Here is a 288,358-nt window from a genome sequence, read left to right as displayed (position 1 = left end):
ACAGGCTTAAGCAGTGGGACACGTCTGGCACTGCAGGATCTGAGTCCATGGTGGCGTAGTGTGTTACTTATGGTAGGCCTTGTTACATTGGTCCCAGCTCTCTGCAGTTCATTCACTAGGTCCCCCCGCGTGGTTCTGGGATTTTTGCTCACCGTTCTTGTGATCATTCTGACCCCACGGGGTGGGATTTTGCGTGGAGCACCAGATCGAGGGAGATTATCAGTGGTCTTGTATGTCTTCCATTTTCTAATTATTGCTCCCACAGTTGATTTCTTCACTCCAAGCTGGTTGGCTATTGCAGATTCAGTCTTCCCAGCCTGGTGCAGGGCTACAATTTTGTTTCTGGTGTCCTTTGACAGATCTTTGGTCTTCACCATAGTGGAGTTTGGAGTCAGGCTGTTTGAGGGTGTGCACAGGTGTCTTTTTACACTGATAACAAGTTTAAACAGGTGCCATTACTACAGGTAATGAGTGGAGGAAAGAGGAGACTCTTAAAGAAGAAGTTACAGGTCTGTGAGAGCCAGAAATCTTGATAGCTTGTTTCTGACCAAATACTTATTTTCCACCATAATATGCAAATAAAATGAAAAAAAAACAGACAATGTGATTTTCTGGATTTTTTTTTCTCAGTTTGTCTCCCATAGTTGAGGTCTACCTATGATGTAAATTACAGACACCTCTCATCTTTTTAAGTGGTGGAACTTGCACTATTGCTGACTGACTAAATACTTTTTTGCCCCACTGTATATTATATAATTAATGATATTTTATCTATCTATCTATCTATATATATATATATATATATATATATTTATTTATTTGGCACAGTAAGATAGAACAAAAGCCGGTAATTCATTTGCCGGCTTCTGTCAAATCATTTCAGAACCCGACTGGATATGAGACATGGTTTACATATAGTAATCCATTGCATATCCCTATTTTTATATGTCCCTGACTAAAAATTTTAGTACTGTATGTGTTTAAAATTTGTGAGCTGTAGCTCTTAAATTCAAGGGTTAATTCCCGTAAAAAAATGCGTGGGCTGCCGCAGTAAAATCGTAGCCAGAGAGGTAAAGCAGGTGATTGAGGGCATATTTTATTAGCCTAGAGAGGGGCCATTGCTTTAGGCCCCCCCGGCTAAAAAAAATGTGCCCCCAGCCACCCCAGAAAAAAACCATGAGTTTTTACATGGAGAGAACTGCTCTTTGTATAACCTCATGTTAAAATCGCATTGAATACGGATGTCATACGCATGTCATATGGAAAAAATCGCACTGAAATCGCATTACACTCGCAAGCCAATCGCATAGAATCGGTCCATTTTTTCCATCCAGAAATCGGACCGTTTTTTTAATCGCAAATGGGGATGAGCCCTGAAAAGTCAAACCGCGCTCCTTCCCTTCCAAGTTAAATGTCCATTTTTTTTAATCATTCCAACAATTCCTGCGAAGCACCTGAAGGGTTAATAAACTTCTTGAATGTGGTCTTGAGCACCTTCAGGGGTGCAGTTTTTAGAATGGTGTCACTTTTGGGCATTTTCTATCATATAGACCCCTCAAAGTGACATCAAATTTGATGGGGTCCCTAAAAAAATGGTGTTGTAAAAATGAGAAATCGCTGTAGAACTTTTAACCCTTATAACTTCCTAACAAAAAAAAATTTGGTTCCAAAATTGTGCTTATGTAAAGTAGACATGTGGGAAATGTTGTTTATTAACTATTTTGTATGACATATTTCTCTGTTTTAAGGGCATACAAATTCAAAGTTAGAAAATTGTGAAATTTTAAAATTTTTTAGCAAATTTCAGTTTTTTTCACAAATAAACGCAAGTTATATCTAAGAAATTTTACCACTAACATGAAGTACAATATGTCACGAGAAAACAGTGTGAGAATCACCAGGATCCTTGGAAGCGTTCCAGAGTTATTACCTAAACGGACAGTCGTCAGAATTGTAAAAATTGGCCCAGTCATTAACATGTAAACCACCCTTCAGGGCAAAGGGGTTAAAGCGTAACGGTCATTTTAATTTTTGTTTCATAAATCAATAGCACATATCAAAATAGGCAAGTTCATAATATATCTTATCAGAGCAATCCTCTTCTTTCTCTTACTGATCATTCATTTACAAAATTCTCAATGTACGGGTACAATATGTATTCAGTGTAGACAGACCTTCTCATTACTGAGATAGGAGCAGACAGTAGCTGCTGATAAGATTCGATGTAGATCATAGCAAGAGGTCCTCTGATTACTAATAGAAGTAAAAATTTGAAAGTTTTATTGGTACATAATCGTTGGGATAAAAATTCTTACTTGCCCTTTAGATATCTAAAATAGGAGGAGTAGCGCATAGGGTCAATGATTTCATTACATGTGACACTGTTTTTTAGTGTATGTGTTGTTTTGTCCATGTGTTTTTTTTTTTTTTATAGGTAAGACCATATGGCCTCTATTTGTTCGTTTTACAGAACATTTCAACTCTATTATATCGGGAAAAGGTGTCCCTTGCTTGATTAACCACATGAGAGAAAAACATTCTGGCAACCCAGAAGCATTGTGGTTTGCAGGAGTTGAAAGAGTCAAATTGCCTCCACAGGGAGGCGATTTGCATAAAATATTACTTCGAACAGAAGCCCGCTGGATTCTGCGCACTAAGGCTAATTTCACATTAGCCTTTTTTACGCAACGCATCGTGCGCAAACAGACATAGAAGGTACCAAGCAGAATCCAAAGCAATATCCAGAGAACAGACCGAGTTGTACACAGAGAATCAAGCAACCAGAACACAGCACAAACACACTCAGGGGTCACCACACAATGCCAAGGGCGAAAGTATAACTGATGGGGGATGGGAGCTTCCTGAGGCTATAAGAAGCTTTCCCAGAACCAATGAGAGGCCACCATAATAGGTCCCAGGTGTGCAGGTAAGAGTCTGCACTGAGATCAAAACATTAACCCCAAAAGTGCTAGTCACCCAGCACTGGTATCATGACAGTACCCTCCTCTCAACGGGGGGCCTCTGGACCCCCAGGCTTGCACGGGTACCTAGGCATGGAAAGCCTGAACCAGGCGATCTGCATGCATCAACCGGACCGGCACCCATGACCTGTCCTCCGTCCCATACCCCTTCCAATGAACTAGGTACTGTACTGACCGCCGTACCAACCTAGAATCTACGATGTGACCACTCTCATATTCCACATGTCCCTCAACCGAAACCGGAGGAGCAGCAGACTCGGATTCTCCCCGGACTGCTTCAAAAGGCTTTAGTAGAGATCTATGGAAGACGTTGGGGATCTTGAAAGAGGGTGGAAGGCACAGCCTGTATGCTACTGGGTTGATTTTTTCCACAATCTTGTACGGGCCAATGAATTTGGGGCCCAACTTGGCTGACGGAATCTTTAACTTAATGTTTCGCATGGAGAGCCAAACTTTCTCTCCAACCTGAAACATGGGACCAGGTGTTCGTTTCCTGTCTGCGAAAAACTTACACCTGCCTTGAGACCTAGATATACGCCCCTGGACTTCTGCCCATGTATCTTTTAACCGCTGAATAGAGTCCTCAGCCCCGGGACACCCCGAATCCAGACGCGAAAACTCACCAAAATGAGGACTGAACCCATAGTTGATCAAGAAAGGGGACATACCAGTGGATTGACTCACCCGACTATTGAAGGCAAATTCAGCCAACGGCAGTATATCACACCAGTCATTCTGTCTAGCAGAAGTCAGACATCTGAGGATCTGTTCCAGAGACTGATTAGTGCGTTCCGTCTGACCATTACTCTCAGGATGGTATGCGGACGAAAAGGACAGAGATATCCCTAATTTTTTGCAGAAAGCACGCCAAAACTTAGCCACAAACTGCACACCACGATCAGACACCACATTCAGGGGTACCCCATGCAAGCAGACCACATGCTGCACAAACAATCTGGATAAGGTCTCAGCAGAAGGTAATGCGGACAGGGGTACAAAATGAGCCTGCTTTGAAAATCTGTCCACCACTACCCATACCACCCTATTACCCCTGGAACAGGGAAGATTGGTAATAAAATCCATGGACAGGTGGGTCCATGGTCTTTTGGGAACTTCCAAGGGCATCAGCTCCCCCGCCGGCCGGCTATGGGAGATTTTAGAACGAGCGCAGACCCCACAACCAGAAATGAATTTCTTTATATCAGAACCCAGAGTAGGCCACCAGAAGATCCTAGCCACCGCCAGTCGCGTGGCTGATATACCAGGGTGAGCACACAACTTGGATTCGTGGAACTCTTGCAAGAGTTTAAGGCGAAGTTGCTCTGGGACAAACAACTTGCCCCCTGGCTTGGCCGCAGGAGCCAGCGACTGGGCCTCCTCAATTTCCCGTTCCAATTCAGACGAGATCCCTGCTAACACCACCCCAGGGTGCAGAATGGAGGACAGTGGCTCAGGGGCAGACACAGGGTGAAAACTACGAGATAAGGCGTCAGCCTTGACATTCTTTGACCCTGGACGGAATGTAATAGTAAACTGGAAACGAGAAAAAAAAAGTGACCAACGGGCCTGTCTGGGTGTTAATCTTTTAGCAGACTCAATGTATGACAAATTTTTGTGATCAGTGATCACAGTAACCGGGAGACTGGCCCCCTCCAAAAAGTGCCTCCACTCCTCAAACGCCAACCGCAAGAAGCTCTCTATTGCCTACATCATAATTTCTTTCAGCAGCAGAGAACTTCCTGGAAAAGAAAGCACATGGCCTGAGGTTGGGTAGAGTGGCAGGCCCTTGGGACAACACTGCCCCCACCCCCACCTCGGAGGCATCCACCTCCACCACAAATGGTTTGGACGGATCTGGCTGTATTAACACAGGAGCAGACATAAAACATTTTTTCAGCGTCACAAAGGCCTCTTTTGCGAGCGAGGACCAATTTCTCACATCCACACCTTTGCATGTTAGATCCGTGAGAGGTTTGACCACCTGCGAAAACCCCTAGATAAATTTGCGGTAATAATTGGCGAACCCCAAGAAGCGCTGAAGACCCTTAAGATCTCGGGGTTGCACCCAATCCGCAATGGCCTGCACCTTCTTGGGGTCCATGCGAAAACACTCACAGGATACAATTAATCCCAAAAAAGAAAATTCTTGCACACAAAATACACATTTCTCCAATTTGGCATACAGATGATTTTCTCTCAGTCTTTGGAGAACAGTTCATACATGTTCCAGATGAGAATGCCTGTCGGAGGAGTATATCAAAATATCATCTAAATAGATAACGACAAAACGACCAATGAGATCCGAGAATACCACGTTGATGAAATTCTGAAATATGGCGGGGGCATTGGTAAAACCAAACGGCATGACTAAATTTTCAAACAGTCCCTCGGACGTGAGGAACGCAGTTTTCCATTCACCCCCTTCTCGGACCCTTATCAAATTATATGCCCCCCGAAGATCCAGTTTAGAAAACCACTTTGCCCCTGATAGTTGGTTACACAAGTGAGGAATCAACGGAAGGAGGTACGTATTCCGTACAGTAATCTGATTAAGCTCTCGAAAATCGAGACAGGGACGTAACCCGCCATCTTTTTTCTTTACAAAAAAAAACCTGCCGCCACAGGTGAGACTGAAGGACGTATGTGTCCCTTGCGCATACTTTCAGCAATGTACTCCTTCATTGCCAAGCGCTCAGGGCCGGATAAATTAAACAGACTGGCTTTAGGTAATTTAGCCCCCGGGACCAGCTCAATAGCGCAGTCAAAGGGTCTATGTGGCGGTAACATCTCGGCCTCGCTTTCAGAGAATACATCTTCGAAGTCCTTCAGGCATTCCGGAATACCTTCCAGCTCGACAGATGATACAGACACAGATCTAACAGGTTCAACCAGCAGTTCGGATTTATCACATAACTTAAAATCATTAAACCCCCATTGAACAATCTCCCCCGTTTTCCAGTTAATAACTGGGTTATGGCGTTGTAACCAGGGCATGCCCAACACCAACCCTGCAGGTAGATTGTCCAGAACAAAACAACTAAGGTTTTTCACATGAGTAGCGCCTACTCTAAGCGAAAACAAGTCAGACATAAAGAGAATTCCCTCCTTAGTGAGGGGAGAGGAGTTAATGACCACCACCTTGATCGGAACCTTGAGCCTAACTGTTCCTATCTTGCAGTGTGTGACCAATTGGGAGTCAATGAGATTAATCGATGATCCGCAGTCCACGAAGGCAGTAGAGGTAAAAAAAACTACCGTCCACAAACAGTTCCACATGAAGTAACACTTTAGAAAACAAGGAAAAGGGTAACGGAGGGTCTGAGTAGTCTCCCCGTTGACTACCCAGACCTAGTCGTTTCCTGCCGACCGGGTCGAAGACGGGCAATCAGGACACTCCCTTTTCCAATATCCCCTTTTACCGCAGTAAAAGCATAACTGCTTGTCCTTCCAGCGTTTCCTCTCCGTATCCTTCAGGGAGAGGGCGCCTACATCTGTGAGCTCAGGGGCAGTCTCTTTCCCACTGAGGAACAATGGAGTCTCCATCTGCATCACCCCTCTGGCCCGCAGCCTGTGGTCCATCCGGACGGCCTGGGTCATGGCGTCCTCAAGAGTTAGGTGGGGGATGTAACGCCAAGGCATCCTGCAGCAGCTCAGACAAGCTTCTGCGAAAGAGTCCTCGGAGTGCGTCGTCGTCCCAAGAGACCTCTGCGGCCCAGCGGCGGAATTCAGTACAAAACCACTCAGTCGAGTGTTTCCCCTGACAGACGCTCATCACATGTCCTCTGCCAATCGCACTCGGTCAGGCTCATCATAAATGTGCCCGAGGGCCTCAAAGAATGCATTCAGACAGTCTCTCAGGGGAAGTGGAAGGAAGGGAGAAAGCCCAAGCTTGTGGGGACCCTCTTAATATCGACATAATGACCCCTACCTTCTGGTTTTCGTCCCCAGAGGAACGTGGTCTCAAACTAAAAAAAAGTTTGCACCCCTCCATGAAGACCATGAACTCCTTTTTGTTCCCAGAAAAGAAGTCAGGCAGTTTAACAGGTGGTTCCGGGGACACCAGAACAACATCCCTCGCCCCAGCCCCCGGAGACCCAGCAGATAAAGCCCCTCGCACTGTCTCAGAAACCTGCTGCTGAGACCGAGCCAGAGCTTGCTGCTCCAGAGATAAACCCTGAAACATCTGAGTCAGACATTTCATCTGGTCAGCCAGAGACGGTATGGGATCCATACCTCTCTGCACAAAAATCCCCCAAAAACTTAATGGTCAGTTATAATGTCAGGATCCTGTCAGCGCCGGCGTGCAACCTCCGCTGAGCAGGGACTCACCCGCACTGTAGGGGGGGCCCGGGGTCAGGTACAGCCAGAAAGTACAGATACACAGGACCTGTGGACGCTGACGTTTAGCAAGCAGTCACAGGACCTACGGTCCTGTGACTGCAAGGGGGCGGGGCTTAGCGTCCTGCTTTCAGAGATGGCAGGACACTATACAGAAATACTCAGAGTCAGGCAAAATGGAGGTCATTCACAGAGATATCAGTAAAGTACCAGGGATGAGACAGAACGGATAGTTAGGGCCAAGCAAAAGTCAAAACCAAACAGACATAGAAGGTACCAAGCAGAATCCAAAGCAATATCCAGAGAACAGACCGAGTCGTACACAGAGAATCAAGCAACCAGAACAAAGCACAAACACACTCAGGGGTCACCACACAATGCCAAGGGCGAAAGTATAACTGACGGGGGATGGGAGCTTACTGAGGCTATAAGAAGCTTTCCCAGAACCAATGAGAGGTCACCATAATAGGTCCCAGGTGTGCAGGTAAGAGTCTGCACTGAGATCAAAACATTAACCCCAGAAGTGCTGGTCACCCAGCACTGGTATCATGACACAGAGCCTTCAGGGAGAAGTCTTTAGAGGATCGTAAAGGTTTCCTTAAGGAGAACAACATCTGCTTCAAATGTTGTGCCGCAACCTCTCACTTCGCCAGGAACTGTGAAGCTAGCGTGAAATGTGCAGAATGCAGCAGCACGGATCACAATACAGCCTTGCACCCTGGATCACCTCCACGAGTGTTGTCGCAAGCAGAGGAGCAAGATGGAAAGCAGATGGACACTGACGAAGACAGCCTGGACGTCAGCTCTAAATGCACTGAGATCTGTAGAGGACTCACAGGAGGAAGGTCCTGTTGAAAAATCTGCCTTGTCCGAGTTTATCCCGCAGGCCGCAAGGACAAAGCCTTCAAGATTTATGCAATCCTGGATGACCAAAGTAACAGGTCTCTAGCCAGGTCCATCTTCTTTGACAACTTCAGCATTGTAGGCCCAGATTCTCCCTACACCCTGAGAACATGTTCAGGTACCGTTGAGACAGCGGGGAGAAAAGCAATCGGATAAAAAGTGGAGTCCATAGATGGCCAGACCTGCCTATCACTACCGACCATCCTGGAGTGCAACCAGATTCCAGACAACAGGTCAGAAATAACTTCACGGGAGGTGGCGACATATCACCCCCATCTAAAGCGTATAGCCCACCTGATACCTGAACTAGATCTAGGAACCCCAATAGCTCTACTTCTGGGAAGAGATATACTACAAGTCCACAAGGCTAGAGAATGTATAAACGGCTCCAGGAATGCTCCGTACGCACAGAGGCACGACCTTGGATGGGTCATCATAGGGGACGTCTGCCTAGGAGGAGCACACAAGCCGGCCTTAGTTGACAGCATGCTTACCAATACTCTTGAAAATGGACGTCTGTCTCTCTTCCAGCCATGTAAGAGTAGCTTCCTGGTAAGAGTTGCCACACAATGCTCCTCTACCTTGACCATTAGCTGATCCTTCCTGTGAAGACCACTCATGTGACGGCGACCAAGAGCACATAGGGTGCACAGTTTTCCACAGAACAAGAGAGGACAGCAAGGTAGCAAAGTCCATAGAAGACAGATTGCTTTTGGACATCATGGATTGAGAGATGGTAAGAGATGAGTCAAAGAGTTGGATGGCCCCTCTACCATTTAAACCCCAGAGGCTACGCTTACCCACCAGTCAGAAGTCTTGTAAGGGTTGGCACCGTTGCAAACACACATTTACCGCTCCGAACCTGGAAAATGCCCAAAACACGATAATTCGTACCATACAACGCGAGTGTTACGCCAAAGAGATAAGACAACCTCACCAAAGTCAACCCATTTCTAGAGACAGCGTCTTTAAAAAGCTTGATCCAATAATTGACCAAAACGAGCTGAAACGAATTGGAGGTCGCCTTCAGGAAGCCAAGGTGGAATTCGTGGAAAAAAAACACCCTGTAATAATTCCTGGCCATCATCATGTGACTACTCTGCTCGTACAGCACCATCATAATAATAATAATAATCTTTATTTATATAGCGCCAACATATTCCGCAGCGCTTTACAGTTGAACAGTTTCAAACACAACAGTCATAAGTAACAACGTTAACAATACAATAATTAAAGCGAAATAAGACGACCCTGCTCGTGGGAGCTTACTATCTACAATGAGGTGGGGGAGATACAAAGCACAGGTTTGTATTTACAGTGATGTATTTACAATGATGGTCCAGCCATCTTCAGGGGGTGGGGTTTAGATGGAGATAGTGAATGGGCTACACACACACACACACAAACATAACATGACTTTGATTACTCAATGTGATAGGCCGCTCTGAACAAATGTGTTTTGAGCGAGCGCCTAAAACTATGCAAACTGTGGATGGTCCTAATATCTTGGGGTAGAGCATTCCAGAGAATTGGCGCAGCACGGGAGAAGTCTTGGAGTCGGGAGTGGGAGGTACGGATTAGGGCAGAGGTTAGTCGAAAGTCATTTGCAGAGCGCAGCGGTCGGTTAGGCCGATAGACAGAAATGAGGGAGGAGATGTAAGGGGGTGCCGCACTGTGGAGAGCTTTGTGGGTGAGAACAAGTACTTTGAATTGTACCCTGTAATGAATTGGCAGCCAGTGTAACGACTGGCGAAGAGCGGACACGTCTGAGTAACGATTAGCCAGATGGACAACCCTGGCTGCTGCATTAAGGATAGACTGGAGAGGGGAGAGTCGAGTGAGAGGGAGGCCAATTAATAAAGCATTACAGTAGTCCAGGCGGGAGTGGATCAGGGCGACAGTGAGTTTTTGTTTCCATGGTGAGAAAAGGGCAGATTCTAGAGATGTTCTTTAGGTGTAAGCGGCACGAGCGGGCAAGAGATTGTATATGGGAGGTGAAGGAGAGATCGGAGTCAAACATAACACCCAGACAGCGCGCCTGCTGTCGGGGTGTTATTATGGTGCCACCCACAGAGAGGGAAATGTCAGATTTAGGGAGGTTGGTAGATGGTGGGAGCAGAAGAAGTTCAGTTTTGGAGAGGTTGAGTTTCAGATAGAGAGCAGACATGATGTTGGAGACTGCAGACAGACAGTCATGTTTTGGTGAAACATCAGGGCCGATTGTTTACTGAAGGGAAACTACGAACTGCTAGACTATGGATAGTCGGAGCAAAGAGATGTGTGAGTAAACTCATCTTCAACTGTGTGACTTATCGCAAACTCCGCGGCGCGACTCAAAGCCCAAAGATGGCCAATCTCCCATCAGACAGACTTAGTATGGATCCTCCCTTTACCAATGTTGGACTGGATGTATTCGGGCCGTGGTCTGTGGTTGCACGGCATATTAGAAGAGTCCAAGCCAACGCAAAACGCTGGGCAGTTATGTTTACCTGCATGTCCATCAGAGCGGTCCACATCGAAGTGATTGAATCCATGGACACTTCATGCACTCCGACGCTTCGTTGCCATCAGATGCACCGTGAAACACATTCGCTCTGACAGAGGCACAAATTTCGTAGGAGCAGTGAAAGAACTCCAAATTCCTTCCAACCTAGACATTACCAGTGTGGAAGGATACCTGAGTGAACAGGGATGTACGTGGACCTTCAATTTACCACACTCTTCTCACATGGGAGGTGCTTGGGAGAGGATAGGAATAGCACACAGAATCTTAGACTCTATCTTCTTGCAAGAAGGTAGCACAAGACTCAAACACGAAGGTTTGACTACATTCTTGGCAGAAGTTTCGGCCATCATAAATGCCAGACCATTGACTGCAGTCTCCAGTGAAGCTGAAGATCCAACCATTCTCACTCCCGCCATGTTACTCACTCAGAAAACCGACACTACTAGCGCTCCACTGGGAGAATTCCGCAACAGCGACCTCTACAGATGTCAATGGAGACAAGTTCAAAGTCTCTCCAATACTTTCTGGGACAGATGGAGAAAGCAATACCTCTCCACCTTACAGCCTAGGAAGAAGTGGCAGATCGACAAGCCGAACATCAAACCCTGATATTGTGCTCATGAAGGACAGTCAGTCACATCGAAATGAGTGGCCTCATCACCAAGGTGTTCCCAAGCAAAGATGAGAAGGTGCGCAAGGTCGAGTTCAAAGTGTGGAAGGCTGGGGAGAGTAAACTATTCCTCAGACCAGTTGTGGAGCTAATTCTATTGCTTTCGCCTAAAGAGCCTGTAAGTGGCATCAGTTGATGCCAAGCGGGGAGTGTTCTGCCCTCTGGATAAAGGGCAGTCTGTTTTGTGTTATGTGCTCTGAATAGGGCAGTCTGTTTGTATTATGTGCTGGGTTAATTATAGCACCATCTAGTGGTAGCTGAATTTATAGCAGTGTCTTTGATAGCATTATATAGTCTGTGCCTTTAACAGAAGCAATGCACATGGGATTGTAGCAGTGCTTTGTGGGAAGGAAGCAATGTATTCTGGGATGAAGAAGGGCGATTTTGCTTCTGTGTATTTCATAGGATGCACGTGTTTACCTGTCCTCCATCTTAATTCTCCAACCTGAATTCGTTATCCGGTAAATGCATATCTGGTAAGCTTAATCTTTCTTACAATGCAGTGTTTGCAGAGAGTTTATTAGCTGCATAGTAGTCAGTGCTCAGTAGACGTAATTGGACACCTGTTTTTTTCTATGCAAATTGCATCACACTAAATGCTTCCTGTATCTGTGTTAACTGTGTGATCATCTGTCCAATACTTATGCATGTCATTGTATTCTTTACAGTTTTACCGAATGTTCTATACTCTTCACAAATAAACAAGCTACACTACAGAGAACAGTCTACTTATTTTGGAAGACAGAGCTGTGGTTTATGCTGTATGCTGGATTGCACATCGTGTCAGCTTGCATGAAGGCAGAATAATACCTATAAAGAGAAATATCAGACAAACTGAACATTTTGAAGTGGTCTCTTAATTTTTGCCAGAGCTGTATATATGTATTGTACGTGGCACTTACAACTAGTGTGTAAATGACCCCAATCAAGGACTATAACATTGCATGGTAAAGCGGTCACAGTGGAGCAGATTTGTAAAAATGGAGATTGACCACAAACAAGAGAACAAAATCGTAAGCAGAAAGAAGAATAGTGTTTAAATAACACAAGCAAGTAAGTGAATATGCCCAGAGTATTAAAAGCTCTTTCTGCAGATACTACCTCATATCCTTGGAGATGGCTCCTAAAACACCACAAGATGCCATGGTAAGCATGAGAACACAATCATTTGATCACTGGGCAATTGTTCAAATTAATTTAAAAAATGTACGGCTGCTTCACATTTATCCAATGTACCCAAAATGTAGTTGTCACGCCACTGTATATGTCCCAAAGATTGCAGAACGTGGGTGCTTTCTTTAACCCCTTCACCCCGAAGCCTGTTTTCATCTTCCTGACCAGGCCAATTTTTACAATTCTGACCACTGTCATTTATGAGGCAATAAATCTGGAACGCTTCAACGGATCCCGGTGATTCTAAGATTGTTTTCTCATGACATATTGTACTTTATGATATTGGTAACATTTCTTTGATATGACTTGCACTTGTGAAGAAAAAGGAAATTTGTCGAAAATTTCGCAATTTTCAAACTTTTAATTTTTATGCCCTTAAATCAAAGAGTCATATCGCACAAAATAGTTAATAAATAACATTTCCCAAATGTCTACTTTACATCAATACAATTTTTGAAACATAATTTTTTTGGTTAGGAAGCACTTCGCTTTTCCTCTGAGGCTATGATCACACGTTGCGGTTTTTTCGCATTGGTTTTAAACGCGCGATTTTGCCACGAAAGATAAGCATCCCATGCATTCCTATAGGATTCGGCAATGCTGAGCTAATGCTGCGTTTTTTTCCGCGGCGGAATCGCTTTACGGTAAAAAACGCAGCATGCTCATTAATTTCGCGGAATCGCGGCGATCCCGCACCCATAGGAATGCATTGATCTGCTTACTTTCTGCATTTGGCTGTGCCCACCATGCGAAAAGTAAGCAGAACATTTGAGGATGGTACCCATGGTCTGGAAGAGAGGAGACTGTCCTCCGGGCTTTGGGTACCATATCCCTGTAAAATATAGAATTAAAATAAAAAAATATTGTTATTCTCACCTTCCGACATCCCGCGCAGCCTTCCCGCCTCTCTCCACGCTCCCGTTCCCAGTAATCCTTTGCGAGAATGACCGCGATGATGTCGCGGAAGCTCAAAGTCTCGCAGTCATTCGCACAAAGGATTACTGGGACCGGGAGCGTGGAGAGAGGCGGGAAGGCTGCGCGGGACACCGGAAGGTGAGAATAACAATATTTTTTATTTTTTTTATTATTTTTTACATCCTATCTTTTACTACTGATGCAGCATAGGCGGCCTCAATAGTAAAAAAAGTTGGTCACACTCGTCAAACACTATGTTTGATGAGTGTGACCAACCTGTCAATCAGTTCTCCAAGCGATGCTCCAGATCACTTGGAAAACGCTAGCAATTCTGCAAGCTAATTAGGCTTCTAAAACGCTAGTTTTTCTGCGTGAAAATCGCGGGAATTTAAATGCCATTTTCCCACGGAATGGAATTCCGGAATTCTCGCAGTAATTTCCGCGAGAGTTCTGCTACGTGTGCACATAGCCTCCCTGTTCCTCTCCTGGTTTTGGCTTACACATAGGGAGGTAAAATACTGACCAAATACTCAATGTGTGCACACGGCCGTACAGTAACTAGCAGTGCTCGGATATTGGATGCTAGAAGTTCGGTACCAGCCCCAAACTTTCTAGTTCGGGTTCGCTCATCCCTGCTAGAGACGCCTTGGAACCTGGACTAAAATACCTCACTCGCCACATATCACTCATTGATATTATCAGTGATCGAATGTCTCACTTTCTCTTCAGAAAGAGGTTCTGCAGCAGCTCCTAGACTCTCCCATGCTCAGCTCTCACACTGCAGCATAGGTAGAAGCCATGATACAGCGCAGCAGCTCGTCTAAACGCATGCACAGTGGATACTTTGCGGCTTCAGGACCTTTAATGATGTCACAGTCACGTGATCAGTCACGTGCTGGAGTCAGCCTGTCTCTGCTTTCTGCTTATACAGGAGCATGGCTCCTCCTAGTCGTGACGTCATTGAAGGTCCTTCAGGCCACTAGTACCTGGCACCTTCTGCCCTGTCCCTGTGACCTGGAACCTACAGCACACCGGCATCCAGTGCCCGCACCGCCCCTGTCACCTTGAGCTTCCTGCAGCCATGTCCGTGCTCAGGAGGAGCGGAGGCCTCCTACAAGGTGAGGCTGTTCCTGCAGGGGTCACCTGCACGGGGTCACACTGGCTGCCCCTGCCCTGTTCTGGGGGGCAGGTGTCTGGATATATTGGTAGTTCCTATAGTGACCGGCTCAGTGTGTATTCCTGTCAGTGTCCTGGTGCTCACCCACCTATGAGTACGATCGATTTTTCAGGGTTTTTTTTTTTTTACAGGTTTCACAACAAAACTAAAAAACTGCAATAATAAAATACAATGTTTTATCTTTGTCATTAAACCTTTAAAAAAAAAAGAAACTGACGAATAAAAAACCAACTTCAGCATCTCCGTGTTCAAGACAGTTTCTTTTCTTGAATGTATTTTTGGCTAAAAGCCATTTTCACAATTGTTTGTTTTTTTGCCCTCTGTCGCCTTTTGTGTTGCACTGTGCATTGCTGGCCGTAGAATGAGTCAACTGAGAATTGCTCAGCGAGCGCATTGTGATGTCCAATGTAACTCTTAGCTGCCTTTTTCTTCAGTCCGCACGTCGGATTTATGACCGCAGAGCCTCTACAGTCTCACTGCAGCACTTTGATTGACGGCTTCCTATGCGGCCCATCAATGCAAAGCGAGTATCTAATCAACGGCCTGGAGCGCGCTCACTGTGTCACCTCTATGCCTGAAAGTCGGCGGCTCCCGGGAGGAATGAAGTTAATTTCCTCCCACTAGCTGCACATTCAGTAACACGGCCGGACAGCATTAACCTCTGATTAACTATAGAGGTTAATGTTTAGGCCGGGGTCACACTTGCGAGTGTGATGCGAGACACTCAGGCATCAATACTCGGGACCGGAGTGTGCGGCTGCATGTATTTCTATGGAGCCGCACACTCCGGTCCTGAGTGCTGGGTACTGATGCGAGAGACTCGCGCAAGTGTGACCCCAGCCTTTGGGACTTGACAGGTTCCTTTTTACCCATTCACGCCATGCCCCATTTCCATTATTTCCTTTTCGATTTTTTTTTTTTCTTTTTTTTTTTTTTTCCTTTTTCTCCCTGCCGTTCTTTCAAGAGCCATAAGGTTTTTTTTATTTTTCTGTCAATATGAGGGCTTGTTTTTTTGCAGGATCAGTTGTTCTTTTCAATGACATCATTGGTTTTATCATGCAATGCACCGAAAAACGGGGAAAAAAATTCAGATTTAGTTGAAATTGCCCCCAAAAAATATATGATATGGTCCCTAAAAAAAATATGGGGTTGTAAAAATGAGAAATTGCTGGTCAACTTTTAACCCTTATAACTTCCAAAAAAAAAAATAAATAAATTTGGATCAAAATTGTGCTGATGTAAAGTAAACATGTGGTACATAAAAATTCAAAGTTGGAAAATTGCGGAGTTTTCAAAATTTTCGCCAAATTTCAGTTTTTTTTCACAAATAAACGCAAGTTATATGAATGAAATTTTACCACTATCATGAAGTACAATATGTCACAAGAAAACAATGTCAGAATCGCCGAGATCCATGGAAGTGTTCCAGAGTTATGACCTCACAAAGGGACAGTGGTTAGAATTGTAAAAATTGGCCCGGTCATTAAAGTACAAACCACGCTTGGGGGTGAAGGGGTGAAATAATGGATTAATTACAGTAGGTACGAGTAATTATAAAGCCTTTTCATGTTATCCACCGACTACAGTGATGGCCACCCAGATATATTCGACTTTCATGTCGTTTAACAGAATTAAGCTTTGAATAGATCAGTAAAATCTGTTGCTACTTCTTCACATTTTAGTACAGTGATAATGTTATTCTTGATGGATGCTTGTCATTATCTTATGCCTAACTAATATGTTTCTTTCTCTTTTACAAGCAATCCGTCCAGCTAGTACATCTACCAGGGTTCAAACCTCAGAGGTGGTTGAAGTGGACACCAGCGAGAATGAGATCGTAAACCCAGATTTCACCAATAGGAATCCTCGAAACCTAGAGCGACTTGCACTGGCCGTTAAAGATCGAGGCTGGGGCACAGTGTGGCCAACCCGTCAGTACTGGCATAGGTGAGAAATGGCAGGAGAGAATGTGGTAATATATATTTCTATGGATGCACCTAAATAAAATGGGAATGGTTGGTTACACAGATCGGCTCGCTGAATTTGCAGAATGGGCAAAACAAAAATTGGAACAGGACCCTCAGTTTACACAGAACATTATGTTAAGTGATGAGGCAAACTTTTTGGGGTGGGCCATTTATATGGATGCACCTAAATAAAATAGGAATGGTGACAGTTTTCTTGCGTAGGGTGTCTTGCATTGAAATCTGCTGCAATGACCCGGGTACTGCATTCACCAGACATCAACACAATTTCTATCTGCTCCTCATGTGTTAACCTCTGCGACATGTCAATGGCTGTAAACAAAGAGAAACTTGTAAATAACTCATGAAAGAATAAATTTACATTAAAACCAAGCACACCATTGTTTTTCTTGTGAAATTCTCAATAAGTTTGATGTGTCACATGACCCTCTTCCCATTGAAAAAAATAAAGTTGGATTCAAAATGGCTGCCATGGTCACCACCCATCTTGAAAAGTTTTCCCCCTCCCATATACTAATGTGCCACAAACAGGAAGTTGATATCACCAACCATTCCCACTTTAGCTGCTGAAATGAACATTTATGCTTCAGGCTCAAAATGTTTGCTAAGTACCACTTCAGGGTATTTTTTTTATTTCCCCACCAGAGAGGTATGACAAGTTGATGTTCCCTTTATGTAGTAAAGTGCTTAGTAGGTTCAGTCTTCTGCTGTCCCCAACGCTGTTTCAGTTTTCTACACCATCGCTCCAGTGTTGGGTGGAATGGATTTCACTTCTCAATGTAAGTCTATGACACCCAGAACTAGGATCTCATAGACTTACATCATATTCACACATTCAATATTTGTTGAGTATTTTACATCAGTATTTGTAACCCAAAGCCAGGATTGGGTGAAAAATGAAGTGCACTTGTTTTCCTCTGATTGTTCCTTTGCTAATTTTAGCTTACAAATACTGGTGTAAAATGGTGACCAAATACTCAACATGTGAATGTGGCCTAAGAGACATAGTGAGCATTAGCAGTGACTTTCGGCCAGTCACAGTTGTCGGAGTGGGAATAGAGCGGTGCCAGTACCAGTAGAATTTAGCTTTTGGTAAGAATTTAACTACATACAGGAAAAATACATTACTGATATCACTTCAGTGGTGATTAGTGTTGAGCATTCCGATACCGCAAGTATCGGGTATCGGCCGATACTTGCTGTATCGGAATTCCGATACCGACTTCCGATATTTTTTCAATATCGGAATTCGGCATCGGAATCGGAAGTTCAGTTGATTGACGGCCTGACGTCATCATGATGCGCGGTGTGTGCGCATCATGATGCGCCGTCATTTCGGGCCTTCCGGGGGTCTCTGCCGGCCTGCCGGGGGGCTGTGTGGACTGCCCGGGGTCTGTACCGGCCTGCCGGGGGGCTGTGCACCCTGTGGGGGTCTGTACCGGCCTGCCGGTGGTCTGTGCACCCTGTGGGGGTCTGTACCGGCCTGCCGGGGGGCTGTGCCGGCCTGCCGGGGGGCTGTGCTGATGTCCGGGGGTCTGTGCAAGCATCGTCCGATGGGACTACAAGTCCCATCGGGCGATGCCTGCTACCATGACAGTGATTGACACATTAGCCAATGATGGGACAGTAGTAGTCCCATCATCCGGCTAATGTGTTAAATGTTAAAAAAAAAAAAAAAAAAAAAAATACTACATACATACTACATGCATGCTACATACATGCTACATGCATGCTACATACATACTACATATATACTACATACATGCTACATACATGCTACATACATACTACATGCATGCTACATACATACTACATATATACTACATACATACTACATATATACTACATACATACTACATATATACTACATACATACTACATACTTGCTACATACATACTGCATGCTACATGCATACTACATACATACTACATGCATGCTACATACATACTACATGCATGCTACATACATACTACATGCATGCTACATACATACTACATACATACTACATACATACTGCATGCTACATACATACTACATACATACTACATGCATGCTACATACATACTACATGCATGCTACATACATACTACATACATACTACATACTACATACATACTACATACATACTACATACATACTACATGCATGCTACATACATACTACATACATACTACATATATACTACATACATACTACATACATACTACATGCATGCTACATACATACTACATGCATGCTACATACATACTACATATATACTACATGCATGCTACATACATACTACATGCTACATACATACTACATATATACTACATACATACTACATACATGCTACATACATGCTACATACATGCTACATACATGCTACATACATGCTACATACATACTACATGCATGCTACATACATACTACATGCATGCTACATGCATGCTACATACATACTACATGCTACATACATACCACATATATACTACATACATACAATACATTCATACAATACATACATAGACATACAGTACATATAACATAGAGTAACATACTTACCAATACTTGTCACATTGTTCCCCGAAGCCATTGTCTTTTCCGGGATAAATATTAACATAACAAACCACAAAAATACTCACCCACGATCCGAAGCAGTCCACGAGTGTGTCCCACGACGATCTTGGGTAGAGAACTGCAGCATCAGATGATGCTGCCGTTCTCTACGGGCTGCAGGAATCCAATGACGGAAGGTAGGTATCCTTCCGCACTGTATTCCTCCGCCACTTAAAAAAAAAAAAGTCCCTAGTCTCACTTTATGCCATTGCTGTGTGGGAATTTCCCACACAGCAATGGCATAAAGTGAGACTAGGGCCTTTTTTTTTTTTAAGTGGCGGAGGAATACAGTGCGGAAGGATACCTACCTTCCGTCATTGGATTCCTGCAGCCCGTAGAGAACGGCAGCATCATCTGATGCTGCAGTTCTCTACCCAAGATCGTCGTGGGACACACTCGTGGACTGCTTCGGATCGTGGGTGAGTATTTTTGTGGTTTGTTATGTTAATATTTATCCCGGAAAAGACAATGGCTTCGGGGAACAATGTGACAAGTATTGGTAAGTATGTTACTCTATGTTATATGTACTGTATGTCTATGTATGTATTGTATGAATGTATTGTATGTATGTAGTTTATATGTGGTATGTATGTAGCATGTAGTATGTATGTAGCATGCATGTAGCATGCATGTAGTATGTATGTAGCATGCATGTAGTATGTATGTAGCATGCATGTAGTATGTATGTAGTATGTATGTAGCATGTATGTAGCATGTATGTAGTATATATGTAGTATGTATGTAGCATGTAGTATGTATGTAGCATGTAGTATGTATGTAGCATGCATGTAGTATATATGTAGTATGTATGTAGCATGTAGTATGTATGTAGCATGCATGTAGTATATATGTAGTATGTATGTAGCATGTAGTATGTATGTAGCATGCATGTAGTATGTATGTAGCATGCATGTAGTATATATGTGGTATGTATGTAGTATGTATGTAGCATGCATGTAGTATGTATGTAGTATGTATGTAGTATATATGTAGTATGTATGTAGCATGTATGTAGCATGCATGTAGCATGCAGTATGTATGTAGCATGCATGTAGTATATATGTAGTATGTATGTAGCATGTAGTATGTAGCATGCATGTAGTATATATGTAGTATGTAGCATGTAGTATGTATGTAGCATGCATGTAGTATATATGTAGTATGTAGCATGTAGTATGTATGTAGCATGCATGTAGTATATATGTAGTATGTAGCATGTAGTATGTATGTAGCATGCATGTAGTATATATGTGTTATGTATGTAGCATGTAGCATGCATGTAGCATGCATGTAGCATGCATGTAGTATGTATGTAGTATATATGTGGTATGTATGTAGCATGCAGTATGTATGTAGCATGCATGTAGTATATATGTAGTATGTATGTTGCATGTAGTATTTATGTAGTATGAATGTAGCATGTATGTAGTATGTAGTATGAATGTAGCATGTATGTAGTATGCATGTTGTATGTATGTAGCATGTAATTTTTTTTTTTTTTTTTTTACATTTAACACATTAGCCGGATGATGGGACTACTACTGTCCCATCATTGGCTAATGTGTCAATCACTGTCATGTTAGCAGGCATCGCCCGATGGGACTTGTAGTCCCATCGGACGATGCCTGCACAGACCCCCGGAGCCTGCACAGCCCCCCGGCAGGCCGGCACAGCCCCCCGGCAGGCCGGCACAGCCCCCCGGCAGGCCGGCACAGCCCCCCGGCAGGCCGGCACAGCCCCCCGGAGCCTGCACAGACCACCGGCAGGCCGGCACAGACCACCGGAGCCTGCACAGACCCCCTGGCAGGCCGGCACAGCCCCCCGAAAGGCCCGTACAGACCCCAGAGAGGCTGTACAAGGGCAGGAAAGGGTTTTTCTTATTCCGATACCGGAAGTCCCATAGACTTGAATGGGACTTCCGGTATCGGAATCGGCGATACGGATACTTTTTTTAAAGATCGGCCGATACCATCCGATACGATACTTTGAAGTATCGGACGGTATCGCTCAACTCTAGTGGTGATATAACAGAAATACCCCAGAGTGGTACCTTAAGTGCCTTTTCTTATTTCGTGTTGTAGCATTCTTTGGCGTTTTTTGCACCAAATTCTTCAATGTTGCCCACACGATTTATTAATTTTGTGCACAGTCAAAACTGATTTTTATTTTGTCTTTAACCTGCTTCTAGACTTTTTAGTGCCAAAAGTTGCATGTTCTGTTAAATGTCAGAAAATTTATGATAAAATTGCCTGGCAAATACAAAATCACTCCACGGGGAAGTCGGATGTTGCAATTGATGAATCAGCCCAAAACATCTGGAAACCCCAAACCACACCTCTAATGGTGGACATAATAAAAACACAGGTTAAAACATATTAAGTAGACATTAAGAAAGGCACAAATTAAAGGAAGAATTGGGCTCAAATGAAAAACAGGCAAAAAATACCAAATAGTAATCTTGGAAATGCAGTAATATATCAGACCCAATATCTTTTAATTTTGAACCAATTGCCAAAGAAAGGACATGACCCCGAACTTCACTCTTCTAATTGCAGTATGAAAGTTTTATTGCCAGCTAATGTTGCAGATTCATACAAAGGCAGCTTTTCAGCCATACAAGGCTACATACATACTGCCACCATTTTTCCATGTACTGTTACTGACAATCAGATGGTTTTGGAGCCTATTTCTTTAGCTGACAGTTTCCTAATTTTCTGGTCGCACCCACATCCCACAGTGTTTTCAAGAGGACCTTTAACTGTTTTGGTAACCACATTTTTGCAAAAACAAATTTCTTTAATGGAGCCAACATATTTTGCCCACTATGAGAAAGTTATTCCAAGAGATAAAGTTCTATCTAAATAGCACAAGTCATTTTCTTTTCAAGGGTACGTCTAGAACGCACTGGGCATCACGTGACCGCAACTGTGGAACATTGTAGCGGCAATGTCGTAGTCTCTGCCTCCACCCGAGAATGGGCCGTGAAGAAACATCTTTACAGTACAAAAGATGCCATGGCATGTGAGAATATTGGTCGCGTTTTGTCCCAGCGCTGTTTAGAGGCTGGAATACATTTCACGTTTTTCCGAGAGATCCCATGGGTGTACCGTAGTGAATCGGTAAGAAGAAAAGTTGACCTTTTATGAATTACTAGTTTGGAGTAATGTTGCTATATAGAGTTGTAATGTTGCTAATGGCCCAAATTTTGATGTGACTTAAAAATAGGAAAGAACTTGGCTTGAAGATGAGGAAAATAGAATTGTCCTTTGCCATGAGCTTCTTTTTTACCACAACAATTGGAATAAACCCATTGCTCTTTTTTTTCTTTATAGATTTTTCCATTCGGTGCTATTTTTTTAGACTGCTGTATAAAACTCTAGTATTGATACATTTTCCCCTTTTTCTTCTGGTGTACAGATGTATTTTTTTCTGGAAACGGGGTTGGTTGTGAGGGACTGCTATAGCAGCATGATCATCATGATTATAGTTGGCTTTTTCCAAGTTATGTAAAAAGCAAGCAATACCTGTCTATTAAACCCCAGACCTCTTAGTACTTCCCTTCCTGTGTCAGTGTGTCTTTGTGTGGCTGTCTGCAATGATAATGAGCCATATACCACCCATGACCGCTGCAGCCATCCTCAACAGTCATGTACCTTTTATCACTAAAGCCATAGATTGGCTGCAGTGGTCACAAATGGTATACAGGAAACAAGTAAACACTTGTGGGCAGCTTATGAGGAACACTGCCTGAAGGGCACAGAGATTCAATGAGTCAGTAATGCCTCTTTTATTTATCATCTTTTCCCTAGCCCACTATTTTTTTTATAGCTTGGTAAAATCCATTGTTATTGCGCTGGTTCCTGACTACCGTATTTTTCGCTTTATAAGACGCACCAGATTATAAGACGCACCCCCAAATGTGGTGAAGGAATAGAGAATTTTTTAATAAATGGGGTCCGTCTTATAATGCCAGTGTCCGTCTAACAAATCATATAGGGTATATGTCCCTCATGGCCCCCCCATCCTAAAATTAGCCCCCTTAATCTGGATATGGCCACCTTATATTGAATATAGCCCCCTTGTGCTGGCACACGGGCCCCCTGTGGCTGGCACACGGCCCCCTGTGACTGGCACACATCACCCTGTGGCTGGCACACATCATCCTGTGGCTGGCACACATCACCCTGTGGCTGGCACACTGGCCCCCTGTGGCTGGCACACTGGCCCCCCTGTGGCTGGCACACTGGCCCCCCTGTGGCTGGCACACTGGCCCCCCTGTGGCTGGCACACTGGCCCCCTGTGGCTGGCACACTGGCCCCCTGTGGCTGGCACACATCACCCTGTGGCTGGCATACGGCCCCCAGTGGCTGGCACACATCACCCTGTGGCTGGCACACTGGCCCCCCTGTGGCTGGCACACTGGCCCCCCTGTGGCTGGCACACATCACCCTGTGACTGGCACATGGCCCCCAGTGGCTGGCACACATCACCCTGTGGCTGGCACACTGGCCCCCCTGTGGCTGGCACACTGGCCACCCTGTGGCTGGCACACTGGCCCCCCTGTGGCTGGCACACGGCCCACCAGTGGCTGGCACACTGGCCCCCCTGTGGCTGGCACACATCACCCTGTGGCTGGCACACTGGCCACCTTGTGACTGGCACACATCACCCTGTGTTAGATATCGCCTCCATGCTGCTGCTTGTAGTAAAATAAACTCTTTCCTTACCTTCTCAGCGCTGTCCCTCCTCGTGTCTCCCTCAGTGTGGTTGAGCTCCTCCTCCACTTCCTGGTTCTCAGTGCCGGTCATGTGATCAGCACAGCAGAGTGATATCATCTCTGCGTGCCTGATGACTGCGGCAGCAGAGACACCGGGAGATCAGCGCTGGAGGAGGTAAGGAAAGAGTTTTTTATTTTACTATGGGCAGCAGCATGGGGGCGATATCTAACACAGGGGATCATGTGCGATCAAAGGAGGGCGCAGGCAGATATAATATGCGCCGCTCCCCCAGCCAGTCACCATGGTGCGGTTTCAGCACCATGGTGATGGACAGCGGCAGTGCATATTATATGAGCGGGAGCAGGAGATCAAAGGCTCCCTCCGGCAGCTTTTACCAGCTCACAGCACCGCTCCAAAGCTGCCCCCACCTCCCCTGGACCCTGCAGTGTGTATATATATATATATATATATATATATATATATATATACACCCCCCCTCCCCCCCGTATATTCGGATTATAAGACGCACCCCCTACTTTCCCCCAAAATTTGGGGGAACAAAAGTGCGTCTTATAAAGCGAAAAATACGGTAATTAATTTACAGATGAGATTCTGTGTACATGTTTATGTAGCACATCTGCATCTCCGCCATCGGTTTTCAGGAATTCAGATGGGACCTCTGATGGAGCCATAGAGTGCGGCGACACAAATGGAGCGCCAATGTTTTTGTGCCCCCCCAACTATGTTTTTTTTCAGACAGGCACAAGAACCTGATACACTGTTTTTGTACTTCTCCTACTGATGCATCACTTTATATGATCGTAGAACTCCTTTAAGTTGTACCTTCAGTTTTGAGAAGTGGTGGAAACTAGTCCTTGCATTGAGTCATTGGCATTGTGAGAACCAAATATAGTGGTAATGGGGATTTTAATGGTATTATTCCTCTTATGCTGGAGTCACACACAATGTATAAAATATCGGACCGTTTTTCACGGACCAGAATCTCACAAATGTTGCATGAACAGTGATCCATATGTCATCCGATTGTAATGCGAGGATGCGATTTTCTCGCATCTAAACATCCGTGTGACATCCGTTTTGCATACTTATGATGAGATTTTCATTGCCGGCTTCTGTAAAATCATTACAAAGCCCGACATGAAATGACACATGGTTTACATACAGTAAACCATTTCATTTAGTTTTTTATATGTCTATGACTAATAATTAGTTTAGGGTATGTGTGTAAAATGTGGGACATGTAGGTGTTAAATTAATTGGTAAATTCATTGAAAAAAATTGCGTGGGCTCCCGCGATATTTATTTCGCCGCCAGAGAAGGCAAGCCAGTGAGTGAGGGCAGATATAAATAGCCTAGGGAGGGACCATGGCTATTGCCCCCCCCCCTGACTACAAACATCTGCCCCCAGCTACCCCAGAAAAGGCGCATCTATAATGTGCGCCTTTTCTAGCACTTAGAATCTCTATTTCCATTACCTTTAGCAGTGGCTCATGGGTTAATAATGGGTTAATGTCACCTTGCTATTGAAAGGTGACATTAAGCTGGGTTAATAATGGAGAGGTGTCAATAATACACCTATCTATTATTAATCCTATAGTAGTAAAGGGTTAAAAAAGACACACACACACACACACACACACACACACACATATTAATTAAAAATTCTTTTAATGAAATAATGACACCAAGTTTTTGACAAAATTTATTATGCTGCCAATCCAACAAAAGCCCTTGTTCTGTAAAAAAAAAAAAATAAATAAAAAACCAACAATATCCATACCTCTCCGCAGTTCAGTCAGGTCCCCCGCTGCAATCCATCACAAGGGGTTAACTAGTTTACAACCGGGACCAGTGCAAATGCTACTGGCCCGGCTGTAAACCGCTGCAGAATGAATGAAATCATGTCTGCGTAGGTGCCCTGGCTGACCGGAGATGAACTGATTAGCGTGGGAAAGGTTCTGAAGTTTTTCCCACGCTGTCAGATCACCACGGGTCAGGTGGGGAGTCTACGCAGCCTCATTGACTACCACTGACGTCACTGAGGCTGCGCGGAGTCCCTGGTTGACCTGCATGAACTCAGGAGCATGTTTGTAGCCAGGGGGGGACAGTAACCATGGTTATCTGCCCTCACTCACTGGCTTTCCCTCTCTGGTGGTGAAAACACCGCGGGAGCCCACGCAATTTTATTTTCAACTAATTTACCCGTTAATTTAACACCTACATATCCCAAATTTTACACACATACACAAATCTAATTATAAGTCAAAGATATATAAAAAAATGGTATAAAGAAATAGTTTACTGTATGTAAACCATGTGTCATTTCATGTCGGGTTTTGTGATGATTTTACAGAAGCCATCAATTGATTTAGCGGCTACTATGCTATGTAGAACTCTATGAAAAATAAATATCTATAATATAATGCTAGGAGCGTCACTCTGTCCGAAGCCTTTATAGACTGCGAAAGCTCGACGCGCCTGCGCAGTCTGGACCGCACAGAGTTACGCTTCCAAGGATGAGGATTGTGGCCCAGGAGATCGCGGTATGCGTAAGCACTGAACGCATACTGGGATCTCCAGCACAACAACTTACCTATCCGGTATTGCCACGGGGTTGCTTCGGGCCGAAGGCCGGGACATGAATCTTCCGTCGGAACTGTCTCATGTGTATAGCTCACTTCAGGCGCCATTTTGGTGGGCGGAAATTATTGAAATAAGGCCGTGATGTCAGGAGAAGGGAGGGTTGTGGCGCCGAAATCGGCACCTGAGCAGTCCGCGCTTCTGGCGCAGGATGGGAGCAGCACATGACAGAATGGGGGCGCAGGATGGGAGCAGCACATCACAGAATGGGTGCGCAGGATGGGAGCGGCACATTACAGAATAGGGGCGCAGGATGGGAGCACCACAATACAGGATGGGGAAGCAGGATGGGAGCGGCACATTACAGAATGGGGATGCAGGATGGGAGCAGCACATTACAGAATGGGGACGCAGGATGGGAGCAGCACATGACAGGATGTGAGCAACACATGACAGGATGGGGACGCAGGATGAGAGCACCACATGACAGGATAGGGACGCAGGATGAGAGCAGCACATAACAGAATGGGGGCGCAGGATGGGAGCAGCACATTACAGAATAGGGGTGCAGGATGGGAGCAGCACATTACAAACTGGGAGCACAGGATGGGAGCAGCACATGACAGAATGGGGGCGCAGGATGGGAGGAGCTCATGACAGAATGGGGGTGCAGGATGGGAGCAGCACATTACAAGATGTGAGTACCACATGGCAAGGTGGTGGATGCAGGATGAGAGCACCACCTGACAGGATGGGGGTGCAGAAATGGAGTAGCACATACCAGGATGGTGGCAGCACATACCAGAATGGAGGCGCAGGATGGGAGTAGCACATGACAGCATGGGGATGCAGGATGGGAGCACCACATGACAGGATTGGAGTGCAGGATGAGAGCACATGACAGGATTGGGGCGCAGGATGGGAGCATATGACAGGATGAGGGCACAGGAAGAGAGTAGCCCATGACAAGATGGAGGTGCCAAACAGGATGAGGGCTGCACATGACAGGAAGGGGGCGCAGGATGGGAGCATCATATGACAGGATGGGGGCGCAAGATGGTAGCAGCACATGACAAGATTAGGGCGCAGGATGGAAGCAGCACATACCAGGATGGAGGCCATATACCAATACAAATGCTCGCCTCCCGGGTGTAGAACGGGTTCAGTAGTGTGTGTGTGTGTGTGTATATATATATATATATATATATATATGTGTGTGTGTGTGATTTTACTGTATGGCGCACTGAATTGCCAGCTTTTGTAAAGGACACCGGTGCGTATTTCTCGCTAGTCACTCGTGTGCTCCCTGTGTAATCCGCATTTTTCTCTCCCCATAGACTTGCATCGGCGTATTATGAGCGTAAAACACTGACATTTCTCTCGCACGTATAATACGGCCAAGAAGAAATTGGCTGATGGGAGTTGCCCCATAGATTAACATTGGGACGAGTTCTGTGCGTTTTTTTTTTTTTTTCTCGCATAGCACTCGTCCGTATTTCTCGCTAGTGTGACTCCGGCCTTGCACTGTGTTCAGTCAAGGACTGGAGCAGCATTTCTGGCATATGAAACGCCAACATTTTTGTGGAATTCGACAGGTCAGCATAGCCACACTCTGTACCGTTTCAGTCCTTCCCCTGCTCAACCCATTGTAGCAGAGCTGCATAAACTGGCCTTAGAATGCCAGAGTCACAACATTTGTGCACCACTCCACATTGCACAAACATTTCACGACTTTTCAATGTGTTTTACGCCAGTTTTCTGATTAACACTTTGACGAATTGCCCCAATTAATACGCTGCTTGTTGAACAGTTGTTGCTAATAGTCCGGTTTCTATTTGATATATCTATGTACATTTTTCCAATAGACTTGCTCGTCACATCTTTAATTAATATGTACCTACAGACAAGTGACATTTTACAGCGGGTCCTGGCCATTGCTGATTTGTGCTAATAAGCTTTCTAATTAATGTGGAGATGGAAACCTCTTGAAAGTGTTGACTACCTTTTATGTCTTCAGGTAAGACCTAAAATCGCCTGAATTAGTTGCACAGGTCAAGCAGCCGTGTTCTTTATGTATTTAGTGTGGTTGATTAATCTATTTAATCTCCGGGTTATTTGCATGCAAACCCCGTGGTTGTCTGGACTCACATTTATTGTGGATGCACAAACAAGTAAAGGACATTACCATGTCAATATATACACAGGAGTGCCCACGTTGTTTTCTCAGGTTCTCCTTGATTTCTGTCCCTTTTATTTGCTCTGTTTGAGCTTAAAAGCATCCTTATTTATCTTGGAAGTAGAGAAGCAGTTCATAAATGTATTCATCAGTCGCTCAGGCTTAGCTTGTGCTGTTGATGAAGGATATCTAAATAGTGTGGTCATTTTCAGAGCTCATCTGTGCATTTGGCTCTGTCGTGGTCTGTGTTTGTTCCTATCTCATGATTAGGTAATTGAGGGCTGGATATGAATAGTAGCTCTCGGTTTTCACTAAAAAGCATCCACAATTTGCGATGAAGTACATGTATCAATTAACTTTGCAATAGTGACATAAAACTATCATGGAAAAATATAATAATGTTTATAGAGTTATAAAAGATACAGGTGCTTCTCACAGCAGTAGAATATCATCAAAAAGTTAATCTATTTCAGTTCTTCAATACAAAAACTGAAGCTCATATATTATATATAGAGTCATTACAAACAGAGCGATCTATTTCAAGTGTTATGTCTGTTAATGTTGATCATTATGGCTTACAGCCAATGAAAACTCAGTAAATTAGAACACTTTATAACACCAGCTTGAAAAATGATTTTAAAATCTGAAATGTTGGCCTACTGAAATAAATGTTCAGTAAATGCACTCAATACTTGGTCAGGGCTCCTTTTGCATCAATTACTGCATCAATGCTTCATGGCATGGAGGCGGTCTGGTTGCTTTGATAGCATCCTTCAGCTCGTCTGCATTGTTGGGTCTGGTGTCTCTCATCTTCGTCTTGACAATACCCCATAGATTCTCTATGGGGTTAAGGTCAGGCGAGTTTGCTGGCCAATCGAGCACAGTGATACTTTTTGTTTTTAAACCCAGGTATTGGTACTTTTGGCAGTGTGGACAGGTGCTAAGTCCTGCTGGAGAATGAAATTTCCATCTCTGAAAAGCTTGTCGGCAAAGGGAAGCATGAAGTGATCTATTTTTTCCTGATAGACGGCTGCACTGACTTTGGTCTTGATAAACCACAGTGGACCTACACCAGCAGATGACATGGCTCCCCAAACCGTCACTGATTGTGGAAACTTCACACTAGACCTCAAGCAGCTTGGATTGTGGCCTCTCCACTCTTCCTCCAGACTCTGGGACCTTGATTTCCAAATGAAATGCAAAATTTACTTTAATCTGAAAACAACACCTTGGATACTGATCAACAGTTTAGTTCTTTTTCTCCTTGGCCCAGGTAAGACGCTTCTGGCGTTGTCTATTGGTCATGAGTGGCTTGACACAAGGAATGCGACACTTGTAGCCCATGTCCTGGATTCGTCTGTGTGTGGTGGCTCTTGAAGCAATGACTCCAGCAGCAGTTCACTCCTTGTGAATCTCCCACAATTTTTTGAATGGCCTTTTCTTAACAATCCTTTCAAGGCTACAGTTATCCTGGTTGTTTGTGCACCTTTTTCTACCACACTTTTTCCTTTCACTCAACTTTCCATTAATATGCCTAGATACAGCACTCTGTGAACAGCCAGCTTCTTTAGCAATGACCTTTTGTTGCTTACCCTCCTTGTGGAGTGTGTCAATGACTGCCTTCTGGACATCGGTCAAGTCATCAGTCTTCCCCCATGATTGTGGAGCCTTCTGAAACAGACTAAGGGACCTTTTCAAATTCTTAGGAGGCCTTTGCATGTGTTTTTTTTGTAATTATTCTAATTTACTAAGAAATTGACTTTTGGGTTTTCATTGGCTGTAAACCATAATCATCAACATTAACATAAATAAACTCTTGAAATAGATCACTCTGTACTGAGTATATAATGAGTTTCACTTTTTGTGTTTAAGGCTGTGTGCGCACGTTGCGTTTTTGTAAGCGTTTCCGCAGCATTTATGCCGGCTCAGACGCTGCAGAAACTCTTACAAGATGCTTCCAAATAATTTGCATGCTTTTTTGGCTTTTTGTGCCAATGCATGCGTTTTTAACCGCTCAGGAATTGCTTAGCGGCTAAAAACGCAGCATGCTCATTAATTTCCGCATAGCTGAGCGTTTTTAGCCTTCCCCCAATGTTCCCAGAAAACGCGTGTCAAAAAACACGTCAAAAACGTGCGGCTTTTTGGCAAAAACCGCGCAAGAATCGCGTGGAAAAAGACGCGCGTTTTCTGGGAAAGGGGATGCGATTCCTGAGCGTTTTTAAACGCTAGCGTGGGCACATAGCCGAAGAACTGAAATAAACTTTATGATCATATTCTAATTTTGTGAGAATCACCTGTATCTAGCAACAGATATCCAATGATAAAACTTTTCTGTTATCATGTCCATTTAAAATATACAGATCTCTTCATGTGCCATGAAAATGTCAACACAGTATGCATTTTGCATTACCCCATAAGTTTTCTTTACACTTCTTTTCAATTACAGTTAGGCTGTGTGCCCACATTGCGTTTAAGCGTTGCCGCCGCTTAAGCGCTAGTAAATCGCATCCCCATGCAATCCTATGGGATTCCGCAGTTGCTGTGCCAATGCTGCGGATTTCTCCGCTGCGGAATCGCATAGCGGAAAAATCCGCAGCATGTCCATTAATTTTCCAGAATCGCGGCTATACTGTCCTCATAAACGTTAGCAGGGTGTGCAATGGGACATGTAGCTATACCCCCTGTCTTCTTTAAGAAAAAGAGGCTGTAAAATTGTAACCTTCTTTTATTGATTGCAGATGTGACAGGAAAGGGTGAAACTATAGAATGCAATAACAGGAGCATTTCAGAATATATAACTGCACAGAGCATAAAATACAGATAGTCTGCAATACACAGTACCATGAGGTAATACATAGGTACCATGAGGTAATACATGGGTACCATGAGGTAATACATAGCTGATGATTACCTATTTAATACAACAAACGTTATAAACACAGGGTTATAACACCTAGGTAGTGCTTACCAACTATGCTTAGAGCAGTCTGTTTAAGAAGCATGAAGAACACGAATGGTGTAGTTTCTCCTAAGACACATGGAGGAATAATGGCTGCTGTTCCCCTCACAGTGTCATAAACAAGACTATGATGTAACAGGAACAATCCCACAATACATTGCAAATTAAACTAGAATCTGCATTAAACGGCCAGCAGGTGGTGCTGTTACCTTACAGTATGAAATATATGAAGGATTAATACACACAAAAATGACTTTCTAGACAGGAATTATATGGCTGGACAGAACACTCCCCGCTTGACGTCAGCCGACGTTACTATTGTGTTTATTGGACGAGAACAGCAGAACGAGTTCCCTTACTGGCCTGAGGAACAATTTGGTCTCGCCTTGTTTTCCTATTTTTATTTCCACCTTACGTACGATTCCATCCTTACTTGGGAATGTCTGGGTAATGAGACCTAATGGCCATTCATTTCTCCGAGACTGACAGTCTTTCATTAGTACTATATCGCCAGGCTGGAGGTTAGGCTTGCTGGTTTGCCACTTTCTCCTCTGTTGCAGAGTAGGCAGGTACTGTTTTTTCCACTTGTCCCAAAAGGCATTGGAGAGACTCTGTACTTGTCTCCATCGACTCCTGTAACGGTCTTTAACATTAAATTCTCCAGGTGGAGAGCAATTAGGGTCGGTCTTCTGCATAAGCAGCAGGGCTGGGGTGAGAACAGTTGGGTCATCAGGATCACTGGAAATTGGAGTCAACGGTCTGGCGTTTATGATGGCTGACACTTCGGCCATGAATGTTGTCAAGCTTTCGTGTGTCAGTCTTGCAGATCCTTCCTGTAAGAAGATTAAATTGAGGATTCTCCTTGCGACACCTATCATTCTTTCCCATACACCTTCCATATGTGAAGAATGTGGTGGGTCGAATGTCCAAGTACACCCTTGCACACTTAGGTATTTTTCTACGTCATTATATCCAAGTTGGAAGAGAGTTGCAGTTCTCTTGCTGCTCGGAGTTTCCTCAGAACACTATCTTTTGGTATTGGTCGTTGATTGGTTAAACAGTCGATTTCTTTGGCATGGTTTTCCCGTTGTACAGCTCAGATAATTATATTCTTCGACTGCTCTAGCTGTAGAGCTGTGTGGACGTGTTTACTATGGTGCCAATGGTCCTCAAAGTCTTGAAGTGTAGGTGCTAACTCTGCATGACCCTTCTTACATATCTTCTCCATGAAGGTTAAGAAATGGTCTTTCATCTCTGGTTTATTACGGAAGCTGTGCCTGAGGGAGGCAAATCGTTTGTAAACTTGTTCTCTGTTATTAGGCAAGCGTTGTCTTTGAGGATTGAAGGGCAGAGGTGCAATCCAGCTCTTCGTTTTGTCCTGCACCATTCCTTGCTCTATCATCTCTAGGAACAGTCTATCTTCAAATGACATTGCTATACGATTATCTTCTTTGGTCTTGTGGAAGACCGTACACCCTAGGTGATCTTGGTCGCAATTCTGAATGCAATCATCATTGGCACGACTCGCTAAGATACTTGGTGCTGAAGTGCTGTGTAGCAACTCCTTTATGAAGTAGTGATTTTCACATGGTTGAAGGAGAGATGGACGTCCATTCTCGAGAGTCCTGGTAAACATGTTGTTAACCACTGTCGGTTTGTGTGCACCTCCTAAACAGACCTCTCCTACAATGACCCACCCAAGGTCGAGTCTCTGAGAATATGGAGCCTTGTGCGAGCCATTGATCTGTTGTCTAACCTTGTGATCTTGCAGAATATCTCGCCCTAGGAGCAAGATTATTTGAGCCTCTGGGTCAAGGTTAGGAATCAGGCTTTCTATACGCTTCAGATGAGGATGATACGATGCCACTTCAGGCATTAGTATCTCAGACCTGTTGTCAGGAATCTGGTTACATTCCAATATGGTTGGTAAGGGCAGACACATTTGGCCATCTATAGAATCTACTACGTAGCCTGTTGCTCTTCTACCAGCTGTCTCTACTATACCAGCACAAGTTTTCAAAGAGTAGGGGGCACTGGGTCCTCTGACGTTAAAGCTATCAAAGAAGGCAGACTTGGCTAATGACCTGTTACTCTGATCATCTAAAATCGCGTATACTTTTATGGCCTTGTCCTTTTCATCTGCTGGGCAAACTCTCACTAGGGAAATTTTAGAGCAGGACTTGCCTCCTATGAGATTTCCACAAACTTCTGTACACTTAGAAATAATGGCTGGAGTGTAAGTATTTGAGTCCTTCAGCTCCCCGCTATGCTCTTGGGGCAAAGCATCCGATGGTGGTCCAGGGTGTAGAACTGAGTTATGTTCGGTGCTGTCACATTCAGTACACCTTGCACTAACCTCACAGTCCCTGGCGAAGTGGGATGTTGAAGAGCAGCATTTGTAGCAGATGCGATTCTCCTTAAGGAAGGCCTTCCTTTCTCTCCAATGACTTTTCTCTGAAAGCTCTGCACTTAAGTAAGGAATGTGGCTTCTTGTGTAAGGGACACTGCCTGCTTGGGTTTTTGGATTTGTCTTCTCCTTGACCGGAGCTGAACTCTTTGCGAACTGAACCTGTGGAAGAAATGTTAGTTTTGTGGACCTCTACAGTTGTTCTACGAGGTTTACTAACAGTTATTGGCACATGACAACATGAAATCAAAGCTAGGATCATTTCTAATTTTTGCTTGTTCTGAGACAAAATCTACAAACACATTGAATGGAGGAAATGATACATTGTAAGTCTGTTTATACCTAGAACCATATGTAACCCATTTGTCTTGCAGGTTATATGGGAGTTTTTGAACTATGGGGGTCACACCTCTAGCAGTGTCGAGATATATCAACCCCACAAGATCGCCTTCTGCTACACACAACTCCATTAACAAGTCAGTTAATTCTCTGAGCTTTGAATAATCCTTAGAATCATAGAATCGTAGAGTTGGAAGGGACCTCCTGGGCCATCTGGTCCAACCCCCTGCTCAAAGCAGGATTCGCTAAATCATCCCAGTCAGATGTCTGTCCAGCCTCTGTTTGAAGACTTCCATTGAAGGAGAACTCACCACTTCTCGTGGCAGCCTGTTCCACTCATTGATCACTCTAACTGTCAAAAAGTTTTTTCTAATATCTAATCTGTGTCTCCTCCCATTCAGTTTCATCCCATTGCTTCTAGTCTTTCCTTGTGCAAATGAGAATAAAGTTGATCCTTCTACAATGTGACAGCCCTTTAGATATTTGTAGACAGCTATTAAGTCTCCTCTCAGTCTTCTCTTTTGCAAACTAAACATTCCCAAATCCTGCAACCTTTCCTCATAAGACAGGGTTTGCAGACCGGTCACCATTCTGGTCGCTCTTTTCTGAACTTGCTCCAGTTTGTTGATGTCTTTTTTAAAATGTGGTGCCCAAAACTGGACACAATATTCCAGATGAGGTCTGACCAAAGAGGAGTAGAGGGAAATAATGACTTCACGTGATCTAGACTGTATGCTTCTGTTAATACATCCTAGAATTGCATTTGCCTTTTTTGCTGCTGCATCACACTGTTGACTCATATTCAGTCTGTGATCTATTAGTATACCCAAGTCTTTTTCACATGTGCTGTCACTTAGCCCTATTCCTCCCATTCTATATATGCTTTTTCCATTTTTATTGCCCAGATGTAGTACTTTGCATTTCTCCCTGTTAAAAACCATTCTGTTAGTTGCTGCCCACTTCTCCAGTTTATTTAAATCTTTTTGAATCCTCTCTCTCTCTTCTCTAGTATTAGCTATCCCTCCTAGCTTTGTGTCATCAGCAAATTTAATCAGTTTACCCTCAATTCCTTCATCTAAATCGTTGATAAAGATGTTGAACAATACAGGGCCCAGGACAGAGCCCTGTGGTACCCCACTTGAGACATTCTTCCAACTGGATGTGCAGCCATTTACGACCACTCTTTGGGTCCGATCACTAAGCCAGTTATGAATCCACCTAACAGTTGCCTTGTCCATTCCATACTTAATCATTTTTTCAATAAGGATTGTATGAGAGACTTTGTCAAATGCTTTGCTGAAGTCAAGATATACTATATCTACAGAATTTCCTTGATCCACCCAATCAGTGATACCGTCATAGAAGGAAATTAAGTTAGTCTGACATGACTTATTAGTTACAAACCCATGCTGACTCTGTTTAATCACTTCATTCTTATCCAGGTATTGACATACATGTTGTTTAATAATTTGTTCAAAGATCTTTCCTGGTATAGAAGTCAGACTCACCGGCCTATAGTTGCCTGGGTCCACCTTCATCCCCTTTTTGAAGATAGGAACAACATTTGCTCTTCTCCAGTCTTCTGGCACTTCTCCTGTTCTCCAAGAATTTTCAAAGATTATAGAGAGGGGTTCAAAAATTTCTTCTGCTATCTCCTTCAGTACTCTGGGGTGTAATTCATCTGGACCTGGAGACTTGAATTCATTTAGGCTAGCTAAGTGTTTCCTCACTATCTTTCTGTTTATAGATATCCTGGATTCTTCTATTCCCTTAATAGGACAGTGAATAACAGTTGATGTTACATTTCGTTTCTGAGAGAAAACAGATGCAAAATAGGAATTTAAAAGTTCAGCCTTCTCAGCATCCTGTCTTACCATTTCATCATTTTCATCCTGTAAAAATCCTATAGCATCTTTGACTTTTCTTTTACTTTTGACATATCCCCAAAATCCTTTATTATTGCTTTTGACATCTCTTGCAAGCCTCAATTCATATTCAGCTTTAGCTAATCTGATTTGTGGCCTGCAGGTTCTGCAGACAGCATTATATTCTTCTTTAGATATGCCTCCCTCTTTCCATTTTATAAACATTTTTTTCTTCCTTTTTAGCATGTGCTTAAGTTCTGTGTTCATCCATCCTGGTTTCCTTAACTGCTTCCTATTCTTCCCTCTTTTCGGAATTGTTAACAACTGTGCTTTGAGAATTTCATTTTTCAAGATTTCCCATCCTTCCTGGACATTTTTGTCTTTAAGGATATCCAGCCATTGGATCCCTCCAATTCTCTTTCTGAATCCCTTAAAATCTGCCGTTCTGAAATCTAACCTTGACGTCTGAGTCTTCACAGGTCTTCCGCCTCTAGTTATCCAAAATTCTAAAATAGCATGGTCGCTACCTCCTAGGGTCCCAGCCACTTTTACCTCCTCAACCATTTCCTCCCTGTTTATAAGGATTAGATCCAAGGTAGCAGTTCCCCTTGTTTTCTCCCTTACCTTTTGGAAGATAAAGTTGTCAGCAAGAGAGGATAAGAATTTCCTTGACCTGTTAGTTTTGCCTGAGAGAGATTCCCAACAAATGTCTGGATAGTTGAAATCTCCCATGACAACTATGTCATATTTTTTGGAGAACTTGGCCATTTGATGCATAAAGAGTTCATCCATAGCTTCAGCTTGCACAGGCGGCCTGTAGTAAATGCCTACAATGGTGTCCTTTCCATTGTTCTGTCCTTGTATTCTTACCCAAACAGTTTCCACAGAACTCCCTTGTTCGCTATTCTAGGAAAGTCCTCTATTCTTTTAAACAAGGCACTTTCTATAACCTACTGAGCCATAGCATTCATCAAGTCTATTCCAAATTCTTTTGAGGCCGACATCTGGATAATTTACATTAATGTCTCTGATTCTCTTTGCATGTTCGGCAGACTCACTTCCTAGCCATTTTATTAAGAGATCCACTACTTCGCTACATGATAGACCTATGTCTCTTATGGTATTTTTGAAGGAGGCTCACCAAGCCCTGTAGTTTTCAGCGCAATCGCTGAACTTTACAGGTCCCTTAGTGACCAACTCACTTCGAGCAAGGAACTTGGCAAAGTCCATCGTGGCTTGATTGGCACTGATGCCAGCTGATGGAGTGTTGTCAGAGTACAATATTCAAAAAGGGGACAAAAACTGAACTTGGAAATTATAGGCCAGTAAGTTTAACCTCAACTGTGGGTAAAATCCTTGAGGGTTTTCTAAGAGATACTATACTGGAGTATCTGGAGAAGAATAACCTCATGACCCAAAATCAACATGGGTTTACAAGGGACCGTTCCTGTCAGACTAATCTGATAAGCTTTTATGAAGAGGTAAGTTCCTGACTGGACCAAGGGAATGCAGTGGACATGGTGTACATGGACTTTTCAAAAGCTTTTGATACGGTGCCACACAAAAGTTTGATACATAAAATGAGAACAATGGGGATAGGGGAAAATATGTATAGGTGTGTTAAGAGCTGGCTCAGGGATAGGAAACAAAGGGTTGTTATTAATGGAGCACACTCGGACTGGGTCACGGTTAGCAGTGGGGTACCACAGGGGTCAGTTTTGGGCCCGCTTCTTTTTAACATATTTATTAATGACCTTGTAGGGGGCATAGAGAGTAGAATTTCAATATTTGCAGATGACACTAAACTCTGCAGGGTAATCAATACAGAGGAGGACAATTTTATATTACAGGAGGATTTATGTAAACTAGAAGCTTGGGCTGATAAATGGCAAATGAGCTTTAATGGGGATAAATGTAAGGTCATGCACTTGGGTAGAGCGAACAAGATGTATAATTATGTGCTTAATTGTAAAACACTGGGCAAAACTGTCACTGAAAAAGACCTGGGTGTATGGGTGGACGACAAACTCACATTTAGTGGCCAGTGTCAGGCAGCTGCTGCAAAGGCAAATAAAATAATGGGATGCATTAAAAGAGGCATAGATGCTCATGAGGAGAACATAAGTTTACCTCTATATAAGTCACTAGTGCGACCACACTTAGAATACAGTGTATATTTCTGGTCTCCGATGTATAAGAAAGACATAGCTGAACTGGAGCGGGTGCAGAGAAGAGCGACCAAGGTTATTAGGGAACTAGGGGGTCTGCAATACCAAGACAGGTTATTACACTTGGGGTTATTTAGTTTGGAGAATCGAAGGCTTAGGGGGGATCTTATTACAATGTATAAATATATGAGGGGACAGTACAAAGACCTTTCTAATGATCTTTTTACTCTTAGACCTGTGACGGGGACAAGGGGGCATCCTCTACGTCTGGAGGAAAGAAGGTTTAAGCATACTCACAGACGCGGATTCTTTACTGTAAGAGCAATGAGACTATGGAACTCTGCCATATGATGTTGTAATGAGTGATTCCCTACTAAAATTTAAGAAGGGACTGGATGCCTTTCTTGAAAAGTATAATATTACAGGGTATATACACTAGTTTCCTTAACCGCTTCCCGACCACCCACAGTAGATAAACGTTGGCGCTTGCTGGGCTTTGTGCAGCGCCGACGTTTATCTACTGTCGGCGGTTTTGTGCCCCCCGGGACCCCCACATACCTTATAACGCGGGGATCCCGGTGCACAATGCATGCTGGGACCCCCGACGTCATCGAGACCTGATTGGTTCAGGTCCTGATGACGTCAGCGTCACAGCAGCCAATGAGAGCGCTCGCTGGGAAAGCTGCTTGTTTCCCAGCGATCTCACTCATTGTAATGCGACTCCTCCTCTGATCTCACACTGACAGATGATCAGAGGTGAAGCAGCGTTACTGTGTGACTAGATCGCTGCCTGGCACAGCTGATCGCTGCCTGGCACAGCTGTGCCAAGCAGCGATCTTGTCACACAGTAACGCTGCTTCTCCTCTGATCATCTGTCAGTGTGAGATCAGAGGAGAAGTCGCGTTACTATGTGCCAGGCAGCGATCTTGTCCCATAGTAACGCTGCTTCTCCTCTGATCATCTGTCAGTGTGAGATCAGAGGAGAAGTGGCGTTACTATGAGTCAGATCGCAGGGCAGCGATCTTGTCACAAAAAGTTAAAAACAAAAAAACAGGCACGTGGGTTAGGGTTAGGGCTAGGCTTAGAGTTAGGGCTGGGATTAGGGTTAGGGGTGTGTTGGGGTTAGGGTTGGAATTAGAATTGGGGGTTTCCACTGTTTAGGTACATCAGGGGCTCTGTAAACGCAACATGACGCCCGCAGACCATTCCATCAAAGTCTGCATTTCAGAACGACACTACTTCCCTTCCGAGCCCCGACGTGTGCCCAAACAGTAGTTTTCTCCCACATATTTGGTATCAGCCTACTCAGGACAAATTGGACAACCACTTTTGGGGTCCAATTTCTCCTGTTACCCTTGTGAAAATAAAAATTGGGGGCTAAAAGGTCATTTTGTGGAAAAAAAATGATTTTTTATTTTCATGGCTCTACGTTATAAACTTCTGTGAAGCACTTGGGGGTTCAAAGTGTTCACAACACATCTAGATAAGTTCTTTAAGGGGTCTAGTTTCCAAAATGGGGTCACTTGTGGGGGGTTTCCACTGTTTAGGTACATCAGGGGCTCTCCAAATGCGACATGGCATCCGATCTCAATTCCTGCCAATTCTGCATTGAAAAAGTCAAACGGAACTCCTTCCGTTCTGAGCTCTGCCGTGTGCTCAAACAGTGGTTTAGCCCCACATACAGGGTATCGGCGTATTCAGGAGAAATTGCACAAAAAAATTTGTGGTTCATTTTCTCTTTTTACATTTGTGAAAATAAAAAAAAAAAATGGTTCTGAAGTAAAATGTTTGTGAAAAAAAGTTAAATGTTTATTTTTTCCTTCCACATTCCATTCATTCATGTGAAGCATCTGAAGGGTTAATAAACTTCTTGAATGTGGTTTTGAGTACATTGAGAGGTGAAGTTTTTAGAATTGTGTCACTTTTGGGTATTTTCTGTCATATTGACCCCCCAAACTCACTTCAAATGTGAGGTGGTCCCCAAAAAAATGGTGGTGTAAATTTTGTTGTAAACATGAGCAATCTGCTGGTCAACTTTTAACCCTTATGACTTCCTAGAAAAAAAAATTATGCTTCCAAAATTGTGCAGATGTAAACTAGACATGTGGGAAATGTTATTTATTAACTATTTTGTGCGATATCACTCTGTGATTTAAGGGCATAAAAATTAAAAGTTTGAAAATTGCAAAATTTTCTAAATTTTCGCCAAATTTCGATTATTATTTTTTTTTTAAAACAAATAAGCGCAGTTCATATCTAAGAAATTTTACCACCATCATGAAGTACAATATGTCACGAGAAAACAATGTCAGAATCAGCAGGATCCGTTGAAGCGTTCTAGAGTTATGACCTCATAAAGTGACACTGGTCAGAATTGAAAAAATTGGCCCGGTCACGAAGGCAAAAACAGGCTCGGGTGCGAAGGGGTTAATATTGCGTTGATCCAGGGAGCTAGTCTGATTGCCGTATGTGGAGTCGGGAAGGAATTTTTTTCCCCAATGTGAAGCTTACTGTTTGCCACATGGGTTTTTTTTTTTGCCTTCCTCTGGATCAACATGTTAGGGCAGGTTAGGATGGGATATGGGTTGAACTAGATGGACTTAAAGTCTCCCTTCAACCTTAATAACTATTTAACATGTGTGCTGTGTGATCATACCTGTTAGATGTCTCTGGTTTGGACCAACTGCTGTAGTACCTTTCTGAAGTGAAGGGATTCTCTTTAAGCTGGGACAGATTCCGGATCTTCTGTTCTGGAGAAAGATTATTGTAGTCAGTATCATCCCAATGTGTATTTCCTTGCTTTTGGTAGGGAGACTGTTAGGTGGCTTTCTGGGGGTCCAAATTATCTGGTTGGCTTGACTTGTTGACAAAATGCTCTGTCTTCGCCTGTGTGTCTGGATCGTCATTTGATTTGGAATGCTGATGGACGTACTCTGCAGTACGCTGCAATGGATCGTGAGTAACTTGCTGTAGGCCTAGCACACTGCTGCGTCTGCTGTGTTCGTCGTCAGAATATGCGCCAGCTTCTAAGGCTTCTGCTTCTGCTATGGCAGCTGCTGTTTCTTTATCAATAGCAAGTTTCTGTAATGTTGCTTCAAGGCGCGCTTTCTCTTCATCCAGGCATGCTTGTTGGCGTGCTTTTTCTGCATCCAGTGGCGCTTTTTCCACATCCAGGCATGTTTGTTGGCGTGCTTTTTCTGCATCCAGAGATGCTTGTTGTAGTGTTAATTCTATCTCTTGCTCAGCAAAGGTGCTTCTTGCTTTTGCCGCTTCAGCTTTTGCGCGGGCAATAGCGGCGGCATTGCTGACGAATGATGTCTTGGAGGATCAAACTCGTGATCTCATCTTGAAAGAGGATGCTCGTCCTTGAGACATGATTCAACAGTTAGGCGACCGGTGTGATATCCCTTTGTCGGCTCTGCGTGGATAATGGCGGGCTCTGTATGGTCCGATTATTCGGTCCGACCGTTAGGAGGTTGCAGCAATATCCGTATGCAATAACCGTATGCTTGGATAATGGCAGGCTCTGTAACGTCAGATCTTCTGATCTTGTTCTCAGCCGTTGTTTCACTATACTGTCCTCATACGCGTTAGCAGGGTGTGCAATGAGACATGTAGTTAAACCCCCTGTCTTCTTTAAGAAAAAGAGGCTGAAAAATTGTAACCTTCTTTTATTGATTGCAGATGTGACAGGAAAGGGTGAAACTATAGAATGCAATAACAGGAGCATTTCAGAATATACTGTATAACTGCACAGAGCATAAAATACAGATAGTCTGCAATACACAGTAACATGAGGTAATACATAGGTACCATGAGGTAATACGTAGGTAACATGAGGTAATACATAGGTACCATGAGGTAATACATAGCTGATGATTACCTATTTAATACAACAAACGTTATAAACACAGGATTATAACACCTAGATAGTGCTTACCAACTATGCTTAGAGCAGGCTGTTTAAGAAGCATGAAGAACACGAATGGTGTAGTTTCTCCTAAGACACATGGAGGAATAATGGCTGCTGTTCCCCTCACAGTGTCATAAACAAGACTATGATGTAACAGGAACAATCCCACAATACATTGCAAAATAAACTAGAATCTATGCATTAAACGGCCAGCAGGTGGTGCTGTTACCTTACAGTATGAAATATATGAAGGATTAATACACACAAAAATGACTTTCTAGACAGCAATTATATGGCTGGACAGAAGAGCGATGATTCCGCTGCCATAGGATTGCATTGAAACCCTCTATCGGCTCCCAGAGTCCTCAGCGGTGCTTCACAGGCTTGCTTTGCGGCAAAATGACCTTTGATGACGTAGCGGTCACGTGACCGCTACGTTATCAGAGGTCATTCTCACAAAGCACGCCTGGGAACGGAACTTGCCGTCCGCGCCGCTGAGGAGATCGGGGGCCGCCAGGAGGTGAGTATATCCATTATTTATTTATTTTTTTTTTTAAATTATTTTTAACATTCTATCTTTTACTATTGATGCAGCATAGGCAGCCTCAATAGTAAAAAGTTGGTCACACTTGTCAAGCCGTATGCTTGACAAGTGTGACCAACCTGTCAATCACTTTTGCAAGCGTTGCATCAAATCGCTTGGAAAAGCGCTAGCATTCTGAAAGCTAAAAACGCTTGTGTTTTACCCACGGCGGGGAGTTGCGGAAATGCGGACAATTCTGCAGCATTTCTGCAACGTGGGCACATAGCCTTACAAGGGCCCTGCTGTTTAGTTTGGCCATTTTTTTGGATAGAACATTTTCAAACTTTTTTTTTTTTTTAGTTGAAATGAATAAAAACAGAGCATTCCCAGTACTATACGAAAAATAAATGTGATTGCTTTTCCTACTGAATCTCATTCCTTGCTCATTCATAGGGATATCCAGCTGTTTTTTGGGATATTCCTATCTTTTCCTATTTTTACCACCGAGCAGGAGTGGTTTTTCATCTGGGCCAAGGATTTGCTGGCTACTTCAACAATCTTATTTATTGTAGTTCGGCATTCCCTAAGGACAAAGCATTTCTTCTTAGTTTCACCCATGTCTCATGGATCCCCATAGACTTTAATGGTGCAGTCTATTCTGTAAGATCTGATCAGAATAGGACATAATCTGAGTCTCCCAGGCCAGACACACATCCATTTTTAAAATGTATGTATATATGGCTCAATTAAACTCTCTATAGGTAAGTGTGATGTCTGAGAAAAAACAGCACTAGAACGTGTCATTCGGATGTGGGCATGTAGCCTAAGGTGTACAGATAAACAGTCTTGCATTGTACTGTATATCCAGTGATGTGTGTAAAATATAAAGTCAAACACTATGATTCCATGTACCAAATCAGGATATATTTTATGTCTGTTTATTTGTGTTGTTAAAAACATTTTTTTAAAAAGTTTTTTCACTTTTTTTTGTTTTGTAGGTGCAGAGGTTTCGAAATGCTATGATTGAGGGTGGAATTGTGTTAGGTGAACCAAGACGAATTTATGAATAGTAAGACATAATAGGTGTGGTTGCTGTCGAGTACCAAGATCTACAAAATGTTCCTGCCTGTAGGACATCTCAGCAGAGCTGGAGCAGGCTTGCCCTGGAAAAACCTCTCGTCTTTACAAAGCTGAATGCCATGTCTACAACTTCATATGCATTGTTGACTTTCTAATACACCTCCACTCTATTGTCATGGATCTGTTTCAGTCAAGTTTAATTTTTTTACAAGGGTCGTGATGTAAAAGTGACCTTTTTTTCCATTTTTGCAAGTATTTTATCTGACATTACTGATTTATTTTTCAACAAAATATACCTATTAAAAATTCAATTTCAATAAAGCTTGGTTAGCTATGAAATTGATTGCAGTGAATTGTATGAGTGTTTTATTCACCTTCCAACTATTTCTTCTGTTGTGTTTGTACAACCGCTGATCCTCTTTGTTCATTTGCTTTCTGCCTATGCACAGTGTACACAGAAAGCTGTCAATCTGTAGTGTTACAGCATTCAGAGAACTAGTAGAGCTGCAGCAGCTAAAACAGCGATTTTATCAAAATTGCAGCAGTCTGCAAAGATAGTGATATAACTGTGGAATCAGGGCCTCTGTGCCTACATCATTCTGCTCTCAGATGAAGCAGCAGAAACCCTTTCAACAGATTCCTTTTAAATAAGCTTAACCACTTTTTCTTGTCAGTTCAGCTTTTTTCACAAGCTGACTCTCACTTCTGCATACAATGGCTGCTGGCGGAGGAGCATGTGACCAGACCTGTCCACCAGGCTCCTCACATAAGAAAGCTGCTTTTCTATTGAAGGAGATTGGACAGACTTGGTCATATGTTCCTCCATCAGCGGCCATTGTATGGACAGAAGTGCTTGTCAGATTGTGAGGAAAGCTGCACTAACAATAGAAAGTAGCCGAGCTCCTTACCTGAGCATTTGTCGGTGAATCGCTCTAAGGCCTCATGCACACCTTCAGTATTTTAGTGAATTTCTTACATCAGTATTTGTAAGCCAAATACCGTATATACTCACGTATAAGCCGAGATTTTCAGCCCATTTTTTGGGCTGAAAGACCCCTCTCGGCTTATACGCGAGTCATATACGCCAGGGGGTCGGAGGGGGAGCGGGGGTGTCAGATCATACTGACCCCCCCGGCACGTCTCTGCAGCCCCCCCGCTTCTCCCGGTCTCGGGCTCCTTCAGCGGTCACGTAGTACCGTTTATTAAAGTCATGAATATGCACATATTCATAACATCAATGAGCGGCACCATGTGACCGCTGAAGGAAGGAGCCTGAGACGCGGGGCTGCAGACGCCGCGCCACAAGGGGGTAAGTATATGCAATATTCACCGTTCTCGGTCCATCGCTGTGCGCTACTCTGTCCTCTGGCTGTGATGTTCAGGTCAGAGGACGCAGTGACGTAGTTAGTGCGCGCCGCACCCTCTGCCTGAACAGTCACTGACAGAGGGATCCGGAAGAGACAGAGCATGTGCAGCGATGGAGTGGGGACAGGTGAATATCACCAGTGTGGGGGTCCTGAGCCAGCGGTGACACCGAAACCTGGACCCCAGCTACAGAGAGGTGAGTGTGTCATTTTTTTATTTGCAGCAGCGGCAGCATATGGGGGCATAATCTATGGAGGATCTTATGGGGCAGCATATGAGGCTTAATCTATGGAGCATCTTATGGGGCATAATCTATGAAGCAGCATATGGGGCATCTTATGGGGCAGCATATGGGGGCATAATATATGGAGCATCTTATGGTTGCATAATCTATGGAGCATCTTATGGGGGTATAACCTTTATGGAGCGGCATTTGGGGCATATTCTATGGAGAATCTTATGGAGCCATAACCTTTATGGAGCAACATATGGGGCATATTATTCTATGGAGCATCTTATGGGGCCATTATTAACCTTTGTGCAGCATTATATGGGGTGTATTTTGTATGGAGCATCATATGGAGCCATCATGAACTGTATGGAGCATTATATGGGGCTCCTGATTCAATATGGATATTCAAAAACGTAACCTACTGATTTCGCAATTAATTTTACTTTTATTGGTATCTATTTTTATTTTTGAAATTTACCAGTAGCTGCTGCATTTTTCCCCCTAGGCTTATACGCGGGTCACTAAGTTTTCCCAGTTCTTTGTGGCAAAATTAGGGGGGTTGGCTTATACACGAGTATGTACAGCAAGTAGAACAGTCAGAGGAAAAGTATAATGGAAACACGTCACCACTTCTGCATTTATCACCCACTCCTGGTTTTGGCTGACAGATACTGAGGTAAAAAAAAACTCACCAAATACTGAACGTGTGTAGGTGGCCTAACAGTAAAGTTTGTAATTTTTTTATGTCTTTTTTTTTTTTTTTTTTTAGCTTATCTCAGCTGATTTATAACAACAGACTACTTTGAAACTGAACGTGCAGTAAAACCAGAGTGAGCAAAATGTGTAATTAAACCAAAATGCAAAAATTATATTTAGCCCAAAATGGATAAGATCTCACCACCCCCTGACAAACAGGAAGCCTGGAGGCACAAGAGCAACATTTCAGAACCATGGCATGGTTGTGTGGCTGGCCCGAACGGTGCACTTTTTGATGCTGATAGCAGAGGTAGCTTTGCTTCTACAACATCGGCGTAGCACAGGATCCACTAAAATGGCTGATCCTGCCAGCGGCCATCTTCAGAGTAGTGCTTGCAAGGCTGTATAGCAAACAGCTGCTTGCAAGTTGCATGTGCACTCCATGCCTAGAAAACAAGCCATTGCTCATAGACTGCAGAGCTGGCCAGTAACCTAGACGACGAGCAGTAAACTATAGAATTAAAAAGCCCTCCTGAAAGTACTTTTAATATGTGGTAAATTGCAAAATTTTGTTTTTCAAGCACTTGGCACCTTTATTATCATTTAACCCCCTTTATCCCCAAAGGTGGTTTGCACGTTAATAACCAGGCCAATTTTTACAATTCTGACCACTGTCACTTTGAGTAGTGATGAGTGAGTATATCCGTTGCTCGGGTGTCCTCCGAGTATTTTGGCGTGCTCAGAGATTTAGTTTTTGTTGCCTCAGCTGCATGATTTGCGGCTGCTCGCCAGCCTGAATACATGTAGAGATTCCCTACCAAACAGGCATTCCTCACGTATTCAGCCTGTCCAGCAGCCGCAAATCATGCAGCTGCGTCGACAGAAACTAAATCTCCGAGCACGCCAAAATACTCGGAGGTCACCAGAGCATGCTCGGAAAAACGAGCAACGAGTATACTCGCTCATCACTTTTTATGAGGAAATAACTCTAGAACACTTCAACGGATCCCGGTGATTTTGAGACTGTTTTTTCTAAACATATTGTACTTCATGAGGTTGGTAAAATGTCTTTGATAAGACTTGTATTTATTTGTGAAAAAAATAGAAATTTGGTGAAAATTTTGAAAATTCGCTATTTTCCAAATTTGAATATTCATGCCTTTAAATCACAGAGATATGTCACCCAAAATACTTAATAAGTAACATTTCCCACATGTCTACTTTATATCAGCACAATTTTGGAACCAATTTTTTTTTCTTGTTAGGAAGTTATAAGTTGACCAGTGATGTCTCATTTTTACAAAACAATTTACAAAACCATTTTTTTAGGGACCACTTCACATTTGAAGTCCTTTTGAGGGGTCTATATGATAGAAGATATCCAAAATTGACCCCATTCTAAAATTTGCATCCCTCAAGGTGCTCAAAACCACATTCAAGAAGTTTATTAACCCTTCAGGTGCTTCACAGGAATTTTTAGAATGTGGAAAAAAATTGAACATTTTTCACAAAAATTTTTACTTCAGATCCAATTGTTTTTAGATAAAATGGCCCCCAAAATTTATGTAATTTCTCTTTAGCATGCCGATACTCCATGTGAGGGAGAAAACCACTATTTGGGTGCACGGCAGAGCTCAGAAGAGAAAAAGCGCCATTTGACTTTTTGAATGCAAAATTTGCTGGAACAAATGGCGGATGTCATGTCACATTTGGAGAGCCTCTGATGTGCCTAAACAGTGAAAATCCCCCACAAGTGACATTAGACCCCCACAGGGAACTGATCTAGATATGGGGTGAGCACTTTGAACCCTCAGGAGCTTCGCAGAAGTTAATAATTTTGAGCCGTAAAAATAAAAAAAATCTAATTTTCCTCACAAAAATGTTATTTTAGCCTCAAATTTTGCATTTTCACAAGGGTAACAGGAGAAATTGCACCATACAATTGGTAGTACAGTTTCTCCTGAGAACTTCGATACCCCATGTGAGGGAGAAAACTACTGTTTGGGCATACAGCAGGGCTCAGAAGGGAAGGAGTGTCATTTGACTTTTTACATGTATAATTTCCTGGAATCAGCAGATGTCATGTACCATTTGGAGAGCCTCTGATGTGCCTAAACAGTGGAAACCACCCACAAGTGACCATATTTTGGAAACTAGACCCCTCGAGGAATGTACTTAGATGCGCAATGAGCACCTCAAACACCCAGGTGCTTCACAAAAGGTTATAATGTTGAGCTGTGAAAATAAAAAAAAAATCACTTTCCCCACAAAAATGTTATTTTGGGCCCAAACTTTCCATTTTCATAAGGGTAAGGCCGGGGTCACACTTGCGAGTGCAATGTGAGAAACTTGCGCAAGTCTCTCGCATCAATACCTGGCACTGCTGCCGGAACTCGGACCGGAGCGTTCAGCTGCAGAGAAATACATGCAGCCGCATACTCCGGTCCCGAGTGCCGGCAGCAGTCCTGGGTATTGATGCGAGCTGCCCTCGCAAGTGTCACCCCGGCCTAACAGGAGAAATTGCACAATACAGTTTGTTGTGCAATTTCTCCTGAATACGCTGATAGCTCATGTGGGGGAATTGTTATGAATGGGTCACCGAGGAGGAAAAAACCTAAACATGCTAAGCTCAGAAAAACCAGAGAGGTTGGTAACTATGCAGATTGCAGATCCCTGACCTTACCACACAACTAGCAGCAGCAGTGGAGCGTGCCTACGATGAACCTAGACACCTCGTCATGGCCGGAGGACTAAATAAGCCTAAAGCAAGAAAAGGGAAAACTAACTGCCCCAGAGCAGACCCCAAAGGAATAGACAGCCCCCACACATGTATTGACAGTGAAACAAGATGAAAACACAAACACAGGTAGGAAAATAGGCTGAGCAAACGATGGGGCCCAAACTAACTAGACAGGAGAGGAAAGGAAAGACACTCTCTGCAATCTGCCCAAAACCCTACAAAATAATGTCCAACACTTCTGATAGCAAAATTAACCCTGACGTCACTAGACTTCTCCCACTATATCAGCACTCTGAAATATTCTGAGACAGCAAAAAGAGACCAAACTAGTAAGGGACAAAAAGCAAATTGGCAAAATACTGATAAATAAGAGTGGAAATTCAGCACAGCCCCCAGCCGGGGCTGGCTGAACACACAAAAAACTGAATAGACCAACAAAATCAAGTGTGAACATTAGCAGAAAAACTTAGCTTTAGATGACTGGAATAGAGCTGAAAACAAAGAGCTGACAAGCCAGAAGGAATCACCAGCAACTGAATAGGGCGTCGGCTGTCTTAAATCCAATCTGAGATTCATGAGGTCCAATCGTCAACCTCATTCTCAGGTGGCAGATCTCCAGTGATCAAATCAGCCTCACTACCTCCTGTTACCACCAGAGGGAGTCTGGAAGGAGAACTCACAACTGTTGAACCAGAGAATGAACTCACAACAGGGAATATTACTTTTGAGGCACAGTGTAAAGCTTAGAAGGGAAGAGGCGTCATATTGGAGTTCCGATTTTGCTGGAATGGTTTGAGGGCACCACCAGATCACAGGTCAGACAGTGTCCACAGTGCCTCCATCTGAGTCATTATAGGAAATCTTCCGCCAGAGGTTCTGTCTGAATCACGTATTTCAGAGATTTACACGAAAATCCCGGTGTAAGCGCAGAGCACAGGATAAATGTGCGCCGAAGCTTACTGCAATCTTTTGGAGGCAGGATGAAAAAAATCAATAACAGGTGAAGAATTGGTTTTATTTTTTACGCCAGTCCTCATGCGGTATACGTGATTAGGTGACTTTGGGTCGGTGCGATTACAGCGATACCAGATTTATATTGAGTTTTTATGTTGGGCTGCTGTCACACACTAAAGGATGATTTTCATTGGAAAAACTAGTTTTTGCATCTCCAAATTTTGAGAGCTATAATTTTTTAATAGTTTGGCCCACAGAGTCACATGAGGGCTTGTTTTTTGCAGGACGAGTTGACGTTTTTATTGGTACCATTTTTGGCACATGACATTTTTTGATTGCTTTCTATTCCAATTTTTGGGAGGCAGAATGAACAAACACCAGCAATTTAGGATTTTTTTTCTGGGGGTAGATGGGGTTATGCTGTTCCATGTGTGATAAAATTGATAAGGCAGTTTTATTCTTCGGGTTAGTACGACTACAGTAATACCTCATTGCATAGTTTTTTTATGTTTTGGTGCTTTTACGCAATGAAAACTATTTTATAGACAGAATAATCATTTTTGCATCGCTTTATTCTGACAGCTATAACTTTTATTTTTATGCTGATGGAGCTATATGGTGGTTTGTTTTTTGCGGGACAAGATGATGTTTTCAGTGGTACCATGTTTATTTATATCCGTCTTTTTTATTGTGTTTTATTCCTTTTTTATAAAGCATTGTTTTTTGCCTTGTTTTTTATTTTTTTATGGTATTCACTAAAGGGGTTAACTAGTGGGACAGTTTTATAGGTCAGGACTTTGCGTTTTATTGTTTGTATATTTTTTTTCATCCAAATATTTATTTATAGAGTTAGGGATGAGCGAATAGCTTCGGATAACTCCTTATATGAATAGCTATACCGCTTACCGAATAGCTGCATCGGTAACCCGGATACCTAGAGCTCTCCCAATGATCAGCAGTTCGGCACCATAGCTGCATGTGTCGCGGCTGTGTGACAGTCACAACACATGCATGGAGAGCCTGTTTGTTGGGCTCTCCGTGCATGTGTAGTGACTGTCACACAGCCACGACACATGCAGCTGCGGCGCCGAACTGCTGATCATCGGGAGAGCTCCAGGTATCCGAGTTACCGATGCAGCTCTTCGTTAAAGGGAATCTGTCACCCTTTTTTTGGCCTTTCAGCTGCCGGCATAGACATCGGGGGCTTATCTACAGCATTCTGTGATGCTGTAGATAAGCCTCCGATGTAACCTGAAAGAGAAGAAAAACACGTTATATTATACTCACCGAGGTGGGAGGTCCGGTCCGATGGATGTCGCCGTCCCGTCCAGCGCCTCCCTTCTTCATGCGATGACGTCCTCTTCTCCCATCCTGTAATGACTCCGGCGCAAGCGAACTGCTCTGCCCTGTTGAGGGCAGAGCAGAGTCCTGCAGTGCGCAGGCATCAAGAGAAGTCTGGCGCCTGCGCACTGCAGAATTCTGCTCTGCCCTCAACAGGGCCGAGCAATGCGCCTGCGCCGGAGCCATTACAGGACGGGAGAAGAGTACTTCATTGCATGAAGAAGGGAGGCATCGGACCGGACCGCCCACCTCGGTGAGTATAATATAGCGTGTCTTTCTTCTCTTTCAGGTTACTTCGGGGGCTTATCTACAGCATTACAGAATGCTGTAGATAAGCCCCCGATGTCTATGCCGGCAGCTGAAAGGCCAAAAAAAAGGGTGACAGATTCCCTTTAAGCGCTATAGCTATTCGGATAAGGAGTTATCCGAAGCTATTCGCTCATCCCTAAGTCTATAAATAAATATTTGAATGAAAAAAATATACAAGCAATAAAACGCAAAGAGCCGACCTATAAAATTGGACCACTAGTTAACCCCTATTATAGATACAATATATTTTGAATTTTTTTAAATATTTTTAGAATTATTTCAAAACTTTTTTTACTTTTTACTTTTTTACCTTGTCCCACTATGGGACTATCATTTTTTGCAGGCTGATCGCAGCATTAGCATCCCCATGCTGTAAAAAATGTCAGCATTGCACTGACAGGGAATGTTAGTGATCATGCACTGCGCATGATCAGCAAGTTTCCTAGATCTGATGACTCATGATGACGTTGGGTCACCATGGCAACAGGCAGGACCCCGCATCAAGCTGTGGGGTCTCCGATCCAAAAGAAAAAGGGATGTAAGCTCTCTGCCGGCTGCCGGAATGCTGCGATCTCATTCGATCACATCATTTCAGAGGTTAAAGTTCCGGGTGTCAGCTATCAGAATCAAGTATTATTGGCCTGGGACAGCCTAGACAACAAAATGAAATTATCAGAGGTTAAAGATTCTCTATCCTGGTGGACCAATCCACAGAACCTTCAAAAAAGGAAAACCGTGGATCGTCTCACCATATGTAAACATTAGAGTTGAGCGACTTTTGTTTTTTTAGGGTCGCGTTTCGTTTCGTGAAACCCGACTTTTCCAAAAGTCGGGTCGAGCAAGATCGTCCGATTATAGGGAAAAGTCGGGGTCGTCCCGAAACACGAAACCCAATGTAAGTCAATGGGGAATAAAAGTCGGCAGTGAGAGGAGGACAGGAAACATACCTACAGTGCCCATTTGAATGCCAAAAGCATCAATTCTTCTTACTTAAGCTTGTCAACCTTAATTAACTTCATAATACAAGTTACGCACTGAAAAATGGGGGTTATTTGGCTACAGTTGTGGGGGGGTAGGGCTGGCTCAAGGTTTTCATGTGCCCTGGGCGAAAGAGCGCCCCTTTAACACATACCACAACTCATCATGCTCCGATACGGCAGAGAAATAGCGGTATAGTACAATGAAAAATACTTCACTTTTTACATCTCATGACGAGGCCCATCTATTTCTCCATACAGAATCATTGGTCCCATATAAAGTTTGAAACAGTATATGATGAGCTCCACATAATGCTACAGTATATGTTGGTCCCCATGGATGAAGCTCCACTGTCTTATGGGCCCAAATAATGCTCCAAACATAATGGGCCCCATTTCTAATGCTCTAGTGTATAATGGGCCCTGTAAATGCTGCTCCAGTGTCTGATGTCCACCTTTGGAATGTTCCAGTGTATGGTGGGCCCCATCTATCATTCTCCAGAGTATAGTGCTCCCCAAAAATTGCTGTCCCAACATTGAAAACAATCAAATAAGACTCCTCGCTAGGGAATCCCTGTACTTGTCTGGACTCCTCCTCGTCCCCATCTTCCATCTCACTGCACAGTATTTCAACTTTGCAAGTGCTGTGATCCTGAGCAAGCAGGGGGGGGCCCACTCGGCGACGGCACTGGCACAGGGCCCCTGATAGTACGGTGGTGTGTCTGATGGCGGGTGGGCCGAACCTGCACTTTCATCTGCAGCTTCCTCTTTGTCACCGTGTAAGATGGAACTGTATATGGGAAGGGTAACCTGAGTTTCATCAGGGTCAGATTCAGGCCGTGTAGCATGCGAGGGGAATGTAGTGGTCTGGGTCAATGTACCAGCAGATTCATCGAGCAGTGGCTGGGCATCAGTGCACTTGTGTCGCCCCCAGGAGTACGGTCGCCACAGTGGCATTACCTTCCTCCTAGGGAGTGTGATGTCATGCTTGGGAGCAACGAACGATCTCTCTAGCAGGTTAACTGATTGGGCGGCGTTATTCCCACGAGTCATGACTAGAGTTGAGCGATACCGTCCAATACTTCAAAGTATCGTATCGGATGGTATCGGCCGATCTTTAAAAAAAGTATCGGTATCGCCGATACCGGAAGTCCCATTCAAGTCTATGGGACTTCCGGTATCGGAATAAGAAAAACCCTGTTTTTGCCTTGTACAGCCTCTCTGGGGTCTGTACGGGCCTTTCGGGGGGCTGTGCCGGCCTGCCGGGGGGCTGTGCAGGCTCCGGGGGGCTGTGCCGGCCTGCCGGGGGGCTGTGCCGGCCTGCCGGGGGGCTGTGCCGGCCTGCCGGGGGGCTGTGCAGGCTCCGGGGGGCTGTGCCGGCCTGCCGGGGGGCTGTGCCGGCCTGCCGGTGGTCTGTGCCGGCTTCGGGGGTCTGTGCAGGCATCGTCCGATGGGACTACAAGTCCCATCGGGCGATGCCTGCTACCATGACAGTGATTGACACATTAGCCAATGATGGGACAGTAATAGTCCCATCATCCGGCTAATGTGTTGAATGTAAAAAAAAAAAAAATTACATGCTACATACATACAACATGCATACTACATATATACTACATGTAACATACATACTACATACATGCTACATACATACTACATGCTACATACATACCACATATATACTACATACATACAATACATTCATACAATACATACATAGACATACAGTACATATAACATAGAGTAACATACTTACCAATACTTGTCACATTGCTCCCCGAAGCCATTGTCTTTTCCGGAATAAATATTAACATAACAAACCACAAAAATACTCACCCACGATCCGAAGCAGTCCACGAGTGTGTCCCACGACGATCTTGGGTAGAGAACTGCAGCATCAGATGATGCTGCCGTTCTCTACGGGCTGCAGGAATCCAATGACGGAAGGTAGGTATCCTTCCGCACTGTATTCCTCCGCCACTTAAAAAAAAAAAAAGTCCCTAGTCACACTTTATGCCATTGCTGTGTGGGAATTTCAAGTGGCTAAAGGTCTTTGCGCACTTCTTACAGATAACCTTGGCCTGATCATGAGGATTTTGTTCAAAAAAGTGCCACACTGCACTCTTCCTACTTTGGCAGACATTTTGCGGCCTAGCACGCTGTGATGTTTTGACCCTCTGGACAAGCTGTCCAGCAACTCTTTTGATTTTTGGAACCTGTCTTTGGAGTGCTCCGGGCCTGCCAGATAACAGCTGTTGCGATGTCGATGTCTGCTGTGGATGCTCCTCATCTGAGCTATTGTAAGCAGCACCCTCTTCCCCCAATGGATGCCAATCTGGGTCAACAACTGGGTCATCCATCACCTCCTCTTCAATGTCATGTGCACCTTCCTCTGTGTCACCGTGTATGGTGGTATAGTGTGCGGGAAGGGGCACCTGAGTCTCATCAGGGTCAGAATCTGGCTCTGTACACTGCGAGGACAATGTAGTGCTCTGAGTGAATGTACCAGCAGAATCATCCATCAGCGGCTGTGCATCAGTGCACTCCATGTCAGATTCATCTTGGCCTGGGTAATTCACCATTTGACTTGATAATCCAGGCATGGTATGTGAAAACAGCTCCATGGAGTAATCAGTAGTATGGCCTGCGTCATCCTTCAATCTTGGTTGGGGTGAAGGACACAAGGAAAGGTGTGGTTCATGAACATGAGCCTCCAATGACGACTCAGTGCTTTTACTTTTTACAACTGAAGAAGAGGAGGCGATAGAGCTGGAGGCTGAGTCAGCAATGTAAGACAAAACTTTTTCCTGATGCTCTGGCTTTAAAAGAGGTTTGCCAACTCCTAGAAAACTAAGCCTTCGAAGCCTTATGGAGCCAGACGATGACGCAGGCTCAACACCTCCTGCATTCGGTCCTATTTTGCTCTTGCCACTACCATCAGATCCACCACCAACACCATCATTACCAGCTGCCAACCCCCGCCAATTCCACGGCCTCTTCCACCAGCCTTCCTCATTTTTGGTAGAAATGTAGATAAAATCCAACAAACTATATAGTAATGTAAAACAAGGTACAAGGTGTCTATAGGACAGGGGAGATTTTGAATTTCTGCTCACACTAGTGGACACTGGACACTTTTGGATTGTGTGAGGCCCACTGAATATCTGAGCGCTATGTCACAGGCTCGATGGCACAGCTGTGACCAAAGTGACTAGAGGTTAAGTGAGATTTTGAATTTCTGCAGACACTGGACACTTTTGGATTGTGTGAGGCCCACTGAATATCTGAGCGCTATGTCACAGGCTCGATGGCACAGCTGTGACCAAAGTGACTAGAGGATAAGGGAGATTTTGAATTTCTGCAGACACTTATGGACACTGGACACTTTTGGATTGTGTGAGACCCACTGAATATCTGAGCGCTATGTCACAGGCTCGATGGCACAGCTGTGACCAAAGTGACTAGAGGATAAGTGAGATTTTGAATTTCTGCAGACACTGGACACTTTTGGATTGTGTGAGGCCCACTGAACATCTGAGCGCTATGTCACAGGCTCGATGGCACAGCTGTGACCAAAGTGACTAGAGGATAAGGGAGATTTTGAATTTCTGCAGACACTGGACACTTTTGGATTGTGTGAGGCCCACTGAATATCTGAGCGCTATGTCACAGGCTCGATGGCACAGCTGTGACCAAAGTGACTAGAGGATAAGGGAGATTTTGAATTTCTGCAGACACTGGACACTTTTGGATTGTGTGAGGCCCACTGAATATCTGAGCGCTATGTCACAGGCTCGATGGGACAGATGTGACTAAAGTGACGAGGATAAGTGAGATTTTGAATTTCTGCAGACACTGGACACTTTTGGATTGTGTAAGGCCCACTGAATATCTGAGCGCTATGTCACAGGCTCGATGGCACAGCTGTGACCAAAGTGACTAGAGGATAAGGGAGATTTTGAATTTCTGCAGACACTGGACACTTTTGGATTGTGTGAGGCCCACTGAATATCTGAGTGCTATGTCACAGGCTTGATGGCACAGCTGTGACCAAAGTGACTAGAGGATAAGTGAGATTTTGAATTTCTGCAGACATTGGACACTTTTGGATTGTGTGAGGCCCACTGAATATCTGAGCGCTATGTCACAGGCTCGATGGCACAGCTGTGACCAAAGTGACTAGAGGATAAGGGAGATTTTGAATTTCTGCAGACACTTGTGGACACTGGACACTTTTGGATTGTGTGAGGCCCACTGAATATCTGAGCGCTATGTCACAGGCTCGATGGCACAGCTGTGACCAAAGTGACTAGAGGATAAGTGAGATTTTGAATTTCTGCAGACACTGGACACTTTTGGATTGTGTGAGGCCCACTGAATATCTGAGCGCTATGTCACAGGCTCGATGGCACAGCTGTGACCAAAGTGACTAGAGGATAAGGGAGATTTTGAATTTCTGCAGACACTGGACACTTTTGGATTGTGTGAGGCCCACTGAATATCTGAGCGCTATGTCACAGGCTCAATGGCACAGCTGTGACCAAAGTGACTAGAGGATAAGGGAGATTTTGAATTTCTGCAGACACTTGTGGACACTGGACACTTTTGGATTGTGTGAGGCCCACTGAATATCTGAGCGCTATGTCACAGGCTCGATGGCACAGCTGTGACCAAAGTGACTAGAGGATAAGTGAGATTTTGAATTTCTGCAGACACTGGACACTTTTGGATTGTGTGAGGCCCACTGAATATCTGAGCGCTATGTCACAGGCTCGATGGCACAGCTGTGACCAAAATGACTAGAGGATAAGGGAGATTTTGAATTTCTGCAGACACTTGTGGACACTGGACACTTTTGGATTGTGTGAGGCCCACTGAATATCTGAGCGCTATGTCACAGGCTCGATGGCACAGCTGTGACCAAAGTGACTAGAGGATAAGTGAGATTTTGAATTTCTGCAGACACTGGACACTTTTGGATTGTGTGAGGCCCACTGAATATCTGAGCGCTATGTCACAGGCTCGATGGCACAGCTGTGACCAAAGTGACTAGAGGATAAGTGAGATTTTGAATTTCTGCAGACACTGGACACTTTTGGATTGTGTGAGGCCCACTGAATATCTGAGCGCTATGTCACAGGCTCGATGGCACAGCTGTGACCAAAGTGACTAGAGGATAAGGGAGATTTTGAATTTCTGCAGACACTGGACAACTTTGGATTGTGTGAGGCCCACTGAATATCTGAGCGCTATGTCACAGGCTCGATGGCACAGCTGTGACCAAAGTGACTAGAGGATAAGTGAGATTTTGAATTTCTGCAGACACTGGACACTTTTGGATTGTGTGAGGCCCACTGAATATCTGAGCGCTATGTCACAGGCTCGATGGCACAGCTGTGACCAAAGTGACTAGAGGATAAGTGAGATTTTGAATTTCTGCAGACACTGGACACTTTTGGATTGTGTGAGGCCCACTGAATATCTGAGCGCTGTCACAGGCTCGATGGTACAGCTGTGACCAAAGTGACTAGAGGATAAGGGAGATTTTGAATTTCTGCAGACACTGGACACTTTTGGATTGTGTGAGGCCCACTGAATATCTGAGCGCTATGTCACAGGCTCGATGGCACAGCTGTGACCAAAGTGACTAGAGGATAAGTGAGATTTTAAATTTCTGCAGACACTGGACACTTTTGGATTGTGTGAGGCCCACTGAATATCTGAGCGCTATGTCACAGGCTTGATGGCACAGCTGTGACCAAAGTGACTAGAGGATAAGTGAGATTTTGAATTTCTGCAGACACTGGACACTTTTGGATTGTGTGAGGCCCACTGAATATCTGAGCGCTATGTCACAGGCTCGATGGCACAGCTGTGACCAAAGTGACTAGAGGATAAGTGAGATTTTGAATTTCTGCAGACACTGGACACTTTTGTATTGTGTGAGGCCCACTGAATATCTGAGCGCTATGTCACAGGCTCGATGGCACAGCTGTGACCAAAGTGACTAGAGGATAAGTGAGATTTTGAATTTCTGCAGACACTGGACACTTTTGGATTGTGTGAGGCCCACTGAATATCTGAGCGCTATGTCACAGGCTCGATGGCACAGCTGTGACCAAAGTGACTAGAGGATAAGGGAGATTTTGAATTTCTGCAGACACTTGTGGACACTGGACACTTTTGGATTGTGTGAGGCCCAATGAATATCTGAGCGCTATGTCACAGGCTCGATGGCACAGCTGTGACCAAAGTGACTAGAGGATAAGTGAGATTTTGAATTTCTGCAGACACTGGACAATTTTGCATTGTGTGAGGCCCACTGAATATCTGAGCGCTATGTCACAGGCTCGATGGCGCAGCTGTGACCAAAGTGACTAGAGGATAAGTGAGATTTTGAATTTCTGCCGACACTGGACACTTTTGGATTGTGTGAGGCCCACTGAATATCTGAGCGCTATGTCAGGCTCGATGGCACAGCTGTGACCAAAGTGACTAGAGGATAAGTGAGATTTTGAATTTCTGCAGACACTGGACACTTTTGGATTGTGTGAGGCCCACTGAATATCTGAGCGCTATGTCACAGGCTCGATGGCACAGCTGTGACCAAAGTGACTAGAGGATAAGGGAGATTTTGAATTTCTGCAGACACTTGTGGACACTGGACACTTTTGGATTGTGTGAGGCCCACTGAATATCTGAGAGCTATGTCACAGGCTCGATGGCACAGCTGTGACCAAAGTGACTAGAGGATAAGTGAGATTTTGAATTTCTGCAGACACTGGACACTTTTGGATTGTGTGAGGCCCACTGAATATATGAGCGCTATGTCACAGGCTCGATGGCACAGCTGTGACCAAAGTGACTAGAGGATAAGGGAGATTTTGAATTTCTGCAGACACTTGTGGACACTGGACACTTTTGGATTGTGTGAGGCCCACTGAATATCTGAGCGCTATGTCACAGGCTCGATGGCACAGCTGTGACCAAAGTGACTAGAGGATAAGTGAGATTTTGAATTTCTGCAGACACTGGACACTTTTGGATTGTGTGAGGCCCACTGAATATCTGAGCGCTATGTCACAGGCTCGATGGCACAGCTGTGACCAAAGTGACTAGAGGATAAGTGAGATTTTGAATTTCTGCAGACACTGGACACTTTTGGATTGTGTGAGGCCCACTGAATATCTGAGCGCTATGTCACAGGCTCCATGGCACAGCTGTGACCAAAGTGACTAGAGGATAAGTGAGATTTTGAATTTCTGCAGACACTGGACACTTTTGGATTGTGTGAGGCCCACTGAATATCTGAGCGCTATGTCACAGGCTCGATGGCACAGCTGTGACCAAAGTGACTAGAGGATAAGTGAGATTTTGAATTTCTGCAGACACTGGACACTTTTGGATTGTGTGAGGCCCACTGAATATCTGAGCGCTATGTCACAGGCTCGATGGCACAGCTGTGACCAAAGTGACTAGAGGATAAGTGAGATTTTGAATTTCTGCAGACACTGGACACTTTTGGATTGTGTGAGGCCCACTGAATATCTGAGCGCTATGTCACAGGCTCGATGGCACAGCTGTGACCAAAGAGACTAGAGGATAAGGGAGATTTTGAATTTCTGCAGACACTTGTGGACACTGGACACTATTGGATTGTGTGAGGCCCACTGAATATCTGAGCGCTATGTCACAGGCTCGATGGCACAGCTGTGACCAAAGTGACTAGAGGATAAGTGAAATTTTGAATTTCTGCAGACACTGGACACTTTTGGATTGTGTGAGGCCCACTGAATATCTGAGCTCTATGTCACAGGCTCGATGGCACAGCTGTGACCAAAGTGACTAGAGGATAAGGGAGATTTTGAATTTCTGCAGACACTTGTGGACACTGGACACTTTTGGATTGTGTGAGGCCCACTGAATATCACAGCGCTATGTCACAGGCAGAAATTGGCTAGTGTATCACAAACTACAAGGTGTATGTAGAATTGGGCAGAGTAGGAATCTCCCTAGAGTGCAGGTCTGTAAGAACGGAACATGTCCTCGACTTATTCTCACAGAGTGACACAGATAGCTTCACTGTGGCTGTGATAACAGCCGTTACACGGTACTGTGTGAGGAGCGTACACCGCTGTATGGTGTGAAAAAATGCACGCTCAGTACCTCAGCAGGACAAAAAAAAAAAATTGGGATTGCTTTTAAAAAAGCAGTTTGCAGCTCAGGACCTAAGCAGGACAAAAAAAAAAAATTGGGATTGCTTTTAAAAAAGCAGTTTGCAGAGCAGTGGGTAAACAGCAATGCAGCTGTCAGGAAGCCTTAGAAGGCCGCCCAACAACCAACACCACTGATACACCACAATATAGCCTCCCCTTGCACTGCACACACAGTGACTGGTGTGTTGTACAGGCACAATCGCTAGCAGCAGAAGCAGTTTTTTTTTCTTCTTCCCTGCCTAACGCTCTCCCTACAGAATCAGCAGCAACCTCTCCCTATGCTAAGATCGGCAGAAGTAAGATGGCGGTCGGCGTGCACGCCCTTTTATACCCCCTGTGACGCCCACCAAAGCAAGCCAATCACTTGCATGCCCTTCTGAAAGATGGTGGTGACCCGTGCCTATGTCATCACGTTGCCCACAGTGTCCGTGGATCCTGATTGGCTGAAAAAGAGCGCAAAACAAACTTTTGAAACGCGACTTTGGCGCGTAAGTCGCCGACCTCGTGGCCGACCTCATCCTAGGGTCGGGTTTCGTTTCATGAAACCCGACTTTGCCAAAAGTCGGCGACTTTTGAAATTTTTCGACCCGTTTCACTCAACTCTAGTAAACATCACAGCAGGCGCAATCCACAGTGGTTGGGGAACTTACATAGACGGTCAATATCTGATAGGTACATTACATGAAACAATACCTCAAATTACAGAGAACTCTGTGTGGTGTGGGAGACATTACAAAGATGCCAAACTTGTCTAAAGAATCGTCACATCAAAATATTTTCAGACTATTTCACTACAATCTCCTACCTTCCTCAACAGGGAGGGCAAAAACAGCAATATCAGAAGAAATATTTGGTGGGGCAGAGAACAAGGTCCGGTCCATTTCACAGGTTCATCTGAAAGGATCAGAAATTCTGGTGGCAGGATTTCTATGCAGAAAGATGATGCAACCATCAGAGAGGACCCTAAAGAGGGATGTTTTCCACCAGTTAATGAAGTGCTTGATGGAAACACTTGTTTGCCTCCAGAAAGAATGCAAAAGCAAAGGAGTTATTTTCTTTAAACCCAGGAGACAATCTGACCGGGATAGACATCTTATCCCAGACCTGGGATAGAAAATTATCATATGCCTTCCTGCTATTGTGTCTGATTCCGAGAGTTTTAAGGAAGATCTAAGAAAACCAAGCCACAGTGATTTTACTCGTTACATATTGGCCCAAGGGAAGTTGCTTTTCCCTGTTTAGATGGATGTACTTGGAAGATCCAATTCTCTTTCCGACACAACATGACATTTTATCTACAGGTCCACTATAACACCAGAACGTGGAGAGGCTGCACCTATCAGCCTGGATCCTGAGAGGGAGATCCTGATATTAAATGGGCTTTTAAAACCAGTCATCTCTACAATCCAGAGAAGTAGGAAGCCTCAGACTTCGGCTAGCTGTACCAAAATCTGCAAGACGTTCTGCGCACAGATCAAGGATCCTATTTTCATTACCTCAGGTCCTTATAATGGTAAAATTCTACACTTCAATCAGGATTTGACAAAGGACTAAGACCCAATATTCTAAAAGTACAGCTATCAACTCTAGCAACATTCTTTGATTATCCTCTGGCCAATCATCCCTGGATTATGAGGATTGTTAAAGCTGTCCACTGGCTTAAACCCACAATTAGTTGCTCTGGGCTACCATAGGATTTCAGTTTAGTTTTAAACGCACTAAGCAAAAGCCCATATGAACCTTTACACCAGGCAGATGTAAGGTCCATATTTCTTAAGACAGCCATCCTAGTGGCAATAACATCTGCAAGGTGTATAGGGGAAATTCAAGCTTTCAAGACCCGTACTTAAAAATTCAGGAAGATCTTATACATTAATTCTGAAATTTGATCCAGGATTTCTTCCAAAGGTGGTGATTGACTTCTACATAAACTAGGAGATGTATCTATCTTACAGAAGTTTGGAGAGTCTACCCAAATCTTTTTGTCCAATTTGCAGGAAAAAAGAAAAGAAGGAAAGAGTTAAAGTCTACTTTAGCTAGGCAGATCAAGACTGCAATCAGCATAACGTACTTTACAGAGGGACTATCCCCTCCGAAAACCATCAGGGCTTATTCCACAAGAGCAGTATCAACTTTGTGGGCAGAAAGAGCAGGGGCCTCAGTAGACAAGATCTGCAGAGGTGCGACCTGGTCAAACCTCTTTCTGTAGACATTACAAGTTGGAAGTTCTGTTAATCCATCGGACTGCCTGTGGGAGGAAAACCCCCAAGCAGTAATCACACCCTAAATGAGTTATTTGGTATTTCTCTTGGTGGTGCAGTCACGAGGGACATTCTGGAAAGTAGGAATTAGTCTTATCGCTAATGATGTTTTCAGGAGTCCATTATGACAGCACCAATTACATTACTTTCCTTGGATTTCCCGTCTGCTATATGAAGTAAACGTTTGTAGAAGGAAATTCAATAAATATATTGTTGCATCCCTCCTGTAGTGGTACTTAGAAAGATCACCAGTGGGTGGTTGTGTGGTGGGGCTATTAAACTTCTGTGTTTCCTTACCCTATCAAGAATAAGAAGGACTACTTCCTGGTGGTTCTGTCATGATGGACTGCTGGAAACATCATTACTGGTAGGACTAAATCCTACCAGTTATGATCTGTATAGAATGCTGCCGATGGTTTCATAACCACATTTTTGATAACCAGTTCCCTTTTAACCCTTTAGAAATTACAGCTACTTTTTGCATAGTCCTTCATTTTCAGTCTCAAAAGTAATGGGATTGTTGATGAAAGTCCCTTGATGGCCTTGTGTGGACTGTTGTCTTTTTAAGTCTTGTGAAATTAAGGAGATAAAGGGTTTATAGATGTTTCCAAGCATTGAATTTGCATCTGATAGTTGGAAAAATATTCAGAATTGAGAGTCCTCAGTGGTTGATCCCTTTTAATGACTAACTGAAAAGATGGTAACACATTGCATTCTTTCGAGATCACTCAGGTCTCTTCATCAGGCATAGAACAATACAAAATCTAAAGAATCACATATTTATACACAACAGGACACAGAAATATGGCAAAAGATAAGACAAGTGACGTAGCTGTTCATGAGACCTCCCAATATGTCAATACAAGTGAAATAGATCACCATAGGTGTTTTTTCAGACCAATCCGAGAGATCAATAGACCCATACATGTTAAATAAGCACTCCCATGAAGATTTTTTCTGTGTATACTGTATGTGAATGTAATCTAGTGTGGATATTAATATTAGTCACCTACTAGTGATGAGCAAGTACCGTAATATTCATAATTGCTATACTCTTAACGAGTACTTTGTAAAAATCGCGTATTCATTCCGAATAGCGAGTACAAAGCAAGGCAATGGGAAATGCGAGTAATTTTCTGCTGGACCCTACAAATGTGTCTGGGGGCAGAGGAAAAGGCTGAAATGAATGGGAGAGTGATGAAACAGAATGGGAAGAGCCTGGAGAATATGCCTGCATGCATTTCTGACTCACATATAGTTTCTGGGAATAAGTTTGTTGCAGTATTACGCCACTTTTACAGATACACAAGAACAACTACCAAACCTAGATTTCTACTGAATCTGTATCCCCTATCTCAGTCACAATGTGGGACAACCTGTCACAATGGCCTCCAATGACAAATATTAGTTTGGTAGGACCACTCTACATTCAAGATTTGTCCACTGCACAATGTGCATAGAGTTTGTACAAATTATCCCTATGGGCTGAGTTATGGTTGACCCAGGATGCCACCATCCTAAGGGCCTCCAATCACAAACAGTAGTTAAGCTGAAGTAGGAATACTGTCCTGGTTTGTCTACTGCACAATATTCATAAGGTTTGTAAAAATTAGCTCTATGGGCTGAGTCATGGTTGACGCAGGAAGCCACCATCCCAAGGGCCTCCAATCAAAAATGATAGTTAGGTTGGAGTAGCAATACTGTCCTGGTTTGTCCACTGCACAATGTGCATAGAGTTTATTAAAATTAGCCCTTTGGACTGACTCTTGGATGGAAACGGGGTTTTATGGGAAGGGGTTGACGGAAACAGCAGAGCTTGAGTCGGCATTTTTGGTGAATTTAGGTTGGCTTGCTGTCATCAGGAGGGATTGCAAGCTGTGGAGATATCCAGTCCTTGTTGAATTTATTTAGAGTATATCTGTCTGCATTTTCCGTGGATAGCCGTGTGCACCTATCAATGATGACTGACCCAGTGGAACTGAAAACATGCTCTGACATCACACTAGCAGCCGGTCAGGCCAGCACCTCCAAGGTGTATAAGGAGAGGTCAGGCCACGTGTTAAGCTTGGACACCCAATAATTAAACAGAACTGAAGCATTAGAAAGGACATACATATGGTCACTTAATTACCCCTTGACCATGTTCTGCAACTTCTCCCTCCTGGGCATTGTTACAGGCACAGATAGCCCTTGCTGTTGTGCTGGTTTATTGAAAATTGTCCAATTTGTGGACATTTTCCTCCCACCTCTGTGGGACCTGGTGTTGGTGTCTCTCCCCATTATCCCTTGGTGTTGAAAATAACTGCTACCTCTGCCACCAGCATTGTCTGAGGGTGATGTTTTCAGCAACTGATCTACAATGGTCCTCTTGAACGATTCCATTGTAAAACTCTTTGGTGACTCCAAAAGGAGAGAAGGCAATTTCTCCTTGAAACATGGATTGAGAAAGGTGACCAATCAGTATTGGTTGTTGGATAAAATGTGTACCACTCGACGGTCTTGCCACAGACACTTACTCATGAACTGTGCCATATGATCCAAGCTGTAAAAAAGCAAATGCTCTGTGTTCCCAACAGTAGGAACAGTACTCACCCTCTCCTCATGCTGACTTGCCTCCTCCTTCTCCTCCACCTCCTCCTCTCCAGCCCTTGGGTTGGGTGTCCCCCCTGTGGCATTAAGAGTCCCCTCAGTAGCACAAAAAAACAAGTCCTCTCCCTCCACATCCTCCTCATCTTCCTCCTCATCACCCAAAGTTGCCTCAGAATATTGGTTGGGCTGGGTAGTATCACCCATTGTGAAATCTGGCTCAATATCAACATGCTGGGCACTCACAGATTCCTCTTTGAGATTATAAAGTGCTTGTTTCAAGAGACACAGCAACGGGATGTTTACTCTGATAACAGCCTGATCACCGCTCACGAGCTTGGTGCAGTACTCAAAGTTCTCAAGAACCTCACAAATGTCAGCGATCCACACCAACTCGACAGTTGTTATCTGTGGTAGCTGACTCTCAGTCTGACATGCATGTTGAAGCTGGTATTCAGCTACTGCCCTCTGCTGCTCACTAATCCTCGCCAACATATGATAGGTTGAGTTCCACTACGTGGGCAGGTCGCAAATGAGTCGGTGACTTGGCAAATTCAAGTGCTTTAGCAGCGCCGTAAGACCAGCAAAAGCGGTAGAGGAATGGCAGAAATGGGCACTAATAAGGTGCACCTTCTTCTCATGTAGATATGGCTAAGCAGGGTAACTTTTCAGAACAATTAGGTTCAGCATGTGAGCTATGCATGGTACGTGTACCAGCTTGCCGACCTTTAAAGCAGGAGGTATGAGCCTGAACAGCACTTTCTGCAGGACATAGCCTAGGCGACATGGCAGTGGTTTGACCCTCAGACACATATTTGGTACCCTGGTGTTCCGCCCACCTGCTGGGGTGTGTGGCTGTCATGTGCTTTCGCATACTAGTAGTACTAAGGTTGCCTTTGACCTGGCCTCTGCTCAACTTGGTATGGCAGATGCTACAGGCTACAATGTTTTTCTCTAAAGGACTTTCAGAAAAAAAATTCCACACAGTGGCTGAACTCCCCCTTGCCCTGACTTGGTCCACAGCGGGGGTGCTCTTGGAAACAGTTTACTCAGTTTTCACTCTGGGCAACCCATGACCCCTTGGTGCCTGTGTTGGTGCTACATATCCATCTTCCTCTGTGCTGCTGTGATGGCTATGCGTGCCAACATTCCAGGTCAGATCAGTGGACTCATCATCGACCACCACCTCGTTTTCTGTCTCATCCTCCTTCCCAGTTAACATTGTAGGCTGACCTTATGGCAACTGTGTCCCATCATCATCAGCCTCCACCTCTGGAGACAGTTAATGACATTCCTGCAAGTGACTTTCTTCTGGTCGTACATCCTCAATACTTGAGCATCAATGCACGCCACCTCCTCACATCCCTCTTCAATGCTGCACAGTGATACGCCAGAGCCAACCAAAGGATACGTAGCAAACAGATCCTCAGAGTGCTAAGCTTGGGGTCATATGTCTCCTGTGACTGATAATGGCGGGAGGAAGGAGAACCAGATTCAGGATTGGATGGGCCAGCCTTCTGTGTATCGAGAGTAGACTGTGTGGTCGTGGAAGATTTGTTACTGCTTGACAAATGCATAGAGGCCTTGTCTGCTATCCAAGACAGAATCTGCACTCGCTCTTCTGGCTTCCACACAAGTTTACGTTCCAGACCGGGAAATTTTTCGAGGAACATAGTGGATGCATCAAGCTTCTTCTGTCCTGACACAGACTAAGTGCCTTTTCGTGCACCACTGACAACACCACGTCCACGTTGCCAATAATTTTTGGAAATGTGAACACTCCTGGTTCGGTGTCCATCTGCTGGATTGGGTGTAGAGGAAGACCTGTCTGTCCCTATTATACTATTTCTACTGTGTTGAAATTGATGCCAGTTCTGTGGGATAAGGCCCTCATTTCTTTAAATGTGAAAACTCCTTGTTGGGTGTCCATCTGCTGCTTTGGGTGTAGTGGAAGAACTGTCGGTCCCTATTATATTGTGGGTACGTATGGGTAGGCAGGACGCGTCTTCCATGGCCTGTCATGTCGCTTGCTTCCACCGCGACGTGACAGGAGGTGGAAGCCGCGTCCTGCGTACCCATACCCATGAATCACCAATGTATTACAGGGCCTTATATATATTAGCACACCAACCTAACATTGTCAGGGACCTGATATATAACAACAAAGCCTATTCACAGAAATCGTCTTAATACAGAGAGCCGACACACTTTCTATACTCCATACAACAGAATTTATACTAAGAATCGATACAAAGCTTCATTGCTTATCCACCAATTTTTAAGCAGGGGGACTGAGGAAGGCCATATAGGCCGAAACGTACAGACTGCATTAATAAAAATTTGTCTTCTGATTAAGGACATCTTAAGTTGAGTGTCATGTTATTTTCACAATTTGCGTTTGTTTTCAACTCCCATTGAGGTGAATGGTGTTTGGTAATGTTCTGCGAATATTCGACGAATTAATCTGCAAATATTGAAAATTCGGTAAATTCCTAAGCTATCTAGCATGAATGGCGCTCTTGAGATCTCCCCAGAGTGGCTCAGTGATATTGAGTTTAGGAGACTGAGATAGCCACTTGAAAACTTTCACTTTGTTCTGCTGTAGCCAATGACAGGTCGACTTGACCTTGTGTTTTGGGTCGTTGTCATGTTGGAACATCCAAGTACTTCCCATGCGTAGCTTTCGGGCTGATGATTGCAAATTTGCCTCTAGTATTTTCTGATAACATGCTGCATTAATCTTTTCTTCAACTTTGACCAAGTTTCCTGTGCCTCTGTAGCTCACACATCCCCAAACATCAGTGATCCACCTCCATGCTTTACAGTAGGAATGGTGTTCCTTTCATCATAGGCCTTTTTGACCTCTCTCCAAATGTAACGTTTATGGTTGTGGCCAAAAAGTTCAATTTTGGTCTCATCACTCCAAATTACCTTGTTTCAGAAGTTTTGAGGCTTGTCTGTGCTGTTTTGCGTATTGTAATCAAGATACTTTGTGGCATTTGCGCAGAAATGGCTTTCTTCTGGCGACTCGACCATGCAACCCATTTTTCTTCAAGTAGATCCTTATTGTGCATCTTGAAACAGCCACACCACTAGTTTTCAGAGATTCCAGTATGTCAGCTGATGTTATTTGTGGGTTTTCTTGGCATCCTGAACAATTTTTCTTGCAGTTGAGGATTAAATTTTTGTTGTTCTACCTGATCATAGTTTTGTTTTTACAGAGCCCCTGATTTTCCATTTGTTAATCACAGTTTGAACGCTGCTGACTTGCATTATCAATTCCTTGGTTATCTTTTTGTATCCCTTTACTGTTCTATACAGTTCAACCACCTTATCCCATAGATCTGTTGACAATTCTTTTGCTTTCTCCATGACTCACAATCCAGAGACGTCAGTGGCTGGATGAAAGATGCAAGTCTGTTTGGATCCCAGAAACTCACTCAGATTTTATGCACACCCTCTGATTACAAGCAAACAGGTCACATGTGAGGATGTTACCTTTAGTAGCCATTCAAACCCATTTGTGTCAACTTCTGTGCATGTTATCAGGCCAAAATCACCAGGTTATGTGAACTTTTGATCAGGGTCATTTGGATGTTTTGGGTTGTCATTATGATTTACAGTGGGTACGGAAAGTATTCAGACCCCTTTAAATTTTTCACTCTTTGTTTCTTTACAGCCATTTGGTAAACTCAAAAAAAGTTAATTTTTTTTCTCATTAATGTACACTCTGCACCCCATCTTGACTGAAAAAAACAGGTGTAGATATTTTTGGAAATTTATTAAAAAAGAAAAACTGAAATATCACATGGACATAAGTATTCAGACCCTTTGTTCAGTATTGAGTAGAAGCACCCTTTTGAGCTAGTACAACCAGGATTATTCTTGGGAATGATGCAACAAGTTTTTCACACCTGGATTTGGGGATCCTCTGTCATATTTCCAGGCAGATCCTCTCCAGTTCCGTCAGGTTGGATGGTGAATGTTGGTGGACAGCCATTTTCAGGTCTCTCCAGAGATGCTTAATTGGGTTTAAGTCAGGACTCTGGCTGGGCCAGTCAAGAATGGTCATAGAATTGTTCTGAAGTCACTCATTTGTTATTTTAGCTGTGTACTTAGGGTCATTGTCTTGTTGGAAGGTGAATCTTTGGCAAAATCTGAGGTCCAGAGCACTCTGGAGGAGCTTTTCATCCAGGATATCTCTGTACTTGGCCGCATTCATGTTTCCTTCAATTGCAACCAGTCATCCTGTCCCTGCAGCTGAAAAACACCCCCATAGAATGATGCTGCCACAGCCATGTTTCACTGTTGGGATTGTATTGGGCAGATGATGAGCAGTGCCTGGTATTCTCCACAGATTCCGCTTAAAATTATCACCAAAAAGTTCTATCTTTGTCTCATCAGACCAGAGAATCTTATTTCTCATAGACTGGGAGTTCATGTGTTTTGTAGCAAACTCTATGCAGACTTTCATATGTCTTGCACTGAGGAGAGGCTTCCATCAAGCCACTCTGCCATAAAGGCTCGCCTGGTGAAGGGCTGCAGTGATAGTTGCCTTTGTGGAACTTTCTCCCATCTCTCTACTCCATCTGTGGAGCTCAGCCACAGTGATCTTGGGTCTCTTCTTTATCTCTCTCACCGAGGCTCTTCTCCCATGATTACTCAGTTTGGCTGGATAGCCAGGTCTAGGAAGACTTCTGGTGGACCCAAACTTCTTCCAATCAAGGATTATGGAGGCCACTGTGCTCTTACGAACCTTGAGTACTGCAGAAATTCTTATGTAACCTTGGACAGATGTGCGCCTTGCCACAATTCTGTTTCTGAGCTCCTTGGCCAGTTCCTTTGACCTCATGATTCTCATTTAGTCTGATATGCACTGTGAGCTGTGAGGTCTTATATATACAGGTGTGTGCCTTTACAAATCAAGTCCTATCAGTTTAATTAAACACAGCTGGACTGCAATGAAGGAGTATAACCATCTCAAGAAGTATCAAAGGAAATGGACAACATGGGACTTAAATATGAGTGTCTGAGCAAAGGATCTGAATACATATGACAATGTGATATTTCAGTTTTTCTTTTTTAATAAACTTACAAAAATGTCTTCATTTCTGTTTTTTTCAGTCAAGATAGGGTGCAGAGTGTTCAATAATGAGAAAAAATGAACTTTTTTTAATTTACCCAATGGCTGCAATGAAGTAAAGAGTGAAAAATGTAAAGGGGTCTCAATAGTTTCCGTACCCACTGTAAAAAGAGAAAACACAGTAGTTTGACAATAAATGGCTTCACCCAACCACTAACCATGATTGGAGAAAAAACTTCATATTCTCTGAAAAAGGTCAAGAAAGAAAAAACTCTTATGGGGTATGTCAACTTTTGAGCACACCTGTATATTTCAGAATGATAGACTATATTTATGGTACAAAACTTACTTGCTTGAGGGTACACAGACATCAAACAGTTTACAAAATATGGTTATTTTTAAAAACAGGCTTTTTGACAAAAATACACTTTGAAAGCAGTTTCCACTGTCTAAAAATAGGAATACATTTTTTAAGGTTTGATGAAAGCTTTTTTTAATTGTTTATTTGTTTTGAGAATAGAAAACTTGTTGCTGATCCCAAAAAAGGTATAATTTATTCATTACTAGCTGAGAAGAAGCCATCACTTCTTCACTTTCAAAAGTGTTGAGCACACCTGTTTTTCCCTTTAAATGAAGGGATTATTTTTGGACTCCTTGTGAAAAAGCATTTTCTTCTTCATTTAATAAAGATAAAAGCTTTTGAAACTCCACAAACAGGTATAATTCTAGTAAAGCCCAGTTTGAAAAAGCAACTGCTTCTTCTGGTTTCACTGTCTCTGTAAAAGCCAGCAAAGAAGATATCTTAATTTTTGGACTGTTTCTACAATTTAAGTAACTGATCAGGTGTAATAATGCCATGTGTTGTTAGATATCTTTCTATTTACCACGTGTTACCATCAATTTTCCATTAGTCAGATAGCTCGAGGTGAGTTTACTTGTACATTAAAATGGCCGAGATTGTATTAAAGAGCTCAAAAGGGGTTCAATACAGTCTTAGGAGATTTCTAGGTAGTTATATATCTATTTTCATGGCAATTGGAGGCTTTACAGTACTGATAGTTTAGGGAAAATTTGGGAAAGCTGACAAATTCAGATCTCAAGTAGTTCTATGAATTTTAGTCCGAACCTAAGATGACTTTTTAGGGAAAATTTGGGAAAGCTGTCAAATTCAGATCTCAAATAGTTCTATGAATTCTAGTCCAAACCTAAGATAATGGAACTCAGTTTAGTTTCCCTGCTTCAGGTCTAAAGGTATAGAATTTAGAGTTTTACTATGGTGTAACTCTACAACTCTTACATGGAGAATTTAATTGAAATTTTTTTCTAGCTCCATCTGACCAGGACTAACGTTTTATTTTTTGAACGAAAGTGTTTGCAAAATTTTCAGTAATAGGTATTTGGTACAGGATTCTTTGTCAGCCATTTTTATACATGATCCATCCAGACTGGTGTGGGCCTCTTAATGAATTGGGCACATCTTTCAGCTGCCATATATGCCAGCATAAGAAATGTATTTTATTCCCGGGACTGGAGTACATTTCCATCATATTTTGTGATATGAATTGGAATGCGTTTGTCTATTGCACTTGGCCACTGTTCTTCGCTTTTAAGCTCCTCTCACTTTTTGAAAAGTGAGTGCAGCTTGAAAAGTTAGAAAAATGTTGCACTACTCTCAGTTGCTCAAACAATTAGCTAACTTTTAGTTTTCAGACAGATTTGTGGAGAAAACTGATGAATTGAGGCTAAAGAGTTTCTTTAAAAAGATAAGATTTAGGCCATGTACCCACATAGAATAATTTCACGGTTCAAACAAAGTGGATCTGATTTCATAAAGACATGCCTGCTGTGAATTTTCTGGTGTGCTTTTTCCTATACATCTCTCTGAGGATTCTGAAAAAAATGCATATAAAAATATAATTCAGTTTTTAAAGGGGACCTGTCATTAGGCATAAGTGACCAGCTTTTGGTCTTTTTGCATTCTTGTACCATAGTGGAACACCATGTCACAAGGTAAAAATGATAACTTAGTGGCTCCGTGAACAAAACAAGTCATTGAAATTTTGGGGCTATGACAAGGAAACTCCCCAGATCTCCTCATTGAGAATCTGTGTTCAATGCTCAAAAACTGGGCAAACAAACAAAAACACAAAAATTGTGATAAATTGGAATTGTACACATAAAAGGGACCTGTCACCAGGCCAAAAGTGGATAGTTTTTGCTCATATTTTATTCCTGCTGCTTCCCTAAGTAGACTGCTTGTATTCTTTGAATCTGTCACATGGTTCCACAGATATAGGACTTTTTATTTAGTGCTAATTTCTATCATCTTTACCAAGAGGGCGTAGTTCACATGATTCTCAGGAGGCATGTCTTTAGAGTGCTCTGCATTGTTACGCTGTAATCAAAAACCTGTTAAAGACCTTAAAAGAATAATAGAATATAAGATTTTTAAATATGTAGTAGGAGACTGACTTATTCATTTTCTGATTGAATAAAGGCGGTATGTAAAGTACAAAAAAAAAATAAAGTCTACAATCTTCTGGGATATTTGCAAATAGAAGCAATATTTTATTTCTAAAAGTATTACAGGAATTTACAAGATAATTTGTGTTTATTACTAATTTGACTTATTAACCTACTGTAAGTTTTCTTAATGATAGGGGGTCTTTGAAGAAGTGATAAGTGGCAGTTCAATGAACTAACAAGTAAAATATAAATGCTGTAACAAAAATGATGGAAATCTGCCAACCTTTGATATTACATTAATGCTCAAATGATGCCAACATGTCTATGTCCCCAAATAGCCTTGTATATCATTAAGTCTGTGTCAGATCTGAGAAAGTATGAGTTCAATGATTGGGTTTGTGTGAAATTGGAAAAAAAAGCTTTTTATCTGGAAACTCCTCTCAATAGGCTATGTCTGGCATTCTAACTCAACTTTTTTCAAGTTAAAGGAAACCTGTCACATCAAACATAGTTTGGAGAGCCTGGCAGTGACTAGAGGCAGAGATGAAATATCGGGCTTCTCCTTCTTCAGTCCATTTGATTGACAAGTATCATCCTATGTAAACACATGGGAGAGATCTGTAAATCACCTAGAGTGGAGTTGGAAGAAGTTGGGCTGGTAGCCACACTGGACTTGTGTGGTCTCTGGAGTGAAATGAGTGACCAATTGCCATCAAAGAAGTTAACTGCATTACTAGACATGGCATAAGTAATTAACTGTTAACTGCATTACTAGACATGTGTTTTTATGTTTCTGGTCACAAGCAGAATTATATATTTGAGACTTAAAAAGAACCTGTCAGAAGGATTGTGCTCAGTACACTACAGACACTGTCAGGTTGGTGTCTTTATACTGATTAAAATAATACCTTGATTGATGAAATCTGTCTTGTGGTTGTTTTATTCTTTATTTGCCTTTTTCAGTTAATGAGATTCTCATGCGTCCTGGTGTGTGTGGGTGGGGTTTTTATGTGGTGCTCTGCTTACATATTCATCTTTATGGCTTATGACAGGTCACTGATCCTTCAGTGATCTGCCCCCTATTTTTTTATATACTGCATAGAATATTGTGTGGAAAAAAAAATAACATTCATCATGCAAGCGCCTGCACTATAGCATGATACAATGGATAATATGCATACACTCTTTTATGATTTAGTTATATATTATTGTGGTGAGAAAAAAAGAATTATCCTCATCAAAATGGCAGTGGCGGCACCTGCGCAGGTAGCATCTATCATGTTCTGATAGATGCTACTGCGTCGGTGTCATTTTGCTGGAGAAAAAAAAAATTTGGATCCATTAAAATAGCACCAGCAGCGCCTGTACAGTAGCATCTATCTCCATTTTGCTGGAGAAAAAAAAAAATTGATTCCAGCAAAATGGCCCCATCACTTGCGTGATGAATGCTAATTTTTTCTTTTTCCACACAATATGATATGCAGTATGTAAAACAGGGGATAGGTCAGTGAAGGAGCAGTGACCTGTCGTAAGCCATAACGATGAATATGTAAGCACCACATAACTCCCCCACCCCCTCCCCACAAGATGCCCCTTAGTACGACAATCTTACTAACTGAAAATTGCAAAAAAAAAAAGATTAAACAACTGCAGGACAGATTCCATCAACCAAGGTATCATTTTAATCAGTATAACAGCGACAACCTGACATTGCCTGTAGTTTACTGAGCTCAACCCTGCTACTTGGTTTGATTTAAAGAATAACCCTTGTTCCAATTTTTATTTCATAAATCAATAGAACATGTGAAAATAAGCATCTTTTTAATATAGCTTACCAGATAAATCTGCATCTATCTCTGCCAGGGTTGATCATTCATTTACAAAATTCTCAATTCACAGGTAAAATCTGTATTCACTGAAGACAAATTTTTAAATTACTGAGATAGATTGTGGCTGCTACTGATAAGATTATATGTAGATATAAGGGTAGGAGCAAGGAGGAGCTCTGCCTCTAGTTCATCTCTACTGCTCATCTGCATAGAATCTTATCAGCAGTAACTGCCATTTTCTGTTTCAGTAATGAAAAAAAAATTGTTTTCTCTGAATACAGATTTTATCTGTGAATTGAGAATTTTAAGAATAACGTTTGAGAATTTTATATTTCCATTAACAGATAACAGATCTGAGTGGGGGCTTGTTTTTTTGTGGATTGAGTGGATGCTTTTATTGGGAATAATTTACATTACATTTGGGATCACAGTTATCTGGCTCTCTACGCTGACCACTTACTTTATGGTTTCCATCTAAATCTCTGATCGACATGATTCTGATGAAACCCCCGATGGATCCATTCACTATAGTGAGGCAGCAGTTTAGCGGTGTCCTTCTTTTCAGAAGTGCAAAAAAGTGTGGCCGAAGGCCCTTTTATGCCATCCTGAAAAGACGGACCCCACCGGATCGCATGTCAGATGGCGTCCACAATGCCTCCATCTGCCTCATTACAGGGAATCTTCAGCCAGAGTTTTTGTCTGAATCACGTATTTCAGAGATGTACACGGAAACCCCGGTGTAAGCGCTCAGCACAGAGTGCAGGAAAAATGTGCGCCAAGCCTTACTGCAATCTTTGGGAGGCAGAATGAAAAAATCAACAGTATGTGAAGAATTTGTTTAATTATTTTTTATGCTGTTCCTCATGCGATATAAGTGATTAGGCGACTTTATACTTCGGGTCGGTGCGATTACAGCGATACCAGATTTATATTGGGATTTTATATTTGGCTGCTGTCACACACTAAAAGACGCTTTTTATAGCAAAAACTAGTTTTTGCATCATCATATTTTGAGAACTATAATTTTTCTATGTTTTGGCCGATAGCCATGTGAGGGCTTGTTTTTTGCGGGACAAGCTGACGTTTCTCTTGGTACCATTTTCGAGCATTTGACTTTTTTGATCGCCTTCTATTGCTTTTTTTATACCTTTCCACATGTGGTAAAACTGATAAAGCAGCTTTATTCTTCGGGTCAAGAAAGAAGAAAGACGGCACAATAAGGCACAACCACCTGATTAACAAAGTGAAAAAAAGGCTTTATTGTAACAATAGTGCACACTAATTAAAACCATTTAAATTTTTTTTAAAACCATTGTGCAGGCTGTGTGACATAGATAGCAACAATATGTTGAAAACAATATAATCTGCTTTATTACAATAGCAAGTGATGTAAATAGAAAAACATACATTTGTCAACATATGGCACAATAAATAATAGCCCATAATAAAAAATATCACCCCTGGCAATGCAAAGACATGTGAGCACCTAATACTGTGTCAAATACTGTGGTTCTATGCATATTATATAAATGCAGAAATGGCCATACTCACCAATGATTAATGTTATATTGCACTGCCCATCCCTACGCGTGTCGCTACACCTTGTAGCTTCATCAGGGGAAGATGATCATCTATAAAAAAGTCAAATGGTGCTCCTTCCCTTCCAAGCTCTGCCATGCGCCCAAACAGTGTTTTACCCCCTCATGTGGGGTATCAGCCTACTCAGGACAATTTGCAAAACAACTTTTGGGGTCCTATTTCTCCTGTTGCCCTTAGGAAAATAAAAATTTGGGGGCAAAAATATCATTTTTGTGGAAAAAAAATATTTTTTTATTTTCACGCCTGGGCGTTATAAACTTCTGTGAATCACTTGGGGGTTCAAAGTTCTCACCACACATCTAGATAAGTTCCTTAGGGGGTATAGTTTCCAAAATGGTGTCATTTGTGGTGGGTTTCCACTGTTTAGGTACATCAGGGGTTTTCCAATCGCGACATGATGTCCGATCTCAATTCCAGCCAAAAACTTCAAATGGCGCTGCTTCCCTTCTGAGCTCTGCCATGCGCCCAAATAGTGGTTTACCCCCACATGTGGGGTATCAGCATACTCAGGACAAATTGCACAATAACTTTTAGGGTCCTGTTACCCTTGGGAAAATAAAAATTGGGGTGAAAAGATCATTTTTGTGGAAAAAATATGATTTTTTAATTGTACCACTGTACGTTATAAACTTCTGTAAAGCCCTTGTGGGTTCAAAGTTCTCACCACATATCTAGATAAGTTCCTTGGGGGGTCTAGTTTCCAAAATGGGGTCACTTGTAGGGGGTTTCCACTGTTTAGGTACATCAGGGACTCTCCAGACGTGACATGGCATCCGATCTGAATTCCAGCCAATTTTGCATTGAAAAAGTCAAACGGCGCTCCTTCCATTCTGAGCTCTGCCATGCGCCGAAACAGTCGTTCCCCCCCACATATCAGGTATCAGCATACTTAGGACAAATTGCAATTGGACTTTTGCAGTCCAATTTCTCCTGTTACCCTTGGTAAAATAAAAAAAATTGAACCTGAAGTATTTTTTTGTGAAAAAAAGTTAGATGTTCATTTTTTTTTAAATATTCAAAAAAATTCCTGTGACGCACCTAAAGGGTTAATAAACTTCTTGAATGTGGTTTTGAGCACCTTAAGGGGTGCAGTTTTTAGAATGGTGTCACTTTTGGGTATTTTCTATCATATAGACCCCTCAACGTGGCTTCAAATGTGATGTGGTCCTAAAAATAAAATGGTGTTGCAAAAATGAGAAATCGCTGGTCAACTTTTAACCCTTATAACTTCCTAACAAAAAAAAATTTTGGTTCCAAAATTGTGCTGATGTAAAGTAAACATGTGGGAAATGTTAGTTATCAAGATTTTTGTGTGCCATATCTCTGTGATTTAAGGGCATAAAAATTCAATGTTGGAAAATTGCGAAATTTTCAAAATTTTCGCCAAATTTCCGTTTTTTCTCACAAATAAACGCAAGTTATTTGAATGAAATTTTACCACTAACATGAAGTACAATATGGCACGAGAAAACAATGTCAGAATCACCGGGATCCATGGAAGTGTTTCAGAGTTATTACCTCATAAAGGGACAGTGGTCAGAATTGTAAAAATTGGCCCGGGAGTTAACGTGCAAACCACCCTTGGTAGTGAAGGGGTTAAATAATAAAAACGATTTTATAGAAAAAATAATTATTTTTGCATCGCTTTATTCTGAGAGCTATAACTTACTTATTTTTCTGCTGATGGAGCTGTATGGTGACTTGTTTCTTGTGGGGCAAGATGATGTTTTCAGCGGTACCATTTTTATTTACATAGGTCTTTTTGGTCTCGTTTTATTGCACTTTTTGTTCGGAGGTTTGATAATAAAGCATTGTTTTTTGCCTCGTGTTTTATTTATTTTTTTACAGTGTTCACTTAAGGGGTTAACTAGTGGGACAGTTTTATAGAGCATGTCATTACTGATGCGGCAATACCAAATATGTGTACTTTTATTTTTTTTTAATTTACATAAATGTATTTATTGGAAATATATTAACTTTTTTCTTTATTAGATTTTTCAAAAAACATTTTTACACTTTATAATATATTTTTTTAACCTTTTTACATTGTCCCAGTATGGGACATCACTATATAATGTCAGATCACTGATCTGACAATGCACTACAGAATATCAGATCAGCGATCTGACAGGCAGGGAAGGAGTCATGTTGGTGCCACAAGCCACCCCTCCCTGCAGGACCCGGAAGGACCGCGTGGCCATCTTGGAGCCGGGGGGTCTCCATGGAGACCACCAGAACAATGCAAACACATCCTCGTATGACCGTGCAGGAATCCCACTCCATGCGCATTGCTTCTCTATGCCACTGTCACTACTGACAGCGGCATCAGAGGGGTTATATGCTCATGATCGGTGTTAGCACCGATCGTGGGCATTGCTGTGGGGTGAGCGCCGCGACGCTCAATGTTAGTGCCGCGCGATCGTGCCGCCGTACTAGTAGTGCTCGGGGCAAAAAGTCTCCTCCAGCAGAGCAGTACTAGTACGGCGAAGGTTGTGAAGGGGTTAAAAAATGAGTTATGTTTGTGTCTTCTTTATTACATCAAAATTAACCATTTTGTGACCTGGTGATTGTAATGGTGTCATAACTGACTGGCCTAGGGATGCTGTGAGTGATAGCTCAGTCCACTATGGAATCTGGAGTGTGCTGGACTGTCAATTTTGTGAGTGACATTCCAGTCGTCCAGTCAGATCTTGGGGTGTGCTGGTCTTTCAACATTTCAGCTGGTCTTTGAGCATTTCAGCTCTGCTGCGCAATCTGATTTCGTCTGCCAGCGTTTCCCCAGGTGTTTCTCGTCTTCAGATGATTTGTTAGGTATTTAGCCGACTTGCTGTGAGCAGCAGATTGAAGCTTTGCTTTAAGTAATTGTGCGTGATTACCCCTGTGACTGACTTCTGATCTTGTTTTTGACCTTGGATCTGTTGTGACTATTATCGTGCATTATTCCCTCTGCTTTTGACTCTCTCTGACTTCCGATATCTGACCCTGGACTTGACCTCTGACTATCCGTTTGTTGCACTCCCTGGTTTGACCTAGCCTTTCCGGCATTTGCCCCCAGACTGTTTCCTGACCCTGCCTTTGACTTACCCCTCTGTACTATGAGCTCTCCTGGTATCTGACCTTGGACTTCCTGACTACACTGTGCCATGGCTTGTCTGTGAATATTGCCTCAGCATCACAGTGATTTTTCATTTTTGCCTTTTCATTTTTTTATTTCCATCTTTCAGGAGCCATAATCTTTTTATTTTTTGTCAACTTAGCCATATGAGGGCTTGTTTTACACTGTGTTCCAAGTTATTATGCAAGTTGTATTTAAGTGCCTTAAAGATGCAATTTTTGTTTTTATCAACTTATGGATGACATTCTGTATCAGGGCTCTTTGGGTCACTGAAATCAATCTAAAACAGATGTGCTGATTACTTTGCCAGGTGAATCCAATTAGAGGAAAACTACTTACGATGGACGTCCCACATTATTAAACAACCCACAGGTTTTAAGTAATATGGGAAGAAAATGGATTTCTCTGCTGCTGAAAAGTGTCAAATAGTGCAATGCCTTGGACAAAGTATGAAAACATTAGCTATATCAAGAAAACTGAAGCATGGCAATCGTACTGTGAAGAAATTTGCAGCAGATACAGAGCACATATGGGTTCATGCAGATAAAGGCATAATAAAGAAGGTCTCTGCCAGACAAATTAATTTGATTAAGGGAGCAGCGGCTAAAATACGATTGCAAATTAGAAAACAGGTATTTGAAGCTGCTGGGGCATCTGGAGTCCCACGTACCTCAAAGTGTAGAATCCTTCAGAGGCTTGCATTTGTGAATAAACTTACTATTCGGCCACCCCTAAACAATGCTAAGAAGCAGAAACAGTTGCAGTGGGCCCAGACATAAATTAAGACTAATTTTAAAATAGTCTTGTTTACTGATGAGTGCAACCCTTAATTGTGATTAAGTAATGGATGGTTGGTAGATGGCCACCATGACCGAACAAGGTTGCACATTAGCAAGGAGATGGTGGAGTCATGTTTGGGGCTGAAATCATGGGTTAGAGCAAGTAGGCCCCTTTAGGGTCCCTGAAGGTGTGAAAATGACCTCGACAATGTTGACAGTGTCGGCAGTGACCCACAAAGTTCAAACACAAAGACTGTTTAATGTGTCACTTCACAGCATTAAAGTCCAGTTCCCACAAGTGCATATAAACTCAATGCATAGTATCAGTGTTCATTTCACCGCACTACATACCATATGGCATCTTTTCGTTTACACATTCCCTAAACACGCTGGACCTCCCTTTGTCCAGTAACCATGGGCGACTGCAGGGCCGTATTAAAGTCCCTGTTACACCGCTCCGTCATACTCACCCGGCCTCCCCTCCCACACCGCAGCCGACCTCTGCTCCCACGCCGCAGCTGGCCTCCGCTCCCACGCCGCAGCCTCTCTCCACCCGACGGCCACGGCGGTCACCTCTGACGGGCTCGCGGCCGACGCCATCACTGCATGCAATGCGCATGCGCCATAGGCCGCGGCCGCGCCTCCCTGCCGCTTCTTGTGCCCTGGCGGTGCCCTGACCCGGAAGCACCTTTGGACCAATGGCAGACCAGACGGGGCTATATCAGGCCGCCTCACCCTGAGGGAGGCGCCTGATCGTTGTGTTACCTTGCACACTGGGCCCTGCTTCCTCCTGTTCTCTCTACAGTCTCTCGGTGCCATCCTCAGTGTTTCCTGCAGCAGCCTCGCAGCCTGTCTTCCTTGTTCACTAACAGTTATTCTCAGTCCTGCTCCAGTGTTCCTGTTTCTTCCGTCTCCTGCCTCCGGTGTTTCTCAGTCATGCTCCAGTGTTCCTGTTTCCTCCGGCTCCTGCCTCCGGTGTTCCTGATCCATTCCTGTTCCAGTCCTGCTGTCCTACTCCAGTCTTGCCTCCGGTGTTCCTGTTCCATCCTGTTCCAGTCCTGCCGTCCTACTCCAGTCCTGCCTCCGGTGTTCCTGTTCCAGTCCTGCCGTCCTACTCCAGTCCTGCCTCCGGTGTTCCAGTTCCATCCTGCTCCAGTCCTTTCATCCTCCTTTATTCCTGTCTCCTGTGTTCCAACTCTGTCCTGTCATCTACACTTCAGTTCCTCCACGTTCCAGTCTATAGTCTTACTCCATTCCTGTCTCCTGTGTGCCAGCCCTGTTCTGTCATCTACACTTTAGTCCCACTGTCCTACTCCAGTCCATCCTGAGCCGCCCCTCTCGGTACCGGTTACCATGGTACTTGAACCCCTGGGCCTGCTCCTAACGGTCCCTGTATAGGGGTCGGTTGAACCTGGCAGCTCGCCCGGGGCCCCTCGGTGCCACTGCCCAGAGGGTCCTCTCCGGGAGATTCCAGCTCCTGACCACCCACACTAACAGTCTCTTTACTCACAGCCGTACACAGTCCTTGATATCCTCCGGATTACAGCCAGATACCATATCCTCCTGTTTGCAGCTGTTAAACATGCTAGTCCTCCTTCGGGCACAGGACATCTACCTCCGGGCACAGGACATCCACTTCCGAGACCAGTCACCATGGACGGTAGCACCGCTGTGTACGCTGTGTGTGTCAGGCTATACAGCTGCCCTGGCTGCTGGCTCCGCTGACCTGCGTTGACTCACACAGGTATAGCTCTGCAAAGCCACCTCCTCTGCACATCAGCACACATAAGACATTACACCTGACACGTGACACACCCTTTCCTGCAGGACTTTTAACAAAGGAACCTGTGGCCAAAAGTCACATGGAAAACCCGGCCTGGAATGAAACAGACTGCAAGACTACCATCCTGCAGTCTGTTTCACAACACAACATCCCAGAGCAGGTTTTCCCTACATCTGCCTTGGACACTAGCATATCCGAGGCTAACACTTATTTTATTTTTAGTCTGCATTGCAGTCACAGCTACACCTGTGACTGCCATGCACTCCTATGGCCTTCGTATGCCTTCATGCACATCCTGGGGAGAATATACAGTGGCCCCCACCTGTGACATCAGTCACTGCTTCACCATTGCAATCACAGCTACACCTGCGACTGCAATGCCCCCTCATGACCTCAATATGCCTCCGTGCGCATCCTGGCGAGCGCAAACGACGACCCCTAAGTGTGACACTGGTCACTGCTCCACATATCCCCCCTGTTCATACCTGTGGGGTTGAACATTTGTCACCCCATATGGGCGTGAGACAGGACATCTGCATGACCCTGTGACATCCCCGCCGACACTGCACTAAGAAACCAAAGTAGGGACCGGAGCCATCGATCGGCAAATGCATCCCTCCCCTTTGCGTTTCTTCTCCATACTTCATTATGGGGCCACCCATCTCCCTGTTCTCCATTGCAGACGCCACATCCACTTTCATGATTAACCATAGATTTGGGCCATCTTTGGGTGGTTTTGACCTTGTTTACTTTGGGTTCACTAACCCCCAGCTCATTCTGTGACCTAAGTACCTGCATTCGGGCCCCTGGTACCATTTCCTCCGTACCCTCTGTAGCCTTACCCGTGCCTCGGTGACTATGTCATGCTGAACTGCAGCGGTCCGCCCCGGCAACTCCGAGCATACATCCGTATTACGTAGCACACAAACCCGAGCCTCCTGATGCGGCTGTCTAGCAAGTGCTCTATCTATTTTATCCTGACCCCTAGCCACAACCTTGGCCGGTGCAAGAGGGTTCCTCGTGCAATGTCCCGAGTTGCTTCCATGACCACACACTCCCGGTTCTTCCTGGCGTTCTTTTTAAACCTGCAGTTTTTACACCGGCTTCTCTGTGTGGGACCCTGGAACTGAGCTGTCCCGAATTTACAAGGGGACATTTCCAGCTCGGGGTTCAGTGGGGTCTCCGTGACCTCTACTGCCACAACCTCTAAGAGGAGCCTATCGGGGTTACACTTTGTCCCAACGTTAGTAACCCCTGTGGCAAATATCTCTAACTTGACATCTTCGGGTTCTGCACCCAAACCAACATTTTCATCTTCTGGTGCAACTACCTCTAGGGGAAACCTATCGGGATTACACTCTGTCCCTAGGTTGGCGACCCCTATGGCAGGTATCTCAACATCTTCGGGTTCTATGCCTGGCACAACCTTTACCGTGAGAGGGTTGACCCTGGTCTCCCACAGGGACCAAAACAGGGACAAGTCTCTCCCCAACACAGTCCCATATTGAAGGATCTTCACCACTCCCACTACATGTTTAAAGTCCCCACATGGTGTGGAATATTTAACCTCCGCAGTTGGATATTTATGGATTTTCCCATCGATATCCATTACCTTCACTTTCTGTCTTTTGGCGTTGTCCCCAGCAACAAGGGACCTATGGACCAATGTCACTTTTTCTCCCCGTGTCCAGGATATCCTCTGTTCAGCACCCGCTCACAAGTACCTGTCACAATCGCAGTTCGATGCCGGCAGTCCCCATAGTGGTGGTACAGACTGACTGGGCATACATAGATACATGGCGAGTATACCCACAGTCCATGGGCTCAGATGTCACAGAACAATTGCTTGCTCCATGTCCTGACTCATGACACTGCCAACACTCCACAACTGCACTCAAAAGGGAAAATTAAATTTGACAGTTCCTTTATTGTACAAAGCATCCAGTTCAAAAATTCTTGAACGTTTCCGGTCGTACAATCGACCTTCATCAGAAAAGGAAATTCACAGTTGATTTAACTGAAAGGAGCTGTAATGGAAAATTCCATATATCATTAGAGAGACAGCTGGCCTGTGTGGTAATATTCAGTTCTGAATATCTGGTCTAAAAGTCTGGAATACGAGGCGTCTGGTAAGCAGCAGATACTGAAGGTAATATCCTTGTTGTAAGTAGAGAATCACTCGATTTCAGAATTGGGACTGACAAAGGTCCTGATAAAATGATCTGTAGGTCCATAAATGGAGCTGAGATTTAATTAGTGGATATGCCACAAGTTGTGCATAGCAGGCTTGTGTCCGTGATATGGGACTGGTACTGTTTGAGGAAGTATGTCCTGCCCAGGTATGTGTGCCACGGGAGGAGGATGCACTGGTTAGCAAGGCACGTGAGTGCAGGGGAATAGCGCTGTGTCTGCGTCTCCTACAACAGCTGTACACCCGCCCACCCGGACCTACAGATCATTTTACCAGGACCTTTGTCAGTCCCAATTCTGAAATCCAGTGTTTCTCTACTTAAAACAAGGTGTTATGAACGGCGGAACACGCTAAATAAAAATATAAATAAAGCATGTTTGCCGCTCGGGGTCCACCGTGCGGTAGATGGAAAAACCACAGCTAGATGAAGACAGAGCACTAAGGCGGTAATGTGCACGGGGTTAACTAACACCCAAGTGCACACAGCAAGCTCTGTTGAAGTCACAGAGCTGCAAGTAGTAAATAATAACTACAATGGTGCTGAGCCTGTTAACCGCACAGGTACTCAGCAACACACAAGCGGTAGGTGAACAACGGAGTAGTTATTTAACTGCACTACATCCGCAAGGACCTACCGTGTAAACTTGTGAGTAAAGCGTCGCAACTGCGAACGCACAAATAAGCTGCAACTGCAGCACGGCGAGGATAATGCCGCAGAGAGACACCACTAAATGCAGGCGCGATGTCAGACGCTAGCAGGCGATAATGGAGCAATGGCGCGCTGGCGCTAATACTGACTGTAGCTCATTCCCTCACACAGACATAATAACCAAGGAAGGGGGTTTCAAATGAGTCATTCACCAGTCCAAGCATCCATCAACATACACACTGCAGCAAGTATGACTATACTAGTGCATGGCGGAACAGTCATGCGCACTTTTTATAGCGAACGGGACCTTCCGGAAGTCTCCAGAGCCCTGAGCAGAACCAATGGAATTAGGAGCAGGACCTAAGCACCTGACTCCTGAACTCCAATGGGAGATCGTCCCACGAGCATGCTCAGAGGATGGGATGAAGGACTTAGCCTCCGGAGAGAGTTGCTGCAAAGCAATCTCCTCTGCAATCTCCTCTGCAGTGGACAGAGAGCAGGAGACTGCAGAATGTAAAGGTCTAGATTCCTGCATAGTCAGGGCAGAAATCTGACTCCTAACACAAGGTTATTACCTTCAGTATCCGCTGCTTACCAGAGGCCTCTTATTCCAGACTTTTAGACCAGATATTCAGTACTGAATATTACCACACAGGCCAGCTGTCTCTCTAATGATATATGGAATTTTCCATTACAGCTCCTTTCAGTTAAATCAACTGTGAATTTGCTTTTCTGATGAAGGGCGATTGTACAACCGAAAACGTTCAAGAATTTTTGAACTGGATACTTTGTACAATAAAGGAACTGCCAAATTTAATTTTCCCTCTTGAGTGCCAAGTCTTTTCCATAATCTATAGTGGAGTGGATATCCTACTTGTGTACCTCCCTATCAGTCATCGAGTGCCGTGTTTTTTTCTAATTTGCAAATACTCCACAACTGCAGTCTGACCAGACCTTGGAGCCGCTTTAGGGGAAATTGGAGTTTTATCATCCTCACTTGGGGTTACCCCCACATCATCACAGTAGGAAGCAGTTAACATCAAAACAGCAGCTCTGGGAAACTATTCTGACATCCTGCAAAGAAATTCAAGCCAAAACTATCCAAGAAATCACAAGCTTAATGGATGCAATAATTGTAAATGTGATATCAAAGAAGGGATTCTATGTTATCATATAACTTGGACCTGTGAAAATGTTTATGATTTAAAAAGATTTTGATTTCAGTAAATGTGAGCTCTTAATTCGACAAATTCAACAAATGACCATTTTCAGTTCTTTAAAAACTATAAAGTATTTGGAAACTGTTGTGCATAATAATTTGGAACAGTGCATTTTGAAGGTTTTTAGCGTTGAAAAAAAATACTGCTATTGGGAGGTTTGTCCAATAAAATGTGATTAATAGTCTAAGGTCTTGCTCACACGAGCCTTACAGTTGATTTGAATATTACACAAATTTCAAAAACTGACCGTCACATCCAAGCATAAGCATAGTGTGAACAGGTGCTTAACCTAGAGTCACCAACTCATACATTCAAGCAAAAAAGGAAGCACACTGTAGCACCAAACCATGCAAACATGAAAAATGAATAATGAATTGCATTAGAAGTATGAAAAATTGAGTAAGTTTAGCGCATAAAATGGCCAAGTTATGTGTACCTGGAAGCCATGTTAAGGCATTTCTCATTTTCCAGGTTCCTGTCTATGCCAATCCTCACTAAGACTGTAGTCTCCATCTGAATGGGAACCTATGAAAAATCCTCTGGGAAATGGCCCTGGTTTGATTAAAAACGCCTGCAGCTAACAGGTGGAGTGCTCAGTCAGAAGGTAAAGCTAAACGTTCTCAAATTTTCATCCTTCTAATGCAGTAATGCAATTCATTATTCATTTTTCATGTTTGCAGTTTTTGAAATTTGTATTCATTTACATTCTGACTGAGCACCCCACTTGTTAGCTGCAGGCGTTTTTAATCAAACCAGGGCAATTTCCCCTCCACAGAGATATAGACTTCAGTCCTAACAAAGGATTTTTCATAGGTTCCCATTCAGATGGAGACTACAGTCTTAGTAAGGATTGGCATATAATAGGGACCTGGAAAGCGAGAAATGCCTTAATATGGCTTCCAGGTACACATAACATGGCTATTTTACGCGCTAAACTTTCTCAATTTTTCATACTTCTAATGCAGTAATGCAATTCATTATTCATTTTACAGTGTGCTTCCTTTTTTGCTTGATTAAATATTACACAGACTCATTTTCATCAGCCTTTTAGGAAAATCAGAGTTTTGCATAATAAGTTTGAATGCGGTGTATGAGGGACAAGTTGGAATTTTAATGACAACAAACTTAGTATATAATGTGCTGAAAAACATGAAAAAAGATCCCAGAAATGAAAAGGAAAAAAACAGCAAATCGCCATCAGGAAGGGATTAATATTGGATTACATACTTTTTGCTCAAATATAAGTGTTGATCATTTAAGCCCACTAAACAATACATAGAGAAATTATTCTAGATGAGAAAGAAAAAGAAGAGACACAGAGACAGATATTTTTCGTCTGTACAAATAGCTGAATTAGCGGTGTCAGGTGACTTAAGAGACTTATGACCAATGCTCCTAAATCAATATTACTGGCTTAACACAAGAAGAGGTGCATTTGTGTGTCAAGATAGTAAATATCACTTCAGCGCCAGGCCCAGATGGCATCTCTAGGTGTGCTAAGGGGATTAAACCTTGTAATTGATAGGCCTTTGATGCTTGATATCTTTCATTCAACTTCTAAGAGAGTTAGTTCTGCAGTATTGGTGCTATATGTTGTTGATAGCACACTGTTAAGTAGTTTTAAAGTTGGTTCCATATCTCAGTGTACAGACTGTGATTTCTGGACCTGATCTCCTGACCTGAGCTCAACAATAACACATATGCCTATGATGTCATTCTCTAATATCTGTATACTTGTTATCTTGTTAAATGTGTAAAGTTACAAAGTGCCAATACATTACAAGCAAGTTTGCAATTTACCTCTCGTTAAAAATCCTCTTCATTTTCATGTATAGAGGGATTTTAATTCCATATATTATTGCTCGTGGTCTGGGTTAAAGGGAATCTGTCAGTAGGATTGTTCCTCCTAAGCCTTCTCTATGGTCATGTAGATCATAGGAAATGAATAAAATGATACCTTGATATCTGTGATCCAATGTCTTATTCCAGAGAAATCCATGTTTTCCAATATGTAAATGAGATGCTCCAGGCTACGGTCTGGACATAGATCTGCATAAGAATCTACAGCACTTATTTTACATGAAGGTACCCCTGGTACCTCCATTGTCCCTGGACAAACCCCCCTTTATTGGCCCCTTAGTTAGGTAAAAATAATAAGCTAAAAAGATGTATTTATTTCCATTTTTCCATTAGGGTTAGGGTTGGGCTAAAGTTAGGGTTTGGCTAAAGTTAGGGATGGGGTTGGACTAGGGTTAAGGTTGGGGCTAGGATTAGGGTTGGGCTAAAGTTAGGGTTGGGCTAAAGTTAGAGTTGGGCTAAAGTTAGAGTTGGGCTAAAGTTAGAGTTGGGCTAAAGTTAGGGTTGTGGTTATGGTTGGGATTATGGTTAGGGTTGGGATTAGGGTTAGGTTTGTGGTTAGGGTTATGGTTAGGGTTGGGATTAGGGTTAGTGGTGTGTAGAGGTTAGTGTTGGAGGTAGAATTGGGTGGTTCCACTGTTTAGGTACATCAGGGGGTCTCCAAACGCATTTGCGTTCAAAAAGTCAAACGGTTCTCCCTCCCTTCTGAGCTCTGCCATGCGCCAAAACAGTGACTTTCCCCCACATATGGGGGTATTTACATATTCAGGATAAATTGCACAACAAATTTTGTTGTCCTTTTTCTCCTGATACCCTTGTGAAAATAAAAAAAATGGTTCCAAAGTAAACTTTTTATGAAAAAAGTAAAATTTTCATGTTTTACTTTCACATTGCTTCAGTTCTCGTGAAGCACCTGAAGGGTTAATAAACTTCTTGAATGTGGTTTTGCACACCTTGAGGGGTGCAGTTTTCAGTATGGTGTCACTTTTGGGTATTTTCTGTTATATTGACCCCCAAACTCACTTCAAATGTGAGGTTGTCCCTAAAAAAACAGTTATGTAAATTTTGTTGGAAAAATGAGAAATTGATGGTCAACTTTAAACCCTTGCAATGTCCTAAGAAAAAGAAAAGTTTAAAAAATTGTGCTGATGTAAAGTTGACATGTGGGAAATGTTATTTATTAACTATTTTGTGCGATATAACTCTGATTTAAGGGTACAAAAATTAAAAGTTTGAAAATTGCAGAATTTTCAAAATTTTTGCCAAATTTCCATTTTTTTAAATAAATAAACGCAAGTTATATCAAAGAAATGTTACCACTAACATTAAGTACAATATGTTATGAAGATGCAATCTCAGAATTGGTGGGATACGTTGAAGCGATCCAGAGCTGTAACCTCATAAAGTGACAGTCGTCAGAATTGTAAAAATTGGCTTGGTCATTAAGTACCAAATTGGCTCTGTCGCTAAGGAGTTAATGAATCGGGACCTTAAAGGGAATCTGTCGCCACATTTGACCTACCTACACTATTAATATGGGCATACAGGTTATAGACTGTGGTTTAGAATGATTGCTCTATGTCTCATAGCAGATGGCTTGTTGTTGAGAAATCATCTTTTATCACTTTATATAATTGACCTCTTACAGACTATGGTGAGGATTCTGCCTGGAGATAAATCTGCCCCCAGGGATTTTTATAAATACTTGTGTAATGGTTACCAGTGTTATATGCTATGGCCACTCTCTGCTCTTGTGATGTCTCTGCAGAGCTCTGTGTGATTATACCTGACACATCTGCAGGTTCCTCTCCATCTCCAGCTCAAAGGTAGACAGGGTTGCAATACAGCAAAGTCAGAGAGCTGCAAAAAATGTGTTTGCAAGAAGAAAAAGTTCAATTCTCCTGTTCTGTGTTAGTTCCTTGTCTCACTCTGGTAACTCCCCCTTCATGTATAATAATCTCTGGAGGCAGTGTTATCTTCCAGGCAGCGTCCTCCCCAGAGCCTTGAAAGCTGATTTACATATAGAAAAAAATTGGATTTCTCTGGAATGAAACATCACATTGCTAATATCAAGGTACCATTTTATTCAGTTTCCTATGACCTACATGCCCATTTAGATGGCTCAGGGGGGTTGATCCTACTGATAGACTCCCTTTATCTGTAGTTGGGCTTAAGGACTATGAATAAAAACTTTTTCACAAGGGCCGATAATTGGAGACCTCAGTACCGAATCATTGGCCTAAACATGCTGCTGATCAGTTGATGAATTAGCAAAATGCTTGTTTGTTTAATGATTGGATCATTAATGCTTGCCGATTAAACATTGTTGTCAGTAACACATCTCTCCATATAAATTGGGGATATGCCAGTGGTAACATGCATGCTGTATGGGGACTGAATGATCATATTAACAACGGTTCTGTCCACATACAGTTTGTATTTGTCATAATCTGACAGTTTTAAATTGCACTGGGTGAACTTTTTTTACTTTGGAAAGTTCCAAGGTGTCTTGACTGTCCCCGGTGGTGGTTAGTGGTATCGCACTTTAGTTTTTTTGTGCACGTAATTATGTATCAGGTGTGACACCCTATAAAGGTGTGCTAGGGGTGTGCAATCACTGGCTGTGATATTGTGAGATTGTGTTCACTCTGAGTTGGAGAGCCTGGTGGAAGGATGGAGCTGGAGAGGAGTCCTGCGCAGCTTAGCCAGGGGGGACGTGTTTCAGCTATGGTGTCTGGACGAAGGGCTGGCATGGCATGGTGGGGTCGCAGTGATGGTGTTGGTGGGAAGTGTCTGCATGGACTGGTGGAGTGGCGACTATGGAGAGTGGCACTCACCATGTGGGACTTGGCTGCTGAGCTGGACTCAAGCATGCTCGACTTTGTGGCAGAAGCTGGACTCATCTTGGGGACTCTGTTACTAAGCAGCAGCAACTGGTGGTGGACTCTGCTCCAAGGCTGCACTAAGGTGAAGGATCCTGTTATGGTGATGGATCCAGGTGGAGGAGAAGATGCACGCAGGTGGTGGGCTCTGTTGCTAGGAGCGTACGCAACAGAGCAAAGCTAAGTGGTGTTTCCCCTGTATTGTCTCTTTCCTCATGTGTGTTATTAGTGCAGTGGTGGGATTAGTCTCCGCACCGACCCATTCCCTAGTGAGGGTTTAGGGTCAGGGCGAGCAAGGGGTTAAGGTTCGCGTGCGGCGACAGGTGCGGAGCCTGTATAGGGAACGTAAGGAGTGCAGGGACACTGGCTCAGGGGAGCTTAGGAGGTCTCCATGTCCCCCATTCCCTATCGCAGGGCCCACCATTGTTAAAGTTACCCAGGTTCCCCCTTTATTATTTGATTATTGTATAACGTGTAATACCTAAATTCGCCAGGTGGAGGCGGCGTATCCACCTGCACGTTTTATTATTTAAATGCGCCCCACTGGAGGCGGTGTATCCAGGGTCACGTGTGTTATGGGTTCACTTTGCGGTAACCGCTGTGTGCCCAGAGACACGTGACCATGACAGTATTGTTTCATGTGAATGGGCCTTTAAACGATCACCAATTGACTTGTATATAATATAGTCAATAAACTCTTTTTATGGGCAGAAATCTGGCCATATAAACAGACCTTATGTGCCCATGATGTCACCATAATATGAACTCATAAATACAATTGCTATATGGTTATGTGAAAAAGCTCTATGGGTTAGATCCACTTTAATCTACCTTCTTATACATCATATGTTAAAGGATTACTATCATTGGACTCAGTTAAAGGGTTATTCCCAGGGCCATAGCAAATTATTTTGAATAGTTACAAGAATATTACTAAACATTGTCACTTGTAGGGGGGCTATCACCTGTGTACCCCATCAACCATCAGAATAAAAGTGATACTTCTATTAATTGGAATCATTAGTAGAAGTGTTGGGGAATTCCCAACAGTATAGTTATCATTAGCAATGTGATCTTTAACTTGTTAATGTGAACCTGACATTTGATACATGCTGCTCAAACCATTTGCATATAAACCTATAAAGAATTGAGTTCAAAAGCATTTAAATGAGAAAATACATTTTTTTATTGGATCAACAACATGAGTAAAATGAAAAATATGGGATTTTGAAAACAGAACCATTATGTGCAAAGATATGAAATGGCAGAGATGATAAAACCAGGTAATATAGTACAACAGGTGATAAGCAGCATGAATAATTTACATGAATGGGACATAAATGCACAATGATAAATTTGGAAAATGTGATCTTAGCACATGCATATTCATAATGTACCAAGTGCTATGGTAGGTGAACAAATGTCAGTGCAACATGTAGCAACCATTGCTTGTACGGCGACATGTGGATCAGGGAATAAGACACAAAGTGCATAATCATAGTAATGATCCACAGCATATCAGAAGAACATAAAATACATTGTGTCATATAACATGAACATGATTTTAAATACTAAACATGATTATATGGAGTGCAAAAATGAACCCATATCAGTATATGCCTGTATCACTGCAATCGTGCCAGCCCCAACGCTGCTGTCTTCATGTGGCAGCATGTATGAGGCACTGGCTTTATGAACACAGACAGGTATGATGCTGCATTTAAAAAAAACCAAACATACTTTCAATAGCCGCCAAGGATTGGGCCGCGCAAAAAAATAGTCGGACAGGTGTCATGGTCACGTGTCTCTGGACGCAGATGATACCGCAAGGCGAACCCATAACACACGTGACCCTGGATACACCGCCTCCAGTGGGGCGTATTTAAATAATAAAAACGTGCAGGTGGATACGCCGCCTCCACCTGGCGAATTTAGGTATTACACGCTATACATACAATAATCAAATAATAAAGGGGGAACCTGGGAAACTTTAACAATGGTGGGCCCTGCAATAGGGAAAAGGGAATTGGAGACCTCCTGAGCTCCCCTGAGCCAGTGTCCCTGCACTCCTAACGTTCCCTATGCCGGTTTCGCACCGGGCGCCGCACGCGTACCTCAACGCCCTAGCTCGCCCTGACCCTAAACCCTCACTAGGGAATGGGTCGGTGCGGAGACTAATCCCACCACTGCACTAATAACACACATGAGGAAAGAGACAATACAGGGGAAACACCACTTAGCTTTGCTCTGTTGCGTGCGCTCCCAGCAACAGAGCCCTCCACCTGAGTGCATCTTCTCCTCCACCTGGATCCATCACCGTAACAGGATCCTTCACCTTAGTGCAGCCTTGAAGCAGAGTCCAACACCAGTTGCAGCTGCTTAGTACCAGAGTCCCAAGGAAGTGTTCAGCTGCTGACACGAAGTCGAGCATGCTTGAGTCCAGCTCAGCGGCCAAGTCCCACATGGTGAGTGCCACTCTCCATAGTCGCCACTCCACCAGCCCATGCAGACACTTCCCGCTGACACCATCACTGCGACTCCACCACGCCATGCCCTTCGTCCAGACACCATAGCTGCAACATGTCCCCCCTGGCTAAGCTGCGCAGGACTCCTCACCAGCTCCATCCGTCCTCCAGGCTCTCCAAAAACAGAGTGAACACACTCTCACAATATCACAGGCCGTGATTGCACTCCTCTAGCACACCTTTATAGGGTGTCCCACCTGATACCTAATTAAGTGCACAAAAACCCAAAGTGCAATACCACAACCACCACCGGGGACAGTCAAAACACCTTTGAACTTAACCAAAGTAAAAAAAGTTCACTTTGTGCTTTTAATACCGCCAGATCCAACACTGGATCATGACAGTACCCCCTCCTTAATGAGGGGCCTCTGGACCCTCAAGACCACCCCTAATTAGGGAAACACCTACAGAGGGGACGCCCAGATCCTGAGTTCACCCCACCATTACCTGACACTTCAGGTTCATGACAAACACCGCTGGTATTGGCAATACATGTTCATTTTGGAGGCACCACTCATCTCCACAGCGCCGACCTGGGGAACGAGTTTATGTATGTGTATGTTTGTTTGTTATGAGCTGATCAGACTCCACAACACATTTCCAAGATGTTTTTGGTGGCACACATACACGCTCGTTCACACACAGGTCCGGACCTGAACGTTTATTACACACATTCGTTTGTCATTTTTTGGTGAACTCACTCTGGACTTGACAACAGAGGCGTCCCCCTGTGTCACCACACTCACACCCCCACTATTCACCAAGGGACACCACCCTCCAACCCTTTCACCATGAGGACTGCGCCTCCTAGGGTTGGTTAATGGCGAGGGTAGAGATTTGTCCCTACTCCCCCGCAGCACACCTGCTGCACACACCAGGAGGAGAAGGGGACCGGGAAATGGAGGAAATATACTCTCGCTGGTCGCCTCCACATGACCAGGAGGGCGGCTTCTTCGATGGCATAGAAGATATGGCGTAAACCCCACGGACTATCACACCAGTCAGCTCACCACAGGGGCGTACCCCTTCACCTCGGGGAATACCAGGCAGCTCCGTGGGGCACCATTCCTCCCACCTGCCTGGGTGCGCCCGCCTGCATGAACCAGTCCCGCTCCCCAGCAGCGACTCTAGGGGGTTTTAGTACCATAGCCGCAGGAATATGGAGGAAAATATATATACTCGCTGGTCGACTCCACACGACCAGGAGGGGGCGGCATTGAAGATTTGGCATGAGCCCCGCGGACTATACACCAATCTGCTCACTACAGGGATGTACCCCTTCACCTCGGGGAATACCAGGCAGCTCCGTGGGGCACCATTCCTCCCACCTGCCTGGGTGCGTCCCCTGTAAGAGCAAGTCCCGCTCCCCAGCAGCGACTACACACCTAGTCTGCTCACCACAGGGATGTACCCCTTCACCTCGGGGAATACCAGGCAGCTCCGTGGGGCACCATTCCTCCCACCTGCCTGGGTACCTCCCCGTGCGAGAGCAAGTCCCGCTCCCCAGCAGCGACTCTAAGGGCTTTTGCCAGACCGCAGCCGCCATTTTGGATTTCCTGGTTACCTGAGCAGAGGCCCCAGACCGTGATAACTGCTGCTGCAGCGGCTCTAAACACCTCTTGCCGCTCCTCACTGCACCTCAGTGAGGCCCGGCAGCAATTACCACAGGTCTCCACATGGCCAAAGCTCACCAGAAAAAAAAAGTAAGGGCCTGTGATAATGTCATGATCACGTGTCTCTGGACGCAGATGATACCGCAAGGTGAACCCATAACACACGTGACCCTGGATACACCGCCTCCAGTGGGGCATATTTAAATAATAAAAACGTGCAGGTGGATACGCCGCCTCCACCTGGCGAATTTAGGTATTACACGCTATACATACAATAATCAAATAATAAAGGGGGAACCTGGGAAACTTTAACAATGGTGGGCCCTGCAATAGGGAAAAGGGAATTGGAGACCTCCTGAGCTCCCCTGAGCCAGTGTCCCTGCACTCCTAACGTTCCCTATGCCGGTTTCGCACCGGGCGCCGCACGCGTACCTCAACGCCCTAGCTCGCCCTGACCCTAAACCCTCACTAGGGAATGGGTCGGTGCGGAGACTAATCCCACCACTGCACTAATAACACACATGAGGAAAGAGACAATACAGGGGAAACACCACTTAGCTTTGCTCTGTTGCGTGCGCTCCCAGCAACAGAGCCCTCCACCTGAGTGCATCTTCTCCTCCACCTGGATCCATCACCGTAACAGGATCCTTCACCTTAGTGCAGCCTTGAAGCAGAGTCCAACACCAGTTGCAGCTGCTTAGTACCAGAGTCCCAAGGAAGTGTTCAGCTGCTGACACGAAGTCGAGCATGCTTGAGTCCAGCTCAGCGGCCAAGTCCCACATGGTGAGTGCCACTCTCCATAGTCGCCACTCCACCAGCCCATGCAGACACTTCCCGCTGACACCATCACTGCGACTCCACCACGCCATGCCCTTCGTCCAGACACCATAGCTGCAACATGTCCCCCCTGGCTAAGCTGCGCAGGACTCCTCACCAGCTCCATCCGTCCTCCAGGCTCTCCAAAAACAGAGTGAACACACTCTCACAATATCACAGGCCGTGATTGCACTCCTCTAGCACACCTTTATAGGGTGTCACACCTGATACCTAATTAAGTGCACAAAAACCCAAAGTGCAATACCACAACCACCACTGGGGACAGTCAAAACACCTTTGAACTTAACCAAAGTAAAAAAAGTTCACTTTGTGCTTTTAATACCACCAGATCCAACACTGGATCATGACAACAGGCAAGTATGTGTTTCTCTGAAATACTGCAGCGCTGCAGAATCAAACATACATGGCAGAGATTGTACAGCCCCGCATACATGCGGTCCGTGGATTGGGCAGCAAGTAACAGCTGTGGGTTATAATAACTATGTGCATTGGAGGACAATGAATATTCAAGTTGTTGAGATGTTGTAATCAATGGGTTAAAAATAGAATAGAAGATATCTACCTTTGTAAAAAAAATTATTCAGCATACCTTATTCATTTATATCGGAGATCACTGAGGGCTTACGGGTCTCATGAGTGGATTGACTTGTCGGACAGCCAACTAGGCTCATTAGTTTTAAATCAATAAAAATAAGTTTTCAGGAGTCCTTTTTTTTTATAAAACTACTTATTAGTAATGAGCAAGCATGCTCATGTCCTAATCGAGTATTTTCGGTGTGCTCGAAAAAAATGCTCATGTCGCAACGGCTGTTCGACAACTGCAACACAGGCATGCAACTGCGGTGCCTCAAGCATTTTTTTCAAGCACGCCAAAAATAATTGATTAGCTCGCACATCGGTACTAAATATCTACCTGCTGAGCTCCTCGTCTACAGCTCGGTGCTTACAAACTGTGCTCCACATGATAAAACTTATTTTATTGTTAACGTTTCATGCGTAATCCCAAATATTTCCTCCAGCATAGGCACCAGAATACTAACCATCGACTCCATACAAATGCTCTCCTGCTGACCTTGAGACTAAATTTTCCATCTCCGGAGATTTTGTTCAACACTTCCTAATTATTTATGACGGCTTTACAGACATTAATAAGGTACAGACCAGTCATTTGTATCAGTGAACAGACTGAAAAAGAAAATGAAAGAATGTGATTCATATATCTGCATCACTAAACGAAGTCATATTGAAAAGAGTGAAACAAAAAAAACCATTTACTTTCACTAAATTTTCACATTGGAAATGTGGTTTACCATCAAGCAAACTTTCCTGTACCCCACGTCATATTCTCTGTTGTCTAAGCGAAGCAGCACATTTCCTTTCTGCCAGCAAATGGTTAACCTTTGAATTCTGTGTTCAATTTTAGCCCAGCGTACGTTTTTTTTCCTCTACGCCGTCTCCTCTCAGTAGCTGCAGAATTTGATTGAATTTCAGTCCTTTTTCAAAATGATAATATTTATCTGTCGCTTTCTCCGTGTTTACGTGCTGCCTTTAAGCATTATTAATCATTGGGGATGAGGGCGCTACACTTATTCTACGCGTTATTTCATAAGAAGAGCAACAGGCGAAGCTTCAGCCTTACTTTCTGCAACACACCCTTCCACATCTAATAGCTCGAGGAGAATATCGACCAATTTTTTTTCCCCTTATCTATGGACTTTAGAGCAATTTTGAGCCTTGTTTGGAGCTATGGGATCTGTTATTATGTAACGTCTTGAATATCTCAGAGGATGATGATGGTTCCCTGCTTGCCTTCATGCACTTAAGTAAAGCCAGAGAAGATAAATGAGCTACAAAGTGCCGGTTAGAAGCTCGGTGACCAAATGCATAAACAAGGTAAGTGCTTGTATGAAATGATATATTGTCGCCATAAGGATGATTAAGAGCGGGGCTGAGCGTAATAGCTGCCTTCTGGCACTTTGCTCTTCTGCATATCAGATAATGGTGTAATTCATGGTAATATAAGCCTGATAAACCATTCACAGAGCCTTTTATCAGACGATACTTCTGCATTTATTCTAACATTACTGTGATTCATACAAGGGGCTTTCACAAAAGTGATATAATGGATGGATTTATTCCAATACATTAACGACCGTATCATTTTTAGCCCCAATTTTTAGCTCTGTATACATATATGCAGTAATGTTGGCATGTGATGCAAAATATATAGTTCAAGCCTATACTTGTTTTAGTTCTTTCTTTTTTGGCCCCTTTTTTTAATCTTTGAAATATGTTAACATAATTCTAGATATATGTACAGCATATTCATGTTTGTAAGAAGATATATCAGGTTGGAGAGAAGGGAGAGCCCGACAGAAGTTTGTAAGAGCAGCACAATATGGAGAAAGGTCTACCCTCCTACTAACCAACATGGCACAAAAAATATTGGGTGGTTTCAAGAAAAAAAAAACAACATGGCACAAAAAATATTGGGTGGTTTCAATAATAAGAGCACTCAAAGGATACCCCAGATACATAGTTTGGTGTATTTAAGAGGGAAGCTCTCTCCACCCTTCAGAGCACTGATTGACAGCTGGATGATCTGTAGCTGCTTACACATTAGAAAGTCAATCACTGTAAGGAAGGCAATAAGAAGTGGGGGTCACAGTATCCTGTTGAGTCCACAAGACTCATAACATGTATGTATGTATACATGACTCATCGAGGATGTGACCAGCGTAATCTCAAAACACTCCTCTTACCCAAGCATAAACTATTTTGTGTGCAGGTTTGGTAAATAGGAGAGCTGATATAGCCCTATGCTACGGGTGTCCTTGCATTCAGCTGCAAAATCGGATGACAGATACTGTTATACTGTATATGACAAGTGTTTCGAGGCAGTTGATAACATTCGCTAAATATTCAGACTCATGATTTCCTTCACCAGTTACTTGCTTCTTGAGTTGTTGCACCAGACTTTTGAAACTCTTCTATTTCTTATACCAAGGTCTTCTGTATTTTCTTCTCTATAGTCCAGTACCAAAAAAGATGGACTTATTGAAGTCAAAATAATCCGGCCAGCTGACCACTTTCATTTTCTGGTGCAGTGATGATTTCCACTAAATTCAAGGATTATTTAAAGCTTAATATCAAACCCTTATTTACATTGGGTATGGAGAGTATTCAGGCCCCTTTAAATTTTTCACTATTTATTTCATTGCAGCCATTTGGTAAATTCAAAAAAGTTATCTTTTTTCTCATTAATGTACACTCTGCACCCCATCTTGATTGAAAAAAAACCCCAAAATGTAGACATTTTTTATTATAAAAGAAAAACTGAAATATCACATCAGCATAAGTATTCAGACCCTTTGCTCAGACACTCATATTTACCATATTTTTCGGACTATAAGATGCACTTTTTCCCAAAAATTTTTTGGGGAAAGTGGGGGTGTGTCTTATAGGCAGCAGGAGTGAGGCAATTCTGTGGCGATCCAACGCTGCAGAGTGATTATGACACTCCCTTCCCAGGCTGGTGCAGCAGATTCGGCGGTGCTCTGTGGTGCTGGGGCTGCGCTGGCATCTTGTGAAAGCCCAGAGGCCCCGCAAATCCATTCCTATGATATGGTGGCCTCCAGGAAAATGGCCGTCCGAGGCTCAGATTGAGATCTCAATAGCGAGATCTCATCTCCCAAGATTTCGGGATGAGACCTCCATCTGAGCATGTGCCACCCCTGGCGGCCATTTTCCCAGAGGCCACTGCATTGCAGCAATGGATATGTGGGGCCTCCGCGCATTCACAAGATGCCGGCACAGCCCCCCCACTGCAGAGCACTGCTGAACCTTGTGCACCAGCCTGAGTTGTGATTTCCCAGAGGCCACCACATCGCAGCAATGGATATGCGGGGCCTCCGGGCTTTGACAAGATGCTGGCTGGCACAGCCCCCAAACTGCAGAGTACTGCCGAACCTTGTGCACCAGCCTGTAATGGGATTCATATCCATTGAACAACCCCTGTTACCATACTCCACCATCACTTCTTATTTCCCCTGGTAAGCTGAATTTGGACTGTAAGATGGACCCCCATTTGACACATTAATTTTTTCCCTATTTTCCTTCTGAAAATTTGGGATGCGTCTTATGGTCCGGTGCATCTTATCGTCCGAAAAATATGGTAAGTCATATGCTGTCCAGTTCCTTGTGATCCTCCTTGAGATGGTTCTACTCCTTCATTGCAGTCTAGCTGTGTTTAATGAAACTGAAAGGCCTTGATTTATAAAGGCATACAGCTGTCACAGCTCAAAGTGCATGTCAGACCAACTGAAAATCATGAGAGCAAAGGAATTGGCCAAGGAGCTGAGAGACAGAATTGTGGCAAGGCACAGATCTGGTCAAGGTTATAAAATAATTTCTGCAGTACTCAAGGTTCCTAAGAGCACAGGTCTTCCTAGACCTGGCCGTCCAGCCAAACTGAGCAATCGTGGGAGAAGACGAAGACGAAGAGAAGAAGAGAATCGTGGGTGAGAGAGGTAAAGAAGAACCCCAAGATCACTGTGACTGAGTTCCACAGATGCAGTAGGGAGATGGGAGAAAGTTCCACAATGTCAACTATTACTGCAGCTCTCCACCAGTCAGGTCTTTATGGCAGAGTGGCCCGACGGAAGCCTCTCCTCTGTGCAAGACATATGAAAGCCTGCATAGAGTTTGCTGAAAAAAACACATGAAGGACTCCCAGAAATAAGATTCTCTGGTCTGATGAGATGAACATAGAACTTTTTGGTGATAATTCTAAGCAGTATGTGTGGAGAAAACTAGGCAATGCTCATCACCTGCTCAATACAATCCCAACAGTGAAACATTGTGATGGCAGCATCATGCTATGGGGGTGTTTTTCAGCTGCCGAGACAGGACGACTGGCCGAAGGTTCACCTTCCAACAAGACAATGACCCTAAGCACACAGCTAAAATAACAAAGGAGTGGCTTCAGGACAACTCTGTAACCATTCTTGACTGGCCCAGCCAGAGCCCTGACCTAAACCCAATTGAGCATCTCTGGAGAGACCATTAAATGGCTCTCCATCAACATTTCCCATCCAATCTGACGGAACTGGAGACGATCTGCAAGGAAGAATGTCATGTGATATTTCAGTTTCTCCTTTTTAATAAATTTGCAAAAATGTCTACATTTCTGTTTTTTTTAGTCAAGATGGGGTGCAGAGTGTACATTAATGAGAAAAAATGAACTTTTTGAATTTACCAAATGGCTGCAATGAAACAAAGAGTGAAAAATATAAAGGGGTCTGAATACTTTCCTTACCCACTGTAAATTATGTCCAACTAAAAACAAGATATCAGCACACATTTTCTACACCCTAACAATATTACATTTTCAATGAGTAATTTAGCTGTTATATTTAACCTCCAGCAAGTGGTAAGGGAACGATCATTGCAAAAATATTTAAAAGGGACCTGTACTTTCATCATATTCTGTATAGATCAGTAGGATGGGCACATACAATAAACTTTGTAATATACAGTATATGAAAAGAGAATTCTGCTTCTTTTTTCATTTATAAGCCACTTATCCTCTCCCGAACTCACCATCCGTTCAGTAAAATATAGCTCAACTCAGTCTTGCTCAAGACAATACAGACTGCCAGAACAATAAGGTGTCAGGTAACAAATCCTCTTTTACTCTTTTGAGAGGGGATGAGGGAGAAGGAGTCGTCAGCAGAATGAAAAATCAGAGACACAGATCAGGCTGAACTTTCTAACAAATCCTTTAACTCACCACAGAGCTTGACTCACATCTACACTGCTCAGGACTGCAGTATAATTTTCTCCAAACCTCTGCTGCTTCTGTCTGTGTGCCATCTCAAAAATAAGAAAAGGTATCCCTCTCTGTGTGCTATGCTGTGCATGGGATACAGCATAACAGCTAGTCTTCTCCCATTAGTACAGACTCAATTGCAAATTAACAAATACATTATTTTGAAATGTGTTTTGAAAGTCCAGGTAATGGTGTTTAAATCTCAAACTTTGTGATCCTGTGACCTGTCTGTTTTTTCCAATAAAAGATGTTATGTCATGGTAAATTTCATTGATTCATTGTCTGCCCCTAACTTTATAATTATACAGTTTATGATTGTCCACAAGCTTCACATGACAGGTCTACAGATAATCTAGAGATAATTTATTTTAGGTTGGGGTGATCTCGGCTGTGCAATTTGCTTGTATGTCTTTTTTGTGGATTTGTCTAGGAAAACTAGTGAATCAAGTATTTATATTTATTGTCTCCTATTTATTATTAATGGTTAAAGTAAGTTTAGTAAGGAATTTGATTTTAACACAAAAGCTCACTCTTTTAACCCTTGGTGAATTTGACTAAATTCACTTTTAGATATGAAAAGTCCCCAATTCTTACTAGAAATAACTCTTGACAGATGGGTCTTCAAAAAGTGTTTATTTTGGCTGAGTGTGTTGTTTGTCTTTTGTGTTTGGTATTTTCCCCCTCTTTCTTATGTAGAGATGAGTGGATTGATAAGCAGGACTCTGGTCCATCGACAAAGGTCAGTTGACTCTGGCTACTGGATGGGAGCCTCATGAATCTCTTTCCTTCTGGGATACCCAGTTGGGCTTTTAATTATCCAATCAGTCATGATATAATCATTGTGACAATATGCACAGATGTCATCATACCAGCCTGCCTAATCAAAAGCCACATTCAAGATCATGGAGCTTAAGAGATATTTTAGCCACCCATCTAGCGGCCAAAGTCTACTGACCTAGCCAATTGACGGGAGTCCAACGAAGCCATCAACCCATCTCTAACTTCATCCCCTGGGAGATGGTGGGGGATAGTGGAATGATTGATAGTCAATACTTGGGTTTTATGTATGGCTGAAAAAATAAAAGTAAGCTTTGAAATCCTTTTATCAGTTGCAACTTGCACATGTAGTCTAAAGGCCCCGTTACACATAACGATGTCCCAGCAATCCCACCAATGATCCGACATGGATGGGATCGCTGGGACATCGTTAGGCTGATCGCTGGTGAGCTGTCACATAGACAGCCCCAGCGATCAGGACCAGCGAACAAGCTGTTTTCCAATGTAAACAGCGGGTATCCAAGAGCCGCCAGGCTCTTAGATACCCGCTGTTTACCCTGGAAACCAGAGTGCATGCTGGTTTCCAAGGTAAACAGTGGGTAACCAAGAGCTGCGCGGCTCTTAGATACCCGCTATTTACATTGGAAAGCAGCATCCAGCATCGCTGATTGCTGGTCTGTCGCTGCCACACGCAGCGATGCGCGCTGGCCAGCGGAAGACCAATGATCAGAAAACGGCACAAGACGTTCGAGCACGATCAGCGATACCCGGCAGGGGGGCGGTCGCTGATGCGTGCCACACACAGTGATATCGCTGTGGCGTCACAAAATCAGCGATCTCACTGGCAATATCGCTGTGTGTGACAGGGCCTTAACATCAGAGTGATAAAGCACAACATTTATGCTGTTTACACAATGTTATGTAACAGTAAGTTTGAAAATACTGTACCTTTTAACTTGTGTGGTGCTTAAAAGTCTGTGAACGCTTCAGAATTACAATATCTAATATATAAAGCTCAATGTGTGTGTGTATGTATGTGTGTATGCATGTGTGTATGTCCGGGATTGGCATCTGCACCGTCGCAGCTACAGCCACAAAATTTTGCACAGTCACACGTCTGGACCCGAAGAGTGTCATAGGCTATGTTGTGAGGTGAAATTTTAACCCTGCACGTTCCAATTCACCAAACAAGTTTGCCCCTATGTACATAATGGGGAAAAAGTGTATGTATGTATGTCCGGGATTGGCATCTGCACCGTCGCAGCTACAGCCACAAAATTTTGCACAGTCACACGTCTGGACCCCGAGAGCGTCATAGGCTATGTTGTGAGGCAAATTTTAACCCCGTGCATTCCAATTCACCAAACAAGTTTTCCTATTATTCTTATCATTTCTATGGTGTTATCATCCTTCTGTAAAGCTGGAAATAACACAATTTATTACCGTGCCAACACAGACCACCCTCTGACACAGACTGCAGGGGGAGCCCAGTATCACACAGGATAGGATTAGATGCACAGCTCAGCAGTCAGTATCACGCAGGATAGTATTAGATACATGGCTCAGCAGTCAGTATCACACAGGAGAGGATTAGACACATGGCTCAGCAGTCAGTATCACACAGGATAGGATTAGATACACAGTTCAGCAGTCAGTATCACACAGGATAGGATAAGATACACAGCTCAGCAGTCAGTATCACACAGGATAGAAATAGATACACGGCTCAGCAGACAGTATCACACAGGATAGGATTAGATTTACAGCTCAGCAGTCAGTATCACACAGGATAGGATTAGATACATGGCTCAGCAGGCGGTATCACACTGGATAGGATTAGATACACAGCTCAGCAATCAGTATCACACAGGATAGGATTAGATACACGGCTCAGGAGACGGTATCACACAGGATAGGATTAGACACACAGCTCAGCAGTCATTATCACACAGAATAGGATTAGATACGCAGCTCAGCAGTCAGTATCACACAGGATAGGAATAGATACATGGCTCAGTAGACAGTATCACACAGGATAGGATTAGATACACAGCTCAGCATACAGTATCACACAGAATAGTAATAGATACACATCTCAGCAGACAGTATCACACAGAAAAGGATTAGATACACGGCTCTGCAGTCAGTAACACACATGATAGGATTAGGTTCACGGCTCAGCAGTCAGTATCACACAGGATAGGGTTAGATACACGGCTCAGCAGACAGTATCACACAGGATAGGATTAGATACACGGCTCAGCAGTCAGTATCACACAGGATAGGATTAGATACATGGCTGAGCAGTCAGTAACACACGATAGAATTAGATACACAGCTCAGCAGAAAGTATCACACAGGAGAGAATTAGGTACACAACTCAGCAGACATTATCACACAGGATAGGGTTACATACACAGCTCAGAAACAGGATGTGCCAAAGGAGAAGATATTTTCATTCCAAGAATTCCACTCATTCCATCTGATTTGTTTTTTTTTATTTTAAACGCCTCCAGTTTCCAGTTCAACTGCTATTTGCAATGTCCATTAACAATGAACAGGGACAGTCCTTGAAAGTAGTAGGGATCGATTTAAGTAGTAGGGATCGATTTTGCAATCTCCATGCTTTTCTCATGGTCAACTTTACGTGGTCTGTTCAAGAGTTGGAACTGCCAAAAATCTGTTCATCTTTGCACCGGAAGGAAAAACCAAAAATGTTGTTTATCAAAAGGCTCTTGAATGAGTTGAAAATAAAATACTATCAATACTTGGGTAATTGTTTAGTTAATTTGTGTTGCAAATCTGTAGTGTTGAATATATGATGTGAAATGTTTTTATGTGCACTATAATCATTATAATTTGTTATAACTAACTACAGTTGGTTACTATGCCCAGGTAACGCCGGGCTCTTCAGCTAGTATATGTATAAATTTCGACTATGAAAATATGATTTTCATAAAAATCAATAAACTGAATGAAATCAAAGAAATGAAACAAAAATATTAGACTACGTCTTTTTTTAAGAAAATAACCCAATATCTCATGTCTGTGAGCAAATAATTGGAAGGTGAAAATAGAGTCTGGTGTTTTGAATCAATGAGATAACAATCAGGTGTGTATATGCAATCTGTTTTATTTAAAGAACAGGATTCTATCAAAGTGTGACCTTCGCAACATATTTGTGTATTATGCGTACTATGACACAAACAAAACAGAATTGTGAAGACCTCAAAAGGAGAGTTGTTGATGCTCATCAGGCTGGAAAAAAATACAAAATTATCTCTAAAGACTTTGGACTTCACCAATCCACAAACATATTGTGAACAAATAGAGCATATTCAATTACATTTATTACATTCCACAGGATTGGCTTTCCAATAAAGATCACCCCAAGTGCAAGGAGCTTAATAGTCTGCAAGGTCACAAGGGAAATCAAGGTAGCCTTTAGCCCCTTTCCTACATTAGACGTACTTTTCCGCCCATGTGACCTGGGACCTAAGTCCCATGGATGGAATAGTACATCATGCCCTTTAATGCGACATTGCGACTTAAGTCGCTGTGATCGAAATTAAAATGCAGACGCCATCTTACCTCAGGATAGATGGCCTCGGCATCCCGGGCTGTCTCTGCCCTGGCCCGCACCTCTGTGAGCTGTGATTGGCTCTTCAATTCAGAACAGCCAATCACAGTGCTTCTCATTGTTTCAGCCAATCGGATTGGCTGAAACAACGAGGTACTAGGTTAGGATCGAGTACCGATGTACTCGATCCTAGGACCAGTGCCTGGCAATGCCAGGCACCGGAGAAAAGCCCCCAGATTGGCGCGATCGCTGATCTAATCGATCGCGCCAATTGCAGTGCACAGCGGCGGAATATCGACGCTGTGCCCTGCCAGTACTGGCCCGGATCGGTGCTGTAATAGCACCGATCCTAGGTCAGAGCCTAGGACAGGCCCAGCAGGGCCTGCAGGAAGTGGCTGGCGCGATTGATTAGATCGGCGATCGCGCCAACCACAGGGCACAGCTGCGGTCACTCTGTGACCGCTCTGTGCCCTGCTGGTGACCTGGCCATGACCTGCCTAGGAATCGGAGCTTTGAGCTCCGATCCTAGGCAGTTGCCATGGTCACCAGGCAGAGCAGGGATTGGTGGGATCGATGTAATCATTCGATCCCACCAAAGACAGGTCACAGCAGCGATGTGACCGCTCTGTGACCTGTGCCTGACCTGCCTCTGACCTGTCTGACATCTCTGCAGGGGTCCTCACTCTTGGCTGAGGATTCCTGCAGAGAGGTCAGACGCAAGAGCTCCTGTGCTGGGTATTGTGGTGCCACAGCTTGTGGCATCACAATCCCTGCAGAAGAAAGAAGAGAGAAGAAAGAACACTACAACTGTAAGTGTTAATTGATCCCTGATCCCCTGCCCAATATATCTTCACCCCCCAACTATCTTCATCCCCCATCCCCCTTCCACCCCCCTTCACCCCCCTTTTACCCCCCTTTTGCGACACCTCTGTGCGCAGCCGCCGAGCGTTGATCGGTGATGCAGTTCACTGATCAACACTCGTGCTTGCTTTTTTCACTCAGCCCCCTTTGCGCCACCTCCTCCTACACATCCCGCAGCCACAAAACTTTGATAAGTGATGCGCATCACTTATCAGAGCTTGTGCCTGCCTTTTTTCATTTTTTAAACCCCTTTTTGTACCACCTAACTACAATCCTAACTGTTGATCCCTGCCCAATCTCTCTTCATCCACACCAAATCCCCCCTTCCCCCTCTTTTTACCCCTCTCCATCACCAACTTTTGCGCCGCCTCCGTTCACAGCCGCCGAGCCTTGACTGGTGACGCAGTTCATCAATCAACACTCGTGTTTGCTTTTTTCACTCAGCCCCCTTGCACCACCTCCCCCTACACATCCCGCAGCCGCAAAACTTTGATAAGTGACGCGCATCACTTATCAGAGCTTGTGCCTGCCATTTTTCATTTTTTTCATCCCTTTTTGTGCCACCTAACTACAATCCTAACTGTTGATCCCTGCCCAATCTCTCTTCATCCACACCAATCCCCCCTTCACCCCCCTTTTACCCCCTCCAACCCCCCTTTTGCGCCACCTCTGTTCGCAGCTGCCGAGCCTTGATTGGTGACACAGTTCACCAATCAACACTCGTGCCCACTTTTTTCACTCAGCCCCCTTTGCGCCACCTCTGCATACACATCCTGCAGCCACAAAACTTTGATAAGTGACACACATCACTTATCAGAGCTTGTGCCTGCCGTTTTTCTTTTTTTTCACCCCTTTTTGTTCCACCTAACTACAACCCTAACTGTTGATCCCTGCCTGATCTCTGTTCATCCACCCCAATCCCCCAGCCCCCTCTTTTTACCCCCTTTGTGAAGTTTCCGTGTGCACATTGAGCAGCTGCCGAATTTTGATAAGTGACGCAATTCACTTATCAAAGCTTGTGCCGGTCTGTTTTCCATTTTTCTTTTTCACCTCCCCCCTTTGAGCCACCCCTGTGCACACATCCAGCAGCCACTAAATTTTGATAAGTGACGCCGTTCACTTATCATATCTAGGGCCTGCTGTTTAAGACTTTTTTTCACACGTATTTTGCTCCCCATTTCCTTTTAGCTTTTTCTTACAGGATAGTGTGCGCCAATCACTATCCCCCCCACACATACACAGTTGTAAATAAAGTACACCCAAGCACCATATTTGCACAAAAAAATTTCCCGTCCATCACGTTCTTCCCAACAACGCTATTCAATGGAGGAGGCATATTCTTACCTTGCGTCCGACACTGATAGCGAGGATGAGGATCCCACTTTTCTTTATTTTTCGGATTCTTCATCCTCTTCTTCTTCCTCTTCGCCCTCCTCATCTTCCTCCTCGGGTCCTGCGAACCACCATGCAGACGCTCCAGGACAGAAGATAAGGCAGCGCCCACCATGCCCGCAGCTGATTCAGCAGACCCTGTGTGGACCTCGCCCCCCGAAAATTACGAGCCACTGATTCCTGATTTTGTGGCAGAATCAGGAATCAAGTTTGACACCACCGGCCTCAGAGGAATTGACTTTTTCAAAGTCTTTTTCTCTGAGGATTTTGTTAACCTCATGGTGGAGCAAACTAATTTGTATGCTCGGCAATTTTAACTGGTCTCCTGTGGACGCAGTTGAAATGATGCAGTTTTGGAGCCTGGTCCTCCACATGGGTATCCTGAAAAAGCCTGAAATTCGGCAAAGTTGGAGTGTTAATGTTTTATACAACACTCCACTGTTCCGAATGGTCATGGTCCAGACACATTTTCAGGCCATCCATAAGTTCCTGCATTATAACGATAATGCACAGTGTCCCGCACGAGATGACCCCAACTTTGACCGTCTGTTCAAAGTTCGGCCGGTCATCGAACACTTCAACAAAAAGTTTGCTGAAGTGTAAGTGCCCCAAAGGGACATCTGCGTGGATGAGTCCTTGGTTCATTTTAAGGGCAGGCTCGGATTCAATCAATACCTGCCCAGTAAGAGGGCCAGGTTCGGAATCAAACTCTATATGCTGTGTGAGAGTACCTCAGGGTACACCCACAGGTTTAGAGTGTACGAAGGAAAGGACACCAGGATTGAACCCCCTGAGTGTCCTGTCCTGGGAGTGAGTGGGAAAATTGTGTGGGATTTGGTGCACTCACTGCTGGATAAAGGTTATCACCTCTACACTGATAACTTTTATGCCAGCGTCCCACTCTACAAATCCCTCTCTGCGCGAGGTACAGCAGCTTGCGGTACTGTCCGCAAAAATCAGAGAGGCCTCCCGAAGATGCTACTTGGGCGGATGCTCCGAAAAGGTGAGAGCAGGGCCCAATGTAGCGACCCCCTGCTGGTGGTCAAGTACAAGGACAAGAGGGATGTCCTTCTCTTTACCACCATATACGGTGATGGCAGCGCCCTCAGCACTGTACGGGGTACCTCTGCACAGGTCAGCAAACCTGAATGAGTGCTGGGGTATAATAAAAACATGGGGGGCGTTGATCGCTCCGATCAACTCCTCCAACCGTACAATGCTTTGAGAAAGGCCAAGGTGTGGTACAAAAAGCTGGCCATGCACATCGTCCAATTGGCAATGCTCAACGCATTCCTGCTGTCACAATGTGCATGCCACACCGATACATCATACCTTGAGTTCCAGGAGGTAGTGGTTAAGGCCCTGATGTTTGGCACTCTGAAAGGAACGGGCCCCAGAACTTCCGGAACTGAAGGTGCTCATATTGTACCAGGTAAGCATTTCCTGGGGGAGGTCCTGCAATCTGCAAAAAGAGGTAAATCGCAAAAAAGTTGCCGAGTGTGTTACAAAAACAGAATACGCAAGGACACCATTAATCAATGCGACACCTTCCCTGAAAAACCTGGCCTCTGTATGAAGGATTGCTTCAAATTGTTCCACACCTCAATGCACTACTAAATTACTTTACCGGAAACATTAGATTAGTTGGGGCACATCTAGATAAGTTCCTTGGGGTCTAGTTTCCAAAACAATGTCACGTGTGGGTTTTTTTGCTATTTAGGCACATCAGGGGCTTTGCAAATGGAAAATGACGCCCGCAGACCATTCCATCTAAGTCTGCATTCCAAAACGTCACTCCCTTCTGATCCCCGACGTATGCCTAAACAGTTTTTTCCCACATATGGGGACCAGCGTACTCAGGACAAATTGGACAACAACTTTTGGGGTCCAATTTCTCCTGTTACCCTTGAGAAAAATAAAAATTGGGGACTAAACGATAATTTTTGTGGGCATAAAATAGGATTTTTTATTTTCTCGCCTGGGCAATATAAACTTTAGTGAAACACTTGGGGGTTCAAAGTTCTCACCACATATCTAGATAAGTTCCTTATGGGGTCTAGTTTCCAAAATGGGGTCACTTGTGGGGGGTTTCTACTGTTTAACCACATCAGAGGCTCTGCAAACGGAACATGATGCCCGCAGACCATTCCATCAAAGTCTGCATTCCAAAGCGTCACTTCTTCCCTTCTGATCCCCGATGTGTGCCCAAACAGTAGTTTTCTCCCACAAATGGGGTACCAACGTACTCAGGACAAATTGGACAACAACTTTTGGGGTCCAATTTCTCCTGTTACTCTTGGGAAAATTAAAAATTGGGGACTAAACGATAATTTTTGTGGGCATAAAATAGGATTTTTTATTTTCACGCCTGGGCAGTATAAACTTTAATGAAACACTTGGGGGTTCAAAGTTCTCACCACATATCTAGATAAGTTCCTTATGGGGTCTAATTTCCAAAATGGGGTCACTGGGGGGGTTTCTACTGTTTAACCACATCAGGGGCTCTGCAAACGGAACATGACGCCCGCAGACCATGCCATCAAAGTCTGCATTCCAAAGCGTCACTTCTTCCCTTCTGAGCCCCGACATGTGCCCAAACAGTAGTTTTCTCCCACATATGAGGTACCAACGTGCTCAGGACAAATTGGTCAACAACTTTTGGGGTCCAATTTCTCCTGTTACCCTTGGGAAAATTAAAAATTGGGGACTAAACGATCATTTTTGTGAGCTCAAAATAGGATTTTTTATTTTCACGCCTGGGCAGTATAAACTTTAGTTAAACACTTGGGGGTTCAAAGTTCTCACCACATATCTAGATAAGTTCCTTAGGGGGTCTAGTTTCCAAAATGGGGTCACTTGTGGGGGGTTGCCACTGTTTGGGCACAACGGGGGGATCGTCAAACGCAACATGGCGTCCGATCTCAATTCAAGCCAATTTAAGGTTGAAAAAGTCAAACGGTACTGCTTCCCTTCTGAGCCCTGCCGTGCGCCAAAACAGTGGTCCCCCCACATATAGGGTATCAGCATACACAGGACAAATTGGACAACAACTTTTGGGGTCCAATTTCTCCTGGTACCTTTGAGAGAATAAAAAATTGGGGACTAAACGATCATGTTTGTGGAAAAAATATGATTTTTTATTTTCACACCCGGGTGTTATAAACTACTGTGAAGCCCTTGGGGCTTCAAAGAGCTCACTACACATCTAGATAAGTTCCTTAGGGGGTCTAGTTTCCAAATGGGGTCACTTGTGGGTGGTTGCCACTGTTTGTGCACATCGTGGGCTCGTCAAATGCAACATGGCGTCCGATCTCAATTCCAGCCAATTTTAGGTTGAAAAAGTCAAACGGCGCTGCTTCCCTTCCGAGCCCTGCCATGCGCCAAGACAGTGGTCCCCGCCACATTTTGGGTATCAATGTTCTCAGGATAATCTGTACAACAACTTTTGGGGTCCAATTTCTCCTGTTACCCTTGGGAAAATAAAAAATTGGGGACTAAACAATCATGTTTGTGAAAAAAATATGATTTTTTATTTTCATGCCCGGGCGTTATAAATTCCAGTGAAGCCCTTGGGGGTTCAAAGTGCTCACCACACATCTAGATAAGTTCCTTAGGGGGTCTAGTTTCCAAAATGGGGTCACTTGTGGGGGGTTTCCACTCTTTGGGCACATCGGGGGCTCGTCAAACGCAACATGGCATCCAATCTGAATTCCAGCCAATTTTAGGTTGAAAAAGTCAAACTGCGCTGATTCCCTTCAAAGCCCTGCCGTGCGCCCAAACAGTGGTCCCCCCCACATATAGGATATCAGCGTACTCAGGACAAATTGATCAACAACTTTTGTGGTCCAATTTCTCCTGTTACCCTTGGGAAAATAAAAAAATTGTTGCTAACAGATCATTTTTGTGACTAAAAAGTTAAATGTTAATTTTTTCCTTCCATGTTGCTTCTGCTCCCGTTAAGTACCTGAAGGGTTAATAATCTTCTTGAATGTAGTTTTGAGTAGCTTGAGGGGTGCAGTTTTTAGAATGCTGTCACTTTTGGGTATTTTCTTCCATATAGACCCCTCAAAGTGACTTCAAATGTGAGGTGGTCCCTAAAAAAATGGTTTTGTAAATTTTGTTGCAAAAATGAGAAATCGCTGGTCAACTTTTAACCCTTATAACTTCCTAACAAAAAAAATTTTTTTTTCCAAAATTGTGCTGATGTAAAGTAGACATGTGAGAAATGTTATTTATTAACTATTTTGTGTCACATAACTCTCTGGTTTAAGGGCATAAAAATTCAAAGTTTGAAAATTTCAAAATTTTCAAAATTTTCGCCATATTTCCATTTTTTCATAAATAAACACAAGTTATAGTGAAGAAATTTTACCACTAAAGTGAATCGCCTAGATCCGTTGAAGTGTTCCAGAGTTATTACCTCATAAAGGGACAGTGGTCAGAATTGTAAAAATTGGCCCAGGAATTAACGTGCAAACCACCCTTGGGAGTGAAGGGGTTAAGGAACTAAAAGCCTCTCTCACATTAGATAATGTTAATATTCATCAAGAGTCCACCATCAGGATGACACTGAACAACAATCATGTGCATGGCAGGATTGCAAAAAGAAAGCTAATGAAAGCATCAGTTCATGTAAAGAATGTGCCTACAACTGTGAACCTTTGGTTTTCTTTTTAGTATGGAGGAAACAACAAATAGTACAGAGTAACTGTAAACTTCAGTGTGCATAACTATTCAAACCCCTAAAATTAGTACTTTTAGAGCCTCCTTTTGAGGAAATTACAGCTGAAAGTCGCTTTGGATAAGTCTCTATGAGGTTTCCACATCTTGCCACTGGGATTTTTGACCATTCCTCAAGGCAAAACTACTTCAGCTCCTTCAAGTTAGATGGTTTCCTTTTGATGAACAGTAATCTTGAAGTCTGGCCATGAATTCTCAGTTAGATTAAGGTCTAGGCCTTGACTAGGCCACTCAAGAACATTTAGACTTTTCATCTTAAACCACTTGAATGTTGCTTTAGACCAAGACCAAGGAGATTTCCAAACAAGTCAGGGACCAAGTTGTTGAGAAGTACAAGTCAGGGTTGGATTATTAAAAAACATAAAAATCTTTGATGATTCCCCAGAGCACCATCAAATCCATTAATGTCAAATTGAAAGAACATGGTAACACAGCAAACCTGCCAAGAGAGAGACTCCCATCAAAACTCTCAGCCCTGGCAAGAAGGGCATTGATCAGAGAGGCGGCAGAGAGACCAAAAGTAACCCTAAAGGTGCTGCAGAGTTCCCAAGCAGAGACTTGAGTATCTGACCATACGTCAATAAGCCGTACACTCCATAGAGATAGCCTTTATGGAATAGTGGGCAGAAAATATCCTTTACTTCCAAAAAACTGCAAGGTTCATTTTGAGTTTGCCAAAATACATGTGAGACACTCCCTAAATGTATGGAGGATGGTGCTGTGGTCAGATGAGACCAAGAAGACATCCCCAAAGTGAAACATGGTGGTGGCAGCATCATGCTGTGGGGATGTAGCAGGGACGGGGAAAATGATCCGAGTCGAGGGGAAGATGGAGGGTGAAAAATCTATTTATATATTTGCCTTGTAATGTTTTAATTTCCTGTTCTGTCCAGAAGTCAACGGATCCCAGAATTCCAATTGGAGGAAGTTCACCAACCGCCATATTGGGACACCCAAGTGATGGGTGTCTCAATATGGAAACTGCTGCTGGTACCAACCTATTGCGCGGTACCACCAGCGGAACACTGTCGCACCACACACACACACACACACTCACTCTATATGACGTATGCATCACACACACACCCACACACACACTAATACTCACACTCATACACTCACACACTCACGCAGCCTCTTGTGCGGTACCACCAGCGGAACCTAGTCGCACTGCGCCTGCGTGAATTCCGCGCAGGTGCAGTGAATCATTCAGCTGATCCCGGTGGCAGATGCGCAACGTGTCTACAGGCAGAGGAAGCCGGTCACATTAAAGGGGTTTTCCCACGAACAAAAGTTCATTTTAAAAATTGTCTGTGTCTGACCGTGTATGGAGCATACCACATCTCTTGGGCAGGGGAGGAAGCAAAGGACAATACTGACATTACAGCAGGGAATCACAGAGGATTCATTTTGTGAGGTAAAATATTTCACTGTTTTTAAACAATATTTTACCTCAAAAAATGTATCCTCTGCGATGATCTGCTGTAATGTCAGTATTGTCTTTTGCTTCCTCCCCTGCCCAGGAGCTGTGGTATGTTCTGTACATGGTCAGACACAGGAGTGAGAGAGACAGAGCACAGGGGGAGACAGCTCAAACGTGACAGCACATGAGGGGAGAACACAGCACAGGGAGGAGAGAGGCAGCAAACAAGGGGGATAGCACATGGAGTAGACAGGTCAAAGAAGAGAGCACAGACAGGGGAAGTCAGCACATGGGGAAAGAGAGAGTGGATAGGTGGGTGAGCACATGGGAGGGAGATTCTCAATGCCGCAAAGCCTGCTCCCATCGTGACCTTACCGCCCTCCCGATGCGATAGCATCGAGCCTCCATCTAGTACAGTGATGTTCTTGAGTAAAACCTGTTTCAGTCTCTCAGTGATTTGAGAGCATCACACATAAATCCAATTGCAAAAATATTTACACACAGGTTGTAATGTAACAAAAGTAAAAAGCCAAGGGGTCGAATACTTTTACAAGCCACTGTTACATTTGTTCAGTATGCTTTTTTTCATTGTATGCTTACTTTATTTAAAAAAAAAAAAAAAAAAAAAAAATATATATATATATATATATATATATATAGATAACTGTGCTAGCATACAGCTACAGTAGTATTTGACATAGGTATTGAATATCTCTGTACTTGTAATGATGATCAAGGAATGATAGAACTTGATACTTAGCCTTTATAGCTACTTTATACTGTTATGATATTTGTTTGACATTTGTTTGTTGCTTGTGTAGAATATTCAAACTTCACAATTTTAACAAAATTTACAACAGAATTCTGGCACATTTTGCTCCATTTTCAGTTGTGTGGAAAAGTGTTTGCCCCCTTCTTTTGCATGTTTGTCACAATTAAATGTCTTAAATCACCAAAAAAATTAAATCTAATATATAAAGCTCAAGTGTGTGCATGTATGTATGTGTGTATGTTCAGGATTGGCATCCGCACCATCGCAGCTGCAGCCACAAAATTTGGCACAGTCACACGTCTGGACCCCGAGAGTGTCCTAGGCTATGTTGTGAGGCGAAATTTTAACCCCGCGAGTTCCAATTCACCAAACAATTTTGCCCCTATCTACATAATGGGGAAAGTGTGTGTGTATCAAGCCCCGCCCCTCATTATGATGTCATAATGGTTGCCATGGCGACGCTGATGTCATCAGAGGTTGCAAGCCCCACCGCTCATTATGATGTCTTAATGGATGACTATGGGATGGAGGATGTGTGATGGGTATTTGGGCACTGGACTATGGGATGGAGGATATGTATGACTGGTATATGGGCACGGGACTATGGGATGGAGGATGTGTGATGGGTATATGGGCACTGGACTATGGGATGGAGGATATGTATGACGGGTATATGGGCACGGGACTATGTGATGGAGGATATGTATGATGGGTATATGGGCATGGGACTATGAGATGAAGGATGTGTGATGGGTATATGGGCAGTCGACTATGGGATGGCCAATATGTATGATGGGTATATGGGCATGGGACTATGGGATGGAGGATGTGTGATGGGTATATGGGCATGGGACTATGGGATGGAGGATGCGTGATGGGTATATGGGCACTCGACTATGGGATGGAGGATATGTATGATGGGTCTATGGGCACGGGACTATGGGATGGAGGATAATTATAATTTGCTATAACTAACCACAGTTAGTTACTATGCCCGGGCAGCGCCAGGGTCATCAGCTAGTATTAGATAAAATCTAAACATTTAAATATTAGGTAAAGATAAAACAAGTAATCACAAAATGCATTTTTTAAGTGAAGATCAATATTATTAAGGGAAAAGAAATCCAAACCTACAGGGCCCTGTGTGAAAAAGTGATTCCCACCCCTTAAAACATATATTAACAGTGGTTTATCACATCTTTGTAAAGCTGAGTTCAATTTTCCTAGCCACACACAGGCCTGATTACTGCCACACCTGTTCCCAATCAAGAAATTACTTAAACAGGATCTGCCTGACAAAGTGAAATAGACCAAAAGATCAAAAAAAATCATGAAGAAATCCAAAGAAATTCTGGAACAAATGATAAACAAAGAAATGTGAAAAATCCAGAATTATGTGTTTTGCATCCTAAATGAGTGGGTAATAAGTGTAGACAAGACATAAATAAGAGGACTGTTGGGTGTCTTTCTGCAAAAGAACACAGGTTTTCACAACTTTCTAGGTTCACACACTGAAGCAACGACACAATGACTGAACTAAATTAGCATTCAAACACTGCCCTGTCACTACGCAAATGTCCTTTTTGGATCAGTATTAAATATACTTGCACTGCTTATTACAATGACTTGGACTTGTACTTACAGAGAACAACCATCACTCATTCAGTGAATGGACTTTCAGGCTTGATCCAAACATTAAAATTAGAAATGATTGAATCATTTGTAATTCAAATTCCTTGGGTTGGATGAATTTTTCCAGGAATCAGAAACTGCACATCCTCCAGTTGCCCTGAAAGATGTAACACTCTGAGATCCTCTAGGACTGTATCCAAAACCTTTCATTTTTTCAACACAATAACAGCTGTATTGATGTCAAAATGTCTTCACAATAGAAAAAGATGGTAATGGTAGTAACAAACAACCCATTTAATAACACAGTACCTTGACAAAGTTTTTTTTTTTTTTTTTTTTTTAAATTAAAAACAGTCCAAAAATTATCCATCTTTGTATTTGTGACCAAGAAGTTTGTTCTACTTTGAACAATGACTCAAAATGATGCTATCACTGTTAGACGCAAAATCATCCTGCTGTGACTGAGACAAGTAACAGTGGGAAAAATAAGTATTTGATACACTGCCGATTTTGCTGGTTTTCCCACCTACAAAAAATGGAGAGGTCTGTAATTTTCATTGTGGGTACACTTCAATTGTGAGAGACAGACTCTAAAACAATCCAGAAAATCACATTGTATGATTTTTACATAATTAATTAGCATTTTATTGCATGAAATTAGTATTTAATACAATAGAAAAAACAGAACTTAATATTTGGTACCGAAACCTTTGTTTGCAATTATAGAGGTTAGCCGTTTACTGTAGTTTTTGACAAAGTTTGCACACACTGCAGCAGCGATTTTGGCCCACTCCTTCATACAGATCTTATCCAGATATTTCAGATTTCAGGGCTGTCACCTGGCAACATTGAGTTTCAGCTCCCTCCAAAGATTTTCTATTGGCTTCAGGTCTGGAGACTGGCTTGGCCACTCCAGGACCTTGAAATGCTTCTTATGGAGCTACTCTTTAGTTGCCCTGGCTGTGTGTTTCGGGTCATTGTAACCCAGCCATGACCCATCTTTAATGCTCTTACTGAGGGAAGGAGGTTGTTCACCAAAATCTCATGATACATGACCCTCTCCATCCTCCCTTTAATACGGTGTCCCCATAGCTAACAAACACTTTCAAAGTATGATGTGTCCCTCCACCATGCTTGATAGTTGGGCCGGACGGTGTTCTTAAGGTTGTACTCATCTTTCTTTTTCCTCCAAACATGGAGAGTGGAGTTTTTTTGGTCTTATCGGACCACATGACCTTCTGCCATGTCTCTTCTGGATCATCCAGATGGTCATTGAAGAATTTAAAATGGGTCTGGACATGTGCTGGTGTGAGCAGGGGCACCTTGCGTGCCCTGCAGGATTTTAATCTATGAAGGCGTAGTGTGTTACTAATGGTAATGTTTGAGTCTGTGGTCCCAGCTCTCTTCAGGTTATTGTGGTAAATTTGAATGTGGTCATTCCTCCCTTGTAGTTCTGAGCTGATTCAAGACCTTTCTCAAAATTATTACTATTTATTTACTTATATAGCACCATTGATTCCATGGTGCTGTACATGAAAATGGGTTACATACAAAGTACAGATGTCACTTTCAGTAAACAAGCTAACGATGATAGACTGGTAGAGAGGGAAGAGGACCTACACTTACAGGCTTACATTCTACAGGATGTTGGGGAAGGACGGTCGGTTGCAGTAGCTCCGCTGGTGTTGAGGTGGCAGTGTGGTCTTTGCAGGTTTTAAGCTTTCTTGAAGAGATGGGTTTTCAGGTTCCATCTGAAGGATTCGAATGTGGTGGATAATCAGACGTGTTGGGGCACAGAATTCCAGAGGATGGGAGATGCTCAAGAGAAGTTTTGGAGGCGATTTGGCGAGAAACGAATAAGTGTGGAGTAGAGTAAGAGGTCTTGCGAAGACCAGAGATTACGTGAGAGTATATAATGGCAGATTAGTTCATAGATGTAAGGAGGAGGAGAAATGTTATGGATGGCTTTTTAGGTCAATGTTAATAGTTTGAACTGGATATGCTCAGTAATTGGGAGCCAATGAAAGGATTTGCAAAGGGGGGAAGCAGAGGAGAGAGATGAACTAGTCGGGCAGCAGAGTTAATGATGGACTGGAGAGGTGCGAGAGTGTAACCAGGTAGGCCACAGGGGAGAATGTTGCAGTAGTCAAGGCGGAAGATGCTGAAAGCATTCACAAGCATTTTAGTAGATTAAGGGTTAAGGAAAAGATGGATTCTGGAACTAGTTTTGAGCTGAAGGCGACAGGAGGTGGCGAGAGCTTAGATGAGTGATGTGAAGGACAAGGCAGAGTCAAGAGTTACTCTGAGGCAGCAGATTTCCTGTACAGGGGAAGGTATGATGTCATTTATTGTGATAGATCAGGTAAGGAAGATAAGTGAGATGGAGGAAAGATATTGAGTTCAGTTTTGTCCACATTGAGCTTGAGGAAGCAAGAGGAGAAGAAAGAATATATGGCTGATACTCCTGGATTCTGAACAGCAGAGAGATGATGTCTGGGCCAGAGAGGTATATCTGAGTGTCATCAGCATACAGATGATGCTGAAAGCCATGAGACTTTGGGAGTTTTCCCAAGCCAATGGTATAGATGGAGAAGAGAAGGGATCCTAGGACAGAGCCTTAATGGACTCCAAAAGAGAGAAGGCAGGATGAGAAGGTAGTATGGGAGTAGGAGACACTAAGTGTGCAGTTGGAATGGTATGAGGAAATCCAGGATAGTGCAAGGTCTTTGACGCCCAAGGTAGAGTTGATGTGTAGTAGGTGGCATGGCAGTAGTCAACTGTGTACAAGACATAGGACAGGTCTAAACGGAAGAGTATAGAGAATTGTCTGTTGGCTTTGGCTGTAAGTCATTAGTAATTTTGGTCAGGGCAGTTTCAATAGAATGGTGGGCACAGAAGCCAAATTCTAGGTTGTTGAAGAGCGATTGAAATGAGAAGTTGGAAGAAAGGTCAGCGCGTGCATGCTGCTCAGTTTGGAAGCGAATAAGAGCAGTGATATGGGGCGATAGCTGGACATAGCGGTTGGGGGATGGCATTTTTGTGGATAGGTGTCATTATGGCATGTTTGAAAGCAGAAGGAAAGGTAACAGAAGTTAGTGTTAGGTTGAATAGATGGGTTAGTGATGAGATAAGTGGCGGTGAGGTTGGGAAGGTGGTGGGACGGGATGGGGTCAAGTGCACAAGTGGTGAGCTGTGATTTGGAGAGGAGCCGAGAAAGCTCTCCTTCAGTGATGTTGGAAATGGAGGTTATGGGATTAGGGCATTGATCTGGTATACAAAGACTTTCTTTGTTTTGTCTATCTTATTTTTGAAGTGTGTGGCAAAGTCCTCAGCAGTGATAAGGGGGGTAGGAGAGGGCAGTGCAGGGTGAAATAGGGACTTAAAAGTTTTGAATAATTGTTTAGGGTGGTAGTATACGGACAATACAAGGGCTGTGAAGTGGGCCTGTTAGCAGAGGTGAGGGCCAATTTGAATCCGAATGTTTCTTGTTTGAATGTAGTGAAGTCTTCTTGCGAATGGGTTTTCTTCCAACACCTCTCCGCAACCCTGGACACTTGCTGAAGCTTTTTAGTGAGCTAATTGTGCTAGGGTTGTATATTGATTTGTCGCACTCTGCCATGCACAAGAGGGCCAACCTCGTCAATAGGTGATGTGAGAGTGGCATTGTAGAAAGCAGTGGCACTGTCTGTGTCGCAGAGTGAATATATGGATGCCAGTAGTACAATACAGTCAGAGAGTGTGTGAGTGTCTAGATGTGCAAGGTTTCTGCAGGGGTACGGTAGTTGTTGGACATGGGTGAAGGTGAGGAAGGCAGGGATTAAAATGTGAGTAGATGATGGCCAGATGGGGAAGAGGGGATATAGTGAGGTTAGATAGGGAGCAGATTCGCATGAAGATAAGGTCAAGTGTATGTCCATCTGTGTGGATGGCTGAGGAGGACCACTGAGTAAGTACAAAAGATGAAGCAAGCGACAGGAGTTTGGAGGCTGCAGACTGGCAGGTGTCAGAGGGGATGTTGAAGTCACCCATGATGATGATGGTAATGTAAGAATCATCCTTGCCCTACAATGCGAGATCCTGCATGGAGCCCCAGATTGAGGAAGATTGACAGTCATCTTGTGTTTCTTCCATTCTATAATACTTGCGCCAACAGTTGTTGCCTTCTCACAAAGCTGCTTGCCTATTGTCCTGTAGCCCATCCTATTCTTGTGCAGGTCTACAATTTTGACCCTGGTGTTCTTAGATAGCTCTTTGATCTTGGCCATGGTGGAGATGTTGGAGTGTGATTGTGTGGACAGGTGTCTTTTATACAAATAAAAAGTTCAAACAGGTACAATTAAAACTGGTAATGAGTGAAGAGTAGGAGGACTTCGTAAAGAAAAACTAACAGGTTTGTGAGAGAAAGAATTATTGCTGGTTGTTAGGTGATCAAATACTTATTTCATGCAATAAAATGCAATTTATTAATCATACAATGTGATTTTCTGTTTTTTATTATTAGATTCTGTCTCTCACAGTTGAAGTCTACCTACGATAAAAATTACAGACCTCTCCATTTTTTGTAGGTGGGAAAACTTGCAAAATGGCGGTGTATCAAATATTTATTTTCCCCACTGTATGTACCATATATTCCGTAACGCTGTCCACTTCATCCCCACCGTTATGCCTGCTAGAGGCAAAGGAGGCCAATTGTAACCTGTGTTTGGTAGTACTACTGCACGGGCAGTGGGTGCAAGTGATGGTGGTGTTTCTGCTGCTGTTTGTGGCTCCAGCATACTTAAGGTTTGGTATGTTTGTTTTCTTTCGATTGCCAGTGCCAGTTTTTCTTTGACTATACATTTTGTACAATACTGTAATTAACCCCTTTGAGACAAAGCCTGTTTTCACCTTAATGACCAGGTCGATTTTTACAATTCTGACCACTGTCATTTTATGAGGTCATGACTTTGAAACACTTCAACGGATCCTGGTGATTATGACATTGTTTTCTCATGACATATTGAACTTTATGATAGTGGTAACATTTCTTTGATATGACTTGTGTTTATTTGTGAAAAAAAAACAGAAATGTGGTGAAAATTTTGAAAATTTTGCAATTTTCAAACTTTTAGTTTTTATGCCCTTAAATTAGAGAGTCATATCACACAAAATAGTTAATAAATAACATTTCCCACATGTCTGCTTTACATCAGCACAATTTTTGAAGCATAATAATTTTTGTTAGGAAGATATAAGGGTTAAAAGTTGACCAGCGATTTCTCATTTTACAACAAAATTTGCAAAACCCATTTTTTAGGGACCACCTCACACTTGAAGTGACTTTGAGTGGCCTATATGGCAGAAAATGCTCAAAAGTGATACCATTCTAAAAACTGCACCCATTAAGGTACTCAAAACCACATTCAAGAAGTTTATTAACCCTTCAGGGGCTTCACAGGAATTTTTGGAATGTTTAAAAAAAAAATGAACATTTAACTTTTTTTCACAAAAAATTTACTTCAGATCCAATTTGTTTTATTTTACTAAGGGTAACAGGAGAAATTGGACCCGAAAAGTTGTTGGAACTTATCTTGATGTGTGGTGAGCACTTTGAACCCCCAAGTGCATCACAGACGTTTATAATGTAGAGCCGTAAAAATAAAAAATCATATTTTTTTTCACAAAAATCTTTTGCCCCAATTTTTTATTTTCCTAAGGGTAACAGGAGAAATTGGACCCCAAAAGTTGCTGTGCAATTTGTCCTGATTATGCTGATACTCTATATGTGGGGGTAAACCACTGTTTAGGCGCATGGCAGAGCTTGGAAGGGAAGGAGAATCGTTTGAATTTTCAGTGCTAAATTGGTTGGAATTGAGATCAGAAGTCATGTCGCGTATGGAGAGCCCCTGATGTGCCTAAACAGTGGAAACCCCCCAATTCTAACTGCAACCCTGATCCCAACCCTAACCCTAATCCCAACCCTAATCCTAATCTCAACCCTAACCCTAATACCAACCCTAAACCTAACTTTAGCCCCAACCCTAACCCTAACTTTAGCCCTAACCCTAACTGGAAAATGGAAATAAATACATTTTGTTATTTTATTATTTTTCCCTAACGAAGGGGGTGATAAAGGGAGGTTTGATTTACTATTTATAGTGGGGGTTTTTTAGGGGTTTTTATGTTTGGCAGCTGTCACACACTAAAAGACGCTTTTTATTGCAAAAAATAGTTATTGCATCACCACAATTTTCCATATTTTGGCTCACAGAGTCATGTGCAGCCTTGTTTTTTGCAGGGCAAGATGACGTTTTCAGTGGTACCAGTTTAAATTACATCCATCTCTTTTACCGCGTTTTATTGCACTTTTTGTTCGCGGTATGATGATAAGTCATAGTTTTTTGCCTCTTTTTTTTATTTTTTACTGTGTTCACTGAAGGGGTTAACAAGTGGGACAGTTTTATAGAGCGGGTTGTTATGGACATGGCGACACCAAATATGAGTACTTTTATTGCATTTTTTATTTACATCAATAAATGGATTTATTGGAAAAATATTTATTTCTTTTTTTCTTTATTTGGTTGTGTGGTTAAAGTCTCTGGGTGGTTTATTGCATGATAAACCAAAAACCTAAACTGGTAACAGACAAAAACAGCCTATCTGGTTCAAATGAAAATAAAAAGTTCATATACAGTCCTGTCCAGTTCTCCTGGGAATACACAGATGGCTGATCTCTCAGGAGCTAGCAGTCAGGAGACTTCCTACCTTCACACAACAAAGAGAAAAAAAAAACTAGGTGGACATTTAGCTCCCTACAGCCACACCATGGAGGTGGAGATATGTTGGGAAGGCGTCCTGTCCATCTTTGACCTACCCACCATGAAAGCCAGACCCATATAGCAAATAGATTGCTCACAGCACATATCATGCTGGAGAAAACAATTATGGCTTTCACATCACGCAGGAAAGCAACCTTTGCGACACATATCATGGACGGCACCAGTGACCCTATCACATATTCTCCCCTCTGCCAAAAGCCGAGGCCTTTGGCGCCTTCAGACACCAAACAGGGTGTCGGGTGACTAGGTAGTTCTTAGGCCTCCAACATTTCAGGTTCCACGTAGAACGTAGACCTGGGATGCTACACAGGAACACAGATGCCCTCTCCCGAATTCACTGAGCTGATGTTTTTAATGATCCCATTTTGATGCAGATATTATCTTTTGATTGCCAGTTATTGCATTTTAATGCAGTATCATGGCGACCAAAAAAAAGTCATTCTGGCATTTTGACTTTTTTCTTGCCATGCCATTTAGCGATCAGGTTAACCCGTTAATGACCGCCGATACGCCTTTTAACGGCGGTAGTTAAGGATACTTAAACCACAGCGCCACGAAAAAGTATATAGCACCAACCAGAGTCAGATTTTCTCTGGGGTCTCGGCTTCCAGGGGTGTCCGAGACCCCAGAGAACATGATTCGGGTCGGTTTTTACCGACCCCGCTTTTGCGATCGCTGTTATTAACCGTATAAAGGAGACCACAAAAGAAGTCTGATGTGTCATTTAATTTCTCTCTCCTCTGATGTGATCGCACATCAGAGGAGAGAGAAATAGGGTCCCTGATCCCCCCGGTACCACCTGGTGGTCCTCACCCCATGTGCTCACCTCCATGGGTGCCGCCATCTTCTTCTGGGAGACCTGCCGGCCGGAACCCAGCAAGATTTCACTAATTCATTCAAGGCACATTTTGATCACTGTGATAAACCCTATCAAAGTGATCAAAATAAAAAAATAGTAAATAAACCCCCTTTATCACCCCCTTAGTTAGGGAAAAATAATGAAATAAAGAAAATATATTTATTTTCATTTTTCCATTAGGGTTAGGGTTGTAATTAGGGTTAGAATTAAGGTTAGAGTTAGGGTTGTAATTAGGATTAGGGTTGTAATTAGGGTTAGGGTTGGAATTAGGGTTAGGGTTGGAATTATGGTTAGGGTTGGAATTAGGATTAGAGTTGAGATTAGGGATAGGGGTGTGTTGGAGTTAGGTTTGTGGTTAGGGTTGGGATTAGGGCTAGGGGTGTATTGGGGTTAGGGTTGTGGTTAGGGTTATGGTCAGGGTTGGGATTAGGGTTAGGGGCGTTGTGGGGTTAGGTTTGTGGTTAGTTATGGATAGGGTTGAGATTAGGGTTAGGTGTCATGAACTCATTTTCTGCTCCACCAGTTGAGAGTTCCCCTTCCATTCTCCCTCTGGTGGTGACAGGAGGTAGTGCGGTTGGTTTAAGTGGTAGTGATCTGCCACCTGATGAGGAAGATAACAATTGGATCTCTGGAGTATCAGACTGGATATAAGACAGCCGACGCCCTATCCGGGTGCTGGTGATTTAGTCTGCTTCTCAGGTCCTGGACTTCAGCTCTCTTCCAGTCTTCTCAAGTTAAGTTTGTTTTTTGCTAATGTTCACACTTGCGCTTGTTGGTCAATTCAGTTTGTTGTGTAATCAGCCTGCCCCTGCTGGGGCTATGCTGAAATTCCACTCCTATTAATCAGTATTTGCCAATCTGCTTTTTGTCCCTTATTAGATTGGCCTCTTTTTTGCTCTGTCTCAGAATATTTCAGAGTGCTGATATAGGTTTAGAAGTCTAGTGACTTCAGGGTTAATTTTGCTATCAGAAGTGTTGGACAATATTTTTGTAGGTTGTTTTTGGCAGATTGCAGTGTCTTTCCTTTTCTGTCCTTTTTAGTTAGCCGGGCCCCATCGTTTGCTCAGCCTATTTTCCTGCCTTTGTTTGTATTTTCATCTTGTTTCACCGTCAATACATGTGGGGGGCTGTCTTTCCTTTGGGGTCTGCTCTGGGGCAGTTAGTTTTCCTCTTTTCCTGCTTTAGGCTTATGTAGTTCTCCGATTGTGATGAGGCGTTTAGGACCAACGTAGGAACGCTCCACGACTGCTGCTAGTTGTGCCGTTAAGATCAGGGATCTGCAATCTGCATAGTTACCAACTTCTCTGGTTTTCTGAGACTTAGCTTGTTTTTCCTCCTCGGTTTCCCATTCATAACCGTTAGGGGTGTGTTAGGGTTAGTTTTGTGGTTAGGGTTATGGTTAGGATTGGGACTAGGGTTAGAGGTGTGTTGGAGTTAGGGTTGAGTTAGAATTGAGGGGTTTCCACTGTTTAGGCACATCAGGAGGTCTCCAAATGCGACATGGTGCCACCATTGATTCCAGCCAATTTTGCGTTCAAAAAGTCAAACAGTGCTCCCTCCCTTCTGAGCCCCGACGTGTTCCAAAATAGTGGCTTACCCCAACATATGGGGCATCAGCATACTCAGAACAAATTGCACAACAACTTTTGCTGTCTAATTTCTCCTGTTACCCTTGGAAAAATGAAAATTAGGGGCTAAAAATCATTTTTGTGGAAAAAAATGATTTTTTATTTTTATGTATCTGCGTTATAAACTTTTCTGAAGCACTTAGGGGTTCAAAGTGCTCACCACACATCTAGATAAGCTCCTTGGGGGGGTCTAGTTTCCAAAATGGTGTCACTTGTGGGGGTTTTCACTGTTTAGGCACATCAGGGGCAGTCCAAACGCGACATGGCGACCGTTCTCAATTCCAGCCAATTCTGCATTGAAAAAGTCAAACAGCACTTCTTCCTTTCTTAGCCCTGCCGTGGGTCCAAACAGTAATTTACCCCCACATATGGGGTATCGACGTATTCAGGAGAAATTACACAACACATTTTGTGGTTCATTTTCTCTTTTACTCTTGTGAATTAAAAAAAATTGGTTCTGAAATAAAATGTTTGTAAAAAAAAATTAAATGTTAATTTTTTCCATCCAGATTGCTTCAGTTCCTGTGAAGCACGCAAAGGGTTAATAAACTTCTTGAATGTGGTTATGAGCACCATGAGGGGTGCAGTTTTTAGAATGGTGTCATTTTTGGGTATTTTCTGTCATATTGACCCTCAAAGTGACTTGAAATGTGATGTGGTCCCTAAAAAATGGTCTTGTAAATTTTGTTGTAAAAATGACAAATTGCTGGTCAACTTTTCTCTCTGATGTAAGGGCATAAAAATTAAAAGTTTGAAAATTTCAAAATTTCCAAAATTTTCGCCATTTTTCCATTTTTTTCATAAATAAACGTAAGTCGTATCAAAGAAATTTTACCACTAACATGAAGTAAAATATGTCACGAAAAAACAATCTCAGAATCAGCAGGATCCATTAAAGCGTTCCGGAGTTATAACCTAAAAAGTGACAATGGTCAGAATTGTAAAAATTGGCCTGGTTATTAAGCTGCAAATTGGCTCTGTCATTAAGTGGTTAATCCTTTTTTTATTTTGATAGATTGGGCGAATCTGAATGCGGCAATACCAAATATGTGTATATTTGATTTTTTCTAATTGTATTATTTTGAATGGGGCAAAGGGGGGTGATTTGAACTTTTTTTTAAAATATTTTTAAAAACTTTTTTTTCACTTTTGGCATGCTTCAATAGTCTCCATAACCTGATCGGCTCTGCTACATACAGACGATGATGAGGTTACCTGTATGTAGATGAATTCCTCACTTGCTATGAGCGCCAACCACCAGGCAGCGCTCACAGTAAGCCGTCAGTGACAACCATAGAGGTTTCCAGGTGACCTCTGGTTGTCATGCCAACCCATCAATGACCTGCAATCACGTGATGGGGGGGTCACTGATGGAAAATCCTGTTTGCGGCATTTAGCTGGTTAATAGCAACGAGATTCCACCCGTGGCTGTTCAAAACAGCTGACATGTATTGGGAAAGATGTGGGCTCATCGCAGGATCTCACATCAGAGGGAGGGTGTCCGACATCAGCATACATTTATGCCCAATGTCAGAAAGGGTTTAAGAAGATCTGTCAATGGTACAGTGATTATAACAAAACTTGAGATGAACCGTGTGGGCCGGTAATAGCCCACAATTCCAAGAAATGCTCTCTTTTGCTTCTTGGAAAGCTGTTGCGGCCACTTTTGAATTGCCTCAGTCTTGTTTATCTACAGTTTAATTTTGCCCCTTCTGACGACATAGCTTAGGTATTTGCCCTGTTCCTTCCCTATGGCACACCTTTTCGGATTTATGGTGAACCCCACACTTCTTAAAGCATCCAGAACCAACTGTACCTTTGGCAGATGTCTAGCACAGTCAGGGCTAAAGACCACAATACGGAGCCAGGATCCAATCTATTGCCCTCTGGAAGGTGGCTGGGGCCCCCTGCAGACTGAAGGGCATCCTGGTGTATTGAAAACACCCATCAGGCATTGAGAATGTGGTCTTCTACTTGGCATTCTGGGACATGGGGATCTGCCAATAGCCCTTTTTCAGGTCCAAGGTTGTAATGTACCTCACGGAACCAAGTCACTCAATGAGTTCATCCACACGAGGCATTCGGTAAGCGTCAAAACTTGAGATTTCATTCAGCTTGCGGTAGTCGTTACAAAACCGCCACTCACTGTCTGGCTTCATCACGATGACGATGGGACTCGACCATCCACTTTTTGACTCTTCTATCACCAAAACGTCTATCATCCTCTTCACCTCATTTGATATCACCTCTCTCCGTGCTTCTGGAATTCTTTAGGGCTTGAGGTTCACCCTTACATGCGGTTCTGTCAACACATCATGCTCCACCACCTGCGTATGCCCTGGCAGCTCTAAGAATAGGTCACGGTTCCACTGCAGCAGCTCCTGACTCTGATGCCTCTAGGCCGATGTCAGAGTCTCTGCAATAGTGACATCATCCACCTTGCCTTTGGGACTGTCTCCCAGGCAAGGGGTGTCCCAGTGATTTTTTTGTCTTGCCAGGGTTTGAGCAAGTTCACCTGATAGACTTGGTGCGGATTCCCTTCCCCCTGGCTGGTGTACCTTGTAATTAACTTCCCCCGGTTTTTCCACCACCTTGTATGGGCTTTGCCATTTGGCTGGGAACTTGCTCTTCACCGTGGAGATAAGCACTAGCACACGGTCCCTGGGCTGGAACTGCCTCAATTATATACCCTTTCCTGTGCCTGGAGAAGATGCTCTTTCACGATAAGCATCACTTTCGCCATTCTCTCTTGCAGCTGGGCCACAATCTCTTTGATGCTCCGGTGTGGCGTGACCTCAGCTTCCCACGCTTTCTTGGCAATGTCCAGGAGCCCTCACGGATGCCGACCTTACAGGAGCTTGAATGGTGAGAAACAAGTAGAGGCCTGGGGAACTTCTCTGATAGAGAAGAGCAAAAACAGAAGCAGGTAGTCCCAGTCTCGACCATCCTTCTCAATTACCTTTTTGAGCATAACTTTTAAGGTTTTATTGAAGCATTCTACTAGGCCGTCGGTCTGTGGATGTTACAATGAGGTTCGCAGCTGGGCAATATGGAGGACCCTACACAGCACTTTCATTACTTTGCTCATGAAGGGGGTTTCCTGGTCTGTCAAAATCTCCTTTGGCAGACCTGTCCTAACAGAAATATGGACAAGTTCCTGGGTGATGATTTTAGCCGAAGAGTTCCTTAGGGGTACTGCTTTAAGGTACTGTGTCGCTTAGTCCATGACAGCTAGAATATATTGGTGCCCTCATGCAGGCTTAACTAAATGACCTACTAGGTCCATTGCAATTTTCTCGAACAGGATCTCTATTGCTGGTAATGGGACTAGAGGACTTCGGAAGTGAGAAGAGGGAGCGGTTATCTGGCAGGTGGGGCAGTAGCTATAATTGTTAGGGCTGGCGGAACGCACCAGATTATAAAATAGTAGAGAGTGCGTTCGCAGCCCGGGGTCCACCGTGCAGAGGTGGAGCACTGCTGCTAGGTAATGGCGGAAGAGAAGAGCGGCGTGAAAACAGCCACACGTGGGTTACGTCACCCAGTGTGAACATGAGCGATTCTGCTACTTCACAGAACCGCACAGCCACTTGAAAGTGAAATGCCAGAGCTTGTTTAGCTCACAGAGCCCGGCCACAGAGCGCACTGCAAACAGCCACAGAACTCCACCCCAAGGCACGGGGTTAGAGTCCTTCTAGGACACTGAGCGCGCGGCGTCGCTGCCGCGAACGCCGCTATAGATGCTGGCTAAGGAGTGCGGAGCACTTGCTCTGAGGCGTGCCGAGTCACTGATGGTGACTAATATCTGACTCCACTCTGTCCTACCTACGCCTAAGCCTGGGTGCTAGCAGGCTAGGCTGCACAACACATGCTTACCAATAGTAGGGGTTTCATAATGAGTCAGTCACCAGAGACATTCATACGTGCAACCATCACTCACTCCTTATAGTCAGAAAATACTGGCTATCCTAGCGCATGGCCAAGTGGCCATGCAAATCATTTATAGCGACGAGCGTCCGGGACCTTCCTGGCTTCTCGGATGGGCTAGCAGGACCTGAGTACGTGACCTTCGATCTCCAATGGGAGATCACACCACGGGCATGCTCAGTGGCCCAACATGAGGACTTAGTCCCTGGAGAATCTCACTGCTGAGCAGCATGCATTGCCATAGCTGTGTCAGAGATGACAGCAGCAAGCAAACCCACGGAGCTTGTCTGGGCAGAGCGCCGGGACCGACGAGTTTGCTGAGCAAGCTCCTCTGCGGCTGGAGAGGAATAGGAGACCACCGGAAGTAAGGCTCGGGATTCTCGCTGTGCAGCGACAGAAATCCGATGCCTAACAACAATAATTCAGGATGTCCCAGTAATATCCTGGCCAAAAGAACCTCTGCAGTATTCTCTCCTGCATTTTCTACACCCCCAAATGTCCCCCCAAAGCATGCAAATGGGCCATGTCTAGAACCCTCTGCCAGTATGGCCCAAGAACCAACAGCTGCTCCACTATTTCAATTCCCCTCCGAGTAGTCACTCAATATAACAATTTGCTATTGACTGCAAAGTGTGGTTACCTAGTGTCAGCCCCCGGTTCTTGAGCAACCCTATCAATCACAGACACATTTTCACAGTCACACCCTTTTCATTTCCACAGACATACCCCTGCCTTTCCCTACAAGTCCCAGAACAGACTGAAGTCCTGCCCGATTATCACGGGGTGCAGCAAGTCTCTGACTACCCCGACCTCATGAAACTTCGTACCACAGCTTGTTTTAATCAACACTCTGGCAACAGGGTAGTCTTTGGCATCCCTTTGGATACAGCGGACGCTCACATGTTTCCCTGGGATCAACCGGTGGGGAAGCATGGCCCTTATTAGGGTCACCAAACTCCCAGAGTCCAAGAGTCCTAAAACCAGTACTCCGTTTATAGCCATGGGACATGACTGCGGCCCCTGCCCAGGTTGATAATCCACACTGCAGGCTGGGTAGGAATACAGTGGGTATGAAAAGTGTTCAGGCCCCATTAAATTTTTCACTCTTTGTTTCATTGCAGCTGATTGGTAAATTCAAAAAAGTTCATTTTTTTCTCATTAATGTACACTCTGCACCCCATCTTGACTGAGAAAAAACAGAAATGTAGAAATTTTGCAAATTTATTAAAAAAGAAACACTAAAATATCACATGGTCATAAGTATGCAGACTCTTTGCACAGTATTGAGTAGAAGCACCCTTTTCAGCTAGTACAGCCAAGAATCTTCTTGGGAATGATGCAACAAGTTTTTCATACCTTGATTTGGGGATCCTCTGCCATTCTTCCTTGCAGATCCTCTCCAGTTCCGTCAGGTTGGATGGTAAACGTTGGGGGACAGCCATTTTCAGGTATCTCCAGAGATGCTCAATTGTGTTTAGGTCAGGGCACTGGCTGGGCCAGTCAAGAATGGTCACAGAGTTGTTCTGAAGCCACTCCTTTGTTATTTTAGCTGTGTGCTTAGGGTCATTGTCTTGTTGGAAGGTGAACCTTCGGCTAAGTTTGGTTTTCTCCACACATGCCGCTTAGAATTATCACCAAAAAGTTCTATCTTTGTCTCATCAGACCAGAGGATCTTATTTCTCATAGTCTGGGAGTCCTTCATGTGTTTTTAGCAAGCGCTATACGAGCTTTCATATGTCTTCTACTGAGGAGAGGCTTCCTTTGGGCCACTCTACTATAATGGCCCAACTGGTGGAGGACTGCAATGATAGTTGACTTTGTGGAATTTTCTCCCATCTCCCTACTGCATCTGTGGAGCACAGCCACAGTGATCTTGTAGTTCTTCTTTACTTCTCCCACCAAGGCTCTTCTCCCACGATTGCTCAGTTTGGCTGGACAGCCAGGTCTAAGAAGACTTCTGGTGGTCCCAAACTTCTTCCATTTAAGGATTATGGAGGCCACTGTGCTCTTAGGAACCTTGAGTAGTGCAAGTCCACTACTAAAGTAAGTCCACTCAGGTCTGTCATCTGTCAATGGAAATATAGGGGCTGCTAAATTACTTGTAGTGCAAAGGCTCAGGAAAATCACTATGACTCCTCACCCCCCAAAAGATATCCAGCTAATTCTGCTCTCCCAAATCCAAATGCTCCTCCTCCCTTCTGAGCCCCATTGTGCCTAAACCACATTTTGCGTTCATATGTTTGACATTTCTGTAGAGATGAGCAATTAGAGCCCACTTAACTTAGGGGTACATTTCTCCAGAAGCATGAGCTGGGCATAATGTTCTGGGTACTACAATGTACGGACACTAGAATGTGGATTCTGCTCTTCTGGCACTTAGAGGCTTTGTATATTGAGTCCGCAAACTATTCTACAAAAATTTGTCCTTCAAGAATCAAATAGCACTTCTCCCCTCCCAAGTCTTGCTATGTGGCTAAGCAGTACTGTACAGCTACATATTGGGTATTGCCACCCATTTCCCCATATGAAAATTTTTTTGGGAATAAATGTAATTATTTTTTCTTCACTGCCTAATGGTATAAAATTCTGTGAAGAACATGTGGTGTCAATATAATCACTGCACCCTTGGAAGAATTCATTGAGTGGTTTGTAAAATTGGGTCAGTTTTGGTGGGGGTTCTGCTGTCCTGACACCTCAGGGGATCTTCCAGTGGGTCATGACACCCGTAAACCTTAAAGTGAACCTGTCACCCCCCTGGGCGTTTTTAAGTAAAAGAGCCACCTTCAGCAGCACTAAGGCTGCATTCTGTGAAGGTGGCTCTTATGTTTCTGATCCCTAGTAACGCCGAAATACATACTTTTATAAATTCCCCGCCATAACTCTTGTGTGTCTGGGAGATGTGCTTTCTCTCCCAGTGTCCAGTGTCGTGCGAGTCTCTCGCAAGTGAGTGTGAGCCCTAAGGCTGGTTTTACATTTGCCGTATTTTTGTGGGCCGTTTTTGCAGCCCCAATAGATTTCTATGGGGCTGCAAGATCGGCCCGCAAAAATTAGTAGGAGGGCCTTGCTCCACATGGCTGTGAGGGCTGTATCTGCAGCCATGAAAAAATATCGAGCTTGCTCGATATTTTTCACGGCTTACGGACACAGCCGCAATGCATTTCAATGGTACCGCAAAAACAACGTTTGCTTGTTTTTGCGGTACACCGTATTTGCGGATCGACATTTTTTTCCTGCTATTTGTTATAACAGGGAAAACGGCGATCCGAGAAGGTTTTCTGCAGCCTATTTTTGCGGGAGACTGCAAAAATGGCGGCAATACGGCCCATGAAAATGGGCAGCAAAAAATCCGGCATGTGTAAAAGCAGCCTAAATGTAAAAACAAAGTACTGTCCTTAATACAAACAAGCACACTGTTTCTGACTGACACTCATTTTAGATTTTTTTTCTGTAAAAAATGTTTGTGTTAGGTTGCTGATTTCTAATGCATTAAAGGAAATCTGTCACCACCCAAATTTTTTCATGTCAATGTAAGTGTTGCAACTGTTTTTTCTTTATTTTTTTAAACTTGTCGAAAATATGACACATTTCTTTTAAAATTTTTCAAAGTTTTTACTGTTGGATACTCGAGTGAACAAATATTCGCTTTTGCCAAAAAGCAAAATCAAAATGCTAAGTAGCATTATGACTGCTGTAAAGATAAGCTGGCACTGCACTCACTGGCGTAACATTACTCCTTCACTCCACTTTTAGATTTTGGCAAAAGACCGGGGATTAAAGATATTTTGTATCCCAGTGTAGATCCATTTTGCATTGCATTGTGATTCAAGCATTTGACATGCCTAAGGGCTTGATCTTACTTGCGATTAAATCAGACAAATGCAATCAGATTAAAAATTGGATTGCATTTGTACTAATTTAATCCTATGGTTCTATTGGTAAAAAAATTCAGCATGTTGCGATTGCATGCTGAATTTTGGATCATACGCACCCATGTAAGTCTCTGGGTGCGTGTGAAACATCGCACTGCATTTGGATATCACCCAAGTGCAGTGCAATTCCCACCGACATAGGCAGCAGAGGAGATGGAGAAATTAATTTCTCTGTCTCCTTCACAGCTGTGCTGTGAGCCTCTCATGCGAGATGATCGGAGCACAGAGCACTGACACTCGCTAGTGGGACCCCGGCCTCATGGTGATGCTTATAAAAAGCAGAGCTGTGAGCAGTGTTATAGGACCTCTGGCTATAATCTCAGAGCTGGATTTCCTCCCTTTTCACTGACCCAACTCTCTAATGCCCATTGTATGCTGTATTTGCTTTCTTTGAGTTTCAAGCACTCACAAGCAAATAAAAATGTCAGCCTCGAGTGACAGGGTAAAAAAATTACACTAGAATATTTTTTCTCTTTAGTAGAAATAAATTAGCTAATTAAAACTAAAAGTTATTTGTTTTATTTGCCACATAATGCCTTTAAGAATGAAAAAAATGTGTAATTGTAATTCAAATGCAGCAGGAGACCTGCCAGCCTCACCATATCGCTGATGAATCACACTGAGACAGGCACACACTGCTGGTGGCACCTCTCCCACCTCTCCCTCTATATTATTACTGTCTGGAGTATTTGTCCAGTGTTTTAGGGTGTTCTCTTCCTAAGGGCAGTTTCACACGTCCAGATAATTCCGGTACCGGCAAAACCGGTGCTATCAGTGTCCGTGTGAATACGTAGGCCATCCGTGTGACATCTGTGTGCTATTCGTATGTCCGTGTGTGCCATCCGTGTGCTGTCCGTATGCTGTCCGTGTGTCCGTGTATTGGAAAAATTAGTTTCCATGTTAACCCTTTGACACGCACACGAATCGCACATGGACAGCACACGGACAGCATCCGTGTGTGGTACGTGTTTACACAGATCCATTGACTTGTATGGGTCGGTGTGATCCGTGCTGTTGCACAAAAACGGACATGTCAGTGTGTTTTGCACACGGACACACGGTCCGTGAAAACACGCTGACATCTGCATAGACACATTCATTAGAATGTATCTACGTGTGTCAGTGTCTCCGGTACGTGAGAAAACTGTCACTACACGTACCGGAGCCACTGACGTGTGAAACCGGCCTAAGGCCGGAGTCACACTAGCGAGAAATACGGACGAGTGCTATGCGCAAAAAAATCGCATAGCACTCGTCCCAATGTTAATCTATGGGGCAGCTCCCATCAGCTGATTTTTTTCTCGCCCGTATTATACGTGCTGAGAAAACCGCAGCATGCTGCAATTGTCACCGTATTACGTCTGAAAAATGCCAATGCAAGTCTATGGGGGCGAGAAAAATACAGACTACACACGGACCAGTCGTGTGACTTGTGAGAGATATGCATCGGTGTCCTGTAGAAAAGTCGGCAATTCAGTGCGCTGTACAGTAAAATCACATTGACATGTTTAATAAAGAAACAAAAGAATAGATGTATACACATAGAATACATACATATATATATATATATATACATGTCATTGAGACACATATATATATATTTATAGTTCATAGAGTTCTACATAGCATAATAGCCGCTAAATCAATTCCCTGCTTCTGTAAAATCATTACAGAACCCGACATGATGCGATACATGGTTTACATACAGTAAACCATATCATATCAAAATGATTTATATATGTCAGTGTTTAATACATTTATTAGTTTGTGTTAGGAAAAATTTGTACCTCTAGCGGTTAAATTTAAGGCTCTAATAGTGGGAAAAAACGGATGACATGTGGATCACTGTTCATGAAGCATTGATGCGATTCTCGGCCGTAAAAAACTGACCGTATTTTTATACGTTGTGTGTGACTCCAGCCTAAATCCTAACTCTATAGCAGAACATTGCGCTCTGACATCTTCTCACTATTCTAAATGATCTTAAAATGGATACTCCATTCCCTGTGTGGCTGATACAATCTTCTGCAATGTGTAAAGTTGTAGCCTATTTTTTTTTTTTTGGGGGGGGGGGGGGTTACTTATACAAATCAAATTGAAAATTGCTCAAACTCAATCGAGACCTTCAAATTTCTTAACATTCAACATGAATTTGCATCAAATTGATTTGCTCAAATGTACAGTTCTTAGTGCTTATTTCAATGCTCTGCCTTCATAGCTTTTCTAGACACATAGTAGATACTATTCTATGGTAGATATTTGCATGGTTTTCAGTTTTTCAGTTATTGAAAAAAAAAAAAACCATATAAAAGGAATATTGCTCATTAACATCCAGGTGGCCCTTTGAGATTTATTTTTCTCTGTACAAGAAAACTATATAGTATGACAAAAGTGTTAAGCTATGTTCCCACAATTAGGTATTGGTGTTTTTTTGTGCTGTGTATATTTGAAAAATTGAAAGTAATATTTTATTTAATGGATGCAGAAACTGTGCAGAATATCAGCAACATCAAAAACTCACCAAAAGCCCATCGTGGGAACTTAGCCTTAGATGTTATATTTTCCAGTGTCAGTCAAATTACACTTAGGGTTAAACATCTCTGGAAATTATTTAATTACACAATTGACAATGTTACAATTTTTTTCAGCTAATGCTTACTACTTAAAAGTGTCGCTTTGGGAATTCTGCTGAAAGCTTCACATGGCAGTAACATTTTTATTATGCAGTTAGGTCCATATATATTTCGACAGAGACAACATTTTTGTAATTTTGGTTATAGACATTACCACAATGAATTCTAAACAAAACAATTCAGATGCAGTTGAAGTTCAGACTTTCAGCTTTCATTTGAGGGTATCCACATTAAAATTGGATGAAGGGTTTAGGAGTTTCAGCTCATTAACATGTGCCACCCTGTTTTTAAAGGGACCAAAAGTAATTGGACAAATTAAATAATTGTACATAAAATGTTCATTTCTAGTACTTGGTTGAAAACCCTTTGTTGGCAATGATTGCCTGAAGTCTTGAGCTCATGGACATCACCAGACGCTGTGTTTCCTCCTTTTTGATGCTCTGCCAGGCCTTCACTGCGGTGGTTTTCGGTTGCTGTTTGTTTGTGGGCCTTTCTGTCTGAAGTTTAGTCTTTAACAAGTGAAATGCATGCTCAATTTGGTTGAGATCAGGTGACTGACTTGGCCATTCAAGAATATTCCACTTCTTTGCTTTAATAAACTCCTGGGTTGCTTTGACTTTATGTTTTGGGTCATTGTCCATCTGTAGTATGAAACGACGACCAATCGGTTTGGCTGCATTTGGCTGGATCTGAGCACACAGTATGGCTCTGAATACCTCAGAATTCATTCGGCTGCATCTGTCCTGTGTCACATCATCAATAAACACTAGTGAGCCAGTGCCACTGGCAGCCATGCATGCCCAAGTCATAACACTGCCTCCGCCATGTTTTACAGATGATGTGGTATGCTTTGGATCATGAGCTGTACCACGCCTTCACCATACTTTTCTCTTTCCATCATTCCGGTAGAGGTTGATCTTGGTTTCATCTGTCCAAAAAATTTTCCTCCAGAACTGTCCTGGCTTTATTAGATTTTTTTTAGCAAAGTCCAGTCTAGCCGTTTGATTCTTGATGCTTATGAGTGGCTTGCACCGTGCAGTGAACCCTCTGTATTTACTTTCATGCAGTCTTCTCTTTATGGTAGATTTGGATATTGATACCTCCTGGAGAGTGTTGTTCACTTGGTTGGCTGTTGTGAAGGGGTTTCTCTTCACCATGGAGATTATTCTGCGATCATCCACCACTGTTGTCTTCCGTAGGCTCCCAGGTCTTTTTGCATTGATGAGTTCACCAGTGCTTTCTTTCTTTCTCAGGATGTACCAAACTGTAGATTTTGCCACTCCTAATGTTGTAGCAATTTCTCGGATGTTTTTTTCTGTTTTTGCAGCTTAAGGATGGCTTGTTTCACCTGCATGGAGAGCTCTTTTGACCACATGTTTCCTTCACAGCAAAACCTTCCAAATGCAAGCACCACACCTGAAATCAACTCCAGGCCTTTTATCTGCTTAATTGAGAATGACATAACAAAGGGATTGCCCACACCTGTCCATGAAATAGCCTTGTAGTCAATTGTCCAATTACTTTTGGTTCCTTTAAAAACAGGGTGGCACATGTTAAGGCTGAAACTCCTAAACCCTTCATCCAATTTTAATGTGGATACCCACAAATGAAAGCTGAAAGTCTGAACTTCAACTGCATCTGAATTGCTTTGTTTAAAATTCATTGTGGTAATGTCTAGAACCAAAGTTAGAAAAATGTTGTCTCTGTCCAAATATATATGGACCTAACTCAGGGGCTGGCTGGCAAATTTTAGCCTGGGGGCAAACACAAAGCACTGGCCCAGGAGTGGTGGCCCATCTTTTTGTTAAAGAGTCTAAGGTCTCACATACCATTCAGCGTGAGTAGTGCGCATCCGAGGTGCAACTGATAAGAAACCATTTCATACATACTAAACTTAAATTGTCTTAGTTGAGTTGATCGAATATTTAAAAATTCGGTTCTGATTATGATCAGCGGCAAATATTGTATTTGCAATATTCGCTGAACACAACCAAACGTCATTGGAGTCAATGGGAGTAGAAATGACCGAATATGTTGCTACTATTATGGCACGAATATGGCAAACTGAGATTCGGTGAACGATTCCGAACATATTTGCTCAACTCTACTACTTAGCAGCTGTACCGTAAAGTGTTACACACAACAAAGGCTACCTGAGATGCCAGCCTTAACCTGTTTAAGCTTATAATCACATGCCTTCTTGCAGTAACACCCCAGTGTGTACAGTCACACATAATGTAATTGATATACAGACATGACAAATGCCTAAGAAACTTTAGTTTTACTTGTGTACTGAATCCACTAATACACTTAGGCCACAATTCATCAAAGTATTTTTGCTAGAATTCTGGCATAATACACTTTGAAAAGTCAGAAAATTTGTGCACATTTCAAAGTTGTTAAAAAAATGTTGTGGCTTTTGCCATTTTCACCCAGTCTTAGTCACACACAAAGTAGGAAGAACGTGGGCGGCAAGTGGTAAGGCAAAGCCCGTCAACCAAATTCTTGAAAAGTTACAATACTTTAGTGGCCTAACTTAATCCAGAAATGTAGACTTTTGGCAAGGCGCACACCAGTGATAAGATGTGTCTAATTCATTACGTGATCAGTGCGCCTCTTAATGAATCTTACACCTGCACCGTCAACGTTAGCTGGATGGTCTGATACCTATAATGTCCTCTGTAAATTTCTATCCTTACACCCTAACCACTTTGTAATGAGCTTTATTACACAACACCCTACACTTCTCCATACCTATCTAATCTCTAAGGCTGTGTACCCACGTAAGCGTTTTTTAAGCGGTTTTCCCAGTAAAAACGCTTCAAAATCACATACCAGAAGCATCCCATTCTTTTTAATGAATTCCGCAATTTTTGTGCACATGATGCGTTAATTTCTGCGAAAAAAACGCATCGCGGAAAAAAACGCAGCATGTTCATTAATTTTGCGGAAAAAAACGCATTTCCAAGTATATTCTATTAGCAGGAGGCTGCTCCTGTAAAAAACGTGAACAAAAACACGCAAAAAAAATTTCCTGGGAAGAAGTCTGTTTTTTTCTGCATACGTGGGTACATAGCCTAAAAGTAGTTTCTTTACTCCATTTCCGGTGGCGTTTTGTTTAAAGGGAACCTGATTGCAAAAATACGCTATTAACCTGCAGATATGGGAATTATCTGCAGATTAATAGTGTTACTAACCTGCCCAGCACCCTCACTTAGGTCTGTTTCACACTTCAGTTTTTTGACGTCAGTCAAAATCCCCCAATTTTCAGAAAAAACGGATCCGCCAAAAAAGGGGCGGATCCGTTTTTTCCTCTCATAGATCGATCGCTCTCTCTCTCCTTCCTTTTCCAGCCTGCGGTTCCTTTAAAATTCAGACTTCGCCGGATCCATCAAAACAACGGTCCGGTGGCACCCGTTGGTGTCAATACGGAAACGGATCCGTTTTCCGCCATTTCCATGGATTGCAACTGACATAAAAAAAATTTGTGTGAAACAGGCCTTAGCCGAACGCTGTCAGTCACGGGGTGGGGGGAAGTGCCGACGCAGGTTCAGTCACTGCTCTGAGTATACAGAGTGATAGCTGTAACTGCGCCCCCGGCCCTGACTGTCAGCCCTCCCCAATGCAGGGAATCAGTCAATGCGAGGGTGCGGTTGCAGAGCGGTGACTGAACCTGTGTCGGCACCGTCTCCGTGAATAAAACGCGAATGCTACATGGAGAATAAAGTAAATTTTCTCCCTGCAGTGTTCGGCTAAGTGCAGGCGCCTGGCATGTTAGGAACGCTATTAACCTGCAGAATAACCCCATATCTGCAGGTTGATAGAATTTTTTCTGTTGACAGATTCCCTTTATGAGGAGCCTCTTAAGATGCCTTGTAACCATATTCTGTGGGAGATGTGCTTCTATCTCTGCCCATCACATCTTCTAACTGTGAAACAAGAGGTCATAAGGTGGCGGAGATAGTAGTAGTGAGTGACACCCCACAGCTTCTACCACCACCCTCCAAATACGCAGTGGAGCTGTATGCATGCACCCCGGCTTCCATGCCCAGGGAGGCAGCAGTGATGTAGGACACTGCCAAATGCCAGATTTTCAAAGTTGGCGCTAATGGCTGACAGTCTTGTGTCACCGCTGCTTCACTGTGAACACAAAGTGCGTTCATAAATTTGGTGTGCATACACCCAACTTACTGCACATTAACAGGGATACAGAGATCTGCAACTACACATCCCCACGTACACAGTCACACGCATGTAACCATATACACGGATGCACACATACACACGTCACCACAGAGGCACAAACATCACCATGTACACAGACACACGCATGTTACCATATACACGGATGCACACATACACACGTCACCACAGAGGCACAAACATCACCATGTACACACACACATATTACCATGTACATGAATGCACACATACACACATCACCACAGAGGCACAAACATCACCATGTAAACAGACACACGCATGCTACCATGTACATGAATGCACACATACACATGTCACCACAGAGGCACATACATTACCACGTACACAGAAACGCACGTTACCATATACATGAATGCACACATACACACGTCACCACAGAGGAACAAACATCACCACGCACACAGTCACACGCATGTTACCATATACACAGATGCACACATACACACGTCACCACAGAGGCACAAACATCACCATGTACACAGACACACGCATTTTACCATGTACATGAATGCACACATACACACATCACCACAGAGGCACAAACATTACCACGCACACAGACACGCACGTTACCATATACATGAATGCACACATACACATGTCACCACGGAGGAACAAACATCACCACGTACACAGACACACGCACGTTACCATATACATGGATCCACACATACACAGGTCACCACAGAGGCACAAACATTACCATGTACACAGACATGCACGTTACCATACACATGGATCCACACATACACAGGTCACCACAGAGGCACAAACATTATCACATGCACAGACACCTGCACGTTACCATATACAAGGATGCACACATACACAGGTCACCACAGAGGCACATACATTACCACATACACAGACACACGCACGCTACCATATACAAGGATGCACACATAAACAGGTCATCACAGAGGCACAAACATTACCTAGTACACAGACACACCTACGTTACCATATACATGGATCCACACATACACAGGTCACAACAGAGGCACATACATTACCAACATACACAGACACCCACACGTTACCATATACATGGATCCACACATACACAGGTCACCACAGAGGCACGTACATTACCACGTACACAGACAAGCACGTTACCATATACATGGATCCACACATACACACGTCACCACAGAGGCACAAACATCACCATGTACACACACACATATTACCATGTACATGAATGCACACATACACACATCACCACAGAGGCACAAACATCACCATGTAAACAGACACACGCATGCTACCATGTACATGAATGCACACATACACATGTCACCACAGAGGCACATACATTACCACGTACACAGAAACGCACGTTACCATATACATGAATGCACACATACACACGTCACCACAGAGGAACAAACATCACCACGCACACAGTCACACGCATGTTACCATATACACAGATGCACACATACACACGTCACCACAGAGGCACAAACATCACCATGTACACAGACACACGCATTTTACCATGTACATGAATGCACACATACACACATCACCACAGAGGCACAAACATTACCACGTACACAGACACGCACGTTACCATATACATGAATGCACACATACACATGTCACCACGGAGGAACAAACATCACCACGTACACAGACACACGCACGTTACCATATACATGGATCCACACATACACAGGTCACCACAGAGGCACAAACATTACCATGTACACAGACATGCACGTTACCATACACATGGATCCACACATACACAGGTCACCACAGAGGCACAAACATTATCACATGCACAGACACCTGCACGTTACCATATACAAGGATGCACACATACACAGGTCACCACAGAGGCACATACATTACCACATACACAGACACACGCACGCTACCATATACAAGGATGCACACATAAACAGGTCATCACAGAGGCACAAACATTACCTAGTACACAGACACACCTACGTTACCATACACATGGATCCACACATACACAGGTCACAACAGAGGCACATACATTACCACATACACAGACACCCACACGTTACCATATACATGGATCCACACATACACAGGTCACCACAGAGGCACGTACATTACCACGTACACAGACAAGCACGTTACCATATACATGGATCCACACATACACAGGTCACCACAGAGGCACAAACATTACCAAGTACACAGACACACCTACGTTACAATATACATGGATGCACACATACACAGGTCACCACAGAGGCACAAACATTACCACGTACACAGACACCCACACGTTACCATATACATGGATCCACACATACACTGGTCACCACAGAGGCACAAACATTACCACGTACAAAAACACCCACACGTTACCATATACATGGATCCACACATACACAGGTCACCACAGAGGCACATACATTACCACGTACACAGACACCCACACGTTACCATATACATGGATCCACACATACACAGGTCACCACAGAGGCACATACATTACCACGTACACAGACAAGCACGTTACCATATACATGGATCCACACATACACAGGTCACCACAGAGGCACAAACATTACCACGTACACAGACACACCTACGTTACCATATACATGGATGCAAACATGCACAGGTCACCACAGAGGCACAAACATTACCACGTACACAGACACCCACACGTTACCATATACTTGGATCCACACATACACAGGTCACCACAGAGGCACATACATTACCACGTACACAGACACCCACACATTACCATACACATGGATCCACACATACACTGGTCACCACAGAGGCACAAACATTACCAAGTACACAGGCACACGCACATTACCATATACATGGATCTACACATACACACGTCACCACAGAGGCACAAACATCACCACATACACAGACACCCACACGTTACCATATACATGGATCCACACATACACTGGTCACCACAGAGGCACAAACATTACCATATACACAGACACCCACACGTTACCATATACATGGATCCACACATACACAGGTCACCACAGAGGCACAAACATTACCACGTACACAGACACCCACACGTTACCATACACATGGATCCACACATACACAGGTCACCACAGAGGCACATACATTACCATGTACACAGACACACGCACGTTACCATATACACGGATCCACACATACACAGGTCATCACAGAGGCACAAACATTACCAAGTACACAGACACCCACACGTTACCATATACATGGATGCACACATACACAGGTCACCACAGAGGCACAAACATTACCACGTACACAGACACCCACACGTTACCATACACATGGATCCAAACATACACTGGTCACCACAGAGGCACAAATATTACCAAGTAAACAGACACACGCACGTTACCATATACACGGATCCACACATACACTGGTCACCACAGAGGCACAAACATTACCATGTACACAGACACATGCACGTTACCATATACATGGATCCACACATACACTGGTCACCACAGAGGCACAAACATTACCATGTACACAGACACCCACACGTTACCATATACATGGATCCACACATACACAGGTCACCACAGAGGCACAAATATTACCAAGTAAACAGACACACGCACGTTACCATATACAGTGGGGAAAAAAAGTATTTAGTCAGTCAGCAATAGTGCAAGTTCCACCACTTAAAAAGATGAGAGGCGTCTGTAATTTACATCATAGGTAGACCTCAACTATGGGAGACAAACTGAGAAACAAAAATCCAGAAAATCACATTGTCTGTTTTTTTTTCATTTTATTTGCATATTATGGTGGAAAATAAGTATTTGGTCAGAAACAAAATTTCATCTCAATACTTTGTGATATATCCTTTGTTGGCAATGACAGAGGTCAAACGTTTTCTGTAAGTCTTCACAAGGTTGCCACACACTGTTGTTGGTATGTTGGCCCATTCCTCCATGCAGATCTCCTCTAGAGCAGTGATGTTTTTGGCTTTTCGCTTGGCAACACGGACTTTCAACTCCCTCCAAAGGTTTTCTATCGGGTTGAGATCTGGAGACTGGCTAGGCCACTCCAGGACCTTGAAATGCTTCTTACGAAGCCACTCCTTCGTTGCCCTGGCAGTGTGCTTTGGATCATTGTCATGTTGAAAGACCCAGCCACGTTTCATCTTCAATGCCCTTGCTGATGGAAGGAGGTTTGCACTCAAAATCTCACGATACATGGCCCCATCCATTCTTTCATGTACCCGGATCAGTCGTCCTGGCCCCTTTGCAGAGAAACAGCCCCAAAGCATGATGTTTCCACCACCATGCTTTACAGTAGGTATGGTATTTGATGGATGCAACTCAGTATTCTTTTTCCTCCAAACACGACAAGTTGTGTTTCTACCAAACAGTTCCTGTTTGGTTTCATCAGACCATAGGACATTCTCCCAAAACTCCTCTGGATCATCCAAATGCTCTCTAGCAAACTTCAGACGGGCCCGGACATGTACAGGCTTAAGCAGTGGGACACGTCTGGCACTGCAGGATCTGAGTCCATGGTGGCGTAGTGTGTTACTTATGGTAGGCCTTGTTACATTGGTCCCAGCTCTCTGCAGTTCATTCACTAGGTCCCCCCACGTGGTTCTGGGATTTTTGCTCACCGTTCTTGTGATCATTCTGACCCCACGGGGTGGGATTTTGCGTGGAGCACCAGATCGAGGGAGATTATCAGTAGTCTTGTATGTCTTCCATTTTCTAATTATTGCTCCCACAGTTGATTTCTTCACTCCAAGCTGGTTGGCTATTGCAGATTCAGTCTTCCCAGCCTGGTGCAGGGCTACAATTTTGTTTCTGGTGTCCTTTGACAGCTCTTTGGTCTTCACCATAGTGGAGTTTGGAGTCAGACTGTTTGAGGGTGTGCACAGGTGTCTTTTTATACTGATAACAAGTTTAAACAGGTGCCATTACTACAGGTAATGAGTGGAGGAAAGAGTAGACTCTTAAAGAAGAAGTTACAGGTCTGTGAGAGCCAGAAATCTTGATTGCTTGTTTCTGACCAAATACTTATTTTCCACCATAATATGCAAATAAAATGAAAAAAAACCAGACAATGTGATTTTCTGGATTTTTTTTTCTCAGTTTGTCTCCCATAGTTGAGGTCTAGCTATGATGTAAATTACAGACGCCTCTCATCTTTATAAGTGGTGGAACTTGCACTATTGCTGACTGACTAAATACTTTTTTTCCCCACTGTACATGGATCCACACATGCACAGGTCACCACAGAGGCACAAACATTACCATGTACACAGACACATGCACGTTACCATATACATGGATCCACACATGCACAGGTCATCACAGAGGCACACACATCACCACGTATATACTCACATACACGTCACTATGCACACATACAAATGCATTCATATGCACATCACCATTTAAACGGACGCACGTATACAAACGTCACCACAAATTCACATATGTCACCATGTACGCGGATTCACACATCACTACATATACACAGGTCACCACGTGCACACTCTTACACACGTCACCACATACCACTCATGTCACTATGTACACACTCACACACACAAGTCACCACGTGCACACTCACCCACGCAGGTCACCACGTACACGGTTGCGCATATACACAGTTCACATACACACATATCACCACATATACTCACACATTTCACCACATACACTGATGCACACATAAACACTTCACCAAAAACATGCATGTACAGTACACATACACATGTCATGACACACACATACACAGGAATACACTGAATTGAGTACTTGAAACTGCTTTTAATAACACAGAATGAGACATACAGAAAATTCCCCTCCTATTTCTGCCTGCCGGACAGATATGTACCCTAACTGCTCCCCTCCAGCTCAGTTTCAACAATACATCCCCCCAAACAACTAAGAAGCAAAGAGACACCTTACCACAAGCCCCCTTGAATGCCTGCAGCTACTCACACTGTCACATGTTGTGAGGCAGCCGGCGGCCTCCTCAGTGGTGCAGCACTTTCTGCTTCCTGCTCCCCGATTGGTAAGGCAGCACACTGAGCAGGAAGAATACAGTACAGCCCCCAGGGACGGCTTCTCCACCAATCAGAGAGCTGGAAGGACATTGCAGCCTTGAGTGACCTCTGCTCCACCAATCACGATGATGCTGTTTGTTGCGAAGAGCAAATGAAGACACAGTGCGGCTTCTGAAGTAATGTGTGGCTGAACGGCCTAAGGCTGAGTGCAGACGGAGTTTTGAGCCCTGCGGATTTTTCCGTGCAGAATGGAAGAAAACTGCAGGTCAAATGACCTGCATTTTTCCTGCGGATTTCTTCCATTTTTCACGCGGTTTTCATGCGGTTTTCCATTGCGGTCTTCCCCCTGCGGATTTGGTAACAGGGGAGATAGAAAACCGCACAAAAGAAGTAACATGCTGCGGATTTTGTACCGCAGGAAAACCGCGCGGAAAAATCCGCAGCGTCTGCACAGCGTTTTTTTTTTTTCATTCATTTTAAAGGTACTGTACATCACAATGCGGATATGCAACGTTTCTGCGCGGTAAAATCCGCTGCGGAAACGCTGCAAATCTGCATCGTGTGCACATGGCCTAACGCTGCTGCTAGGTGACCAGCCCAAGGGGCAATTGCCTCTCTGCCCCCCAGCCCAGCCCGCCCCTGAGTCCTAACTGTATATGCTATAGCATTTAGCTATCTGCTGCTTGCCTATATGTGTTGCTTTTATAAATTTCAAAAAAAGAAGCTATGTTTTGCTTGTCGCCATATCTTCCTTAGAAATGGTTTTAATATATTTTACTTAGAACTGCTGAAACTGTCTGTTGAGCAAAGTTTTTAAGTTAATTGTCTGACCTTGAATGTCATTTGTTGTTTTTCTTTGTAATTTAAAATTCAGATTTTATTTCCTATCATACTGCATCATTATAGTGATCGGAGCTCTACATTTCTGATACTAAGCTCCAAATCTCCTGCATAACCATAACTGACAGCAATATATAGTATATTTAAATATTGCACATGCACTACTGATCTTATTATACTCCTACTTACTGCAATTTTGTGTATGGGATTGCGGGGAAAGCTAACTTAATTTTATCAGTTGCTGAGTCCCCAGCCATCAAATTCTTACTGATCTAATATTTATCATTGATCTGATAAATGTTTGTGGCTTGAATATCTATTAAGGCCTATAGCTATCAGAAAGAAAAATACTGATTAATTGCTATACATTAAGAAATGAATCATTTGTTCCCATTCCTTATACAATACGCATTGTGAAAATTGAAATGGTTGTAAGAAAAGAATCCAGTAGAGTGGGAGCAGCATGTGTTAATACATCATGCCATCTTGAAATGTGGGTTCTTAAAAAAATTGCATATTAATTAATCTGATTTACATAATTATTAATAATGATCTACATTTGTGAAAGTTTTATGTCAAAAGAATAATCCAAGCATTACGTCAAAGATAGTGAAACAATGGCCAAGTTTCCAAGTTTACATATTTTTCTGAATTGTTTGGGCATGATGCTCTTTTATTCCATCACTTAGTCATCACATGCTGGCAAAATCTAGACATCCGTTGTATTGAGTCGCTTTTATAAATCTTATTCTCTGTGACTAGATATGATTTGTGTTGTACCGAGCTGGGTAATGACCAAACTGGATAATGGAAGCTAAAATATGGATTCACTGAGAATATATAATCAAAAAATTCTCACTATCCTCACATTTTCACTTCAATGGGAATGAGCAGCGCCACTCACTGTTACATTGCGTGCTGACAAACAATGCTGACAAAGCAGCTGTCGAATGTTTCCGGAGGTGATGTCCATGAGTCCTTTTATAATTAAGAAGAAAAAAGAATAATATTTGCTGGGTACAGATGAACAAATCATTTCAATACAAATTGAATTTTTGACAAATTTTAGGAAATTTGCAAGTCCAGGCAAATTCAAAATATTTGCAATGCATCAGACTCACAAGAATCACATGACCTGAAGCATGGCCACACAGTCTTCCGCATAATGCCTTGCAACTATTACATCATCACATAGTGCAGCAACGCAGGAGGCACAATCAGAACCTAAATATCTGCTGAGGGAGAGAAATGCAGCAGCCATTTCATGGTAAAACAGGTTAGGGAGAGGATGCCAGAGCTCATAGCTAAGCAAAAGAGATAGGGATATATATATCCAGAGGAGGCATGGGAGAAGTTCATGTAGTCATATAAGACCAAAATAGAACTTTTTGGTATCAACGCCACTCACCATGTTTGGAGGAAGAAAAAGGATGATTGCAACCTCAGGAACACCATCCCAACCATGAATAATGGTGGGGGAAACATTGCACTGTATTGAAGGGAGGATGGATGGGGTCAAACATCGCAAGATTTTGGCCAACACCCTCCTTCCCTCTGTAAGGAAAAAACACATTGAAAAAACACAATGTGTTTTGGCTGTGTTTTTATATGCAAATTTTAAGCTGTGCTTTACATTACCAGCATAAGCTATGAGATTTCAGAAATCTCATGCACACAGCTTGTTTTTTTCCTGACTGATTTGAAAAACTGCTGCGTTTTTGCAAACTGTAGCATGTCACTTCTTTCAGTGTTTTTTCAGCGTTTTTTCACCCATAGAAAGTAATGGGTAAGTGCAAAAATTTAGCAAAACGCATATAACAGGTTTTGCTGCATTTTATGGTGCAAAAACTTTATGGAAGTTGCATCATGATTTTTTGGGGGCACTAAACTTGATCAGCATGCACAAGAGGCAACAAACGCACAGCAAAAAAACAGCAAAAATGCAGCAAATACACACAAAACCTGCTTTTTGTAAGCAGCTTCTTTACTGCCAAGAGCAGGTAAAGCAACGTGTGAACATAGCATAAAACAACTAGAAATGCCCCTTTTAGGCCGGAGTCACACTAGCGATTAAATCGGACGAATGCAATGCGATAAAAAATTTCATTGCATTCGTCCCAATGTTATTCTATGTTGCTGCTCCCATCATACATTTTTTTATCGGATCCGTTCCTCGGACCTAGACAATCGCAGCATGCTGCGATTGTCACCGATTTTTGGATCGGATTCAACAATGCAAGTCTATGGATGCGATTAAAAATCGCATTGAAAACGCACCACACGTGTGACTTGCGATTAAATAGCAAGACTTCTCCAGGTCAACAGGAAAGAGCATCAGGCATTGGCATTGGATGTCAATTTGATGCTTAGATGCGAATAAAATCGGTTCATCACCGGAAAATGGGATGACAGACGGATCCCTGGACAAGAATTCTTTGTGCGATTTTGAACCGTTAAAATGGGACCGATTTTTTATTCGTTGTGTGTGACTCCAGCCTTACAATATAAATCACGTTAACACTACTCTTTTTGTAGAGTAGTCTGCAAAAGTTAGCGATATCTTATATTTCTAACTACACAGCAGCGCTAACAAGTTTGCATTGTAAAACCAAAATGTGACCTAAAAAATATATAATAAATCCATTTTAATATGCAAAAAAAAGAGCTATCATGGATCAGTCAGAAATGTAATGCTCTAATTTTAACAGAGACATGCAACATGTAGTATAACCCACAGTCAATTACGCAAAATCACCCAGCGGTTTTTGGTGACCGATATCAGCACAAAGTGTTCTATGGTAAATTGCATTCTGCTTAGTCTATGAATCGACTGTCCAAGGATAAATCAACCAGAAGTACTGTGAATACCACACTTCTAAGTAACATCTTTTTTTCTATTTCAGGGGTATCATTTTTATGCAGATGCTAATATTTCAGTGAAAGCTTCATCTCTATTTACAGAAGGTAAAATCATTTCAGCATTTACAACTCAAACACATTCTGAGTCCATTACAATGAAGAATGCCATCAACTAATATGATGCCTCTGACTTTACCGAACAGTGAAGTAGGTAAGCTTACAGTTCTTTATTACGAACAATTGTATTTCTAAATGGGCATTCGGTCAGTATCCCCCCGAAACCACTTTCTACTGTAGCTACTTTTTCTTTTTTGCACCTTTATTTTTCCTCCACTTTTTCCAAGACTCATAACTTTTAATTTTTCCATTGGTATTGCTGTAGAAATTGTATTTTGTAGGACAAATTGTAGTTTTGAATAACACCATTAGTTTTACCACGCAATGTGCTAGAAAATCCAACTGTGACATGGTGAAAAAAATTAAATTCTGCCATAGTTTCTTTTCAGGCTTTAGTTTTATGGCGTGCAGTAAAAAGTACTTGAGAACATGGTTTTCCATGTAAACGTGAATACAGCAATACCAAACTTGTGTACATTTTTTTTAAGTGGTGAAAAAAAACAAAAATGATTTGCAATTTGAAATATGATTTTTAAGGCGGTGTGATGAGAAAAAATGGCAACTCTTGCATTTCTATTTTTTTTTCTTAATTGTGTTTAATAGACACTTGTTTAATTTTATGTTTAATTTTATATTATGATAGATTAAACTTTACTGACTCAATGAGATGAAATAAGTTTATTTTTTATTTTTTTAATTTGCTAAAGGGGTGATTCAAATTTATATATACAGCTCTGGCAAAAATTAAAAGACCACTGCACAGTTTTATAACAATCATCTTCTCTACATGTCTGACAGCCATTCCATTCCAGTGTCAGTTGAAATCCAACCAGAGTACACCTCATTCTGCTTAATGTGCTTCTGATTAGGTGATCACCTGAACCAAATCTTATTTAACAAAGGAAAGTATAAAAAACCCTGCTGTGGTGTTCACAATCCTCTTTCAATAGGACAAGCTGGAGGGCAAAACAAGTGCTAGTAATATCCCAAAAGTAATAGGAATGAAAAAATAACTTTTAACCATGCCAAAGGAGTTGAAAAGAAAAGTCTTGAGTGAGGATGTTAGTCGCTGGGATTTTTCCCCCTGCACAGGATGGATCTCAAGCCTTGTCTGGTGCCATTCAGGCTCAGCTGCTGGGATGACTGCTCAGCACAGACTTCAGTCCCAGTGCCTTGTCCAGGATCATGATGCACGTGTAGTTACTGCTGGCTCTCCAGCTAAGCCTATGGTGACTACTACTTTACACATGCAGCATTGTCCTCTGGAGCCTAAGTCCAGATTTCATCCTACTGAGCATGTCTGGGATGTGGCTCCTTCTCATTCGTGCTTGGACTTCTCCTGCTCTGGTTATGGGGTAGCTTCTGATTGGTCCACAGGCAAGGTCCTGTCTGTCTGGACTTGAGCTGTATGTATAAAAGGTCCTATGGAGTGCACGCCTGTGCACTAGTATCATGTGTGTTTGGTGTGTTGGTGGCTACTTTACCACCCTGTGTGCACGTGTGCCGCTAATAGCACTGCGAGAGTTGGTCTAGACAGGCAGTGTAGGGTGGGAACTCCCGCTTTGACTTAGCATCTGCCACGGGCATCCTCAGGTGCGCATGTTAAAGCACACCGTGTGTCAGAGCATGGTCAACCACCAGCTTAGTCTTCCCTGGGGGGTTAAGTTACAGGGACCCCAATTAATATTTTTCTAGGTGAGCTGTTTTTTTTTCTTCTTTGGCAGTATTTTTCTATACGCCTGTGCAGTCTAAGAGGGTATAGTCATTTTTGCTTTGCTTCATAGTACCACTCTGTGGTGTATCTCAGTGTGCTTTAAGTGTTTTCTCACAGCTTTGCTCTGCCATTTTGCTAGCTGTGGTTTCTCCATCACCTCACGGTGAACCCCAGGTTGCAAATGCACCTTGTTATTGTCACGGTATGTCTGGCTCCGCGTGATGCGACCCGACGATCGGTTGGTCACAAACCAACAAGACAGACAAGGGGACACCGGGGAAACAATTACAATGGTGGGCCCTATAATAGGGAATAGGGAAGTGGACGACACTTCCTGCACTCTCCTAAGGAAGAGCCCTGAACTCTCCTAACGTTCCCTATACAGGTTCTTTCAACCAGTCGCCGACCAGGATACCTCAGTCCCTCACTTGCCCTGCACCTTTCACTTACTAGGGAACTGGCAAGTGCGGACACTGGTCCTCACCGCTGTACTAATAAACACACCAGGGAAAATAACAGACAGGGAACAACAAACAACTTAGCTTTCTCTGCTGCCAATGCTCCTGAGGCAGCAGAGTACAGCACCCAGCACAAGGCTCCAGATAAGCTGCAACAGCACTGCTCCAAATAGCTCCTCTCTTCTCCAAGGTTGGTTAGTGAATGACCAGTATTACCAACAAGGAGCTAAGCACCTGATGACCTTTTATAAGAAGGAGGGGGTTGGTCACCACCTGCTGGCTAATTAAACATGTAGTAACAGCAGCGGCCACCGGGGGGAAAACCTGCAGCAAAGCAACTACAGTTGTAGTAACACCAGCAGCCACCGGGGGGAAAACCAGCAGCAAAGCAACTACAGTTGAAGTAAGACCAGCAGCCACCAGGGCCAAAAGGAAAAAGGTTTCTATAAGAATCCAGACTCTGTCACGGATCCAAAAATAGATCATGACAATTATAATTTCTTATTTGGTGTCTTTCGCCAATCCTAAGAGTATTCTAGCTCCAGGGTCTGGCTAGCAATAGCGGACTATCAGTGTCTTCAGTGGTACATCCAGCAGCTTGAGAGCAGGTTGACCACCCTCGAGCGGGCGTCTACAACTGTGAGTCTTGCCGCATTGATAGCACAAGCAGCCACCGAAGCCGCTACTAAGGTTACTGCTGCGGTTCCAACTTCCTCTGTGCCACATTTTTCGCTGCCCAAAAAATGTTCTGGGGACAGCAAGGCTTGTATAGGGTTTGTGAATCAGTGCTCAATCCACCTGGAGTTGCTGACTTCACGATTTCCAACAGACCATACCAAGGTGAGATTTATTTTTTATCTTTTGTCAGGCAGGGCACTGGAGTGGGCTACGCCATTATGGGAATGAGATGATCACCTGATCCTTAGTGCCTCTCGTTTTCTGGGTGCCCTGAAAGAGGTTTTTTGGGGCCACAAGTAACTCATGATACCCCACTCCAACTCCTGGCTTTAGCTCAGGGTGCGTCCTTGGTTCGCCAGTTTGCCATTGTTTCGTACCCTGGCTACCGAGTTGGAATGGCTTGATAAGGTCCTAATACCGATATTCTGGAGGGGATTAGCAGATCATGTCAGGGATGCCTTGGCCACTAGGGAGATTCCAACTACCCTGGGGGAATTAATATCAGTGGCCACCCGCATCGATCTGCAGCATGTTGAGCGTGGTTTGGAGCGAGCCCATACTAAACCCCGGGTTCAGTTGGCTCTGAATTTTACCAATCCCATGTGTCCTCCACCTCAGGTTGACGGCTCTTTAGAGCCCATGGATATCTCTTGAGCAGAGCCAATCTCCCGCTCTGTACGTCCGCAGCTGACTTGTTTTGCCTGCGGGCAAGTCGGTCACTTTGCCCAAAAATGTACCAAGTGTCAGAAAGAGTCACAGCCTCAGGTGGCCTTAGGGAGAGGTTCACTAGTTCCTGTTGAGGTTTCACCCAAGTTGGCTTTTGGGGTTTCTCTGACATTTGGGTCCGCTACTCTTACAGCGCAGGCTTGCGTGGACTCCGGGGCTGAGGGCAATTTCATGTCCACTTCCCTCGCCCAACGGCATGCTATAACATTAGTTATGCTACCTAAGCCAATGTCTATTCGGGTATCTGACAGATCCATTTTGCCAACCCCTATTTTCCATCGGACTATACCCCTTACCATCACTGTGTCTCCAAATCATCAAGAGAGAATCTCCTTTCTAGTTATTTCTGAGGGTATGTATGAGGTAGGTCTGGGGTTACCCTAGCTGCACCTTCACTCCCCTCAGATTGATTGGGCAACAGGGAGCATACAAAAATGGGGTAGCTTCTGTGAGAGCCTGTGCCTAAAAGCCCATGTACCCTCGGGCAAGTTCTTTGTACAATCTAGAACTTCAGCCGATCTGCAAAAACACTTCAAGCATATGGCAGCTTCTGATTGGGGCAAACATCGCCGGAAAGGGGGTGTTGGGGGGTAATATTAGGTGCCGGGATTCTCCCGCTGCACGGAATGGATCTCAAGCCTTGTCTTGTGCTGTAGTCTCCCATTCAGGCTCAGCTGCTGGGATGACTGCTCAGCACAGACTTAAGTCCCAGTGCCTTGCCCAGGCTCATGCTGCACATGTAGTTGCTGCTGGCTCTCCAGCTAAGCCTATGGTGACTACTGCTTTACACATGCAGCGTTGTACTCTGGAGCCTGAATAAAGATTGCATCCTACTGAGCATGTCTGGGATGTGGCTCCTTCTCATTCGTGCTTGGACTTCTCCTGCTCTGGTTATGGGGTAGCTTCTGATTGGTCTACAGGCAAGGTACTGTCTGTCTGGACTTGAGCTGTATGTATACAAGGTCCTCTGGAGTGCACACCTGTGTGCTAGTATCATGTGTGTTTGGTGTGTTGGTGGTTACTTTACCACCCTGTGTGCATGTGTGCCACTAATAGCACTGCGAGTGTTGGTCTAGACAGGCAGTGCTGGGTGGGAATTCCCGCTTGAACTTAGCATCTGCACTAGGTGTCCTCAGGTGGCATGCTAAAGCACACCATGTGTCAGAGCAGGATCAACCACCAGCTTAGTTTTCCCTGGGGGGTTAGTTATTGGGACCCCAGTTAGTATGTTTCTATACGCCTGTGCAGTCTAACAGGTTATAGTCCTTTTGCTTTGCTTCTTAGTACTGCTCTGTGCTCACTGAGTGGCATTTAACTCAGTGTGCTTTAAGTGTTTACTCACAGCCTTGCTCCGCCATTGTGCTAGCTGCGTTTTCTCCATCACAGCACGGTGGACCCCGGGTTGTGAATGCACCTTATTATAATTTCTTATTTGGTGCGTTCGGCCAATCATAACAGAGGAAAAGTAGGGCTCAATTCTGGCTTTACTAGCAGAGGGATAGAGTGAGCATCATGTTGCCTCCATTCTTAAAATTTCTAAGACGGCAGTCCATTACAACAAGGTTAAGCAGCAGACATTGGGGACAACAAAGCTACAGACCGGCAGAGGGCAAAAATGACTCTCCCCTGACCGTGATAACCATCATCTTTTTCAAATGTCACTCAGGAACCGCAGGATGACATCAAGTGACCTACAAAACGAATGGCAAATGGCAGCTGGGGTGAAGTGCACGGCAAGAACAGTTCGTAACAGGCTCCTAGAAGCAGGGCTCAAGTCATGTAAAGCTAGAAAAAAAACGTTCATCAATGAGAAACAAAGCCAGGCTGATGTTTTCCAAAGACCATAAGGATTGGACCAAAGAGTACTGGAGTAAGGTAATCTTCTCTGAGTCTAATTTTCAGCTTTGCCCAACCCCTGGTTGTCTAATGGTTAGACGGAGACCTGGAGAGACATACAAGTCACAGTGTCTTGCACCCACTGTTAAATTTAGTGGAGGATCAGTGATGTTCTGGGGATGCAGGATGCAGGGATTGGGCAGGTTAATCTTTGTGAAGGATGTATGAATCAAGCCGCATACAAGGTTGTCCTGGAAAAACAGTTGATTCCTTCTGCTCAGGCAATGTTCCCCAACTCTAAGGACTGGTTTTTCCAGCAGGACAATGCGCCATACCACAAAGATAGGTCAATCAATGTGTGGATGAAGGACCACCACATCAAATCCCTGTCACATGGCCAGACCAATCTCCAGACCTGAACCCCATTGAAAACCTCTGGAATGTAATCAAGAGGAAGATGGATAGTCACAAGCCATCAAACAAAGAACTGCTTAAATTTTTGTACCAGGAGTGGCATAAGGTCACCCAAAAACAGTGTGAAAGACTGGTGTAAAGCATGCCAAGACGCATGAAAGCTGTGATTAAAAATCATGGTTTTTCCTCAAAATATTGATTTCTGAACTCTTCCTTAGTTAAAACATTAGTATTGTTGTTTCTAAGTGATTATGAACTTGTTTTCTTAGCATTATTTGATTATTTGAGGTCTGCAAGCACTGCATTTTTTTTGTTATTTTGACCATTTATCATTTTCTGAAAATACGTAAATATAAAAATTAGTGCTTGGAATTTCGAAGACATGTTGTCACTGGTTTATAGAATAAAAGAGCAATTTACATTTTACTCAAAAATGTATCAAGAGAAGAATCAGACAAACTGAACATTTTGCAGTGGTCTCTTAATTTTTGCCAGAGCTGTATACATATATATATATATATATATATATATATATACATATATATATATGTAGTTTTTACTTAAATTTTTTGGTCTGTGTAGGATTTGAACCTGTGATTTGAATTTCTTTTCAATTATATTACATTATTGCAGTATATAGTCAGAATGATTTTCTCATGTAAACAAGGAGGGCTAAGATGGCAGCCATACAAGCTGCTATGGCAGCACAAACTGATCCCGCAAGCTTGTCCTGGTGGGTGGATTGGAGCCAGTGCACTGTTTTAATGCAGCTGTCAGTGATTGACAGCAGCATTGAAATAATAAGCAGCAATCAATGCAAGCTCCATGGCTGCAGTCGCAGGCAGATGGCAGCCACCATCTGCCTGGTTTGGTGGTGCTCTACATCTGAGCAACTCTATACGTGAAGACCTGATATAAGTGCTAATAAGTCCTATATTGGAAAGAGGTTAAGGATGTAGGGAGTTAATGTTTGATTGCCATAGCATAGAAATCTTATTTTTTGGATCTGGATTTTTTTTTTTTGTAAAAGCAATTTTCTGTTAAAAATAGACAAAAATTCTAGGAAAACTAACATCGATGAAATAATAATTTGTGGGTTTTATGCTATTACAGCGATCTGAGAATACTGAAACTTGAGTAAACCACATGAACCATCTTGTTCTAAAGGATGAAATTAACAATTATTAAACAATTTACCATTTTGCAAAGACTGAATCCAAATGTTTTGAAAGATAATGTTTGCACAGGATATTTCAGATGTCTACCATGGTACATTCCTAGCTTGCTATAAAAACACATAGCAAACATAGAGAACATACTTTGAACTGAAAAAAATTATATGAAGAGCTCTGTACAAAAGTTTTAGACATGTGTGGAAAAATATTGAAAATTAAGAATGTTTTAACAAAAATATAGGTATTTATTTTTCTTCTCATTTTACAAAACACAAAGTGAAAGAACAAAAGAGAAACCTGAATTAACCCCTTTCTGACATATGACGTACAGTACTATCCAGTCCATGTGCCCTGGGCCTTAATGTCCATGGACGGGATAGTACATCATATCCGAACAGCCGCTCTCACAGGGGGAGTGCGGCTGATCGGGGCCGGGTGTCAGCTGATTCTCACAACTGACACCCGGCATTAAGTGACCTGGCACTTTAACTCCCAAAACACTGCGATCAAACATGATCACAGCGTTTTGGGAGCAGGCACAGGGGCTGTCAGCTGTGACAGCCCCTCAGCCTTTGGATCAGAGACCCCACGGCATGACGCCGGGTCCCGATCGCTGCCAAGGAGACTCGATGTCGTCATGACGACATCCAGGTCTCCAAAACTGAGAGACTTCCACACACAGTGCATGTCAGGAAGTCTCTCAGGTTAGTGAGAAATCCATGCAGCGCTGACAGCTTCTATAGTTTGCAGCTCTGCATGCTATAGAAGCGATCAGCCTGCACAAATGAGTGTCCCATAGTGGGACAAGGTGTAAAAGTAAGAATTAAATAAAAAAAAAAAAATTCAAATAATTGTAAAAATATTTAAAAAAATAAGAATAAAAAAATCAATATTTATTCCATCAACAAATAAATATTTAAATAAAAAAATCTAAACAATAAAAGTATACATATTTGGTTTCACCACATCCGTAACGACCCAACCTATAAAACTGTCCCACTAGTTAACCCTTTTAGTGAACGCCATTAAAAAAAAACAAGGCAAAAAACCAATGCTTTATCATCATACCGCTGAACAAAAAGTGGAACAACACGCGATCAAAAAGACGAATATAAATAAACGTGATACGGCTGAAAATGTCATCTTGTCCCGCAAAAAACAAGCTGCCATATAGCGCCATCACTGGAAAAATAAAAAAGTTATAGCTCTCAGAATAAAGCGATGCAAAAATATTTATTTTTATATAAAATAGTTTTTATTGTATAAAAGCTCCAAAACATAGAAAAGATATTAATGAGATATCACTATCATTGTGCTGACCCAAACAATAAAACTGTTTTATCAATTTTACCACATGCGGCATGGTATAAACACCCCCCACAAAAGAAATTAATGAATTGCTGGGTTTTGTTTATTTTGCCTCTCTAAAATCAGAATAAAAGGCGATCAACAAATGTCATGTGCCTGAAAATGATAGCAATAAAAACAACAACTCGTCCCACAAAAAACAAGACATCACATGACTCTGTGGGCTATAATATGTAAAAGTTATAGCTCTCAAAATGTGGTGATGCAAAAACTATTTTTTGCAATAAAAAGTCTTTTAGTATGTGACTGCTGCCAAGCATAAAAACCCGCTAAAAAAACCCACTATAAATGGTAAATCAAACCCCCTTTTACCACCCCCTTAGTTGGGGAAAAAAATAAATAAAAAATGCATTTATTTCCATTTTCTCATTAGGGTTAGGGTTGGGGTTAGGGTTGGGGCTAAAGTTAGGGTTAGGGTTGGGGCTAAAGTTAGGTTATGGTTGGGATTAGGGTTATGGTTGGGCTTAAGGTAAGGGGTGTTTTAGGGTTAGGTTTGTGGTTAGGGTTATGGTTAGAGTTGGGATTAGGCTTAGGGGTGTATTGGGGTTAGAGTTGAAGTTAGAATTGGGGTGTTTAAGCACATCATGGGCTCTCCAAATACGACATTGTGTCTGATCTCAATTCCTGGCAATTTTGCATTGAAAACTCAAATGGTGCTCCTTCCCTTCCGAGCTCTGCCATGCGCCCAAACAGTGGTTTACCCCCACATATAGGGCATCAGCATACTCAGGACAAATTACACAACAACTTTTGGTGTCGAATTTCTCCTGTTACCCTTGGGAAAATAAAAAATTGGGGCAAAATATCATTTTTTGAAAAACTATGATTTTTTTATTTTTACGGCTCTACATTACAAGCTTGTGTGAAGCATTTGGGGGTTCCAAGTGCTCACCACACATCAAGATAAGTTCCCTAAGGGGTCTACTTTCCAAAATGGTGTCACTTGTGGGGTGTTTCTACTGTTTAGGCACATCAGGGGCTCTGGAAATGTGACATGGCATCAGATCTCAATTCCAGCCAATTTTGCATTGAAAAGTCAAACGACGCTATTCATTTTTTTTTCAAAACATTCCAAAAATTCCTGTGAAGGACCTGAAAGGTTAATAAACTTCTTGAATGTGGTTTTACGCACCTTGAGAGGTTCAGTTTTTAGAATAGTTTCACTTTTGGGTATTTTCTGCCATATAGACCTCTCAAAGTGACTTCAAATGTGATGTGGTCCCTAAAAAAATGGTTTTGTAAATTTTGCAGTAAAAATGAGAAATCACTGGTCAACTTTTAACTCTTATAACTTCCTAACAAGAAAAAATGTTGGTTCCAAAATTGTGCTGATATAAATTAGACATGTGGGAAATTTTACTTATTATGTATTTTGTGTGACATATCTCTGTGATTTAAGGGCATGAAAATTCAAAGTTGGAAAATTGCGAAATTTTCCAAGTTTTCTCGAAATTTCCGTTTTTCTCACAAACAAACACAAGTCATATCAAATTTTTTTTTTACCCCTATCATGAAGTACAATATGTCATGAGAAAACATTGTCAGAATCACCAGGAATCCATGGAAGCGTTCCAGCATTATTACCTCATAAAGGGACAGTGGTCAGAATTGTAAAACATGCAAACCACCCTCGAGGGTAAAGGGGTTAAATAAATATTTGGTTTGAGCACACTTTGCCTTTAAAACAGCATCAATGCATTATTTCTGAAAGGTACAGTTACAAACATTTTTCAAGGAATTTGACAGGGAAATTGTTCCAAACATCTTGGAAAACTAACTTCAGATCTTCTGAGGATGTAGGCTTGCACAGATCATTCTGTCTCCTCATGTAATCCGCTAATTATGCAAATTGTCTCTTCAGAGAGGAAGAGGACTGGAACTCCAGTGCCACCTATTGGAAGTAGCAATCCTAAAAGTTAATGTCGACCCTTTAACGAGCCTTGTTACATGACTTAGGATAAAAGCCAAGCCAGAATCTCAATTTGCAGACTCTGTGTTTCGGGGTACTGCCCCTCGTCAGTGCAAAGTGTGAGATCTGGTTTGGCTGTGAGAGAGGCGTCTGACCGATATCCAAGAAGTATCATTTCTCCTTGCGGAGAATGACATGCTAAGCATGTCAAGATGAGGAGACTTAAAGCCGCAATACTCCTCTGGGAAATATGCTAATTATGCAAATTCTTGAGACAATTGTATGTATGTGGGTGTGTATCAAGCCCTGTCCACTCCACATAGCCCCATCCACTCCACATAGCCACACTCACTCTGCATGCAGAATGCTCCTTGCAGCCTTTCTGGGATTGATGCTGTGTGTGGATGGCTCCCTGCAGCCCATGATCTTCAATTAAGCACCAGATGACATTGGTTCAAGAGAGGACAATGCCTGGAGGGGGGCTATGGCATGAGCAGGGCACCAGTTACCTGGGTCGTTGTGCTGCAGAGCAAAGCTCTGCACTGACTGTGGTGCTGCAGGAGGGAGGTGCCGGACAACGGCCGTTTCGCGATTACTCGCTTCTACGGGTCCAGGACCCGTAGAAGCGAGTAATCGCGAAACGGTCGTTGTCCGGCTCCTCCCTCCCCTAGCATTCCTCGAACGTCCTGCATGTCCACACATTTGATGGAATTTATGTGAAATAAAGACGCACAGTTTTTCAGCCATATCGGTGAGTGCTACATATTTCTTTTTTCGCTTCACATTGAAATATTCATGTTTTTTCATGCAAGCACCTCCATTTTTTGACTGAATTATATGCCGCAATACTTCAGATAGATAGCTCCGTCTGGTAATGTGGTGATTTGTGTGCCCTAGTATGCCGTTCATCTGTTTGCTCTTTGCTGGGATTACTGACTGTGGTGCAGCAGATGTAGTGCAAGCTCTGCCCACTCGAGCCTCGCTATGTACAAGAAGAGTGGCGCTGCACTGCGCATGCCCAAGATTCTCCCCTATTGCTAGCATTGCACAAGTATTTACCTCAGTGTTTGGTCAGTATTTTACTTCAGTATTTGGTAAGCATTTTACCTCAGTGTTTGGTCAGTATTTTACCTCAGCATTTGGTCAGTATTTTATCTCAGTGTTTGATCAGTATTCTACCTCAATATTTGGTCATTATTTTACCTCTCAGACGCAGGTTCAGTTTCTGCATCGGCAGAATCCTGCCACTGGGGCCTGATGAGCAGAAGAGACGGGGCCCGATGCGGGCCTCCCCTGCTCATCGGGCCCCATACACCAGTCAGGGCAGTAATGCCCCGATGGCAGCCCTGATCCTGGTGGCACGACTGCTCAGGCATTTCATTGTGAAAATCTGTAATTATTTAACCCATATCGTAAATGTTGTTGTAAAGAAAAACACTGACTACTTATACCAGGATAAAATGAAATAAACTACTGTCCACCCATCCCAAACCATGGCTAAAATCCATTTTTAGTAGTCTACAAGAAACATAGTTCACTCATGTTAATATTCATGGGAGCGCAGCAGGATTTAACAAACCATACTCCAAGAATAACATAAATGCATGTCTCAGATTTAGGAAAAACAAAATAATCTCAACATTTTCTTTATGAACAGATGAGACAAATATGGAATTGTCTGTTAAAATGGGTCTTGTTATTTGTAGAGCAACGACAAGGTTCCTTATCAAGGTAACATTTCAAAACCTGGAATAAGAAGTTTACTAATGAAAGCATTCCACTTTTAGGCTATGTACCCACGTATGCAGAAAATTCCTGACTAAAAACCGGACTCCTTCCCATCAAAAACGCGTTTTTTGCTCACTTTTTTTGCGCATTTTTTTCTGGAGCATCTACATTCTCATAGAATCAAGTTGGAAATGCGTTTTTTACCACAAAATTAATGAACATGCTACGTTTTTTTTACCACGATGCGTTTTTTTTGCAGAAAAAAAACACATCATGTGCACAAAAATTGCAGAATGCATTATAAGAATGGGATGCTTATTGTATGTGTTTTTTAAGCATTTTTGCATGGAAAAAATGCTTAAAAATCACGAAAAAAATGCTTATGTGGGCACACAGCCTAAGGCGCATTTTTCCTGGGAAAGAGTACGGTTTTTAGTCAGGAATTTTCTACATACGTGGGTACATAGCCTAAATGTCTCCAAACTAAGTTCCTTGAAATTCAGTTTTCTTTTGCATTTCAGGTGGATCTGTTACAGTACAAACTTACAAACAGAATTCACAGTACAAACTTCACACATTAATAAATTGATTTCTTAGACCTGATGAGACTGATGTATTTAGTTTGAAAATCCATGTTGTTTATAATCCTGACATTAAAATGAGCCTTTTTATGAGTCCATTTAAAGTGTGAGAGCTTGTAAGCCCAAGGTACACAGTCTATGCCCATCCACCCAACTTCAAAAAATTCAAATATTCACCGTACACTCTGTCTGGTACGTGATGCCAAAGATTTTAATCCAAAAAAGTGATAACAGCACAAAATACATGTAGCACAGAGAGTTTTGGGAGCGACAGAAAAAAGTGGCGTTTCTGCTGCTGAGGGGCCGAGCACGGGAACACTGCCAATCCATTATTGAGCACTCTACAGCATATGGTTTCCTGAGGACCACAGCGACGTACTGAATAAGGCAGGGGATAGGCCAAAACGTCACTTTTTTCTGTCACTCCAAAAATTCTCTGTGCTACGTGTGTTTTGTGCTGTTATCACTTTTTAGGATTAAAATCTTTGGCATCATGTACCAGAGTGTGTGGAGAATATTTGAATTTTTTTGTGCTTGGGGTCCACAGGATCCATTATACCGGCACCACGCATTAGGATAGAGTGCAGGCCATTACTCCCCTCTCGCCCACTCAACTTGACTTACAGTTGCAGGTCATACTGAGCAGTGTGAGATCAGCAGCAGCTGTGAGTATGTGGAACTGAGAAGCTATCAATCTTGTTAAGCGAGTAAAGACTGAGATTAACCAACCAAAAAATATTATACAGCCTTCTGACATGACTTTTTAAAATAAGTAAATCATGAGCTCTATTTAATTGATTTATTTCATAATGCATCCAGGTTGTATTGTTAAATCTGGTCACAGATCTGTGTTAAAATGAAGAACTAAGCTCTATATAGAAAATGCCTACCTCAAGTACCTGAAAAAGAACCAGGGCTCTTCAGACTGATGCCCAACTCTGCTTGGTACTGATGACTTTAAAATGGTGGATCACTCCCACCATCTTTGTATCACTGGGATATGTGAAAGCATTATAGATTTATTGCCACTTAAAGTGACACATTTCAGATTTGAAAAATTCAGTCTGGCCAGGAAGGTGAAAAATGATTTAGGTGTGAAAAGTGTTAAGTGATGCATTGCATACAATAAAAACATGCTACCCACATATATGAACATCAAAGTACATATATCAGAAAATTGCAAAACTCATGTCACACAAGCACAAGGAACAGGTTACCCAAGCTCCCAAGCTATTTGATTGGTAATACAGCCATAGGGAATCATTTCTGACTCAGTGATGTGGGATCCGGAACTGAGCACAGTTTCAGAAATAGGTGTCAGTTGTAACATACAACCAGCTGTATACACTGTGTGCACAATAATTAGGCAAGTGAGTATTTTGACCATATCATCATTTTATGAAGATATTCCAACTCCATTCTGTGTAAACAAGAATTTTTATTGAATGAAGCAGGTCGAGTGATATGATTTTTGTAATAAGCAAGGTGTGGACTAAGAATACATCACCCTTTATCAAGGTGTGCAGAATTATTAGGCAGCTTGTTTTCCTCATGCAAAATGGCCCAAAAAAGATATTTAACCCCTTAACGACCGCAGATGCGCCTTTTAATGGCGGCAGTAAGGGTACTTAAACCACATCGCCGCTTTTTAATGTCGCTGAGGTTTAAGTGTATAGTTAGGGCCATATACAGTATATTTGGACAGAGACAACATTTTTCTAATTTTGGTTCTAGACATTACCACAATGAATTTTAAGCAAAACAATTCAGATGCAGTTGAAGTTCAGACTTTCAGCTTTCATTTGAGGGTATCCACATTAAAATTGGATGAAGGGTTTAGGAGTTTCAGCTCCTTAACATGTGCCACCCTGTTTTTAAAGGGACCAAAAGTAATTGGACAGAATAAATAATTGTAAATAAAATGTTCATTTCTAGTACTTGGTTGAAAACCCTTTGTTGGCAATGACTGCCTGAAGACTTGAGTTCATGGACATCACCAGATGCTGTGTTTCCTCCTTTTTGATGCTCTGCCAGGCCTTCACTGCGGTGGTTTTCTGTTGCTGTTTGTTTGTGGGCCTTTCTGTCTGAAGTTTAGTGTTTAACAAGTGAAATGCATGCTCAATTGGGTTAAGATCAGGTGACTGACTTGGCCATTCAAAAATATTCCATATATATGGACCTAACTGTATAGCGGCCCCCAGAGTTAGAATAGCTGAGACCCTAGAGAACATGATTTGGGTCAAAAAAAAGAGTCCGATTTGCCATTCAATTTCTCTCTCCACAGTAAATCAAACCCCCCTTTATCACCCCCTTAGTTAGGGAAAAATAATGAGATAAAAAAAGTATTTATATCCATTTTCCCATTAGGGTTAGAGTTGGGCTAAAGTGTGTTGGGCTAAAGTTAGGGTTAGGGTTGGGGCTAAAGTTAGGGTTGGGGATAAAGTTAGGGCTATGGTTGGGGCTAAAGATAGGGTTAGGGCTGGGGCTAGATTTGGGATTACGGTTAGGGTTGGGATTAGGGATAGGATTGAGGTTGGGATTAGGGTTAGGGGTGTGTTATGGTTAGAGTTGGAGTTAGAATTGGGGATTCCACTGTTTAGGCACATCAGGGGCTCTCCAAACGTGACATGGCGTCCAATCTCAATTCCAGCCAATTCTGTGTTGAAAAAATCAAATGGTGTGCCTTTCCTTCCAAGCTCTGCCGTGTGCACAAACAGTGGTTTACCCTCATATGGGGTATCAACATACTCAGGACAAATTTAACAACAACATTGGGGGTCTAATTTCTCCTGATACCCTTGGGAAAATAAAATTTTGGGGGTGAAAAGATCATTTTTGTGGAAAAAAATAAATTTTTTATTTTCACGGCTCTACGTTATAAGCTTCTGTGAAGCACTTGGGAGTTTAAAGTGCTCACTACACATCTAGATAAGTTCCTTTCGGGGTCTAGTTTCCAAAATGGGGTCAATTGTGCAGGGTTTCTACTGTTTAGGCACATCAGGGACTCTGCAAATGCAACATGACGCCCGTAGACCATTCCATCAAAGTCTGCATTCCAAAATGTCACTACTTCACTTCCAAGCCCCGATGTATGCTCAAACAGTAGTTTTCTCCCACATATTGGGTACCAGAGTACTCAGGACTAGAGTTGAGCGACTTTTGGTTTTTAAGGGTCGAGTTTCGTTTTGTGAAACCCGACTTTTCCAAAAGTCGGGTCGAGCAAGATCGTCCGATTATAGGGAAAAGTCGGGGTCGTCCCGAAACACGAAACCCAATGTAAGTCAATGGGGAATAAAAGTCGACAGTGAGAGGAGGACAGGAAACACACCTACAGTGCCCATTTGAATGCCAAAAGCATCAATTCTTCTTACTTAAGCTTGTCAACCTTAATTAACTTCATAATACAAGTTACGCACTGAAAAATGGGGGTTATTTGGCTAAAGTTGTGGGGGGGAGGGCTGGCTGCAGGTTTTCATGTGCCCTGGGCGAAAGAGCGCCCCGTTAACACATACCACAACTCATCATGCTCCGATACGGCAGAGAAATAGCGGTATAGTACAATGAAAAATACTTCACTTTTTACATCTCATGACGAGGCCCATCTATTTCTCCATACAGAATCATTGGTCCCATATAATGTTTGAAACAGTATATGATGAGCTCCACATAATGCTACAGTATATGTTGGTCCCCATGGATGAAGCTCCACTGTCTTATGGGCCCAAATAATGCTCCAAACATAATGGGCCCCATTTCTAATGCTCTAGTGTATAATGGGCCCTGTAAATGCTGCTCCAGTGTCTGATGTCCACCTTTGGAATGTTCCAGTGTATGGTGGGCCCCATCTATCATTCTCCAGAGTATAGTGCTCCCCAAAAATTGCTGTCCCAACATTGAAAACAATCAAATAAGTCTCCTCGCTAGGGAATCCCTGTACTTGTCTGGACTCCTCGTCGTCCCCATCTTCCATCTCACTGCACAGTATTTCAACTTTGCAAGTGCTGTGATCCTGAGCAAGCAGGGGGGGCCCACTCATTGGCGACGGCACTGGCACAGGGCACCTGATAGTACGGTGGTGTGTCTGATGGCGGGTGGGCCGAACCTGCACTTTCATCTACAGCTTCCTCTTTGTCACCGTGTAAGATGGAACTGTATATGGGAAGGGTAACCTGAATTTCATCAGGGTCAGATTCAGGTCGTGTAGCGTGCGAGGGGAATGTAGTGGTCTGGGTCAATGTACCAGCAGATTCATCGAGCAGTGGCTGGGCATCAGTGCACTTGTGTCGCCCCCAGGAGTACGGTCGCCACAGTGGCATTACCTTCTTCCTAGGGAGTGTGATGTCATGCTTGGGAGCAACGAAGGATCTCTCTAGCAGGTTAACTGATTGGGCGGCGTTATTCCCACGAGTCATGACCCTCCAAACAGCGTTCGTGAAGGCAAAGTGTTTGTTTTACGTGGGCAGTATGGTTGCAAAGCTGAACCTTAAAGGAATGTCCAGAAGGGCACCACCAGGAGTGGAGCCTACGGTTAAATTCGACTCCACCTGGGAAACCTCAACCATGCCAGCTACAGAACAGATGCACACATTGCAAGCTTAATTCCGTTAATGAACGAGACTCCGTCATGCCCCGCGGTCCGAGTCCGGCTTACTAGAGGGACACGTGAGGCTCTGGCACATGAGATTGGCCAATAACTGGTGTGTCATGCCCTTACATGTCCGTGGCTGCATGTGCGCTACACTGAAAAGGCCAGCGTTTGTCGCTTACAGGTGCAGATAACCCGCTGAACAACGTTAGTGATGGGGATCACTGATTACAATTATTACCCGCGAACAATGATTTCCCAGTAAGTGCAGGTCAACCGCAGTTCCGGAATTAGGCCTAACCGTCATTCCTGAAAAAATGAAAAACTTACGTGTGCAAACCACAGGTGCTGTAGCTTGCTTAACAGCTCGCCAGCCGTTCTCACGCCCAGAATGGATTACACGTGATTGCACAAAGGTGAGAAAGGGTACCGTATCCCCAGATAACATGTATGGATAGCGTACACATTCAAAATATATGTCTATACATCAGGAGGCAGGCTCAGACGGTGTTAGGCCCAGTATGGATTGCACGTGATTGCACAAAGGTTAGAAAGGGTACCGTTTCCCCGGATAACATGTATGGATAGCGTACACATTCAAAATATATGTCTATACATCAGGAGGCAGGCTCAGACGGTGTTAGGCCCAGTATGGATTGCACGTGATTGCACAAAGGTTAGAAAGGGTACCGTTTCCCCGGATAACATGTATGGATAGCGTACACATTCAAAATATATGTCTATACATCAGGAGGCAGGCTCAGATGGTGTTAGGCCCAGTATGGATTGCACGTGATTGCACAAAGGTTAGAAAGGGTACCGTTTCCCCGGATAACATGTATGGATAGCGTACACATTCAAAATATATGTCTATACATCAGGAGGCAGGCTCAGACGGTGTTAGGCCCAGTATGGATTGCACGTGATTGCACAAAGGTTAGAAAGGGTACCGTATCCCCGGATAACATGTATGGATAGCGTACACATTCAAAATATATGTCTATACATCAGGAGGCAGGCTCAGACGGTGTCAGGCACAGTATGGATTTGACGGCCCAGACTACACAGCGGAGGAGCAGGGAGAGGTAAAGATTGCAAATGCTGGGGCCCTGCCCAAGCAAGGGGGGCCCACTCGTGGGCGTCGGTACTGGCACTGGGCCCCTCATAGTACGGCGGTGTGTCTAACGGCGGGTGTGCACCACCACCGTCAGAGACACTTGATTGCCTTTGACACAGTGGACCATTCCCTATTATTACAGACCCTCTCATCCCTCGGCATCACAGACTTGGCCCTCTCCTGGATCTCATCATACCTAACAGACCGGACATTCAGCGTCTCCCACTCACACACCACCTCCTCACCTCGCCCCCTATCTGTCGGAGTCCCACAAGGTTCAGTCCTAGGGCCCCTGCTGTTCTCTATTTACACCTTTGGCCTGGGACAGCTCATAGAATCTCATGGCTTTCAGTATCATCTTTATGCTGATGACACACAGATCTACATCTCTGGACCAGATATCACCTCCCTACTAACCAGAATCCCTCAATGTCTGTCCACTATTTCATCCTTCTTCTCCACTAGATATCTGAAACTCAACATGGACAAAACAGAATTCATCATCTTTCCCCCATCTCACGTGACCCCCCCTACGAACCTATCAATTACAGTAAATGACTGCCCACTCTCCCCAGTCCCACAAGCTCGCTGCCTCGGAGTAATCCTTGATGCTGATCTCTCCTTCAAACCACATATCCAAACCCTTTCCACTTCCTGCCGACTTCAACTCAAAAATATTTCACGCATCCGTTCATTCCTCACCCAAGAATCTGCAAAAACCCTAGTCCATGCCCTCATCATCTCTCGCCTTGACTACTGCAACCTCATGCTCTGCGGCCTCCCCTCAAACACTCTCGCACCCCTCCAATCTATTCTAAACTCTGCTGCCCGACTAATCCACCTGTCCCCCCGCTATTCCCCAGCTTCTCCCCTCTGTCAATCCCTTCACTGGCTCCCAATTGCCCAGAGACTCCATTACAAAACCCTAACCATGACATACAAAGCCATCCACAACTTGTCTCCTCCATACATCTGTGACCTCGTCTCCCGGTACTTTCCTGCACGCAACCTCCGATCCTCACAAGATCTCCTTCTCTACTCCCCTCTTATCTCCTCTTCCCACAATCGCATACAAGATTTCTCTCGCGCATCACCCCTACTCTGGAACTCTCTACCACAACATATCAGACTCTCACCTACCATCGAAACCTTCAAAAAGAGCCTGAAGACCCACCTCTTCCGACAAGCCTATAACCTGCAGTAACCACCGATCGACCAAACCGCTGCACGACCAGCTCTACCCTCGCCTACTGTATTATCACCCATCCCTTGAAGATTGTGAGCCCTCGCGGGCAGGGTCCTCTCTCCTCCTGTACCAGTTATGACTTGTATTGTTTAAGATTATTGTACTTGTTTTTATGTATACCCCCCTCACATGTAAAGCGCCATGGAATAAATGGCGCTATAACAATAAATAATAATAATAATAATTGCACTATGAAGGACCCTGTGCCAGTGCCCGCGCCCAAGAGTCGGCCTACCCACCTGTCCAGGGCAACGGCACTCGCACGGTGTCGTGCGCTAGGTGGTGACCCCAGCCATGGGGGGGAGGCAGCACAGTTAGGGAGTTTTAGAAAGTGGCATATGTTGATGTTGGACATTCAGCTGATGCAAAAGGTGAAATAGGTCAAGTCCCAGGAAGAGGTGGACCAAAGCAAGCCATTTTTCTGTCACCCTATGTGTCATCAGGGGAAGGTGGGACAAAATCCTTGGAAACCCATGCGTGGTTCATTTTAATGAAGGTTAGATCATCCACATTTTGGGTTGACAGACGGGTCCTTTTTTCTGTCAGGATAGATCCAGCTGCACTGAAGACTCTTTCCGATAGCACACTTGCAGCTGGGCAAGCGAGCTCCTGTAAGGCATATTGTGCCAATTCAGGCCAGGTGTCCAGTTTAGCGGCCCAATAGTCAAAGGGGAATGACCTGTGTGGGAGAACATCGATATGGGAGGAAAAGTAGTTTGTAACCGTAGTTGACAACTGCTGTCTCCTGTCACTTTCCATCGATGCAGTATTACCAGTTGTGTGAGCGGTACTTGAAAAATCAGTCCACAACATTGTCATGAAACCCCTGTCTCCAACGTCACTTCTGCTGTGTGCACCACGAACACCTCTGCCAAGCTGCCCCCGGCCCGTACGGCTCGTGTGAGAACCATCACCGCTGCTGTGTGCTGGGAATGCCTCAAGTAACCGATTTACCAGAGTTGCTTGTTTATTAGCCAATATTAGGTCAAGGTTCTCCTGTGGCATGATGTTTTGTAATTTGCCTTTATAGCGTGGATCCAGGATGCTGGCCAACCAGTAGTCGTCATCGTTCATCATTTTGGCAATGCGGGGGTCCCTTTTTAGGATCTGCAAGGCATAATCTGACATGTGGGCCAATGTTCCCGGTGTCAATGATGCACTGCGAGTGCTGGTTGGAGGAGCACTTTCTGGCAAATCCACATCCCTCCAGTCACGCACAAACCCTGTACCAGACCTTGCAACGCCAACATTTTCACTTGCCCCACGAGATGCATCCTCCTCCCCTAAGTAATCATCCCCATCATCCTCCTCCTCTTCTTCCTCCACCTCGTCCAGGAGAGGTCCCTGAGCAGACAATGGCTGAATGTCATCAAGGATTCCCTCATCCTCTTCCTCCTCATCAACATTGGCTGCAGACGCCTGCTCCTTAAGGTGCGTCAAAGGTTGCATGAGCAGACGCATAAGTGGGATGCTCATGCTAAGGATGGCGTCGTCTGCACTTACCCGCCGTGTGCATTCCTCAAAACACTGAAGGACTTTACAGAGGTCTTTCAGCTTCGACCACTGCACACCGGTCAACTCCATGTCTGCTCTCAAAGTGCCTGGCCGTGTATCCTCCCACAAATGCATTATGGCCTGCCTCTGCTCGCACAGCCGCTCCACCATGTGCAGGGTGGAGTTCCACCTTGTTGCAATGTCGATAATGAGGCGGTGGTTGGGAAGGTGGAGCAATCGCTGCAGCTTCTGCATACGAATGGAGTGTACAGGCGACCGGCGGATGTGCGCGCACAGTCTTCGCACCTTCTGGAGCAGGGCTGTTAACTCCGGATAATTTTTGAGGAAGCACTGCACCACCAGGTTCAAGGTGTGAGCCAAGCAAGGTATGTGGCTGAGTTTTGAAAGGGCTATGGCTGCCACAAAATTACGCCCGTTATCACTAACTACCTTGCCTGCCTCAAGATGTACACTGTCCAGCCATGACTCAGTTTGTCGCTGAAAGTACTCGGCCAGCACCTCGGCGGTGTGTCTGTCGCCCAAACACATCATCTGCAACACTGCCTGCTGACGCTTTCCACTAGCTGCTCGATAGGGGGACACCTCGTGTGCAACAGTGGCAGCTGCAGATGGAGTGCTCGTACGACTGCGCTCTGTGGACGAGCTTTCGCTTCTGGAGGAGGAGGAGGAGGGTCGAACGCCTACAGCCAACTGTTTCCTATACCGTGGGCTAGGCAGCACTGTCCCACCACCGCTGTCCCCTGTGGACCCTGCATCCACCACATTAACCCAGTGCGCAGTGATGGACACGTAACGGCCCTGGCCATGCCGAATGGACCATGCATCAGTTGTGAGGTGCACCTTTCCGCTCACTGACTGCTTGAGTGCATGGACAATGCGGTCTTTCACATGATGGTGGAGGGCTGGGATGGCTTTACGAGAGAAGAAGTGGCGACTGGGTAGGTCATAGCGTGGTACTGCATAGGCCATGAGTTCGCGGAAAGCTGCGCTTTCCACCAACCGAAAGGGCATCATCTCAAACGAGATTAGTTTGGCAATGTGGGCGTTCAAACCCAGTGTACGCGGATGAGAGACTGAGTACTTTCTTGACCTACTCATAGTGTCTGGGAGGGTGAGCTGGACTTGAGAGCTGCATATGGTGGAAGTAGCGGTGGACAGGGCGGACTGAGAGAGGGTTGATGATGGTGATGGAGTTGGAGTTCTTTCTGATGGCCTAGAATCAGTCTTTCGTTGATATAACAGTGGGATTCCCTGACTGCTGTGGCCTTGCAACGACACCTCAACATTTGCTGCTGTGCTAACCGGTGGGCTTACTGTGGGGGAAACAATGTAGCGTTGCTGACTACCTTCGTTGTGATCAGTTGCACATGTGGCACTTGAGGTTTGGTGTTGTGTCCACGCTTGCAAGTGCATGCTGGTTAAATGTCTAAGCATGCAACTGGTATTCAAATTTTTCAGATTTTTCCCTCGGCTAAAGGTCTTTGCGCACTTCTTACAGATAACCTTGGCCTGATCATGAGGATTTTGTTCAAAAAAGTGCCACACTGCACTCTTCCTACTTTGGCAGACATTTTGCGGCCTAGCACACTGTGATCTTTTGACCCTCTGGACAAGCTGTCCAGCAACTCTTTTGATGTTTGGAACCTGTCTTTGGAGTGCTCCGGGCCTGCCAGATAACAGCTGTTGCGATGTCGATGTCTGCTGTGGATGCTCCTCATCTGAGCTATTGGAAGCAGCACCCTCTTCCCCCAATGGATGCCAATCTGGGTCAACAACTGGGTCATCCATCACCTCCTCTTCTATGTCATGTGCACCTTCCTCTGTGTCACCGTGTATGGTGGTATAGTGTGCGGGAAGGTTCACCTGAGTCTCATCAGGGTCAGAATCTGGCTCTGTACACTGCGAGGACAATGTAGTGCTCTGAGTGAATGTACCAGCAGAATCATCCATCAGCGGCTGTGCATCAGTGCACTCCATGTCAGATTCATCTTGGCCTGGGTAATTCACCATTTCACTTGATAATCCAGGCATGGTATGTGAAAACAGCTCCATGGAGTAATCAGTAGTATGGCCTGCGTCATCCTTCAATCTTGGTTGGGGTGAAGGACACAAGGAAAGGTGTGGTTCATGAACATGAGCCTCCAATGACGACTCAGTGCTTTTACTTTTTACAACTGAAGAAGAGGAGGCGATAGCGCTGGAGGCTGAGTCAGCAATGTAAGACAAAACTTTTTCCTGATGCTCTGGCTTTAAAAGCGGTTTGCCAACTCCTAGAAAACTAAGCGTTCGAGGCCTTATGTAGCCAGACGATGACGCACCTCCTGCATTCGGTCCTATTTTGCTCTTGCCACTACCATCAGATCCACCACCAACACCATCATTACCAGCTGCCAACCCCCACCCAATTCCACGGCCTCTTCCACCAGCCTTCCACATTTTTGGTAGAAATGTAGACAAAATCCAACAAACTATATAGTAATGTAAAACAAGGTACAAGGTGTCTATAGGACAGGGGAGATTTTGAATTTCTGCAGACACTTGTGGACACTGGACACTTTTGGATTGTGTGAGGCCCACTGAATATCTGAGCGCTATGTGACAGGCTCGATGGCACAGCTGTGACCAAAGTGACTAGAGGATAAGGGAGATTTTGAATTTCTGCACACACTTGTGGACACTGGACACTTTTGGATTGTGTGAGGCCCACTGAATATCTGAGCGCTCTGTCACAGGCTCGATGGCACAGCTGTGACCAAAGTGACTAGAGGATAAGGGAGATTTTGAATTTCAGCAGACACTTGTGGACACTGGACACTTTTGGATTGTGTGAGGCCCAATGAATATCTGAGCGCTATGTGACAGGCTCGATGGCACAGCTGTGACCAAAGTGACTAGAGGATAAGTGAGATTTTGAATTTCAGCAGACACTTGTGGACACTGAACACTTTTGGATTGTGTGAGGCCCAATGAATATCTGAGCGCTATGTGACAGGCTCGATGGCACAGCTGTGACAAAAGTGACGAGAGGATAAGGGAGATTTTGAATTTCTGCAGACACTTGTGGACACTGGACACTTTTGGATTGTGTGAGGCCCACTGATATCTGAGCGCTATGTCACAGGCTCGATGGCACAGCTGTGACAAAAGTGACTTGAGGATAAGGGAGATTTTGAATTTCAGCAGACACTTGTGGACACTGGACACTTTTGGATTGTGTGAGGCCCAATGAATATCTGAGCGCTATGTGACAGGCTCGATGGCACAGCTGTGACAAAAGTGACGAGAGGATAAGGGAGATTTTGAATTTCTGCAGACACTTGTGGACACTGGACACTTATGGATTGTGTGAGGCCCACTGAATATCACAGCGCTATGTCACAGGCAGAAATTGGCTAGTGTATCACAAACTACAAGGTGTATGTAGAATTGGGCAGAATAGGAATCTCCCTAGAGTGCAGGTCTGTAAGAACGGAACATGTCCTCGTTTTATTCTCACAGAGTGACACACTGATAGCTTCACTGTGGCTGTGATAACAGCCGTTACACGGTACTGTGTGAGGAGCGTACACCGCTGTATGGTGTGAAAAAATGCACGCTCAGTACCTCAGCAGGACAAAAAAAAAAAAATTGGGATTGCTTTTAAAAAAGCAGTTTGCGGAGCAGTGGGTAAACAGCAATGCAGGAATGTCAGGAAGCCTTAGAAGGCAGCCCAACAACCAACACCACTGATACACCACTATATAGCCTCCCCTTGCACTGCACACACAGTGACTGGTGTGTTGTACAGGCAAAATCGCTAGCAGCAGAAGCAGTTTTTTTTTCTTCTCAGCAGGACAAAAAAAAAAAATTGGGATTGCTTTTAAAAAAGCAGTTTGCGGAGCAGTGGGTAAACAGCAATGCAGGAATGTCAGGAAGCCTTAGAAGGCAGCCCAACAACCAACACCACTGATACACCACTATATAGCCTCCCCTTGCACTGCACACACAGTGACTGGTGTGTTGTACAGGCAAAATCGCTAGCAGCAGAAGCAGTTTTTTTTTCTTCTCAGCAGGACAAAAAAAAAAATTGGGATTGCTTTTAAAAAAGCAGTTTGCGGAGCAGTGGGTAAACAGCAATGCAGGAATGTCAGGAAGCCTTAGAAGGCAGCCCAACAACCAACACCACTGATACACCACTATATAGCCTCCCCTTGCACTGCACACACAGTGACTGATGTGTTGTACAGGCAAAATCGCTAGCAGCAGAAGCAGTTTTTTTTTCTTCTCAGCAGGACAAAAAAAAAAATTGGGATTGCTTTTAAAAAAGCAGTTTGCGGAGCAGTGGGTAAACAGCAATGCAGGAATGTCAGGAAGCCTTAGAAGGCAGCCCAACAACCAACACCACTGATACACCACTATATAGCCTCCCCTTGCACTGCACACACAGTGACTGGTGTGTTGTACAGGCAAAATTGCTAGCAGCAGAAGCAGTTTTTGGTGTCTTCTTCCCTGCCTAACGCTCTCCCTACAAAATCAGCAGCAGCAGCAGCTCTCCCTATTCTGAGATCAGCATGAGTAACATGGCAGTCGGCGTGCACGCCCTTTTATACCCCCTGTGACGCCCCCCAAAGCAAGCCAATCACTTGCATGCCCTTCTGAAAGATGGTGGTGACCCGTGCCTATGTCATCACGTTGCCCACAGTGTCCGTGGATCCTGATTGGCTGAAAAAGAGCGCAAAACAAGCTTTTGAAACGCGACTTTGGCGCGTAAGTCGCCGACCTCGTGGCCGACCTCATCCTAGGGTCGGGTTTCGTTTCATGAAACCCGACTTTGCCAAAAGTCGGCGACTTTTGAAATTTTTCGACCCGTTTCGCTCAACTCTACTCAGGACAAATTGGACAACGACTTTTGGATCCAATTTCTGCTGTTACCCCTGTAAAAATAAAAAAAAATTTTGGTTAAAAAAACTTTTTTGGGGGGGCGTGGTTTGCAGGGGAAGGGAGCAGACCTGTTCATCAGGAGCTCCTGCAATTCCCCTATTTGAAGCGGCTTAAATCTACTAAAGGTGGAAAATTTTGTGACTTAAAACCTTTAGAACATGCCTGGATCCACCTACAAGAAGAAAGAAGTTGATATTGCTGAGAAAAATCATATGCTGGGACGAGAAAGCAGTGGAAGACCAGGCAGAGGCCTGACTTCAGCCGGAGGTAAACAAGCTGTACCTGCAGGTCAAGCCAGACAAGCCTTGGTGAAGTCAGAGCCTTCCAAAGCACCTTGGATTCGTGGGACACCTGTGGGGAAGAAATCCTCCCCTAAAGCAACTCCAGTACTTGAAGACAGACCTAGGAAAGAAAGTCGGGAGATCGCAGTGAGCCCAGGTGCTGGGAGGCAGAAGAGAGGAGCCAGAGATGACTCAGCAGTTCTCACAAAGCCAAGACCTGTTGGTGGATCTACAATCAAGCAGGCAGGAGGATTAAGAGTGGAAGCACCAGATTTTGTTCCTTGGACACAAACATAAAATGGATTTACAACAGAGGATGAGCAGGAGACAGTGACAAGCACATGGAACCGGCCTGGGGAATCCCTAGGTCTCTGGACAGAGAGGGAGCCACCTGGAGTGCATTTTGGAGAACGGGAGCAGGAGGGGAGAGCCATGACAACAGGGAAGGAGAAAGCAGGCCAAAGGAGTACACAAAAGTCTGAAAAAGTTCAGCAGACAACTGAAGGGGTAAGCAGACTCATACAATTCATTTCTACATCCCCTATTATGAAGCGGAGTACCTCTACTAAATCTTCCCATAAGAGCCCTAAAGTTACAGATCGCGTGGAAAATGGTTATGTATGTAATGAGAAGCCATGCAATAACAAATTTAATAGAGGGGAAGATAGAGGGAATGTTCATAACAAGGAAAAATCACAGCAGTCTCTGATTACATGCTTTAATTCTTGTGAGTCTGGTTTGCAGTTAAATGGGACTAAACCTGCTCCTTCTGCTGATAAGAGTGGAGTACATATGGGACTATTGGTTGAGGGGGGCTCTACTTCTGATCCCCAAGAATATATGGTACAAGCTAATGTAAAACTTAAAGGGGCACCCCTAAGTAAATCCTCAAAGCACCCGGAATCTTTGGTTGGGAGATCAGATCAATTGGACGACTCTCTTTATTTATCGGAAGAACTGGAGAGTGTATATTCAGAGAAGATTTTTATAGGGACAGATTTTTTTGAACTCAGTAAAAGTAATTATTTTAATGATGATTCTGATGAATCTTCATCCACAAATTCCTACTTGGGAGATGATGATATGCGGGGAAACTTAGAGCCTATTGAAAATTCTTTACAACAACTGGACATAGCTAAATTGGATCAGGGGAAACATGAAAAATCCTCTTCCAATTTGATAGACGAGATACCTGCATCTGACGACTATCCAACAGAGGCTTTTATGGTTAGCATGTTTAAAGCTCTTCTTACATCAGTGGAACTTTTTGGGGAAAGAAGATAATGCTGATATCATCTGTAATGTATCCTGTCATCCCACTCTTAAAAACATTGACCTTAAGCAATTAAATAAATCCAAAGCCTCTGAGGCTTTCATAAAAAGACTTTTTAGTGATACATTAATGATTTTGACCGATGACACCCATTCAACCTCGTCTAGAGTCTCTGATGGTCCTCTTTGTGGTCGGAAAATGAAGGGCCCCTCTAATAATAAAAAACACGAAATAACGCAACATAGAGATGTTCATATTTCACCTACATTAACAGATTCATTAGATAAGATTCAAAAAGATATTGCTTCTCTAGAAATTCATATGGCTAACTTCGAGGACTTTAGATGAAAAAATAATGTCAAGATCAGAGGGATTTCTGAGTCAATACACTCTTCTCAATTAAAAGATTATATATCCTCGATGATCTCTCACTTGATCCCTGACATTAATGAGAGATGTCTGGTTGAGAGAGCGTTTAGGATACGAAGGCCGCCCTCTCTGCCGCAGGGCTTAACAAGTGATAAAATTGTATCCTTTTACCCCAACTGGATAAGAAGTGCGCTCCTGATTATTTCAAAAGAGCCAAGATTTCTATCTTCCAAATACAGTCATCTGATCTTCCTCAAGGACCTTTCAAGAGAGACTTTACAAAAAAGGAAAGCGTTTGCACACACCACACGTGAACTCCGGCGAGCTGATATACCATACACCTGGACTCTTTCTTCAACTCTTCAAGTAAAATATGCATCAAGAGTGATTCCTATTTCTTCTCCGGATGAGGGAAAGGACTTCCTCGAGTGCGCTGGAATAAGTACTCAAAAGGTTACCCGAGACTTTCGACGTCGAAATCGGATCTTCCTCTTGGCTGATGGTCTTGTAATTTATTTGTTGCTGTTCAATCTAGAGTTACATATAGAATTGTATAAAGAAATATTTTCCACTTTTATATAGTGGTTTTTTTTTTGAAAGAACCAATTTTCTGCCTCCGCTCAGTCCTAGGGACATCACTGGATGTCCCGGACAGGACAGGCTTTCATATTCTTTATATTCAATATAATATGATTTTTTTTAGGTATAGCGGTATCTATGATATATATAATGTACCTAGCTATTTAAAATTTTTTCTGAAGTATCAGGAATATAATACGTGTAATGATCTTTTTTTTTTTTTGAGCTACCACAATTGTGTAAAATTTAACACAATATGTGTACTGTTTTTTTTTTCTGACGGCTATTATAAGTATATTGATCTTTGCATTTGTATTGTAATCCTTTCTTCCTACAGGCTTTTTGCAAAAAAAGCAACAATTGATTAGTACATTCTTACAGACATAGGTACTTAGAGTTGAATAGCATACAATTTGCTTTGCGATTTGTTACACTACTTGTACAACACGTATGTTTGCCTGTCTAATTCCCCACTTTGTGGGGTATCCCTGTCTTTACAGGGATTATGTTTTCCCTACCCTAATCCCTTCGTTTTATTCTGTACCCTATTCCCCTTCCCTCAAAAAATTCTAAAATTAATAAAAAATATTGAAACACAAAAAATCTTTTTTTGTGGAAAAAATGATTTTTTAATTTTCACATCTCTGCATTGTAAACTTTAGTGAAACACTTGGGTGTTCAAAGATCTCACAAACACATCTAGATAAGTTTCTTGGGTGGCCTAGTTTCCAAAATGGGGTCAGTTGAGGGGGGTTTCTACTTTTAAGCACTTCAGGGACTCTGGAAATTCAAAATGACGCCCGCAGACCACTCCATCAAAGTCTGCATTCCAAAATGCCTAAAAAGGAGAAAAAATCGGCACATCAACTATTAAAAAATGAAAAAACTTTATTCGGCTTTCAAGCCATATTTAAAATGCCCAGAATACCTGAAAGCCGAATAAAGTTTTTTTCATTCTTTAATAGTTGATGTCCCGACTTTTTCTGCTTCTTTTTGGATGTTTACTGCTTTTCACCAGTGGAAACGTGCACCCACCTGCTTTATATTGGACCCAGCCCAGAAGGGCTTGCAAGTGGATTATGTCTTGAATCTCCAACGCCTCCTTCTCCTGCATTCCAAAATGGCGCTCCTTCCCATCTGAGCTCTCCAATGCGCCCAAACAGTGGTTACCCCCTCATATGGGGTATCAGCGTGCTCAAGACAAATTGCACAACAACTTTTGTGGTGTAATTTCTCCTATTTCCCTTGTGAAAATAAAAAATTGTGGGCTAAAAAATCAATGTTGTGGAAAAAAAAGATTTTTTATTTTCATGGCTCGGCATTATAAACTTTAGTTAAACACTTTGGGGTTCAAAGTGCTCACCACACATCTAGATAAGTTCCTTAAGGGGTTTAGTTTCCAAAATGTGGTCACTTGTGGGGGATTTCCACTGTTTAGGCACATCAGGGGCTCTCCAAATGCGACATAGCGTCCGCTCTCAATTCCAGCCAATTCTGCACTGAAAAAGTCAAACGGCGCTACTTCCCTTCAGAGCTCAGCCGTGTGCCCAAACAGTGGTTTACCCCACATTTGGTGTATCGGCGTATTCAAGAGAAATTGCACAACAAATGTTGTGGTTCATTTTCTTTTTTACACTTGTGAAAATAAAAAAAATTGGTTCTGAAGTAAAATGTTTGTGAAAAAAAGTTAAATGTACATTTTTTCCTTTCACATTGCCTCAATTCCTGTGAAGCACGTAAAGGGTTAATTAAGTGGCATGGGTACTTTTCTGCTTGACTCCGGAGAGAGTGGACGTGCCTGTCTGCTCTCTGCAAGATGGAGGGATAGAGGAGATAATACTGGCGCCGTGCTACTGGCAGCCCATTGCAGCAGCAGCTACTCAGTTTGTTTGTTTGTTTCTGCTGGACTTTCTTTTGGACTTTCTTTCGGACCCTAGGAACTTTGATGGACCCCTAACTTTAACCTTGGATTGATGGATGTTTTACACCCTGGATGTTTTACACCCTGATGATCGCACTGTAGATATTTTACACCCTGCTGATCGCACGGTTCGGCATGACGGACCATTGAGGGAAGGTGCCCTTGCACACGCAGCTCTGGATCAGCACCCAGATTTTCCACTACTACGTACATCACCCACACAGGTACATGCAACTCCTAAATGGATACATGTGATGCGCAGTTATTAGAACCATTGGACATGAATCTAATACAGCCTCTGTCAGCTATAGTTCCGCAATACACACAGCTTCTACCTTGTTGGTTACGGAAGCAGCCATCTGTGTACAGAGGTGGACACTGGACACAGTCAGTCACGGAGTGGACTGGAGCGAAAGACAGGGTCACTGATCTGCTGGCAGTCCCTAAGCCCATCACTAAACGTGTTGTGTATTATTATTATTATTATTTATTTATATAGCACCATTGATTCCATGATGCTGTACATGAGAAGGGGTTTCATATGAATTACAGATCTCACTTACAGTAAACAAACTAACAATCACAGACTGATATAGAGGGGAGAGAGGACCCTGCCCTTTCGGGCTTACATGCTACAGGATGGTGGGGAAGGAGACAGTAGGTTGTGAGGTTGCAGCAGCTCCAGTGATTATGAGGTGGTAGCTCCAGTAGTGGTGAGGAGGCAGCGGGGGTCATTGCAGGCTGTAGGCTATCCTGAAGAGGTGGGTTTTCAGGTTCCGTCTGAAGGATCCGAGTGTGGATGATAGCCGAATGTGTTGGGGCAGGGAATTCCAGAGGATGGGGGATATTCGGGAGAAGTCTTGGAGGCGGTTGGGCGAGGAGTAAATAAGTGTGGAGGAGGGAAGGAGGTCTTGGGAGGACCGTAGATTACGTGAGGAGAAGTATCGGGAGATTCAAGAGATCGACTTCTGGAGCTGAGCAGGTTGAAGCCTTCTCCAGCTGTGGCCATACCACAGGTTCCTCGTGAAGTGTGGAGACCTTTCAGAGGCTGCAGAGCAGGAAAAAAGGTGAAGTCCAGCAGAAGAAGGTTTACCCAGCAGTACCATCAATCATCATGGGCAATAAGACAGACAAACTGCTAGCTCTGTGTAAAACCCAGACGGAGTTCAAGGAATGCAGTCTTATGTGCTTTACAGAAACCTGGTTACATGGGGACATTCCTGACTCAAGTGTCTCGGTTCCAGGGTTTCAAATAGTTTGGGCTGATAGAGACAAAACCAAATGTGGTAAGAAGAAGGCTGGGGGGTAATACTATACATTAATAACAGATGGTGTAATCAGAGGCACATAACTGTTACGGAAAGTCACTGCTGTCAAAACATTGAACTCGTAGCAGTTGGCCTCAGGCCTTACTATCTACCTAGAGAATTTTCCATTTGCATTGCAATAGTCATATATATACCTCCATCTGCTAGCCAAGAGGCAGCTAGGGAAGTATTGCTAGGGGTTTTGGCTCGCCTTCAGACAAAGCGCCCAAACTCGTTAATATTAATCTCTGGGGATTTTAACAGAGTCATGATCTCAAAGGCTCTTACAAAGTTCTATCAATATGTTAACTGTGCAACAAGGGACAGCAGTATATTGGATCTCCTCTATGCAAATGTTAAAGATGCCTATTCATCATCTGCATTACCCCCCCGGGGAAATCCGACCACAATCTCATACTATTGTCTCCATCTTACCTACCTGTTGTCAGCAAACAACCAGCGACAATAAAACTAATCAGGAAGTTTTATTGGAAGGGAAGTTTTATGGGAAGGGAAGCAAAAGACCAGAAAAAGCCATACACCTGACAAATGCTAAATGCTATTGAGAACTCTGCTATTAGAAGTGGAAAGGAAGAACAAAGACGAAAGAATCTAATTAATAAAAATATTGGAGAAAGAGAAACCAATCACAAACTAAAATGTTTCTATACTAATGCACAAAGCATGGGCAACAAACAAGGAGAATTGGAACTACTAACACAGGAAAAGAAATATGATGTCATTGGAATCACTGAAACTTGGTGGGACAATACACATGATTGGAATACAAGACTAGAAGGATACAACTTATTTGCAAGAAACAGACTTGATAAACGAGGAGGGGGTGTCGCATTGTATGTTAGAAACGCGTATATCTGCACAGAGATTGAAGCTTCAGAGACTGGGAGTTCTGTGGAAACTGTTTGAGTAAGAATACAAGGAGAGAACAACGGAAAGGACACAATTGTAGGCATTTACTACAGGCTGCCTGTGCAAGCAGAAGACATGAATGAAATCTTTATGCATCAAATGGCCAAGCTCTCCAAAAAATATGACATAGTGGTCATTGGTGATTTCAACTATCCAGACATTTGCTGGGAAATCTCTCTCAGGCAATACTAACAGGTCAAACTAATTCTTATACTCTCTTGCTGAGAACTTTATTTTCCAAAAGGTAGGGGAGAAAACGAGGGGATCTGCTACCTTGGATCTAAACCTTATAAACAGGGAGGAAATGGTTGAGGTAAGATTGGTTGGGACTCTAGAAGGTGTTGCATAATTTGGTCGCAGAAGAAACTTGTGAGAGGAGATTATATAGGGTATTTCAATTTTTATCTTCACAAAACATGAGGTACATGCATCAGCTTCTTAATACAGCGGAACAGGAATTCTGAAGGACCTTTTACCAGAGAAAAAGTGAAACCAAAGTACAACAAGTATATGCATTACATTCAATTAATAATATAAGAGTAACAACATCGCCATCTACTGTCAGAAAAGTGTAAATTCCTCCTGCACACAAATATGTCTGTATCTGTTGCATATCTGCCAACACCCTTTCTCAACAGTAAGGTCTTATTCAGTAATGCATAATTTCTTCATCAGTCTCTGCTATCTATTAGAATTCAATGCCTTTGTAAAAATATCTGCTGTCATATCTTCAGTTGGGCAGTACTCTAAATTTAGGATTCCTTGTTCCTGGTGATCTCTCAAGAAGTAAAACTTCACATCAATGTGTTTAGTTCTTGGATTAACTCTTTCCATCTGAGCAAGAACTAGACATCCTTGATTGTCCTCATACATCTTTGTTGGTCCCAATTATTGTTGTCCTAAGTCTGTTAGCAGTTGTCTTAACTATAGAACTTCTTGACTGGCATGTGCTGCGGCAACATATTCTGCTTCTGTCGACAACAGTGTTACTATAGATTGTTTCTTACTAGTCCAACTAATTGGTCCACCTGGGAGTAAGAAAAGATAGCCACTGGTAGATTTCCTGTCAATTGGATCTCCAGCCCAATCTGCATCAACGTATCCAGTTAAAATGCATTTCTCACTTGCAAGTAGTTTCAGTTTAACACTGCTAGTCCCTTTGACATAACGCATTACTCTCTTCACTGCATTCCAATCCATTCTGTTTGGCTTTGACACCTCCCTGCTCAAAATTCAAACTGCTGCTGCAAATGTCTGGAATTTTAACAGTCGCAAGATGTAATAATTTTCCCATTTCCTTTCTGTATTGTTCATTATTCGATAACAGATTCTGTTCACTATTTATTTTCCTTCAGATAGTTGGTTTACATTGGAGACTTTACTGGTTTTGCATCTTTCAATCCAAATGTTTTGATTATGTCTTGAATCATGTGATTTTAATTAAGAAGGAAAGTCCCATCTTCTCTTTCTATCTGTATTCCTAGGTACTGTTTCACATTTCCCAGATCTTTGATCTCAAAGTGTTGATCCAAAATTTTCACTATCTCCACTTCATCTTTCTTTTTCAAAACAAACTAAAATATCGTCCACATATATCAGCACATACTGTAGATCCATCTGTCTGTCAGTCTCTTTGTGTATATTATGAGTACCTGTGAATTTATCATTCCAAGCTTTAATGGCTTGTTTTAAACCATATATACTTTTCTGTAGCTTACAAACTATGTTTGGTTTCCTTTTATCCTTGAATCCTGGGGGTTGTTCCAAATAAATGTCTTCTGTTAAGTCTCCATTCAGAAATGCTGCCTTTACATCCAGATGTTTCAACTGCATGTGTTTCTTTGCTGCAACTGCAAACAAAGTTCTGATGTGTTTGACAACTGGAGCAAATGCCTCATCATAGTCTTCTCCATATTTCTGAGAATAACCTTTAGCTACATGTCTTGCTCGGTATCGATCAGCTGTGCCATCTGCTTGGTATTTTACTTTAAAAACCCATTTACATCCTATAGCTTTTTTCGTTTGGTAGTTCTGTCAGTGTCCATGTCTTTGAATCATGCATGGATTTAATTTCTGTTTCTGCAGCCTTTATCCATTTTTTGGCCTCTTCTTCTGAAAGTTCAGATATGTCCTCCCAAGATGTAGGTTCATAAATTTTATTTGTACTTGCCTTGTATGAAAGACGTTGAGGTGGTCTTCCCTTGTTTTCTCTTATTGAGCATCTTGGTTCTGTGTCTGTATAGACCTGTACCTCTTCACATTTAGCTTTTTGATTTTCATCAATTTCCACTTCTTTCTTATCAGATGTTCCTGCAGTTATATCACTGTTGTTTCTCTCATTTTTCATTTCCCGTGATGTCATTATGTCATCATTTAGATCTTCAATGACTGTTACACTGTTACTCACTGTGATTCTATCTGTCTTGGAATCTATGATTCTGTATCCTTTGCAATTGTCACTATATCCGACAAATATTCCTTCAATGGCTCTGTTTTGAAGCTAAGTGGGTTTTTCTTCTGGAACAAACAGAAAAACTTTGCAACCAAAAACTCTTAAATGATTCATACTTGGTTCCTTACCTTGCCACAGTTCATATGGTTTTTTTCTTCCGTTTTCTTGAAAAAGTCTGTTTTGCATATAAGTAGCTATCATTGCTGGTTCACCCCAGTATTTCTCTGGTAGTTTGGAGTCTGTTAGCATACATTTTATCATTTCAGTAAGAGTTCTGTTTTTACTTTCTGCTACCCTGTTTTGTTCAGGTGTGTATGGAGCAGTCTTTTGATGCTCTATTCCATTTTGTAATAAGTAGTTTTCTATTTAGTGTCCTGTAAATTCACCTCCATTATCACCTCTGATGATGATTGGCTTCCTCTGAAACTTGTTATTTGACTTTGCCACATAGCCTTCTAATTTTTGAAAAACTTCACTTTTGTTCTTTATCAAGTACGTGACTGTGTATCTTGAGTAGTCATCTATGAAGGTCACATATATCTATTACCTCTGATGTGGTCACTTTCACGGGTCCACATACATCAGTGTGTACCAAGTCAAGTGGCTTGTGCTTTTTGTCTCAATCTCTTTAGGTATAGATACTCTTGTACCTTTAGATTTTATACAACATTCACTTTTTATGAAACACAACAAGAAAACACAAAATGACAAATTTGCAAAAATACTCTGCAGTAAAAATTATGACAGTAATCAGCAAGTGCTGGATAACAAATATAGGGTATTTAGTCGATACATTTTTTGCAAAAACTGTATAGCAAGCTGCTCCACCACGTCACGGTAACCCTTCAAGGAGCAGTCCCTATCTAATGTATTTAAAACCTGAACATGTGAACAGTGTCTAATTGAACAGGATACAGACAGGCACCCCCCAGTATGGGCTCGTGGTGCAAGACAGCTCATTTATGTGCATGTCACACAAGAGAGGGGTGGGGTCTCCCAAAGCATGCTGAGCAAGGAAAAAACGGATTAAAAATATATGTGACATGCACAAGTGTGAACAAGTCGGTCAGACAGTGTTCATGCCACCCGCTGGCTGAAACGCAACAAGAAAACACAAAATGACAAATTTGCAAAAATACTCTGCAGTAAAAAATATAATAGTAATCAGCAAGTGCTGGATAACAAATACAGGGTATTTAGTCGATACACTTTTTGCAAAAACTGTATAGCAAGCTGCTCCACCATGTCACGGTAACCCTTCACGGAGCAGTCCCTATCTAATATATTTAAAACCTGAACATGTGAACAGTGTCTAAATGAACAGGATACAGACAGGCGCCCCCCAGTACGGGCTCGTGGTGCAAGACAGCTCATTTATGTGCATGTCACACAAGAGAGGGGTGGGGTCTCCCAAACCATGCTGAGAAAGGAAAAAACAGATTAAAAACATATGTGACATGCACAAGTGTGAACAAGTCAGTCAGACAGTGTTCACACCACACGCTGGCTGAAACACAACAAGAAAACACAAAATGACAAATTTGCAAAAATACTCTGCAGTAAAAATATAATAGTAATCAGCAAGTGCTCCATGAAGGGTTACCGTGACATGGTGGAGCAGCTTGCTATACAGTTTTTGCAAAAAATGTATTGACTAAATACCCTGTATTTGTTATCCAACACTTGCTGATTACTATCATATTTTTTTTACTGCAGAGTATTTTTGCAAATTTGTCATTTTGTGTTTTCTTGTTGTGTACTAAATTAGATAGCAGAATAAATTTTTGTACAACTCTCCATAATCTTTGAAAATTCTTGGAGAACAGGGGAAGTCCCAGAACACTGGAGAAGTGCAAATGTTTCTATCTTCAAAAAGGAGAAGAAGGTGGACTCAGGGAATTATAGGCCAGTGAGTCTGACTCCTATACCAGGAAAGATCTTTGAACAAATTATTATTAAATAACATATATGCAAGTACATGGATAAGAATGAAATGATTAACCAGAGTCAGCATGGGTTTTAAACTAATATGTCATGTCAGGCCAACTTAATTTCCTTCTATGATAAAATCACTGACTGGGTGGATCAGGGAAATGCTGCAGATAAAGTATATCTTGACTTCAACATAGCATTTGAGAAAGTATCTCACACAATCCTTACTGAAAAATATGACTAAGTATGGAATGGACAAGGCAAATGTTAGGTGGATTCATCACTGGCTTAGTGATTGGACCCAAAGAGTGGTCATAAATGGCTGCACATCCAGTTGGAAGAATGTCTCAAGTGGGGTACCACAGGGCTCTGTCCTGTTTCCTGTATTGTTCAACATCTTTAGCAATGATTTAGATGCAGGAATTGCGGGTAAACTGATAAAATTTGCTGATGACACAAAGGAGGGAAAGCTAATACTAGAGAAGTGTAACAATTGTATGGGTACTGCAGAATCTGATTGCGTGGAATAATATGAAACTGAGACCAAAGTTGATGTAAATGAGTATATTAACAAGAGAAACAAAACTAACAGAGCACTAAAGTGTAGAAGTCCAGCAATCATATGGGTGGAAATGCACACGGCACTTAAACAAAGAAGACCAGCATTAAACGAGAGTGGCATTAACAGGAGAAGGTCACTATATGTACTTTTTGTCTGAAAGTCCCGCAAAAGTCCAGAACTACAGCCCAACAAACACAGGCCTAGAGGAGATGGCGATGTCAGGATTCTTTACAGGCCACAGCAGATCCAGAGGCAAATAGTTCCACACTAGAAGTCCAAACAGTAGTCAAGCACAGACAGCCTCAGGGAGATGCACAGAGGACTGTAGGCAGCATAATGTGGAGAGGCAGAGCACTGAGTAATGAGCAGCAGCAGCAGCGAGTCCACTAGTAGACAGGCAGGAGCTCAGGAGCCAAAAGCAACAAAATACTCAGGCAAAGAGGAACAAGCGGCCCGGATTTAAATAATCAGAACATACAGGAAGTTCCATGACAAGGCGAGATACAAGATTCCATCTTGGATAAGGGCGAACAGGTACAAAGGAAAGTCCAGAATCCTTACAAGAAGAGAGAGCGAAGATTCAAAAAGATGTAAATAAACTGGAACAGTCGGCAGCAACTAACAGAATTGTTTTTAACAGGGAAAATGCAAAGTACTACATCTGGGCAATAAAAATGAAAAAAGCATATACAGAATGGGAGGAATAGGGCTAAGCAACAGCACATGTAAAAATGACTGCACATGAGTCAACAGGGTGATGCAGCAGCAAAAAATGCAAATACATTTCTGGGATGTATTAACAGAAGCATACAGTCTAGATGACGTGAAGTCATAATTGCCCTCTACTCCTCTTTGGTCAGACCTCATCTGGAATACTGTGTCCAGTTTTGGGCACCACATTTTAAAAACAGACATCAACAAACTGAAGCAAGTTCAGAGAAAAGTGACCAGAATGGTGATCGGTCTGCAAGCCATGTCCTATGAGCAACCTTTACAGGATTTGGGAATTTGCAAAATAGAAGACTGAGATGAGACTTAATAGCTGTCTACAAATTTCTCAAGGGCTGTTACATTGTAGAAGGATCATCTTTATTCTCATTTGCACAAGGAAAAACTAGAAGCAATGGGATGAAACTGAAATGGAGGAGACACCGATTAGATATTAGAACATTTTTTTGACAGTTAGGGTGATCAATGAGTGGAACAGGCTGCCACAAGAAGTGGTGAGTTCTCCTTTAATGGAAGTCTTCAAGCAGAGGCTGGACAGAAATCTGTCTGGGATGATTCAGTGAATCCTACTTTGAGCATTGGGTTGGACCAGATGGCCCAGGAGGTCCCTTCCAGCTCTACCATTCTTTGATTCTATGACTGTCTTTACCTAGATATTGTGTTAATGCTTAATAAAACTTAGATTCACGTGTCTGTTCATAAATTTGTTGTATTTTGGATTGTCCTAAAACTGTTGTAAACTTGTGTTAATACGTGCCACATTTTTTATCTTATTAAATCTGCTAAAGGGAATCTGTCAGAAGGTTTTTGCTATTAAATCTAAGAGCAGCATACAAGATTCCAGGAAAGTGTCACTCACTAGAGGACTAAGTCTCACATGCAGATGCCATGAGTGAATGGATATAGGGAATAAAGGAAAGTTCTGTGTCTAAATATGAACTCAAGACAGTAATCATGCTGCTTGGGAGTTATGGTAGAATACCCCAATGAAATTCCAATATCAGTTTAGGAATGTTAGTAGAGGGAGGAAACACAAGAAGGTCAAGTTTTGAAGATATTCAGTTTCAGATAAACGGAGGTCATGATGTTAGAGACAGCAGATATATAATCCCCGGTATTCTGTTTTAAGGTGAGGGTGATGTCAGGAGAAGATGTGTGTAATTGGGTATCATCAGCATATAGATGGTACTGAAAACCAAATCTGCTGATGGTTTGTCCAATAGGAGCAGTGCATAGAGAGAAGAGTAGGGAGTATAGGACTAAATCTGGGAGAATTCCAACAGTAAGGAGAAGATGAGACAAAGTAGAGCCTGCAAATGATACACTGAAGGAGAAGACAGAGAGGTATGAGGAAAGCCAAGAGAGTAGTTTCTTTGGGGCCGAGAAAGCAAACTATAGTGCAAAGGAGTCTGTGATCCACAGTGTTAAATGCAGCAAAAATTTCTAGAATATTCAGCAAGGAGTAGTGATCATTACATTTAGTAATTAATAGATCATTAGAGACTTTAGTAAGGGTAATTTCAGTAGAGTGTAAAAAGCAGACACTGGATTGTAAAGGTCCTGTCACACATAGCGACGCTATAACGATCCAGACAATGATACGACATGGCAGGGATCGTTGCCGCATCACTATGTGGCAGTTATTGAGATGTCAAACAGTCTGATGTACCCAACGACGGAGCAATGATCTGGCGTGCCATAACGACCTTTGTAACGATGTCGGCAGTCGTTGGGACCCTGTCACATTGCAGGCTCTCTTGACGATTCACAGCTCGATGAGGGATGTATTGTGTGATGCTGTATTTACACAGGCGGGGATTGCGTTCCCTTTTTCACACCCTCTTCGCTCTGATTGGTGGTCGCTATCGCGTCCTGATTGGCGGCCTTGCCTTTAAAAGAAGGTGACATACTAGCGCTTCAGTTCATTGTTCCTGACCGCGTGTGTCTTTTGGCTAGCAGAACCAAGTAGCGATCACCGGCTGTCCTAGTTGCGTTCACCGGTTGTCCTAGTAGCGTTCACCGGCTGTCCTAGTAGCGTTCACCGGCTGTCCTATTAGCGTTCACCGGCTGTGATTCCAGATTGATTGACCCAGACGCCTACTCAGTGTTGACGGTATGTATCTTTGGGGTCTACTTTGGGGTCTAATTCGTTTTGGAGGGAGGGCTTTGCCTCATTCGACTTTTGCATGGTCAGCCATTTTAGTTGGTCAAAGCACGTTACTGGCATGCCCGGTAATAGGATGGTATGCAATTTTGCATCACACGTTGCATGTTGTTATTTTTTTTTTACCTTTTATAACATTTCTACTTTATTTTTTCCAGTTTGCTCCATCATTAACAAGGCACAGGGTTCGGTTGTGGTTGCTGCCTTGTTGCCTGAGGAAGCTCGCCGTCGTGATGAAGCCAGGTCCTGGAGAGGCATTTCAAAAGAAAACGTCGCATGTGGACCAGAGAATGGCTGCAGAGGAGGTCCGAATTGTCGCACATGCAGCTAGTGAGTTGCAGGACAAAAATCCACACGATTTCCGGAACTATCTGCGGATGTCAAAGGAATCGTTCATCTATTTACTGGAACAAATTACTCCACTTATTGAACGGAGGGATACAAAAATGCGTGCTGCCATCCCCGCAGATGAAAGATTGGCAGTGACGCTGAGATTCCTGGCCACCGGACGCTCACTTCAGGACCTGCATTTTTCAGCCGCTGTTTCAAAGCCCCTCCTGAGTGTTCTTATTCTGGAGACATGCAAAGTGATTTTCCAATGTCTAATCAGCTACATGGATTTTCCAAAAACAGACGAGGATTGGAAAAAGATTGCCTCCGATTTTGAGGAACTTTGGCAGTTTCCTAATTGTGGTGGTGCTTTGGACGGCAAACATGTCCGCATCACCCAACCGCCCAACAGCGGGTCATATTTCTTTAATTACAAGGGTTATTTTAGTATCATCCTGATGGCCCTTGTAAACGCCAACTATGAATTTATTTATGTGGACATGGGCATGAACGGAAGGGCTTCCGATGGGGGAGTTTTGGAGCATACTCATTTTGGAGAACGTTTATTTAGCTCAGACCTTCACTTGCCTCCAAACTCCGACACCCGAGGAAGCATGAACTTTGTTCTTGTCGGTGACAAGGCCTTCCCGCTTCATCCACATTTGCTTAAACCGTTCCCCAAAAAAACTCTAACGGTTGAAAGAAGGATTTTCAACTACCGCTTGTCAAGGGCACGTCAGGTGGTTAAAAATGCCTTTGGCATCATGGCCAATCGGTTCCGCGTATTGCACACACCTATAAATATGAAGCTGGACTCTTGACTCTGTGGTAATGGCCTGCTGTGTGCTCCATAACTTTCACCGGCGGCGAGATTCCAGTGCGTACTGCCCGCCTGGGTTCAATGACTCTGTGGATGTAACAAATGGTGAAGTGCAGCTGGGGGAATGGCATTCGACCGCACCTGCAATAGCAAGCCTTCAACCTTTAGGACCCGGCAGATACACCCACGACGCCAAGACCTGCCGTGAACAGTACTGCCATTATTTCAATGGTCCAGGCGCTGTTGCTTGGCAGCATCAGCAGTGAATTAACTGTTTTTTTACTTAAAGTGTTTACAAATTTGTTACTTTGTTGTATAATAAATGTTTTAAAAATAATGCTTTAATTGAAAAAAATGTTTTGTGTTATGCTTTCTTTATTAAACACATAAAGGTACATACTAATCCATTTACACACATTAAAACACACAAACATAAATGTGCCTTTACCTAATAATACACATACTACACACTCACAAACTGAAAAGCATACATATATATTCAATACACAATATGAATATATGCCTATGTGAGAGGTTAATTGGTTTAGGGACGCTAAAGCATCTCTGGTGAACCGGGAGTTCTTATGGGAAAAGCCGTTTGAGGATGCAGTAGCGTCCGCGAAGCCGCTGCATGTCAATAATAAATGTGGGTGGAGCTGTAGCATTGTGGGCGTGTTTTATGACCTTACTGCGGCCTACCTGATGTTAAAATGGCGACCAGGTGGCATTCTACTCACTCGGGTGACGCTGAGGTGCGCTATCTAATCAGGGAGATAGATGCACAAGGCTATGCCTGCACCCAGCCACATGAACACCCAGTCCTCCCTAAGCAGGCAGTGCTGCGGAGGATTAGACGGGGCTTGGCAAGGCAATTTGGTTTGGAGCGGTCCACTAGGCAGATTCGTAAGAAGCTGGCTGATCTGCGATACCGGTCAAGCAACCACATCGCCAGTGCCCGGGCCCAGATGGTCTTCCATAGTGGTGAATGCACATAGTACAGACCCGCATAGTCCCTGGAAAGTCCCTGCAAAGTTCAGCGCAGACGCGCATAGTCCCTGAAAAGTCCCAGCCAAGGCCTGCACAGACCTGCATAGTACCTGTACAGACACACGAACCCCTGTATAGTCCCAGAAAAGTCCCATCCAAGGCCTGCACAGACCTGCATAGTACCTGCACAGACACACAAACCCCTGTATAATCCCTGAAAAGTCCCATCCAAGGCCTGCACAGACATGCATAGTACCTGCACAGGCACATGAACCCCTGCATAGTCCATGAAAAGTCCCAGCCAAGGCCTGCACAGACCTGCATAGTACCTGCACAGACACACAATCCCCTGTATAGTCCCTGAAAAGTCCCATCCAAGGCCTGCACAGACCTGCATAGTACCTGCACAGACACGTGAACCCCTGTATAGTCGCAGAAAAGTCCCATCCAAGGCCTGAGCAGACCTGCATAGTACCTGCACAGACACACGAACCCCTGTATAATCCCAGAAAAGTCCAATCCAAGGCCTGCACAGACCTGCATAGTACCTGCACTGACACACGAACCCGCATAGTTCCTGCACAGACACACGAACCACTGTATAGTCCCTGAAAAGTCCCATCCGAGGCCTGCACAGACCTGCATAGTACCTGCACAGACACACGAACCCCTGTTTAGTCCCTGAAAAGTCCCATCCAAGGCCTGCACAGACCTGCATATTAACTGCACAGACACATGAACCCCTGTATAGTCCCTGAAAAGTCCCATCCAAGGCCTGCACAGACCTGTATAGTACCTGCACAGACACACGAACCACTGTATAGTTCCTGAAAAGTCCCATCTAAGGCCTGCATAGACCTGCATAGTACCTGCACAGACACATGAACCCCTGTGTAGTCCCTGAAAAGTCCCAGCCAAGGCCTGCACAGACCTGCATAGTACCTGCACAGACACACGAACCCCTGTATAGTCCCAGAAAAGTCCCATCCAAGGCCTGCACAGACTTGCATAGTACATGCACAGACACACGAACCCCTGTATAGTCCTTGAAAAGTCCCAGCCAAGGCCTGCACAGACCTGCATAGTACCTGCACAGACACACGAACCTCTGTTTAGTCCCTGAAAAGTCCCAGACAAGGCCTGCACAGACCTGCATTGTACCAGTGCTATTGATAATTGTGTCTTTTTCCTCCAGATACTGAAAGCCAAGTTGGCTCCCTAGAAGAACCACAGCCACAGCCAGAGACACCTGAAGACCAAGAGGATGCACGAGGATCCGGGTGTAACATAAGCCCCTCATCCTCAGAAGAATCGGAGGGCCCGAGAAACCGTAAGTGTTTATTAAACAAAAGTTACCAATATTTTGTTGCGTGTTCAGAATTTAAGTTTGACCATTTCCCACCATAGGAATCCCAACTCATGAAGACCTCCTGGTATCACTCAGGAGAGTGACCCAAGCTGTGGAGGAACACCAACAGCTTCTGTTAAGGGCTGCGGCGGCCCAACCACAGGGCGGAAGACGTTAATTTTTTTTTTGCTTTTGTTGTGTTTTGAATTTAATTTTTTTTTTTGTTTGATTTTCATAATGTTCTTGAAAATAATGATAGCTGAAAGTCAGGCTATAAAAAAGGTTAATATCTACAGTTGTTGTGTTTTTTCTTTTTCCACAAACAAAAAAAAAAAAACCTCGCTCACAAGCATTATACAGCTTTCCATTCAGATTGATGTTCCACAGATTATTACCCTCAATAGTTGCTATTGTTATAAAAATATGCAAAATAAAATGAAGAATGAATGCAGTCACTTTTACAGCAAAAACGTTAAAAATTTATTTAAGTCCAACAAACAATAAATAAAAACAGTGTATAATTATATAGGTTATTTACAAAAACTTAGAAAAAAATATAATAAAACTTTTAAACTGGTAAGAAAAAAATAAAAAAAACTATAATTCTTAATATTGATTCTCTTGATTTGAAAATCCATGCCTGGGCGGAGAAGAGAGTTCAGAAAGAAATGACTGAGAGAAGTGAGGAAAATGGTGGTTGGCTGGGTGTAAGTGATGGTTTTGCGGTGGCCCAATCCTCCGCACTGGTGTGCTCCGCAGTGGCTCTTGTATTTGTGTCCATGAATGTGGCCAAGAAGGGTCACGGGCGATCACACTTTGGACGGTCGAAGTTTCATCCATTCGACCTGATGCCGCTTCACTCAAAGTTTCAAAAATTACCCTTTCGGCGTGCTTCCTTTGGTTAGCATCGAGCTTACCAAGGCGATCTGCTGCAAAGTTGGCAAAGCTGTCCATGGCCGAGTTTGCCATTATTTGATTGGCCAAACACATCAGGTCTGGGGACGGAGGCAAAGTTCCCTTTCTTTTCCATGAATTAGTTCGCTGTCGAGATAAAGTAATGGGAGCAGGTTCTTGACTCGACTCCTCTAATGCCTCCTCCATACTCCTTTCACTCTCCGTGATGGTGTTGTAGGGAGGTGGACCTGACGGAGAGATCTGCCTTTAGTGACAGGCAGAGGGATAGCTCAGTGTAGGAATGGAAACACTGAGAGTAAGAGAAAAAGGGTGCCGTGCTGTAGAGTGACCTTTAGAGGGCAGTGAGGAGCTTAGGAGAGAGTGGTTACGTAACTGTCAGAGGTCAAGGTCACTGTGATTGGCTAAAGGTTACTGTCAGGTGAGAGTGGGCGGAGCTACCTAGGCTGGTACTATAAAGGCTGAGGGAAGTTTCCAGAAATTCCAGTCAGCCAGGAAAGCTTATCTGATGGGAGGGATTGCCGTAGCAAGGAAGACAGTAGAAGCCCTCAGTGAGTAACTGACAGTGAAGCCGGTCACGGGGGGTGACCCAAAAAAGACAGCAGCGGCAGACAGAGATGGTCTGAGAGTGGCAAGTGACGGCATACTTTGAAAGATGAAGCGCTGTGGTGGATATGCCTAGGGCAGCCACAGTGGGAAGAACCACAGAGGACGCCGCGACGTATTTTTTTACGAAAAAGAGTTTCGTCAACTTTCTCGCTCTGGTTATGACACTTGAACAGGGAAATCATTTTCTCGTATGTTTCCCTTTTTTTGATCCTATTACTGTAGTCGGCGGACTTGATTTTCCAAAGACATGACAGAGACCGATACAGCTCAATCATCTCCCGAACGAACTCCTCACTATTGTAAGACATCTGTAAAGAAAAAAAAGATTACTATACTATGAACATGCATGGAACATTGTAAAAAGTAAACCACGAAAACAAAAAAAATTTACAAACAAATACAGAGTGTTGGGTGTGTTCACTTCATACACCCTAAAATGGCTGCCCATGCAAGACGCTTTGTTCACAAAGAAGAAAAAAAAACACACTCCCGCCAGAGCAACTGTAGCACAAATTTTAAAAGAGTTAAAAAATCCTGAAAAAAGTGGAAACGCTGTTGAGACCCCAAAAAATATACCTACCATAAACACAGGCTATAGAAGCACCGTTGAATACAGATGAAAAAGCAGATGAGACAATGTGCAGTCGCAGCTGTAGAACACAAACAAGGTCTGAACTAGGACACACCCGGGTCAGGAACAAAGAACTGAAGCGCTATTATGTTACCTTCTTTTAAAAGCAAGCCTGCCAATCAGGACGCTGTAGCGACCACGAATTGGAGCAGAGGGAGGCGTGGAAAGGGGAATGCAAATCCACGCCTTTGTCTCGCTTCTGAGTCGCTAACGGGGTCGTTGGGCTAGGTGTCAAACGTGACGATGCATGCTACGCTGCGGGACATGAGCGACCAAAAAATTGTCCAGACCTTTCGGGCATGATCAGCGATACCCATCAGGGGGGCTGGTCGCTGATCCGTGTCACACACAGCGATATCATTGGTGAGATCACTATTACGTCACAATACTTGTGACTCAGCAGCGATCTCGCTAGCGATCTCGCTTAGTGTGACGGGGCCTTAAATGTTCATGAAAAGAGTTATCTGAGAGATAACAGATAAGACAGAGTGGACCAAGTTTTCCTGGAGATTAGAGGTGAAGGGGAGATTAGATACAGGTCTGTAGTTAGCAGTGTAGTTCTGCTCAGAGATTTTATTTTAGTGAATAGATTGTGAAAGCACGTTTGACTAAAGGGGGTTTTACACATAGCGATATCGCTAACAATATCGCTAAAACGTCACTGATTTTGTGACGTTATAGTGATATCGCTAGCGATATCCCTATGTGTGATACTTACCTCCGACCGGCTCTCCCGCTGTCCATCGCTGATCGCGCGAGAATTTCCGACTCCATTTCTCGTCGTCTGCTTCCTGCTGGGCTTCCTGCTGTGTGAGACGAGCGACGCTGGATGCGGGCGGGAGGACGTCAGGATCGCTGTGTGTGAAAGGTGAGTATCGTCCGCTGCGTCGCTGCTGCATCGCTGTGAGATCTTTCTGTATGAAAGCTCACTAGCGATCATTTAGTGATGCACCAGCGGATCACTGGTCGGATCGCTGGTGCATCGCTAAATGTAAAAGGGCCTTAAGAAGGAAAATATTCCAGAAGAAAGAGAGAGGTTAAATATTTTAGTTAGGTAGACAGTGACAATCAGGGAGAAGGACTGAACAAGATATGAGGAAATAGTGTAATTGGTGAAATTTATGGGGTGAGAAGAAGCAAGGAGTCTGGTAACTTCTTCTTCTGTGACAGGTTAAAAGGTGGAAATTCAACTTGAGTTGCCAGAGGGAAATAGATCCAAGCTGTGAGGAGATCGAGTGAAAATGCTGGGGTGCAACTGTGGGACTCTATCTCAAGAGATGATATCCTCAACCACCTAACTCTCAAGAAGCTGAAAGCGTCTTCAGTAGAGATAGGTAGTCGAGCTGGGCTATAAGACGGTTGCCTGTGTACCTGCGGTGTCATCTTTCCTATGGTTAATAATTTTTATAGATCCACCAGAGGCAGTTGGTTGGCTAGAGAGAGAAGGTGAACAATTCTTTTCCAGAGCAACTACACGTGGTAATTTCACTAGTTAAGAATGAAGTGCTCCTTTTTTTCCAGGTGTATTCCTATTCCCATGCACCCTGTTCCACCTAAAAATGGTTTACAGTTCATGTTTTTTTGTCTTCCTCCTGCTCCTCCACATATACACAGAGTCATCATGTGGTCCTCACTCAATTTATAGATGGCCATCAGAGGCAGTGGGATGTCCAAAGGGAGAAGGTGGCCAACTGTTCCCCAGAGCACCCACTTGTGGCGGGGTCCCACAAGAAGGTTTAGGTGTTCCTCCCCCCTTCCCAAATCAAAAAAAGAATACAGTTGATGTTTATTTCTTGGCCTCTGCCATAACCAGAGTCATAATGCAGCCCTCACTCAATTTTTAGAGGGCCATCAGAAGCAATGGTCTGTCCAAAGAGAGAAGATTGCCAACTGTTGCGCCCATTTCTGCAAGTCAGCTACAGCTGCCACTTGTCTGACAGTGCTGCAGCAGTGCTTGCAAGTGCCAGCTCACCAACTGGTTTGTAATCTGAACACGTGCTGGAACTTAACATTTAATATGTACTTGGCAGGGCTTTGTGAGCAGCAGTGGGAAAACATCCCGCTTCTGTGTCTACTCAAACGCTCACTGTTCACAATTAAAGAGGAAGGTTTATATGTGGACAAGGCGTAGAAGGAGGAATAAAGTGTACAGGATGCTGCATGCTTGTCAGTCTCCTGTCCAGGATGCAAATGTGGATGTGTCCAGCCCTACCCCGGGCCATAAAACTCAAAGAAAATAGCCAGCCACCCACCCACTCAGCCATAGCACTGAATACTAAATGGTCACATTTACAGACTGCTTTCCCTGGAAAACTTGCTGTTTAGCCTTGTGGACACTTTGGGTTCCCGCAACCTTATGATGGTGTACAACCCTCAGTACTTGGCACCCATCCACCATTATTTTACGTGGTGTTCTATCCCCACCTTACACCAGCACATAATAACACCCATGTCCTGACCAACGTAGTTAGTGTGAATGTTTATCTAATGACCCACATGTGCACATGTAAACAAATGACTGTGGGCATAGAATTTACATTTCTTTTACAACTGCAACCTTATGCACACATAGATGGACACAGCAGGGAAGATATAAGTAAAGGACCCTAAACCGACTGAGTTGCTTAAACCTTGCCCTGATTTGTCATTTCTTGACCATGGAGGTTGGCAGCTTAAAATTATGCAATGGCGCCCCTACTGAGGCCCATAAATTTGGGAGGGTCATCAGGCGGCCCTCACTCATACATTTGGGAGGACTTTCAGGCGGCCCTCTACCATAGATTTTAGAAGACTTTTTTTTTGTTACAAGAGCTGTAAATCCAGCACAAATCATTTTCTGGATGGCCAGCGATTCTCAGTGTCGCCATCACTATAGGCTTTTTACTAATTTTTTAAACATTTTTGGCCAGCAACAATACTGAAATATCAGAAGGAGGCGAGGTAGGAGAAGGAGGAGAAGGAGAATTCTCCTTGTGAGGACAGCAAAGTCTTTACTGGTGGGACTCTGGCAGACATGGCTAACCTAATGTGCCACTGTGATTCCGATGACCCACGTTTTACATGCAGTTTGGACAACAATAATTACTGATTATTCACCCTTCTCGACCCATGTTCCAAGGAGAACTCATAAATATACTTTTAAATTTTGGATGGTCATCAGCTTGCCCTCACTCATATATTTGGGAGGGCTCTCAGGTGGCCCCCTACCAATAATTTGGGAAGGCCCTCAAGCGGCCTTCTACCATTACTTTTGGAGGGCCCTCTCTACATTAATTTGGGAGGGCCCTCACTCAATTTTGGGAGGACCTTTTTTCTAATTTTTTTTTAAAGTCTGTAATAACTGCAGGAGTAATTTTCAGGCATTAAGTCGGTTGACAGCGTTGTGATATTTTAAATTACTTGCCTCACAGACTTTGCTAATTTTTAAAAAATGTATGCCCAGCAAAAATACTGAAATGTTAGGAGAAGGAGAGGGAGGGGGGATATGTAGAGTTCTCCTCCTTGTGGGGACAGACAAGTCTTTACTGTTGGGACTCTAGCAGTCATGGTTAACTTTATATACTGCTGCGTTTCCCATGATCCACATGTTATATGCAGTTTATACAACAACAATGATTCCTGGTTGTTTAACCTTCTTGAACCATGCACTGAGGAGAACTCATAAATACACTTCTAAATTTTGGATGGTCATCAACCGGCCCCCACTCATACATTTGAGAGGGACCACAGGTGGACCTCTATCATTAGTTTGGGATTCACTCAGGCAACCCTGTACCATTAATTTGAGAGAGCCCTCAGGCGGCCTTCTACCATTAATTTGGGGGGCCTTAATGCATCCCTCACTCAGTTTTGTGAGAGCCTTTTTTAAAAAAAATGTAAAAAGTCTGTAATTACTGCATGAATACTTTTTGGGCAGATCATCGGTTGCCAGTGTTGCAATTATTGCAAATTATCTGCCTCAAAAGCTTTTTGCTAAATTTTTTAATTTTATGGCCAGCAACAATACTGAAATGTTAGGAGAAGGAGAGGGAGGGGGGAGATGGAGAACCCTTCTTCTTGTGGGGACAAAAAGTCTTGACTGTTGGGACTTTGGTAGACAAGGCTAACTTTATGTACGGCTAGCTTTTCTGTGACCCATGTGTTATATGCAGTTTGAACAACACTTATTACTGGTTATTCACCCTTACTGAGTCATGCATCAAGGACAACTCAGAAATAAACTCATAAAATTTGGAGGGCCAGCAGCCGGCGCTTGCTTATTAATTTTGGAGGGCCAGCAGCCATCCCTCACTCTTAAATAAATATTTTTGGAACATAAAAAATATGCTCATCCATGACACCTAGATTTCTGTCAACACTCTTTAAAGCAGAATCATGCAAATAAGTGTTCGGTTAGATGGCACACTATGCTTGCAGTATCTTTCTCAGCACCACCCTGTCTTCCAAACAGTGCAGACTCACTAGCCAAGAGTCCGAACCACCTATTCATCAACCTGGTCCTCCTTCCTTCCAACTTATCCTAGGAGACAAGTGATCACACACTCGGACACACCGAGGAGTGAGTGTAGACATTTGCATTTATTAATTCCAGTGACATGAGGATATCATGCATAGTGATTGCCAAATATTTTGTGCAGCCACAGTCAAAAGAAGACAACTGTGTGCTAGGTTAATTCGAGTCTCAAGTGGTTGATGATGATGAAACACAGTTGATAACACAGTTGTAAAGGCACACACATGTCTATATAAGACCTCACAGCTCACAGGGCATGTCAGACCAAATGAAAATCAAGAGGTGAAAGGAACTGGCCAAGGACCACAGAGATAGAATTGTGGCAAGGCACAGGTCTGGCCAAGGATACAAAATAATTTATGCAGTACTTAAGGTTCCTAAGAGCACAGTGGCTTCCATAATCCTTAAAGAAGTTTGGGATCACCTGAAGTCATCCTAGATCTGGCCGTCCGACCAAACTGAGCAATCGTGGGAGAAGAGCCTTGGTGAAAGAGGAAAAGAAGAACCCTAAGATCACTGTGGCTGAGCTCCACAGATGCAGTAGGGAGATGGGAGAAAGTTCCACAAAGTCTATTATCACTGCAGCCCTCCAACAGTCAGGCCTTTATGGCGGAGTGGCCCAATGGAAGTCTTTCCTAAGTGCCAGACATATGAAAACCCGCATAGAGTTTGCTAAAAAAACACATGAAGGACTCTCAGACTATGAGAAATAAGATTCTCTGGTCTGATAAGATGAAGATAGAACTTTGTGGTGATAATTCTAAGTGATCTGTGTGGAGAAAACCAGGCACTGCTTATCACCTGCCCAGTGCAATCCCAACAGTGAAATGTGGTGGCAGCATCATGCCATGGGGGTGTTTTTCAGCTGCAAGGACAGGATGACTGATTGCAATTGAAGGAAACATGAATGCGGCCAAGTACAGAGATATCTTGGATGAAAACCTCTTCCAGAGTGCTCTGGACCTCAGACTTGGCTGAAGGTTCACCTTCCAACAAGACAATGATCCTAAGCACACAGCTAAAATAACAAAGGAGTGGCTTCAGAACAACTCTGTCACCATTCTTGACTGGCCAAGCCAGAGGCCTTGCCTAAACCCAATTGAGCATCTCTGGAGAGACCTGAAAATGGCTGTCCACCAAGGTTCACATCCAACCTGACGGAACTGGAGAGGATCTGCAAGGAAAAATGACAGAGGATCCCTAAAGGTACTGTCACACTAAGCGATATCGCTAGCAATATCGCTATAACTTATAATAATAATAATAAATTTTATTTTTATAGCGCCGACATATTCCGCAGCACTTTACATTTCAGAGGGGATTTGTACAGACAATAGACATTACAGCATAACAATAATCACATACAGTAGATTATAACACATACCAAGAGGAAAGAGGGCCCTGCTCGCAAGCTTACAGTCTATGAGGAAAGAGGGAGACACGAAAGGTGGGTGGTAACAGTTACCCTGAATTGTATGGACCAGTCATAATGTTAAGTGTGTAACAGTACAGACACAGAGGGCTAATGGAGGCATAAAGCATGTGGGAACATGATGCGGGGAACCTGGTTATGGTAAAACTTTTGGCTCTGCCACACAGGGATAGATTAGGTTAATGTGTTGGGGTGGTAGGCCAGTCTGAATAAATGCGTTTTCAGGACACGCTTAAAATTGTGGGGATTGGGGACTAATCGTATTGACCTGGGAAGTGCATTCCAAAGAATTGGTGCGGCACGTGTAAAGTCTTGGAGACGGGAGTGGGAGGTTCTGACTATTGAGGATGCTAATCTCAGGTCATCAGCAGAACGGACTTGTGACGTTATAGCGATATTGCTAGCGACATCGCTGTGTCTGATACTTACCTACGACCAGCTCCCCCCGCTGGTTATCGCTGATCGCGCGAGAACATTCAGGACCGCTTCTCGTCGTCGTCAGCTTCCTGCGGCGCTTCCTGTGGAGAGACGAGCGTGGAGTCGGGTGGGAGGACGCAGGATCGCCTAGTGTGACAGGTAAATAACGACCCCCATCCCCAACGATGTCGCTGGTGAAATATGCCTGTGTGGCAGCTCACTAGCGACCACTTAGCGATGTACCAGCGATCCTGACCTCGTCATATCGCTGGTCGGGATCGCTGATACATCGCTAAGTGTGACAGTACCTTAAATCCAGGTCTGAAAAACTTGTTGCATCATTCCTAAGTAGACTCATGGCTGTACTAGCTCAAAAGGGTGCTTCTACTCAATACTGAGCAAAAGGTCTGAATACTTATGACTATGTGATATTTCAGCTTTTATCTTTTTATAAATTTGCAAAAATTTCTATATTTCTGTTTTTTTCAGTCAAGATAGGGTGTGCAGAGTGTACATTAATAAGAAAAAAATGAACTTTTTCTTTGCATATATTCTTTATTTAGAAAATTTCAATAATATAACAGGAAAGGAAAAAAAGGTAACTATTTTCCAGAAATAGTAAAAGAAAGAATGAGAGAAAAAAAACAATTGTTAACACTACAAGGCTGCAGATTTGAGAGCCAAAAGGGTTGTAAGAAGAGTTTAAAAAACAAGGGGCAGTGGTGGGGAGGGACACGGGAAGGAAAGGGGGAGGGTAAGGAGTCAGAAAATCCTGCTTAAAATATAAAGGTTAACTAAGCGATTTGGGAGATCAATCACAGATCAAGGCATGAACATTACAGAACAAGCTATATGTAAAGAAAAAAAAATGAATAACAAAAGAAATTTGTAGAGGGACGAAAATTAAGGATTAGCGGATGTGCTTATTTGGTGATCCTCTGAGGCGTTCAACCAGGCTATCCATGCTTTTAGAGTCAATAAGTTTTTAGATCCTGAAAGTCTAATTTTCTCGTATATACCTACTTGGTTGGATTCTTTTATCCATTCTTTGCAGGTAGGGGTTTCTACATCTTTCCAGTGTCTTGCGATAGTTATTTTAGCTGCGTTGAGCAGGTGAGGTATCAGTGAGCCTTTTTTAAAGTGTGAGTTTAAGGCTGTGGGCACACATAGCGTTTTAAAACGCTCACTAAAAACCGGACTCCTTCCCAGAAATCGCACGTTTTTTTCCGCGCGATTATGATCGCAATTTTACCGCGATTTTCGTGTGCGATATTCAAGCACTTTCCAAGCGATTTGAAGCATCGCTTGGAAAGTGATTGACAGGTTGGTCACACTCGTCAAACATAGTGTTTGACAAGTGTGACCAGGTTTTTACTATTGAGGCCGCCTATGCGGCATCAATAGTAAAAGATAGGATGTTAAAATGCTAAAAAAAAAAAAAAAAAATCGGGGTATATTTACCTTCCGGCGTCCCGCGATGCATTCCCGGCCTCAGCGTTCCCAGTAATGCCTTGCGAGACCTGTGATGACGTAGTCTCGCGTTGCTATAGCGATCTCGCGAGACCGCTAGAGTCACGTGAGACTACGTCATTACAGGGCCTTGCCGCAAGGCATTACTGGGAACGCTAGGCCGGGAATGCAGCGCGGGACATCGGAAGGTAAATATACCCCGATTTTTTATTTTTTATTCTTTTTTTTACAGGGGGATGGTACCCAGGGCCTGGAGGACAGTCTCCTCTCCTCCACACCGTGGGTACCAACCGCACATGAGACGCTTAACTTCCCGCATGGTGGGCATAGCCACATGCGGGAAGTAAGCGATTCTCATGCATTCCTATGGGTGCGGAATCGCAGCAATTCTTTGCGATTCCGCACAAAAGAATGAGCATGCTGCGATTTTTTCCGCGATGCGATTCCGCCGCGGAAAAAAGCGCAGCATTAGCACAGCATGTGCGGAATACCATAGGAATGCATGGGGTGCGTTCTGTACACGATTTTTAAGCGTTTTCGCGCCGAAAATCGCGGCAAAAACGCTTAAAAATCGCTACGTGTGCACATAGCCTGAAGGATCCAGATTGAATAGAATGAAACTTGACTTTAATGGGATGTCTACGTTTAAGGTTTTCCTTTATATGCTCTCTAACTCTCTCACAGAAACTTTTAATTTTTGTGGATTCCAGCCAAATGTGAGATGGAGAACCCTTCTCTCTGGTGCATCTCCAACAAAGAGGGGAGATTGAGCTGTCTATTTTATTCAATATGTCAGGTGTTTTATACCATCTTGATATAATTTTATAATTAAGTTCTTGGAATCTCACTGAAGATGTCAGGAAGTGGATGCTTTTGAAGATTGTATGAATTTCTTCTGGGAGAAATTTTGTGTTTAGTTCTAATTCCCATTTTTTTAATGAAATCTGTGATCTCCTCTGTTTGGGTTAGGTTCTTATTTATTTTGGCTAAAAATGAACTTTTTTGAATTTACCAAATAGCTGCAATGAAACAAAGAGTGAAAAATGTAAAGGTTTGAATACTTTCCGTACCCACTGTATTGTTTCTTGCATCTAATTATTCAATGTGCTGATTTTCTAGCTATATGTTTATTTTTTTGCTTTCCAGGAAAAGTTTCAAGAAGCTGAGCTGCAAAATGTGAACACAACAATAAAATATTTCCCATTGTAAGTAACTTATAACAGATAGATAGCAAGCAAGCCAAGGCTGAACATGTGTACCATCTGTGTGACATCCGTATGACATTCATGTCATTGTGACATGTACCAGAATAAAATGCAGAAAAGAAATGACTGATTTTATGTGTTAGAGATGTTCAAAGATAATAGATAATGAATAGATAAATAGATGGAGAGATAGACAGATAGATAAATAGATATCCGTGAGATATACAATTTGTGACTTGCATGTGTAGCTTACTGTACATCTTTTAACCTAATAAATAAATGAAAAAAAATGACATAGGTAACACCAAAGGTAAAGCAGACAGCTGAGAGTTGATATTATCAGACTGGGAAGGTCCCTGGTTATTGGATCCTTCTCAGCCTACAAAATACCAGCCTGCAGTCACCCCAGAAGTGACACAACACATGAGATGCTCCAAATCTGGCACCTTGCCTTGGCTCTTCCTGATGCCTTGGTGCATTGGCAATCAGAGTATTAGGGCTTGGAGTTGATGTCAGCTGTGACGTGTCCAGAAACATAGGGGCCAGTAACAGGGGCATGGGGGCCAGAATCAGGGACATAGGAACCAGGGACCTAGGGACATGGGACCAGAGACATGGGGCCTGAGGCCAGGACAAGGGATACGGGAACAGGGGCATGGAACCAGGACTAGGGGTTAGTACCAGGGACATAGGGGCCAGCTTCAGGGACATAGGAGCCAGGACGAGGGACATAAGGGCAGCACCATGGACATAAAGGCATAAGATGGGGGACATTATTAATTAAAGGGGCCAGGTTGAGGGACTAAATTACTGTATGAAGGAAAAAATTAAGAATCTACATTATTAATTTATGGTGACAAGATATTACTGTAGGGGCCAGTTAGGGAAAATTACTGCTGTAATGTAATTAACGTTTTAGAATACTGTTTTCCATGAGGGAACAAAATTATATTGCTTTTTTTCTTTATCTGGTGTGTAAGTTGGGGAATAAATGGGGAATGTGCTCTAAAAGCGATCAGTTATTGATAACTGTACACTTTCCTGTACACTTACACAATACACTGTATATGGAGTGCCCCACGGGGCATGGGGGTACTCTGTACCGGGCCCATCGACTTCCATGGGGGACGGTGTCAAGGCGGCGGCGACCCGGTCCGTGGCCCAGAGGCGTCCAGTTATAAAAATAGGGGAAAGTTGTGTGGTATTTATGTGGTAAAAAAATGAAAATAAAGTTATTAGATGGTGAAATACGTGACGCCACCTGTGGTATTCTAGTCAGAGGTGACCAGCGCTGCAGTGTAGCTTCTCTGGGATGGATGTTGGGCGCAGCTATGATGTTGTAGCCCTCCACAGGTAGGGCTGTAGTCCCAGGGCAAAGATGTTAAATAAATAGTAAAAATGGCTGTAAACGGTGGGGTGCAGATAAATGAGAGAAAGACACAGAGAGGTGCAGCTTTACTTTTTACTGGTAATAGGTTGCAGTCCGGAGTACCACATACAGGTGATGGAATGAGTCCGGCTCGCCTGGAGGCATTCAGGGGATCCACCTTGCCAGATGGGGATTTAGGGCCTTCCTTTCTGTGCATTGTGTGTGGGTCTCCGCTGTATATAACTATGCTGCGACCCTCTATTCATGATGGTTTCACTAACCTGTACGGCTGTCAGCGTGAGCCTATTCCACGGGTACCGTTCTCTTCACCATCGGCCCCGGGCTCCTTATCCGCTGCTGTGCCCTCAGGTGATCAATGTGCACAGGAATTTACAATCCCCTGTACTTTCAGTGTCGGCTATCAAGGCGTACAGCTCCTGTCAGCCTAGGACTCTGATGTCCCTTTTCTCTTTATTAGCGCTTCACTCAGGGGTCTGCTCTATGCAGTATTTTAGCTTTCCCAGAGCCTCTCCGTCTCTGCTCGTGTCCTATTCCTTCACAGATCAGCTGCCTGTCTTGAACTGACTGGACCTTCAGAAAGATCTTTTTACCTCACTTTAACTGCCCTGTCATTTGCTCACAGCTGCTCTCGTTTCCATGACAACTCCCTCAGCTGACTTCTAGCTGACTCACTAACCCCCTCTGCTGGCCACAATTTATAAGGCCTCTCCCTTTTCTGACTTGCAGCAGGAAATTGTGATTAAATTTATTACCTGTCATGGGGGGCCCCTTTCTGCCTCCAAGCATGACTTTACCCATTAGAGGGAGGTAATGTCACTGTGACAACCGGATTCTGGGGTGTCACATATGCTATATACAGAGCTCCTGTGCATAATGTAACTGTTGGTAATAACAGTGTTGTTAGTACTGTGTTTTTTTTTGTTAATGATCAGTATTGTAGTATTTGGTCACTATGTGGTTGTAATATGTGGTCTGGTCATGGTGTGGTGGCATTTCGCCCTTGTACAGTATGTGGTATTTATTTGGTCACTATGTGCTGGTAATATGTGGTTTGGTCATGGTGTGGCCGTATTTCTCTCTTGTATGTAGTATTATTGGTCTTGGAATAGTGGCTTGTGTTGTGTATGGCGGTCAATTGTTCTCTCTGATATTAATTAGGGGAAGATTCTTTTTTTTAACTAGTGATTAAATACTTGGAAAAATATGCACTTACAGGGGTTCTGTGGTGAAAACAAGTAATCAACTCCTTACTGGAGAAGTGATAACTTATTGATTGATGGGGTCTGACTACTTACTCAACTCATTAATGGCAAAATGTGCAGCTTTTATCCCCATTAGACTGGAGTTGCATGTGCGACTTGACCACTGATCCATTCATTCACTCAGTGGCTGCAAGCAATGTGCTTGTTTTATTCTGGAAGCTCAAAAGAGAATAAATGGAGTTGGAGTCAGAAATCCCACCTTCTGCTTGATTTTCAAATGGGGATAAAAGTGTCCTCTCAGGCATAAAACTTCCCAATTCTTCCGATTGGTGCAGTTACCAATGATCAAACAATCAATAAATTACACTGTGTCCCTCGGACAATTTTGAGTGTTCCTGATAGATTTTTTCATGCTGATTTCAGAAATGACTTCAGATTTTTCCCAACATATAAGGCTTTTAATAAATAATACGAAACATAATATTCTGTTATAATTCTAAAAACTCATATATGAACTTTTTCTGAAACAGTATATTCTGAATTTTTCACTGAAATGCGAATTCCGCGCAGGTGCAGTGAATCTTTCGGATGACCGTGTACGGAGCATACCACATCTCCTGGGCAGGGGAGGAATCAAAAGACAATACTGACATACTTAGAGCATGGCTGAATGGATCACGACCTTCAATACCGTTCGCTGTCTCAATTATATGGAGAGAGCATAGAGATCATACAGTATAACAGTTTGCTATTTCTGGCTTACAAATGTAGCGGGATTTTCAGGAAAGAACAAGAAATCAATAGAATATCCTAATCTTCCTTTAGCCATAAGACCAGTGCCACACTATGAAAGTCTTTGTGTTCCAAAGCCGCCCAAAGTATGGACAATGGAGGACACTGAAGATGAACTAACAATGCCAGTGGAAAATTAAACTGCTACCGACCCAGACTTTGAGCCTTCTACATCTAATCCACATCTGTTCAGTCAAGCTGATCTGAGATACTTGGTAAGAGATTTGAAATTGTCAAAGAAGCAGGCAGAATTATTGGGATCAAGGCTACAAGAACGGAATCTCTTATTGCCAGGAAAAAGAGTTTCTGTTTTTGCAGTCGTCAAGAAGACCTTAATCAATTTTTCAACCATTTTGACAGTTACCTTTTTGCAATCATGTCTTGGGGTTGTTTGGTGCCCTTCGATGCAAACATGACCCAAAGGAATGGCGACTGTTCATTGACTCATCAATTTTAAGTCTGAAGACTGTTTTACTACACAACAGAAATATCTATCCTTCTATACCTATTGGACATGCCATACACATGAAAAAATGTATGAGAATATGGAGTTACTGTTGACCCACATTAATTATAGAAATTATAACTGGAACATATGTGGTGATCTAAAAGTTGCTGCATTTCTTATAGAACTGCAGCTTGGATATACCAAGCATTGTTGTTTTTTTGTGGGTGGGACAGTCGTGAACGAGAAATGCACTATTTCAGAAAGGACTGGCCACTCTGCGAAAATCTGGTTGCTGGACAGAAGAATGTTAAACATAATCCTCTCGTTGATCCAGCAAAGATATTTTTCCCTCCTTTGCATATTAAACTTGGGCTTATGAAGAATTTTGTCAATGCAATGAACAATCGGAAGCCTTTTCTTACTTGCGACAGAAATTTCCAGGAATAAGTGTTGCAAAGATTAAAGAAGGTATTTTTATTGGCCCACAGATCAGAGATATAATGAATGACAGTAGCTTTGGTGGTCTTTTGCAAGGTGCTGAACAAGTGGCATGGAGAGCCTTTAAAGATGTGACCTTCAACTTCCTTGGCAACAGCAGGGCACAGAACTTTGAACAACTCGTGGACAACATGCTCACAGCATATCATTTGATGATATGCAATATGTCACTAAAAATGCATTTTCTACATTTTCACTTGGACTTTTTTCCAGCTAATCTTGGTGCCATTAGCAATGAACACTGAAAGATTTCACCAAGACATTGCGCTGATGGAGAAAAGGTACCAGGGAAAGTGGATTACGTCAATGCTGGCTGACTATTGCTGGAATCTTATTCAAGAAGCATCTGACATGGATTATAAACGAAAGTCATCTGCAAAACACTTTTGAACAATTGCTTTTGCTACTGACATCGATGCACATGTATGTAGTGCCTCGGACGTCATAATATAGACTATAAACTGTTGTTTCTTAACCCCTTACTGCCAGCTGACAGAATAGTACATCAGCTGGCAGTATCCCCCACTTTGAGGTGGGCTCCGGCGGTGAGCCCACCTCAAAGCCGTGACATGTCAGCTGTTTTTAACAGCTGACATGTGCCCGCAATAGGCGTGAGTGGAATCGTGATCCGCCAGTGCCTATTAAGTCGTTAAATGCCGCTGTCAAACTCTGACAGTGGACATTTAAATGCACTTAAAGACGCTGGTATGGAAATACACGCAGGGACAACCCCCATCACGTGATCGGGGGTTATCGCTGCATTGCCATCACAACCAGAGGTCTCCTCGAGACCTCTATGGTTGTTGATGGCAGATTTCTATGAGCGCCACCCTGTGGGAGGTGCTCATAGCAAGCCTGCAATTCTAGTGCATAGAGGTGATCTGAGCATCACCTCTACGTAGAAGAGGCGATCACTCTATGGCAGCTTCTAGCCTCCTATGGAGGCTATTGAAACATGCCAAAAGTTAAAAAAAGTTTAAAAATATGAAAAAAAAAAAAAAAATAAAAGTTCAAATCATCCCCCTTTCGCACCAATCAAAATAAAGCAATAAAAAAAAAATCAAAACTACATATATTTGATATCGCTGCATTCAGAATCCCCCGATATATCAATAAAAAAAATAATTAACCTAATTGCTAAATGGCATAGCGATAAAAAAAATCAAAACTCCAGAATTAGGTTTTTTTGTTGCCGCGACATTGCATTAAAATGCAATAACGGGCAATCAAAAGAACATATCTGCACAAAAGTGGCACGATTAAAAACGTCAGCTCGGCACGCAAAAAATAAGCCTGCACCCAACCCGAGATCATGAAAAATAGAGACGCTAAGGGTCTTGCGCAATTTTTTTTTTAAGCAAACTTTGGAATTTTTTTCACCACTTAGATAAAAGAGAACATAGACATGTTTGGTGTCTATGAACTCGTAATGACCTGGAGAATCATTATGGTAGGTCAGTTTTAGCATTTAGTGAACCTAGCAAAAAAGCCTAACAAAAAATCATCGTGGAATTGCACTTTTTTGCAGTTTCACCACACTTGGAAATTTTTTCCCATTTTCGAGTACACAACATGGTAAAACCAATGGTGACATTCAAAATTACAACTCGTCCCACAAAATTTAAGCCCTCACGCGGCCATATTGACGGAAAAATAAAAAAGTTATGGCTCTGGAAAAAAGGGGAGCGTAAAAAGAAAATGTTAAATCGAAAAAAGCCCCGGTCATGAAGGGGTTAAAAACCTTACGTGATACAGACTTTTGGAGCACATATTCATGTTCAGCATATCAAAATCTATAAGATACAATAAAATTTTCTCAGGGGACAAGAACTTCCCTGAAATTTGTTGCGGAGTGCTATCACCTATCCCATGTAGCTCATGGATTGGTGTGTTTTAACCAAAGAGCACCTTTAATGCAAACTACCGTAATTGTATATGCCAGTTAGGGTGGCACACATTAGATGTGCAGGAACTGCCTGTGTTTTACAGTCGATGCTCCACTATAACGGATAATGGCTAAGAGGTATTTGCATATACCTGTAGGGTGGGCCATTAAGGTCAGTTCCTCTTGTGGATATATGTCTCCTGTATGGTACATGTTAAAATGGATGCTACATGTACCGAAGACACGAACATGTGAAGGAGGCCTTATATGAGACAGTTAATGATGGTTTCAGCAGTCTTACATGAGGTAACCTGAACAGAGGTAGAGAGATTTGAAATTTGTGACAATTGGTTTACACTTGTAACAGCGGCACCTTTATCACTCTGCAGCAGTCTTTGCTTCACTATCTTGAGAACTCAGTATACACTGTGGTATACCCATGTCACAGACATCTCACAATGGTAACAATATCCTGCAGACACTTCCAGACCAACCTTTTTGTTCATCATGTGTTAGTCCATCATGCACAGGCATAACACTCCTAGCCATGCTAATAGCACTCAGGCATCAGTTTCCAGATTTCACTGGAGTAATGTGCCTTCTCACCTCTCACAGACAGTTGTCTCCTTGCCCCTTACTGGCAGATACACTGATCACAAATGGGAAAAAAAGTCTGTAGGCTTCCATCTGGTGTTGAAATTGAAATTCTCACCTTGCTAATTGTAGCTCTCTATTTTTCTCAACTTACCTGGTCTCCTCAACCTGGAAAAAAAACATAAGAATACAAAAAATGTCAGACTTATATACTCTTATTGCCGAAATAAAGAGACCCAGCACTAATAAAAACACAACGTTTATTGAAATAATTTACAATTATTTAAAAAAGACAAAATACTCAGCAGGAGGAATTAAACGTCCAAAATGCAAAAAATTATCCATATACAGTATAGGCAATCCTATACATGATTCCATATATCCTAGGCAAATGAGCATAAATTAGCAGCTGAAGGTACAGACAGAATATTAGCTATATGCTAATTGCAAGTAAACCTAGGTGTTATAGTACACAGACGGTGTCAATACAATAATAGCTGTAGTGCTAATTATGTATAAACCTAAACCCTAAATTCCAGTCCCATCCACATAACTAACATCATCATGGATAACAATCCTAAGTGCAATGAAGAAATATAAAGGCACAATTACCTCATATAAGCAGGCGTCTGTGACAATGCGTGGCGTGACCTCCCCAACCCCAACATGCATTTCGCAATCGCTTCTTCTGGGGGCGTACACTGTGGTATACCCATGTCACAGACATCTCACAATGGTAACAATATCCTGCAGACACTTCCAGACCAACCTTTTTGTTCATCATGTGTTAGTCCATCATGCACAGGCATAACACTCCTAGCCATGCTAATAGCACTCAGGCATCAGTTTCCAGATTTCACTGGAGTAATGTGCCTTCTCACCTCTCACAGACAGTTGTCTCCTTGCCCCTTACTGGCAGATACACTGATCACAAATGGGAAAAAAGTCTGTAGGCTTCTATCTGATGTTGAAATTGAAATTTTCACCTTGCTAATTGTAGCTCTCTATTTTTCTCAACTTACCTGGTCTCCTCAACCTGGAAAAAAAACATAAGACTACAACTCAAACTGGAACATTTTCTTGCTTCCCTGTGAACTAATCTATTAGTGAGTGCCAAAATGCTACCTCTGGCACTGGTATTTCTCTCGACACAACTTCTGCTTGTGCCTATCTGCATCTGCACCATCTGTGAGACTGACACCTATAAGTAGGAAAGTCCCATCCTTACATGCTTTCTGAATCATAATGTGAGGCATGCAGACATGGGCATAGCTGTTGACAGCTATCTGATCTAGAGTGAAAACTAGAGGAATCCGGCTACCGTACATTATAACACCACATGTCATAATCCCAGGAGCAAGAATCACGTGACATTCCTTCATGGAGATCTCTTCATGGTGTTACCCATGTAGTTTCCAGACCAGCCAGAAAATGATAGACCTTCATTCAAGTCTCTATTTCTTTTTGTTCTGCATCAGAATAGCCTTTGAGAGCAGTGGAGTGAGGTTAATAAATAAGTCTTCATGAGGAAACAGAGATGAGGAGAATTTGTGGATGATCCACACTGCTGGTCAACAATATAATAGATCCAAGTCCAGACAAGTGGTAATAGCGGTTTTCTTTATTTAGTCAATACATTTCCCATTACTACAGACTTCTTCATCAAGACAGATAAACAGCTGGATGTTTTTTTTGTCTGGACTTGAATCTATTATATTGTTGACCAGCAGCGTGGTTCATCCACAAATCCTCCTTATCTGTGTGGTCTGATGACCCGTTAGACCTGCAACAGCTGGATTTATTTGTCAAGGAAATGTTGTGTATACACAACTAAATAAGGTTAGCATAACATTTTAAAAACTTTTATCTCTTCCAGATAAGACTCTATTGCGTTGTTTTTTCCTCCTAATTTTCGTGAGGGAATGACACACCAGGATTACGCTATCAGGTGCCATAATCAATGGCTACCAAATCATCTAGTTTTCACATCAGGTACACTTAGAGACTACATTGATTTATTCATGGAATCAGTGTCACGGCCATTTCTCCAAACCGTCATAGAAGCTGTTTTTAACATGACAATAATAGGCTGCATGTAGCTCGAGTTACTGTGAGCAACCTATGTGGTGTAAATGTGCTACCGTGGCCTGCAGTGTCTCTGGACTTGTATGCTATACAGCACATCTAGGACGTCATTGGTCGGCAATTGCAAAGGGAGCTGCCACCCTCGGATTTTGATGATTTATGTGTCCTAATGCATTTAGTGTGGCTTAAGAGCCTCATTTATAGCATGCCAAGGTATGAAAGTTCATATATTTCTGCATTTGGTGTTCATACTGGATACTGAATAAATCGAGTTGTTTTGAAAACTTTGTTTCTGTTTTTTCATCATTCATATATCGTTACATCCGAATCATGATTACAGTTGGTGATTTTTTTTTACTGTAAGAGCAGTGAGAATTTGGAATTCTCTGCCAAATGATGGTGTAATGGTTTATTTACTAAAAAGTACAAGGAGACCAGTATACCTTTCTTGAAAAATATAATATTATAGATTATGGGTACTAGATTCTGAGATGGGACAATGATCCAGGGAACTACCATAATATGATTGCTGTATGTGGAGTTGGGAAGAAATTATTCCTCTAATATGCTGCAATAATATGAGGCAATTAGCGTCTGCCTAATGGGGTTTTTACCCTCCTCTGGGTCAAGATACCAGGTTATAATATGAACTCAGTGGACTCATGTCTACTTTTAACTTTAAAATTGTGAAACTATTAATATATCTATCGATCATGTGATTTACAATTTCGATGACCATTCCTTCTTGATGTTGCAATTTGATGGCCTTTGCCAGGTACTAGACAATATTTGTTTTTCTGAAACTTTTTCAAGAAACAATAGCTTGACTAAATGTGGACCTAATGGAAGAGAAAGTGTTTGCAGCGAATATATAATTCCCTGAAACGACACACTTTTACGCCAGCATTCTGTGAACATAGTTTGAACATAGAACATAGTTTTGAAGGCTGAAGGAAGACCTTATGTCCATCTAGTTCAGCCTATTTTTAGTGCAGCTGTTCTGCATTGTTGATCCTGGGAAGGCAAAAAACCCACAGAGTAGAAGCCAATTTTCTCCATAGGGAAAAAAATTCCTTCCCCTAAGCTGGGTCAACCATCAACCTATAATATTCTGCTATTAGTAACCTTCTATACTGTTACTCACAAGAAAAGCATCCATTCGTTTCTTAAATTCATTCAGTGAGTTGGCCATCACCACTTCCTCAGGAAGAGAATTCCAGAGCCTCACTGCTCTTACCATGAAGAACCCTCTTCTATGCTGGTGCAGAAATTGTCATTCCTCCAAACGAAGAGAATGCCCCCTTGTTCTTGTCACAGTCCTGGGTACAAACAGTTCATTGGAGAGATATCTGTATTGCCCTCTGATATACTTGTACATATATATTAAGTCTCCCCTAAGTCTTCTCTTTTCTAGAGTAAATAGACCTAATTTTGATAACCTTTCTGGGTATTGTAGTGAACCAACTCCATTTATCATTTTAGTAGCCCGCCTTTGAACCCTTTCAAGTTCAGTAATGCCTTTCTTGAGCACCGGCGTCTAAAATTGCACACAATACTCCAAGTGTGGTCTGACGAGTGATTTGTACAGAGGGAGAATTATGTTTTCATCTCGTGTCCCCAGACCTCTTCTAATGCATCCCATGACCCTATTTGCTTTGGTGGCAGCTGCCTGACACTGGGCACTCCAATTTAGCTTCTTATTGACTAAGTCTTTTTCCATGTCTGATTTCCCCAGCAGTTTCCCATTTAGTAAGTAATTATAGCATCTGTTTCTCCTTCCCATGTGCATAACCTTACACTTATCTGTGTTAAACCTCGTTTGCCATTTTTCAGCCCAATTCTCCAATTAACTCAAATCTGTCTGTAGTTGCAAACTGTCCTCCTTTGTGTTAACTACCTTACATAGTTTTGTATCATCTGCAAATACTGATATTTTACTGTGTAAGCCATCCACTAGATCATTAATCAATATATTAAATAGTAGGGGGCCCAATACAGAACCCTGTGGTACCCCACTAGTAACCCTGGCCCAATCTGAGTATGCACCATTAATAACTACTCTTTGTTTTCTATCACTAAGCCAGCTACCTACCCATCTACACACATTTTCCCCTAGCCCAAGCTTTCTCATCTTACTTACCAATCTTTTATGTGGGACAGTGTCAAATGCTTTAGAGAAGTCGAGATAAATGACATCCAATGATTCTCCTTGGTCCATTTGAGAGCTTACATCCTCATAGAAGCTGATCAGGTTAGTTTGACAGGAGTGATCCTTCATAAATCCATGTTGATATGAAGTTAAACATTTATTAACATTGAGATATTCCATAATGGTATCCTTAGAAACCCTTCAAAAATTTTACCCACAACAGATGTTAAGCTTACCGGCCTATAGTTTCCAGGTTCCCTTTTACACCCCTTTTTGAATATTGGTACCTCATTTGCTTGCCGCCAATCAAAAGGAACAGACCCTGTTTCTATAGAGTCTTTAAATATAAGGAATAGAGGCCTGTCTATCACATTACTTAACTCCCTTAATACCCGAGGGTGAATGCCATCAGGGCCTGGTGATTTGTCAATTTTAATCTTACTGAGGCGGTTCTGCACTTCTTCCTGGGTTAGGAAGGTAATACTTAATGGGGAGTTTACATTATCACTCTGCATTTTCCCTGGCAAATCCTTTTCCTGTGTGAACACTGTTGAGAAAAAAGTATTTAAAACATTTGCTTTTCCCACATCGCTCTCTATGATTTCACCCTCATTGTTCTTTAAAGGGCCGACACCATCAATTTTAATCTTTTTACTGTTTATATAATTAAAGAATGGTTTGGGGTCTGTTTTACTTTCCTTAGCAATGAATCTCTCAGTTTCCACTTTTGCTAAATGTATTTGTTTTTTACACATTTTATTTTTTTCTCTATAACTTTTTAATGCTTCTTCATAGCCTTCTTGTTTTAGCTTCCTAAATGCCTTGTTCTTGTTATTTATTGCCCTTTTTACATCCTTATTTAGCCACATTGGTGTTCTCCTGTTCCGAGCCCTTTTATTTCTGTACACAGTGGGTTTGTAAAACTGATTTAAATATTTCCCATTTATTTTCTGTGCTCCTATTTTGGAGGACATTGTCCCAATCAATTCGGCGAAGGTCCTCTCTAAGCTGATCAAACTTTGCTTTCCTGAAATTCAGCGTTTTCGTAACCCCTTTCCAGGGCACCTTACTAAAGGACAAGTGAAATTGTATTATATTGTGGTCACTGTTCCCTAGGTGCCCATCGACTCGTACTTCTGTTATTCTATCTGGCCTGTTGCTTTAAATTAAGTCCAGAAGGGCTGTCCCTCTAGTTGGGCCCTGCACAAGTTGTGACAGATAATTATCCTTGGTTACTAACAGAAATTGGTTTCCTTTCGGAGACACGCAGGTTTCAGTTTCCCAGTCTATGTCGGGGTTGTTGAAGTCCCCCATAATAATCACCTCATTGTGATTTGCTGCTTTGTCTATTTGTTTCAATAATACATTTTCAGTGGTTTATGTTATATTTGGTGGCTTATAACAAACCCCTATGAGGATTTTATTACTTTTCTCTCCTTGTATCTCCACCCATAGAGACTCCACCTCTTCATTTCCCTCTTGTATATCTTCTCTTAGTGTGGGCTTTAAAGTGGACTTTATATATAGACAGACTCCACCCCCTTTCCTTTTTTTACGATCCCTCCTAAACAAATCATATCCTTGCAAGTTAGCCGCCCAGTCATAGCTGTCGTCTAACCATGTCTCAGTTATTCCTACTATGTCGTATTTTTCCTCATACATTACCAACTCCAGATCTTCAATCTTATTGGTCAGGCTTCTTGCGTTGATCAGCATGCAGGAAAGAAGTTTTGCTTCATTTTTCTTAGCTTCCTTCTGAGCACCCTGTCTAGGGTCCTCTTTACCACATCTAGTATCCTTGATTAGTTTGTCCTTCTGCTGCATGGTCTTGTCTGCTGTTTTCCTCCCATCCCCTCTTCTTCTAGTTTAAAGCGCTCCTGATGACTGTGGCAAGTCTTCTGGCTTGAAATCAAGTCATGGGCCTTTCACTTGATTTCATACTAATCCAAGCTTTGATAAATTATTAAACATGGGAAAGATCTAATTGACTGTAGATCTTACTCATCTCCCTCCAAACTTCTTGTCAAAATCCTAATGACCCTTCTTAGTAAAGTTCTTGATAAAACTTAAGCAGGCCATACACATTAGATGACTGCTGGCTGAAAGATGCTTCAGCCATCACTTCCGATTCTACCATACATCGGAGTGTTTGTTCAGCTGAGAGCTCCAGTATTCTCTACAGTATGAGGAAGCAGCTGTCTAACATGATGACTGGTGGCTAATTTCTGTGATAACAATGCAATTGACAGTAGAGATGAGTGAACGTGTTCGCCAATTTCAAATTCGGCACGAACATAGTGTTAACATTGGCGGAACACACCAAATGTAAATTATAATGTGCGTTCGCAACCCGAGGGGGGGCCACCGTGCGGTGATGGCGAAACTGCAGCTAGAGGACAATGGCGGAGCGGAGCTGTGAGTAAGCACCCTAAACACACCAAGTTAAACGTCACTCCGTGTGAACTGAGTGCAAAGCGCCTGACTCTCACTAGAGGAATTGACGCTAGTGGGATCCCTATAACTCACCCCCCATTAAGCCGGTGATTGAACCTGCTCTGACACGTGGTGGCTTTTGAGCCTGCACCTGAGGACACCTGGTGCAGATGCTAAGTTCAAGCGGGAGTTCCCACCCTACACTTTCTGTCTAGAAATGCACTCGTAGCGCTATTTACGGCACACGTGCATACAAGGTGGTAATTGTCCCATCTACACACACAGCAAATACGCATGATACTAGCGCACAGGCATGCACCATTGAGAGCCTCCATACCTTTAGCTCAAGTCCAGACAGACAGGACCAAGCCAGTGGACAAATCAGAAGCTGCCACCTCACCAGAGCAGCTAACATCCAAGCACCAATGAGAAGGTGCCACATCATGGACATGCTCAGTAGGGTGAAATCCGGACTTAGGCTCCAGAGCACAATGCTACACGTGTATACCAGTAGTCGCCATAGGCTTAGCTGGAGAGCTAGCAGCAACTACACATGCAGCATGAGCTTGGCATGGTGCTGGGTCTGAAGTCTGTGCTGAGCAGTCATCCCAGTGGGTGAGTCTGAATGGGAGACCACTGCACTAGACAAGGCTTGAGATCTATCACATGCAGCAGGAGAATCCTGGCGCATAGCACTTTTGGATTCATGTTCGCTTTCATGAGCATTTTTACTTAAAGTTGGCAAAATTCAGTCACAGTTCGGTAAATCATCGCATTTCCACTGTCATGATCCAGGTTGGATTATGAAAGATAAAATCACTAGTAACCTTTTTTTTCTTTAAGCTGGTTGCTTAATGTGAGTTTTGCCCCTGGTGGCCATTAGGGTCATTGCACTGTGGTGGTTTCAGTTGTAGTTTTGCCCCCCCCCTGGTGGCCGTTAGGGTCATTGCACTCTGGTTACTTTAGTTTAGTGCACGTGATTATGAAGCAGGTGTGATTGCTGGCTCTTACCTATAAAAGAGTGTCAGGTGGTTGCAATCACTGTTGGTGCTATTGCTCATTTCCAACCAAGACTGGTGAAGGAGGGAACTACAGAGAGGAGTTCCTTGCAGCTCAGGAGAGCGCTGGTGTAAAGTCTGGTGAAGGAAGGAATTACAGAGAGGTGTTCCTTGCAGCTCTGACAAAGCTTGGAGAACTGGAAGCTATTCAGGAGGAAAGCTCCATTCTGGTGGAGGACTCTGTTGCTGGGAGCAATAGCAACAGAGCAAAGCTAAATGGTGTTATCCCTGTTTGTGACTTTCCTTTTGTGTGTTTCATTGCAGTGGTGGGATTGGTTTCTGCACCGTCCATTTCGCTAGAAAGGGGTAGGTGCAGGGCGAGCTAGCATTTTTAGGTATCGTGATTGGCACCAGGTGTGGAAACTGCATAGGGACTGTTAGGAGTGTAGAGACACTGACTCAGGGGAGTGCAGGAGGTCTCCACGTCCCCGTTCCCTATCGCAGGGCCCTCCATTGTATCGGTTTCCCTGGTGTTTCCCTTTATTATTTAAATTCGCCCTGCTGGAGGCGGTGTATCCAGATACACGTGTAATACTGAAATTCGCCTGCTGGAGGCGGTGTATCTGGCTGCACGTTATATTATTTAAATTTGCCGTACTGGAGGCGGTGTATCTAGGGTCATGTGTGTAAGAGAAATTCGCCCTGCTGGAGGCAGTGTGTCCAGTCACATGTAAGCATCACATCCACTATTGCTTTTGCTATTATATTGGCTAGGATAATGGTGCTGTATGATGAGCAGTGGGACCAGTGTGACATGTTTGATGAGGGGAGGAGGTGTGGAGAGGTTAGAAGAGCAGCGCGCTCTTTTTTTTCCCCTTAACTTTGTGTGTTAATTCTAGCAGCCAATCAGGGCACAGAAACCTTCCACAACGTCATGACACAACGTCTTCTGTGATTGGCTGCCGAAGTCACATGTCCCTGGCCATATAGAAATTGTACATTTTGTTCTGCTGGCGCCATTTGCTCTGTGTCATAGTGCAGAGAAGCCACTCCTGATAATTCTGCAAATTAACTTGTCAGGTAGCAAGATTGGATACTGTCCAGTGTGAAATCAATCTTCCAGCATCTAACTAGATTGTGCAAAAGCTGCTACTCCAAGTCATTTGTGATAAAACTGTATTTCAGTGACATATCAAAAGGCCAGATTTCCACTTAAAAATAATTAGACCTAATGGGGTGCAGCCACGAGGCCCAATTAACTACTCCAAATAGTTTGTGATAAAACTTTGTTTCAATGACAAATCAGAAGGCCAGTTTTCCACTTAAAATTTCCTAGGCCTAATATTGGGGTGCAGCCACAAGGCTCAATTAGCTAATCTAAATAGTTTTTGATATGCGGGGTCAGGCTTGCGAGAAAATCGCATGGGTCTCGCACGTCAATACCTGGCACTGCCACCGGCACTTGGGACTGGAGCGTTCAGCTGCATAGAAATACATGCAGCTGAATGTTCCGATCTGAGTGCCGGTGGCAGTGCTGAGTATTGACATGCAAGACTCAAGCAAATTTCTCGCAAGTCTGACCCCAGCCATAAAACTTTTTCAGTGGCAAATCAGAAGGCTGCAAAGAATCATAGAATCAAGAAGAGGAAGCATCTGCACCGATGTCCCAAATTTTTCATGTTGGATACGGGGTCTGACAAAGTAGGGTCCAAGCAGAAACCAGACTCTCGTCACCAGATTTTAACCACTGGAGGTGTAGGTAATTCTGATGAAACTCAGATACTAGAGGCCCACAGGGACTGTACTATGGTGTCAGGGCAGGAAGAGGAGGAGAGTAAATCTCAGTATGAGGAGTGTGAAAACATAGAGGATGATGATGAGGTTGTAGATCCCACTTGGTGTGAACTCAGAGGTAAGCTGCTGAGTAGTTAAGCAGAGGAAGTGGAGGAGGAGAGAGACAAGGAGGTTACATTGTGGCTTCCCACACAGATACTATGTGATGCAACCACGATAAGCACTGCATCCTCAGTCCAAACTCTGGATGTGGGTAGCACCAGTTGCAAGTGTGCAATTCATAGGGGCTTCAAGGGTTGCCTAGCCTGAGCCTTGTTTGAGACCGCAAAGGATGATCCAACACATTTTATCTTCCAAAAGTTTATCTTCCAAATTTGCAAAAACTCAGTCTAGGAGATGATTGCATTAATTTGACAACTACACACATGAACCTGCACATGCGTAATCAACATGCCTTAGTGTGGGAATCTCACTACAATAAAATGCAGATTAGTGCGCCTCAACAACCAGTGGCTGTACCATCCACCCAATCTGCTGCTTCTTCCTCTTTCGTAACCATGTCAAGTCTTCTCACATAGGTCTCCGTGTGTAGAAACACCACTTGTTTACCCCCTACATTTGGGATGAAAGCCCATTAGATGTTACAGAAGTGGACATAGCTGCTGCTTTTCAGTCACCCTAGCACAACACATCTTTCTCAATCCATCATAACATCTCCGCCTGCACCTCACTCACAGTCCAACAGTTAGTCCTGTTCTCCATACTCCACCCTCTCATGTCACATAAATGCACCCGTTCCCTGAAAAAATCTATGTCTGCCAGGGTGCATTTCACCACTGACATCTGGATGAGCAAACAAAGGGCAGGTGTGTTACATCTCACTGACTGGGCACTGGGTGAGTCTGGATGCTGTGGGAGCAAGCAGTCAAGGGGCTGCTCCACAAGTCTTAGATTCCCAAAGGCTTACGGGACAAACCTCTGTATCTGACACTTCCTCCACTGCTTCTGCCTCCTCCACCTACTCTAGAGCCTCAACCTGTGCCCTCAAATTCTCCCTTAATCAGACATGTGTTCCAACAGTGCAGATAGAATCCCCCCACCTCTGTACTGCACAACCATGGCTCACTGCAATCAGGCAGTGTTTAAATTAATATGCCTTGGTGAACGCAGTTACACAGCTCAAGAGTTGTGGATAGCTATCCAGGCCAAGTTAGAGCAGTGGCTGTCCACTGGACCTGGAGCCAGGGAAGACCGTGTGCGTTAATGGTGCAAACGTGGTGGCGGCCCTACACCAGAGCAACCTCACACACATGCCTTGCATGGCTCACATCCTCAACCTGGTGATACAGTAATTTCTGAGCCACTATCCTGGCCTGCATGTGCTGATGCAGAAAACACAGTTGCTGTGTGTTCACTTCTGACAATTGCACCCCAAAGGTCATCTACTTGCATCACTATAGAGGTCTTTCAGCCTACTAGTTAGCTTCTCGATTTGCAATGTTCCAACATGGAGGTATTCTACTCTGCACATGTTGCAGCAACTGTGGCAGCAGAGACAAGCTCTGGTGCAGTATGTCGCTTTGCATGGCCTGGGCAAACACAGTGCGGCCGTAGTGCAAATCACTTTTGTGGAGTGGGCACACAGGAAGGACCTGTGCACTCTTCTGCACAGTTTTAAAATGGCTACTAAGATGGTTAGCACTGGCGATGCCATCATCAACATCACTATTCCGGCCGTCTACATGCTGGAGTACACTTTGAATATCCTACATGAGGAGGTGGTGGTCCCAGAGGAAGAGGTGGAAGCAGAGGAGGATGCAGAAAGGAATAACATTATCTCAAATTTTTGTACTGTTGTTGCACAGGAAGATGCCTTGGGAGGGTGATTTACAGTGATCAAGGGGGGCTCATGGTACCAGACAAACTAATAGTTAAGGTGCAGGAGCCAAGGAACAAATGGAGGAGGGTGAGGAGATGGTTGCACAACAGTCAGGAAATGAAGAGAATAATGATCCCCTCTTCATTGTCCGTGGTTGGTGGAAGGGGATGGGGGAAGCAATCTTAATTGTTACCCTGCCATTAACACACCATGGGCTTTGACCTCATGGAAATGCACATGAGTGCCATCTTGCTGCACTGTCTTCAACATGATGCACGTATTCTTTGGGCTAGAGATAGTGCTGACTACTGGGTTGACACTCTGTTAGATCCACGGTACAGAAGTAAATTTAGCCAGATGCTTCTTCCCTGGAAAGGGAAAGGACATGCTGGAGTATCAAAACATGCTTGTAGACAATCTTAAGAGTGGTTTTCCTAAGACAGCAGTGAGGCACACCGTATGTATCCAAGTTCTAGAATTCCAACCCCAGAAATGTCAAGGCATCATTGCAAAAAAAATTAGCAGCAACAGTGTAAGTGGCATAAGCACTTTCTGTGCGCTGTTTCACACATTTTTTAGACCAGCCCGTGCACCAGCAGAACAGAGTATAAGTCTTACACATTGTGAACAACTGGAGAGGATGGTGCAGGAGTATCTGGAGCTCAATATCAATGCCATCAGAGTGTGTTTGGACCCATTTGCATTTTCGTCTTAAAAAATGGAAGAGTGGTCTGTCATGCCTTGGAGGTTTTGTCATACCCAGCAGCCAGCATTCTCTCAGAATGCATTTTCAGCGCTGTTGGTAGTGTCTGGCGGATAAGCACATCCAGCTATCCAGTGATAGACTAAGTTTCATCAAAAAGAACAAGTCATGAATCTCTAATGACTTTTTCACCCATTGCAGACTGGGCAGACTGGGCGATGATGTCGTTTTTAGTGTCATGCATTGATCTTGCGTTATTGCAGTCTGTGTCATCTTTGTGGCGTCTTCTGTGCCTGCTGCTGCTGCTGCTACTGCTGCTGATGTTATAACATTTTTTTTAAATGTGGCAACTCCAAGTTGGGTCTCCATCTGGTGGATTGACTGCAGTAGAAGATGTGTCAGAAGTCTATTATACTTTTTTTTAGTCTGTTGAAATTGATTCCTTTTTAGTGGTGTGTGACAATTACTTTTTTGAAAGTTGGGTCTCCATTGATGCAAACTTTAGTTGTGTGTGACAATTATTTTTTTAAATGTGGAGACTCCAGGTTGGGTCTCCATGTGGTGGGTTGCCTGTATTAGAAGGTGTGTCAGAGGCCTTTTGCACTGTTTATATGTTGAAATTGATTCCTTTTTAGTGGTGTGTGACAAATATTTTTTTGAAAGTTGGATCTCCATCTGGTGGGGTGCCTGTGTAAGTAGGACAGGCAGACAGGTAGACCTGCAATTACTTTCAGTCAGCTACCTGTGTTACTTTCCTTACATTTCTCTACAAGTTTTACTGTATAAAACTGATGTTTGTGCCATCTGAGTGTGGCTGGAATAAAAAAAATGGAGGTGTTGCATGAAGTATCAGGTCTCCCAGCTAAGAAGGCTTACACCGCTCCCATAACCACCAGGTCCTCATTGAAATTTCAATTCCAAGCTGTAAATGATGGGCCACACCTTGATACCTCATGCATGGGCCATGGCTGACTGCTTCTGTGCCATTATAAAAGGCTCTACTGTGGGACAATTGATCAGTCAAAAACATGCATTACCTTTCTTACATTTTTCTACCAACAGTACTGTATGAAAGTGATGTTTGTGTGATCTGAGTGTGGCTGGAAAAAAAAATTGAAGTTGTTGCATTAGGTATCATTCTCCCAGCTATGAAGGCTTATACCACTCCCTTAACCACCAGGTCCCCATAGAAACTTCAATTCCAAGCTGTAAATGCTGGGCCAGACCCTGATACCTCGAGTATTACCCATGGCTGACTGCTGCTGTGACATTTATGAATTTCTATTGGGGGTCAATTGATACCACTTTTCACAGTGCCTGCCCCTAATTTTTAGCTGTTTGGGAAGCTTTTTGACACCCTTTAAGGTATTGCGTATACGTTTGGTTTGGCCTCCCACTGAATCTATTGGGTTTAGGGTACGTTCGTCCATTCGTTCGTCGAACATGTTCGGCAAACGTTTAAACATTCCGTGAATCAAACCGAACTGAACCTTGAAAGATTTGCTCATATCTAATTGACAATCTGACTTTGGACATTTCAAATTGATATGTCTCCTTACTATCTGTCAGCCACTGCAGCCATACAAATTAGAATGTCGACTGAATCAGTCGATATTGGCAACTTCAGCCGACTTTAGTCTAGTGTGTATGGGCTCCTTAATATGCAGACCAGTCTGACTAATTAGGTGCTGATAATATTCCGTTTACTTCGCCTTTTGACTTTTCCTTGACAGCAGATAGTAAAATTTTACTTATTTTTTTAATTGGAGATAAGTCACACATACTGTAGAGGGATATAGGAACAATTTTTTCTTTCCTTGGCTGAACACATTAATTAAAAGTCCTTACCTTTGATGATATAATGTTAGGAGGAATAAATTTTGGTTAACAACTATCAAAAGTGTGGTCACAGATTTTTGCCAATGCTTTCTCTACCCATGAGTGACTGTGCAGCACCAAATGGGTCTGAAAGCCGATTGATACAAAACTAATATATTTGTTAAAGTTAAATGTGCACATTCAGTGGGAAGTTAAGGACCATTTATTTGATGGTTATCTGATGTCACCATATCGCCAGCTTAAGATCCAGACACCAAAGGGGTGTATGGAGATTTTGGAAGTCAAATTTCCAGCCAAACATGAGTTTTTAGTATAGTGACGTAGCAAATTTTTTTTTAGCAGTTTGTCATAATACCCCATCCCCTAACAAATAACAAGGTCTCAGAGATATCTGTATTTTAAACTTCTATTATAATCTTGGCAAAGGCATTGGGTTTATTTGCCCTAAAAAGCAACATATTAAGTTCAAAAACTGGTAAGTGTAATCCTGCGCTCTCTTGCTATATTTAGGCATTAAACATTTAGGATTTTCCTAATTTTCCTTAACGCTGTTCTTGTTGCTAGTGATGTGTGTATATATTTTACTGGTGGTTATGCAGATTTTTAGTTTAGTAGCTGAGTTCGCATATATAACAGAGGAAACCTGTGGTGTCTTACCAACTGTGGAAGAAACAGATATGACATGTTGTCGTTGTCATTCTGTAACAAAGAAATAACCCAGATCGACAAAGAATGGAAGGCTATCTCAGACTGCTTTATGTCTCATGTCTCATTTATTTTCACTCCGAGTGCGATCTGACAAAACATAGGCTCAAACTTGAACCAATGTTATTCTATGGAGCCGTGCGCTTTCCTGATTTTTTTTCTTGGACCGAGACTGTCAATGGAAAAAAATCACAGCATGCACAATTTTCATCCGTAAATTGGATCACACTCATCCATGCAAGTCAATGAGTCTGTCAAAATAATCAGACCACACTCGGATAACATATGACTGAGGGGTCCAATTTTAACAGACTGACAAAATGTAGAAGATGGAGACATTTTTTTCTCCTATCTTTTCCACATCCCTTTAAATCGGATCACACTCTGATCAGCGTGTGATAAACGTGTGATTAGCATAATCAGCCGGATTCTCTCTGCTTAAAGAAAATGCGGTAGTGTAACCTTAGCCTTATACTGTAATATATTGGGTGTATCACATATATTGTTTATTAATTATGTTTGTATTTAGCCTTTTTAGATTTTTTTTAAATTATGTACAGATTAATGTGTCTTCTCTCTAAATATTACTGGAAATTTTTTTTTACATTTTATAATTAAAAAAATATGAATATAAAAACTCAGTTTGTTCTTTACAGCCATATCCATCCAGCTCCCTGCATGTAGTGCTGAGTAATGCATCTGGGGATATTATGTTAAGTTAGTTCTTACTGTGTAGTAAATGGCAAAGGGCTACATTATATGAATAATGACTCCTAAACTGGAAGCCCCATCCAAAAAGCCTTGTATTTCCAAATAAAGCAAGAGGAAGGAGCCATCTATGTAATCACTACTAGAGTTGAGCGATACCGTCCGATACTTCAAAGTATCGTATCGGATGGTATCGGCCGATCTTTAAAAAAAGTATCGGTATCGCCGATTCCGATACCGGAAGTCCCATTCAAGTCTATGGGACTTCCGGTATCGGAATAAGAAAAACCCTTTCCTGCCCTTGTACAGCCTCTCTGGGGTCTGTACGGGCCTTTCGGGGGGCTGTGCCGGCCTGCCAGGGGGTCTGTGCAGGCTCCGGTGGTCTGTGCCGGCCTGCCGGTGGTCTGTGCAGGCTCCGGGGGGCTGTGCCGGCCTGCCGGGGGGCTGTGCCGGCCTGCCGGGGGGCTGTGCCGGCCTGCCGGGGGGCTGTGCAGGCTCCGGGGGGCTGTGCCGGCCTGCCGGGGGGCTGTGCCGGCCTGCCGGGGGGCTGTGCAGGCTCCGGGGGGCTGTGCCGGCCTGCCGGGGGGCTGTGCCGGCCTGCCGGTGGTCTGTGCAGGCTCCGGGGGTCTGTGCAGGCATCGTCCGATGGGACTACAAGTCCCATCGGGCGATGCCTGCTACCATGACAGTGATTGACACATTAGCCAATGATGGGACAGTAGTAGTCCCATCATCCGGCTAATGTGTTAAATGTAAAAAAAAAAAAAAAAAAAAAATTACATGCTACATACATACAACATGCATACTACATACATGCTACATTCATACTACATACTACATACATGCTACATTCATACTACATAAATACTACATGCAACATACATACTACATATATACTACATGCATGCTACATACATACTGCATGCTACATACATACCACATATATACTACATACATACTACATGCATGCTACATGCTACATACATAACACATATATACTACATGCATGCTACATACATACTACATGCTACATACTACATATATACTACATGCATGCTACATACTACATGCTACATACATACTACATGCATGCTACATACATACTACATACATACTACATATATACTACATGCATGCTACATACATACTACATGCTACATACTACATGCATGCTACATACATACTACATGCTACATACTACATATATACTACATGCATGCTACATACATACTACATACATACTACATATATACTACATGCATGCTACATACTACATGCTACATACATACTACATATATACTACATTCATACTACATACTACATATATACTACATACATACTACATACATACTACATACATACTACATGCATGCTACATACATACTACATGCATGCTACATACATACCACATACATACTACATGCTACATACATACCACATATATACTACATACATACAATACATTCATACAATACATACATAGACATACAGTACATATAACATAGAGTAACATACTTACCAATACTTGTCACATTGTTCCCCGAAGCCATTGTCTATTCCGGGATAAATATTAACATAACAAACCACAAAAATACTCACCCACGATCCGAAGCAGTCCACGAGTGTGTCCCACGACGATCTTGGGTAGAGAACTGCAGCATCAGATGATGCTGCCGTTCTCTACGGGCTGCAGGAATCCAATGACGGAAGGTAGGTATCCTTCCGCACTGTATTCCTCCGCCACTTAAAAAAAAAAAGTCCCTAGTCTCACTTTATGCCATTGCTGTGTGGGAAATTCCCACACAGCAATGGCATAAAGTGAGACTAGGGACTTTTTTTTTTTAAGTGGCGGAGGAATACAGTGCGGAAGGATACCTACCTTCCGTCATTGGATTCCTACAGCCCGTAGAGAACGGCAGCATCATCTGATGCTGCAGTTCTCTACCCAAGATCGTCGTGGGACACACTCGTGGACTGCTTCGGATCGTGGGTGAGTATTTTTGTGGTTTGTTATGTTAATATTTATCCCGGAATAGACAATGGCTTCGGGGAACAATGTGACAAGTATTGGTAAGTATGTTACTCTATGTTATATGTACTGTATGTCTATGTATGTATTGTATGAATGTATTGTATGTATGTAGTATATATGTGGTATGTATGTAGCATGTAGTATGTATGTGGTATGTATGTAGCATGCATGTAGTATGTATGTAGCATGCATGTAGCATGCATGTAGTATGTATGTAGCATGCATGTAGCATGCATGTAGCATGCATGTAGTATGTATGTAGTATGTATGTAGTATGTATGTAGCATGTATGTAGCATGCAGTATGTATGTAGTATATATGTAGTATGTATGTAGTATATATGTAGTATGTATGTAGTATATATGTAGTATGTAGTATGTATGTAGCATGCATGTAGTATATATGTAGTATGTATGTAGCATGTATGTAGTATGTATGTAGCATGTAGTATATATGTAGCATGCAGCATGTATGTAGTATGTATGTAGTATATATGTAGTATGCATGTAGTATGTATGTAGTATGTATGTAGCATGCAGTATGTATGTAGCATGTATGTAGTATGTATGTAGTATATATGTAGTATGTATGTAGCATGCATGTAGTATGTATGTAGTATGTATGTAGCATGCAGTATGTAGCATGTATGTAGTATGTATGTAGTATGTATGTATGTAGTATGTATGTAGCATGCAGTATGTATGTAGCATGTATGTAGTATGTATGTAGTATATATGTAGTATGTATGTAGTATGTATGTAGTATGTATGTAGCATGCAGTATGTATGTAGCATGTATGTAGTATGTATGTAGTATATATGTAGTATGCATGTAGTATGTATGTAGCATGCATGTAGTATTTTTTTTTTTTTTTTTTTTAACATTTAACACATTAGCCGGATGATGGGACTACTACTGTCCCATCATTGGCTAATGTGTCAATCACTGTCATGGTAGCAGGCATCGCCCGATGGGACTTGTAGTCCCATCGGACGATGCTTGCACAGACCCCCGGACATCAGCACAGCCCCCCGGCAGGCCGGCACAGCCCCCCGGCAGGCCGGTACAGACCCCCACAGGGTGCACAGACCACCGGCAGGCCGGCACAGCCCCCCGGCAGGCCGGTACAGACCCCGGGCAGTCCACACAGCCCCCCCGGCAGGCCGGCACAGCCCCCCGGCAGGCCGGTACAGACCCCGGGCAGTCCACACAGCCCCCCGGCAGGCCGGCACAGCCCCCCGGCAGGCCGGCAGAGACCCCCGGAAGGCCCGAAATGACGGCGCATCATGATGCGCACACACCGCGCATCATGATGACGTCAGGCCGTCAATCAACTGAACTTCCGATTCCGATGCCGAATTCCGATATTGAAAAAATATCGGAAGTCGGTATCGGAATTCCGATACAGCAAGTATCGGCCGATACCCGATACTTGCGGTATCGGAATGCTCAACACTAATCACTACTCATCTTCTGAAATGTTAGTAAATGGAAATTGAACACAACTCTGTTTCAAAGATAAAAGTGGTCTATTTTTGAAAAATTTCTCTTGTGATGTACAAATAAAGTGCTAATATCTATGACTAGATGGTGGCCCGATTCTAACGCATCGGGTATTCTAGAATATATATGCAGTTTATTTTTGAAGATTTAATAATAATGCAATAATACACCCCCCAATCCTGATATGTATGGTTCTCTCACCCCCAATCCTGATATGTATGGTTCTCTCACGCCCAATCCTGATATGTATGGTTCTCTCACGCCCAATCCTGATATGCATGCTACCCCTCAACCCCCTATCCTGGTATGCATGGTTCCCTCACCCCCCAATCCTGGAATGCATGGTCCTCTCACCCCCCAATCCTGGTATGCATGGTCCTCTCACCTCTCTTTCCTGGTATGCATGGTCTTCTTACTCCCCTTTCGGGGTATGCATGGTCCCCTCACCCCCCAATCCTGGAATGCATAGTCCTCTCACCTCTCTTTCCTGGTATGCATGGTCTTCTTACTCCCCTTTCGGGTATGCATGGTCCCCTCACCCCCCAATCCTGGAATGCATGGTCCTCTCACCCCCCAATCCTGGTATGCATGGTCCTCTCACCCCTCTTTCCTGGTATGCATGGTTCTCTCACCCCCCAATCCTGGTATGCATGGTCCCCTCACCCCCCTATCCTGGTATGCATGGTCCCTTCACCCCCTTTCTTGGTTTGCATGGTCCTCTCACACCCCAATCCTTGTATGTATGCTCACCGTCACCCCCTTTCCTGGTATGTATGATCCCCTCACCCCCAATCCTGGTATGCATGGTATCCTCACCCCCCTTTCCTGGTATGCATGGTCCCCTCACCCCCCTTTCCTGATATGTATGGTCCCCTCACCCCAATCCTGGTATGCATGGTCCTCTTACCCCCCTTTTGGGGTATGCATGGTCCCCTCACCCCCCAGTCCTGGTATGCATGGTCCTCTCACCCCCCAATCCTGGTATGCATGGTCCTCTCACCCCCCAATCCTGGTATGCATGGTCCCCTCACCCCCAATCCTGATATGCATGGTCCCCTCACCCCCCTTTCGTGGTATGCATGGTCCCCTCACCCCCCTATCCTGGTATGCATGGTCCCCTCACCCCCCATTCCTGGTATGCATGGTCCCCTTACCCCCCTTTCTGTGAGCCGCGACCTCTGCAGCAACGCGGCCCTGTAGCCGCGACCAATCACTGCCGCGGCCCTGTACAAAAATAATATTAAAAAATTAAAAAAAAAGTTATTCTCACCTTCTGACGGCCTCCTGTCTTCTTTCCACGTGCTCAGCCTCGCGCTCCCAGTAATGCTTTGCGGCTTAGACCGCTGATGACGTCGGTCTTCTTTCTCGCTCTCGCGAGAGTGACGTCGGTCTTCTTTCTTGCTCTCGAGAGAGTGATGTCATCAGCGGTCTAAGCTGCAAAGCATTACTGGGAGCGCGAGGCTGGGCACGTGATAAGAAGACAGGAGGCTGTCGGAAGGTGAGAATAACTTTTTTTATTTTAATTCTCTTTTTTACAGATAAGGCCCGCGCCTGCCTCTGATTGGTCCTGGCGGCCGCGACCAATCAGCGGCCCGCGATTTCGGTTACAGACAGACACGATAAGGCGTTTATATATATAGATGTACTTGGATTACTTTGATAAATGTTGTTATTGCTTATGGCAAAGCTTGTAGGGTATGTGTACTAGATTGGTAAAGTCTTATTCACTGCTCCTTGTTTTATGTTTTGGTGATTAATATTTCATCATTTCATTTATTTTCTTCAGAATTAATGGTGGTAAAAGCAGCAGATGGAAGGCGGCAGGAACATGTTTACTTCTGGAAGAAATATATAATTCAGAGACTGTTTGCCAATCAACCTAAACAAATAAGAATCTGGAAATGACTCCATCAATCTAAAACATCATAAAGAATCTGGTTGCTTCGTGCCTATGTGATCACCAGTAGCTCCGCGTATCTATAACATCACACACTACTTTGCTTTCTGTGTTATTTATTCCGTTTTGATTTTTACCTCTACTTTTGCCATTTTTCTTCTTGATTAAGAATGGAATCAGGGAACACAAGTTTTGTAAATTCGCTTCCAGGAACACCATACTGGAATAATGATACCTTGTTGTTCAAACCAGTATTCAATATAATGATCTCTCCAGTGACCATCGTCATATCGGTGTTTGGTATAGCTGGCAATAGTCTTGTAGTCTGGTACCTCTCATTTAAGATTAAGAGAACCACTTCGTCCATCTATATTTTTAACCTTGCCTTGGCTGATGCGGCGTTTTTGCTGTCTTTATTTGTTATGCACATTTTTGCATTGTTTTTTACACTGATACCACACCTGGAATCACAGTATGAGGATAAACATGTTATTAACTTGATAAGTACACTAACTTTAGCTTGTCTCTTTGGCTACAACACTAGCCTATGTCTTCTAACAGCTATTAGCATAGAAAGATGTCTGTCTGTTCTCTTTCCCATATGGTATCATTGCAACCGACCGAGGCATATGTCCTCTATTGTCTGCACTCTAATATGGATCATTTCTTGTATTCTATGTGTCCTTGAGTTTACATTTTGTTACAATATAACCTATAACCGTAAAGGTATACTAAAGGAATCTGGTAAGGAATGTAAAATCACCTTCATCATCATATGTAGCATTAGCTTTGCAATTTTTATACCATCCATGACAGTTTCAAGTCTAATTTTGCTCCTCAAAGTAAGGACAAGTTCTCAGTATCGACAGCATAAAAAGTTATATATTGTCATTGCAGTAACAGTTCTAGTGTTCCTATTGTTCGGAATGCCCATGAGAGTGTTATTACTCGTATGGTACAAACACCATGCCATGCCTTCTTTTCCCATCATGGACCTTTTTTCTCTGTTTTCTGCCACTAACAGTAGCATAAATCCATTTGTCTATTTCCTGGTTGGCCGTCAAGGTCAAGATGGAAAAATTACACTACTATCAATTTTTCAGGCGGTTTTTCGAGATGATTGGAATCAGCACAAGAGGGAGCAAAGAAAACCAGCAGAAGAGACCGTAACATTACCACTGAACTTTCTAAAATAAAAGAAGACTGGATGTACCTTTACAATGGCTTATTTCATTGTACTTAAATGGCACATACAATAATTGTTGTACTCCAAAGATGAAGATGTCCAGCGTTGACAGCTCTGCTGATATACTTTATAGAGGTAGTTTATACCACATAAGTATTCGAGTGCCTTCTACCATGTTGCCAATGATTAGTTTTGAAAGCCATTTTTTTTTGTTGGGACATATGAGAAATTGGCTTTTTATATAGTGAAGACTTGAATGGAAGCCCCCCTTGCTACACAACCAGTCAACAGTATTATTAAAGGAACATGGTAGGGAGGCACTGTTATAGATTTTATACTGGGTTGAAAAGTTTCATGTTAGGCATCTGCTTATGGTGAGGAAGAATTTTCTTCTTTTCTCCTTAACTTGGTGTAAGTTTTGTTTATTTTTTCTCAAGGTTTTTCTTTTTTTTACTAAATTGCATAAATGTAAAGATTATATATATATAAAAAAGATGTTAGCTAGAGTTTACTAAAGGTGAGCTACTGTATACTGTACCGGCACATTGTAGAATCCACCAACCAGAGATGATAGAAGGAAGTGAATCCATCTGGATGAGCTATATCTATATGGAGGATCACGGGTTACTTTATTCAATGTTTGTACAATAATAATGATTTTTATTGTGCTATTTATGTGTTAACATGTCAGCAATGATCAATCTACTAGGTCAGTTTAATAGTGTAAATTATACTTATACTGTAGTCTACTTACTAATGATACAGGAGCATTAGTTTTACCAACACATAATAATGTGGACAATAAATGATGCCTGTCCAGAATGCAGGGGAAATATACAGTATTCTCCTTGGGGATATTAGGTCCCATTAAAATCCTGCTCATGTTTTCCTCAATGTGTAATGTGTAACATTATGCTGTAAAGAAAACTGAATGTATTTTTGAACAAAGGTTAACGTAAGAACCTCATTTAAGTTAATAAATATACACATAAAAGACACTAAGATTACGTATAAATTGTAAAGTAGTTTTACTGCAATTCAAACTTATTAAAGGGAACCTATCAACGATAATTATTTTACTAATTAGAGTCAAATCCTGAATTTTTTTTATCCCTATAAATGTTTTATTCCAGTTTCCACCCATGGCTATTAGTGCTGCTATCTTTCCCAACCTGCTAACATCACTCAGAGATCTGAAATAAGCTGATGACACTGATGACAAACTTTGAACTTCACAGTTACATCTGAATTTCAATTGTTTTGAACTGATGCGTGGCTAAGGCCTGTTTCACACATCAGTTTTTTGTGTCAGTTAAAATCCGCTAAAAAAGCGGATCCGTTCCAGTACTGACCTCAACGTTTGCCACCGGACCGTTGTTTTAACGGATACGGCGAAGGAAGAATCTTAAAGGAACTGCAGCCCGGGGAGGAGAGAGAGAGAGAGAGAGAGAGAGAACTTTCAGCCGCCAGAACAGAGTTTAGGGTTAAATTTGCGGCCGAGGCAAGTCCTCCGGGCATGCGCAATGTAAAATGCGGATCCGGCCGCCCGAAAAAACATTACATTGTCAGTCCAGGTATGTTGGCGGACGCCAAAATTTTGGCGGATCCGCAAAAAAACGGATCCAACGGATGGCCATTCGTCAAGATCCGCCAGTAATGCAACTCATTGAGAAAAAAACGGATCCGCCAAGCAAAATGGCGGATCTGTTTTTTTTGCAAATCGGCGGATCTTGACTGATGGTGTCAAACGGATGTGTGAAACAGGCCTAAGAGTCAATAGATTAAAAAAAGTTCAAAAATAATGAACAGCTGGCAAAATGTACTTATTTTTCTCTCCATTTAACTCTCACATGGATGTGTGAATGCAGCCTAAGGTCGGGGTCACACTTGCCGGAGTGTGCGGCTGCATGTATTTCTATGCAGCTGCACACTCCGGTCCCAAGTGCCGGCGGCAGTGTCGGGTATAGATGCGAGAGACTCACACGAGTTTCTCGCATTACACATGCAAGTGTGACCCCGGCCTAACAATTAGTCTCAGAACACGGTTTACAAGTATGAACAGTCGTATCGTAAAAAGATCGAACACTCGGATTTCAGACTTTAAAAACTTGCATTTTTTAATTTACGGAACATGAATATATTTAACCCCTTAGTGACCAATATGTCTTTTTTATGCCTGTTTTTATGAGAAGAAGCATCCCCCTATAAGAAAAACTGCAACAGTTATAAGCTGTACATGATGATAGCTGACACCCTGATGCATCAGCCACGTTCGGTGTTGGCGTTGGCCATGGCCATGTAATCACTAGATATTGCTGTTGATAGCCATTACATCATCTAGATGGTTAACAGAGTGTGGGGGCTCCCTCTTTAACCCCATGGGTACCCTGAGGTCAGGATTGTGTGGTCCTGATGTTTGCCATGGCAATTCGTGGACAAACAGTGACTGAAAAGTCTGCCAGATATAGTGAACTGTTCAGAAGTAAATGACATTTTGGTGGTAAAAATAATATTTTTCTTTCCTGTTTTGCCATTTTGTATTAATTCCCCAAAATAACTTGAGGCCTTAATAAACTTTCTGACAGCACTTTTGAATATGTTGGGAGATGTTATTTTTAAAATGGTGTAAGTTTTGGGTTTTTCCAATATGTTGGTCCTCCAAAGTCACTTCAAAGCTGAATGGGTCTTTAAAAAAATATGTTTTGTCAGTTTGCTTGAAAAAATACTGCTATAATTTTAAACTTTCTAACATCCTGAAAAAAAAGAACATTTTAGAAATGGTGCTGATGTGAAGAAGACATGGGGGATATGTTATTTATTAACTTTTCTGTGTGGTATGACTCTCTGGATTAAAGGGATATTGATTCAAAGTTTGAACATTGCTATTGTTCTTAAAAATTGTTGTCAAATTTCTGATACTTTTTATCAATTAATCCAAAACATATCAACCTAAATTCACCATTAACATAAAGTACAACATGTGACGAAAAAACAATGATGAAACATTCCAGAGTTATTGCTACTTAAGCGTATGTGCACTCGGTGCGGAAACGCAGCGGTTTATTTTCTGCAGCATGTCAATTCTGCAGCGTTTTACACCCATTCCATTACAGGAATCCACAGATGTGAAAACACAGGCCAAATCCACACAAAATTGTCAATAAATCCGCACAAAATCCGCAGGAAATTTGCAGTAAAGACGTGGGTATTTTGACCTGCGGATTCTGCAGATTCCGAGCAGAAAAATCCGCACACGAATCCACAACGTATGCACATACCCTAAAGTGACACGTGTCACATATGAAAAAATTGGCCCAGTCACTAAGGGGAAAAACAGCAATCTCCAGCGTTACCAATGCGTTTCAACCATATGGTCTTAGGACTAGAATTATAATGGTATAAAAAACAATATATTTATACCAACTACCACCCACTGGACTCGCACAATCAGGCCGGGGTCACACTGGCGAGGAATACGGACGAGTGAGAGACGTTAAAAGCACGCATTACACACGGACAAATTATTCTCTATGGGTTTGCTCCCAACAGCCGTATATTTCTCGGGTGTATTCTACCGTCCGTGCCAATCGCAGCATGCTGCGATTGTCAGCGTACTACGCCCGTAATATGCCAATGCAAGTCTATGGGTGCGCAAAAAATACGGATTACACACAGACCACACATGTGACTTGCGAGAAATACGCACCCGGTGTCTTTTAGAAAAGCCGGCAATTCAGTGCGCTATACAGTAAACTCACACTGACAGGTTTAATAAAGAAAGAAAGAATAGATATAGACACATAGAATACATATATATATATACATACATGTCATTGTGACAAACATATATATATATTTATATTTCACAGAGTTCTTCATAGCAGAATAGCCGCTAATTAAATTTCCGGCTTCTATCAAATAATTCCCCAACCCGACATGAAATGACACATGGTTTACATTCAGTAAAGCATTTGATTTCATGTTTTTTCTATATGTCCTTGACTAATAATTAGATGAGGGATTTTGTTCAAAATTTGGGAGTTGTAGTTGTTATTTTAAGGGGTTAATTCTTTGTTAAAAAATGCGTGGGCTTCCCATTGCCCTATAGTGGTGGCGAGTGGGTTAATCTAACAAAGGGTTAATGTCACCATTCGATTGTAAGGTGACATTAACCCTTTGCTAGATTAACCCATTCGCCACTGCTACAAGGCAATGGGAAGCCCACGCATTTTTAACAACGAATTAACCCCTTAAAATAACAACTACAACTCCCAAATTTTGCACACAAACCCGCATCTAATTATTAGTCAAGGACATATAAAAAAAACATGAAATGAAATGCTTTACTGAATGTAAAGCATGTGTCATTTCATGTTGGGTTGGGGAATTATTTGATAGAAGCCGGCAATTTAATTAGCGGCTATTCTGCTATGAAGAAATCTGTGAAATATATATATATGTATATGTTTATCTCAATGACTTGTTTGTGTATATATATATACGAGTATATATATATACAGTATATATATATGCATTCTATGTGTCTATATCTATTATTACGCTTCTGTTAGAAACCCTGTCATAGGGCTCCATTATATGTTCATTTTGCAAGGCGGCGAGAAAATCTCACCATACGGATTACATACGGATGCAGACATGCGCAAAATACGCAACCACACCTCGCTTACGGATGACATACGGAGCACTATTTAGGGGTCATTCATCCGTATTACGCATGTAAACTACGGGCAGTATTTTGCGTCGGTTAGTGTGACCCCGGCCTCACAGAAAAATACACACATTAGCACGTTCAATGCTGATACAAAATACACTATGGGAAACAAAGCAGACATATAAAAAGTAAATCTCTTACATTAATAATGATATACCAAATCACGTCTGTGCTTTAAACATTTAGAGAAATGACTGTTCATTAAAAAGATCTAAAAGGCTTCATGTTTCAGTAACAACTGCTTTCCATCTCCATTTATACTACATAAATTAGTCATCTCAATACCAATAAAATGAAAGCCTGTCGTCTCTCCCTCATGCCGCAGTATAAAAATGTTTTCAGACCGCAGAGTGATTGCTGGCATGAAAGTTATGACTGTCCAAAAAATGTTTTCCTATTTGTCACCTTTAGGAGACTGGTGGTACATGCTATATACTGAATTTTGCAATGTATACATGTTATTCAATGAACTTTGCATGATGAATTACAGTTACCGTATATACTCGTGTATAAGCCGAGATTTTCAGCCCATTTTTTTGGGCTGAAAGTCCCCCTCTCGGCTTATATGCGAGTCATATACCGGGGGTGGACGGGGGAGGGGGAGCGGGGGTGTCAGAGATCATACGTACCTCTCCTGGCACTTCTCTGCAGCCTCTGCTTCTTCCTCTGCCGTCTACTTCCTGCATTCAGCGGTCACGTGGTATTGCTCATTTAATTCATGAATATGCACATATTTAATGAGTGCTACCACGTGACCATCTGAATGCAGGAAGCAGACGGCAGAGGAGAAGCAGGGGCTGCAGAGAAGTATGACGGGGCAGAGTAATAGTCACCTGTCCCCGTTCCAAGCCGTGCATCACTGTGTCTCCGGGTCCTCCTGCTTTGACGGCAGAGGGCGCGATGACGTAGTCAGTGTGCGCCCTCTGCTGTCACTACAGAGAGCCGGGAGACAGAGTGGTGGATGGCAATGGAACAGGGAGAGGTAAATATCGCCGGTGCCGGGGGCTCAGGACACCGGCACCTGGCCCACAGCGACGGAGAGGTGAGTATGTAATTTTTTTTTATTGCAGCAGCATATGGGGGGTATTTATGGGGCAGCATTAACCCTTGTGGAGCAGCATATGAGGGGTATTTTTGGGGCAGCATTAACCCTTGTGCAGCAGCATGTGGGGGGTATTTATGGGGCAGAATTAACCCTTGTGCAGCAGCATATGGGGGTATTTATGGTCAGCATTAACCCTTGTGCAGCAGCATATTATGAGGGGTATTTATGGAGCATCTTCTTGGGCCAGCATTAACCCTTGTGCAGAAGCATATGGGGGGGTTTTATCTATGGAGCATCTTCTTGGACCACCATTTAACCCTAGGCTTATACACGAGTCAATAAGTTTTCCCAGTTTTTTTTTGGCAAAATTAGGGGGGTCGGCTTATACACGAGTATATACGGTAATCTGATTTAATTTTGTATGGATAGATTTTAATGTGTCTCCAATAGGCTGTGCATATTCAATGACCGCATTTAAAACCTTTGGTGAACAGCTAGTTGTTTTTTGCTTTTCATTCTCAAATAAGCTTGGTTGATAGCACCATTCCTATGCTGGAATTTTTTTTTTAAATTATTGTAACACCTCTCTAAATAATGTTATTTAGAATTCTATCTTATTGGAGAATTGGAGTACAATGTGAGATAATGTTCTTTGTATAACTAAATTCAATGCTAAAAGATGTCATCAAAAGTAACTTTTTATATTATTACATTTCTGATCTTTTTTGTTCTAAGATTCATTTTAGTGTATTTTCTTCAATTTACCCCCTTTTTTGACATCGGGCGTAATAGTACCCCGATGTCGGACACCCTCCCTTTGATGTGGGCTCCGGAGTTGAGCTTACATCTTTCCCAGCACATGTCAGCTGTTTTGAACAGCTGACATGTGCCCAAAACAGCCGTGAGTGGAATTGCGATCCACCCACAGCTATTAACCCATTAGATGCCACTGTTAAACGCTGACAGCAGCATTTAACATGCGCTTCCGGCAATCAAGCTGAAAATCCGCTCATCGGTGACCCCCGTAACATGATCACGGGTCACCGATGGGTTGGCTTGACAACCAGAGGTATCGAATACGTGGCACTAGAGTTCTAGTCCTCTTCCTCTTTGAAGAGACAATTTGAACTGTAATAATAAAGAATTAGTAGTTGTGATCACTGATGCCATCTTTAAGCATGAATTTAGTTGTATAAAAAAAAATTTCAGTGAATTGCAATTTTCCAACAAGATAGAACCCTAGATTACATTATTCAATAAGGAATTAAATTAATTTAAAAAAGACCAAAAATAAAGGCGGCACAATAGCTCAATGGTTATTTTTATTATTATTTATTATTATAGCACCATTTACTCCATGGCACTTTACATGTATGATTACATGTACACTTTACATTGCAACATGTATAATGACTCCTATGGATGGAACACGTTTTAACGCATTAAAGGCATAGAAGAAGAGTGCACGGCCAATTGTTTTAGTATCTAGCTGTGGACTGCCCTTGTTAGGGAGGGAGCAATGGGGATTCAGGTCAGTGCAGCCTCCATAGTGAAATACAGGGACAGAACCAGATGCCACTCCCTGGACTGCAACAGAACACTATCTAAGACATCCCTGATGCCAGACCACCAGCAATCCATCAATGGGTAAAGACGTTCCATTTCCTCCCACTATTTGTTTTTATATATCTAATCCACCACTAGGGTGATTGGTGATGATGTTCCAAGTTTAAACATTTGGGTTGGCTTCTTTTTGCACTATTTGAACTTTGATGCACTTTTAGAACAACAGTGCACAATATATACAGTGGGTACGGAAAGCATTCAGACCCCTTTAAATTTTTCAATCTTTGTTTCATTGCAGACATTTGGTAAATTAAAAAAATATATATTTTCTCTCATTAATGTAGACTCTGCACCCCATCTTGACTGAAAAAAACAGAAATGTAGAAATTTTTGCAAATTTATTAAAAAAGAAAAACTGAAATATCACATCGTCATAAGTATTCAGACCCTTTGCTCAGACACTCATAAGACCCCGTCACACTAAGCGATCTCGCTAGCGATATCGTTGATTTTGTGACACATCAGCAATCTTGCCAGCGAGATCGCTGTGTGTGACGGGGATCAGCGACCGGCCCCCCTGCCGGTTATCGCTGATCGTGCTCGAGCGGCCTGGGCCTTGTTTCGATCGCTAGTCTCCCGCTGCTCAGCACGCATCGCTGCGTGTGGCAGCGAGAGACCAGCGATCAGCGACGCTGGACGCTGGTTGCTAATGTAAACGTCGGGTATCCAGGAGCCGTGGCTCCTGAATACCCGCTGTTTACCTTGGAAACCAGCGTACACGCTGGTTTCCAAGGTAAACGTGGGGTATGCAGGAGTCGCGCGGCTCCTAGATTCCCGATACTTACCTTGGAAACCAGCATGTATGCTGGTTTCCAAGGTAAACAGCGGGTAACCAGGAGTTGCGTGGCTCCTGGACACCCGATGTTTACATTAGAAACCAGCGTCCAGCATCGCTGGTCCTGATCGCTGGGGCTGTCTATGTGACAGCTCACCAGCGTTCAGCCTAACGGTGTCCAAGCGATCCCATCATGTCGGATCGTTGGTGGGATCGCTGGGACATCGTTTAGTGTGATGGGGCCCATATTTAAGTCACATGCTGTCCATTTCCTTGTAATCCTCCTTGAAATGGTTTTACTCCTTCATTGGAGTCCAGCTGTGTTTAATTACACTGATAGGACTTGATTTGTAAAGGCACACACCTGCCTATATAAGACCTCATAGCTCACAGTGCATGTCAGACCAAATGAGAATCATAAGGTCAAAGGAACTGGCCAAGGAGCTCAGAAACAAAATTGTGGCAAGGGACACATTTGGCCAAGGTTGCAAAAGAATTTCTGCAGTAATCAAGGTTCCTAAAAGCACAGTGGCCTCCGTAATCCTTAACTGAAAGAAGTTTGGGACCACTAGAAGTCTTCCTAGACCTGGCCGTCCAGCCAAATTGAACAATCGTGGGAGAAGAGCCTTGGTGAGAGAGTTAAAGAAGAACCTCAATATCACTGTGACTGAACTCCACAGACGCAGTAGGGGGATGGGAGAAATTTCCACAAAGTCAACTATCACTGCAGCCCTCCACCAGTCAGGCCTTTATGGCAGAGTGGCCCGACGGAAGCTTCTCCTCAGTGCAAGACATATGAAAGCCCGCATAGAGTTTGCTAAAAAACACTTGAAGGACTCCCAGACTATGGGAAATAAGATTCTCTGGTCTGATGAGACGAAGATAGAACTTTTTGGTGATAATTCAGCGGAATGTGTGGAGAAAAACAGGCACTACTCACCACCTGCCCAATACAATCCCAAAAGTGAAACATGGTGGTGGCAGCATCATGCTATGGGGATGTTTCTCAGCTGCTGGCACAGGACGACTGGTTGCAGTTGAAGGAAACATGAATGCAGCCAATTACAGAGATATCCTGGATGAAAACCTCTTCCAGAGTGCTCTGGACCTCAGACTTGGCCGAAGGTTCACCTTCCAACCCTAAGCACACAGCTAAAATAACAAAGGAGTGGCTTCAGAGCAACTTTGTGACCATTCTTGACTGGCCCAGCCAGAGCCCTGATCTAAACCCAATTGAGCATCTCTGGAGAGACCTGAAAATGGCTGTCCACCAACGTTCACCATCCAACCTGACGGAACTGGAGTGAATCTGCAGGGAAGATCCCCAAATCCAGATGTGAAAAACTTGTTGCATCATTCCCAAGAAGACTCATGGCTGTACTAGGTCAAAAGGGTGCTTCTACTCAATACTGAGCAAATGGTCTGATTACTTATGACCATGTGATATTTCAGTTTTTTCATTTTTAACAAATTCGCTAAAATTTCTACATTTCTGTTTTTTTCAGTCAAGATGGGGTGCAGAGTGTACATTAATGAGAGAAAAAATGAACTTTTTTGAATTTACTAAATGGCTGCAATGAAACAAATTGAAAAACTTTAAGGGTTCTGGATTCTTTTCATACCCATAGTATACTGTATACCAAAGCATACTCTCTAGCACCATTTCCATAAGTATTTCAGAGGTGCTCCACCTCCTTATCTGATCCACTATTGGGGTGGTTTTCTGTGTCCTCTATAATTTTTGTTGCAACTTTTGACTATCGGTGCAAAATATCCATATGCGACAAGTGCATACTCCTCAGTACCTTCTTCATGATTGTCCTACAGGTGCTCCACCTACATTCATATTGTCCATTTCTTATTATCTTATTATCTTAGCTTCTCGTTTAGAGGCAGGCATCTGACTGACCAGAGCCCAATCATAACTCACACTAGGTGTAGTCGTCTACCCTTCTCAATGTGGTCAACGGATCACTATCTTCACATGCAAATAAATATTATTTTTGCGATATTTTTGCACTCTCCCATATATATACACCTAAATAAAATGGGAATGGTTGGTGATATCAACTTCCTGTTTGTGGCACATTAGTATATGGGAGGGGGGAAACTTTTCAAGATGGGTGGTGACCATGGTGGCCATTTTGAAGTCGGCAATTTTGGAGCCAACTTTTTTTTTTCCAATGGGAAGATGGTCATGTGACACATCAAACTTATTGAGAATTTCACAAGAAAAACAATGTTGTGCTCGGTTTTAACATAACTTTATTCATTTATGAAGTTATATACAAGTTGATGACCACTTATAAAATGTGTTTAAAGTGCTGCCCATTGTGTTGGATTGTCAATGCAACTCTCTTCTCCCACTCTTGACACACTGATAGCAACACCGCAAAAGAAATGCTAGCACAGGCTTCCAGTATCCGCTGTTTCAGATGCTGCACATCTCATATCTTCACAGCATAGACAATTACCTTCAGATGACCCCAAATATAAAAGTCTAAGGGGGTCAGATCAGGAGACCTTGGAGGCCATTCACCTGGCCCACGACGACCATTCTACTTTCCAAGAAGCTGTTCATGTAGGAATGCTCGGACCTGACACCCATAATTAATGGTCTGGTCTGGTAAATGGGGTAAAAAGATAGTGAGGCCATTCTTCATCAATGGAAACCTCAATGACACTGGATATCTCAAATTGCTACATGATGATGTGTTGCCCCCTTTATGCACTGAAGATGGAATGTTCCCTGAGTTTTTCCAGCAAGATTGTGCACACCACATTATGGGTGTCAGGTCCGAGCATTCCTACAAGGAATCTGACCCCCTTAGACAAGCATTTCTTCTGCGGTGTTGTTTTCAGTGTGTCAAGAGTGGGAGAAGAGGGTTGCATTGACAATCCAACACAATGGGCAGCACTTTGAACACTTTTTATAAGTGATCATAAACTTTTGAATAACTCATGAAAGAATAAGGTTACATTAAAACCAAGCACACCATTATTTTTCTTGTGAAATTCTCAATAAGTTTGATGTGTCACATGACCCTCTTCCCTCTGGAAAAAATAAAGTTGGATCCAAAATGGCTAACTTCAAAATAGCCGCCATGGTCACCACCCACCTTGAAAGGTTTCCCCCTCCCATATTCTAATGTGCCACAAACAGGAAGTTGATATCACCAGCCATTCCCATTTTATTTAGGTGTATCCATATAAATTGCCCACCCTGTAGTCTAACTATTGATAATTCCAGGGGGGGTTTAGTTACAGTGGCATCTAGGCTCTGACACCTAGGAGCACCTAAAAGGTCCCTTTGACTGATATGAACAATCACTACTATTAACCCCTTTCTCTTTGTTTTCCTGAGCCATAAATTGTATATTTTTCCCATTGGCATAGCCATACAAGGGTTTATTTTGCAAGTAAGCTATAGTTTTGAATGACATCAGGGACGAACAAATCATTAGTGCAATCTGTGCTGCTATACAGGGGATCCAGGGGTTCAAGAAGTAAGAGGACCCACTTCCACCTCCAGAGCAATAAGCCATTTCTGTCACAAACACACAAAGATTGTATTATGATGAATTACTTGACATTAAGGGGCCAATATACTATTGCTGCACAAGGCTATATTCGGTCTGTGCCTTCGCCTGAATGACGACATTCATTCTACCTTATATTGTACTGAAAAACAAGAAGAAAATTCCAAGTGGGGTGAAATGGTAAAAAAGGTTTAATTCTGCCATTGTTTTTGCATTTTATTGCTAATTCTGTGGTAAAAAAAAGAAAAAAAATCCTGGAACTATAACTTTCTAGGCCAGTAAAATTATACACTTTTCATATTTAAGTGGTTAAATAAAATAATAACCTTGCAAAAAATTGTTTGTGTCGTCATTTTCTGAGACCTTTAGCTTTTTTATTTTTTCCGTCCGTGGATTTGTGTGAGTTTTTTTTACACACTGAGAATATGCTTTAATACCATTTTGGGGAAAACATTGCATTTTGATTTCTTTTTATTGTATTTTTTGGTTGAAAAGTGCAGCTACCAAAGAATGACAACTGTGGTGTTTTGATTTTTGTCTTGCTCTTTTAGAAGTATACATTTGGCTTTATAAATCAGACTTTTCTAGACACAACAATATTAAATATATTTATTTAGAAAATATTTATTTCTTTACTTTTAAAGTGAGAAATATGGGGCCATTTAAACTTTTATTTTTTTTATAATTTCTTTCAGTTTTTACTTTATTTCTTAGTCCTACTAGGGGACATAATACCATAGTGAAACTGCTGTTCTCATATGAAATTCAGTCTGTACCTGAGTTTCAACATGTGTACTAAGATGGCAGCTTCTGCTAATGTATCCCATTGGCTTCCCATGTTGTTGCTGTGTGGAATGGCAAGAGTGCAGTCACTGTATAAACAGAAGCAATAAAATGGTTAAACAGCAGTGATCAAGCATAGCTCTGGTAACAGGTAGATACTGACTATGGTCGGGATCACACATGCGAGAAACACGGCCAAGTCTCGCATGTTAATACCTGGCACTGCCGCCGGCGCTCAGGAGCGGAGCATGTGGCTCCATGTATTGCTATTCGGCCGCACACTCCGATCCGAGTGCCAGCGGCAGTGCCGGGTATTAACATGCGCGACTTGGCCGTGTTTCTCGCATGTGTGATCCCGGCCTATGTAAGACAGCCAGCATCTGCTTGGTATGAAGCAGGCTACGCACCCTACCCGTTTTTATTCTATAGTGACCAACAACAAAAATGGACATCATAGATCATTAAGAGTATTAAAGTTCGATGATAATTTCTGTATGATCAAATAAAAGGAATTCATTTTAACATCTTCATCCACCAGTGATTCTTCTAGATCTGGGAGAGTGGCCCTTTTGATTGTTTTTGTACCCATTCTGAGCCAAATGTATAAGCAAGTAAATACCTGCCTGTTGAAAAAGAGGTTATCCTTCGTTAATGGGAATTTGTCATGTAAAATAACACAGAGCGGTGACTGAAGCCATGCCGGTGCCAGCCCTTTGACTAAAAGAGCTAGGCTGCCAGGAGGTGTCACACATTGTGAGAATGCTATTAAAGTGGTTTTCCCACAAAGAAAATACATTGTAATCAACAGATCTTAGAATGAAAATAAACTCCAAAATTGGTTGTGTTTAAAAAATATGTTCCTGTGCCAAAATAATCTTATAAATGTGCACCTGCTGTGTACTGTGCAATGGCTGTGTCTGACCGTACAGGATCATGGTCTGATCATACCACAGCTCCTGGGCAGGGGCATCAGCTGATTTTTCCTTTTTAAGTAAAATATTGTTTAGAAACAGGCAGTTATATGTTCCAGATCATCAAACAAATGCAAATATTAGACAAAGCTAAACCATGCTAAACCAAGCAGAGCTGGGATCGTCAAATACTCTTAGGCAAAGGAAGTAGGCAATCCATGGGGGCGGCATAGATGCCAACTACCTGAGTATTTGGGCAGAGTCTCACCACATAAGAAGTTCTAAGAGCCCTGGGAGCATGATGTTTGAGATGTGCATCACATTACCATGCCAACCCAATGAGCTAAAGTACAGAAAGATGTAGAGAAAAGCCAGCTCACCTGTTGTGGCGTGTTATCAGCACGGACTGCAAGGAGATCGCTTGAAAGCAATGTAGAAAAAGGAAAAGTCCAGCTGATAAAAAAAAGGCTGTTTATTGAAAAATTCAAATTAAGGTCAGCATCCCGCAGACAATTGTCTGCGCTAATTGTCTGCGGGATGATGATCTTAACTTGAATTTTTCAATAAACAGCCTTTTTTTATCAGCTGGACTTTTCCTTTTTCTGACAAAGTACAGAGCCAATGATAGATTATGTGGGACAACGCAGACAGGTTGCAGCACTCTTGTAGGTGCCAAACCTCTGTAAGCAGCTGATTAGCTTTGACAAAGATTCCTGCGACGATCGAAATGTGTCACTTTTCCCTTTCTCCTGGAATGCTGTTCTGTTTTAATTTGAATAAATAAAGAATTGTATGATCTTACCTGAGGAGCTGGAACACTACATCATTTTTCATGGTAATGTAAGGTAGTCAGGGTGGTGTCGCAATCCTGCCGACTACACCAATTCTGTGAGGGGGGCCAGAGTGGTAGTCGTGGCAATGGGCTATACGGTTCCTACACCCTGGCATCCCACAGATAAAATACAATGTCTCTTCTGTTGCATGTGCAGCGTGTGCAGCAGTGCACTCATGTTTACTGTCCCGAGTCCCCTCGGCTTCTGTCACTCCGGCTTTGCGTTCCTGAGCTCCACAAACCATTCCAGAGACAAAGTTCTTTTCCAATGGTTTAACTTTACTAAGCAGGAGGGTATTCATCACATTTGCAGCACAACATACACAGAGCAACCTGTCCTGCACTTTCCCTGCTTTCCTTTCTTCCTGACATCTCTGTATCTCTTCTGGCAGTCCCTGCTTCGCTCCTGGAAGATCTCTTTACCATCCGTGCCTTCAGTCCCACCAGCTTCCTACCATTCCCCCATCTTGTTTCAGTAGGAAAAGGTGCCAGGTTCCCCGTCTCAGCTCCACCTGCCTCAGTCATAGACCCCAGATCCCTCTTGAAACAGTCCTGTCTAAGCTGTGCCCACCTGCATGACTCAGCCGATGGCCTCTTCCTGCCATAGCAGCTTTATCCACACGGCTGGCAGACTGTTTCTTTCACTGCTGCTCCTGACTCCTTGCCCTGGGCAAGGCTACCTGGGCTCTGCTCACTTACCAGGAAGTGTCTACACTATATCCTATTGCTCTGCACTACACTACACTGTAAACTCCTCCCCATCTGGAAAACCCCTTTGCTGCCTATACCTAAGCTAATACTCTTACTCCCTATCTCTAGTATGCCCCCTCTATTCTAATCCCACTCTTTTCCTATACTACCTTCTATTCTATCCCTACTTCTATACATAGCACATATCAAATACATTCACATTACAGTACATAAACAATACAGCAACATTACATTAACATTAGTAAATGACAAGGTGCCGCACGTGATACATGTGTACAGTGTCCACAGAGGGGAAGACACATGACGAACTCTGTCACATCCTTACAGTAACATGATGCACACCTCTGACAAGACAGCAACAGTGTTAATCACTGAGCCAAGGTGCTGCCATTTGCCTTTGAGGATCCACCTCACCAGGTGGGACTTTACACATGTGTTGAGATGTAAGTTATAAAGAAAACTTCAGCACATGAACGTATAACTAGCAAACCATTGAAACGAGCCTGTCTGTCTCTACTCTCTGCTGCCCCAGACAGGGCAGCATAACCCAACTGACACATTCTGTGCCTCTCACTATGTAACCATCAACCTAATGAAGAGACTCCAGTAAAGCACACCTTGACATGAATACACCCCTATTATTAATGTGGCAGTCAAGAAGTGGGGTGCATGAAAATGTGTGCCTCACTAGGCCAGATAAAAAGTCACATAGTTTTAAAACCAGATAGTGATATCAGAGTGATATATGCACGTATGTCAGTTTTGATTGCATAACTAGCAAGTATGACCGTGGGTATTTAGAAGGTATAGTTACCTGAGAAGATAAAGACCCGGGAGACCCACCACACCTGACATGCGTTTCGCTTTGAAATGCTTTGCACTGGGGTGGTTGGGTACTGGCCAGAAAGGATATTTATACACTGGGAAGCCAATGAGCTTTAAGACTTTAATTAACTGTCTCCCATTTACCTGCTTTAATGCCGCATCTGAGCAATGCTGAGTTGTTGCCGCCGTTGCCCTAGTAATGCATTCGCTTATGCCGGCCTTGAGGAAATAAAATCACATTGTACCCGGTAATTGCGTAATCGCGTTACCACAGTTATGAGAATATACATCCGGTGACTGTGAGGTAGTGCAGTGCGAGAGTATATGTGCTGCGTTTCACACTGCTAACCGCTTCTTTCCATTATTGCTGGGTCGAGAAGGTAGCAGTGTTAAAACAGTCTTTTCAGCAAAAATGTAGGTATCATTTAGTCAGTGTTTCCCAGTTTTTTTAGAATTACACACTCCCCTACTTTTCTTCTCTCTCTCTTTCTCTCTCTCTCTCCTTCCCGGCAGCGGCTCCTTTAAAATTCTTCATTCGGCGGATCCGTAAAAAAAAAAAACGGTCCGGAGGCATCAGTTAGCAACGGATCAGCTTTCCGCCATTTTGGCAGATTTTGACTGACCCAAAAAAACGGAAGTGTGAAACAGCCCTTATTCTCCTTAATTTCTTGTCAATTGGGCATCTTGTGTTTTACACTGATCAGGTAAGAAACTTGTTTTGTAAACCATAACTTTAGTGATGAAATCCAAAATATTAAAAGATAAATTTTGGAATAGTAGGAGGTCCTTTCTAATCCCTTCCTGACCTTTCGATTTTCCATTTTTGCGCTTTTGTTTTTATCTCCCTCCTGCTTACAAAAGCCATTACCTTTTTTAATTGTAAAATTTACATAAATTTATTATATGGTAAAAATGACCTTGAAATATAATTCTCCATATTACGGAGATACCAAGCAGGGATATATTTTTTTTTTTTTTGCATACGGTTTTTATTTTGCTTGTTTCACCTTTTTCTGAGACCAGTAATATTTTTAGCTTTCTGGTGATGGATATGTGTGAAGTCTTTTTCTGTGTTCTGAACTTAAATTTTTTTGTTACCATTTTGGCATAGTTCTGATTCTATGTATGTCTCCTATTGAATTTTTATGCTATTTCTTCTTGTCATGCTGTTTATGGATTGGTTAATAATTAATTTTATATTTTTATGGATCTGACTTTTATGAATTTGAAGATAAACCATATATGTATTTTTTAATTATTATTATTTGTTGAGACACGGGGTTTCAGTGGGTGATCTAATCCGCTGGCCCGAGAATGTATGGACCAGGGCTCATCCCACTGAATGCCCGCTCTCCTTTTTCCGTGGACATAATACTACTAAGACTACACTGGGTGAGGGTAAAACAGTGAGGTAATACTTTATTGAACCACGAACCGACAATAACATGTCCCAGCAAAATACCCAAGATGGTGCAAAATTACAGTCTCACTTGAAAGGGAGAGAGTTTGCTGAATGCAGTGGCGAGCCGGAGGCAGAGAAGGGGTTAACAAAGGTTTACTGAACAAGAAGTTAGACAAGGAATACTCCACGCAGGGAGACAAGTTTAACTACATGAACTACAATTATTAAGCAAAACCACAATGTACAATAGAAAGATATGCAAAACAGGGTAATTTATCGCTTGCAGTCCTTGCAGGGTCAAGGCTGGAAAATCTCCCGATGTCGTTGCAAATCGTGAACAAAGTCTCTGGCTCTATTACGGAGGAACGAGAAGCACTGTCTTTCAACGTTGCAGATACATCCGGTCCTGGCTGGCTTGAGTACGCTGGGTTGTGGAGACAGTCCTTTGTGTGTATTCCTCAGTGATGGCACCGAACGTGAGCCGTGTGCTTGCTCACAGACCGTGTTAGTGGGTGGTCCTCTGGGATAGTCCCTAGGAACACAGCAAGTCAGCTTATCAGTCACCACAGGCAGGACTGGGTTGTCCACAGGACCAGGGTCAAACGATAGCTCAATAGCATCAAAGTTAATTGTGGGGTCAGCAGTCTGTGGGAAGGGTGGCGTGGAGTTGTCAGCTTGAGCAGCGGAGAGGGAGTCAACCTTCTTCTGTCACTTTCCCGCTAAGTCTTAGGCTATGTGCACACGGTGCGGATTCTGCTGCGGATCCGCAGCGTTTCTGGCCCTGCGGGTCCGCAGCAGTTTCTGCGGCGTTGTACAGTACCATTGTTTCCAATGTTAAAACCAAAAACGTTGTGCACATGCTGTGGATTTTTCCGTGCGGATTTGCTGCGGGTTACAATCCGCAGCATGTCAATTGTTTGTGCGGAATCCGCTACGGTTTCACATCTCCTCCATTGTAGAGGTGTGAAACCGCAGGGCTAAACCGCACCCAAAATCCATGCAGAAAAATCCGAACCACCGATAACTACATGTGCACGTAGCCTCATTCCCACGCGCAGTCCTCTTTATACTCCTCACACCCACTGCTGTCCAGCATGAAGGTACTTCCCTCCCAGAAGAACCCTCCCCTGGCAACAGTGATGACAGCCCCGATAGTTCCAGCCCTAAAGGGCACCGGAAACCACTGCTTTTGCCTCGGCTCATCTTCTTACAGAGGTACGTGGCCAGGTGACCAGAGGGTCACAACCTGGCTTCTCTGAACATCTCCATGGAGCCAGGTGACCTGTGGGTACAAATCTTGGCCATGGTCCCCTAAGCTGGCATCTTGTAGAATGTCAAATTGATGTCCCTCACGATGGAGCCATGATGTCCTGGCAGCTATCCCGTGTTACTGGATTTGTAAAGGGTCTCTGATCTTTTCAGAACAACAGTAAATATCTCTTTATACCCACTTCTGTGGTTCAGTTTGTCATCCACAGGGCAGGGGGAAGGTGGGATGAGTTTAACTCTAATTGTTTGAGAATTTAATCAATCCTTCTCTGTTTTGCAGGTCAACAAGCCACAGGATCCCATACAATGGGCAATCACCATATTATCAATCATCGATTGTTCAATGATCCTGCGTCCCTGTTTTGCAGAAATAACAGATAATAAGTTACAACAAACAACTCAAAAGTCAACATTAAAGGCTTATACGAACAATAGCCTGTGCCTCTTGACCAACCAAAGAAAGAAACACAAATTTACTAGTCAACATTCAAGCAATAGCCTATATCTCTGGGCCTGCTGATTTTGCGTCTGGCATAATTAAGATTAAATGTTGTGTTGTCACATTATTTCTTAATTTTAATGATGGGGTGGTTTGATGTTTTATGTTTTTTCTTTTCTTTTCATATTTTAAATATTTTCATATTTAAAAAAAAAATTAATCTGATTGCTTGTGCTATATACGATAATACCACAGTATAGCTGTAAATAGTAACAATCACGGTTTTCCTATGAACGTCAGTCACAAGCTGGCTTTCATAGAAGTACCATCAAGACAAGCATTGGGGCAGGGTTCTCACCCATCCCGAAATTATAGGACAGTCTGCAAAAATATAGAACTTTTTTGACTTGTCCGTAAATATTTTGAAGGCATCCATAATTTTTTGAAGCTGAAGGTGTGATGAAGGAGCGGCCGCCATCTTAGATGTGGGGCCACATATCTGAGCTTGGCATCCATTTTGGTCTAAGTTCAGAAATTACAGGCAGCTAAAGGCTTCTATACCCCCAGGCGCTGTGTACTTAGTGAATACAAGCAGGATTTAGTGTTCCAATGCTAAATAGCCAGGGCATTGGTGTGATAATGAGGATAGGCCCAAAACAGAGCTTCAAAGCCCAGGTACGGAGCCGTGCCAGCAGGGGGCCAGATAAAGCCTGAGGGCTTCAATTAGAATGTGCCTGCTAGCAGACGAAGGAATATGCATCCTTTGTGTGTCCCAGACACTGTGGCTCCATCCTATGAACACGAATTATGAACTCATCTTTCGAGTTATGGACACATGAAAATATCCGAGTGACCCTGAGGGAATCGTGCATCTGGCAGTGTGACTCCCTAGTCGATGAGAGCACTGATTCCTGAGATATAGAGATTGACCCTCTACAGTGACCCAATAGGACCATGTTTGCACTCCACATGACCGGCAAAGCAAACCGCATTCACTGGTACCTCTCATGTTCTGATTCGATCATGCTGTAGAAAGTTATCCCCTTTCTTAGATATTGGAAATAAGTTCTGCAAAGAGCTAAAGGGTGGAGATTATTATCTCACCCTCTGACACAGGGGGAGGAACCCAGCGTGTTTAAGGGCTGGCAGCCCCTGGCATTCAGTCATTCACAAAGAAGATCCAGACGATGATGATCTAAGAAGGACCTGGGGACAGACCTGCCGAGGGGAGCAGCGGCCCATGCTTTGGGGGTCTGTCCAGCAACTAAGATTATTGTATCTGTGGACTGCAGAGCTCCCCGGCAACCGCATGCACCCTACAATACAATCTGGTATATTGACCTCCAGCTTAATATCTCTAAGCCTTGTACCCTATTGTTATATCTTTTCTCTGAATGCAAATTTACTGCATATTTCTGTTATTATCTAGTGCGCCCTTAAGGCAATTAAACTATAAACTTAATCTTGGGCTGATGCTTTTACTCTGATCACGAATCTTAGAACCCCCAGCGGGTAACAGGACCTCCTCCCCGGTGACCATTTGCTCTAGGTGCAGTTCCCTTACTGACCTGAGAGACAAAGGGGGGTGCCGGAGAGCTGTGCCTGTGTAGTTACGTCACGGTGGTGACGTGGGAGGAACGGGTCCGCATGTGTGTTCCTCCACAATTGGTGACAGCGGTGGGATCAGAGTAATAGTGTGCGTGGGACCCCTACTCTCAGACACTAGAGACTACCAGTGGTAACTTTCACTGCTGGGGTCTTAAGGTCAGCCCAGCACTAGACGGTCAGAGTGCAAATATAATAAGTTGTGTGCGAAGCCAAGGTTGTAGCTGTGTCAGTAACCAGTGGTGCCCAAGATGGCGGAAGGCACCAGGAGTAAGGCAAAGGGGGAGGCCAATGCTGTGGTCTATGAGGAGGTGGTGGTGGACAATACCAATGAAGGCGAGGGGGAGCTCAGCCAGGGCTCCCCAAGGAGCCAGACCCCCGTGCTCAGTCCCACAGTGGACTGCCCACCACCTGCCCGCCCCAGCCTGTCCAGATCAGAGGCCCTGTTCCAAGCGACTATGGCACAGCTCAAGGCTGGTAACGACGCCGCCCATGACAGACTCCTGGTGGCGGTGGAGAAAGCAGCAGAGCGTGAGCATGCCGAACGTGTGCTGCAGGCGGCAGAATGCCGTGAAGCTGTGGAGCGCCGGCACCAACTGGAGATGGCTCAGCACGGGCTCCCGCTGGACGCACCAGCCCCACCGGGGACCAAGGCTTTCAAGGTCCGGGCGGAGGACTTCCCCCTGCTTGAAAAGGATGGAGACCTGGATTCCTTTCTGCTGGCCTTTGAGAGAACCTGCCTCCAACACCATCTGGCCCTGGATCAGTGGTCAAGGTACCTGACCCCCCGTTTGAGGGGTAAGTCCCCGGAAGTTTTGGGGGACTTACCTGCCGGGGAGGAGCAGGACTACAACAGCATCAAGCGGGCCCTGATCCAGCACTACAACCTCACCCCGGAGTCATACCGCAGGAAGTTCCGGAGCCTGCAGCAGGGCTCCAAGGACACCTGGACCAACCACATGCGGGCCCTGCTGAGAGTTGCGGAGCACTGGACCTCGGGTCTAGAGTTCACCACCCGCCAGGGGGTCCAGGAACTGTTTGTCATGGAGCAGTTCTTGTGGAACTGCCCAGAGGACCTCCAGCAGTTCCTCCGTGACCGGAAACCAAAGGGGGCTTCTGCTACAGCCGCCCTGGCAGACGAGTATGCCAACAACAGGGCCCCTGAGCCGAAGAAGCCTGCCAGCAGCACCTGGAGAGGGGGTAAGCCCAGTCCTGCCCCAGTCCCCCCAGCCCCCAGAGTGCAAGGGATGTACCCCTCCCACTGCCCTCTCCAGGCCAGGAGCAGAACCCAGACGTTGTCATCATTGCAACCAGCCGGGACACTTTAAGGCTGCGTGTCCCCAGCGCCATAAGGCCCCATCCCTGTCCCAGAAACTGTCCACTGTTTTGTGTGTGGGAGGGGGTGGTGGGAGGTCCCTGGACAATTACCAACCCGTCACCATCGGCCGCTCAGCGGTCATGGGACTGCGGGATACAGGCGCTGAACGAACCCTGGTACGTCCTGAGGTGGTGTCCCCTCAAGACTTGGTGCCTGGGAAAACCCTTTCCATCTCCGGAATTGGAGGTGTTGAACCGGCGCTGCCCGTTGCCAAGGTGTTTTTGGACTGGGGCGCCGGGAGGGGAATGCGGGAGGTGGGAGTAATGCCAAATATTCCTGCCAATGTGTTGCTTGGGACCGATTTGGGGCGGCTAGTGTCTCAGTATGTGGCCACTGAACCCCCAAGGCCGGCTCCCCAAGAATGTCATGACTCTACTGTGACTGTTAATGTTAATGTGTTGAAGGTGCCTCCAACAGTGGAGGTAGGAGTAACACCTAATATTCCTGCCAATGTGTTGCTTGGGACCGATTTGGGGCGGCTAGTGTCTCAGTATGTGGCCACTGAACCCCCAAGTCCGGCTCCCCAAGAATGTCATGTCTCTAATGTGAATGCTAATGTTAATGTGTTGAATGTGCCTCCAACAGTGGAGGAGGGGGTGAAACCTGATGGTAAGCCATGCACTGACACTACACACACAGGGCTCACAGTGAGGACAGGTGAGAAGACTGCAGGGTGGAGCTCAGAGGTGGAGGGAGGGGCTGCTATGGGCAGTATAGGGCCTCTAAGTGAATCCAGCCTGCTGAGTCTAGGTCCTCTGCAGAAGGAGGAACAGGCCATGGGGGGAGGGGGCGTCCCGGGAGAGGAGCCACCAGGTAAGACCCCAGGGCAGGAGTTCCCCACATCCGGGATGTCAGGAGGCCAGGGAAGTCTGCCTGACCCGGCGACTTGGTCGGGGGTCGAGGGGAAGCAGGCGCTACCTGTGGTCTCAGCGGTCATGGCCGCTGTTACCAGGAGTAGGAGCGCCGGAGCCCAAGGAGCCTCGCGGAGGTCCGACGGTTCCCCTCTCTCCGACCAAGTGGCTGCCGAGTCAGACAGCGGCCAGGAGACAGATCCCGGGGAGCTGACAGAGGAGGTGGCAGTTTCGTCAATTCTTGCCACATCGAGTCAGGGATTTCAGGCAGCGTTGGAAGCTGACGCTAGCCTGAAAGCTCTCAAGGAGCAGGCGGCACAGCCTCCCCTGGAGTCCGACCGTGAGCGAGTGGTCTGGGACCAGGGACGGCTGTACCGGGTAACGGTCCAGCAGGGTTCACCGGAGGCGTGGCCCAGGGACCGTCAGTTAGTGGTACCCTATCAGTTCAGGGCAGAATTGTTGCGGATCGCACACGAGATTCCCATGGCCGGACACCTAGGGATCGCTAAAACCAGGTCCAGGCTAGCTCAGCATTTCTACTGGCCAGGAATGAGGACCGAGGTGATTGCCTACTGCCGTTCGTGTGACACCTGTCAGAGGGTGGGGAAGGCGGGGCGGCGCCCCAAAGCCCCACTGGTAACTCTGCCCATCATCAAAGAGCCTTTCTCGAGGGTGGCTGTGGATCTCATTGGACCTCTGTCCACTCCCAGCCGCTCCGGGAAATGCTTCATACTAACGGTAGTGGACTATGCCACCCGGTACCCGGAGGCGGTAGCTTTGTCGTCCATTCGGGCTGACAAAGTGGCCACTGCCTTACTGGAGATTTTCTCCAGAGTGGGGTTTCCCCCGGAAATGCTCACCGACCGAGGGACCCAGTTCATGTCGCAGCTGATGGAATCTCTCTGTAAGCAGGTACAGGTGCAACATCTGGTAGCCAGCCCGTACCACCCACAGACCAATGGCCTATGTGAGTGGTTCAATGGTACCTTAAAGCAGATGCTGAAGATGTTGGTCGACTCCCACGGGAGAGACTGGGAGCGGTATCTCCCACACCTGCTGTTTGCCTACCGAGAGGTCCCACAGGCCTCAACAGGGTTCTCCCCCTTTGAGCTCCTGTACGGGCGACAATCCCCCTTTGAGCTCCTGTACGGGCGACATGTACGGGGGCCCCTTGCTCTGGTAAAGGAAGCATGGGAAGGGGATTTGGCTACCCCTGGAGTGTCGGTCATTGAGTATGTCGTGCGCTTCCGGGACAGAATGATGGCCTTGACACGGCTGGTGCATGACAATATGGCCCAAGCCCAGGCTGACCAGAAGCTGTGGTATGACCAGAATGCTTGTGAGCGGACCTACGAGGTGGGTCAAAAGGTGTGGGTACTGGTCCCCGTACCCCAAAACAAGCCTCAGGCGGCCTGGGAGGGTCCATACCTCGTGCACCAGCGGCTCAACGCTGTCACCTATCTGGTCACCCTGGACCACGCCCGTGGAAGGAGGAAGGCCTTCCACGTGAACATGATGAATGCCCATCATGAGCGGGAGGCTTGTGCCCACCCAGTGTGCAACCTTCCCGATGAAGGAGAGGTAGAAACCCTCCTGGATCTGCTCACCCAAGCCAAGGCGGGTGGATCCATCGAGGATGTGGGGGTTGGCCACCAGCTCTCAGAGGACCAACGTTCCCAGCTGAGGGTCACCCTACACCCCTTTCGGGAGCTGTTCAGCAGCTTGCCCGGAAGGACTGAGACAGCCGTCCATGACGTGGACACCGGCAACCACCCCCCGATCCGGCGTTCAGCATATCGGGTCTCTCTTGAGGTGCAGCAGCACATGCGCCAAGAGATAGACGAGATGCTGAGGCTGGGGGTGATCCAAGTGTCCAACAGCGCGTGGGCTTCGCCTGTAGTCCTCGTCCATAAAAAGGACCGAACTACGCGGTTCTGCGTGGACTACCGGGGGCTCAACGCTGTGACGGTCACCGATGCGTATCCAATGCCGCGCATCAATGAACTGCTCGATCAGCTGGCCGGGGCCAAGTACCTGACCATCATGGATCTGAGCAGGGGGTATTGGCAGATTCCCCTGACCCTGGGGGCACGGGAACGCTCTGCCTTTATCACCCCATTCGGACTGTACGAGTCCACGGTGAAGCCATTCGGCATGAAAAATGCCCCTGCCACTTTTCAGAGGATGGTCAACACACTGCTCGAGGGACTGGAAGGATATGCGACCGCGTACCTAGACGACATCGCTATCTTCAGTCCCACCTGGGAAGATCACCTAGAGCACCTGGCGCAGGTGCTCGGGCGGATCCAGCGAGCAGGCTTGACCATTAAGCCCGAAAAGTGCCAGCTGGGTATGAGTGAGGTCCAATACCTGGGGCACCGGGTAGGTGGGGGAGCTCTGAAGCCAGAGCCCGGGAAGGTGGATGCCATCGTATCCTGGCCCACCCCCAGGACCAAGGAGCAGGTGATGTCCTTCTTGGGGACTGCCGGGTACTATAGTAGGTTTGTTCCACACTATAGTGCCCTGGCTAAGCCCCTGACGGACCTTACCAAGAAGAGGCTGCCCGTCGCAGTCGACTGGACAGTCGCCTGCGAGACAGCTTTCCAGGCGCTCAAGACCGCCCTTTCTAGTTCTCCTGTACTACAGGCAGCCGACTTCACGCGGCCGTTCGTAGTGCAGACCGACGCCAGTGACTTCGGCCTCGGTGCTGTGCTCAGCCAGGTCGACACTACGGGCCATGAACACCCCGTTCTGTACCTGAGCCGGAAGCTCCTGCCGAGGGAAGTGGCCTATTCCACGATGGAGAAGGAATGTCTGGCAATTGTGTGGGCCCTGCAGCATCTGCAGCCATACTTGTACGGACACCAATTCACCGTGGAAACAGACCACAACCCCCTCAGCTGGTTACACACGGTCTCTGGGACGAATAGGAGGTTGCTACGCTGGAGCCTCTCTCTCCAACAGTATCACTTCACCATTCGCCACAAAAGAGGCAGGGACCATGGTAACGCTGATGGGCTGTCCCGGCAAGGAGAGGGTGCGGAAGGGCACATGGGGGATCACAGGAATGTGATACCCCCTAGCGCCCTCTAAAGCAGGGAGGTGTGATGAAGGAGCGGCCGCCATCTTAGATGTGGGGCCACATATCTGAGCTTGGCATCCAGTTTGGTCTAAGTTCAGAAATTACAGGCAGCTAAAGGCTTCTATACCCCCAGGCGCTGTGTACTTAGTGAATACAAGCAGGATTTAGTGTTCCAATGCTAAATAGCCAGGGCATTGGTATGATAATGAGGATAGGCCCAAAACAGAGCTTCAAAGCCCAGGTAAGGAGCCGTGCCAGCAGGGGGCCAGTATAAGCCTAAGAGCTTCAATTAGAATGTGCCTGCTAGCAGACGCAGGAATATGCATCCTTTGTGTGTCCCAGACACTGTTGCTCCATCCTATGAACACGAATTATGAACTCATCTTTCGAGTTATGGACATATGAAAATATCCGAGTGACCCTGAGGGAATCGTGCATCTGGCAGTGTGACTCCCTAGTCGATGAGAGCACTGATTCCTGAGATATAGAGATTGGCCCTCTACAGTGACCCAATAGGGCCATGTTTGCACTCCACATGACCGGCAAAGCAAACCGCATTCACTGGTACCTCTCATGTTCTGATTTGATCATGCTGTAGAAAGTTATCCCCTTTCTTAGATATTGGAAATAAGTTCTGCAAAAAGCTAAAGGGTGGAGATTATTATCCCACCCTCTGACACAGGGGGAGGAACCCAGCGTGTTTAAGGGCTGGCAGCCCCTGGCATTCAGTCATTCACAAAGAAGATCCAGACGATGATGATCTAAGAAGGACCTGGGGACAGACCTGCCGAGGGGAGCAGCGGCCCATGCTTTGCGGGTCTGTCCAGCAACTAAGATTATTGTACCTGTGGACTGCAGAGCTCCCTGGCAACTGCATGCACCCTACAATACAATCTGGTAAATTGACCTCCAGCTTAATATCTCTAAGCCTTGTACCCTATTGTTATATCTTTTCTCTGACTGCAAATTTACTGTATATTTCTGTAATTATCTAGTGCGCCCTTAAGGCAATTAAACTATAAACTTAATCTTGGGCTGATGCTTTTACTCTGATCACGAATCTTAGAATCCCCAGCGGGTAACAGGACCTCCTCCCCGGCGACCATTTGCTCTAGGTGCAGTTCCCTTACTGACCTGAGAGACAAAGGGGGCGCCGGAGAGCTGTGCCTGTGTAGTTACGTCACGGTGGTGACGTGGGAGGAACGGGTTCGCGTGTGTGTTCCTCCACAGAAGGAACTTATGCAGATTATTATTATTGTAATTATCATCAAACAGTGTACAGTAAAAGCAGCTGATGTCTTCATGTCACAATTATGAGTTATAGACATGAATCATTTATAATCATAATGATTTATTATAGTTTTCCAATGTGTTCTTAAAAAGTATTGTATGTTTGTATTTTTTCTGGACAACTTGTCAAAAAAAATCACAAAGTCAAGTTGGCAACCCTGCATGGGGGTTTTAATAGACTCCCGACTCTCATAGCAACCCATCAGTTCCCCGATTAGTGAATCCTTCTCAAGTGGTTCCACTTTAAAAGAAAACAGTCAGAGACCAATGCCATTCAAACAGTTCAACTTTATTGAGCAACACTAAAAATATAGTGACACATGAAACTTTCTGTTAACGGTCAATTTAAGAGGCAAAAATTACATATGGTTTCCACAAGCTCTTAGCTCACCATCAGCTCTGTGGCATGCAGTCCATGCTTATTGAAGCATGTGAACTGCATTTCTATCACTCCGCTGCCGCCGCCTGTCTCACCGCTGCCTCCCGACCCCCGGCATACTTACCTGTCCTCGGAGTCCCGGCGCACTCCCGCTCATCCTTCAGTTCCTGCTTCTGCTCCTGCTTCCCGTTGGGTGCCCGCCCACGCTGTGTTTAGCAGCGCATGCGCAGTCCGTTCTCCCTGATATCTGCCGCTCCTGCCACTCTGCTTTTTGCCCCTGGAGGACCCTGACCCGGAAGTTCCCTGCGCACTCTGCTTATCAGGCAGCCTCTTCCTCCTGGTGGTGCCTGTCTGTCATTTGTGCCTCACAAGTGATCCTGGCCCCATGTCCCTCTGCGCTCTTCCCTGCCTCTAGCTCCTCTTGCCTGTTCCTGAGTCTCACCTTCCCTCTCCATTTTTCCGCTCTCCTAGTGCCTGCCTGCCCGTGGTCCCGTTTCATCCTGCTCCCGTGTCTCTGTCGTGTCTTCCAACTCGTGTCTCTGCCTTGCCATTTTTCCCATGTTGCTGCCATGTCTGCCTGCATTCCGGTCCTGCCCGTCTTCCGTGTTCCTGTCCTGTTGGTCCTCCCGCCAGCCTCTCCGGTCTCCTGCTGTGACCCCTGAGTCCGCCCCTGGGTACCAGCTGCCGAGGTCATAGTCTCTCCTGGGCCTGCTCCTAAAACTCCCTGTATAGTTGGTGGTCCACCAGGTCAGCTCGCCCGAGGGAAGTTCATTGCCACGGTCCAGCGGGTCCACCCCAGGAGTTCCTCCACAGTTCTCACAATTTCTTTCCAAAGCTCAAAGAAGTAAGCAGAGTAGTCTTCTTCAGGTTTGTTACACCTCACAATCTCCAGTTGACCACTAGTCCTCTACAGGCTAACTGCTCCTTGCCTCTAATCCACCTCCAACGATTGCCCATCCTAAAGCTATGCAGAATAGTGTAGACCCCAAGAGTGGATGCCAGCTTTCCAACCTCTGGACCGGATAGCAGAAGAACTAGTCTCAAAAACTAGATTTGATGCAACATAATGCCAGATAAGGTCATATATATAAATGCATTTAGTAATGTGTTCGCCATGTCCACTTCACCATATGAACATAATGATATATTATTGCTCTCAGTGTCTTGTGGTACAAACTGTCCTTACACAATGGGGCTTAGATCAGCTTTATGCAGTATTTTTCTGATTGACAGATGCATACGCAGATAAGATGCCTTGCCAAATCCAACAACAAACACAGGACTGTTGACTATGGCACGGGTCACTAAACACTTCCTTAGCAAATCAATAACATTAAAAGACAATGTAACGTAATTTCCCAAGAGAAATATTGTCTGCCTCCGTCATCTAAGGAGGGTCAGTCAATTCCACTAAGATCTGGGCTGCTGAAATACCATCATGGGATGCGGCTACATGCTGATCTACAAACTACATCTTTTAAACCCAGAATAAAGTTTTCTTAAGTCTTTTATCTGCTATTTGTGTTTCAGACTGTACATTTGTTATGGTTGCTAAACAGATACACACCTACAATACAAATTGAGTGCGTGTCTACAGCACACTCAGCCAACAAATGAAACTTCTAATAAGAGACAGTGGCTACAACCGAGTAAAATAAATGAACCCATTATGATCACAGTAATAACTGTCTTAATTATTGACATGAAACTTTTGGAAAGTTGCCACCGTGTCGGCTGTCCTTAGGCGCTGCATGCCACCTGTATTCAATGAGTACATGTCTGTTTTTTGTAATTGTTCCTAATCTGTTTCAGCACAGCAGCGGTAAAGCTGCCACTTTTACATGAGCAGATAAATTGTCATAAGAGACATCGATCAAGGATATGCTGTAACAAATCAAGGGCAAAAAATGGACATGTTGCAATTATCGTGACTTGTACATTGCATTAGGGTAATAGCTAAAGAGATCTTTAACATCTGAGAGCAGCATAAAGTAGGGACAGAGACCCTGATTCCATCAATGTGTCACTTACTGAGCTGCTTGCTGTTTTGATAAAATCACTGTTTTCTCTGCTGCTGATCTACCAGTTCTGACTGATGAGCTCTGTATAACCCCGTTCACACCACTGACTGATAGATTTCTATGTGCAATGTACATAGTCAAAAAGCTGCCAATCAGTGTTAGGGGCGGGATATACAAAGCCCATATGGAGGACTATATGGTAGCAGGTTTACTAGTCCTCTGGTGATAATCTCCTGCTGATAAAGCAGTGATTTTATCAAAACTAAGGCAAGCGGCCCAGTAAGTGACACATCACTGGAATCAGGGTCTCTGTCTCTGCAACATTCTGCTCTCAGAATAGGTGACAAAACCTGATGCCAGATTCCCTTTAATAACAAACTAATACAGATAGTGTCGGACTGGGGTGCCAAGGGCTAATTGGTGACATTGATTCTGGAGGTGCGTTGTTCAGCAATATTTTCTAAACCTTATTCACAAATTTGCGTATACTACCATATAATAATAAACTGGATAGTTTGCAAAATGAGTGATGAGATTCTGCCTATGTGTGCACGTTCGAGGAAGGGTACTGTGCCACACATTGCTCATATAGGGCACATATAGGGGTTGGGTGGTCTGCACATACTCCGGGGCCCACCCAGGGATTCACCTGTTCCCCTGTGGACCAGTCTACAGATATTGTATTTATATTGTAATCTCCTCTAAGTACAGTGACCTTATTCCTGTCTACCACATAGTGGTGCTCTACTGCTTTCAATGTAATCAGTGAAAAGTATACTGATAACCGGCTGCATTACCATACCTCATGGAAGCCCTGCTTGGTCTGTGTACTCGCACTCAAATATAAGTGTATTAAGGGCCTGTCACACTAAGAGATATCGCTAGCAATATCGCTATAACTTGTGACATTAAAGCGATATTGCTAGCGATATCTCTGTGTCTGATACTTACCTACAACCCGCTCCCCCGCTGGTTATCGCTGATCGCGCGAGAACAGGCTGGACTGTTTCTTGTCGTCAGCTTCCTGCGGTGCTTCCTGCTGTGACGACGAGCGACGCGTGGAGCCGGGCGGGAGGGCGCAGGATCGCCTGGTGTGACAGGTAAGTAGCGACCCCCGACCCCTGCTATGTCGCTGGTGAGATCTGCCTGTGTGGCAGCTCACTAGCGACCACTTAGCGATGTACCAGCGATCCTGACCGCGTCATATCGCTGGTACATCGCTAAGTGTGACAGTACCTTTAGAATATATGTTTAAATAAACTTAATGAGAATGTCAAAATACATGCTCAAAATAGTCTACCCAACTAGAGCCCCCTTTACATTTAGCGATGCACCAGCGATTCCAACAACGATACGACCCGGTCAGGATCACTGGTGCATCGCTAAATGGTCGATAGTGAGCTGCCAAACAGGCAGATCTCACAGCGATGTAGCGACGCAGCAGCGGTTGTTACTTACCTTTCAGACGCGGCGATGAAGACGTCATCCCGCCCGCGTCCACGCGTCGCTCGTTGGTGCCAGCAGGAAGCCCAGCAGGAAGCGCCCGACGAGAAATGGACGTGCACGATCTTGCGCGATCAGCGATAGCCAGCGGGGGAGCCGGTCGGAGGTAAGTATCACACATAGTGATATCACTAGCAATATCGCTGCTGCCTCACAAAATCGGTGACGCTTTAGCAATATTGCTAGCGATATCGCTATGTCTAAAGCCCCCTTAGTACTCATAGCATTCTAAATGCTAGAGCTAACTGTGGTTTTCACAGATTGTCCTCATGTTTATTATATTCTTTCGGGCCTCGAACCAAGTGGTTCACTGAAAAAAATTAGAGACATGTCGGATTTTGATCTGAGGGGTCGAATCATAATTGGTAATGCAAGTCTAAATTAGACCACAAATGGATGACATTCGAGTGCAGTCCGATTTTCACACACTGAGAGGACAAGGTTGAAAAATGTTTTTTTTCTCTCCATGTAAGAGAAAAACTGATGACACTCTGTCCAAAATCTGTCATGTGAAACTACCATTGGTCTGAATTCAGATGGTTTATATAGCACAAAGCTAAACCGACCATAGGTCTCCTGACCCGGACTAACAACCTCAAAATCCATGGATGGTTCAGGCATTACTCAGCTTAAATGATCTGTGAAACATAGACATCTGCATAATTTTTATGCCTCCCTCACACGTCTGTATAAAACATGTACTTGAAAAAACGGTACCGGTGTCGTCAGTGATTTCCATAAGTGTGCCATCGGTGTGTCCATTTTTACCATCAGTGTGTCATCAGTGTTTTTCCAGTATGGATAAAGAAATAATTGACAAAGCTTCTTCTACACTTTGCAATGTTAAACACGTACATCTCACTGATGTCATCCATATGCTGTACGCATTTTATTATGGACCCATAGACTTGTATTGGCCCTTATAATCCATGTTGCCTGAAAAAAACAGACATGTGAATAGCAGCATCTACATAAAAAATCGCCAGTTGGGACTTCCGACTGCTGTCCCCGAATTCCATAAGGCACCGTGGCAGTGTCATTTGCGCAGGCGCAGTTCGAACTGTGCCTGTGCAAGTGACATTCACGTCACCGCTATTCCTGTGAATGCGCAGTAACAGCCACAACTGCGCGCTCTGCCTGCTCTACCCTGCACATGCGCGGTAACGACTCACCTGTTACTGTGCCTGCGTGGAGAGTAGCGGTGACGTCTATGTTTTACTTTTGCAGTCGCAGTAACAGCCTTTCGGCCATGAACTGCACCTGCGCAAGTGACAGACATAAGTCACCGCTATTCCCAGTAACAGCCATAACTGTGTGGTATACCTGCGCATGCTTACTAAGGATTTTTGATTACCTCAAGCGGCACAAACTTCTCCACAGTCCCATACTGTGTATCAATTTTGTCTACTGAGACACAAAAATACTGTCTGCTACTGGTATGTGAGAATACCGAAGAGGACCCGCGGACAAGAGAAAACCAGACAAGATATGGTCTTAATAGATACCTTTATTAATAATACATAAATGGTGGTATAAAATACCATAAAATTAATATATAAAAAACACTAAGCACAAGTGGGACAATTTTACACAATATAAAAGAATTATTATATAGCTTGGACCAATTATATGGTATTTACATATGCATTCATACAAAAATATATATTTTAATATTCTTAAAAAAATTTTTTTATATTATTATAATAAATAAAAAAATGAAAGAATGATAAATTCCTCTTAATAAAAATTGTATAATACTGTGAAAAAATTCAGTGTTTAAAGATCAATTAATATAGTGACAATTTGTAACAAATAATGGTCACATGAACAGTGAATGGTGTAAAGTGAATCAACTTATAAAAACACTGTTTACTAAAGTGCAGTGTGCCAGTGCAAAAAACAAAAGAGGAGAGGAAGAATTGCAAAAGATTGCTGTACAAAGCTGAAGTGATGTAGTATATAAAGTGCCGTGCACCAATATGGAGTTTGGATAAAACCACTGCTTGCTGAAGTGCAGTGTGCAGCAAAGACTACACTACATTGCTGTGCAAATATCGCTAGGAATAAATAATGCTTGAATGAAAATGCCAAAATAAGTATACCTAAGGCCGGTTTCACATTAGCGCTTTTTAAGCGCACGCACGGCCGGGGGTAGCTCCGCCCCCGAGCCAGCTCTCTGCCCGGCGTGCCCGCCCCTTGCTTGTAGCGCCGCCTACTAGCGGACAGCGGCGCCTGCGACCGGCGCACCCTATCTTTAGCATAGGGTGCGCAGATCGTGCGCAGGCCGTGCACTAGTTGCGCTTTGACCTGCGCTGCGCACTTTTGACGGTGCGCCGTGCGCGCCAAAATCAAACAGTCGGGGAGCACAATTGTGGGACGTGCTGGACCTCTAAGGTATACTTATTTTGGCATTTTCATTCAAGCATTATTTATTCCTAGCGATATTTGCACAGCAATGTAGTGTAGTCTTTGCTGCACACTGCACTTCAGCAAGCAGTGGTTTTATCCAAACTCCATATTGGTGCACGGCACTTTATATACTACATCACTTTGCTTTGTACAGCAATCTTTTGCAATTCTTCCTCTCCTCTTTTATTTTTTGCACTGGCACACTGCACTTTAGTAAGCAGTGTTTTTATAAGTTGATTCACTTTACACCATTCACTGTTCATGTGACCATTATTTGTTACAAATTTTCACTATATTAATTGATCTTTAAACACTGAATTTTTTCACAGTATTATACAATTTTTATTAAGAGGAATTTATCATTCTTTCATTTTTTTATTTATTATAATAATATAAAACATTTTTTTTAGGAATATTAAAATATATATTTTTGTATGAATGCATATGTAAATACCATATAATTGGTCAAAGCTATATAATAATTCTTTTATATTGTGTAAAATTGTCCCACTTGTGCTTAGTGCTTTTTATATATTAATTTTATGGTATTTTATACCACCATTTATGTATTATTAATAAAGGTATCTATTAAGACTATATCTTGTCTGGTTTTCTCTTGTCCACGGGTCCTCTTCGGTATTTTCTTGTTTGGTTGCTTGCAACTAGTGGGTTCACCACTTACCTTCATTGAACACTGGTGGTAGTATATTTAAACAATATAGCACTTATTACTATGATTATTATTCAGATAAATTGTGTAGATATATCCTAAATATTCAGTGTTCGTGTGTCTTCTCTGCTACTGGTATGTACATAGTTCACAAGGGGTGAAAGAGGTCAAATGACCCAACACATACAATACAAAAATGCAGAAGGATGATATAGAACTGATATGTTGGAAAGCGCAAAAAATGCGAGACATGTCTGCTGCTCCTGTCAGCACCACTAAGCATACACAGATGTTAATTTCACCACACTTCCAATGCGGTAGCATCGGGCCTATTTCTAGTAGGTTATATTGGGTACATGTGGCATCTGTGAAAAAATGGATCCAACAGGTACTAGAAACATGGACGTGTGAAGGAGGCCTTAGGCCAGGGTCACACTTGCAACTGCAATTCCAGAAACTCACGCGAGTCTCTCACATCAATACTCAGCACTGCCGCCCGCACTTTGGACCGGAGCGCCCATCTGCATAGAAATACATGTAGCTGCACATTCCAGTCCCGAGTGCCGGCGGCAGTGCCAGATATGGAGGCAAGAGAATGCCGTGAGTTTCTCGCATTGCAGTTGCAAGTGTGACCCCGGCCTTAGAGTGTGTTCACACTGTACCTTTTTCTGCGGTGGTCAAAAAACATGTGTTTTTAAAGCAGAAGTATAGATCCTTTGGGCGTTTTTTTTTTAACATTTTTTGGTTTCTTTTTCACTTTTTTTTTACTGTTTTTACAGTGGTTTTAGAAGAATGTCCTGAGTTTATTTCTGAGTTTTGGTCTATTACATAATGGGGGAAACATTATTTTAAAAACAAAAAAGTTGATAAGACCCTCAAATAGAACCCCCCCCAGGCATCTTTTGGGCATCATTATAGTATTCCCATTGTTTATTGTTAAGTTTTGAGTGTCTTTCTAGTGGAAAACACCAGAAGAGTGCACATTTGACTTCTTTTAAATATTTGGCATATCTGAAAGCCTGAAGTGTTGAAAAGATGTTCAAACACCTGAATACATGAACAGCAAAATGTTTTCCTAGACAAATGAATACTATACATTTGATTGTTTTGTTAAGTCCTTTTTTACCATTTTTTTTCAGTAGACTGACTAATAAAACAACAGAAAAAGGTGCAGTGTGAACATAGCCTAAGGGTATTCTTTCGTCAAAAACACAATGAAACATCGCCACTAGAGATACCTAAATTCCATTTCAAGTGAATCACTACAACATACCCCTATTACTTATACTCTTAATCAGATGTAACCTACTCATTGGTAACATGGGTTCTATTTATATGGAATCCAAAATGAAGCAATCTTCCTAAAACTCAGCGTCTTAGGCCTGTTTCACACATCCGTTTTTTAGCTCAGTTGAAATCCGTCAAAATGGTGGAAAATGGATCCGTTGGCGGATTGAAACAAACGGGTGTGACCGGATTGTTATTTTGACGGATCCGGATAAGGCAGAAATTTAAAGGAAACCGTGCCTGGAAAAGGAGAGAGAGAGAGACAATTCCTCCGGGCATGCACACTGTAAAATGCGGATCCGGACGGCCAAAAAAGTTGCATTGTCCGTCCGGGCAAGTCGGCAGACGCCAACATTTTGGCGGATCAGTATAAAAACGGATCCAACGGATGACCATCCATCAAGATCCGCCGGTAATGCAACTCAATGGGAAAAAAAAACGGATCCGCCAAGAAAAATGGAGGATCCGTTTTTTTAGCAAAATGGCGGATTTTGACTGATGGTGACAGACGGATGTGTGAAAGAGGCCTTAGGCCAGGATCATACATGCGAGGAATACGGCCAAGTCTCGCATGTTATTACCCAGCACTGCCACCGGCACTCGGGAGCGGAGCGTGCGGCTCCATGTATTGCTATGCGGTGATCCCGGCCATATAATGGAATTCCAACCCCTTTTATATATTACAACTAATTATGTATTGTGCTTGTCGAGAGTAATGTAAATATGAATGAAACCTTTATGCTAGTGTGAACAGAGACATTTTGTTAATTAAAAAATGGCCTGAAAACCATAGAATTTCCATAGAAAACACAAATATCAATAAGTAATAACAATTATATTAGTTAATAATAAACTGTAAACTCATTTATTCATCCCGGACTTACAACAAAATGATGAAGTTATAACAATAGAAAGAGAGCAAGTTCTGCTTCTGCAGCAAAAATAAAGGTTTATGTTGCTTCCTTGTGTTTTCTGCCTTCCACGTCCGTCCGCAGGATGTAACTTATTAGCTGATAGGCTCCATGATGTTCAAATAAATGGCAGCCAAAAGCACCGGGGGACTATAAAGTGCTTTAAATGCAGTAGCATTTCCACTATTTCCTTACATAGAGATAATGGCACAGCCAGATTCCTGGTAACCTCATATAAACTGTGCCCAGCAAGGTACGCTCAACACCACAGACAGTAAAAAGTGCAAGACTGTGCAGAGAATAACATTAACATTTTCCATTTAGGCTATTTTTTTATTTATTATTCCCATTTTCTAGACAAAATATGCAACTGACTTATAGCCGTCATCTAAATCCAAAATCTATTTCTGTTGTAAAAGTGGTTTATCGCAAGCACTGCTCGGATAATTGACATAGACGCAGAAATTTCTGCGATAAATGTGCTGTGTGTTAGCGCTAATATACTGTATCTTTACTTCTATGTTTCTTTTTCTCCTTATAAGTGCTACCTATTAAATGTAACATCGTAGCTATTGTCAACACTGTTGGCTTCAGACTCCAGACTACATTTCTATGCCCAACCGCCCTTCTAATCAATCCTATTATTCTGCAATTTCCAGCTTCCTTGTATTATTTTGATTACTTTTTTTAGACTTTTTTCTTTTAGACTTTTTCTTTAGACTTCTTTTAGAAATAAATAAATCAATTAATAATAGTATTCTGGCAATGAGTTGACAAGACCCTACTGGAACAAACTCATGGTCACCTGCTATATTGTTACAATAAAGTGTTTTTACAAATGTATTATTATTTACTGGCAACCTGCAATGCAATTGTAAGTGTCACACTAAGGTTACGTTCCCACGATGAGTTCCCACGGTGAGATTTTAAGCACCATTTCTTCAAGTTTGACAATGGATTCTCTATTGGATTAAGGTCTGGGCTTTGACTAGGTTACTTCAAAAAATTTACACATTTTCCCTTAAACCACTCAAGTGTTGCTTTAGCAGTATGCTTTGGGTAATTGTCTTGTTAAAGGTGAACCTCCATCCCATTCTCAAAGCACAGAAACAGGTTTTGCTCATGAATATCCCTGTATTTCCCATCATCCATTTTTTCTGCAGAAAAACATCCCCAGAGCATAATGCTGCCACCACCTTGTTTCACTGTGGGGATGGTGATCATGGGGTGATGAGAGGTGTTGGTTTGGCGCTAGTCATAGCATTTACCTTGGTGGGCAAAAAGTTCCATTTTGGCCTTATCTGACCACTGCACCTTCCTCAATACATATGGGTAGTTTCCCATGTGTCTTTAGGCAAAATCAAAAGGAGCCTTACAATTTTTGCATGTAAGTCAACGCTTTTTCTGCCCATTGTTCCATAAAGTCCACCTCTATGGAGTGTACAGCTTATTGTGGTCACATGGACAGATACTCCAGTCTCTGCTTGGGAACTCTACAGCCTCTTCAAGGTTACCTTTTGGTTTCTGTGCTGCCTCTCTGATTGCTGCCTTCCTTGCCCCGGCTGACAGTTTATGTGGACATCCCTCTCTTGGAGGTTTGTTGTGGTACCATGTTCTTTCCTTTGATGATAATGGATTTCATGGTGTTCCTGGATTTCATGGTGTTCCGGGGTATCATCACAGATTGGGATATTTCTCTATAGCTCAAACCTGATTTGTACTTCTTAACAACTTTGTCCTTGACTTGTTTGGAGATCTCTTTGGTCTTTATGCTGTTTGGTTAGTGGTGCCTCTTAGGGCCCCGTTACACACAGTGATATTGTGAACGATATCATTGCAACGTCACCAGTTTGGTGAGGTTGAAGTGATGTTGAAACGACATCATTGTGTGTGACATGTAGCAACGATCAATGATAAGTTGGCTGATCGTTAATCGTTGCCTAATGGTCTGGGCCACAATTCTATCGTTGGTCTCCCTGTTGTGAACTCATTTTCTGGTCTGCCTCTGGTTTCTGGTGAGGGAACTGTTTGTGCTGACAGAGGAGTCGTGAGTTCTCTTTCCGGGCTCTCTCTCGTGGTGGCAGGAGATAATGAAGCTGATCTAATTAACAGAGACCTGCCACCTGATAATGAGGACGATGATTGGACATCTGGAGTCTCAGACTGGATTTAAGACGCCGACTTCCTATTCCCATGCTGATGATTTTTTCCTGCCTCCTGAGGTCTTGGTTTCCAGCTCAGTTCCTGCCTTCTCAAGCTAAGTTTTCTCTGCTAATGTTCACATTTGATTTGGTTTTGTCTATTCAGTTTTTGTGTGGTCAGCCAGCCCCGGCTGGGGCTGTGCTGAATTTCCATCCTTATGTTATTGTTTGTGCCAGTTTGTTTTTGTCCCTTATTAGATTGGCCTCTCTTTGCTCTGCTTTCAGAATATACCAGAGTGCTGATATAGTGGGCGAAGTCTAGTGACTTCAGTATTTTTTCTATCAGACGTGTTCGGCATTTTTGCAGGGTTTTTTTCGTGATTGCAGACAGTGTCTTTCTTTTCCCGTCCTTTCTAGTTAGTTTGGGCCCCTTATGTTACTGTATGTGCCAGTTTGCTTTTTGTCCCTTATTAGATTGGCCTCTTTTTGTTCTGTTCTCAGAATATGCCAGAGTGCTGATATAGTGGGTGAAGTCTAGTGACGTCAGGGTTTTTTTTGCTATCAGAAGTGTTGGACATTTTTTGCAGGGTTTTTTGGCATGATTGCAGACAGTATCTTTCCTCTCCTGTTCTTTCAAGTTAGTGTGGGCCCCATCGTTTGCTCAGCCTATTTTCCTACCTGTGTTTGTGCTTTCATCTTGTTTCACCATCAATACATGTGTGGGGGCTGTCTATTCCTTTGGGGTCTGCTCTTGGGCAGTTTAGATTTCCCCTTTTCTTGCTTTAGGCTTATTTAGTCCTCTGGCTGTGATGAGGCATCTAGAATCATCATAGGTACGCTCCACGGCTGCTGTTAGTTGCGTGGTTAGGGGTCTGCAATCTGCGTAGTTACCAACCTCTCTGGTTTTCTGTGACTTAGCTTGGTTTTGTTTTCCTCCTCGGTGATCCAATCATAACATCTCTCGCTGGGCAGTACACATCGCTGCGTGTGACAGCGAGACACCAATGATCAGTGACGCTGGGAGCTGGTATCCAGGGTAAACAGCGGGTAACTAAGAGCCGCACGGCTCTTAGATACCCGCTGTTTACCCAGATACCAGCGTGCACGCTAGTATCCAAGGTAAACAGTGGGTATCTAAGAGCCGCGCGGCTCTTAGTTACCCGCTGTTTATCCTGGATACCAGCTTGCTCGCTGGTCCTGATCACTGGTGAGTCTGTCTATGTGACAGCTCACCAGCGATCAGCTAACTATGTCCCAGCGATCCCATCCATGTCGGATCATTGGTGGGATCGCTGGAACATTGAAGCGTGTAACGGGGCCCTTACTTAATGGTGTTTCAGCCTCTGTGACCTTTCAGAAAAGTTGTGTATATACTGACTGTTGTGGTCGGCGGAACGCACCAGATAGAAAATAATAGGAGGTGCGTTCACCGCCCGAGATCCACCGTGCAGTAGATGGTAAGACCGCTGCTGGGTAATGGCAGATGCACCAGAAGGTGAAGTAGTTCGCACGGGTTAACGTCACCCGAATGCTAGGAGCGGCTCTGTTCAGACACAGAGTCGCTTGGCAGAAATAAATGTAAACATAATTTAAACGCTGGCCCTGTTAACGTCACAGGTGCCGGCGTGTGGCGTCGCAGCCGCGAACACCAATAGCTGCTGTTAATGCAGCGCTGCGGCAATTATAGCTGCAAGCGTCAGCGCCGAGAAGCGGGCATCGATGGACGCTAGTGTAGGCGTGAAAAACACAGTGGCGTGTAGCTTTCCACAAACTGGAGCTGACTAACCCAACACAGTCACTATTCGTAGTATCCAAGGGAAGGGGTTTCATAATAAGTCAGTCACCAGTCCATGCATCCATCAACATACATACACAGCATAATATGCTACACTAGCGCATGGCCGAGCCGCCATGCGGGCTTTTTATAGCCATGCACTTCCGGGACCTTCCAGTACCCTGGAAAGGACCAATCAGATCTGACACAGGACCTGAACATGTGACCCCTGCTCTCCAGCGAGAGGTCACCTTGCGGGCATGCCCAGTAGCACGGCATGAGGACTTAGCCTCTGGAGCGATTCCCTGCAGAGCAGGTTGCGCTACCATTGCTGCACCAGAGGTGGCAGCAACATCCAGGCTGTCAGAGCGAGTCTGAGCAGTACGCCTGGCTCGCTGTGATTGCTGAGCAACACCTGGAGCAGTCGGAGGAGAATGGGAGACCGCTGGATGTCTGGCTCTGGATTCCTGCTGTCAGAGTCAGGAATCCAATGCCTAACACTAACAGACCATGGGACACTTAGATTGCACACAGCTGGATCTCTTTTTTACTAAACATGTGACTTGTGAAGGCAATTGATACACTCACACTTGGACTTTTTGGCATAAGCATGGATCGTGGATCCACTGTGTGATTAACCATACTTATACTGGAGGGGCATGACTAAGCGGCTACTTTGGTCTTCGCTGAAGCATCTAGTGGTGAGGTCAGGCTTGTGCAACAGGTAGCTGCCAGGGCAGAGTCTGACAGTAGCAACTGTCTGACACAGCTGATTCACATGCAGGTACTGGCAGCCACTGCTGATATGCAGACAGGTCATTGCAGGCAGGCACAACAGATATACTGGCAGGTGGGCAGGTGCGGCTTATATACTGGCAGACATGTGGGTACTGCTGACACACTGGTAGGCAGGTGCTGGAAGGCACAGGCAGGACCAATTCAGACTGGACAGAGAAGGAACAGCTTCAGGAAGAACTGGGTCATTGGCAGTTACGACTTGAACACAGGAACAGATAAGACCCAGCTCAGACTGGACAGACAGGAACAGCTTCAGGCCAGGGTATTCAGCCCCCAGGATGGCAGGTTCAGACAAAAACAAATGCAGGTACAGGTTCATGGTAGAGGCCTGGGCATACAAACCCAGGAAAACATGTTAAGGCAAGGAGTAAACCTGACAAACGGGCTTAGTAGCTTACAGACAAGCCAGACACTAAAGTCCATGTTGAATAGGCCCCTCTCAATGGGGAAAGGTGCCTTAAGTACCAGATGCCTCCCAGGTATTGGCAAGAGACAGCTTAAGCGTGCATGCACAGTCTCCATGAACCATGAAGTTCCCTCATGTGCACCCCAAGCATGCTGCCAAGAAATATACACAGCAAGTAGAGAACACGGAGCATACAGCACGGCCAGGAGAAGGCACACAGAGACACTAGCATTACAGTAATTGCTTACACTAGAAAAATTTAGAGGCTCCTTAGCGAAAGGGGTGAAAACATATGCACACGACAATTTTTAGTTACTTGATCCCACAAATTTAACTTATGCTTATATTTTTCTCACTTCACTTCATCATCTTAGACTATTCAGTCTATACAAAGGTAGGCAATGTAACAAAATAGGTAAAAAGCCAAGAAAGGGGGAAAAGACTTTTGCAAGCCACAGAAAATTCTCAAATGTGTAGAGATTCTGTCTGTACTTGTGCAATTGTGTATACCCCAGCATGGTATTTGTAAGAACTAATGTTTGTCACGCAAAAAATCTATCCTGCAAAAAGACCTTGTATTGTTTTGATGATGAAAAAATAAAAATGTATTTATTCCAGAAAACTAAGATTAAGATTGTAAACATATAAAGCCCAATTCAGCAAGACCAGCGTTGTTTATGCCAATCTTGATGAGGAGACGAGCTGGAGTCAGAAACTCCTGATTCATGAAGAGGCATAGACTTCTTTATGAATCACGAGAGTCAGATAAGTGGTATGCACCTCAGTGTGCACTTTGCTACAAATCCTACTCCAGTCTCTGTTGGAGTAAGATTTTTGGCATAGTGAGTGCGGCAGCTCATTAAGAATTTGACGAGCTTCTGGACTCCACACCACAGTTTCTCCTCAACTTTGTCCACTTCGTCAAAGCTGGGCGAAAATGGCATGAGAACGTCTAAAGTCTCAGGTTGTGCTAAAATCATACGACTTTTCAAAATCTTTTCACCCCAGAATTCTGGCAAATAAGATTTGATGAATCGGTCCCTTAGTGTAGTCTCGAGGGACAAATGCATTTTTTCTTGGTCGCTAGGAGAGAAATATCCAGTATTTGTAAGTAGTAAGCAACCTTATCTACTTTTTTGATGTTAAGACCTCTGTAGGGAAGGTGACCTGATGGACGGACGGACTAGTCAGAGTGAAGAAAGATAGGTTTGCACAGTGTAGGTAGGAGTCAGTGATTACAGTGGGGAAACAACTAGGAAAGTGTAGTGGACGTGCAGTACCTTGGGATGACCATTAGATGGCAGGGTGGAGTGTGAGCAAAGGACTTTACAGCAGCTTAGGGCTTTAGAAACCATTGGTCATGGGGGGCGTGGTGACAGTTAGAGTGACAGTTTCAAGGAACCGGGGGAGTTATAAATACTGAGGGAGGGTTCCAGAAAGTTCCAGTCCCCAGGGGGAGCTCAAGTGACAGGAGGACTACGACAGTCTGTGCACTCTGAGGAGAATCCAGACCAGGGGGACTGAGGAGAGAGGACGTCAGGGGGGTGGTCCTGACAGGAAAGGACCGCAGTTGAGACGAGGTACTGGGTGTAAGACACCGTATGTGACACGACGACTGAGCAGTAGAAGCGCTGTTGGTTAATGGGCCTAAGGCGGCCACAGTGACGGAACTGTCAGGAGCGTCGACAGTAAAGGAGGGGACGGTGTGTGCAGACACGTCTCCAGTGTACGGTGTGAGAAGCGGCTCTGGAAACGGAGGGCCGCGAGGTGTGCCGTCAGTCGGACGGCAAGTGAAGAAATAAAGTTGGACCTGTTGCACCCAGAATCTGCCTCCATCGTGTCTCTGTTGTCATTTCTGCGCGGTATAAAAGTAGGACCACCCCCCCCAGCTCGGCACCCCACCACCGATACTACATTTGGCGTAGTCGGCAGGATCGACGCCGCTAATACCTCATCTTCTGCGGCAGACCTGCCTCAAAGACTGGAAAAGGACTTGGACTACTCTGTTTGGATTACAATTACCTGTGGATTACAAATGACCTACCTGTGGAATACAAATGGGAAGCGCTGTGGCGGATCTGTGTGGCCAGCAGAGGATCCGGGGCGGTACCAGGTACTGTGCAGTATGGCGGTGTTGCTTCAGCGCAGAGGAGAGGTCCGGGTGTTTGCAGTCGTGTTGAATGGACTGGGACCCCCTCCAACGTACCCCAAAAGGAAGCAGTATGTGCCTGGAGATCGACGCTTCCATATATTGGACCCTGACAGGAGGGTGGAGAGGCCTGCCGACACCTCACCTCACAGAGGGAGTGGCACAGAAGAAAAACTTGGCTGCGGCTGTCTGATGCCATTCGAGTGCTGCCCAACGGACGGTATGAGACTCTGCAGGTGTCGGGGCATCGGCCGCCTAGAGTGGCAGTGGCGGCAGGGGATGGAGCTGTGCCAGAAGTCGCCCTCAGAGCCACGGGAGAGCAGCGGGATGCTGAGCTGGGGTGCGGAGCCTGAGCAGAGTCAGCGAGAACGGCCGCCACCAATACCAGCAGAGGACTTCTCAGCAGAGCCCCCGAGTTTGAGGGAAAGACCCGCGGGACAGTGGAGCAAGGGACGGAGGCTGCGGGTGAAGCCGCGTATTTATGTGATGGAGGCCGCAGCGCCGGGGAAGGTGAGAGTACCCTCAGCACCACCAGTGCCTCCGCCAGCGGCCCTCATCATTCCGCCGCAGCACGCTGCCCCCTGCACCCCGGAAGACCTTGGTACATCGGGCCCGGTGGTGTATGCAGAGTTGAGCGAGGCCCCTGCTCAAGTCCCTGAGGTACCCCGCCTGGAGCCGCCAGTGTGGAAGTCATCCAAAGAAGACGCTGCTGCGTTCCCCCTGCTGATAGCAGCTGCGTCGTTGGGACCGGCCGTTACTCCGGCTCCATTGGAAGTAGTGGATGCGGCCTGTCCTGAGGCCGCGGTTATGCCGCTGCTGAAGTCAACTGCGGCCGACTTAGTGGGCCTTGTGATTCCAGCCTCCAAGGACCCGGTTGTCCCCATTTGCCACCTGGCCCCAGCGGCTGTTGAGCCGCAGGAATCATCGGCCGCCTCTGATCCACGTCCTTCCTCGGTTAAGTCCCGCCCACCGGACTCCAGGGCTCATGCCGGACCCTCTGTTTGGGTCGCAGGAGTTATAGAGAAGAAGAGGGCCAGGGGGCAGGAAGTCTGGAACCTGCTCCATGAGAGGGGAGAGGCGGACATGGCGGCTGCACGACCCCTGGGACGGCTCGTTTATACTAACTTGCAGAAAGGGACACTTCTTGCATTCTGGGAGCTCCACGGTTGTGGGGTCCCTTACTACTGACCACCGGAAGGAGGATTGAACTGTCAGGAGTTCGTTGCACCGTTGTGCAGATTATAAGGACAGTTGCATTTAGGAAAAAAATGTTTTTGTTGTTGTTTAACTGATGCAACTATTTTCTCTCTCTCTTTCTTTCTTCTTTCTATGTTCTTTATATACGAAAATATGTTTACCTGACAGAACGGGGATACGGAAAAGCGGAGGAGTGTCCAGGTCCAAGGAAGGCGGGGAGGAGGAAAGAAGACATGCAATGTTATGTTATATTTTGGTTTTAAAAGCAAAAAAAAAATTATAAAAATGGGTACTTGTGATATTGTAAAGTTGTTTTGGTGTACAATATGCACAAGTAAAATGCAACAGGTCCGGGTAAGGGAAGGTCTGCGGGACCAAAGGAAAGTGTGAGATCCGGTAGGGATCTAAGAGTTGAGGAGGTCTGGGAGACCGGGACGCCGACCATGACATGTAATTGAAAGAAGGAAAATGAGTTGGAAGACGTGAGAAAGACAGCCGTCCTAGGTCAGGTCCCCAACACCACGGACACCCCTGAAGAAGGAAAGGCGGGCGCCGGCAATGATCTGGTAGGTGAGTGGCCTCGATCATGGCGTACCGGATAGTGAAAGGTAACAGTAGGGGAGAGTAGGGGAAAGATACACGCCGTAGAGAGAATACGGGTGTACCTTGCCCAATTTGAAAGACGTTGTCATGTGGCGTGCGCGCTGGTGAGTAGCAGTAGGCTGCTCAGAGCATAGTGCTCCCAGTATAGTTCGGCCCCCGCAGATAGTGGGTTTGGCTCAACTTCTGGTCCGACAACAGAATGTAGGTGTAGATTCAGAACGACGAAGGCAGGGATGACGATTGTCGAGGATGACAATGGACAAAGGAAGGGGGAGTGTAGGGAAGGTGACCTGACAGACGGACGGACTAGTCAGAGTGAAGAAAGATAGGTTTGCACAGTGTAGGTAGGAGTCAGTGATTACAGTGGGGAAACAACTAGGAAAGTGTAGTGGACGTGCAGTACCTTGGGATGACCATTAGATGGCAGGGTGGAGTGTGAGCAAAGGACTTTACAGCAGCTTAGGGCTTTAGAAACCATTGGTCATGGGGGGCGTGGTGACAGTTAGAGTGACAGTTTCAAGGAACCGGGGGAGTTATAAATACTGAGGGAGGGTTCCAGAAAGTTCCAGTCCCCAGGGGGAGCTCAAGTGACAGGAGGACTACGACAGTCTGTGCACTCTGAGGAGAATCCAGACCAGGGGGACTGAGGAGAGAGGACGTCAGGGGGGTGGTCCTGACAGGAAAGGACCGCAGTTGAGACGAGGTACTGGGTGTAAGACACCGTATGTGACACGACGACTGAGCAGTAGAAGCGCTGTTGGTTAATGGGCCTAAGGCGGCCACAGTGACGGAACTGTCAGGAGCGTCGACAGTAAAGGAGGGGACGGTGTGTGCAGACACGTCTCCAGTGTACGGTGTGAGAAGCGGCTCTGGAAACGGAGGGCCGCGAGGTGTGCCGTCAGTCGGACGGCAAGTGAAGAAATAAAGTTGGACCTGTTGCACCCAGAATCTGCCTCCATCGTGTCTCTGTTGTCATCTCTGCGCGGTATAAAAGTAGGACCACCCCCCCCAGCTCGGCACCCCACCACCGACACTACACCTCTTCACTCCAGGATGCTTCCATTTTATTTATTTTTCTATAAGTCTCGAAACTCCTTGAAATACAATGTCATCACCTTTCTTCCTCTTCACTAACAAGCCTCTCATCTGCTCTTATCAGACTTGCAGAAGCCATGTCCCACTGCACCGGTTGCGATCGCTTGCTTACAGCATATCTAACAGTCTCTTCTCTCTCGGTCACCTTTGGAAATCTTCATTTTATTTCCTCACTTTAAACAATCTCTGAACTCATGCAAAGATATTCCGTCAGCTGTGACCCCGACACCAGGTGCATGGTTTCTCCTGGTGCTCTATTGCCAAAAAATTAGATCTATAATTCACTTTTTTAGAGCAGTTTTCATATACAGTAGAAAGCTGAATATTGATTGCATTTCATAATTTTAGGACTTAATTTTACAGCTACTTGACACTTCATTTGTAAACTATGTCATTCTTCATAAATCGTTGCTTATTTTGTTTCTGGCATCTTTCCAAGCCGAGTTTTCATTTTTATATATTCTGATCCCTCTCATCTCCTTACTGTGCGCATTGTTATATTGTTATACCACGAAGAGCACCTGAGTTTACAAGACTTATTCATCTATCCATTCATGCAACATGATTTCCATTGTGAAGCTGACTGTCAACAGCATAAGGCCTGAGTGTAACCTGTTTCCTCCTATTAGAAATATTGAACGGCATCACAATTCAATCCGCGTTTTTTTTTTTCTCTTTTTCCGCTTCTTTCTCCTGTTGTCCCACGGGAAGCATGATTTTTGGGTGCATAGGAGAGAGATTTAAAATCTAAAGAATCTTTGAAAATACGATGGTTGTCTAATTTCCTTTTATGTTGTACGTGTGAATTGTAACTAAATTATAAAAAAATAAGAATTAAATGTTCTAAAATGATATTCGACTATAGTCACTAAAATAGAGGGCCTTCCCAGACTTAATGACTCTTTAATGCTTCTATTCTAAATAAAGGAAAAGAAGTGATGAATGATGTGACACAACGAGATATAACAAAGCACGTTTCATTTGATCTTTCATCATGCCTCGTAATTTCCCCTTACAAACTGATTTTGCTCAAAGCGATGTTGTCTCGACACTTTACTGTTTAGTAATACATAAACTTCTCCATTTCACAAAAGTAGAGCGTGCAGTAGCCAGTCTACCTGTCACTTACCCTATAGATCATGGTACAGTAACACAGGTGTTTTCGATAAACAATCACACGTTCAAATTCCCATGTGGACTAATAAAACATGTGAAAAACAATCAAGAATTCTTAAATATCTAAAAGATGAAAACGTTCTGAAATGATTCTTCTAGGCGTGTTTTCTATATGACAAAAACCTTGCATTTTAACAGGGGCATGTAAACTTTTTAGATATATAGTGGACCAAAAAGTGTACACACCCCTATTAAAATGCCAGATTTTGTCTTGTAAAAAAAAATACCTAGAAGAATTATTATTATTTATTATAGCGCCATTTATTCCATGGCGCTTTACATGTGAGGAGGGGTACACATAATACATACAAGTACAGTAATCTTAAACTATACAAGTCACGACTGATACAGGATGAGAGAGGACCCTGCCCGCGAGGGCTCACAATCTACAAGGGATGGATGAGGATACAGTAGGCAAGGGTAGAGCTGGTCATGCAGCGGTTTGGTGGATCGGTGGTTACTGCAGGTTGTAGGCTTGTCGGAAGAGGTAGGTCTTCAGGTTCTTTTTGAAGGTTTCCATGGTAGGCAAGAGTCTGATATGTTGTGGTAAAGAGTTCCAGAGTAGGGTGGATGCGCAGAAAAAGTCTTGTATGCGATTGTGGGAAGAGGAGATAAGAGGGGAGTACAGAAGGAGATCTTGTGAGGATCGAAGGTTTCGTGCAGGTAAGTACCGGGAGACGAGGTCACAGATATATGGAGGACTCAGGTTGTGGATGGCTTTGAATGTCATGGTTAGGGATTTGAACTGGAGTCTTTGGGTAATGGGGAGCAGGTGTAGGGATTGACAGAGGGGAGAGGCTGGGGAATAGCGGGGAGACAGGTGGATTAGTCGGGCAGCAGAGTTTAGAATAGATTGAAGGGGTGCGAGAGTGTTAGAGGGGAGGCCACAGAGCAGGAGGTTGCAGCAGTCAAGGCGGGAGATGCCTTGACTAAGCCTTGATAAGTACTAGTAACAAAGTATTCATATAGCAGGGCGTTTGTAACCTGGTCAGGAATGTAACAAGAGTAAAAGTTCCCCCTATATGTGAAGAGAAATAGAAAAAGAGGTGTCCTGATCTCAGTGCGGGTTTGACTCGCACAAGTGGGGTTAACGTCTTCCACAAATCTCTACTGAAACCTTTTGAAGCAGTCCGGGGAGACTCCGAGTCCGCTGCTCCTCCTGTTTTGGTCGAGGGGCAGGTGGAGTATGAGGTTGGTCATATCGTAGATTCCAGGTTGGTACGACGGTCGGTACAGTACCTGGTTCATTGGAAGGGGTATGGACCGGAAGACAGGTCCTGGGTACCGGCCCGGTTGATGCATGCTGATCGCCTGGTGCGGACTTTCCATGCTAAGTACCCGGGCAAGCCTGGGGGTCCAGAGGCCCCCGTTGAAAGTGGGGTACTGTCATGATCTCAGTGCGGGTTTGACTCGCACATGTGGGGTTAATGTCTGGAACCAGTGCTGATGACTGGCATTTCTGGAGTTAAAGGTTGTGATCCCAGTGCAGGCTTACCTGCACACCTGGGGCTTATGATTGTGGCCTCTCCCTGGTTCTGGGATAGCTTCTTATAGCCTCTGGATGCTCCCATCCCCGTCAGTTATACTTTCGCCCTTGGCATAGTGTGGTGACCCCTGAGTGTGTTTGTGCTGTGTTCTTGTTTATCTGATACTCTGTGTATGACTCGGTCTGTTCTCTGGTTACTGCTTGTTGGATTCTGCTTGGTACATTCTATGTCTGTTTGGTTTTGATCTCTGCTTGGCCCCGACTCTCCGTTCTGTCTCATCCCTGGTATTTTACTGTTATCTCTGTGTATGACCCGGTTTGTCTGACTTTGAGAATTCCTGTATTAGTGTTCTGCCTATCTCTGATAGCAGGATGCTAAGCCCCACCCCCTTGTGGTCACATGACCATAGGTCCTTCACTGCTCACTGACTTTAGCTTCTCCAGGTCCTGTTTCCTTGAACTATCTGGCCGTGTCTGACCCCGTCCCCTCTGCAGTGTGGGTGAGTCCTTGCTACCTGACAGGCGCTGCACAAAGCTTCCTCATGCCTGCGCTCTGCAAGCACTGAGGAAGCCGCCTCCCTGCAGACCCCCAAAGGCCGCCGTGGCCATATTAGATCCGGTGACCTGCAGGGAAGGAGGCCCCCGCAGCAGCGCTGCACATCGCGCTGCTCCAGGGGTCTCAGGGAAGCACGGAGGGAGCCCCCTCCCTGCCGATGCTTCACTAAACCCCCGATACACTGTGATCGTGTTTGATCACAGTGTGCCAAGAGTTAACGTGCCTGGGGCGGGGGCTGTGATACTCAGCTGACACCCGGCCACGATCAGCGGCGCTTCCTGATGTGAATTCACTTTCTGGTCTACCTCTGGTTACTTGTGAAGGTAGTGGAGATGGTTATATTGACAGAGGGGTTGCGAGTTCTCTTTTCGGGCTCCCTCTAGTGGTTGCAGGAGGTAATGGAGCTGATCTAATTAACAGAGGCCTGTCACCTGATAATGAGGAGGACGATTGGACATTGGGAGTTTCTGACTGGATTTAAGACACCGACTCCCTCTATCCCTGCTGGTGATTTTTTACTGCCTCCTGAGGTCTTAGTTTCCAGCTCAGTCCCTGCATGCTTAAGCTAAGTGTTCTTTTGCTATTGTTCACATTTGATTTGGTTTTGTCTATTTCAGTTTTGTGTGGTCAGCCAGCCCCGGCTAGGGCTGTGCTGAATTTCCATCCTTATCTTATTGCTTGTGCCAGTTCGTTTTTGTAGCTGTACGGGCCTCTCGGGGGTCTGTGCGGGGCTGCCGGGGGTCTGTGTGGGCCTGCCGGGGGTCTGTGCGGGCTGCCAGGGGTCTATGCGGGCCTGCCGGGGGTCTTACGGGCCTGCCGGGGGTCTGTGCGGGCTGCCGGGGGTATGTGCGGGCCTGCCGGGGGTCTGTGCGGGCCTGCCGGGGGTTGTATGTGTGCAGGCATCAACCGATGGGACTACAAGTCCCATCGGCCTATGCCTGCTACAGTGACAGTTGACACATTAGCCAATGATGGGACAGTAGTAGTCCCATCATCCGGCTAATGTGTTGAATGTAAAAAAAAACATACATACTACATACATACTACATATATGCAACATTCATACAACATACATACATACTGCATATATACTACATTCATACAACATACATGCATACTACATATATACTACATTCATACAACATACATACATACTACATACATACTTCATATATACTACATTCATACAATATACATACATACTACATACATACTACATATATACTACATTCATACAACATACATACATATATAGTACATACTACATACATACTACATACATACTACACACATAAAACATGCTACATACATACTGCATACATACTACATACAATACATTCATACATTGATACAATACATACATATAGACATACAGTACATATAACACAGAGTACATACTCACCATCACTTGTCACTTGGATCCCTGAAGCCAGTGTCATCTGAAAAAATAACGAACAACCAATATACTCCCTGATCCGCAGAAATCCACGAGTGTCCCACGACGATCTCCCGTGGAGAACAGCAGCATCAGCTGATGCGACCGCTCTCTAGGGGCCCCAGGAATACAATGACGGGAGGTAGGTATCTGTTATGAATAGGTCACCGAGGAGAAAAAAAACAAGCTAAGTCACAGAAAACCAGAGAGGTTGGTAACTATGCAGATTGCAGATCCCTTATCCTAACCACACAACTTGCAGCAGCCGTGGAGCATACCTACGATGGTCCTAGATGCTTCGTCACAGCCAGAGGACTAAATAAGCCTGAAGCAAGAAAAGGGGAAAACTAACTGCCCCAGAGCAGACCCCAAAGGAAAGACAGCCCCCACACATGTATTGACAGTGAAACAAGATGAAAGCACAAACACAGGCAGGAAAATAGGCTGAGAAAATGATGGGGATCAAACTAACTAGAAAGGACAGGAAAGGAAAGACACTGTCTGCAATCTGCAAAAAACCCTACAAAAAAAGTCCAACACTTCTGACAGCAAAATTAACCCTGAAGTCACTAGACTTCTCCCACTATATCAGCACTCTGAAATATTCTGAGACAGAGCAAAAAGAGGCCAATCTAATAAGGAACAAAAAGCAAATAGGCAAATACAGATAAATAAGAGTGGAAATTTAGCGTAGCCCCAGCCGGGGCTGGCTGACCACACAAAAAACTGAATAGACCAACAAAATCAAGTGTGAACATTAGCAGAAAAACTTAGCTTTAGATGACTGGAACTGAGCTGAAAACCAAGACCTGACAAGCCAGAAGGAATCACCAGCACCAGACTAGGGCGTCGGCTGTCTTAAATCCAGTCTGAGATTCCTGAGGTCCAATCGTCATCCTCATTATCAGGTGGCAGATGTCTACTGATTAAATCAGCCTCACTACCTCCAGTTACCACCAGAGGGAGCCTGGAAGGAGAACTCACAACTGGTGGACCAGAAAATGAACTCACAACAGGTATCCTTCCGAACTGTATTCCTCTGCCACTGTAAAAAAAATAGTCCCTAGTCTCACTTTTGGCATTGCTGTGTGAGAAAGTTCCCATGCAGCTTTTGCCATAAAGTGAGACCAATGAATTATAGTAACCTCTCAGTGATGCACTGCAGGAGATCGTCGTGGGACACTCGTGGATTTCTGTGGATCAGGGAGTATATTGGTTGTTTGTTATTTTAATATTTTTTACAGTGAGAATGACACTGGCTTCGGGGATCAAAGTGACAAGTGATGGTGAGTATGTACTCTATGTTATATGTACTGTATGTCTATATGTATGTATTGTATGAATGTATGAATGTATTGTATGTAGTATGTATGTAGTATGTATGTTGTATGTATGTAGCATGTTGTATGTATGTTGTATGTATGTAGTAAGTATGTGGTATGTATGTATGTTGTATGAATGTAGTATATATGTAGTATGTATGTAGTATGTATGTATGTTGTATGAATGTAGTATATATGTAGTATGTATGTAGTATGTATGTTGTATGAATGTAGTATATATGTAGTATGTATGTATTATGTAGTATGTATGTATGTTGTATGAATGTAGTATATATGTAGTATGTATGTATGTTGCATGAATGTAGTATATATGTAGTATGTATGTATTATGTAGTATGTATGTATGTTGTATGAATGTAGTATATATGTAGTATGTATGTAGTATGTAGTATGTATGTATGTTGTATGAATGTAGTATATACTGTATGTAGTATGTATGTATGTTGTATGAATGTTGTATATATGTAGTATGTATTATGTAGTATGTATGTATGCTGTATGAATGTAATATATGTAGTATGTATGTAATATGTATTTATGTTGTATGAATGAAGTATATGTGAAGTATGTATGTAGTATGTATGTATGTTGTATGAATGCTGTATATATGTAGTAAGTATGTAGTATGTATGTAGTATGTATGTAGTATGTAATATGTATGTTTTTGTTTTTTTTTACATTCAACACATTAGCCGGATGATGGGACTACTACTGTCCCATCATTGGCTAATGTGTGAATCACTGTCATTGTAGCAGGCATAGCCCGATGGGACTTGCAGTCCCATCGGACGATGCCTGCACACACACACAACCCCCGGCAGGCCCACAGAGACCCCCGGCAGCCCGCACAGACCCCCGGCAGGCCCGTACAGACCCCCGGCAGCCCGCACAGACCCCTGGCAGGCCCGCACAGACCCCCAGCAGCCCACACAGACCCCCGGCAGGCCCGCACAGACCCCCGGCAGGCCCCTACAGACTCCTGGCAGGCCCGCACAGACCCCCGGCAGCCCGTACAGACCCCCGGCAGCCCGCACAGACCCCTGGCAGGCCTGCACAGACCCCCGGCAGCCCACACAGACCCCCGTCAGGCCCGCACAGACCCC

General features: G+C 43.7%; 2 protein-coding genes across 3 annotated transcripts; both read left to right on the top strand.

Annotated features, from left to right (window-relative positions):
- Positions 1-14,424: 14,424 nt before the first annotated feature.
- Positions 14,425-44,339, top strand: MRPL18 (mitochondrial ribosomal protein L18). Its single transcript, XM_073586862.1, has 4 exons — positions 14,425-14,604; positions 16,424-16,610; positions 22,135-22,366; positions 43,915-44,339. The coding sequence occupies exons 1-4, from the start codon at positions 14,568-14,570 to the stop codon at positions 43,984-43,986; spliced, it is 528 nt and encodes a 175-aa protein (XP_073442963.1). The 5' UTR covers positions 14,425-14,567; the 3' UTR covers positions 43,987-44,339.
- A 53,099-nt stretch (positions 44,340-97,438) lies between these two features.
- Positions 97,439-237,675, top strand: LOC141098892 (proto-oncogene Mas-like). Of its 2 annotated transcripts, XM_073586861.1 has the most exons (4): positions 97,439-97,994; positions 150,886-151,052; positions 194,760-194,894; positions 194,972-195,197. In XM_073586861.1, the coding sequence occupies exons 2-4, from the start codon at positions 151,004-151,006 to the stop codon at positions 195,088-195,090; spliced, it is 303 nt and encodes a 100-aa protein (XP_073442962.1). In that variant the 5' UTR covers positions 97,439-97,994; positions 150,886-151,003; the 3' UTR covers positions 195,091-195,197. The 2 variants fall into 2 exon arrangements, with proteins under 2 accessions (XP_073442962.1, XP_073442961.1); XM_073586860.1 differs by lacking the exons at positions 194,760-194,894; positions 194,972-195,197 and adding an exon at positions 233,525-237,675.
- Positions 237,676-288,358: the final 50,683 nt, after the last annotated feature.

Source organism: Dendrobates tinctorius, unplaced genomic scaffold, assembly GCF_039654945.1.
Source record: "Dendrobates tinctorius isolate UK_male_01 unplaced genomic scaffold, ASM3965494v1 ptg000097l, whole genome shotgun sequence".
Classification (NCBI taxonomy): Eukaryota; Metazoa; Chordata; class Amphibia; order Anura; family Dendrobatidae; genus Dendrobates; species Dendrobates tinctorius.
The sequence above is the reverse complement of the archived record's forward strand: the minus strand, read 5'-3'. Positions and strand labels throughout refer to the sequence as shown.

What these genes read in the sequence shown, in the direction of transcription:
- MRPL18 (XM_073586862.1), top strand. Translation starts at nt 14,568, where the DNA reads ATGTCCGTGCTCAGGAGGAGCGGAGGCCTCCTACAAG. An exon ending in GAGCGGAGGCCTCCTACAAG is followed by an intron (nt 14,605 to 16,423) that starts GTGAGGCTGTTC and finishes CTCTTTTACAAG; the next exon opens with CAATCCGTCCAGCTAGTACA. An exon ending in GGGTGTACCGTAGTGAATCG is followed by an intron (nt 22,367 to 43,914) that starts GTAAGAAGAAAA and finishes TTTGTTTTGTAG; the next exon opens with GTGCAGAGGTTTCGAAATGC.
- LOC141098892 (XM_073586860.1), top strand. Translation starts at nt 233,806, where the DNA reads ATGGAATCAGGGAACACAAGTTTTGTAAATTCGCTTCCAGGAACACCA.